This window comes from Pipistrellus hanaki (genome assembly GCF_964339955.1).
Source record: "Pipistrellus hanaki genome assembly, chromosome: 12".
Taxonomy (NCBI): domain Eukaryota; kingdom Metazoa; phylum Chordata; class Mammalia; order Chiroptera; family Vespertilionidae; genus Pipistrellus; species Pipistrellus hanaki.
The window spans coordinates 58,729,045-59,013,396 of NC_140514.1; the positions used below are offsets into that span (position 1 = coordinate 58,729,045).

A 284,352-nucleotide genomic window follows, 5' to 3' on the forward strand; every position below is an offset into this window, starting at 1 on the left:
ATTCAGGACCTCTGGCTCCTTAACTGCTCACCTGCTTGCCTGCCTGATTGCCTCTAACTGCCCCTTCTGCCAGCCTGAGCATTCCTCACCACCTCTGCATGCTGGCCTGATTGCCCCCAATGGACCTCTACCCCTGCCAGCCTATTCACCCCTTACTGCCCACTGTGCCAGCCTGGTCACCCCCAACTTCCCCTCCACTGGCTTGGTTGCCCCCAACTGCCCCCCTGCCGGCCTGGTCACCCCATGCAGCCTGCTGTTCAGTTGTTTGATCATCCCTCACTAAACCCCCTCCTGGCCTTGTTGCCCCATGCAGCCTGCTGTCTGGTCATTACTGTAAGAGTGTCCTGACCAATTTGCATATTACCTTGGAGCTGTGTGAGAAGTCATGATTGGGCTCCGAGGTTAGAGCTTGGAGGACAGAAACCCTGTTTTCCTGTGCTAAATCATTCCCTTACACTGTGGAGGTCATCTTCCTTAGGCAGACCTTTGCTATCTACTCAGTTTTTGCCTGGGGGAAGACAGTTACCCCACCCTATTGGAAAACTTCTTGCCCCATCTTATGGAGTTCTGAAGGCCTATTAAGAGATTGAGAAGAACAATTAGCCTCCAGGCAGAAGAAATTGCCCCATCCTTTTGGGAAAACCTCTCACTCCATCTGTGGCTTAGACTACTCAAGACTGAATCCAATTAGTCTGCAAGCAGAGGTAGGTCTTTGAAGGTTTTGACACTTTACCTGGTCCAATTAGTCAGAAATGGTGTTTAACACTGTCCTAGTATAGCAGATCTACCCAATACATAATCATAAACCCAAAGAGAAAAAAAAAAAAGACAAAAAATGAAATAAGAGAATTCTCCAGAAGAAGAGCTAAAGAAATGGAGATAAAAAATTTATGAAACATAGAGTTCAGAATAACGATGGCAAAGATACTCAACAACATGAGAAAAGATATAGTAACTATAAATAATGACATAGGACTAATAAAGAACACAATGGAAGAAATACACAGCAGATTGGGGAAGCCGAGGATCAGATTAATGAATTAGAATGTAGGGCAGAAAAAAATCAGAGAACCAAAAAGTAAAAAACAAATAAAAAACACATGGATAGGTTAAGGGAGTTGTGGGACAACATAAAATATGACAATATTTGCATAATAGGAATGCCAGAAGAAGAAGAAAGTGAGTAAGTGATGGAGAACATGTTTGAAAAAATAATGGCAGAAAACTTCCCTAACCTGCTGAAACAAAACATCACACAAGAACAGGAGACACAGAGAGTCTCAAGCAAGACCCAAACAGGCCCTTGCCAAGACACATCGTAATTAAAATGCCAAAAATTAAAGATAAAGAAACAATCTTAAAGGCAACAAGAGAAAAGCAATTTGTTACCTGTAAAGGAGCTCTGATAAGGCTGTCGGCAGATTTTTCCTCAGAAACTCTACAGGCCAGAAGGGAATGGTCTGAGGTACTCAAAGTAATGAAAATCAGGATCTGAAACCAAGCCTACTCTATCCAGCAAGACTATCTTTCAAAATAGATAATAAAGTAAAGAGCTTCCCAGTAAAAAAGACAGCAGGGTTTTATCACCACCAAACTAGCTAGCAGGACTGCTGTAATGAGAACAAGAAAGAGAAAGAAAAACCTAGGCATTCAGAATTAAAAAGGTAAAAAATAACTACCTAGCAATCATAACCTCAAATATAAATGAATTAAATGTGCCAATCAAAAGACATAGGGTAGCTGAATGGATAAAAAAACATGACCCAACTATATGCTGTCTACTACAAGAGACACACCTCAGAACAAAAGACTCACACAGGATAAGAGTGAAGGGATAAAAAAAAAATTCCATACAAATGGAATAAAAAACAAAGCAGGTGTGGCAATACTCACTAGTGACAAATAGACTTCAAATTAAGGCCATCACAAGAAACAACAAAGGTCACTACATAATGCTAAAGGGATCAATCCTACAAGAGGATATATTCCTGGTAAACATATAGCACACAATATTGGAGCTCCAAAATATATAAAAATACTTCTAGAGGACTTTAATGGAGGGATCATCAACAATTCTATATAATAAAAGCCCAAAGACTGAAACAGCAGAATGACCATAACGACCAGAGACAGAGCACCACAGCCCCTTGCCCTGGCAGGCCCCACCCCCCAGGGAGCGGTTAGGAGCAATCAGGCAGGCAGGCAGAGTAGTTAGCAGTGATCAGGCAGGCAGCCAGAGGTGGTTAGGGTTGATTAGGCAGGCAAGTGGTTAGGGGTGATCAGGCAGGCAGGCAGAGGTAGTTAGGGGCAAGCAGGGAAGCAGGTGAGTGCTGGGGTAATTTGGAAGGTAGGCAAGGGTAGGGGTGATGAGGCAAGCAGGCAAGTTGTTGGTAGGTGAGTGGTTAGGAGCTATCAGGCAACCAGGCAAGCAGTTAGGAGCCAGCGATCCCAGATTTCGAGAGGGATGTCTGACTGCCAGATTAGGTTCCATCCACAATGATCCCTGTGGGTCTGGGCCTAAACTGGCAGTTGGACATCCCCTAAAAGTTCCCAGATTGTGAGAGGGTGCAGCCCAGGCTTAGCGACGCCCCCTCCTCCAATGCACGAATTTCATGTACCAGGCTTCTAGTCCTATATAATAAAAGCCTAATATGCTAAGTATCCAGTCATGCAGTTATTGTGCAATCAATCAAAGCATAATATGCTAATGATATGCTAAGACCACTCATCTGCTTGCTATGATGTTCACTGACCGACAGGGGGCAGGCAGAGAGTTGACTGGTTGACCAGTTGCTATGATGTACATTGATCACCAGACACTCCTACGGGTAAGTTAGCTTGCTGCTGGAGTCTGGCTGATCAGGACTGAGAGAGATGGGTCAGACATAGCCTGGAGCCCTCAGCCCAGCCTGCACCCTCTCCAATCTGGGACCTCCTCAGGGGATGTCTGAATGCCAGTTAAGGCCCAATCCCACAGGGGTGTAATCCCAGAGGTTCCCTCTCCCTGCCCCCACTTTGTTTTCTCCCTCCTTTCTAATCTATCACCAATGGATTTCATGTAACCCACCTACATCTCCTCCTTTGATTGCAATGTATAAGACTAGATGAAAATCTGCCATTCTCCGGAGCACTATCCCAACTCATTAAGATTCTGCTTCCTGGCAATTATCAACAGTTTGGCTCAAATAAACTCACAAAAGTTCTTTTTTTTCTTTATTGATTAAGGTATTACATGTGTATCCTTATTGCCCCATTGCCCCCTCCACCACTCCCCACTCATGCCCTCCCCCCTCCCCCATTGTCTCTGTCAATTGGTTATGCTTATATGCATGCATACAAATCCTTTGATTAATTTCTCCCCCTTACCCTCACTCTCCCACACCTTCCCTCTGAGGTTTGATGATCTGTTTGATTCTTCTCTGTTTCTGGATCTGTTTTTGTTTATCAGTTTATGTTGTTCATTATATTCCATACTAGAGGCCTAGTGCATGAAATTCATGCACTGGGGAAGGGGGGTGTCTCTCAGCCCAGCCTGCACCCTCTCCAATCTGGGATCCCTATAGGATCGGGCCTAAACCAGCAGTTGGACATCCCTCTCACAATCTGCAGGCTTCCAACCGCTCGCCTGCCTGCCAGCCTGATCGACACCTAACTGCTCCCCTACTGGCCTTATTTCCCCCAACTGTCCTCCCCTGCCTGCCCAGTCACCCTTAACTGCCCTTCCCTGCCAGCCTGGTCATCCCTAAATTTCCTCCCTCCCCTGAAGGCCCAGTTGCCCTCAACTACCTTCCCCTGCAGACCTGGTCCTTCCAAACTGCGCTCTCCTGCTGGCCTGGTCCCCCCAAAACTTCCCTCCCCAGCAGACCTGGTTGTCCCCAACTTCCCTACCCTGCAGGCCTGGTCCCACCATAACTGCCCTACCCTGTTGGCCTAACTTTCACCTCTAACTTTCCTCCCCTGTTGCTGATCACCCCTAACCGCCCGTCCCTGCAGGCTTGATCCTCCCCCACTGCCCTCCCTCCCCTGAAGGCCTAGTACCCCCACAATTTCCCTCCCCTGCCAGCCATCTTGTGGTGGCTATCTTTGACCACATGGGAGCAGCCATCTTGTGTGTTTGTAGTGATGATCAATTTGCATATTACCTCTTTAATACATAGGAAATAAGTGAGATCATGTGATATTTATCTTTCTCTGACTGGCTTATTTCTCTTAGCATAATGCTCTCCAGTTCCATCTATATTGTTGAAATGGTAAGAATTCCTTCTCTTTTTTACTGCAGCATGGTATTCCTCTGTGTAGATGTACCACTTTTTTTAATCCACTCATCTGGTGATGGGCACTTAGGCTGTTTCCAAATCTTAGCTATGGTAAATTGTGCTGTTATGAACATAGGGGTGCATATATCCTTTCTGATTGGTGTTTCTGATTTCTTGGGATATATTACTAGAAGTGGTATCACTGAATCAAATGGGAGTTCCATTTTAATTTTTTGAGGAAACTCCATACTGTTCTCCACAATGGCTTCACCAATCTGCATTCCCACCAGCAGTGCAGGAGGGTTCTTTTTTCTCTACATCCTTGCCAACACTTGTTGTTTGTTGATTTGTTGATGATTGCCATTCTGACAGGTGTGAGATGGTATTGCATGGTTGTTTGATTTGCATCTCTCAGATGATTAGTGAATTTGGGGATGTTTTTATATGTGTCTTTGCCTTCCTTATGTCTTCTTTCAAAAAGTATCTATTTAGGTTCATTGCCCATATTTTGATTGGATTGTTTATCTTCCTTTTGTTAAGTTATATGAGTTCCCTGTAAATGTTGGAGATTAAACCCTTATTGGTGATAATATTGGCAAATATGTTCTCCCATGCAGTATCTTTTCTTGTTATTTTGTTGATGGTTTCTTTTGCTGTGCAAAAGCTTTTTATTTTTATGTAGTCCCATTTGTTTATTTTCTCTTTAGTTTCCATTGCCCTAAGAGCTGTATCGGTGAAAAAATTGTTTTGGGATATGTCTGAGATTTTGCTGCCTATGGATTCCTCTAGTATTTTTATGGTTTCCCATTTTATGTTTAAGTTCTTTAGGCATTTTGAGTTTATTTTTGTGTATGGTGTAAGTTGGTGGTCTAGTTTCATTTTTTTTTTTTTTTTTTTGCATGTATCTGTCCAATTTTCCCAACACCATTTATTGAAAAGACTCTCTTGACTCCATTGTATGTTCTTGTCTCCTTTGTCAAATGTTAATTGAGCATAGTGGTTTAGGTCAACTTCTGGATTCTCTATTTTATTCCATTGATCTATATGTCTGTTCCTGTGCCAGTATCAGGCAGTTTTGAGAACAGTGGCTTTATAATACAGCTTGATATCTGTATTGAGATCCCACCTACTTTGTTATTCTTTCTCAGGATTGCTGCAGCTATTTTGGGTCTTTTTTTCCAGATGAATTTTTGGAGAGTTCTTTCTAGGTCTGTGAATATGCCATTGATATTTTAATGGGGAGTGCAATGAATCTATAAATTGCTTTGGGTAGTATGGACATTTTAATGATGATGATTCTACCAATCCATGAGCATGGTATGTTCTTCCATCTTTTATGTCTTCCTTTATGTCTTTTTTCAGTGTCCTATAGTTTCCTGAGTAGAGGTCTTCTACCTCCTTATTTAAGTTTATTCCTAGGTATCTTAATTTCTTTGGTACAATGGTAAATGGGATTGCTTTTTTAGTTTCTCTATCTGTAAGTTCACTATTGGTGTATAGAAATGCCATAGATTTCTTTGTGTTAATTTTGTATCCTGCTACATTGCCAAATTCATTTATTAAGTCTAGTAGTTTTCTGATGGGTTTTGGGGTTTCCTATGTACAGTATCATGTCATCTGCAAATAAGCACAGTTTTACTTCTTTTCCAATTATGATGCCTTTATTTCTTCTTGTCTGATCACAATGGCTAGTACTTCCAGTACTATGTTATACAGGAGCGGTGAGAGTGGGCATCCCTGTCTTTTTCCTGTCCTTAGGGAAAATGATTTTAGTTTTTGCCCATTAAGTATGATGTTGAGAGTTTTTTGTTTTTGTTTGTTTGTTTGTTTTGTGTGTTTTGTTTTGTTTTCAAGAAAGCGTGCTGGATTTTGTCAAATGCTTTTTCTGCATCAATTGAAATGACCATGTGATTTTTATTTCTCAATTTGCTTATGAGATTTGCAAATATTGTACTATCCTTGCATCTCCGGGATAAATCCTACTTGGTCAGGTGTATGATCTTTCTGATGTACTACTGGATCCAATTTGCTAGAATTTTGATGAGGATTTTGGCATCTATTTTCATGAGGGATATTGGCCTGTAATTCTCTTTCATTGAGTTGTCTTGATCTGTTTTGGTATTAGGGTGATGCTGGCTTCATAGAAGGAGTTTGGAAGTGTTCCTTCCTCTTGAACTTTTTGGAATAGTCTGAGGAAGATAGGTTTTAGTTCTTCCTTGAATGTTTGGTAAAATTCACCCGTGAAGCCATCTAGCCCCTCGCTTTTGTTTATTGGGAGCTTTTTGATGACTGCTTCAATTTCTTCCATAATTATTGGCCTATTGAGATTTTTAGATTCTTCCTGATTGAGCTTTGAAGGTTATATTTTTCTAGGAATATATCCATTTCCTCCAGGTAGTCTAGTTTGTTGGAATAGAGTTGTTCATAGTATTTTTTTACAATCCTTTCTATTTCTGTGGATCCGTTATTATTTCGCCTCTTTCATTTCTGATTTTATTTGGGTCCTCTCTCTTTGCTTCTTGGTGAGTCTGACTAGAGGTTCATCAATCTTGTTTATTCTTTCAAAGAATCAGCTCTTGATTTTATTGACCTTTTGTATTTTATTTATTTTTTGTCTCAATGCTGTTTATTTCTGCTCTAATTATTATTTTCTTCTTTCTTCTCTCTCTGGGCTTTTCTTGTTGCTCTCTTTCTAATTCTTTAAATTGCAGTTAGATGATTTACTACTTTTTTTTTTCTTTTTTTCTTTTTTTTTACGTAAGCCTGTAGGACTATAAACTTCCCTCTCAGGACTGCTTTCATTGTGTCCCATAGATTATAGATTCTTATGTTTTCATTGTCATTCATTTCCAGGATGTTTTTAGTTTCTTCTTTGATCTCTTTGGTAACCCAATCATTGTTTAATAGCATGCTATTCAGCTCCCAAGTGTTTGAAAAATTTTTTATTGTTTTTATTATAGTTTATATCTAATATTATGCCACTGTGGTCTAAGACAATGCTTGATATGATCTCTGTCTTCTAGAATTGGATAGACTTTGCATGTGATTCAATATGTGGTCTATTTTTTAAAATGTCCCATGTGCACTTGAGAACATATATTCTGTGGCTTTAGGGTGAAATGCTCTGAAGATGTTATTTAGGTCCATCTGATCTAGTGAGTCATTTTGGATTGCTGTTTCTTTGCTGATTTTTTGTCGAGAGGATTTATACTTAGTGATGCCAATGGTGTATTAAAGTCCCCTACTATGATTGTATTATTGTCAATATCTCCCTTGATATCTTCCAGGAGCTTTTTGATGTATTTGGGTGCTCCTGCATTGGATACAAATACGTTTATCAGGGTTATATCCTCTTGTTGTATTGATCCTGTTAGTATTATGTTATGGCCTTTTCTCTTGTTATGACCTTCACTTTGAGGTCTATTTTGTCAGATATAAGTATTGCTACCCCAGTTTTTTTGTTTTTGTTTTTGTTTTTTCCATTTCCATTTGCCTGATAAGAGGTATTTTTCCATCACTTCACTTTCAGTTGGTGTGAGTCCCTTGTTCTGAGGTGGGTCTCTTGTAGACAGCATATATATAGGTTATGTTTTTTTTTTATCCATTCAGACACTCAATGTCTTTTGATTAGAGCATTTAGTCCGTTTATGTTTAAAGTTATTATTGATAGGTACTTGTTTGTAGTCACTTTTATTTTTGTGCCTGTTTTCCTTCTTACCTTTTTGTTTCTTCTTTTTACACCAGTCTTTTTAGCATTTCTTGCATTGCTGGCTTGATGGTGATAAATTCCCTTAGCCTTTTCTGTCTGAAGCTCCTGATTTTTTCTTTAATTTTGAATGATAGCCTTGCTGGATAGAGTATTCTTGGATTTAGTCCCTTGCTTTGCATCAGTTTGTAAATTTCCTTCCATTTTTTTCTGTCCTGTTGTGTTTCTGCTGAGAAATCATTTGATAATCTAGTAGGAGATCCCTTACATGTAACTTTCTGTCTCTCTCTTGCAGCCTTTAAGATTCTCTCTTTGCCCTGAACATTTGCCATAAAAATATGAAATACTTCAGGAATTTGCTTGTCATCCTTGTGCAGGGGCCATGCTAATCTTCTCTGTATCGTTTCAATTTTATTGTATGTGCTGCTGAAGCGAGCACTCACAAAAATTCTTTACAGGTTTTAATGTTTTTACATTAACACTGTGATAGATTTTTACATTTGTACAACACCCCACCAGCCAGATCAAGTGTAGCTGTGAATGACTAACCTAATAGTTTTACTATTATTAAATTTATTGTTATTGCAAGTAACATACCATTGTAGTGTCACATCTATAATAATAAAAGCATAATATGCTAATTAGACTGGACAGCCAAAGGACCTTCTGGACAAAGCTCAGGCTGCAAGGGATGAGGCAAGCCGCCGTGGCTGTGAGGGCTGAGCCCCTTGCACGAATTTTGTGCATCAGGCCTCTAGTCTATATATATAAAAGCCTAAGTGACCAAAGGGCTGAATGACCAAATGACTGGTCAACCGGTTGTTATGATGTGCACTGACCACCAGGGGGCAGATGCTCAATGCTGGAGCTGCCCCCTGAAGGTCAGTGTGCTCCCACAGCCAACTTCCCACAGCCAGCCAACCTCCCACAGCCACATCCCCCAGCCAGCCAACACCCCCTTCATCAGCCCCGATTGCTTGCCAGGCTGAGAAACCCCACCTGTGCATGAATTCGTGCACAGCGCCTCCAGTGATATAATAATATGAAAGTTGCAGAATTCCACCACAGTTTAGAATTAGAAAAGTCAAGATAACGGATTTACTCTAATATTACTATCTTTGCACACTCTTTCTGGAGCCATTTATGTAGGAACATCATGACAGAAATATTTTCATGTTAATTGAAGGTTTTATTACATGCAAATTAAAACATAAACTATTAAAGGCCCCGAATTAGCCACACTTTATTACTCATCCTCAGTCTAGACCACAGCCCACTTGCTAAGACCATGCTCTCTCCCCTCGGGCTGCCCAGAATCCGGACCTGCACAGGGAAGTCTCCGCCCAGAACAAGCCCCCCCAGATCCTTTAAAAACCGCTTACTGGGGCTGGAGCACCCAGGCTCAGCCACCTGGTGTGCAGAAGCGCAAATAAATTTATAATCCCTCCCCACTCTGGCCTCCTTCGGTCCTCCTTGGGCGCCTGCGGTCCTCCTTGGGCGACCTGACCTCCTCTATGGCAGTGTTTCCCAGCCTGTTTTTGGCCATGCCCCACCAAGCGTCTCTAAAATCCTGATGCTCTCCGGTGACATGTAATTCTTATTAATAAAGTGAACTTCTATTCACAGGGAGGAAGCCTCAAAGGCCATTAACTTGGTCTAAACAAGCTTCCAAAGAACATGGCATTCATAAAACCGAAAAATAAAAGAACAAAAGGACAGTTAAGTACTGAGGAAGAAATCATTAAGATATTGTTAAAAAAAAAATGATATGAAATCATATGAAGAAATAGCAGTTTCAAAACATGTAATAGAGAACTGAAATGCATAACTATATCACAATGTATATTTATATACTGTATATGGAACCTTTAAAATCATAAGAAATGCAAAAAATTACTGTTTATAACTCATTTTCAAATAGACCCTCTTTAAAATCAAATTGCCCCCCCTGTGGGGCATGTGTCCCCACATTGGGAACCACTGCTCTAAGGCTTTGCTTTTCTTTGTCTTTAGTGCATTTAAGTGCACATCACACACACAGTGGCCCTTGGCTTTCTCGTTTTAATGTTTAAAAATGGCACAAAGAGGCATCCTTGGGGTTTAGTCTGTTTACTTTTATTGAAAACAAACTGGGTATTATCTTTGCACTGTTGTCAGAGCTTTAAATAGTTGTTAACTCCTGGCTGGTTTGGCTCAGTAGATAGTCAGTCTGTGGACTAGAGGTTCAGAGGTTTGATTCCAGTCAAGGGCACATGCCTGGGTTGTGGGCTCAATTCCCATTGGGGAGCATGCAGAATCAATGATTCTCTTTCATCATTTATTCCGCATAGTGACATGTCTGGTTACACTTTTTTTTTTTTTTTTTTTTTTTTAAGGATTTCGGTTTATTTTTATTTTTTTATTGATTTCAGAGAGAAAGAGAGAGGGAAAGGAAGATAGAAAAACCCATGATGATAGAGAATCATTGATTGGCTGCCTCCTGCACATCCCCTACTGTTGTCTTAAGCACCCAGTAGAGGTACTTTGTTAGGGCAGCCATGGGAAACTCACACCATTACTTTATTTCATTTTATCTTAAATTTTAAGTTTCTATTTTTATTTAATTTTTTTTATTTTAAATAAATCTTCATTGTTCAGATTATTACAGGTGTTCCTCTCCCCCCTTCCCCCCCATAGCTCTCCTCCAACTGATTCCCCACTCCACCCCATGCCCTTACCCCCAATAGAATCACAGTGAGAGAGTGAAAAAAGTGATGCTTGCTTTGCTCATGTGACACTACATTCCCTGGTCTATATTTTTATGCCAAGTGATTCTGTCAAACTTAGCAAAAGATTGCTCTTTTGAAAAATTAAATAAACAGGATTAAATTTTCACTTAAAAAATGAAAGTATTTCAAGCAATGCAGTGGGAGAAAGTCACAAAGAACAGTTCAAAATCAGTAAGACACCATTTTAAAACATTTTCACTAATTTACAAATATCCCAACCAAACTGGAGGTTACAGAAGGCTGAAAAAAAAAATCCCCTTTTGCTTTACAACTAGAAAAGTTCATTTCTATTTTGACCTATTTCTACTTTAGTTTTCTTACTTTCTTTTTTTCTATATCATCTATTATATATTTGTAGAAAGGTCTAAGAAATCCTATATAATAAAAGCCTATTATGCAAATCAACTAAATGGTGGAAGGACTGGCCACTATGACATGCACTGAACATCTGGGGGCAGACACTCAACATAGGAGCTGCCCCCAGCTCGCAGGCCCCAGGCCAGTCAAGGCGGGTACCGGTGGGGTGGGGGAACCCTAGTTGCCCCACCTGTCCCCTCACAGATCAACCCTGATATCTGGCCAGGCCTAGGGATCTCACCCATGCACGAATGTCACGTGTTGGGCCTCTACTATTTTTTTTTAAAATATATTTTTATTTATTTCAGAGAGGAAGGGAGAGGGAGAGAGAGATAGAAACATCAATGATGAGAGAGAATCATTGATTGGTTGCCTCCTGCACGTCCCCCACTGGGGCAAGAAAAAAGAATGGTCTCCAACTTTTGTAAGAAATGCCAAAATTGTTAAATTATTGTTGTAAGCTAAATTGTGTCCCTCCACAAAAAAAGATATAACCCCCAGTACCTCAGAATGTCTTTGTCAGAAATAGGGTTGCAGCAGATGTGATTAGTTAATAAATAGTTGTGCTGGAGCAGGACTAGAGTCCTGGTGAGAAGATGGTTGTTGAAGACACAGACACACAGGGAGAATGCCCAGGGTCGGAGCTGTGCAGTTGTGAAAGAACACCAAACACGGCAGGAGCTACCGAAGCTGGAAGAGCAGGAGGGGCAACAGCTCACATGTTCTGAAGGGAGCGTGGCCTCTGAGAAATACACTTCTGTTGTTTTAAGCACCCAGTTTGTGGTACTTTGTTAGGGCAGCCATGGGAAACTCACACCATTACTTTATTTCATTTTATTTTAAATTTTAAGTTTCTATTTTTATTTTTCAAATTTTTTATTTTAAATAAATCTTTATTGTTCAGATTATTACAGGTGTTCCTCTCCCTCCCCCCATAGCTCCCCTCCACCTGATCCCCCACCCCACCCCATGCCCTTACCACCCGCCACTGTCTTTATCCATAGGTGTAAGATTTTTAAAAAATATATATTTTATTGATTTTTTACAGCGAGGAAGGGAGAGGGATAGAGAGCTAGAAACATCGATGAGATAGAAACATCGACCGGCTGCCTCTTGCACATCCCTTACTGGGGATGTGCCCACAACCAAGGTACATGCCCTTGACCGGAATTGAACCTGGGACCCTTCAGTCCGCAGACTGACACTCTATCCACTGAGCCAAACCAGTTTCGGCCATAGGTGTAAGATTTTTGTCCAATCTCTTCCCACACCCCTCAAACCCCCTTCCCCCAGAAAATTGTCAGCCCACTCCCTTTCTATGTCCCTGATTCTATTATATTCACCAGTCCATTCTGTTCATCAGATTTTTTATTCACTTGATTTTTAGATTCACTTGTTGGTAGGTATGTATCTGATGTCATTTTGTTGTTCATAATTTTTATCTTTACCTTTTTCTTCTTCCTCTTCTTAAAGAATACCCTTCAGCTTTTCATGTAATCCTGGTTTGGTGGTGAAGAACTTCTTTAGCTTTTTCTTGTCTGTAAAGTTCTTTATCTGACCTTCAATTTTGAATGATAGCTTTGCTGGGTAGAGTAATCTTGGTTGTAGGTTCTTGCTGTTCATCACTTTGAATATTTCTTGCCACTCCCTTCTGGCCTGCATAGTTTCTGTTGAGAAATCAGCTGACAGTCCTATGGTTGCTCCCTTGGAGGGAACTAACTGCTTTTCTCTTGCTGCTTTAAGATTCTCTCTTTGTCTTTTGCTCTTGGCATTTTAATTAGGATGTGTCTTGGTGTGGTCCTCTTTAGATTCTTCTTGTTTGGAGTTCTGTGCACATCCTGGACTTATAAGTCTATTTCTTTCAACAGGTGAGGGGAGTTTTCTGTCATTATTTCTTCAAATAGGTTTTCAGTGTCTTGTGCTCTCTCTTCTTCTGACACTCTAAAAATTCAGATGTTGGTGTACTCCTTACACTATCTTCATATTTTTGGATTCTTTTTTCTTCTTGTTTTTCTGGTTGGTGTTTTGTGTTTCTTCATATTTCAGATTTTTGGTTTGATTCTTAGGATACATTGCTCTACAGTTGAATTTCTGTACATTCTTTATTTCAGACAGTGTATGCTTAATTTCTGACTGGAAATGACTGGTCCTTTTCCATTTTTTGGCATTCTAATTAAGGTCCTTGATGGTCTCACTAAGCTCATCAGAGGTCTCATCAAGTTTCTCGGTGGTTTTTAGAAGATTCTTGAGTAACCTTATAAATGTGGTTTTGAACTCTATGTCCAATAGTTTCCTTTCCTCCACTTCTTTCATTTGTGACATGTTTCTTTGTCTCTGCATTTTGGCTGCTTCCCCATTTTGGAGTGGCTTTGTGTGGTAGGTGACCTATAGGGGCCAGTAGTTCAGTCTTCCAATCACCTGAGGTGGATGTTCTTGGTACACTCCTTTGTGGGCAAAGTCTTGGTGTAGTTAAGCCTTGATTGCTATTGGTACACTGGGAGGAATTGACCTACAGGCCAATTGGCTGTGAGGACCTGTTGTGTCTATAATGGAAGAACTGCTGCGCTGGAGACACGCTTATGGGGCAGGACTTGTTTCAGTGGGGCTTTGGTGCTCACTGAGTCAGTCTCTTGAACGTGTCACTTATGGATGTGAGGAGTTGAAATCTGCTATCTCATACTGACTACTAGGTACACTGGCTTCTGGATCTCCAAGGGGGTGCAGGTCACCTACTGTCTGAGGCCACCCAACAGGAGTTATAGTGGGAACTACAGTTTTCTCCTCTTTGCTTGGGGTTTGGAGGTTTTGGAACTGTCTGACCAGGGCTGCAGTTTGTTAGGTTAAGTTGCAGTAGGGCAGGTCATTCATATGCAAAAGCTGCTGCTTGGTGCTGGGGTGGGTTTGTAGGTTGTGTGGGGTGGGGTCTCAGGGAGTCACTAGGCTAGGGTGTGGCAGATAGCGATGGCTGCCAGTCAGTCATCTCTGCCTCTCTGACCAAATCCCTGCATCTCATGCCCCAGCACAGTAAACAATTATTCCTGTGCACAGCTCTGCAAGCAAGCTACCCTCACTTTCCGACCTGATGGCAGACAGTCCAGCTTCTCCCCTTAGGAGTTTTGGTCACCCACTTCTCCCCAGAAATTGGATTTCAGAGTAATCGGGAGCTTGTCTCCCTTCGGGTTGAAAAAAGCAATGCCTGCCGCCAGCCTGGTTCGCACACGGCTGTACCTCAGCTTTTCAGTGCTTGTGCATGTCTCAATGCTCTTTTCTCTTTCCTTCTAGTTGTAGAACCTCCACTCAGCCAGCTTTCCCATGGTTCTGGGTGATAAACGTTTTGTCTTTTAGTTGTAGTTTTGAAATTGTGCAAGGCAGCAGTTTAGGTGTTTACCTATGCTGCCTTCTTGGTTCCTCTAAGTTTCTATTTTTAAATTATAAAATAAGACATGCTCATGGAGGAAATTTATAGAATCACATCTCTTTTTGTTATTTTATACATATTTTTGATTTTCAAATACAGCTTACATTTAATATTCTTTTCTATTAGTTTCAGGTGTATGTACAATGGTTAGATATTCACAAACATTACGAAGTGTTCTGCCCAATATTTTCAGTACTCAAGTAGCACCATAATAGTTATTACAATATTATCAACTGCGTTTCTTATGCTGTACTTTACAGCCCCAAGACTACTTTGCAAATACCTATTTATACTTCTCAATCCCTTCATCTGTTTCACCCAGCTCCGCAATTTCCCTCCCCTCTGGCAGCCATCAGTCTAATCTCTGTATCTATGGCTTTGATTTTGTTTTGTTTGTTTGTTTATAGTGCTCTTTAGATCCCACATATAAGTGAAATAATATGGTATTTGTCTTTCTCTGACTGACTTATTGCACTTAGCACAATCTCTTCTATGTCCAGCCACACTGTCCCAAGTGGTAAGATTTTATTCTGATTTTTTTTTAATGCTTTTATTGATTTCAGAGAGGAAGGGAGAGTGGTAGGGAGATAGATACATCAATAATGACAGATAATCATTGACCTGCCTCCTACACACCCTGAATTGGGGATGTGCCCTGACCTAGAATTGAACCATGACTTCCTGGTTCGTAGGTTGATGCTCAACCACTGACCCATGTCGGCCAGGCAGATTTCATTCTTTTTTAAGGCCAAGTAATATTCCATTGTGCATATGTACCACCATTTTTTTATCTACTCATCTATTGATGGGCACTTGGTTTGCTCCCATATTTTGTAAATAACACTGCAGTGAATATAGGGGCGCATATATTCTTTTGAATTAGTGTTTCTTCAGATATACACGCAGAAGTGGGATTGCTGTGTCAAAGGGCAGTTCCATTTTTAATTTTTTGAGGGCCCTCCATACTGTTTTCCACAGTGGCTGCAGCAGTCTGCATTCCCACCAGCAGTGCACAGGGTTCCCTTTTCTGCACATCTTCACTAATACTTGTTGTTTGTTGATGTATTGATGGTAGCCAGTCTGACAAGTGTGAGGTGCTACCTCATTATAGTTTTAATTTGCATTTCTCTGATGATTAGTGATGTTAAACATCTTTTTTAAAAATATATATTTTTATTGATTTCAGAGAGGAAGGGAGAGGGAGAGAGAGAAACATCAATGATTAGAGAGAATCATTGATCAGCTGTCTCCTGCATGCCCACTACTGGGGATTGAGCCTCCAACCCAGGAATCAAACCACGAACTCCTGGTTCATAGGTCGGAACTCAACCACTGAGCCGCACTGCCAGGGTGTTAAGCATTTTTTCATATGTAAGCCATCTGCATGTCCTCTTTGGAGAAGTGACTATTCAGGTCCTCTGCCATTAAAATTTTTTTATTTTTTATTTTTTTATCAATCCTCACCCAAGGATTTTTTTTCCCCATTAATTATTTTAGAGAGAGTGGAAGAGACAGAGAAGAGGGAGAGAGAGACAGAGAGGGAGAGAAAGAGAGATTGGTTGATTGTCTCACTTGCCCCAACCAGCTGGGGATTAAACTGCAAGGGAAGTACATGCCCTTGACCAGGAATCAAACTCTGGATCCTTTGATGCCAGAGTGGGGTGACTCTAACCACTGAGTAACTGGCTAGGGCACTCCGACCATTTTTAATTAGATTATTTGTTTTATTGGTGTTGAGTTGAATGAGTTCTTTATAAATTTTGAATATTAACCCCATATCAGATGTATCATTGGTAAATATGTTCTCCCATTCAGTGAGTTTGCTTTTAATTTTTTTTTATCATTTCCTCTGTTGTGCAAAATCTCCTTAGTTTGATGTAGTTCCATTTGTTTATTTTTCTTTTATTTCCCTTAAAAATATTGCTGCACTAGCAGTGTGGCTCAGTTGGTTGGGTGTCATCCCATGCACTGCAAGGTTGCTAGTTCAATTGCTGGTCAGGGCACACACTGATTGTGGGCTTGATCCCTGGTAGTGGGTGTACAGGATGTTTTGCTTTCACATCAATGTTTCTCTCTCTCTCTCTCTCTCTCTCTCTCTCTCTCTCTCTCTCTCTCTCTCTTTTCCCTTCCTCTCTAGAAATCAATTAACATTTTTTAAAATATTGTGAAATGTCAGACACTTTTACTGCCTATGTTTTCTTCTAGGAGTTTTGTGGTTTTTGACCCTTACATTTAAGTCTTTTTTTATGTGATTACTCCACATGTTTATTTCATTTAATATATTTTTATTGATTTCAGAGAGGAAGGGAGAGGGAGAGATAGAAACATCAGTGATAAGAGAGCATCATTGATTGGCTGCCGCCTGCATACCCCACACTGGGGATTGAGTCCACAATCCAGGCACATGCCTTTGACCAGAATCAAACCCAAGACTGTTCAGTCCGCAGGACAATGCTCTATCCACTGAGCCAAACCAGCTAGGGCGCATTTAAGTTTTTAATCCATTTGGAGTTTATTCTTGTGTGTGATATACTGTAAATTGGTGGTCTAGTTTCATTTTTTTTTTTTTTTTTGCATATATCTGTCCAAGTTTTCCAGCACCATTTATTGAATAGACTATCTTTACCCCATTGTATGTTCTTGCCTCAATATTCATTGACCAGCCCAGTCGGTGTTGTTCAGTGGTTTAGTGTCGACCCATGAATGAATCAGGAGATCATGGTTTGATTCCCAATTAGGATACATGTCCAGGTTGTGATCTATATGTCTGTTTTCAAGCCAGTACCATGCTGTGTTTTTTTTAACCCCTTACCGGAGGATATGTTTATTGATTTTAGAGAGAGAGGAAGGGGACATAGAGGTGTGTGTGTGGGGGGGGAGGGGGGAAGATCAAACCCACAACTGTTTGTTGGTACAGGGGACAATGCTGCAACCAATGGAGCCACCTGGCTGGGGCGGAGCCAGGCTGCTGTGATGATTGTGGTTTGGCCTTGTAGTGTAGTTTGAAATCAGGTAGCCTCCAACTCTGTTCTTTCTCAAGACTGCTATGGCTATTTGGGATCTTTTGAGGTTCCATTTACATGGTGAATTATTTGTAAATCCACATGTCTTGGGGAGAAAAAGCACTCACAGTTTTGTCAACCCAAAGGTACTAAAATGTAATGTATTTCCTTCCTATTTTTCCTATGAACAGCTTTTATATTTTATGTAGCCATGACTATAATCTCACACCTATTTTGTAGTGATATTTTCAATTAACATTACAACATACATTTCTATATCATTACAGACTTTTTGTAAACATCACTTGAATTTTCAAAATAAGCAATGTTGCCCAGATTATTGTTGGTCAACTTTATTTTATACTTCTACTATTTTCATTATTTTGGTCTGTCTTTAAAATTACTATCTGACTCTGAGGAATTAAGAAAGTTTTTATTATCTCACCAATTCTGTCCCAAATGTACTGTGTGAGAAATGAGAGGTAGGTTATTTAGTCCAATGTAGACCCTAGTAGACCATGCTCATACTTCAGTGGACAGGAACGAGGACACAGCTCATCCTCAGGAATACCTGTGAGAATGAAGAAGCATTTGGTAATGAAGGAACTGCAGTTAGTGAGTACTTGCTCCCAAGACAGCAGACTGAGTGATCTAACCACTGAGCTAGTGCCGACTCTGGGAGAACTGAATCCGGAGCCCAGGTGTCCTGGTTCCCACTCCTTCAGCATTTCTACTTTCCTGTCCCTTCACTGTGCTCCGGGGATCATCTTTCAAATAAACTCCCTGAACCAAATCCTTGTCTCAGGATCTCCTTTTGCAAGACCTGAGCGAAGACAACTTCCTCATCACAGAAGTGACAGCCTCTGCAGCCTGGCAGCGGGTAGGAGGGCTGTCTTGCCTCTGGTCCACTTTTGTTGCCCCTTGATCTTCTTCTGCAACCCACTCTATCCCTGCGTTGTGTACTAAGTCCTTTTAATCAAGTTGAAAGGATTCTGTCTTTTTAACCGTCCTCAAAGGTGCTGAGCTCTGCGACTAAACCTACGGCATTCTACGTGTCCATCGGCTCCCGCTGCTCATGAAACCCATGAGACGTCTGAACGGTTAGGGGTGAGGCTGGGGTTTCATAAATCAGAGTCTCTAAGGCCCTAAGAAGCCTTCCAATCATTTCCATCCAAACTCCTAATATCACATATTAGAAAACAGAGGGGCAGAGAGGGTGAGCATTTGCTCAATACTTTGTGTAACAGAGATTAAGAACTTGACCTCTGACCCTTAAGCCTTTGGTCTTCCCTTTCTCTGAGCTTTTCCTGCACACATCTCACCATCGTTTCCTTTGTTTGACCCAATTCCTCTAGCTCACTGCGATTTCCATCATTTATTTCCTGTTGACCTAATTCTTCTATGACCCTGAGCCCTTAACTTATATTCAAGCTGCTTCACAGCTCTGCTGCCCCATTCTGAGGTTGAAAATAAACTTCCATCAATATTTTAACAATAAAGAGAAAGCAATGAAATAAGTAAAATAATGTAGGGGGGTTGGCACTTTTCACCTCTTACTGTGTAGTTCGGTTCCCCTGGAATCCTGTCACTGGGTGTCAGCTGGTTTACCCGGCCGAGGCACACTTAAATCCCTCATCCACTGAGCTCTCACCGCCACTGGAGCATGACTTGATTGATAATCTGGGTTCTGTTTTTAAACCCCATATTACCCATGCCTCAGTTTTTATCTGGTCTCACCTAAACCATCTAGCTTTATCTTCCTGGGTTCTCCTAACTGAGAACCTGGATGGCCAGTTTCCTCATTCTCTCAGCTTCTCATTCTTTGTCTATGTGAGAGGTCAATGTCTTTTCCTCCAGCCTAAAATACTAACTTAGTATATTTCCCCAAAAATTATTGTCTTGATCGTCTTTTTGGGGGGTTTATTTTGGGTTCTCAAACAGACCCTTGAGGACCAGGGCCATGACTGAAGCCCGCCCCCGGGCATCCTGTGCTACGAATGCTAGTAATGAACTAAATGTTTGCGTCCCATACGCTGCCACCCTAAGCTCCAGTGTGGCTGTTTGGAGATGGGGCCTGTGAGGACATAATTAAGTTTAAATTCATAAGGTCAAAAGGTCGGGCCATATTAGATAAGGCACCAGACAACTGGTTTTCCCATGTGCTAACTCTCAGGAGCGCCCGTGTGAGGAGAGCGAGAAGGCGGCCATCTGCAAGCCAGGAAGAGAGCTCTCACCAGAAACCAAACCTTGTGGAACCTTGGCCTTGGACTTCCAGCCTCCAGAACTGCGGGGAAATAATTTCAGTTACCTAAGCCACCTAGCTTGTGGTAGTTAGTAGGCAGCCTGAGAAAGTGGCCTATTCCTTGCAGCTGGAGCAGAGCTGCATGTTGGGCAGGGCACACTCTCCCATCCTTTTCTGTATGTGTGCCAGCCTCCTCCCAAATGTGAACAAGGCTCCCACTACAGCATTTTTACCTCCTCGTGTACGCTGCCTCTGGATCCCACCAGAAGCCAGCTCTTCAGAGAGTCCACTGGATAAGAACTTCTGTATCTCCCGTCTCCAGGCCTGGCCTTCTGCCTGAGACTGCCTCTTCGCTGCTCTTTCTCTCTAGTCTTCATCTAGCATACTGAAAAGGAAATAGCCTCAGAGGTTAGCAACATGTGCAAGGTTCACATCCAGTTCATTTTTTGCCCTAAATCCAGCATTGGGCCACTTTTTGTTTAGCCAGAATTTATGATGTTCTACCATCAGCTATAGCTATTTATGAAATAATCGTACACTCATTATTTGATTGTAAGCTGTGAGGGTCTTAACCTTCCTTGTATCTTGAAGAAGGGCTAAGCCAGTGCCTTGTACTGGGTAGTACTTCAAGAACAGGCACTGGATTGAAAGTGGGAATCAACATTACAGTGGTGAAATGGGGAAAGAGCAGCATGAGAGACTTAGAGGAAGATCAGGAGGAGGAGGAGGAAGAGATGGTTTCTGAGTTGAGCCTGAGGTAACAGAGAAAATTTGTCTGGGTAAAGAAGGGAGTGATCTGAGGCAGGCCTCTAGGCCATGCGTTTAGAGCTGAGGCTGTGGTCCTGTGGAGGCAGAGGTGTGGTGTTTATGAAGCCATGCACACCAAGCAAGTCACTTAACTTTTTTAGACCTTGGTTTCCTAATGGGGAAAGTGGGAAAAATAAGAGTACCCATTATTTGGGGTTAAAGTGAATAATAAAATAATGCATGTAAAGGACTCAGCACACACACTGGACCCAATACATGTTATCTATCATGAATAATAAACACTACTAAAATACTGTTACTAGTAATATGGTCTGAAAGTTCACATGTGCACCAGTCTAGCTCTCTAAGTAAATTACTTAATTTACACTCAAAGATAATGGCATTGCTGCTGATAGATTATGAAGCAAAATCAGTTAAAAGCTCTGAAGTTCTAAGGAACACTCTGATTACTATAACTTTCCCCATGGATTCCAGGCGACCTTGAATGTATTGTAGCCTTACGGCGGATACTGGAAAATCTTGGAAACCAAAGTGTTGGGAGACAGGAGGCTAAACGTCTCCTGGGTGTAAGACTCACTTGGCTGGCCTGCTCCACTTTCAGGAGACATTTACAAGGGTTTCCCCATCCCTAAAATAAGGACAATACCACTCCTGGGCTATAGGGGGTTAAATCTGGTACCGTGTGCAAAGCAGAAATCTGGAGATGATGATCCCGGATGTTTGGAAACCTAACTCTGAGGCCTGTGAGGCTCTGTCTCCAAGTGCGACCCCTGTAACAGCAGTGTTAGCACAGTGTTAGTGTCTTCTGAGGACTTATGAGGTACAAACCCTGAGGCCTGTCCCGGACCTGCTGAACCAGAAACTCTGGAGGTGGGTCAGTGATCCCTCCTGGTGATCCCCTTACCTAGGTTTGAGAACCTACCTGAAGTGATAGGGAGCCATTGAAAGCTTTCATCCAGTAAACACTCTTGGTTAAGATAATTAAAATTGGTTAAAAGGTTAAAAAAATCTTGGTCAATAGGATTAAATTGTCTAAGTACTGACAAGTTTCCAATGTTGCTGGAAGATGCCTGTTTATTGATCTTTAATGATCTTCAGGCACAAAACTTGGGTTAGTGCCCATGACCTGAGCACACTCGGCATCTGGCAGTCAGAGTTGATCTGGAAACTTTCCACCCACAGTTTGGGGACCTGGCAGGCAAGGAATGCTCAGCGAACCCCCAGCTACAACCGAGTCACAAAGAAGAGCAAGGACAAGAAAACTATGTGGGGATCAGAATTGAGGGTCTTGAGAGCAGAGAATCCGGGGTGCGGGAAGCGACGGGGAGGAGCGGGAGTGAGGAGGGAGAGAGGGCACCCGGGTAAGGTACGCCCATCCCGCGTCCCATGGGCCAGGGGCCTCCTGCACCTGAGCCCCGGCGCATCGTCAGTGCACCCCGTCCCGCCCCTCCCGCAGCCCTGCCACTGCGAGCCGCACCTCTCCGCCCCCAGAGCCTCCTTCCCGTCCCCGGGCGTCGCCCCGCGACTGGGCGGGGCTGCGGTGAGGGCGCTTCCGCCCGCTTTCCGGCCCGAGCCCCCGAGGGAGCTGTCTCCGCCGGCGCTGCCGCCCCGCCCAAACCACGCCCCTCGCCGCCCGCCCCGCCCCTCACGGCCCCCTAACCCGGTCCCACCCCTAACCCCGCCCCGGCTCCCAGCCCGCCAGCCCCACCCCTAACCACACCCACCTCTAGCCCCGCCCCGGCTCCCCGCCCGCCAGCCCCGCCCCTCGCCTCCCGCCAGCCCCGCCCCTCGCCGCTCCGCCCCGCCCCTCGCCGCCGCGCCCCAGCCCTCGCCCCGCCGGCTCCAAGCCCGCCCCGCCCGCCGCCCCGCCCCGCGCCGGGCAGCTTTGTCTCCGGCCTCGCGCTCCCAGCTCGGCTCTCCCGCGTCGCGGCCCAGCTCGGCCCGTCCGCAGGCGCCGCGCGGGGCCCGAGCGCCATGGTGTGAGCGCCCGCGCACGGCCCCCGCCCCGCCCCGCCCCGGCCTCGCTGGCGGACCCCGGCCGACCCTCTCCCGACGCCCGCCCTGGGCGAACGGAAAATGGCGAACGACTCCCCGGCGAAAAGTCTGGTGGACATCGACCTCTCCGCCCTGCGGGTGAGTGGCCGCGCGGGCAGGGCGGCGCGCGCCGCTTTGTCTGCCGGCGGCGGCGGGGCGGGCGCGGGCGGCGGGCAGCGGGCGGCGGGCGGCGGGCGCCCCGGCCCGGGCCCTCGGCTGAGGCGAGCGCGCCGGGCGGAGCCCGCGTCCTGGAGGCCGCCGGCAGCGGCCCGGGCCGCCCATTGTTCCTGCCGCCGGTAACCCCTCCCCGCTCTCGCCTAGGACCCGGCCGGCATCTTCGAGCTGGTGGAAGTGGTCGGCAATGGCACCTACGGACAAGTCTATAAGGTCAGTGGGCTTTGTTCCGCGGGAACGTGGCGGGGCCGCGGGCGCCGCCGGGCGGCTCCGCGCGGGTGTCAGCCGGGGCGGGGGCGCGGGCGCCGCTGCCCGGGGCGCCCCGCGGGGGAGACACTGCCCTCAGACAGCCTGCGTGCGGTTCCCACCGCCCTCTGCGGTGCCATCGGACTGGGCGCCGAGGCCTTGCCTGTGATTATCCCCCCGCGCCTCCTCCCCGGGCCGCCGGCCCCGCGCCTCCTCCCCGGCCGCCCGGCCCCGCGCCTGCTCCCCGGCCGCCCGGCTGCGGCGCGGAGCGGGACTGACCGTCGCCGGGACGAGCCGCGCGGAGGGCGTGTGCGGCCGGAGGGAGGTGGCCGCGGGCTGGTTCCGGGGGCCTGTCTGACCGCGGGGAGCGGCGGGAAGGTGCCGCCTCCTCACGCCGCTGCCCCGCCAATGGGCCGGACCGAACCGGGAGCCCGCCGCCTGACGCCGGCACCTGGCGGCCCCCGCCTTCCCGGGCGTCCTCTCCGCTCGTGCGGGGCCGGGGTTAGGCCGGGGCCGGGGGCGGGGGGTCGGGGTTAGGCCGGGGCGGGGGGCCGGGGGCTCGGGGCCGGGGCCGGGGGCTGGGGCACTCCAGGCCCGTTAGGGGCCCCGCGTCCGGACGGTTCTCGTGCTGAAGGTTTTCTGGGAGCCTGTGCACCGGCCGTGCTTCTGGCTGTGCGAGGGCGCGCGGCGGCGAAGAAGTGCCCATGAAGCAGGGCTTTGTGGTCTCCGTGAAGAACTGTCATTGTTTCCTTGGCAATGGAGGAGGGGTTGGAAGCGGACTTGGGCATTTCTTGGGCCAAATGAAGTGTGGAGCCTATTGTCTGTCTCTTGCTTCATGACAGGGTTTGTCTGCCACTGGAACCCCCGCCCCGGCTCCCGCTCCCGCTCCCGCCTGGGCTTGCACGGCCGGGTCTGGGCTGGAGGTGGTCCCAGGCCATGGCAGTGGGGCCTGCGCCTTGTTGCTGGGCTGCTGGGGCCCTGGCCAGATTTCTGTTGAAAGGGAGCCCTGTTCAGCCAGCCTCCCGGCCTGGCCTGAATCACGCCTGTGGGCCGTTCTGGAGAAGATTGTGCTGGGTTCTCGGAGTGGCCTGGTAACGGCTGTAACACTCCCCGCCCCAGTGTTTGTTCGCGGAGTTGGTTTTTTCTAACCCGGTTTTTCTGGCCAGATCTCAGTGGGGAGTGTGCTCTTCCCAGTGAGCGAGCCGGCGCTTGTCTGACCTGGCCACACAGGGCCGGCTGTCTGTCTTCCTGGGCCGGCTGGGCCGCGAAGGTGGAGGAAACCAGAAGCAGTCTGCCTTCACACCACAAGAAGAAAGACGGGAAGCTGCCTGTGTGAACGGCTTGAAGAGGGGAGATCTTTGTGGCAGGCCAGCAGGTTCCTGGTTTTTACCTCTGCATTGCCTCTCCGCTTCCAGCCTCTGCACTGCATTTGGGAAGTGTTTGGGATTCTGGCAGTGTCACAGCTCTCTGACTCCAGAGTTTGTACGTTTGAGGAGAAAATCTCAAATTGTGCAAACCTAAGGAATTAAAAAATCTGCAGAAGAGGCATACAATCATGAACAAAATAGTGCCTGAGATTTTGCTAAACAGTTCTATTTTATTACTTTGGAAAATTTCAACATATACAAGGAGAGAAAATAGATTACCCACTCAGTTTAACAGTTACCAGCACATGACTAATCTGGTATCTGTGGTCGTCCTCCCGCCTTATCTTAACCATTTCACCCATAAACACTCCAGAATGTACTTTATAATCACAAAGCCTTCTCACACATTTTCCTGATTGTTTTATGCATGTTTTCTTAGTATCACAGAAGTTCTGTAATGGTTATGCACTGGGAAGTTGAAGTCTCAGTGGTGGTGGGAATAGCAGAAACAATGTCTCAGTTTTCTTCTCCCTCCAAATGTGTAATTTCTAGAACTATTATGCATAGGAGTTTGTTTAGGGTATTTGTTGGCATGATTTGTATATGGTAGTTTTGGGATTTGGTTGTTAACACTAGCATTTGTTTATTGCTGCTAAACATCTTGCAGTGTGAATAGTATCAGACTTTGGGAAATATTTGTGACGATTTATAAAGAAATTTTTTTTTTCTTAAAGCAGTTTTATGTAAAACACTTGTAAGCTGAGCAACCCGTAATTTATTTCATTGTTAAGTTTTTCTGTTTTTCACTTTCTCTATGAACTTTTTATGTTATAGTGACAGTGGTTGTTTTTTTTTTGAGAAGACTATATTTGAGGGAGTTTTTTGAGCTTTGATATATTCTGTGAAAATGGCTTCTTTGGTATATCTATATCTATAAAACCCTAATATACAAATAGACCAAACAGCCGAACAACCGTGCTATGATGCGTGCTGACCACTGGGGGGGCGAGCCATAACATGGCCAGCATCGGCAGCAGGTGGCAGAGTGTGGAACATGGTGGAACATGGTAGGTGTCGGCCACAGTGGAATGGTGGAGCGAGTGAGCGGGATGCCAGACCAAGGCCGGGTGCTGGTTCCTGTCATTGGGGCAAGCCTCCTGTGGTTACTGAAAATTCTTTGCTCTCATGTCCCCAGTCCTGCCTTGCACTCACACCTGCTGCCTGTGCCAGCCCTGTTCGCACCCACTGCTGGCCCCAACCCCAATCGATTTATGCCATGAGTAGGTGCGCGGGTGGCGCTGTCAGCATGTGGGAGCTGGGCTGCTGGCAGACTGGGGACCAGGAGCCCCAGTGGGAGGGACCTGGCGGGGGCGTGAAGGATGGGCTGAGACCCACCCGCCCCTGAGCCCACCGCAGCCTCGTGGCCCACAGTTCCTTTCAAGGTGCATAAATTCTTGCACTGGGCCCTGGTAGTTTATAATTTTTTCTATCTCTAAAAAAATAGTATGTAGTCTGGGTATAGCTGAACAATGTATACCTGTATCATAAAAAATGAGTTGAAACACAGGATTACTTTGTTGAGATAAATTTATTTTTTGCCTTAGGTTTCTGACGGCTCACAGGGAAGGTCACACATATAAATTAAAACTTTAAAAAATTGTGAATTTCTCTTCCCAGTGTTTTATTCATAACACCACATATGTGTAACAGAAGTAGCTATAGGATGATCTAGTGCATGTTGAGTAAATATAGTAAATTTTAATTATTTTAATTGAAGGGAGGAAGTGCTAGCTTGAAAAATAAAAACCAGAAATAATAAATCAAAATTCTTTTTATGCTACATTGGACTTTATTATTTTAAATATTTTGACCTTTTTTTTCCCCTTGGGGTAACTGCTGTTATTGTATATGTCGTTGAGGATACAGTGACGGGTGTGTTACATTGTCTTGACCTGGAGAAGGAAGGCCCTGCCCCTGGAGAGGTACTGGAGGGAGTGAGAGGAGAGAGGGTGGAGCGTCTGTGGTCAGAGCTCCTTCCAGAAGGACCGAGCCCCTTGGCCGGGGAGGCAGAGGAGTTCTCTGGCCGGGGATGGTCAGCAGCACCAGCACTGAGTTTGCCACTGTCCGCACTGTGCTCCTGCTGTCACCCTCATTCCCTGGAGGATGATGGGGAGGGCTTGTAGGGCTGGAAGGCTGCTGGTGACGTTTGGGAGTGGCAGAGGGTCAGGGAGCAGTGGGCACCTAGGGGAGAGGTTGCTTGTGCACAGTTTGAGGAGGGACATCATTCTTTGAGCATTGAGGAGCCATTGGAGTTGTTGGGCTTGAGGTCCCTGGGAGGAGGAGATGTGATCAGATGATGTTTTGGAAAGGAATGGGAAAGATGGCTCGCCTAGGACAGCAGCCCAGGAGACTGCAGGGGAGGCGGTGGTGGCAGTGCTGGTGGAGCAGGAGCGAGAGCAAGAGAAGGGCTGGACTGTGGGCTCCATTGAACTTGGTGAATGTGCTCATTCTCACAGGCTTTGGTGTGGCCCTTTAAATGGGTGCACTGCTTGCCACTGGATGAGGAGCCTTGGGACTTGTGAAAGTGCCAGAACCACTTTCCAGTGCTCATCAAGAAGTGCCACATACATTGACATTTTGAAGCAAGCACTTGGACTATTGCAAGGAGTTCTCCAAATGTTATCTTCCCATTGTCCCATCTTTAGTTCTTAGCCAGATGTTCTCCGAAGGGGGCAAAACCGATTCTGTAGAAATAGATGTTTCCCTAGGAGGTGGCTGGCCTGCCAGGTGGCCTGTACAGACATGTTCGGGCAGAGTTCCTGCATGTGGGGAGGATTCCGGACTTGTCAGGCGGGAGGAAACCAGTCCTGCTGAACACGTGTTGGTGTGCACCTCTTAAGAAATACCAACCCCAAACTTCCAAAAATTGTTTTGGTACTCAGCTAAATCAGGAACATCTAACCCCAGATAAAGCCCTGCTGATGATGGGTTTTTAATTCTTGTTGCTTTCTGCATTGTTATGGGCTTGTATTTTGCCTTTTTTCTTAACCGATATTGGATATATGTATATTTCTACATATTGACATAATCAAAAAATGTTATCTGATGGCATTTTTGGTGCAGTATTGTGTGTTTGTAGATTCTGAACTGATCCTGGAAGAGCAAAGAATTTTTGAAACAGTCCATCCTCCTTTTGTGACAATGCACCCCTGAACAGGTGTGCTAGCCAAGGGGAAATCATCTAAGGCCTTGCATTCCCAGGGGACTAAAAATATTATAAACCATCTCTATTTTAACTTAGAGATGGATGCTTGGACACATGAAGTTCATACATGGTCTTTTACTTTGTTTCTTTGCTCTGTTAGTAAACACTTGGTCACTAGTTGTGAACAGCTGTTTGAGCCAAGGAATTGCCTGGCCTTAGAGCATCAGATGTTTTCCATCTCGCATTGTATTAAGTTTGCGATGCCTCTGCTTCTTATCATTAGTATCAATGGTGTCATTTTTGTATCTCAGTCACTGGAAAGAACTTGGCAGAGAGCAGAAGATTGCCATAGTTGCACAGGTGCACTGCTTTCAGCCTTAGGTGGTCCAGTCCTGACAGAACTGTGGGCCTGAGGCTGCACTGACTGTGCAGATTTTTTGTGAATTCAAGTGGGTTTCTTATAATACCAGTCAGAATTACTAGTGTTGAAATATTAAGATATGTTTATTATTTAATTTGGGACTAGGGGGATGAACTGGACGAATAATGCCAAATAGTGGACATCCACTCTGCCTCCCGGAATGTCGGCTTCCCTGGTGCAGCCATTTGGATTCAGTGGGTGTGTCAGCCTCAGCAGGGCTGTAATACAATAACTAGAAAGGTGAAAGGAAGAAGTAGACATACAAGATGCCCTGTCAATAGCTGTGAAAGTTTTCACACAGTTATTCTCACTTCTGAGACAGCCTTGTGTTCCACACGTGGAAGAGCACCGTCCTGGTCAGTGGGTGTGCCCAGGGCTCGTGGCGCTCTGGGGGGATCGGCTGCATTAACCAGCTGGAGAATTGGGGGCCACGGTCCACACCCAGGGTGTTCTCCCACCTGAAGGAGTAGGGAGCCAGGCACATCTGCTGACAGCTTTATGCCTACTTTGCCTTTGATGCTGGGGCACTGTAACTATCTCAAGTATGGCCACATATTGGACAAATTATTCTATTAAATTTAAATAATGAAAAGAAAAAGTCACTTTTACTTTATGAGTTAAAAACTTTATTTTCATGATATTGCAAGTGAGGCCTTAAAAAACTTTATCAGAGTCATTAAAGCACTAGGTTACAATTTAGTGATGGTAAAATTCTCAAATCAGAACTGGGAGTAGTTATTCTGGTCCCAAGAAGAATCTATTTTCATTGCTTTTAGGTGCTACATCTGAAATTTACTACCATATTGCTAAATAACGTGCTTATGTGGTTATTTCTTAATTCATCAGTTTTATATACTTACTGACTTTTGACAGTACAGTTGTTGAACTGTTAGTGTACTTTTATGGTAGTTGAAGATTTAGCTTTTATATTCATCTTTCTTAAATGAATAAGTATATCATAATATGTACAATGACAGTGTACCTGTCATTGCATTGTCCGAGATACACAAATGCCAGCTTTTCCAAATGCTTAAATAAGTCAGATGATTAAGTGTTTCAGATAAGCTGTCGACTCCACTTTTTTCTTCTCTGGAGGTATCTCACAGCTGGCCAGGTGTGGCTGCCCCTAGACCTGGTCCAGCTGCTGACATGGAACATCCTTCCTGGATACCACAGTCTTCTTTTTTTGGTTTGCTGCCTCATCTTCCTGAAGCACATTCTCCAGTAGCTTTGTAAGAAAGGTGCCTAGCTATAAAGGTCCTTGGAAGGCTGGAATGTTCTTACTCTTTCTTTGGATGGGATTTGTATGTCAGCTGTGTGGTCGACAGTATTCTAGGTTGAATATCCCTTTTTCTTGGAATTTTGAATACAATATTGCTCTGTTGTTTTTGCATGACCCCTTTTAAACTTCTGGGAAGCTTCTAGGGCATTATCTTTATTCTTGGTATTAGATTTTATGAGTGTGTCTTGTCTTTTACTGTTGTAAGTATTTGGTTAATTTTTTAAAGATCTGGAGATGCCCCTTTTTTCTGAGAAATTTTTTTGTTTTTCCCTCCCAACTTCTTTGCTTTCTCGTCCTGGAAGTCATGTTAGTCACCTTTTTGATTTTCCCTGTCTTTTCTTCTATTATATATGTCTTTTGGTCTTTTTGCTTTGCTGTTATGAAATGTCTCTTTACATTTCACTATTTTTATTGAATCTTTATTTATTTTTATTTTTTAAATATATTTTTATTGATTTTTCACAGAGAGGAAGAGAGAGGGATAGAGAGTTAGAAACGTCGATGAGAGAGAATCATCGACCAGCTGCCTCTTGCACACCCCCTACTGGGGATGTGCCCGCAGCCAAGGTACATGCCTTTGACCGGAATCGAACCCGGGACCTTTCAGTCCGCAGACCGACGCTCTACCACTGAGCCAAACCGGTGCCGGCTTTTTATTGAATCTTTAATTAGAGCACCACTCACTTTTTTGTTTAACTGCATCTATTTTTAGAGGATATGTTCTTATCTCTCTGAGGATACTGAGATAGATTATGTTTGTTTGTATGGGTTTTTTTTAATCTCTTTTTTTTTTTTCATCTTTCATTGCATTTATTAGTATTTTATTTATTTATTTTTTAAAAATATATTTTATTGATTTTTTACAGAGAGGAGGAGAGAAGGATAGAGAGCTAGAAATGTCAATGAGAGAGAACCATTGACCAGCTGCCTCTTGCACACCCCCTACTGGGGATGTGCCCGCAACCAATTACATGACCTTGACCGGAATCGAACCCGGGACCTTTCAGTCCGCAGACCGACACTCTACCACTGAGCCAAACTGGTTCCGGCTTTATTATTATTTTTTAAAATTTCTTTATTGATTAAGGTATTACATATTTGTCCTCAACCTCCCCATTCTAATCCCCCACCCCTCCCCACTCCTGCCCCCACCTCCCTATTGTCCCTGACCACTGGTTAGGCTCATATGGATGCACATAAGTCCTTTGGTTGACCTCTCCCTTTTATCCCCACCCTCCCTTTGAGGTCCAACAGTCTGACCCATGGCTCCTTATCTCTGGGTCTGTTCTTGTTCATCAGTCTGTGTTGTTCACCATTTCCCCTAGATGAGTGAGATCATGTCCTACTGGAAATATACTTATAAGAATTAAAAATGAGACAAGCAATAATCATTACGCTGAAAGGCATATGAATCAGTCTGTAGTGAGTTTCTTTCTGGGCCAACAGTTCTTTTGAGACCCAATTTCAATGTCAAACAGTTCCTTATGTGTACATGTCAGCAATGATATTTCAGTTCTGGATGGTGGACAAATGGTGGTAATGTAGGACCAACCCTCTCTGGTTTGGTCCTGGGCAACCTGCAGGGACACACAGCTGCTGACTGCTATTACGGCAAGGCGTCGACAGCGTCCTCCGTCTCTGGACTGCTTCTCTTCTGTCTTCAGGCTGGAGCACTCCTGTCACTTCCTCTCTGTCGTCAGAATCCACATCTCGGAGTTGTTTTCTGAAAATATACAAACATATTCTTGACCAAAAGTTAATAAAGAAATATTTTTTATAAATTTGACTTGGGATCCTTTTTCATTTTTTTCCCAAATGATTTTTCTCTGGCTTGTTTTGACACTATGTGTGTTTTTCATGGGTGTCTTGCTGTTAGCATTACAATTAATTTTCTAAAGTACAAATTTTCTAGATGTAATTTACTTACAGGATATTTTTCCTTACATGATATTCTTGTGGTTTTTTTGTGCTCCTGCATTTTCCCGTGTTTCGCCTAGATTTCATTTTTTTTCTGTTTATTTTAGTTGTTTTCTTTAATGCTGACAATTTTCCTTAAATGCCTGGAGGTTCATGACTGTGTGTCTTTGAAGTCTGGTGCTAGACCTGGGTTGGAGACTCAGTGTGCAGGCGCAGTAGGGTGTTGCTGGTGGTCCTCAGCATTGGAAGGACAGCACATGATCACAGACTCGGAATCCCACTCTGAAATATTTGTAGACCTTTTTGAGGGGGTCAGTTTCTCTAAGAGTAATACTCAGAGACTTCCTGTTCAAGGTCTCTCCATCTGTTTATTATAGTTCCGGGGTTCAGAGCAGAGAAAGGAGCTGAGGACCTGTGGTCTGACATGCTGACTTCTCAGCTGTGTCCTCTCATAGAGCATGTTTCCTTCCTTTCTGCAGGGACTAAACCTGGGGCTCCAGGGGTGTGGCTGATGTGGGTTGGCCTCTCCTGCCTGCAGGAGGTAGATGGAACCAGGGCCTCCTCCCTAAGCACCAGTCTTCCTGAGTACTGCACTGGGATCAGTGCTTCCACATGGCGATCTTCCCAGGGTTCTGTGGGGCAAGTTGCCTTCCATTTGGTACCCTCTTCAGTACCCACTTAGATTGTAAGGTTTCCTCTTCACTGAATGGATTACCACTCCATCTGTGTTTTAAATTGTCAAAACATGTTAGGAATGACCTCTGATATCATCCTTTCCCCTTTATTTCTTTACTAGAGGTCCAGTGCATGGATTCATGCACCAGTGGGGTCCCTCAGCCTGGCCTGCACCCTCTCGCAATCCAGAACCATTGGGGAAGTTGGACGACCGATTCAGCCTGGTCCCCACAGGCCAGGGCAAGGGACCCCACTGTATGCATATAAGATCTTTGGTTAATCTCTTCCCGCTTTTCCCCCACTCTTTCACTCTGAGATTCATCAGTCTGTTCCATGTTTCCATGCCTGTGTGTTGAGTGTTTGTTTGCCCCTTGGTGGTCAGTGTGTGTTATAGCTACCAGTTGAACTATCGAATGGTCACTTATGCTTTTATATCTATAGATTATTTTGCTTATCTTAAATTTTTTCTTTTTTTTAAATTAACCCCTCTGAATCCTGTGATCAGTCCACCTACCTAGAGGTTTACTAGAAATCTCATCTTTGACTTTAAACTTCTTTGATTTTGCTCAGGTGTTTCCTCTTTTTCATCCAGAACAAAAACTAACGAAAACAACCACCACAACAACAGAAAACAAAGCCAGGAGTAAAGCAGTGCCTTAGTGCTTGACCTCTGGGCTGACAAATCAGTTTGGGAGGTGCATGCCCCGATGGTGGGGATGAGGATGGGAGAGGGGCAGGATGCAGAGCAGAGCCTTACCCAGCCTGCTGCTACCTGAGCAAGACTTTGAGAGATTTAGAAGTTCCTTCAGCAGGTTTGCTTTTGTTGTTTTAAACAGCTTTCTTGGAGGTACTGGTATAGTTGATGTATCATGAAGTTCACTCACTGCAAGCTTACAGATCAGTGATTTTTAGTAAATTTACTGTGTGGTACAGTCATCACCCCAAATCAGTGTTAGAACTCTCTTGTCACCGTAGCAGGCTCCCCTGTATTCATTTACAGTTAATCCCTGTTCCAATCCAGAGCTCCAGACAACCACTAATCCTGCCCCTATAAATTGGCTTTTTGAACATTTCATATAATTGGAATTCTGCAATATGCAGTCTCTGGTGTCTGTATTTTCATAGTGCATCATATTTTTGAGGTTCACTGTACTGCTAAGTGTGGTAGCTTATTCCTTCTTCATTGCTGAATAGCTTCCAGAGTATGGGCATGGCGCTGCAGGCTGCCTGTTCCCCAGTTGAGGCGGGTGGCAGTTGTGTCTGGTCTGGTGTTCCACTCTGGCCTGGCATCCCCACCTGCACGGAGGAGCTGTTTGGTGGGGGTGCACTGAGGGGTCTTCGTGAAGGGAGAGAGTGGAGCTTTATCTGCGGGGCTTCCAGTTTCTTATCAGTAGACCAGATGCAGGGGCGCTGTGGCGCTGTCTGCCATCTGTGCTGCCTGTCTGTCCTTCCCCGCTAGCTGGCATACCTGGGAGTTTATAAGTTCAAGTTGTTTCTTTGACTGTGAATCCAATTTCTGATCCCTGAGAAGGCTAACTAACTGTTTGCTATCAGTGAGGTCAGGTATCAGGAACTAGGTGGAAACAGCTTTCCTTCTTGCACTTTTTTTGGGATTCCATGTGCAGTAGCCACCACTTGCCATGTTCCCTTCATTGCAGGCAGACTCACCAGGATTTAGAATAAAAACAAACAAAAAAAATCTATTCTCTTTGGTCAGAAGATGGATACCAAGTTAAAGAAGTGATTTCTTATATTACATATGGGGCATACAGTTACTCATTTGATTCGCTTCCAGTGTGCCTTTAGAGTATTTTTAAAATCGTTTATTCTAAAGTACTTTTATGATGTCTTTTATTAGGGACTTAACTGCACTCAGGTAAAATCTAATTAAATTTAATAATAGTGCCCTTTGGAAAATTCTTGTACTTGGAGCTTTCATTCCTGCCTGCTGTGATAACAGAACACTGCTGCAACCAGAACCCTGGCCCCTCAGTGCTCTGGGACCTCCTCATGTCATGGCTGGGCAGTTCTGTGACCGTTCAGTTTGAGATCTTAAGTTAAGACAGCTGTGACCTGTGTTAGGGCAGTATATCCAAGGGCATCCAGTTTATTGGGGTCCCACGTTGGGCACCGAGTCTTGTGAGGTGGAGGATGTGCATTAAAGTGACACACAGGCCACTGAGCGTCTTCATGCACCTGGGAGGGGGGCCTTCCACCCCAGGCCTTCTGTCGGAAGTGGCACACCAGAGCTCTCTGTGTGTTGTCTACACTGGGTGGGGCACGCGCAAGTTTACAACAATTACTAAGTAATAATACAAGAATAAGCAGTTTTGTGTACTCAGCTCTAAACCTGCTTTCGCCCACCTGTATGCTCTTGCATCCATTCTTGTTGTTCTTTTAGTTTCCAGAAAAACTTGGGAATGTTTAGCTTTTTACTCCAGTGCTTTGGGGCCTGAGTATCGGGTTAGTATTCCTCTGTCTGGATATTTTGAGCCTGCTCTGCTAGGCAAGATTCCCGTCAGTCAGTCATTCCTCCAGTGCCAGGCCAGGTCTGCTCACTGGGGACAGGAAGAGGAAGAGCACTGAGCAAGCGGTTTGAAGAGGATGGTGCTGCAGGGGAGAAAGCCGGATCTGATGGAGTAGAGGGGTGTGCAAGCGAAGCTTTGTGATTTACATGCACGTTCTCTGGAGGCCGCTCAGAAGTGCTGGGAGCAAAGACCGCCTGTAGCTGAAACAGGCCTTGAGCTGATGACCCATCCTCTTGTTGTGAGAACTTTGAATAAAGATAGGAGGGGGTCATTGCTTATGGTAATGGCGGCCTTTCACTTTGCCACAAGCCCTCCTTGGAAGGCCTGCCCTCCTTGGAAGGCCTTCCCTCCAGGGTGTGCTGCTGTGGTGTTCTTCCTGCTTCAGTGAGGGGTGGACAGTTAATCCACATAGTACATCCCCAGAAAGGTGCTGTGGAGGAGTGGCTTCAGTACCTCTGTCTGGAATATGGCGTCCTCACATTGCCCCTCAGGGAGCACAGTAGAGACCCCCTGGACCTTGGGGCAGAAGGCATTTCTGTAAAGTGGCGGCAGTGGTGCTGCTGATATTCACATAATTTTTAAAGAGCAGAGTTTTTAAAGCATTTCTTTTTTAGGTGCAATGTTTATTTTTGACAATATAGGCAAAAGGTGATTTTATTTTCCTAAGCTTACTTGAGTGAAATGGTTTTGTGGGCTTTTTTGAAAAAAATTAATATCGCGTGAAATATAATATTTCTAACCTTTCTCTAATAATGCTGGCAAAACGGTCTTTGCTAGCTATCAAAGTGTGAATTGTTTTTGTCTTATTTTGTTTAAATAAGGCCTCTGTCAGACAACACCAAGATTGAATTAGTTTGCTACTCAATTAGTTGAAAATATATATTCTTTTCACTTATATGAAAAGAGTGACTTAAAAGACAAATATAGGATTTTAAAAAACCCTCACCCAAGGCTATGTTTACTCATGAGAGAGACAGAATGAGAGAGAGAAGAAACGTTGGTCAGTTGCTTCCTGTACAACTGGAGCTAGAACCTGCAGCTAGATATGTGCCCTGCCTGGGAGTCAAACTCACACCCTTTGTGCTGTCTGCTCCAACCAACCGAGACCCCGGCCAGGGCCTGTGGGACTTTCTTGAGCTGTATTTTGTTTCATGTCTTTCTGCTGTGGATTTTCTTCTCATTTGTGGTTTGTCTTTCCCCCTTTTATCTGCTTTCTTTTGGATTAATTAATTGAGTGGTTTTATGATCCCATTTTTTTGGCTTATTAGCTATTTTGTAGGTTGCTTTAAGGTTTGTAGTATACTAGAGGCCCGATGCATGAAATTTGTGCATGGGGGCATGGGGGGTGTCCCTCAGCCCAGCCTGCACCCTCTCCAATCTGGGACCCCTCCAGGGATGTCCGACTGCCTGTTTAGACCCAATCCCAGTGGGATAGGGCCTAAATAGGTAGTCGGACATCCCTCTCACAATCCAGGACTGCTGGCTCCCAACTCATGCCTGCCTTCCTTCCTTATTGCCCCTAACTGCTTCTGCCTGCCAGCCTGATCACCCCCTAACCACTCCCATGCCACCCTGATGTCTAACTGCTCCCCTGCCAGCCTGTTTGCCCCCAACTTCCTTCCTCTGCCGGCCTGGTCACCCCCACCTGCCCTTTCTTGCAGGCCTGGTCCCTCTCAACTGCCCTCCCTTGCAGGGCTGGTCCTCCCAACTGCCCTCCCCTGTTGGCCATCTTTTGGTGGTCCACATGGGGGCAGGATCTTTGACCACATGTGGGCAGCCATATTGTGTGTTGGAGTGATGGTCAACCTGCATATTACTCTTTTATTAGATAAGATAGAGGCCTGGTGCATGAATGGGGGCCAACTGGTTTGCCCAGCTGGTGTCCCGGATCAAGGTGGGGGGGTTCCCTTGGGATGTGGGGCGGTCTGAGTGAGGGGCCTGTGGTGGTTTGTAGGCTGGCCATGCCCCCTGGTGACCCAAGTGGAGGCCCTGGTATCTGGAATTTATTTACCTTCTACAATTGAAACTTTGTACCTGGAGCGGAACCAAGCCCTCTGCTTGCTCTGTGGCGGCAGCCATTTCTGTTGGAATTTATCTTCTTCTAGAGGCCTGGTGCATGAAATTCGTGCATGGGGAAGGAGGTGTCCCTCAGCCCAGCCTGCTCCCTCTCCAATCTGGAACTCCTTGAGGGATGTCCAACTGCCTGTTTAGATCGGGCCTAAACAGGCAGTCTGACATCCCTTTCACAATCTAGGACTGCTGGCTCCCAACTACTTGCCTGACTGCCTTCCTGATTGCCCCTAACCGCTTCTGCCTGCCAGCCTGATCACCCCCTAGTCAGTCCCCAGAGATCGACACCTAACTGCTCCCCTGCCAGCCTGATTGTCCCCAACTGCCCTCCCCTGATACCCTGGTCACCCCCAAATGCCCTCCTTTGTATATTCCCTCTTTATTAGATAGGGTTTTTTCTTTAGCATATTGGACAGTCCTAACTGGTTTGGCTCAGTGGATGGAGCATTGGCCTGTAGACTCAAGGGTCCCAGGTTAGATTCTGGTCAAGGGCATGTGCCTTGGTTGGGGGCACATGCCCAGTGGGGAGTATGTAGGAGGCAGCTGATCGATGTTTCTCTCTCATAGATGTTTCTAGCTCTCTATCCCTTTACCTTCCTCTCTGTAAAAAAATCAATAAAATATATATTTTAAAAAAGAAACATTTATAATTTCTCCCTATCTGCCTGGCTGGTATGACTCCTGGCTGCCACCACTGAAGGGGATTGCGCCCTGGCCAGGCTGAGACCCCAGCCCAGACTGAGACCACAGGCCAGGCTGCCTCCAGGGCCAGGGGATTGCGCAGCTTGGGTGTGAGGCCCTGCTGGTCTGAGACCCCAGCCAAAGCTGTCGCCGCTGCCAGGGGATATCGCCATGCTGGTGTGCGCCCCCAGCCTAGGCTGCTGCCGCTGGTCTGAAGATCACGCCCTGGGGATGCACGGCCCTGCTGGCCTGAGATCCCAGCCCAGGCTACCACTGCTGGTCGCTGGTCGGGTGACCATGCAGTGGGGGTGCACAGCCGTACAGGCCTGAGACCCCAGCCCATGCTGCTGCCGCAGCTTTGGTGCAAGGCCCTTCAGGTCTTGCAACTCTGAGACTCCAGCCCAGGCTGCCGCTGGCTGGGATCTGCTGGGATTGTGCTGGGAGCCAGACACCCCGGGCTGCCGCCACTGGGCACGGATTGCTGCATGGGGGACGGGCGCCTCCCAGCTAGACACCCTGGACTGCCCCTGCTGGGTGGACTTGGGGACTCCGGCAGGGCTAAGAGGACTTGGCGCCCATCTTGTGGCTATTGGCGCCACCATTTTTGTCGCGGCGTGATGGTTAATTTGCATATTACTCTTTTATTAGGTAGGATAATTGAAACTTAGTAGCCTGGAGCAAAGGCCTGGCCTGGCCAGGGTGTGTGGAAAGCTTTGTTTCTTCCATTGCCAGGGGCAATCCTAGCCTCCTGCTCTTTCTAGCTCCGTGGCTGCTGCCATTTGTGTTTGGATTTGTTTACCTTCTATAATTGAAACTGTAGCCTTGAGTGGAGGCTTAGGCCGGCAAGGGCAGGTGAAAAGCTTGGCTTCCACTATTACCTGGGAAACCCAAGCCTCCTTCCTGCTCTGCTGCTGCAGCCATCTTGGTTGGGTTTATTTGCATAATCTCTCTGATTGGCTGGTGGGCGTGGCTGGTGGGTATAGCGGAGATATGGTCAATTTGCATATTACTCTTATTAGGTAGGATACTTTTAACTTGTAACAGTTTACCTTCAAATGATATATACTTCATGTACAATATAAGAACATTATAATACAATAGTATCACGTTCATTTCTCTCTACCTTGCCTTATAGTATTTTTTGTTATACCTTTTGCTTTTATATATCATAAATTTCAAAATATATTGGTGAAAAAGATGTACATAGTAAGGGACAAACCCTAATATAAGTACCATGTGGTTTGTATTTCTTCTGCCTGAAGGACTTACTTTATCATTGTTTGTAATACAGGGCTGCTGGGGATGAACTTTTTTCAGCGTCTGTATTGTTACAGGAAAGGGGACCTGGCTCTGCACGGCTGCCTAGAGTCAGCTGGTGGTGTGTAGGTTATTGACTTCATGCAGGAAGAGTTCCCCAGCACAGGTCCAGGTGAATTTTAGAGGATGTTTATTAAACAGTGAGACAGGAAGGGCTGGGGAAATGAGCCTCTGCTGGTCTGCTTCGGCTCACTAGGAAGTCTGAGGAAAAGGGGCCTCGGGGACAGGCCCAGGGGTTTGCCTGGGATGAACTACCATTGCCCATTGCTGTCCTGGCTGCAAGCCTAAGCGGAGTCCCGTAGCGCTTGCCTGTGGGAGAAGGACAGGCTGGCAGAGCTCCCAGTGCTCCTGGGAGGGACAGTGTGTGCTGGGTGGGACCTTTGTTTTGAGGGATTCTAAATGCTGGGAGTTTAGGAGAGGTCTTAAAGGAGGATTTCAATAGAATATTAATTAGCTTTATGCTCATGTACCAAAATGAGACTTATTCTCTTAACTCCACCTCTCCTGGGGTGTGGTTGGCAGATGGCACTAATTGGATTTTTGCTCTGTCTCCCTGAGTGGGGTGATTTAAGTTACCCTCAGTGGAGAAGAGATGCCAAGCATTTACTCTAAGTGTCCCCAGTTCAGGGAAGGTGGGGTTTATCCCATGGCTGCAGCTGCTTGGCATCTTGATGTTCTATCAGGGGTCTTCAAACTACGGCCCGCGGGCCACATGCGGCCCGCAGAGGAGTCTGATCCGGCCCGCCAGGTTTTTTGGGCAGTGAGCACAGCCAAGGTGTTACAGTAGGAATTAGTAGTTCATATAGTCCGGCCCTCCAGCTCTCTGAGGGACCGTGATCTGGCCCCCACTTTAAAAAGTTTGAGGACCCCTGTAGATCATTGCACACTGCTGTTTGACCACCTGTCTCAGCTCCTCTTCTGCTTGTCCTGGATTACTGGCCTGTCTCTGGGAGTCTGAAAACTTTTTTTTATTGCTGCTTTCATTTTTAACAGGTAGGTTGGTTTTCTTAATGTTTTCCCACTGTCTTGTCACTTGCATTGTTTCTACTGAGAAATCTGCTATTCATTTAGTTCCTTTGTATACGTATATGATATTTTTTTCTGACCCTTTTAAGATTTTCCTTTTACTCTTGGTTTTGAGCAATTGATTGTGATGTGTCTTGGCATATTTCTCTTCATGTTTCCCGTGCTTGGGGTTTGTAAGCTTTTTGGATTGCTGGGTTTAGTTAGAAGTTTCAAATTTGGAAAAATTGTAGCCACTATTACTTCAAACTTTTTTCATTTTCTCGGTTTTTACGTTTGGGCACTCCCATCACATGTTTATTAGGCCACCTAAAGTGTTTCATGGCTCCCCCTCACCCCCACTTTGGGCTTTTTTTTGGCAGTTTCTTTTGCTATGCCTTATGTCAGTGTATCTTTTTTCTTCAGTGTTGACTCTGCCATTAATCCCATCTAGTGTACTAGTATTTTTCATCTCAGACTTTTTTTTTAATCCTCATTAGAGGATATTTTCCCCCCCTTGGTTTTTAGAGAGAATGGAAGTGGGGAGGAAGAGAAAGAGGAACATCAATGTGAGAAACATTGATTGGTTGCCTCCAGCCAGTAAGACTGGGGATCGAACCTGTAACCCAGGTACTGTACATGCTCTTGACTGGGAATCAAATCTGTGACCACACTGGCTGGGACCCCTCCTCCTTTTCTGTTGGGAGTAGTAGGGAGTAGGAGGAGATGAACCTTCACTAAAAAATGGTTTATTTCAGCCAATGCTCAATTGGTTAGAGCATTGTCCCAATACACAAGGTTTCAGACCAGGGGCACATATAAGCAATCAATGAATACGTGAATAAATGGAACAACAAAGTTGATGTCTGTCTCCCTCTCCCTCCCTTTCCTTTTCTCCCTTTCCCTCCCTTTCCCTCTCTTTCCCTCTCCCTCCTTCTTCCCTCTTTCTAAAATCAATAAATTAAAAAAATTAAAAAAAAAGTTTATTGTAATGTGATTCAGATATTCTACTATTCACCCATTTTAAGTGTATAATCAGTGGCTTTTAGTGTATTCACAGAGTATGCCATCGTGGCTGCACTTTAGAACACATTTAGCATCCTAAAAAGAAACCTCATACCCCTGCCATCCTATTACTGTTTCCCCTTTCCTCTCCTCAGACCTAGGCTACAACTACTTGACTTTTTGTCTCTATAGATTTACCTGTTCTGAACATTTCATATCAATGGAATCAAGCAGTATGTGTTTTGTGACTGGTCGTTTCACTTAGCATGTTTTAAGGTTCATCAGTGTTTTAGTTTGTATTGGTACTTTATTTCTTTTTATTACAGAACAATATTTCATTGTATAGATATATCACATTTTATGTGTTAATCAGTTGATGGGCATATGTGGGTCTTTCTGCTTTTGGGCTTTTAGGAGTAATGTTTTATGAACATATATGTACAGGTTTTTGTGTAGACTATATTTTCATTTCTCTTGGATATGTATCTAGGAGTGCACCTGCTTGGTAAGTGTATGTCTAACCTTTTGAGGAACTGCTAGACTGTTTTCTAAAGCAACTAGACCATTTTACATTCTCACCAGCAGTGTGAAAGGTTTTAGTTTTTCTGCATCCTTGCCAACACTTATAACCCTCTGTCTTTTTATTGTAGCCATCCTAGTGGAATCTTATTTTAGTGATTTTGTTGTACATTTCTCTGATGACTAAAGATGTTGGGCATTTTTACATATGCTTGATGGCCATGTGAATATTGTCTTTGGAGAAACGGTTATTCAGATCCTTTGCCCATTTTTAAATTGTGTTATTTAAAAAAAATTGAGTTGTAAGATTTCTTTAGTGTTCTGGATACAAGTCCTTTATCAGATGTATGTCTTGAAAATGTTTTTCTTTCAGTCTTTGCTTTGACATTTTGCTTTTTTGATGGTGTACTGTGAAGCACAAAAACTTAAATTTTAACCATTTCTTCTGTTGCTTGTGATCTTGGAGTCATATCTAGGACACTATTGTCTAAGCCACGGTCTACAAGATTTTAAGGTCTAGAATAAATGAAAATTTATTCCTTTGTTTTCTTTTACGTTTTCTACTTTTAGCTCTTATATTTAGTTCTCTGATTTATTTTGAATTTATTTTTGTTGTGATGTGGCTCATTTGCTTGGATATCTAGTTGTTCCAGCACCATTTGTTTTCAGGACTATTCTTTCCCCATTCAGTTGTTTTGATACACTTATTTGAAATCACTTGACCTTAAATGTGAGGGTTTCTAAACTCTTTATTATTATTTTTTTTAAATTTCTGTACTCTTCAGATTGTGCCACTGATCTCTGTTTACTCTGTGCCAGTACCATAGTTTTGGTTACTACAGCTTTGTAGTAGGTTTTTAAATTGGGAAGTGTGAGTCCTCCAGCTTTATTTTTCAAATGAGCCTATTTTTTTTCTCATCTTTTTAATAATGACTGACCCTAGCACATACTTTCAAGAAACTTTTCCTTACAATTGGCAAAAGTTTTGTGAATTGGGACTTTTTCTCTCAATTAAAAGCTTTACTATTTTGTGACTCTTGTCTATACATACATATGTTCCTATCACATAGAGTGCCCCCCCTCTCCCCCCCAAAACACGTTTGTTAGGGAGCATTTAGAGATAGTTTTGAATCTTCTTCCATCAGCAAATGCATGAAGGAGTAATTTGATAATGCCACTGATTCTTTCAGGATCTTAGTGTCCCTATAAATTCAGTACTATATAGCACAGAAGAGGAAAAAAATAAAAGGTCAAAGGAAATAGAACCATTTAGAAGCCCAGATATCTAGATGCAGAATAACTCTATCTGGCTTAGTTTTATATTTCCTACAAGAATTTTACTGTAAAAAGTCTTTCAGAATATGTACAAATTACACAACTAGAACATTGTAGTGAGGTAAGAGTAAATTCTGGCCTTGAACCACACTGAGAAATAGTTTGCCTTGGACTTAAAGGGTTTATTCATAAAATTTTGATTAAACCAAAATCTTCATTATGCTTAAAATATTTCATCTAAGGAAAAATGTGTTTTGCTAATCCAATATTCCATTTGACAATTCTCAATGAAAAAGTTTTTATTCTCTCATCACCTTGCCCCGACCCAAAATAGCAAACACTGCAAGAGCTTTCCATTTCAGTCTTTCTGGAAGCTCAGCTGGTCCCTGGCAAGGTCAGGCTGTTTAATATCTTTGAACCTCACTCATACAATATGGATAAATCCCAAACCCACCCTAGAGCGCTGCTCCAGGAAACAGTGGTGCCTAGCTGTGGTGGCTCAAGGGTTGAGCGTCAACCCATGAACCAAGAGGTCACATGCCAGGGCTGCAGGCTTGATCCCCATGGGGGCATGTAAGAGGCAGCCAGTCAATGATTCTCTCTCATCATTGATGTTTCTCCCTTCCTTTCTCTGAAAGAAATAAAAATATATTAAAAAACAAACAAACAAAATGGTGACTTTAAGGCACTTTAGAAATGGGATGGTGCTACATAACCACTAAACAATCAAGTCTTGAAGGTTTAACATTTATTATTCTTATACTCCCAAAGCATAGTTTTATTTCCAACTGCTTGTTTATAAATATTAGAAAAAGAGGAATTACCCAGAACACAGATTTCATCCTAGCAAGCCTATGGGGACTGAATTGCAGGGCAGGAAGGTTTTGCTAAAGTGCATTTCCTCTGCTTGTGAAGAAACCTTTGAGAAGTGAACTTTGAGAAGATTATGCCCTCGCTGTGCTACATACTTCTACTTAAGAGATATATTGTCTTACAAAAGAAGCTCTTTGAAGAAAAGAGTAAGAGAATGTAAGAAATATAGCCCTCGCTGGTTTGGCTCAGTGGTTAGAGCATCGGCTGAAGGGTCCCAGGGGGTCCCAGGTTCGATTCTGGTCAAGGGACACATGCCTGTGTTTGCAGGCTTGATCCCCAGGGGGGGCATGCAGGAAGCAGCTGATCAATGATTCTCTCTCATCATTGATGTTTCTATCTCTCTCTCCCTTCCTCTCTGAAATCAATAAAATATATAAAACAAATATAAGAAATATATTCTACAACTATCTGATTGCTCAACATAGCATTTCTGTGTTTTCTTTCACCAACAAACTATGGGAAAACTTCCTGATGTTCAACAGTGATATTGGATTCAACCAACCCTGAGTAAAAGTAGAAATTGAAGCTCCTTTTTAAATCACTTGCAGAATTCATTTGCACATTCTGGTAATTTTGTTTGCTCACTTGAATGTTAGGGCTGCTTGGGGGTTTCAAGATTATCTGGTTGAAATTTTGGTGAAAGAATGGGCCCAAGGTTTGTTCTGAAGAGGTGACAGACGACCCCCCCCCCCCCCTAGATCACAGAGCTCATCAGTCACAGAAATGGGACTAAAACCCACTTCCGAGTTAAAAATCAATTTGGCATATAGAGCATCAGCCCATGCACCTAAAGGTCTTGGATTCAGTTCCCTTCAGGCATGTCCCTGGGTTGTGGGTTAGATCCTAGTCCTGGTCAGTTGGGGGTTGTGTGGGAGGCAACCAAAGGATGTGTCTTTTTCACATTGAATTCTCTCTCTCTTTCCTCTTGTCCCTCCCTCCTTTCCACTTTCTAAAAAGCAAATGGAAAGTAATCCTCCAGTGAGGATTTAAAAAAAAAATCAATTCAAAAAATTACTTGCCACTCAACATTTCTCCCATGAATCTTTCAATAATTTTCATTTTTTAGAGAATGTGGTAATACTGTGAGGCCAGAAGAACAAGTGTATGTGAATTCCTTCCCTGCAGTGGTTGGCTTGAGCTGCCATACAAACTACCACAGACTGTACGCTTAAGCAGCAGAATTAACTTTCTTGCAGTTCTAGCAGCTAGAAGTCCAAGATGTGCCGGGGATTTGGTTTCTTCTGAGGCCTCTCTGGCTTGCAGACGGCTGTGCCTCTCTGTGCCCTCACATGGCCTTCCTCAGGGCACCGCCGGTGTCTCCAGGTGCCTGGCCAGCTCTCACAACCTCACTTTACCCAGGTGACCTCTTTAAAGGTTCTGTCCCCACAGTCACTTTCTGAGCTATGGGAGGATGAACACAGTTCAGTACCTAACAGAGCCATGGAGACAGTGAAGACACAGAAGATAACTTTGTGCTCTAAAGTATGAATGCTTCTTCACTCACAAATTAAGAATTTCACTTTTAAAAACTTTTAATAAGAAGTACAAATGGTCTTCTCTTCAGATATATGGCATGTTTACTCAATGCAGAAATACCACAGACTATTCTAGATGTTGGAGATAAAGAATTGACAAAAAAGACAGTCCTTGTTTTCATGGGGCTTCAAAAGACAGAAAAGAAATACATCTGGTGATAAGTGCCTCTTTCAGTTGGCCTTTGCTGTGTAACAGGCACCCCCAAAACAGCAAATAAAACAGTCATTTGCTCGTGATTCTGCGGGTCAGCAGTTGGGGCAAGGGCAAGGCCCTGCAGGTAATTCTGCTGGTCTCTCCGGGGCTCCGGCCACTGCGGTCACCCCGCTCTGGGGGCTGCCCAGGGGAGCGGCAGCCTGTAGAGCACCCGCTGTCTTCCTTGCCTTATGTCAGTTTTCTCTGCCTGCTCTTTTTCAGTAAGGAAGGTTTGGATGTTGTGGGAAATTCCATTTTGATGGATTGAGATGGAGCTGCAATGCTGATCTTGTTAATATTTTCATTTTATAAAAAAGTCTAATCACCATTAATTGTAGTGTTGCCACATGTCCTGTTTTGCAGCTAGAAGTTAGGCTCTTCCATCCACTTCCTGGTTAGGGTGATAGTGGCACCGTGATGAATAAGCCCAAAGTTGCTCAGCTCATGCACTGCAGCTTGGACCTGCTGCTCTTAGCCCCACAGGAAGTGTGCGTGGGGCTGGCCCAGGAAGTCCTGCACACCTGTTCTCCGTTTGCAGGCTTCTCATTGGTTGTTGAGTAGAGTAAGTGAAGATTATTTCCTTCCCAGAAATGTCGATTATGAGGGAGAAGTGAAATCTCTACTGGTAAACGAAACAGATTGTGTCTGCTGTGTATGTGATGGAAGATGAAGTCTGAAGATACATTTCAGTTCTTAGGAAGAATAAAGCAAGTGCTGGGATTGGAGTTGTCAGTGCTTGACGTTAAGTCTCTCCTATGAAAACTCTTATGTGTAGGAGAGAGAACAGACTCTTGGATTAATGAGCTATTTTACAAATTCATGGCCTCTTCTTATTAATGGGAAAGTTGGCATGGGCTTCATTACTGTGTGATTTTAGTTCAGTGGGTGGCACATGGGGTCTGGTGCATCAGCAGAACTAGCCACTGGTTTGAGTCGAGGGTTTTGGGGGGTTTAGAAGAGAGTCAAGTTGTGCTCAGCCCAGTGAGCACTCACCAGCCCTTGTTATGTGATGTATTGTATAAGTGGATGGAGGTGGAGAGTTGAAGACAGAAGAGAACATTCTGATGTTGCAGGCTGGCAGGGTGGGTGGGAGCTTTGGAACCAACATGCTTTATTTGAATTACAGAGAAGGGACACCTTGGCAATGCGTTAAAAAAAAAAAAATAATAGCTATCTTGTACTAGCGCCACGAGATCTTCTTATCCTTCCTGTCTGTCTATATAAAAGCCTGAGCAACCATTTCACCGGTAGCTATGACACACAGTGACCACAGGGAACAGACATTCAACACACAGGCATGGAAACTTGGAACAGACTGATGAATCTCAGAGGGAAGTGGGGAGGGCAGGAAGAGATCTTACTTACATTAATACTAGAGGCCCGATGCATGGATGGGTGCACTGGTGGGGTCCATTGGCCTGGCCTGCGGGGACTGGGCCAAAACTGGCAGTCCAGCATTCCCCGAGGGGTCCTTTTGAGAGGGTGCAGGCCAGGCTGAGGGACCCCACTGTTGCACGAATCCATAAGCAGGGGTGATGGGGGAAAGACACCAGATTTTAAGGCCTTTCAGTCTTGACTTTTGAGTTTAATACTTAACCATTTGCCAGACTGTTTCCAAGGTATGGACAGGCTGAGTTGAGAGGCATGGCTGACTAGGCCTGGAGAAGGTGGGAGGGCTTGGGGCTCTGAATGACAATGGGAAGAGGGATGGGTGGGGCTGAGAGAAAAGGACAGAAGCTGCCAGCCTTAAGCTTCCTCCCCGCTCCCCCCCCCCCCCCCCCCCCTTAGGTCACTTTGGTGGTTCTCAGCCTGAATATGCGCTTGGGTCAGCTTGGGGCTTGTTCTAGTGCAGACTCTGATTCAGGTCTGAGGGCCTGGGATTCTGACTCCAGTCCCTCCAGCTGAGGCTCCAGGAACTTCACACTTTGAATACCAGGGGCCTAGGTGAGCAAAGTGGAGGAGGGCAGGAAGAGTTGGTGGTTAGCAGCTGATGTGGACATTTCATTGGAGCACAGCTGTTGGGTGGCTTATTTGGGGGAGGATTCTGTCTTATCTATGTGGTGTAAAATATACTGTGTGTCATCCGTTCAAAATGGATGGTTTTGAGAAGGGACTGTAGCTTTCAGATGGGATGGTGGACTCTGAGAACTACAGGACTCATGTCGGGAAGGCTGTTAGAGAGGGCGCGGACGGCCCCTTAGGTTCTGCGCGGGCATGATGGGCCTGCGGCCTGCCCTCTCCGTGAGTCACCGCCAGTGCTTTCCATCCCTCTAGCGGGGCTGAAGGCAGTGCAGCCAAGTACAACCTCCCTCCCCATCCCATTTGGTGATCTAGTGAGACAACAAAAGTCAAAACAAGAAACTGATTATGGAACTCTTATCCACTTCCCGCACAGAAGTGTTTCAGAGAGGGGATGAACAAAGGTTGCCGTGAGGCCAGCACAGTGGGTCAGGGGCCTGTGGTGGCACCTGAGGACTTGCCTAAACTGCTTGTTGACATTTTGGCTTTCTCTTGTTTTACTCATTTAAGAAAACCCTTTTACTGAGCACCTGTTATGTACAGGCACTGTAATTAAATATAGTTCTTTTTATCACTTTCTTTTGATTTACAGATTGTGCTTCCTAAAAATTCAGATATTTAAGGTAATTCAGATATTTAAGCTAGTATTTTTTTAATATGGGAATAAGTACTAGATTTGTCTGTTTTAGGCTTTAATTTGGAGAGCAAGAATTATTGCTGAATTTCTGATAACAATTGCTGAATTGTTATCATATTTTGCGGTTTATTACATCAGGTTGCTCTTTAGAGAATGACTTTTTTTTTGTTAATCCTCACCCTAGGATATTTTTCCCATAGATTTTTAGAGTGGGAGGCAAGGCAGAGACAGAGAGAGAGACATCAGTGTGAGAGAGGCACATTGATTGATTGCCTGCCACATGCACTCCAACTGGGGCCGGGGATCGAGCCTGCAACTAAGGTATTGAACAGAAGGGACTGAACTTGAACCTGGGACCCTTCAGTTCGAGGGCTGATGCTTCAACTAGTGAGCAAACCCGGTAGAGCTAGAAAATGACATTTTTAATACTTATGTTTTCTATGCCTCAAATTAATAAAAGTCACATTAAAAATTTGTCCTTTAAAAGCTCTGTGCTCTAGCTGTTGCTTTTAGTGCTACTAACAGGCGTGTTACTAACAGGAACTCCAATCTCTCAGTTACCTAAACAGAACAGAAATAACATTCCCATTTCACAGATAGGCCTTTGAAAGTTAATTTCCATTATATGACCAGGTCTGAGGTTAATGAAAGAGAATAAGAAACCTAGAAATCGTCAACACTTCATGGGAGACATTTGTTTGTGTTTCCTGGTTTTTGTTTGCTTTTGTGGTAGTTCATATAGTAGACAGGAGTTCCCATGAAGCTGGCGTAATCCTTTCCCCAGCAGGGCCTAGCAGGCAAGCCCCTTGCTCCTCTTCTCTTTTCCTCAAAAATCAGTAGCAGCCATCAAGACAAAACTGATAGCGACTTCTCTACTTTGTTTCATTCCCTAACTCCTGTTGCACCTGGTAAACTGAGGTCTTACCGTAACTTTTAGGCTGGGAGCTCATGACCATGGCTTTCAGCAGAGAGAGAGAGAAACAGGGGGCAGAGTTCTCCACCCTCGTGCACCTCAGGTCACTTTGGGGAGCTTCTAACCCTCACCCTGAACAGTGAGTCCTAGCCTTGCCTTCACATTGCAGCTACATGGGGAGCTTAAAAGTGTTGGTAACTGTGCTGAGACCCAGAGACTCAGACTTGGTTGTCCCCGGGGTTCCGGTTCTGGGGATGCCAGGTGGGCAGTGGGCTTTTGAAAGCCCCTGGATTATGCATATTCAAGCTTCTAAACTGTGAGTGTGGTCAATACCCTGTGTCTGCTGCAGTTGGTCAGTGTCTGCCTGGGGCCCTGCTGGGTGTTTAATGTGGAAATCCTTTGCATCTTTCCATACATTTGTCCCCTTTATCTTGATTTATAACAGGAATGGAGAATCATTTTTCTGCCAAGGGCCATTTGGATATTTATAACATTATTCTCAGGCCATCCAGAATTATCAGCTTAAAAATGAGCCTGCTGTATTTGGTCAGACTTTTAATTAACTCTCCCCTAATGCCTTGGCAGGGCCAGGCCAAATGATTTCTTGGGCCTTATACGGCCCTTGGGTGGGATGTTCCTCACCCCTGATTTATAACTCAGTTTTGGGGAACACATATTCAATTGATTGCTCCTTAGCTAGTTCTACATTTTAGTGAAAAAGATAAATCAAAGTCTGCTTTCCCCCCCTCTTTATTTTTACTATCACTCCCTGAATAGGAAGATAATGCATTACTAATAATTTCCTGACTGGCTTACCTAGGTATTATGTTGGAGGTTCTTCCTTTGGGGAATTTGTTGCTAATTTTCATGGTTTGTACAGCCTTCTCATAGATATGAGTTTGTTGAGTGATGGAAAAGAAACCATGAATTTGCCTGATTGAGTTAAGTGAACTCTTCCTGATCATGGAATTGGAGAAGGAGCTTACGGGCCAACTAGCCTCCTGCCCACATTCAGGACCCTCCCAATGCATGGCATTGCTGGCCAGTCTTTTGTCCTTGTCCCTTGCAAGCTCATAGGGACATTATTTGCATCACTCACACTTAGAAATGCCAGCTGACGTTTCCTTCGCATAGCCCCTGTCCTGTGAAGTGATGGCCGGCCCGGCTAGGAAGACTCCCACCTGCCGGCCCAAAGCCTTGGGCTGAGCATCTGTAGTCCTCTCAGTGTTCCTTCTGTGGCAGACGCCGCTCTGTGTTTGATTGACATGAAACCTATGGATATGTTCTAACTTGATGATGGCCTGTTTAAAATGGTGGTGCAAGGGGGAGCGGGGGAGGGGGACAGACGGGGAGTATGCTGTCCAACCAGAGTGCACTACCCTCCCTGCTGGCTGGATTCTGGGAGGAAAGCAGGCAGAGCCTCGAGTGACAGCCGAGGGGTCTGGATGGATCCCTTCCCTGCTGCAAGGATAGGAACAGTTCTCTGGTCTCAGGTTTGTTTCTGGAAAAGGAAGTGGACCAGTATGGGTCTATTTATCTCTAATATTTTGAGTGCTTCCACAAGGCGCCCTTCGGAAACCTCTAGTACAAGATTCACTGGAAGGTGATTGAAATTTATAGGGCACCAGGTTCCACTCACAGCTTTAGGTCTAAATTGGTTTCTTGGTTTGCTATTTTTGTTACATTTCTCATATTCTTCAGAAGATTCTCTCTGGAGCTAATGAAACAAAAGTCGGCTTTGAGTCTAGAATTTAAGGATTAGTTCTTTCCTAGCTCGGGGAGATTTATCCCAAGAGACTACAAAACAATCTGATCCAGCACCCTGCCCTGACCAAAAGTTGGTGTTTTTTTTTTTTTTAAATTAAAGTAAATTTATATTAGGAAACACACAAAACATTACTTATCATAAAATGAATGAAAACAGTGAGTCATTTTTCACAATCACATGCTTGAAATCGGGTTTTGGATGTTCATTTTTGTCTTTGTAACCTCAGAATCCGGTTTTATTCAAATACGTAGTTACAAAAGGCAAAATATTTTATTTATTGTCAGTTCAGTTGGTATATTCTTTATTAAAGCTCTACAAATGATTCCACACAGCCAGTTTGGGAAATGCTAGTTTCAAAAATGTTTGCTTCTTATAAATAGTGAAGTATTCGCACATGAAATGATGCGTCTTATTTTTACTTGGGAGGAGCCCGATGCAAGGTGGGAGGGAGGGAGAAGCAGAGAGGATTAAGATTGCCCATGTGTTAAAGCTGGTGAGGATGGGTGCACAGACCTGCATTTGTGGTTTAGTTTTCCAGACTGAAAAGATAAGCAAAGAAAATGTTTTAATTTTTTAAAAATATATTTTTATTGGTTTTGGAGAGGAAGGGGGAGGGAGAGAGAGCTAGAAACATCAGTGATGAAAGGCAATCATTGATTGGCTGTCTTCTGAATGCCCCACACTAGGGACCAAGCACACAACCTAGGCAAGTGCCTGAACAGGAGTTGAACTGTGACCTCCTGGTTCATAGGTTGATGCTCAACCACTGAGCCACACTGGCCGGTCGAAAATGTTTTACTTTTTGAGACCATTTCCTTTTGCCTGTTGAGTTTAGTTTAGACACAAAAGATAAGGGTAAGATAAGTACCTTGCTCATCTCACCTGAGACTCACCTGGGGCACCTGCACCTGCATCTCTGCAGCCACACCAGCTGCTGGTGTGCTCTCCGAGTAGTGAGGATGGGGATGCTGCTCAGCACCACTTGGGCTTCAAGTCTGCAAGGTAACATGAAAAGAGATGCCCTGCACCCAGTGCTCCTGTGCCAAACCAGCCTCTCAGCACCCAGGGCGTGAAAGGCAAGCTCTGGTGGTCGGAGCCAGCACTGGTGCCACGGTTCTCGCATGGCATTTGGCATTCTACAAGACTTGCTGGTTTATGTGTGGATTTCATTTCTTCCAGGCTGAGAGCCTGTTTCTCTGGCCACCTCATGCTCTGTTGGTAGAAGTCTGCATGAAAGCTGAGTGTCTGATGAGTCTGTTGTAAGTTGGCCTGTCATTGTTTAGCTTCATAACTTCTCAGTTTTGGGTGTAGCTGTTGGGATTAACTTGGAATCTGGAATGGGATAACTCATTTGGCCATTTCATCTTATACTTTATGAAGACAAACCAATCAGATTGGTTTATATGTTAGAGTTGTAAATTTAAGAGTTTTGAAACTGCTTTATTATCTTTTGAGTGAGGATTTAAAACTATAAAGGGTCTTTGTGTACATTTCTGGTGACTCGAGGAATTATTAGGAAAACTGCTTTTGAATTTGTGTGGGGTTTAAAACCTGTCACAAGTTGTATGACTTCCTGTCACAAGTTGTATGGTCTGACGTGGGTTAGGTAGGTAGATATGGATGTTTTGCCACAGAGAAATACCAGTAATAAGCTAATTTCTGAGCCATTTCTCTTTAGTAGTTTAGTTTTAGTTAAGTATTAGCTGATGTCCAAGCTGGTTTGACCCAGTGGTTGGAGTGTTGTCCCACAGACTGAAGGATCTTGGGCAGTGTTTCCCAACCTTCTCTCATAATGAGAATCACCTGGTGGAGTTGTTAAAACACAGATTCCTGAATCCCAACTAAGAAGTGCTAAACTAGAATTTTTGAGAACATATAGGTAAAATTGCATACCTAACAGTGCTCTGTATATAACATCTGTCTTAGAGCACTAGTTAAGTATACAATTTTACCTATATGTTCCCAAAAATTCTAGTTTAGCACTTCTTAGTTGGGATTCAGGAATCTGTGTTTTAACAACTCCACCAGGTGATTCTCATCATGAGAGAAGGTTGGGAAACACTGATCTTGGGTTCCATTCCAGTCAGGGACATTGTACCTTGGTTGCAGGCTCGATTCCCGAATGCGGGAGGCAACTAATAGATGTGTGTCTCTCACATCGATGTTTCTCTCTCTCCCCCTCCTTTCCACTCTCTCTAAAAATCAAGGAAAAAATATCTTCTAGTGAGGATTAACAACAACAAATGAGCGAATATTAGCTAATCATCTTGGAGTTAGTGGATGATAGCAGAAAGCCTTCTGTTCGGTTTTCTACTCTGCATTGGTCTGGCGGACCTCTCATATGCCCTCACCAAGGATTCAAGTTTTACTTAAAACATAAATAGGTCTACTTTGGAGTTAAAGGGCTTTATTGGATAGGATTATAGGACAGGTTCTTTATTTTATTTATTTATTTTTTAGATATATTTTATTGACTTTTTACGGGGAGGAACGGAGAGGGATAGAGAGTTACTGGGAATATGCCCGGAACCAGGGTATATTCCCTTGACCGGAATCGAATCTAGACCCTTCAGTCCGCAGGCCGACGCTCTATCCACTGAGCCAAACCGGTTAGGGCTAGAACAGGTTCTTTAAACTACATAGAAAGAGCGTAGTGGTCTTAGTGTTGTTTGTATGATTGCTTTGTAGGAGAAGGAGGAGGCATTCAGTTCCGCCTTCTCAGATGTTCTCATGCTATAAATTGAACAGTCTAGAGGTGATCTGTAGAAACAGAACAGGCAGATTATTCCTGTAACGGCCATTTGCAAAAAAAAGAAGGGTTTACTTCCATCAAACAGTATTATCTCAAAATGCCCCTGGCATTCCGAGCAGTGTGAGTGAGCCTGTGTGCAGGTGGGATTCCTTCAGGACAAAGATAAAACTGCCTTTGTCAGATGTAGCTTCCAAAATAAATGGCCTGTGTTTTAGACTAGCGGTTGCCAACCTTTTGGTCCCCTCCCCTCCCCCCCCTGCCCCCGCCAGCCCGGCCCAATTGTCCAAATTGGGGTGGGCCGGCTGGATCCACCCATGCATGTGTGCACCGGGCCTCTAGTGTAATTATGAAAATTTTAAGCCTACAGGAAAGTTAGACGTATAAAATGAAGATCCATATACACCCACCTCCTGGATTTTATAATTAACATTTTATTGTATTTGCTTTCTCACATAATTGTACATATATCCATCAGTCCATCCTGTTTTATTTAGAGCAGTTTAGGATTGCAGGTGGATTCAAATAAGGTAGAGATTTCCCCTACACTTTCTCCCTTCCTCTCTCCACATAGCCTCCCTTGTTATCAGCATCCTCCATTTGTTACCACTGATGAAAAACTACTGTGACATGTCATGGTCACCCAGAGGCCATGGTTTACATGAGGGCTCGCTCTTGGTGTTGTGCATTGTGTGGTTTTGGGCAGATGTTTCCATCATTACGGTATTTTCACTGCCCTGAAAATTCCCTGTGCTTTACCATTCACTCCTCCCTGCTTTTCCCTCCCCCGACAGCCACCCATCTTTTCACTGTTTGTCAGGTTTTGACTTTTAGAAAGTGTCCTAGCTGGAATCATCCAGTGCATTCAGACCTCAGAGGTGTGGGCTCGGCTGCAGAGCACCAGAGCAGCGAGTCCAGGCCTGTTGGTTCCGTGCACAGAAAAGGTGCACTCTGGGAGGTTGCTAGCGCAGGTGTCCGAGAACAATGTGCATGCCTTAGTGGGAAGACACTCTATTGCTACGTAATGCTAATTAACCATCACCTGAGTATTCAGAAAATATGTTTTTTGTTTAGGATTTAAGTTTACAATCTCGTCCTCAATTTTTTGCCTGCTTTTCATAAAATGACAAAGTCAGACTGTGCTTCTCTTGGTGTGGGTGTACACCAGCTGAGTCGGTCCCCATTGCCACCTTCCTTTTATCGAATAGAAAGTAGAGTATCTTGCCGAAGCCGGTTTGGCTCAGTGGTAGAGCATCGGTCTGCGGACTGAAAAGGTCCCAGGTTCTATTCCGGTCAAGGGCATGTACATTGGTTGAGGGCACATCCCCAGTAGGGGGTGTGCAGGAGGCAGCTGGTTGATGTTTCTCTCTCATCGACGTTTCTAGCTCTCTATCCCTCTCCCTTCCTCTCTGTAAAAAATCAATAAAACATATATATATATATATATATAAAAAAGAAAGTAGAGTATCTTATGTACTTGGGGATGGAGTGAAAGTTTTAGAAACCTTTATTTTGATTAACAATTTGTGTTATGTGTGTATTGGGTGGTGGTTTTAAATTAATTTTTAATTATAGGTAGCAGTCAAGACAGGTTGAAAGCTAATGAAATGGGAGGTGTGTACTAGGTTCTTTAGCAAAAGTGAGGAATTGTTAAATAAACATTTAATTGTATAGACATTTATTTTGAACTGAAACCCAGCCATGTTGCCCACTGCTCTCTGCACTGTGGTGAGTGGTGCTGTGCTCTGCACCCCACTTTGTTTGGCCGCCCCCCCTCCCCCGCCCCCACTGAAGCCCAGGACACCCCCTCCACAATGTGTCCTGCCCCTCATGCCAGAGGTCCTTCCTGTCATGAAGTCCTGCTCAGCCCCTGTCTCCTGTCGCCTTCCTCTTGGTTCTCAAGATGTTTCCGGGCTTGAGGGTTGCCTGGACCGGCATGGCATTTCCTGCCTGCAGCACCGCATGAGAGGCTGCAGGAGACGGCTGAGGAGGGTGGGCCGTCTGCTCCTCCTCCCTGTGGAGGCGAGCTGGAGCCCCCCCCCCCCCCCCCCCCCCCCCCACACACACACACACACACACACACACACACAAAGGCTGTCTCTGGACCGGATCGGCATAGGCAAAGGGAAAGGCTTGTTTGGGTGGTTTCTGCTTTCTTCATTTACTTTGTATCCAAAACATTTTTTCCATTTTCTTATGCATCTAGTCATTTGAAATGTCTTGTGTGGCACCTTGTGGATTTCTGCCATTGAGATATTAGAAGACAGTTTGGTAGGTGGTTTATTTCGGGATTATATTCATAGTTTACTTTTTCTGTTTTCCTTTGATTGTGAGAGATTTTGTGATGATATGATTTTCTCACCTTTTAGTTTAGGGTAGAGGGGTGTGCAAAATTATTTTGTTTTGTTAATCCTCATCTGAGGATACTTTCTCCACTGATTATTAGAGAGAGTGGAAGGGAGAGAAACACTGATATGAGAGGGACACATCGATTGGTTGCCTCCCAAAAGTACCACGACTGGGGCTGGGGATCAAACCTGCAACCCAGGTAAGTGCTCTTGACTGGAGTTGAACCCTGGGCCCTTCCGTGCACAGGCCAACACTCTAACTACTGAGCAACACTGGCCAGAGTGAAGGGTGAGTAAACTTGACTGACAGGCCATCTCTTCCTGACTGAAAAGTCCATCTTCTCATTCCCTCCTCGTTTTGGATGGCAGGGGACAGTTTCTCAGACTGTGTTGGTTATAGCAGAGGAGAGATGGTGGTAAGCTCAGGGCTGGCGAGCACCCCGCAGGGAAGCCTGTGTAAGAAGGTCATCCTGGAGGTCACAGTTGCGGGTCGCAGACCCCAGGCCAGGCCTTCCGGACTCGGTCGAGTGCCCATGAGCACTGGGCATGTCTCTGCAGGGCTTGCTCCAGTTGTATCTAGAACAAATGGAAAAGGTTTCAGTGTGGTTGAGGGCATTCTCTTTTCCTTGAAGGCATCGTAACTTCTTAAAGTTCAATTCCTATCACTTCACCTCAGAAGTATGTCAGAGAGTACATGTACATTGATTTGAATGGGACAGTACTTGTTAAAATCAGGAAGAGCATCCAGAGAAGGTTTGGTGTGTTGGGCACTGCTACTGGCGCTGATGGGGAGGTGTGCTGTGCTGTGCCCACTCTGCTGTGCAGGTCTCAGGGCAGCTCTGCCCCCAGGCTTTTAGGACACCTGGTCTGGTCACGTCATGTCACCTCCTGGACGCTTCCTTCCCTGGGCAGCACACAGCCCCTCCCAGACTGGAGGTTGTCCCTGACCTGTGAAGAGGGGGGTGAGGGTGAAAGGACTGTCAGAGGCCTGCCCATCGGCTTGTCCATCTGGTCCACCGGCCTCAGGGGCCAAAGAGGTGAAACTTCATGCCCACGGCTTCACCCAGCAGGTGGTGTAAAGGCTGAAACTAAGCTGGGAGAAGAGCAGCGGCATCAGGTGTGGCCGTTGATGTGGGAGCAGCAGGTACCTGGCCTTGAGGTGGAAGGGAGGAATCCAGGAGGAGGAGGTGATTAGCCCGTCAGTCCCCTGTGCCTCTCACCTTACCAGGCCAGAGCATGTGGGAAGCACAGAACAGGAGTTTTGGAGCCACTCAGACTGAGATTTAACTATCCTTCCTGCTACTTCCTACCTTGGAAACGTTGGACAACTTACATGTATTCTTAAAGTTTCTTTTTCTTCCTGCAAACCATCCCGTCATGTTTTACTTTGCAGATGCAATGCTTTGTGTGCAGGTGGTGCCAGCCCCTCCAGCCCCTCTTGCACAGCACCAGCCCCTCCAGCCCCTCGCTGCGGCACATGTCTCCTTTGCAGGCTCCCTGCCCCGGGGCTAGTGATGGGCTCTACTATAAAACAGTGCAGACTTATGCCGAAGCCGGTTTGGCTCAGTGGTAGAGTGTCGGTCTGCAGACTGAAGGGTCCCGGGTTCGATTCGGTCAAGGGCATGTACACTGGTTGCGGGCACATCCCTGGTAGGGGGTGTGCAGGAGGCAGCTGGTCGATGTTTCTCTCTCATCGACGTTTCTAGCTCTCTATCTCTCTCCCTTCCTCTCTGTAAAAAATCAATAAAAATATATTAAAAACAAACAAACAAACAAAAATAGTGCAGACTTAGAGTCTGATGTTTCTGAGTCAGTTCCACTTCTTGCACATACTAGCTGCATGACCTTGAAAAGGTCATGCCATGTCACCTCCTGGACTGCACAGGGCGTTGTGGTCCCCACTTCAGAGCGGGAGGGCTGCAAGACAAGCCTGGCTGGCAGGGGATGGCATTTCATGAATTAAGCTGGGCTTGTCCCCTGGAGTATGTAGTAATAATCTCTTTATCATTTTTTCTTCCGTTGTTATGGAAACTATTGATCGAAAAGAGATCCCACAAGTTAGTTGAGTCATTATGCATTACACAGGGAATCATACCATAATTTAATAGAGCGGATTAAAATTTTGAAGTTACTTTTTCTGATAATCTGTACAAGATAAAACATTTGTGGAAAATGTGAAGAAAACAATGACCTGGTGACATGTGGTGAACACCCCACCCCTTATTATTCGTTTTATATTGTGGCACCCGATTGTTGCAGGTACCAAGTTTACTGTTGTATTTTAAAAAAACTGACAAGGTAAATTGGTGGCACATTGTTCAGTACCTCTGTGATGCTGTTAGTCTGATTGGTAATTAAGCACTAATATCAGGTAGTTTACCTAAAAGATTGCAGTTAACCTTACTATAATTATGTTCTACTTGCTTATAAATTACTAGAGGCCTGGTGCACAAATTTCTGCATGGATGGGGTCCAGTCGCCACCCCTGATTGGGGGCCCGGTGCATGAAATTCGTGATTGCGGGGGGGAGTGAGGGGTGGTGTCCCTCAGCCCAGCCTGCACCCTTTCCAATCAGGAATCCCTCTTACAATCCAGGACTGCTGGCTCCCAGCTACTCGCCTGCCTCCTCCTCCTCCTCCTCCTCCTCCTCCTCCTCCTCCTCCTCCAATATTTTATTGATTTTTTACAGAGAGGAAGGGAGAGAGATATAGAGAGCTAGAAACATTGACCAGCTGCCTCCTGCACCCCCCCCACTGGGGATGTGTCCACAACCAAGGTACGTGCCCTTGACCGGAATCGAACCTGGGACCTTTCAGTCTGCAGACCGACGCTCTATCCAATGAGCCAAACCGGTTTCGGCCTGCCTGCCTTCTTAATTGCTCCTAACCGCTTCTTCCTGCCAGCCTGATCACCACCTAATCACTCCCGTACCAGCCTGATTGATGTCTAACTGCTCCCCTGCCAGCCTGTTTGCCCCGACTTTCCTCCTCTGCTGGCTTGGTCATCCTGAACTGCTCTCCCCTGCAGGATTGATCATCCCCAACTGCCCTCCCTTGCAGGTCTGGTGCCTCCTAACTGCCCTCCCCTGCTGGCCATCTTGTGGTGGCCATCTTATGTGCACATGGGGGCAGGATCTTTGACCACATGGGGGCATTCATCTTGTGTGTTGGAGTGATGGTCAATCTGCATATTATTCTTTTATTAGATAGGATAGAGGCCTGGTGCACAGGAGGGGGCCAGCTGGTTTGCCCTGAAGGGTGTCCGGATCAGGGTGGGGTTCCCTTGGGGTTTGGGGCGGCCTGGGCGAGGGGCCTGTAGTGGTTTGTAAGCTGGCCACGCCTTCTGCTTGCTCTGTGGCTGTCCCCATTTCTGTTTGGATTTGTTTACCTCCTATAAGTGAAACTTTGTAGCCTTGAGTGGAAGCCTAGGCCCACCAGGACAGGTGGAAAGCTTGGCTTCTTCCATTGCCGGGGAAACACAATCCTGCTCTTTGTGGCTGCAGCCATCTTGGTTGGGGTTAATTTGCATACTCGCTCTGACTAGCCAGTGGGCATGGCTTGTGAGTGTATTGGAGGTATGGTCAGTTTGCATATTACTCTTTTATTAGTTAAGAACTCTTTTATTAGATAAGATAGCAAGCCAAATTTACTTCTATATGTTTTTCCATTTCCCTGTTTTGTACCTGTAACTGTACCAGGGCAGCCCTCATGGGCTGCGAGGTGGACAATTTGCAGTTGCCACCCACTCCTCCAGGCACATACTGGTGATCACCAGGCCCTGGCGCCGCTCTGAGAACTGGCCTGCCTTCTGCACACTCCCTGGCCTCGTGTGTAGAGCCAGCTGCCTGGACTTGTGTGGCTGGCACATCTTTCCTGTGTGCCCCCAGTGTGGTTCCCAGGGCCAGTGCGTTCCCCGCCCCTTGGTCTGGCTGGAGCTGGAACTGAGGCCTGGGGGCTGTGGAGGGGAAGGCTCCCAAGAGAATGGCCGGAGTTCCTCAGATCCCGCCTCCCAGTGCAGAGTGCTGCAGATGAGCTAGCCCAGCCTCTGTGGTCTAGCCTTGTTTATCTTCGCTCTGTACCAGGCAGGTGGGTGTTGGCAGGGCAAAGGTGGGCAGTGAGAGGCTTCCTGAACGGCCTGGCCGGGCACCAGCTGGGCACCACCTGCTTTAGCTTTGTCCTAGAGTTTTCGGCTGAGGCCAAATGGAAAGCTTGTAGGTTTGGAGAACACACTTCCCAGAATACCCTAGATCACTTCTCAGTCATGAGTTGGGGGTAGGGGAAGGTCAAGACAAAAAGGCAAGTGGGGCCAGCTGGCCCACAGGAGACGCTGTGCTTTGTCCTGAAGCTGCAAGATGAAAGGTTTGAAGCAGGAGGAAGAGACAGGTTTGCACTGGGAGACCTCCCCAGCAGCAGTGGGGAGGTGGCATGGGCAGTCCACTCAAAGGCAGGGAGATCAGGGTGGTACTGGAGTATAGAAACGGAAGTACAGGTCCCCCTTACCTGCTGTCAACTGTGGTCTAAAACTATTATATGGAAAATTCCAGAAGCAAACTGTTCATGAATTTTAACTTTTGCACGATTCTGAATAGTGTGATAAGATCCGCGCCTCTGCTGCATCCCACCAGGACAAGAATCACAGCGTGTCCACACTGTGCCTTCCCTGCCTCTCTCAGCAGGCCGGCTGTTGAGGGGTCACAGTGATGTGTTTCGGTAACTCTTACTTTAGTAAACAGTGGCCCCGGGTTCAAGAGGAGTGATGCGGGCAAGGTGGACATGCAAAAGAGAAGCTGTGCAGAGCTTCCTTAAAGTTCATAAGAAAAGAAAAAAAACAAAACAAAACATATGCCGAGGTTTCTAAGATCTACGGTAGGAGCGAATCTTTCATCCCTGAAGCTGTGAAGAAGGAAAAAGAAATTCGTGCTAGTTTCGTTGTCACACTTCAAACTGCAAAAGCTACAGCCCCAGTGTGTACAGAAGTGCAAGTAAAAGACAAAGAAGGCGTTACATTTGTGGGAACAGAAAACGTGTTGTGTCAGGGAGCATCGAGCCTCGATGAAGACTTAAGGGATCCCCTGTGATGAGTGACCCTTCCTGCTTTACATGTCAAAAATCTCTAAACTTTTGACAACCCCCAAACTCAACTACAGTTGTCCCTCGGTGTGCGTTGGGGATCAGTTCTAGGCACACTGCCCTGAGTGGCATCCCAAACCCTGGGACGCTCAAACCCGAGCGGCGTGTGCAGCAGTGCCCGAGTCAGCCCTCCGCGTCACGGGTTCCCAGATGTGCGCTGAGTCAGCCCTCCGCGTCACGGGTTCCCAGATGTGAGCTGGTGACAGCTTCCAGTCTGCTGCTGGTGGGCTCTGTGAATGGAAACCCGGGACACCGAGGGCCAGCTGTAAATCGATCAGAAGACACCATGTATAAGTGGGCCCATGGGTTTCAAACCGTGCTGTGCAGGGGTCACTGAGTATTATTTACTGTCTTACTGTGCTTAGTTTATAACTTTATCAGAGGTATGTACGTATAGGAAAAAGCAGAGACTATAGGGCTTGGCACTGTCCTTGGTTTCAGGCCTCCACGAGGAGTCTTGGGACATGTCCCCGTGGACAGGGGGAATGCTGTAGGTGGAAGTGCGTCAGTGTGAGGGTTGCATGAGGACCACAGTGAGCTCTGGTGACAGGTCGTACTCTGACAGTGACGGCGACGTCTCAGGACTTGCACTGGCTGCTGAGATGCTCTTGGGATGGGTGGCCCTTCTGCTGAACAGAAGAAATCCACTTTCCCCACCTTCTGTTCTAAAGTCCTTATACTATCCAGAAGCCTGTTAATTCCAGATGTTGTATTCTACCTAAAATAAGTTGCTGTGAATACTTTCAAAGCTAAAAATTCTAGAGCTGCTGCTGCTGCTGCTGCTGTCAGAATTCCTTCCCTCTCGTTTTCCCATCCTGCCACGCCTGATCCTGGCTGGCCTCCATGTTCCATCTGTCCCTACAGCTCAGCTGTCGGTCTGTTCAGAACACCTTGACCATGCTCCCCTCCAGTGGCTGCTGCCCAACTCTCCTGTCTGTCGCCAGGCCCAGGCTGGCCCAGCCCTCGGCCAGGTACCATCGTCCCCCTTATTCATGCTGCCACTCACTGGCCGCCTGTCAGTCCTGCCTTTTGTCCTGTTCCTGCCTGCCAGGCACCCTGCCTGCCAGGTCTCCCTGGCGTCCCAGCTGGCTCCCGGTCACCAATCCCGGACCTTGGGCACTGTCTCTCACTGTCAGGGCACGTGGCTCAGCTGCATTTTCACAACTTGTATCATCTTGGACTGGTTAGTGTTGGAGAGGGATCACCACAGGGTGTCCCTTGTTATTACAACTGACACACAGCCGGTCCTTAGGTAGGAGCGAATCTTTCATCCCTGAAGCTGTGAAGAAGGAAAAAGAAATTCGTGCTAGTTTCGTTGTCACACTTCAAACTGCAAAAGCTACAGCCCCAGTGTGTACAGAAGTGCAAGTAAAAGACGAAGAAGGCGTTACATTTGTGGGAACAGAAAACGTGTTGTGTCAGGGAGCATCGAGCCTCCTTAGCTGGAAGGCCGCGAAGTGATCCGTCCGTGTGTCCTTTGGAATCTTATTGTAACTCATTCTGTTGCTGACCCTCCACTATTCAGAAAAGTTACTTTCAGTGTTTATTCTGATTGTCCGACACCAGATACCCACACCTTTGCAGGGTGTCCCCTAGTACCCCGTCCTGATTGCATCCCGCTCTCCCATTTTGCTGTAGCGGTTGTTGGCCAGCCTGATGGCAGCTCTGTGAGGGCAGCGGGGCTAGTGCTCCTGAACCCGAATGGCACCAGCTGGGAGGTCAGGGGCACCTGGGTGTGGGCTTAGTGAAGGCTCAGCACTTTAGAAAGGTTTCCATCCGAACCAGCAGAGGAAGCTCTGCTATCAGAAAAGTTAATCCCTCTCTCTTTCTCTCTCTCCTTTCCTCCCTCCCCCACATCCACATTTCCTTCCTTCTCTTCCTTTGACAGCTCATTTTTACTATCTGGGCAGAAGTTCCGTGCTTGCTGTGTTATCGTGCGCTGTCCACACACAGGGAAAGGGGCTGTTGTGCAATGTGGGATTTAATTATGAAAGGTTAGTCATTATGACACATCTGTGAAGCACAGAGGAGAATCCTCCCAATAAAGTGGGATCTTGTGAAATTATTTGTCACCTGGAAGAGCTGCTATTCTGACCTTCAGAGCCTTTTTTGGAGGGGTAGGGGTGTTTGTTGGTGAGATTGTGAATGGGGTGGTTTTTGGGAGATGCGAAGGGGGGCCAGGGCTGTAGGCTCACAGTAGAGAATAAGCTGCCCCCTTATTTGGATGAGGGCTGTGCCCTCTTTCTAATTCTTGGATCAAATGAAATTGGCTACACAGTCCCAGAGAATTTAGGAATGTACATTATTGCTCCTATTACTTAAGCTTCTGAGGCCTTATATAATGTGTTCCCTTGATTGTTACTGGTTGTTGTCTCTGTGGATCGGAGAGGGAGGTTGGGAAACCTCAGCAGGGTAACGCGTGCAGACAGGCCCGGCATGCGTGGTCTGCAGACGGGCTGCTCAGTGCTTCGTTCAGCAGGACGCACGCCTCCCAGATGACGGGCGTTTCCTCTCCTTTCTTCTCTTCACTCCTTTTGAATTGCTCATGGCCCAGAGCTTGTGTCTGGAACAGGTGACTCAGATGAAATAAAGTTTGCTAAGGAAAAAAGCTGTCATTTTCTGATTACTCACTGTCATTCAGGCCCCGATTACACCTTTCCTCTCCACTCCTCCTCCTCCTTCCTTGCTCCTTCATTTAGATTTCCATCTCGATGCTTTAACCTTCTCCAACTTAAACGGTTGCCAATAACAAATTGAAATGGAAAGGAGTGGCAGGAGTCAACATTGTTGGTCCCCTGCTCTGTGTCAGCCTCTGGAGGCAGGAAATTCAGAGAGTGGCCCGCATGGCAGTCACACACTGGGCGGTGCAGAGCTCCCTTCTGCTGCGTCTCACCACCATGGAAGGCCGGCTGGAAAGTGACACCCCCCACCCCCACCCTAATGGACGAAGATCCTTTTTACTTTTCTTCTTCGAAGTCACTAAAACACACTTCTAGGTAAAGACTGGGAAACTTCCAGCACCAAGGTCCTCATAGACCGTGCCCTCTCAATCCGCCGAGGGCCAGAAATGAGCAGAAGCAGACTGTAATGAACACCTGGGCCCGGAGGGACACGAGCACGTTAGGTGCAGTGCGTGGGGAAAGACATGCCTCCGCCGTCCTGGGGTGGCTGGCCGTGCAGGTTACGACAAGCAGCATGGGGCCTTTTTATTCAGGGCAATTGAAGCCAGTTTCGGTTGAACAGGATTGCTAGTTGTTGCCTCTGGGAGGTGATTTGGTGCTTGGAGGTTTGTGGTGTGAAAGAAATAGGGTACTGATCTGCAGAAGGCTGTTGGGTTCAGTGATTTTTTTTTTCCTGGACACCTTGAACCTGTCCATCTCCGACCCGTTCTGTTGCTTGGGGAGTGCCCTTGGGAGTGCCCCGGGACTTGGCTCGTGACCACCTTCCCTCTTTGCTCCTGTCACTCTGCCATGCTGTCTGGGTTCCCCAAGGCCCAGGTAGTTTAAAGGAAGCATTGAGGGCTGGAAAGATCACTGCCTGGGCTGCTATCAAGCAGGGGTGACCCTAGGAAGCCATTTTTCAGCTGCAGGCGGGGCTGGTTGCATAGGGCCTGAGAATGGGGAGGTGTGAGGTTCTCAGACAAACCCAGCGGGACACTAGCGTGGTAAGGACAGCTGCTGTAATAGGGAAGAGTTCCGCCTAAACTGGACTCAGCCTCAGCTTGTAGAGGTGACGGGGGCATGAGGAGTGGGTGAGGAAGGGCTCTGGAGTCAGGATGGAGATGGGGCCCCGTGACACCACTGGGCGTGCTGGCAGCACTTGCTGGGGTTGGGCTCCTGGCCTGCACTGAGACGGGGAGACAGGGCCTGTCTCAGGCATTGGCTGGAACAATCAGTTCTTTGCCAGCTTGAGTTTTCTCAGGTGGGCACTTCAGTGGGGGCTGTATGTGTTCTCTCAAGTCTGTAACCTCGTTCGAGGGTAAGGCCAGCTGAGGGAGGGCTCGGAGGAGCCTGGCTAGAGTTTGGTCAAGAGAGAATCGTTGTCAGGTAATTAAGGTCTAGATCCTAGGTGGCCGTGTCAGTGTGGTGGCTGCTGGCCGTCATGTTCCCTGGTCCCTCCGGTAGGGCATTTGCTTCTTGTCCTCTTTATCATGGTTCTACCATAGTTCCTGGTGGGCAGAATCTGGGCCTTCCGGTGGCGCAGGGCCTGGCGGGCAGAATCGGTGACTGCTCAAATAAAGCTGACACCAGCCCGGCACTTGTCTTTCTACACACAGTCGATGTTCAGTAAATAAATTGGCACAATACTTGGCATGGTAGTGCTTTCTAAAAACAAATGCTTTTAGAGGGATACATATTTCTGTGGGCATCCACTCTGGCTGTCTGTGGGCGGCTCTGGGGCCCATAGTGCTCAGTTCTGTTGTGGGGGACGGCAGGTTCCATTGCCTCCTGTGACCACTGGAATGGCCTGGAGGACAAAGCGTAGAGGAAGACATTGTGTGTGGGATATAGATGGGAACGGTTTTCTTCGTGGCTAGGAGCCCTAACGTGTTTTCTCCCTTACATCTCATTGGATTGTAAAGGTTTCTTGGCCGTGTTACTTTTATAATAATTCAGTGCAACTTAAAAACTAGGAAAGCGGAGGGCAGTTCTGCAGGAGCTGCTGGCTGTGCTTTGGGTTCTCAGTAGTTGTTCCCTGGAGGTGCCAGCTGCCTCCTCAGTCTGAGTACTCGGTGCCTAATTGAGCTAGGGCTTATATAGATTTACTTTGTGGACTGAAAAAAGTTAAAACAAATAAACCTGCCTCTGGAAACTTGTTTCTTTACACAATGGCAGGTAGAATTTCCAGGGACTGTAAATATACACCACCCCCCCCCCCCCCCGCCCCCCCTGCACTGAACTCGCTGAGCTCAGGTGGTCTTGAGTTGGTAACTGGCTTGGGAGCCTTCAGCTGTGGCAGCGCTGTATTGGAGAACTGCATTGGGGGACCATCCTTGGGACTCCTAGGGTGGCTTCTGCCTCCCTTTTTTTTTTTTAATCGTCATCTGAGGATATTTTTTCCAGTGATTTCTAGAGAGTGGAAGGGAGGGAGGAGGGGGACAGAGAGAGAAACATGAATGTGAGAGAGGCACATCTGTTGGATACCTCCTACACTCACCCTGACTGGGGCTGGGGAACCTGCAGCTGAATATGTGCCCTTGACTGGGAATCAAACCTGAGACCCTTGAGTCCATGGGCCACTGATGGTCTGACCACTGAGCCAAACCTGCCAGGACGGCTTCTGTATCTTAACGTATAAATGTCAGCAGGGCAGTCACCCTCCTCTCCTCTCTCCTTCCTCTTTATGTCTGAGACTCTGGCCCTTCCTATGCTGCAGGGGAGGCCACTCATTATTTTACACCCAGGGAAACTTGGGATATGTGGACATAGACCCCTGGAAGCAAAGCTTGAGTGTCCTCGGACAGTGGAAAAGATTGGTGTTCCGTCAGCCATCTGCCCACGAAGTACCTTGATTGATTCCCACTAGCCATCATAATCTGAAGCTTACTTGATTGTCATGTGACTAGTTCGTTGTACAGATTGTAGCACCAGGCAGTCAAGGTCACTGCTTTCTCTAGCAGAGTGAAGACGGTGGTGCTCTCTGACTAGGTGTCAGGTTTGCTGTGGAGACAGAAAGGAAGTAGACATTGAATGGGAAAGTACACATTTGAAGATAGGTCTTGCTTGCACTGCCAGCACCAGCACAGCCCTGCCCTTACTCACTTGAGAGGAGCCTTGTTTTAGAGGAAGGGAAGGAAGCAGGCCTGTCTGCCCTCCTGCTGGGTGGCCAGTCATAGGAGCAGCATTTGGGTGTTGATGTGCCAGACACCCTGCTGAGTCTTCACCCTGAAAATAGCCCATTAGTTGTTATTCCTAAAGCTACAGGCGTGAGATTGCGGGCGGCCTGTAGAGGTGACTCATCTCACGAAGGCCAGAAAGAGGCAACAATGAAGGAAAGATCTGGGACTCCAACACGACATGTGCTGGGGTACTCACCCCATTTTATTAGCACCTCTGCAGTTTTAGTGGGGACAATGAGCTTTCACTGGGAGCACGGCATACTTATGCTAATGAGGGATTCCTTGCCCCTTCTCTAAGTTAGATCAGAGGAGTGTTATTGTTCCTCTCCCTCTGCTCCCAGTACTCAGTTTTAATTTCCAATGTGGTAAATATTGGTACAACCCACCTGAACAAAAGCTTTGTGGAGTCTATACTGTTTGTGAGTATAAAGAGAGCCAAGGTTTTGAGAACTGAGAGCTTCCAGGTTGAAGTGCAGGCTCTGGGCCAGCTGCCCTCTTCTCGCATTTGCTAGCGTGGGCCACGGGGAAAGTTATCTTTCTGTATCTCAACATCCTTAGTTGAAAAATGGGGGGAGTAGTAATAACTGATCGAGTGTGAGGCTTAAGTAGCACATGCCCAGGGTTCGCCCTGGGGCTAGACGCTCAGTTAAGTGTCCTGGCGGCTGGGTGAGTCTTGCCTTGGATTGCGAAGGACCGTCCAAGTCCTGCACTCTTGGGGTGGGTTCAGCCTGGTTTGGAGGGAGAGTGCCCTCCCCAGCGAATCTGAGCCCTACTCCTGGGCATCGGGGATCTTGCTGCGAGGCTCCCGGGCGGGTGCCGACAGCTGCTGACCGGCCAGTGGGGCAGAGCGTGGTGGCTGCAGCCCGGGCGGTGGGCTGTGGGCTGCGGACTGGACAACGCAGTTCTCTTCAGGGATCTCTGGGCTGGTGCTGTTCTCCGAGGCTTTCCTGGGCTTCGGCTCCCACCATGCTGTCCCCCTCACCCCCTTTGCTTTCTTCTCTCTGTCTGTCTGCTCACTCCCTTTGGGATGCTGAGGATGTGTGAGCATATACTAACTTTGGTTGAATACACTGAGTGGGAACTAGGGCCATGCAGCCTCCTCCCCACCTCTCTGCCCCCCCTTCCGGTCTTTTCATGCCAACCCCCCCCCCCCCGCCTGTCCCCTCATGCCCGTTTTCCATCAGCTGGTTCTGGTCAGACGCCTTGCTCATTCTTCCTGGAGGGGTTTCCTCGTGAAAGTTTGACTGATGGTGGGACATGCAGGGTTAGGCAGGTGAAGGGGGCGTGGATTGGCTGCTCAGGACAACAGACATGTGTTTTCTGAAATGGCTGAAAGGACATGAAGTACCACTACCCCCATCATGAGTAAGTTATGAGTTTGAGTCTGAATAACAAGTCTGGTTCTCTCTCTAGACTTTAAATCTCAGGTGAACCAAGAAGAGGCTTTCCTTCTGCCCAGCACACACCCTCCCTTTTTAGAAAGTGGTTTGCTTAATTTAAGAAATTTGTTTACATGCAGTTTTTGGCCTCAAGTTCTCTGCCCGAAGGGCTGGTAAGACTAGAGGAGGCAGACTTCAGGTTCACAGGCGCCTCCGACATTCATGCGAGCACTCTGTGTGGTGCAACGTGGGGTGACTTGGGGACAGTTGTAAAGGGGAGCTGCCTTTCTTTTTAGGGTTGTAAGATCACATGCTCCCAGCATGGGAATGCTGCTCTGAGAGTCTGCGCGGCCAGCAGTGTTCCTAACAGGGCAAAGGGAGCAGCTCGCAGGAGCGCTGTGCCTTGTGTAGGGCAGCACGGGGTGGGCCACCCGTGCATGTGAGAATAGCTCATTGTCCAGATTCAAATGGCAGACTCTGAAGAGACAGAGCATGGGGAAAATGAGATTTTATAACTCCTGAGAGGGGGTCCGTTGTCCAGGCCCACGTGGGGCAGGGACACAGCCTAGTTGTCCAGTGCCCCTCCGGGTCCTCATTGGCTGGTACTCCTCATATGCTGCCTGGGTCTTGCTGTCTCCCGTGGGGCCATTAAAACACGGGCTGAGGCCTTTCTCACTGCTGTACAGCCCCGCTAGCTGAGGCAGACGCGGGGGTTTCCACCCGGATGCTGGCCCAGGAGCCCAGTTCCTGTTCCTGCATCCTCTCCCTCCTCCCCACATTCTGTTTGCCGGGGGAGGGGATCCCATCAGAAGCCCACCACCTTCCAGTGATCAGGTGTTTATGGATCCCCCAACTCCCACAGCAGCAGGCCCTTCCGTAAATGTGGGTCTGATCCCTGCCCATGTGATGTCTGATACCCTTCATTCTGCTCCACCTTCCCACCCAGACCTAGTCACTGTTTTTCCAGGGATAAAACACCCCATTTCCTCCACCACTCCAAAATAACACTTGAAGGAATAAAGCCATGAGGGTGAAGGGCTGGTTTCTCAAGGTGTTTCTAGCACTTGTTTCCTTACTGCTCTGCGAACTGGGAGGAGTCTGGCTGGGAAAGTGTGACTACCAGTGGAATTGTCTCAGCACATAAGCCAGGAGAGCATAGAAGTCTTGAAGTGGCTTCTGAAATGGACAGAGCAGATTTAGAGAGTGTGGCCTTTTTATTAATGAAATGTTGTTTAGTTATTCCCTTCCTTATGGGATTGTAGGCATCCTCTTTGCAGAGTCTACCCTTCGGTCAGCACCAAAGGGTTCAGCTGTGCCCGCTTGCTGTGAGGAGGCGAGGAGATGGGAGCTGGTGTGCAGCTCATCCTCAGGCTTGGGGTGCATGAGGCATGGGGGCCAGTGCACCCATGGCAGAGCCTTGGAAGGGGGCTTTCGCTGCCCTTCCAGCGCCTGCAGGGTCTTGCCTCACTTGAAGACCTGGGGGTGCAGGCGGCATTTTCTAGCCTTCACTGTGCAGATTGCTCCTTCCTGAGAGTCACGTGGGTGGCTTAAAACTTCTATTCAGTAAGCACATGGTTCTGAACCTCTGAATTCTAATTAAGTGAAAAAGGCAGGAAATGAGTTATTCTGAATCCTCAGTTTCCCAGAGAGCAACTCTTTAAGCATCAGAAGTGTATTTAGTAACTTTTATGGTGGGAAGTGTTCTGGTACTTCTGTCATCAGTAACATGGCAGAAAACTTCAATTCCGTTTTATTGCTAGGCAGCTCTCCGTTGTCAGTCTTCTGTTTACCAATGAGGAGCAAGTCCGGCAGACGAATGCACCAGGCGCTGAGTGGGGTGTGATGGAGAGCAGCACCTGCTCTGTTGAAAAGGTGTTTGGTAGAGGTTCCTTTGGTTCATTTGCATAAATTTCAAAGGTGAACCATAGCAGATGCAGCCTGCAAAGGTTTGTAGTTCTAGCTTAATGATCTCCAGGTTTTTACTACAATCTATCTTATATAATAAAAGGCTAATATACAAATAGACCGAATGGCGCAACAACCAGTCGCTGTGATGTGTGCTGACCACAAGGGGGCATGCAAAGAACATGTCGGGCATCAGCCATGGGCTAGTGGAGCAGGTGAGTCAGGGTGCCAGACCAAGGCGGGGCTCCAGTTGCTGTCATTGAGACGAACCTCTCGTGGTTACTGAGAATTCTTTGTTCCTGTGCACCACTGTCCCGCCTGGTGTTCACACCTGCTGCCGGCGCCGGCTCCACTCGCACCCACAGCTGGCACCAGAGCCACCGCTCAGACCCGCCGCTCACACCTGCTGCTAGCACCTGGCGCCAGCCTCAATCACCCAGCAGGGCTTCTCCACCTCCCTCTGCTTCTGAGGGGTCATCGGGACAGCAGTTGCTGCTTGCACCCACTGATGGGCGCTGAGCGAAGGAGACTGGTGCCGGGTGCTGGCAGCGGGTGCAAGTGGCAGACGCAGCACCAGCTGTGAGTGTGACCAGAGCCAATGTCGGCAGTGGCTACAAGCAATGGCTCTGGCGCTGTCAGTGGATGCAAGTGGTGCCATCAGCGTGTGGGAGCAGCAGCAGCTGGCGGCAGAGAGGTGATTGCAGGCCGTGGCAGGAGGGGCCGACCGGGGCGCAGAGGATGGGCCGAGACCCACCCCTGTGCCCACTGCAGCCTCACGGCCCACAGTCCACAGTTCCTTTCAAGGTGCATGAATTTGTGTACTGGGCCCCTGTGTGTGTGTGTGTGTGTGTGTGTGTGTGTGTGTGTGTGTGTGTATGTATGGCTAATAATGGTATGCTAAGTGGCTCTCCTACTCTCTGGCTGGTCACTATGATGTGCACTGACCACCAGGGGGCAGATGCCCAACACAGGAGTTGCTGAGCTGCAGTGACTTGGCAGTGGTGGTTCTCAGGTGACACACCCCAAAACCAGAGAGGAGGGAGCCCAATTCCTCATGGGGCCACGCGATTCCACCATCGGCCGTGGGTTGTTGCTGGGGCACGGTCGGCCCCAAATCTGGTTTACTGCTCACTGTGCTTGCGTTCCACACCCTGTATGACAGCAACTTTGAAGAGTGCCCTCTCAACTGCCGGGACCCCTTGGTGGCTTGCCCGGTTGGTGTAGTTCAGTGGGTTAGCATCGACCTGTGAATCAGGAGGTCGAGGTTTGATTCCTGGTCAGGGCACATGCCAAGGTTGCGGGCTCAATCTCCAGTGTGGGGCATGCAGGAGGCAGCCCAACAGTGATTCTCCCTCATCATTGATGTTTCTATCTCTTTATTCCTCTTCCTTCCTCTCTTTCTAAAACCAGTGAAAACATATTTTTAAAAATGAAGTGACTTGATTGTTGATATCTCACAGAAATGTACGTACATTATATATTCTGGAGAGCCGACTGCTTCTCAGGCTGAATCAAGCTAAGGAGCTGCTTTTATATCCTGTCTTATGGAATTTTAATTTTGTGGGATTACTTTTTTAATTGTAGGATGAGAGCTTGCTATAAAAATGCTGTTTTGGGGATCTTGTACATTTTGGACTGTGCCTTTATAATGTTCATTTAAGGAAATTTAAAGTCATATTAAAACTAAGTTACATTTCACTTCTTCGAACAGTACAGACATTTGGGAAAAAAGGTTTAGGCCGAAATGTGGAACAGTTTCCTTAAGTCTCATCTCTCCCTCCCAGCCCCCCCTTTCTTGACTTAGGTGGTTTGATTTTTAGAACCATTTCATTTTTTTCTTTTTCTTTTCCTTTTTTTTTTTTAAATAGAAACTTGAGATTTCTTGTGTAGGGGTGTATTGTTGCTAAAACATAGGCAGTATTGAGGGATCTAGGATCACAGGTTATAAGCAAATAGGTTAGAATAGATGAATAAAAATATTTTGTCCTTATGCCCTCACCCTTTTACCCTCAAACACATTTTAGGTTGGCATCCGAAGTAAAGTTCACTAGGAGAGTTTAGGGTGAGACCAGGAGAGAAATCTCAAGGCTTTTGTGCACATATTCTTTTTTGGTAAAGGTTGGTGTGTGTTTCCACCAGGTTTGGGTAGTGCAGAGCGGTGCGTCTGGTCTGTCCCAGGGCAGACATTTCATGGTGGAGGAAGTAAGGGAACAGATACTTCCACCTTCTCTTTAGAGAAGATCTGCACTGCAAGTGACCACAAATTAAAACAGCGCAGTTAGGACACAAGATTGGATGCAGGTTCCAATAGCCTTATCCAGCCAGCTTTTCTTCCAAGGAATGTTTTTTCCTTCTGACTTGATAAGGGGTTAGGAGAGTTTTCTGAGGCAATGAACACACTAATCAACAAACGAAAACATCCTCAGGGATGCTCATCCGGAATGTTGGCCTGCAATTCTCTTTCTTTGCAGTGTCTTTATCTGGTTTTGGAATTAGGATAACGCTGGCCTCATAAAAAGAGGTTGGAAGTGTTCCTTCCTCTTGGACTTTTTTGGAATAGTCTGAGGAGTATAAGTGTTAACTCTTCTTTGAACGTTTGGTAAAACTTGCCTGTGAAGCCATCCGGATCCAGGCTTTTGTTTGCTGGCAGCTTTTTGATTACTGCTTCTATTTCATCAGTTGTTACTGGCCTATTCAGATTTTCTGATTTTTCCTGGTTTAGTTTTAGGGAGATTGTATTTTTCTAGGAATTTGTCTATTTCAACCACAGTGCCCAGCTTGTTGGCATGTAGTTAATTGTTCATAGTATTTTCTTACGAACCTTTGTATTTCTGTGGGTTGGTGGCTACTTCTTCGCTTTTGCTTCTGATTGTATTTATTTGGGTCCTCTCTCTTAGTTTTTTTGGTGAGTCTGGCAAGAGGTTCATCAATTTTATTTATCCTTTCAAAGAACCAGCTCTTGGTTTTATTGATCCTTTGTATTGTCTTTTTCTTTTTGTGTGTGTGTATTGGGGAGTGGGGGGTGGCGGGAGAGGGTGTCTCTCAGGACTACTTTTGTTATGTTCCAGAGATTTTTAGTTGTTGTATGTTCATTTGTTTCCAGGAGGTTTTAAATTTCTTCTTCTTTTTTTTCTAATCTCATCGGTAACCCATTCATTGTTTAATAATATGCTATTTAGTCTCCATGTGTTTGAATGTTTTTGGGTGTTTTTACTGTAGTTGATTTCTATTGTCATTCCACTGTGATCTGAGATGTTTGATATGATTTCAATCTTCTTGAACTTTGTAGAGACTTGTTTTGTGTCCTAACATGTGGTCTATCTCTGTGAATGACCGATATGCACTTTAGAATAATGTATATTGGGGTGAAATATCCCATAAATGTCAATTAAATCCATCTGATCCAGTGTGTCATTTAGAGTCACTGTTTCCTTGTCAATTTTTTGTCTGGAATATCTATCCAGTGAAGTTAGCAGGGTGTTAAAAGTCCCCTATTATGACTGTATTATTGTTGATTTCTCCCTTAAAGATCTCTAGAAGGTTTTTTAAAATATATATTTACGTGCTCCTATTTTGGATGCACTTATGTTTACCAGGCTTATATCCTCTTGTTGGATGGATCCCTTTAGTATTATGTGGTGACCTTCGTTGTCTCTTGTGATGGCCTTCATTTTGAAGTCCATTTTGTCAAATATGCTACCCCAGCTTTTTTTTTTTTTTTTTTTTTTCCATTTTCTTAGAAAAAATTTTTCCATCCCTTCATCCTCATCCTGTGTGAGTCTTTTATTTTGAGGTGGATCTCTTGTAGACAGCATATTGTTGGGTCATATTTTTGTATCAATCCAGCTAACACATGCCTTCTTGATTGAAGTATTTAATCCATTTACATTTAAGGTTATGATTGATAGGTATTTATTTATTGCCTTTTTAAGTCTACATGCCTATATTTTCTTCTTTTTTTCATTACAGCATTCCCTTTAGCATATCTTGTAATGCTGGCTTGGTCGCGACAAACTCCTTTAGCCTTTTTTTTTTTTTTTTTGTCTGGGAAGCTCTTTATTTTGAATGAAATCTTTGCTGGCTAGAGTAATCTTGGTTTCATATCATTGCTGTCCATTACATTGAGTACTTCATGACACTCCCTTCTTGCCTGTAGAGTTTCTGATGAGAAATCAGGTGTCAGCCTTGTGGGAGCTCCTTTGCAGGTAACAGTTTGCTTTTCTCTTACTGCCTTTAAGAGTCTCTTATTCTTTAATTTTTAGCATTTTAATTATGATGTGTTTGGTTGTGGGCCTGTTTGGGTTCTTCTTGCTTGGGGTTCTCTGTGCCTCCTGAATTTGTGTGACTTTCTCCTTTACCAGGTTAGGGAGTTTTCTTTCATTATTTCTCCAAATGCCTTCTCTATACCTTTCTCCCTTTCTGCCTCTTCTGGCACACCTGCTATTCTAATATTGTTATGTTTCAGATTGTTCCACAGCTTCCTTAAGCTGTCCTCCTGATTTTTAATTTTTTTTTCTTTTTGGTTCTCTGATTGAGTGATTTTTTTTTTCCAACCCTGTCTTCTAATTCACTGATCCAATCCTCAGCTTCCCCTGATCTGCCATGTATTCCTTCCGATGTGCTCTTTATTTGTGCTATGTCATTCTTTATTTCTGTTTCAGAGTTACTATATTTTTTCTTATGCTATTGAGCATCTTTGCCATGATTATTCTGAACTCTATATCCGATAAATTTCTTATCTCTGATTCACTTATCTCTTCTTCTGGAGAATTCTCTTGTTTATTCACTTGGAGGTTTCTTTGTCTCTGTATTTTAGTTGTCTGTTTGGGTTTGTAACTATGTATTAGGAAATCTGTTACACCTCTCAATCTTTATTGCAGGACACTGTCAAATGCTGTTTCTGACCAATTAGATCAGGCAAAGACTCAAATTCTTCAGAGACCCTTGTCTATAGACTCAGGATTTTGTCTTGAATTGCCCTCAGGCAATTGTCCACAGGTGTGACAAGACTGTTTTTCAACAGGATGGGGCAGTTTCTTCTGCCTGTAGGCCAATTGTTATTCTCATTCTCTTAATGGGCTTGAGCAACTTCATATATGGGGCAAGGTGATTTCCAAAAGAGTGGGCCATCTGTCTTCCTCCAGGCAAGGTTGCCTGTATAGCAAATGTCTGTGTGAAAAAGGTGATCTGTGCAGTGTGATCGAGTGACTCAGCACAGGAAACTGGTGTGTCTTTCTTCTGAGCTTTAACCCCAGAGCCCCCAACCCTGGCTTCTGCTCCCACAGCTTCTGTCCACTCTGCCCTCCCTCTGCTGCAGCCCCAGGTGAGTGGCTACACAGGGAATTTTGTGCATTGGCCCTTTAAGAGGGTACCTGAATTTCCAGACATCTCTTCCTGGTAGACAGCAACCCTGCAGCTTTTCACAGCCAGGTGTTTTGTGGGTATCCTTCTCAGTTCCGGTGTTCTCTGCTGGGAGGCCCAGCTTGGGGATTAGATCCCAGAGTTCTCAGTGGCAACTCACAACAGCTGAGATATCAGTCTCAATGCAGCCTTCACTTCCTGTCCTCGGGTATCAGGGTTCTCTCCAGTGAGGCTTCTCTTGATTACTCATGAAGTTTTTCTGTGTTTTAGTTGTAATTCCAGTCTGCTCCCAGGAGCTTGTCTGTGCAGCACCCATATACTCTGCCGCCATTTTTAATCCTATGCGCAGCAGCCTTTTGAACGATGGAGCGCTTAGAGGGGAGCTGCTTGCCCGCAGGCCATGCTGGGAAAGCTGTGGAGCCCGAACCCGAGCCTGAGTACTGTCGTAGCTGAAGGCAGAGGCGTTTCCTTTGGAGAAGCCCAGGACTCTGAATGCATCTTTAGCGTTTGTGTAGCATGTGTGGTTTCAGGTTGTATAGTTCAAAGGAACAGCCACAACCTGTTGTTGTAAAACAGAGCATCTGAGTAATTTATGGGGTTTTCCAGAGAAAGTTGGTGGATACTGGATGTGAATAATAAACCTTGCTTTTTCTCTTTTGAAGAAGAGTCTAGATCAGTGGTTGCCAACCAGTGGGCCACTGGCGGTCCGTGCGGTCTGAAAGGTTGGCGACCGCTACTCTGGACTGCAGTGAGTGAAGCTGTTCAAAGCAGGGAGGCTCTTGAAATAGAGTTCCATTTGCACACCTTGAAGAACTCGTGGAAATAAGTGCTTCTGGGCATTTGCCATTTAAAAACAATCAAACATAACAACCAAAACGTTCCCACTGTTGTACTTGGGGACTGAAACCAGCCAATGACTATCAGATAAATTTAGTGAAGAGGTTTCATACGTCCCAGTAATTTCTATTTGCCATTTTTTGTCTGTGAACTTGTAATATATGAGTCAGCCTTTAGAAATAAAGAATGCAAACAGTTTGGATACCCTCACAAAGGGGACGGGATGCAGATAATACCTTCTGCTCTGAGCCCTCTGCCTTTTCTTTTTCTTTTCTTTTCTTTTTTTTTTTTTTTTTTTTTAATATATTTTTATTGCCATCAGAGAGGAAGGAAGAGGGAAAGAGAGATAGAAACATCAGTGATGAGAGATAATTATTTATTAGCTGCCTCCTGCATGCCCCACAACCTGGGCATGTGCCCTGACTAGGAATCGAACCATGACCTCCTGTTTCATAGGTCGATGCTCAACCACTGAGCAACACCGGCTGGGCCCCTTTGCCTTTTACTTTATCCACCTCACAGCCTGGGATGCTCTGGGCTCCTGGTCCCTGGAGCTAGGAGGCCTGCGCCTTTCTTGTTTGGTTTATGTGCCACTCACACCTCCCTCTTGGTGTGTTGAAAGATCTGACTTTAATACCAGCTCTTCAGTTATGAGTTGGCACTTTTGTGAGGAATTCGGCATTCCACAGGTGTGCACACGCACATTCTAATCAGAGTAAGGAGCATGGAGTCACCTGAGAAAGGAGAGAAGAAAACAGACCTCAGAAATTGGTTAGACTTTCAGTAGAATATATTGAAGAGGATACTGACTTTGTAGAAATGCTTTTTCCCTTCCCTTTTCATTTTTTGTAAACCGAGAGGCAGAATACTTGAATGAGAGCAGTTCTCCTGGGCTTCCCAGCGCCGCTTCCTAGTTCCAGAGTGGTGACCGTGGATACAGACAGCTGACCACCTGCAGTGCCGTGTCTCCTCTGCAGAGTGGGGGTTCCTCAGGCCCCTTGAGTCACTGAACAGGTACCTACTGAGGGCGAGGAAAGCAGCGGTGCCGGTAGTGTGGCAGAAAGTGGGCACAGAACAGGAACTCCTAGGTCTGTGGCTGTGGACATGCAGGTTGAGGGACTATTCGATATTAGGAGGTGCTGAACTGAAACCAACACAGCTGTTCAGAGTCAGGGAAGTTGTCTAACTTAGGCCCCGCCAGCAGCTGCAGATGGAACTGCCTGGGAGGAGAGGCTGGAAGCTTGATGGCCATCAGTGCCCCTGACGGTGCCTGTGCTGTCCTGGCTGGGTGCCCAGTTTGGCACACACCGGAAGCTTCTGTGCAAGCTGCTGTCCTAATGCAGGTGTTGCTGCGGTTCTCTGGCTGGCCAGCCCTCGTCCATCTGCTGCTTCTGTCCAGGTCACTTGCGAAGGGTCCTCTTTTTCTGAGTGGCAGGCCAGTTAGCTTTTAGCCCTCAGGCATTTTTTTTTTGGTAGATGTTATTTTTTGTTTGATTTGGGGCCTGATGTACACACAGCCTGGGGAAAACTATCATTGCTTCCAGGATAATTTCAGCCGAAGAGAATTGTCAGAAAAGTGGAGGTACTTGTGTTGACATTTGCTTTGGAATGAAAAGTTTACTATCTGCAGGCTAGAAATTCACATCAGTAAAAGGGTTTTCCTGCCTGAAGTCTTTGGACAGTTACCTGTGGGGGTGCATGGCTGGCTGGCTATGCTGATGGCCTGGGAGGCCTCCAGCCAAGGAGCCTGGCTGGGCAGTGCAGGCCGCTTCCTGTTGCAGGAGTTGGGTCAGTGACGACCGCTTACGTCTGTTTCTCCGTTGGACACAATGAAGGTGCAAATGTTTGGCCTGTGTCTTCTCAGGATGGCCAGGGCTGGGGGGCTCAGTGAGCAGCATGGTGTGTGTGGCCGGGCGGCCGCCCCGGGGTCTCAGGATGGCCAGGGCTGGGGGGCTCAATGAGCAGTCTGTCCGGGGTCCAGCAGTTTTCTCGCCTCACAGAGTACACGGCACCCTGAGGCTCAGTAGCCCATGGTTTGGTGGGGTTGTGGGGAGTTACTGTGTGCGGGCTTAGTGGCCTGTGGTCAGGACATCACCCAGAGCATAAATTCTTCTGACTCCTGTCCTCTGAGTGAGCACCAGCCCTTAGCTGGGGACTTGTGTGATGGGCATTTCTCCCAGCACATGCCTTTCTTTTTTATGGGCCTCCTTGTATGTAGAATGGGGAGATGGTTAGTAGAAGAGGCAAGTTATCTTTTTTTACAGCGTCTTTTTTTTTTTTTTTTTTTTTTTTTTTAATAATGTTCTTTTCCTAGCTCCCCCAAAATGGGTTAGGAGGGAATTGGGTAAAATTTGGGCAGTGAGGGGGTAGAGAGGAAAGGAGTGGTGTGGGTGGGCACATTTATAATGGATTCAAAACCCCTTTTATTTATTTATTTATTTATTTATTTATTTTTTAAAATACATTTTATTGATTTTTTACAGAGGGGAAGAAAGAGGGATAGAGAGTTAGAAACATCGATGAGAGAGAGTCACCGATCAGCTGCCTCTTGCACACCCCCTACTGGGGATGTGCCCGCAACCAAGATACATGCCCTTGACCAGAATCGAACCTGGGACCTTTCAGTCCGCAGGCCAACACTCAATCTACTGAGCCAAACTGGTCTCGGCCAAAACCCCTTTTAAATGGTTCCTTATTCACCGAGTCACTTGAACCTCTGATACCCACAGATGTGAGCCCTGACTCTGGCCTGGACTGTGCCACATTCACTTACCACATGGCTGCCTTCTGCTCACCCTGCAGCCGGCCTCATTCCATCTCCGAGGAGGGCCCACCAGCGTGTTCCTCGCCGCCACTCTCCCCGTCAGTCCGGGGCCTGCTCACACCCTTCGGCGCCGGCCTCGTCTGCAGGGTGTGACGTGGCTGTTCCCGGAGAACGGCACTTTCTGAACTTCATGGTGTTCAGCTCCATTGTCTTTTGTTATCTTTTTCTTTCGAACCTCCCTTCCTTCCAGGGTTGTAAATTAGATGGACATTAATTTTGTATTTAAATTGAAATTTTTATGATGTGATGAAGGATAAATGAAATTACCCTACAATATTGGAAACCTGGCCTGAATGAAAGATTACTTGAAAGTCAATGAAAATAAACTAGCGTAGGAATCACACAGCCACCCAGGGTTGCATTTCTTAGGCTGTGTCCACCATGCAGCAGCTTGACTTTTATTGCATGGTTTCTCAGATTCAGTTCTTACTGAAAGGTGGCATTATTTCATTATCCAACTGCCCATTGGTTCATTCTTGATTCAGTAGAGAAGCCACTTCCTGTATCAGCCTACATTTTCTCACAAAATACCCTTGCCATTTTCTGGTTGTCACAGTTGACAAGCTCATGCCTTGTGCCAGCAGGCACTTAGCGTTAGGAAGTTACAGGAGGAAGGAGCGGGGAAGGAGGACGGTGCATGGCCTACTGAGCTGGTGTGCAGGACCCCTGTGACATTCCCATTTCCCCACAGAGAAAATGAGGCTGGGCAAAGTTAAGTTACCTGTCTGTGGTCAGAGCTTTTGGAGGTGCTGAGTCAGAATTCAAGCTTGTCCCACTAAAACCACATCCAGTGTTTTACTGGCCATGGCCAGATTGTGGTCGCTGCCAGCCACTGTAGGAAGCCATATCTGTCTCAGGAGACCCAGCCCTCGTTCTGCTGGTGCCAGGCTCCAGCTGCTGGAAGCCACGCACTGCGGGCAGCAGCCAATCGCAGAACAGTGCCAGTTCTGTTTTCTGCAGAGTGCATGATGGGAATAACAATAGCCAGCATGCCGGTAGGTGAGGCTCAGTGTGGATGATCATTGACCTATGAACCCGGAGGTCATGGTTGGATTCCTGGTGAGGACACATGCCTGGGTTGCAGGCTCGATCACCAGTAGAAGCTATATAGGAGGCAGTTGATCAATGTTTCTCTCATTGATGTTTCCATCATTCTTCCCTCTCTCTTCTTTTCTAAAACCAATAAAAACATATTTTAACAAAATTATAAGAGAATAACAGTAGCCAGCAGTGACTGCATGGACACTCGTGCACACACTGTCTCATGTAGTCCTTCAGATTATTGCCATGAGGCAAGCACTGGGATTATTTTCCATTTTGTAGACATTAAACCTGAGGGTTAGAGATGTTTTGGCAGTTGGCCTGAGATTGTGTGCATCTAGAGCTATGATTTGACTTTCTTGCTAAGCTTAACCGCTTTCTCAAATTTGGATGAGTAGCTAAGAAAACTCAATGAGAAATTGGCCTTATTTGCTATATTTTGAGATTCACTAATGATAAGAGTGACAAGAATTGTCAGATGCTTTTTAAACATTTAATTTGATGTCTTTTTAAAAAATTAAGTGAAAAGTTCTTGTATTTTAGGCTAAAATTATTTAAAAAAATATACTTTTATTAATTTCAGAGAGGAAGGGAGAGGGAGAGATACATAGAAACATCAAAGATCAGAGAGTATCATTGATCAGCTGCCTCCTGCACGCCCCACACTGAGGATCGAGCCCACAACCTGGGCCTGTGCCCAAATTGGGAATTGAACCGTGACCTCGTGGCTCATAGGCCTATGCTCAACCACTGGGTAGGGCTAAAATTCTTCAAGGTTTTCTTGTGGGCTTCCTAGTGAAGGCCCTTTGTGTGTGGGGAAAATGACTGCTTAGCCACAGGAAGGGCTGCCTTCTCTGCAATGATCCTGACCCCAGTGAGGCTCTTCTCCAAGGAGGGCTCGACTCCTAGTGGCCGAGACCACTGCTGCAGGAGCAGATACTGCACAAAGTGACAGTTTATCACCTCTGTGTCTGCAGAGTAAAAGTTTTTGGTCCCACCCATCTCTCCTCCTTCTCTGTTTTTTGCATTAATCTCTTCTTCCCCAGCTTCCATCTCTTCTGCCTTTTATGTTTGCTCACTGAGCAGAGCTGGCTGTTCAGTGGAGAACACTGGCAGGCATCAGAGGACTTCTGGGTGGCATGCTATCCTTGAAGTTGAGAGCTGATCCAGGCTGTGCCGGGCAGGACAGGGCAGTTTATACGGACTAGTACTTAGCTGTAGTAACCCTTGAACCATGCAGGATTAGGGGTGTGACCCTTGTGCGGCCGAAAATCTGTGCATAAGTGCAGTCAGCCCTCCACCTCTGCTGATTCCCAGTCGCAGACTGGTGTGCCCTGCTTGCTTCTTCACTTGGCGGCCTGGTGAGTGCACGGCCGTCTGCGTGGCTGTCACCGTACTCCTGGGCATTGCAGGGAGGCTTTCTTCCGAGCATGGTTCTGATGTCACAGGTGTAGGTTAGCTTCTGGCCACTTTATCCAGCTGTATATTAGCAAAGCCTGTCACTCCAGCACTGGATGTTGGTGTGTGGATTTCCCAAATGCATGATCTTTGTAGATAAATTTGCATTGCTTTTGAGGGGGATTCTTTAAATGTGTTTGAGGATGCCATGAAAGGAACACTTAACACTTAATTGTGTGCCTAAAGCAGAAGGTGCATGTCTGAGCTGCCTCATTCATCTCTGAGGACGCGATTGCAGCTTTTAACTGGGGCCTTTTCTTCCAGTAGGAAGTCTGCATTAAAATACAGCCCACCATTTGTGCGGAAGGAAAAGTATTTGCCCTTACGAACACTTTGGAGCTCTGAGCCATAAGCAGGTGTCTGAAGTGGCAGTGCCTGGCCCTTCTCCTTAGCTCCTGGGCTGAGGTAGACACAGCAGCTCCTAGGTGTTCTCCTCGCTTCACTGCGCCCCTTCTTGGCTTTAGTGCTAGAATTGCACCGGTGGGGGTGGGAGGGGAGGCTTGGCCTTCCTTTTTCTCTGCTGAGCTGTGCATAGGCTTTCTGGGGACATGACATGAATTTCCTGGGCTTTGCTTGGAGATTTAGTTTTGTTTTGTGTTCGGATGGAGTGAGGAGTTCATTATGTTGATGAGGTAGTTCACTAAAAGGAATGATTTTGAGTAGAAAGGTATGCTCACTTTCAGCCCAAGTTGCAAGCAGAATTAGGCCCCCACCTCTCCCTGTCTGTGGCTCAGCTGTGTTTCCAGAGGTCATTGAAGACACAGGGTCTCCGTGAACTCAGCATGCCCAAGGGGATTCTGCAGACTTCAGTGGGAGCCTTGGAAGGGTCTCATGGAGCTCAGGGGAACTCTGGGAACACGTGGACCCGTCCCATTCCCTCTGGTCCTGTGCTGCAACTGGGGTACCAGCTCCGGCCTCAGCAGGCGAAGAACATGGTTAAACTATTGTTGGAAATCAGAGGCAGAGAGCTGGTTAGCGACAGAGCTGGATGGAACTTGCTGGCCCAGGTCACCGTTACCACAGGTGTGCTTTATCATTGAATGGCCCCTTCCCTCACAGGTAAGTTCCCGCTCCGCACTCAGCAGTGTCACGTGGCGAGTTGTGTTGGGATCTGATGCTGAGCCTCATGGCTGGCTATCTGTCCAGGGATTCCCTGCAGAGCTGGGGACCTTGGAGAGCTCATTCAACTCGGATGTCTTCACAAGCATCTGAGTGTCCCAGGGGTGAGAGGTGAGCGGAGTTGAGGTCATAAAGATCCTTGGGCTTTGTTTTACACAGTTACAGCGCTATCAGAAAGCCACTGACATAATGAGTTTGACATTCTCTATTATTCACCTCAATGCTTTGTACAGGTTTTAAAAAATAGTATATATAAATCTGTTTCTATGTCTTTATCTCTCTTTCTGTAACATTTGAGAACATCTTCCTGGTAAATAATAAGTACAACAATAAATAGTAAGTGAACATATTGGATCTATAGAAAAGTAACCTGGACCTTGCAAATGGTAAAAATAAGACTTGAGCCGAAACCAGTTTGGCTCAGTGGTAGAGCGTCGGTCTGTGGACTGAAAGGTCCCAGGTTCGATTCGGGTCAAGGGCATGTACATTGGTTGCGGGCACTTCCCCAGTAGGGGGTGTGCAAGAGGCAGCTGGTCGGTGTTTCTCTCTCATCGACGTTTCTAGCTCTCTCTCTCTCTCTCCTTTCCTCTCTGTAAAAAATCAATAAAATATATTTTAAAAAAAGACTTGAACCCAGGACAGCATTTTCCCCCAGAGAATCAGACATTTAGTAGTAGTGATGGGTCATGTAATACACACTCCATGGAAAAACAAAACCCAAAATAGTTTTATAGGAATGAATAGAGTCCTGGAAACGTGGAAGATGATAAAGCAGACGACTATGTGTCAAAACTGTGGTAACCAGTCACTTTATATCTGTTATTTACCAGATTTGAGGACACATTGCACATTTTCAGGAACATGCTTCTCCCCTCATATTAGGCCAGTGGTCAAGGGCAGAGAGGTTCATTGTTTACTACAATTCTCCCAGGACTTGGGTTTTCTAGGCACTTTTCCCTGATAACCGTAACCCTGACGGATCCCTTAACTCCCTGTAGATGCTCATTCTCGTGAGGAAACAGGGTTTGAGCAAAGGGCAGGCAGCACTGGGATTTGGCAGAGGCCAGGAGAGTGGCGTTGCGAAGACGCACACCAGCACACGCTCGCTCCGGTTAAATGGAGCTCTGTGGGGAGGATGGCCACTCTGCTGCAGATGTCTTCAGCTTTAGTTCTTACTCGGCTGCAGAGGCTCCTTAAATTCAGTCTCTCGGCTTGCTTCCTTGGGTTTCCGTGGGCATTTTTCTCTCAGAAGGAGGTCTTATCCATTTTCCTTTTCATTGAGGAGTCTTGCATGACACCATTTCCTTGGCATTTCCTCTTGAGATTGCTGCTCTGAGTGCCCGGCCAAGAGGAAAAGTTTGTTTGGGAAGGGGTGCTGCTGCAATAAAGTGAAAACTAGCTGAGTTTTCTTTAATTCCTTTAAAAAGATTTGGGCTCTGTTTCACTAAGCCTTCAAAATATTTCTGGGTTTTCACACTATCTGTGTTCTCAAGCTGGCTCTCAGACATGCTGAGACATCTGCACACAAAGTACGTAAAGTGCTCTCCTTAAAAACGGAGTGGTGGCGCCCTGGCTGTGCCTCGGTTAGCTGTAGCATAGTCCCATACAGCAGAGGTCGAGGGTTCGATTCCTGGTCAGGGCATGTGCCCAGGGGTGGAGAGACACAGCAGCTGTGTCCGGGAAGATTCCTGAGGGCATGACACCTGAATGGGAGCGCGGACAGGTCTGGCTGGAGGGCTTCCTCTGCTGTGAGGGCCCAAGCCTAGCCAGGGGCTGTGAGCCGGACTGGAACTGGGAGAAGAGAGGATTAGGGGGAGCAATAGTCTGCTTTCTGCTGGTTTCCAGGAGCCGTGGGCTGGTGTTCTGCAGAATTTGAGTGGCTGCCATTTGTGTAAACACAACATCTGATCAACAGTTGATAGGTAGCTAATATGTTCCTGTGCCAGCCTGTGAAGTGGCTCAGGGCCAGAGCTGGGGGTGGGAAGCCCCGACCCCACCCGACCACTCACTAGTTGCAGTAACAGAACTCGGGGGCCTGGCACCTCTAACACTTACCGACCTCGGCCAGTGGGAGGCGCCCTGCCTCGGACAGGTGTGGAGAGGCAGGAGTTAGTTTGTAGCAGAACTACTTTGTAAATAATCGTGGGTTTTGTGGTTGATTTTCAGGACCCCCTCCCCCCCCCTCCCTGGTCTTAACTATCAAGTTTGCTGTATGTTGTTGAGTGGCTTCAGGGCTGCGGGCCTGTCCTATTTAGGAGGTTAGCCCTGTCTGTCCCCGTGGGGGGGTGGGGGGAGAAGGGCCTGCACTGCCCAAGGGAGTGGCTCCTGGGTCTTCTTGGGTCTCCTCCACTTGGTTGTTTTCCATGAAGCATTCATAGCTCCCAGATTTATTCCCAGACCTTCTTGGAAAATCCTGTTAACCTGAAAATCCATTGAAACCTGTACTAGCAAAGAATTTTTATGAGTTTATTTGAGCCATACTATCAACATATGCCTAGAAGCAGAACCTCAGTGAATCGAGGTAATGCTCCGGAGAATAGTTGATAATTAGTGACTTACCATTTGAGTGACTTCTTCTGTTTCCTCCTTAGAACAAACATTCTTGAAGCATGGAGAAGGGTGGGTGGCCTCCCCTCCGCTCTCCCTGCAGCCCTGGTGTACACCTGCTGCCCGGTACTTCCCACCAGTGCCGTGGTGTTCTCCGGGCCCTGTCTGGGCGATAAGACACACGGCCTGCTGTTTCCCGTCTGGGAGGTAACAGTGACGCATCTGCTAGCGGCAGTGTGGTTTTAGCGCAACATAGTGTGCTCTAGGGTGAGAGTTTTAGGGGGATGGACTTCACTTTTTATTGGGAACAGGGGTTTGGAGGCACATACTGGAGTCTTCCTGACATCCCTCATGGGACCATAGTTGCAGTCATTCTGAGTAATTTAGGGAAGATTATAAAATATGCACGCACATGCCCCACTTCTAGAGATTTTGATCCAGTAGATCTCAGAGAGACCCAAGCATATATAATTACCAACAGAACAAAACACATGCGCAACCAACCACTCACCTCTGCTGGTGACTGACTGCCAGCGAGAGTGCACACCCCTGATCCAGGGCGCCTGTCCTGCCGCCAGCCCCGCAGCCTCACTCAGGCCAGTCTGCACACTCCTCCCCCGGGTAGGTCCCAGCTTTAACAAACCTGTTTTTCAAGAGAATTTAAAAACTGGGCTTTAGAAATTTTGTGTCTTCTTATTTTTTGGAATGTTCAATAAAAATAAAAAAAAAAGCACCCTTCCCCTCTTTCCCCCTCCCCACCCACACACAATTTAGTCAGTGAATTCCTGGGGAAAAGAGCCTGGCTCTGTATCAGCATCGAGGGAATGGGTTCTGGCCATAGATTCCAAGAATTGCCTCTGCGATCCAGGGTGCCGGACAGGAAGAGGAGCCACTGTAACAAGACAGCCCTGTGACGGCTTCGTCACCGCGCAGTGTTTGGGTTTCATACCTCACAGGCCAGGTAGCCACATACCAACAACAATTCGCAGCGCTGTGCACTGGAAGTGGAGGAATTGGTTTTCCAGTGGAAACCACTTGTTTTCCCTCTTAGGGAAAGGACGTGTGTCTTCAGTGTGGTGAGCAGACCCCGGAGCTCAGCCCTGGCGGCCGGAGCGCGACGGGAGGGTGAGCCTTGCGGAAGAGGAGCCGGCCGCCAGGTGGTGAAGGAGCCTGGAGGCCTTTCGGCCAGAGCCTCCGCATGGCTTCCCGCAGCCCTGTCTCTGGGACCCAGCCCGGCGTGCACCGGGCGTGGTCAGTGCAGGACTGGCGCCGAGGGCGGGGAGCAGGCCACCGCCGCCGCCACTTTCCTACCGTGTTTCCCCAAAAATAAGACATCCTCTGAAAATAAGACCTACTTACAGGTTTCCTTCTGAGTGAAATATAAGGCATCCTCTGAAAATAAGCCCTCCCTAGGCTAAACATGAGAGATTTGGTCCACTGATTCTGAAAGAAATGGAGTCACAAGAAATTCACCAGGAAATTCAGGAATTGGACTGTTATGATGATGTTCCAGAGATGATGACATGATTGTCATTGAATAAATTGGTAAATTCTTGATACTGTAGGATTCACAGTTTGTCTGGTTTGTGTTGACGACTACTGTACTACCGTACCGTATACAGGTAATAAATTTCCTTTATTTTCATTTAACAATAAATGTGTACCGTATTCTTCTTCACGGAAAAATAAGACATTCCCTGAAAATAAGACCTAGTGCATCTTTGGGAGCAAAAATTAATATAAGACACTGTCTTATTTTCGGGGAAACAGGGTATAACCTCCGTGCTGCCTGCCGGCCTGTCGGCCACCGCAACCACGCCCTGGCCAAGGCAGTGGGCCATCTGCAGCCTGCAGCGCCCTGGCTTTTCTGTGGAGGTTAATTCAGGCTCCGGAGGTCCTACAGGGCCTGGCATTCATCACCTCCTTCAGCTCTACTGATGACAGGGTGCAGTGTGAGACCGCCTCTTCCTCAGGCCCGCCCCTCCGCCAGGCTCTTCCTACAGCCTAACTGCTCTTCCAGAGCATTCACAGCAGCAGCATGTGCGGCACTGGATTGCTGTGTCCCCTCAGAATGAGCGCACAGACGGGACATCACCTGCTCGGTCGCTGTTGTCCCCCCCCCCGGTGACCAGAGCCGTGCACCTTGTCTCGTGAGAAGTGGCGGGACCCCCTCATGGTCATGATGTTGCTTAGTGGGGAGGGGGAGCAGCTGATTCAGAGGATCGAAGTTCCCTTTCACTTTTAATACCTGAATTTATTATAAGAAAGCAGGTGTTGGCGTATTTGTGCCTTGGAGAGTTTCAGGTTATTGCTGAGCCTGGGGAGGAGAGGACTTCCCCGGAGCAGCAGCCCCTTGAAGAGGGTGTCGATGGGAGGGCGCAGGTGCTGAACCGCCCAGCAGAGCTTTGTGTCCTGGGAAGAAAGAGGCACAGGCATGTCTCCTGCCTTCCCAGGTAAGGGTCCTGGCCGCCAGAGCTCATGAGGCAATGGCATAGCTTGTGAGGGCCGGTAAGTTCCTTGCCGGATCGGCCTCTGATCCCCAGGCAGCTGTGAAGTCTTGGCTCTCCCTCCCTTCCTCATCTTCGAGTCTTGCCCTTTCATCTGATGGCCCCGGCTTTGCCGGCCCCTGAGGTTCTCAGGAGTTCTCCGGTGGGCACCGGACAGGAGTGTCTGTGGCGGTGGAGCGCTTCGGGCCATCTTTTCTCAATGTCCCTGTTGCAGCCCCGGAGGTGGAGCCAGCCGTTCCCTGGAAGTAGAGGTGGGCTGGGAGGAGGGCGTGGAGAGGCAGCCCCCGGGAGGGCCCTCTGCCTGGGGGCTCCCGGAAAGCAGGCGCACTTGTAGGAAGGGCACAGCCACCCATGGCCTGCGCGCTTCCTCACAGCTTGGCCGCCTGCCGCCCACTCACTGCCAGTTACTGATGAGTGTGAGGGGAGTGATTCTGGGCTGCAGACCTCTTCCCATCACGGCCTTGAGGGCATGCGCTGCTCCCAGGGAGATGCCATCTCCTGCTCCCTGGCTGGTTTCCTAACCTCACGGAACTACCCGCCTTTCCGTAAAATAGGTGTGGCTCTTCTCTGTGAGGTGGCTGCCAGGCCTTCTGTGCTGTTGCATGTTAAAGAAGAATGAACATGTGGTGGGTGCGCTGTCATCCTTTGCTTTGCTGAGTGAAGGTGGGTATTGGTAGGAAGGAGGAGGAAAGGAGGGGCGGACAGAGGGAAGCACAGTCCTCCCCGGCCACTCTGCCCGCTCACCTTCTTGCATTGCGTGGTCACGCCTGGCCTGCGCCTGGGGAGTGGTCGGAACACTGGCTGTGACCCGAGAGGTCCCAGACCTGTGCTTCTATTGCATTTACTTATTCAGTCTTGTTACGATTCTTAGAAAGCGAGAATGGGCATGCACAGCTCGAGAGGAAATGGTCTACACCACGGAGAACGCATCTGTGCTTATGGTACAGCCTTTGTAAATATGTCATGATTTTCAACATAAGATGCTTTGAGGAAAATAAGAAAAATAGGTTTTTTTGCATTACACTTAGTAATTTGTGCAGTTATTCAGTGTTTGGCAAGTTAATGTTCAAGAAAAATATTAATTTTTATTAAAATTTTCTATTTTATGTTAATAACTTGTTTATTTCAGCCCTTTGTAGTCAGCATGTCTCTATCAAAATAAACATCCGTTTCTATGAAAATTGAAGCTTTTGTTTTTTTGTGTGGCCCATATAAACTTCAACCTTGTTTATTTGGCCTGTGTTAGCCTTTGAGTGTGACATGCTTGCTCTAAGGCAGTGGTCGGCAAACTCCTTAGTCAACAGAGCCAACTAACAACAGTACAATGATTGAAATTTCTTTTGAGAGCCAAATTTTTTAAACTTAAACTACTTCTAATGCCACTTCTTCAAAATAGACTCGCCCAGGCCATGGTATTTTGTGGAAGAGCCACACTCAAGGGGCCAAAGAGTCGCATGTAGCTCGAGAGCCGCAGTTTGCCAACCACAGCTCTAAGGCAACGAGAAGAGTTCAGTTTGAGTACATTAGTGATGCTTGAAGTAATATTTTAATATTGAAATCACTCCATTAGTATGACTCTAAAAATTGAGTGTACTGTGAAGTCACAAGGGAAATGTGTAGGAAAACTTTTTGGGAGCGAGGGGATTAGTGATGAGGAGGAAAACGGGAACCTACAGAATTCTGTGTTCCATCTTTTGTTTTGGATACATGGTTATTCAAGGTTTTATTGAAGTTCATCATGTTGTACAGGACGCCGTGGCCAGCCCCTGGGTGGTGTGGGGAAGCTCTGTGGGCTGTGTTGTGCTGTCAGTCATAAGGCCCAGCTCCCTTCCCTGATTCTCTCTTGCCTCCATATTTGAGAAACTCAAAAGTTAAAACTCCATTTACCAGTTGGGGCAGAAATAGGTCTACCGGTGTGTGTATGTGAAACACAGTTTTTCTTGTATTAGTGCACGAAATTCATGCACTTGGGGGGGGTGGGTATCTCTCAGCCCAGCCTGTGCCCTCTCCAATCTAGGACTCCTTGGGGGATGTCCAACTTCCGGTTTTAGGCCTGATCCCTATCATCCCCTAACCACTCCCCTGGCAGCCTGATTGTCCCCAACTATTCTTCCCTGCCGGCTTGGTGATCCCTAACTGCCCTCCCCTGCAGGTCTGGTCACCCCTAGCAGTCCTCCCCTGCTGGCCTGGTCGCCCCCAACTGTCCTCTCCTGCTGGCCTGGTTGCCCCCCAACTGCCCTCCCTGCTGGCCATCTTGTGACCACATGGGGGTGGCCATCTTGTGGGAGAATGTGACAGTCAATTTGCATATTACCTCTTTATTATATAGCACTAGTGTTTTGTTTTCTCTATGAACAATTGTAAACCTTTTGCCCCACCCTGTATATTTAAAAAAAGACAGGATTCCTTGCTTCGGAGTAGAGACCCCTGGCCGCCCTACATTCTTCTAAGGGAATGCCAGGAGGAGTTCAGATTGATAGTTATATTCAAGATAAACATGGGTCATTATCTTGTGATAATTAAAACATGTGATATATGACTTATTTTAAGTGAGTAAGAATATATATCAATTTCTAGTAGTAGCTGTGTGGGGACTGGAGAAAGCTTCTGGTTCCGTATGCTGTTTGCCGTGTGAGTGAGTGGCACTGATTGTGCTGTGATGGCTGTGTAACGAGAGCAGTCCTCTCCCCGGGAAGATGGCTCCCTGAGGGGACACCCTGATCCAGGTAGTGAGCACTTTGGAAGCTTGGACCCCTGAGTCTTGCCCGCAGATTGCTCTTCCCTCACCCGGCATGGTGCTGTCTACCCGACCCAGGCTGCTGCCTGGGTGCTTGCTTCTGACAGACGGCAGGGCCTGTGCAGAGGGAGGTGTCTCATCCCCACTGGACAGAGAGGTGGTGGTCAGCAGAGGTCCCTGGGCTGGCTGCCGTCACCCTCCTCGCGCGTGGTGGGCTTGGGCTTCCAATCCAGTGCCTGCTTTGGACACCTTTAGGCAGTATTTAAGTATTTAATATGTGAAATGAACTAATGAAGAAAGAGCTTATTTTTCTCCTTTAAAATATTAACATTTTAATTTTAAAAATATTGACCTAACAGAAAAATAGAGAAAGATGAATTCACTATTTTTAGTAGCTTTAGACAGTGAACAGATATGGAAGCAATATGTATTTTATGGGCAGCTGTGCTGTGTGTGAGCACTGACATAGGGACTGTGTGTTATGGGTTTGTGTATACTTCCATTGGTCGGTGATGTTCTTTATTTATTTTTGTTAATTTTTACTCAAGGATATTCTTTCCAATGATTTTTAATTTTTTTTAGAGAGAGTGGCAGGGAAGGAGGGAGAGAAACATCCATGTGAGAGAGACACATCAATTGGTTGCCTCCCACACGTGCTCCGTCCTGGGCCAGAGGTCTAATCTATAACTCAGGTACATGCTCTTGACTAGGAATCAAACCCAGGACCCCACTGCTCCAACCACTGAGCTACCCACACCGGTCAGGGCCTCTTGGTGCTTTTCGATTTGCCACTCTCTTAAAACTTAGTTCTTCACTCTGGATGCTGTGGTCCAGGCACCTGCTCCCGTGGCACCACCCAGCGGGCTGCTGCCTCCCGGGGGCAGCCGCAGTCCTCATGCAGCACTGCCAGGTGTCTGTAGGAAGCAGCTGTCTTCCCTCCCACGTGACCACTGCCCCCGGAAGGAATTGCTCAGGAATCCTCCCGGCAGCATTTCCTCTCTCTTCACCTGTGTTGTCTGTACTTCTCAACCTGCAGGCGATTTGGGCCACAGTGCTAGCTCACCCTCGGGACTCAGCTTGCTGTCTGCCAGCCCCCCTTCCCCTTCCGGCTCCCGTTTGTGCTAGAGCACAGCTGAGTACAGCAAAACCAAGCATGCAGGGCCCAGGCGACAGGCCCTTTCTTTGTGGGAGTCTGATGCAGAGTTCCTGGAAGCTGTCAGTTACTTGCAAGGGCAGGAGCGTCATGGATGCTCCCGAGACTGCCTGTGCCATTAGGAAAAGCCTCTGCAGTGTTCTCACGATCTCAGGGTTGAGAAGGTTTCAATCTGGCCATCTCCTAGAGAGAACAGCGTGCAGCGTGGTGCGTGGTGACTTCCCTGAGCTGCCTGCCGAGTCCCCGGGCAGAAGGGCCGGTCGTGGGGAGTGGGCACTAGGCGCTCAGGTCTCACCATGCTCTCGTTACCGTCCCATTCTCCGTAGACGTTCAGTCTCACCTTCTCTGCCGTTGAGACATGATTTTCCTTAAATGGAGTGTTCCAGATAAGGTGCCTCTGGCCTAAGAAAGGCCCAGCTTTATGTGGAAGCCTTTGATTTTAAACTTAAGGGAAGACAAGCACTGTCTTCTCATTAAATTGCAAGTCTTGGTGATCTCCAACAGACAAGATTCCTCTGTCTGCCTGCTCTTCCACAGCCCTGGTCACGGAAGGGAGGAAGAGCCAATAAACAGATGTTGCTATAATAAGAAATAGTAGTTGCAGGGTAAAATGGCACAAGTTCGAGCCTACCTCCCTCACACTTGGTTTGGGGCTGGAGAACAGGGTGAGGGCAGTGCCACACACCTGCCCGTCTTCTCCCCCAGGGCCTGGGCTGCTGCTCCTCTGCGGCGGGAGTGGTGCCTGGTACCGTGCTTCCCGGTAGTTGGATTTTGGGGCTTTTGCAGACACTTCCTTTTGGGAAAGAGCCTAAAGGGCCTGTGGTTTGGGGGTTTACAGTGCAGAACCGTTACGCTGGTCTTTGTTTTGGGGAGCGTAGGATCTTAGGAAGAGTGGCCAGTGGATGGAGTGCTATGCGCATGCCACTCGGCCACAGGGTCATACAGGGACTATAGTTGCTCTTAAAATAGAAAATATAAGGGGGAGTGGATTGGAATTTTAAAAGTTTTTAAAGACCTTAGTTTTTAGAGCAGTTTTAGGTTTCACAGCAACTGAGAGGAAGTTACAGAGATTTCCCATATATATATGCATCTAACCTTCCCATTTGCAACGTCCCCCACCAGAGTGGTACATTTGTTGAACTTGATGAACCTGTATTGATACGTTATCATCATTCAAAGTCTGCAGTTTGCAATAGGGCTCACTCTGGATGTTGTGCACCTTCTGTGCATTTGGACAAATTTATAATGACAAATATCCATCCCTACGGTATTATACAGAGTAGTTTCACCGCCCTAAAAATCCTCCTCCGTGCTCTGCCTGTTGGTCCCCCTTTCCCAGTTGGATCCTCCCACCCCCCCCACCCCCCAAAAAAAAATATATACTTTTATTGATCTCAGAGAGGAAGAGAGAGAGAAATAGAAACCTCAATGATGAACGAGAATCATTGATCAGCTGCTTCCTGCACGCCCTCTACTGGGGATTGAGCCCACAACACAGGCATGTGCCCTGACCAGGAATTGAACCGTGACCTCCTGGTTCGTAGAGTGATGCTCAATCACTGAGCCACTCTAGTCGGGCCTAGTTGGAATTTAAAAAAAAAAAAGAAAGAAAATTTTATATATATATATAAATAATATTTTATATATATATATAAATTATATATATATATATAAATAATATTTTTATATATATATAAAAAATAAAAATTTTATATATATATAATTTTATATATATATATATATATATATATATATATATATATATATAATTTAAGTAATTGCAAGTAACATTGGTTAGTAAAGTTAAATGGGTTTCAGGTGCCCAATGGAATTCTTAGGGTAAATTATGAAAGGTGGTGAGCGAGGCATCCTGGAGAGAGAATTGGCACCAGGGCTGGCTGAGCCACCAGATGTGTGCCCTGTTAGCTCTTTGGGCTACTTTCTTTTTGTAAAATCAACTATTTTGTTGAATCAGGCTTGCCTGTCCTTTGAACTCAAGAACATATTAGAATGTAAGTTATATGACTTTATGATAAACATAGTAATTGACTTTTGTTAGAATTTACTTGTTACAAATTTAACCTTTACATACCAAAACCCCAGCTAAAACAAGTGCATATATTATTGTAAATAGTACTATATAGTCCAAAAAAGGATGAGAAAACTTAATTTGTGCTTTTTTGTGTAAGCACGGAAATCTTCGGAATGCATAGGAATCACCAGAGACTGGATAAGACAGTCATGGATTCCTGTGTCACTTACAGAAGCCTCATATTGGGTCTTGTGTGGATGTGAGGCCTGCACATTACAGGTGAAAGGGAGACTGAGCTTGCCTTCCTTCATAGAAAAGAAAAACTGACACTCTCCCCACAGCCTCCTTAGCTAAGATGTTCCGTCTCTAAAGAAACAAGGACCACTTCGACATCATTAAGATCAAGGAACAAAGCTTCCATGTTGGGTGGAATGAGGAGCGACCAGTCAGGTCAGCAGGAGGGCCTCTTCCCACGTCGAAGGAGACAGACCTCCGGACCGGGCAGCGGAGGACCGTGTCTGGAGAGAGTAGGTGCAGTTCCTGACAGCTTCTTGCCCTGGCCTGTGGGCACTCACACCTGTCCCTCTGGCATTGGGCAAGGATCCTTTGCAGCTTAGATCTGAAGGGATCCACACCCTGTCTGGCAACCTCCTCCGCCATTTGCCCCATTGTGGTGTTTGCTTCCTGTCACGGAGAGCGATTGGTCTTCTGTCCTGGATGTGCTCTGTCACATACTGTGCTCCTCCTCGTGGGTTTTCCATGCCTCTGAATCTGTTTTAGGTTAAACTAAGCAGAAAGAAAAAGTATTCTGATCTCCAGTATTTGTTGGAAGAAAATTTATCCGTTCTAATGAAGAGGGACTATGCTAATTGACTGTCACGCCCCCACAAGATGGTGGTGCCCAGCCCTGCAGGGGAAGGCATTTAGGGGCAATTGGGCCAGCAGGGGAGGACAGTTGGGGGCAATAGGGCTGGCAGGGGAGGGCAGTTAGGGGTGATCGGGCTGGCAGAAGAGCAGTTAGGTGTCGATCAGGCCGGGAGGGGAGCGGTTTGCAGGTTATCAGGTTGGCAGGCAGAGTGGTTAGGGGCAATCAGGCAGCCAGGCAGGCTAATGGTTAGGTGTCAGCGGTCCCAGATTGGAGAAGGTTCAGGCTGGGCTGAGGGACAACTCCTGGCCGCCGCTGCCCCCCGCCCCCCCCCCCCCCCCCCCACACACACACACAAAGATTTCATGCACTGGACCTCTAATCTATGTTTAAAAGCCTAAGCGACTAAACCATTGATCAACTGGTCGCTATGATGCACACTGACTATCAGGAGGCAGACACTCAATGCAGGAGCTGCCCCCTGGTGGTCAGTGTGCTCCCACAGTGGGAGTGCGGCTCAGCTGACTGACCCGTCCCAGTGGCCCACCTGCTTGTCCTCCCAGTGACCCACTTGCCTGTCGGCAGTCACTCTCTCCCTCAGTAGTCCTGCAGATTTAATCCCCAGAGAATGGGCTAGGCACCGATGGACCAGCGCCACCCACCTCCTGGAAGTTGTCCTTGGGCACAGTGGCCACTTCCCTCCCTAGACACTCTGCAAGGAAGAAACCCTATAAAAGCGGCTGCCAGGTGGTTCCCAATAGCTGATGCGAATGTCAGCAGGATGGGTCTGGATCCCGGCCGGGATGGGTGCCAGGCGTAGGGCTCATGGCTGGTTAACGCTGCTATGGGGGCATGAGCCTCCCTGATCAGGACTGACTGGGTGCGAGCCTGCCGCAGGCACAGCGGGGCTGGGATGAGCGGGAGTGGCAGGTGACCTTGGACTGCTGGTTTCGGCCCAATTCCTGCAGGCCATGCCGAGGGACCCACATGTGCTTGAATTTGTGCACTGGGCCTCTAGTGGGAAATGAGGAACAAACAGAACCCTGCTATCATTGTTGGGAAGCCTGGGGCGGGGACTCAAAGTGTGTTCACATGTGCCTTCAGATTCCGTAAAGAATTCCTTTGGTATGTTCTTTGCTTGACTTTTCTGGTTTGTGACAGGAAAGGAAAGTCCAGGAAGTGAAGCTAAGTTTTATTATTGGTTACTGTATTGACATGTGCAATTACAATCTCTTAAGATATTTATGGGTTCCCTGTGTCTGGCTCTGGATCTCCCTGGTGCCTCAAGCAGAATTGCAGATCTGCACTGATGGGGCCCCTCTCACAAGGGCAACACTGCAGGAGACAGGAGGGCGGCTGTGGGGAAGGCCAAGTCACAGTGCCTGCAGGGGGTGTGAGCTGGGGAGCCCTGGGCCTGGCCTGAGGGTGTGTGGGCGCTGGTTGCCTGTAAGTGGCATCTATCCGGGCATCTGTCCTGCCGTGAACTGCAGGGTTATGGGCCATCGCGGGGCCCCCCGTGACCATGGCTCCTTTTCATAAGTTGGTGTTCTGACCCAGTTATAACTTGAGTTCCTATGTAAACGTTCCAGAATTCTCCAGAATAAAGGGAGAGTGTTCCTTAGGCTCAAGCTCGAGTGTCCCAGTGCTCCATCCAGGGCTCTCGCCGTGGTGGCAGGCCGGGGACCGTTCCTCACCAAGCTCTCAAGTCGTTGGTGCTCAGGGTACCTCGGGTTCTTCGCTGCTCCACTGGGAAATGACCGACTGGGGCAGAGGGTGCAGGGAGGAGGGAACAGGAACTGACCCAGTAGCCTTGCACCGGTGAGGGGAGAAGGACCTAATGTGAAACACTAGTGACAGTGGGGGTGGAAGGGGACCGTGTGATACTCTCAGCAGTAAAGATTAAAAAGATAGAAATACCTGGGGATATAAGTGCATGATGCATTTTTAGGTTCTTGGTCCGGAATTACCATAGAGCTGCGACAAGGCTTCAGCATGTGCCCTCCTTCCCCGCCCCGCCCCGCCCCGCCCCGCCGCTGCGCTCCCCTGGTTCGGGGGACTCTCCCAGCCTTTCCACTCGGGAGCTGCGGGTGTGGAGCCTTCAGGAAGACTCAGGTGGACTCCTGTGAAGTCAAGCACTGGGAACGCCACGGGGAAGAAAGACTGTCAGTCATTTCCAGCAGTACACATTGGAGGTGTTTTTTCTGTCATTTCTTTTTGAGTGCTCAACCTGATTTACAGAAGAACACATTTAAGTTGCTTGGGTTGAGAAGTAACAATACAGAAATTTAACCCTGGAAAAAAAAAGGAGAAACTTGTCAAAACTCATCTGTTTCAATTGTTTATCACATGTGGTTCCTTGGTATTAGTAACAATATTGTTCTATTGGAAAGCATGGTCTATTTCATCATTATTTTTTGGGGGGAAATATGGAAGAACTGATTTGTTGAAGCACCAACCATTCCGTCCTAGTGATTGTGCAGAACAGTGGTGCCAATTATCTTTCTTTCCTCTATTTTTCAGGGTCGACATGTTAAAACAGGTCAGCTGGCGGCCATCAAAGTTATGGATGTTACTGAGGTAAGATGGGGTCACACACATACTTAGCTATATTGGGAGGAGGCAGTCAGGGACTCCTGCCCCTGCCAGTGGAAGAGCATTGTTCTGTTTGGAGAATCATCTTGAGCAAATTGCCCTCCTGTGACAATGTGACCACATTGTGGGTTCATAAGACCCAGTACAATAGTGGGCTAAGTGGTTGCAGATGGTCTCCAAGTAACTAACAGTAGCATCTTCTTAAAAAAAAAACACCACACAAAACAAAATAAAAACACCTCTGAATGATGTCATCCTTGGCAACATAATGGACCATAATTGGAAACATCTTCTAGTGGAAAAGATGAGATTTGAGAGGGGATGGGGAAGTCACATAAACGGAGGAGAGTCGAGGGTGGGGGAGGGGAGCTTCTCTGGGGCCACATTTGGGCCATTTCTTTATTTTTAACATGGGGAAGAAAACAGGTCCAGCTAGTTCCCAGAGGTTTGAAAACAGAAACATCTGCTAGAATGCTGAGCAGACTGTTGGCAAAATTTAGTAGCAAAAAATGTTCTTAAAATGGTCACGTGGGGTTTACTGTGTGGTGGAAGGGGAAGTCAGCCCCTCCACATGTGCCGGTGTGCATGCATGTGCTAAGTCATAGTGTTTGGACTGTGCCATTTCACTTACATGCAGATTTTTTTTCCCAGTAAATATTGTTAAAAGTACTTCCTTACGATTTTCTTAGTATCTTTTCTGTTGCTTACTTGGTTGTAAGAAGACAGTAGGTAGTACACACAGTACACAGAGTATGTGCTACTTAAGGCTTCTGGTCAACAGTAGGCGATTAGCAGTTAAGTTTTTGGGGAGTCAAAAATTATAAGCAATTTTCAGTGGTCATCACCCCTAACCTGTTGCCCCCCATGTTGTTCAAGGGTCAGCTGCATGTTCACCAGAAATTTACTTCACACTCTCATTATTTCTTATAACTTGTTTAATCTGAATAAGGTTTACCATCTTATATCATAGATTATAGGGAGCGTTAACCAGCAGCTTTGGGGGCTTGGGTATTTTTAAATCAAGCCCCAATCCCCCCAATCTGGGGTCTATGGAGGGAGGTGTGGCAGGTGCACTAGCACAGTGAGTGGTCTGAGAGCCACTCGCCGCCCTGCTGTCCAGTGTGTGTAGGGAGCGGTGGAGAGCCCGTGGTCTCAGTTGCCGGCAGTGACAGAGCTTTCCAGTGTGAGGTGTGGCTCTGTGAGTAACTGCTCTTTTCTCTGCCACAGAGGACACGGGGACTTGCAGCGGAAAAGTGCTGCTGTGTGATTGATTGGCTAGAGGTTCTTGTGGCACTGACTGCTGTGCAGGGTCCGGTAGCACACGGGGATGTGGCTGTGTGCTGTGGGCAGGGTCCGGGAGCACACGGGGATGTGGCTGTGTGCTCTGTGCAGGGTCCGGGGAGCACACGGGGATGTGGCTGTGTGCTGTGGGCAGGGTCCAGTAGTACACGGGGATGTGGCTGTGTGCTGTGGGCAGGGTCCGGGGAGCACACGGGGATGTGGCTGTGTGCTGTGGGCAGGGTCCGGGGAGCACACGGGGATGTGGCTGTGTGCTGTGGGCAGGGACCTTCCTGGTGTACAGTTTGTGGGAGATGGATGCTTTCCAGTAGATATGACTTTTAAGATAAAGAGCAGTAAAGGAGCAGCCAATTCTGACTGTAATTTAAGTAAAATGTCGAGTTGTCTTGTGTGGGGCTAACAGTGTTTAGGATGACCATCTCCTGACCCCTGTCCATGTCCGGCGCTGGCACCGCCCTGGGAGGCCATGTGGCTACAGGCCGTGCTCCGTGACATTTGTTAACACACGTCCTGGCAAACTGATGGGTGCCTCGTAACTGTCACCTTGCGCAGTTTTTGAAGCATTTGTAATTCAGAGGGCTGGTGTTTTCCGCACTTCTCGGGGCTGCCTGGCCAGCTCCTTCCCCTCGCAGGGAGGCGGGTCTTCCCTGTTGAGGTCCTCCTTGCGAGGCCTGGCTCTGGTTATACATGTGCAGGACATGGTCACTGTTTAAAAATGTGTAAAACATAAGAGCATGTCAAGGAGAGTTAAATTCTTACTCTTTCTCCTCCTCTCCCCCTAACATAACCACTGTGGTGCTCGGCTGGCTTCCTATTGTCGGTCTGTGAGCAGAGCTCCAAACCCCACAGCTGTGTGCAGCAGACACTTTGTCCACAGCTGCTGAGTTATATACAAAAAAACAGGCCATGTTGGAAAGTGCATTTTCAGGACTCCTTGAAACATAATCATGCACAAACCATGTGTGGGGTGAAATGGACACCAAATGGCGAGTCTTGAAAACAAATGCAAACTCAATCAAGCCTCTACTGTCCTGGCCGCTCCGTCCTGTGTCCACACAGAGACCTCTGTGCTATTGCTTGGGCAGAGTGGGTAGAGGACAGCGTGCAGCTGGCACCCCAGGAAACATGCCCTTGCCTGACCCCCATGGGAGGCCTCTTGGCGGTCCTTTGAAGTTAGTTGTAGGCATTGGCCTGGGTCAGACCTGGGAGCAAATTCCTGTCGACTGAAATCTTTCTGCTTTCAACTTCAGCAGGAGGAGAGCAGGATTCTACGTGGTTTTTGACTTCTCAGTTTTTTCTAGGGAGCAAAAAGTTGTGAATGCTTATTTTTGGGAAAAATCACTAACTCTTGAGTCAGTTCCTTAAGTGAAATCAAGAGGCAGTTACCATGCCAAAACCGGTTTGGCTCAGTGGATAGAGTGTTGGCCTGTGGACTGAAGGGGTCCCAGGTTCTATTTCGGACAAGGGCATGTACATTGGTTGCGGGCACATCGCCAGTAGGGGGTGTGCAGGAGGCAGCTGGTTGATGTTTCTCTCTCATCGATGTTTCTAGCTCTCTATCTCTCTCCCTTCCTCTCTGTAAAAAATCAATAATAAAATATTAGGGGGGCGGGGGAGAGGCAGTTACCAGGCCCCTCTCGTTCCTTAGGCTCTGAAGACCAGAGAAGAGCGGTGTGGGGGGTGAGTGTGGGGCCACTCTCTGAACAGCTCGGCTTCAGCAGTCCCAAGTGGGTGTGCTCCCTAGTGGCCGCCCCTCACCTGCTTTGATTATGGACCTGGACCTGGAACACAAAGCCAGCAGAACATTCATATCTCCCCTTGGGGATAGGTGTTAGGGACTGTAGGAAGCCAAGGGATTTAAAAAGAGAGGCATTTATTTGCAAGAGATGTAAAGATCCTATATAATATATGGCTAATAGGCAAATCGTCCCCTTGGGAGTTCGACCGATCAGGAGTTTGATCGCTTGCTATGACATGTGCTGACCACCAGGGGGCGGCGCTGAACAAAGGAAAGCCCTGCCCGGCCATTGGCAGCCAGGAAAGGAAGGCCCTGATCCGTCCTGATTGCCAGCCAGGCCTGGGGACCCTACCCGTGCAGGAATTTCATGTACCAAGCTTCTAATCTCTTTATATTGCTTCTCAGATTTTAACATTTTAAGAATTGATTATCTTTAGGATTTTGAAGAAAGCTTGTAATTTATGATTGGCTGTGGGAAGGGTTTCAGGAACAGGTTAAGGATGTGTTCAAGCTGGGCATGACCAGGACATGAGATCTAGAATGTGTTGTTTTGTTTTTGAAATAATTATAGAGTCACATGAATTTGCAGATAAGTATATAAGGAGGTCCTATATACCCTGCACCCAGTTTCCCCGGTGGTATAAGTATACTAATAAAAGAGTAATATGCTAATTAGACTGGGAGACCTTCCGGAGACCTTCCAGACTTCCTTGTGGACAAAGCCTGGGGCTTGTCTGGCCTGCAAACCACCCCCAGGCCTTCTTCCATTCTGCTCCTCCCCCAGCAGGGACTCCCACCCCATCAGGGGGCTGTCCAGCCTACAAACAGCCCCAGACCTCTCACCCAGGCTGCTTGCTCCACCGCAGAGACTCCCATCCCAATGGGGGTGTGGATGGCCTGCAAACAGTCTTCAGCCCCTCGCCCAGGCCGGCCTGCCCCCCAGTGAGACCCCCACCCTGATGGGGATGTAGCTGGCCTGCAACCCCTCGGCAGCCCCTTGCCCAGGCTGTCCCCACCCTGATCTGGGACCCCAACCCTGATCAAGGACTCCCTTCAGGACAGACCAGCTGGCCCCCACCAGGCCTCTATCTTCTATACTAATAAAAGGGTAATATGGTAATTTGACTGGACATCCTTCCAGACAAAGCCATGGTGGCGAGGCCAAGGCAGAGGCAGTTAGGGGTGATCAGGCTGGCAGGGGAGAGAGATTAGGGGGATCAGGTTTGCAGGGGAGATCAGTTAGGGGGATCTGGCCAACAGGCAGATGAGTGGTTAGGAGCCAGTGGTCCTGGATTATGAGAGCGATGTCTGACTGCCAAGTCTAGGCCTAATCCTGGCAGTCGGACATCCCCTGAGGGGTCCTGAGTTAGAGAGAGTGCAGGCCGGGCTGAGGGATACCCACCTCCCATGCATGAATTTCATGCACTGGGCCTCTAGTCCTATAATTAAAGAGGTAATATGCAAATTGAACATCACTCCAACACACAAAGATGGCCACCACAAGATGGCCAGCAGGGGAGGCCAGTTGTGGGCGATTAGACCAGCAGGGGAGGGCAGTTAGGGGTGACCGGTCTGGCAGAAGAGGAGAGTGGGGGGGAGAAGCAGACTGGCAGGGGAGGGTAGGTGGGGGCGACCAGGCTGACAAGAAAGGGCAGTTAAGGGTGACCAGGCCAGCAGGGGAGGGAAGTTGGGGGCAACCAGGCCTTCAGGGGAGGACAGTTGCTGGGGGAGGGGGGAGCAGGCCTGCAGGGGAGGGCAGTTGGGGGTGACCAGGCCTGCAGGGGAGGGCAGTTAGGGGCAATTGGGCCGGCAGAGGAGCAGTTACCGTATTTTTCGGACCATAAGACGCACTTTTTCCCCCCCAGAAGTGGGGGGAAAAAGTCCCTGCATCTTATGGTCCAAATATAGCCTACACATATACTTTAAAAAAAAAGTTTTTTTACTTGCCCGGCTCTGTGTGGTCTCTGTGTGCTTGCCCGGCTCTAAAATGGTTCTAAATGCTGCTGTTTACTTTACAGGGTTGATTACATGTGTTTATGACTGTGATGTTGGGTTTTAATGCACATAAAATATTTTAGGACACTGTTTGTTTCAGAATCTTTTTTTCTTCATTTCCCTTCTCTAAAAACTGGTGCGTCTTATGGTCCGAAAAATACGGTAGGTATTGATCAGGCTGGCAGCAGAGTGGTTAGAGGCAATCAGGCAGGCTGGCATGGAGCATTAGGGGGCAGCCAAGTCAGCAGGGAGGCAGTTAGGGTGCAACCAGGCCGGTAGGGGAACCAATTAGGGGTGATCAGGCCAGCAGGCAGGGGCAGTTAGGGGTGATCAGGCCAGCAGGCAGGGGCAGTTAGGGGTGATCAGGCCAGCAGGCAGGGGCAGTTAGGGGTGATCAGGCAGGCAAGCGAGTGGTTAGGGGCGATCAGGCAGGCAGGTAGAGTGGTTAGGGACGATCAGGCAGGCAGGCCAGTGAGCGATTAGGAGCCAGCAGTCCCGGATTGTGAGAGGGATGTCCCACTGCTGGTTTAGGCCCAATTTTGCGGGATTGGGACTAAACCAGCAGTCAGACAACCTCTGAGGGGATCCAGATTGGAGAGGGTGCAGGCCGGGCTGAGGGACTCTCCTGGTGCACCCCCCCCCCCCAAATGCATGAATTTTGTGCACCGGGCCTCTAATCTATATATATAAAAGCCTAAGTGACCTTTGGGACTAAATGACTAGAACAACCAGTCACTATGATGTACACTGTCCACCAGGGAGCAGATGCTCAATGTAGGAGCTGCCTCTGGGAGTCAGTGTGCTCCCACAGCCAACCTCCCCTGGTCCCTCCCCCTGGCTGGTAGTCTCCAAATCCTAGGAGCACCCACCAACAACAGCACCTCAGTTCTGTCTTCTCTGTTGTCACTGCAGGCTCCATCCACCCCCGGAATGCAGGGAGGTGGCAAAAACACACATGTGATTGTCCTGGACCTGATCAGCCTGCCCTGACTGGAACTGGGCGAGATGGCCCCGATTGGCCCTGATCACCGGTTAGGCCTAGGGACCCCCCCACCCGTGCACAAATTCTGTGCATCGGGCCTCCATTAGTACAATATTATAATTAATTAAAGTCCATGAACTAAACAAGGCAAGACAAGTTAGTGGGTTTATAAGATAAGCATTTGATTTGGATTCCACTGTGAGTTAGTAACAAAAGAGGCTGCACGCTACTCTGTGGTTACTCGTGCCTTCCGTAGGCGGGCGGAAACAGGCATGGCACCATCCACAGCTTCCTCAGCTTCAGAGTGCTATGTTTGTGTGGTGTGGGATTTTAAAAAATACATTTTTGTTGATTTTAGAGAAGAAGGGAGAGGGAGAGAGGGGTGGAAACAACAATGACGAAAGAGAATCACTGATCGGCTGCCTCCTGCACACCTCCTGTGAGGGATCAAGCCTGCAACCCTGGCATGTGCCCTGACTGGGAATTGAACCATGACCTCCTGGTTCATAGGTCGATGCTCAACCACTGAGACACACTGGACAGGCTAGAAACCAACGTTTGAATGTGTGCTCATTGCTGCTGAGGTGTTACTGCCTCTAGGTCCTTTCAGCAGACAGTATGGAAATACACTTTTCAAAAACCAGAGTTTTTCCTTATATTTTAAATTCTTGTATACTTTATATTAAAAAACTGGTTCATAATAAAGTAATGTATTTACATATTTGCTTTATTTTAAAGTCCTTTCAGAATTTGAATAACAATGTTACTACTTATCAGTAGTAACTTTTGTCTGTGTAATGTATCTGTTAGGCAGAGTGCTGTGTTCAGAAGCTATTTGAAGTAATTCTTTTCTCTGTGAGGTTCATCAGTTTGATCTGTAGCTAGATTGAGTTTCTGTATTGATTCATTTGTAGGGTTTGCTTTTTGTCATGACTTAATTTAACTCCTGAATGTGTAAGTACTTTACAGGGTTCACAGATCAAATCTACATAAGTAGGTGTGCATTTTGATGAACCACTTAGAGAAGGTTAGACTGACAGACCACCTCCTACCCACGTGCTGCCATGCAGCTTTGGGGCATTATTGTGCTTGTTATGGGGCCACTCATTTCTGGGGTGTTGCAGCAAGAGCAGAGGCTGACTTGGAACTGGGCAGTGCTGTATGGGGGTGTTTCACCACAGCTCTCACCTGAGTGGGAGCGCTGGATGAAGCCAGTATTCTGGCTGCTTCTGGGGTCTTTCCTCCAGTAGGCCTTCGGGCATAGGAAGGGGTTAAAGTTGTAGATTCTCACCCTGGGAACTTGTTAGAAATGCAGGTCAGTTGTGGATTGGGGCCCAGCAATCTGGGCTGTAACAAGCCCTCTAGGGGTGGACTGCTCCCTCACATTTGAAAACCCTCAGATCACAGGCCGCCTCCGGCTAGGAGGGAGGAATTCTAGCTCCCAGGCTCACCCCCTCTGTTGAGGAGGATATTACTGATTAGCGTTCCGGGACTGGAACCCAGATCTTCGATTCTCAATTTATTGACTCTTTGAAACTACCAGCTATTTCAGACATAGGGGTCTAAGTATGTTGAGAGAGCTGGTTTAATCTGGACCGTAAAGGATGGATGGACCTTGACTTTCTTTTAGTTTTATGAACAAAATGTGTGTGATTGGTAATTGTGAGATATACCTTGGAGGACAGGGAGGGGTTACGGGGCCTGAAGCCTGCTGGGCTTCAGATTTCACTGGGGACTTCTCATCTTTCTTGCACTGTGCTCTCAGAGGTATGGGTATGAAAACAACTAAACATCCGGCCTTGCCCAGAACAGCCAGGAAAAGGCCAGCCTCTGCCTGTGTCCTGAGCAAGGGAGCGCCCCGAAAGGAGTCGCACCTACTGCTTGTGTTTTCTGCAGGGCCACGTTTCTTAGGGCAGACCTCCCACAAGCAGGTTACGCACAGAGAGGGGAGCTTCCGGCACAAAGTCCTGGTTGCTGGAGGTGTCCGCTGGTGCCGAGGCAGCCACAGTGGGGCCTGCGCGTCCCGTGGAGGGGAAGTCCAGCGGGGCTCCCGGTGTGACCCCTGTACAGCCAAGCTTGAGGTCAGGTGGGGGGCGGTCTGAGTTCTGTGCCCGCCAAGGGTGGAGGTCAGTGGAGTCGGTATATCAGTGCCCAGCCTTGTGGTTTTGGGTTCTGGTCCCCTTCTAAGGGCGTTCCCGTTAGACCTCATTCTTGACATAGCAGTAGACAAGCGGTTCTGGCTGACAGGGACTCCACATTGGGTTGTCAAGAGTGTCCAGCAAGTGTGCTCTGCTCTTGCACTCTGCAGCCTGTCCTCATGCCCAGCAGTGCACATCACCGCTGGCGGAGACCTTTGGTGCATGCCCACTGGGTCCAGAGGAGCAGGACGCCTTTCTTGCTCTCGGTGTTTCCTGCTGTGGCTAGCTGGAGGGAAACAAGCAAGGCCTGTGGGCTGAGCAGCTTTGCTCCTTTCAGTGGGAAGAGCACAGTGTCATGAATGTGCCACTCTTGTCTGGACTGAAAAGAACAAAAGGAAGGATGGGAGAGATCGCGGACCTCGTGATCTATTGTTCCTTGAGGCCAGTGACATGTTGCAGGCCTCATCGCTTGGTACTGGCTTCTTCCATTTCAGCCAACTGGCCGCTCTGTCTCCTGCTCTTGCCTGGACCTGGCAGCTTGCCACCGGCTCCCTCAGGGTGGTGGGGGAGACCTCACTGCCAGTGAGAACCACTGGGTGTCTCCTTCCCCAACTGTTCTTTCTGTCCATATTTTGTCTGCTGTCTCCCTGTCTTAACCAACTACCTCCTCTTTCATGTCTACTGGGAGAGAACTGCCCTGCCAAGGTTGCGGAATGCTGAGTTTTCTCACTTTAGGTAACTTCTACATTTAAATGATCTTGCTTTTCAACTTCAACTTCCTAATTTATATTGTCTTCTTTACTCAGTTGTTCTGTGGGTGGAGTAAAGGTCCTAAGTTGTACATCTTTATTTTTAATATTGGTACAAGTTCTTGGAAAAAAGCTCTTAAAACAAGTTAGAAATTGGTTGAATTTTGATTTATTTTAATTGGAAAGTATGACAGTAATGTTGAGAACTAACAGTTTCAGTGTACTCTCATAGAATACCGCAGTGTTTCTTAACCTTATTTTCTTTATCGCCTCCCTAAGAAGAATCCTTTTAAGATATTTTTTCCTAGTCACCCCATGAAAATTTTAGACTCCCTCTAGTATATTTGTTCATATATTGTATGTATATACACTGAGTGGCCAGATTATTATGACCACATGACGTTTGTAGGCAAACTAGCCATACACTGCATCGTATGGGATATGGAAGCTGAAGGCCTGTTTGAACACCTTTGCTGTCTGTAGTTACCAAGATAAAACGACTCCAATTCGCACAGGAGCACAAGGATTGGACAGTCGAGCATTGGGAAAAAGTCATGTGGTCTGATGAATCATGTTTCCGGTTGCATTATGCAGATGGCAGAGTGAGAATTTCTTGGAAACAGCATGAAAGCGTGCACCCCACATGCATGAGTACAACCCTTCAAGCTGGTGGGGCAGTGTTATGGTTTGGGGCATGTTTTCCTGGCAGATTTGGGCCTTTAATGCATGTGGAACAACGTCTGAATAGCACAACATACCTAAGTACCGTTGCTGATCAAGTTCATCCGATCATGTTGATGGCGTATCCCAATGGAGATGGCTTCTTCCAATGCTCCATGCCACGGTGCTCGTATTGTGCAGGAGCGGCTTCAAGAACATGAGGGAGACTTTCCCTTGCTTAGGTGGGGCCCACAATCACCAGAGCTCAATCCAATTGAGCATTTGTGGGACGAAGTTAAAAGAGCCATCAGGCAGCTGGTTCCACAACCATCAAATCTCACAGAACCAGACAGTGCTATTCATCAGGCATGGTGTCAGATCCCTCACATCACCTTTCAACATCTCGTGGTGTTGATGGCCCTGTAGAGATTTCATTTGTAACACCTCAAGAATTGGGTTCAAAGGACTGACAAATTCATTCACTCAGTCTTAGATTTTTCTTTTCCACCGGGGTATATTTTTCTCTCAGGGTCTATAGCAATTACAGGTGGTCATAGCTGAGGTCATCCCTGAGAGTTGTAAAAGCTTGGATATATGGAACCTCTCAGTCCGTTTTCCTGGGACCGGCAAAACAGGTCTAGCTGCATGATAGCATTAAACTTAACACTGCCTTTAACTGGTCAGCCCTCTCCATTGCCCGCTTTACAGCGGGGCCAGGCTATGTGGCAAAAGGAGCCTGAGGGACTTGGGGTAAGATTTGGGTGTCTCGAGGCACTGTGGACTGCTCCCCAGCTACGGAAAGACAGGTGTATTCCAAGCGCGAGTTAGAAGCGTCCCTGTAGTCTCTGGGCTGCCCTGTGCTGAGAACCAAGCAGGTTCCCTCTTGCCCGGGAGCTACCTGGGGTGTGGACTGCATCCCCCTTGCCCTGAGGTAGGCTTACTGTGGTCTCCATGGTGGCTAGTCAGGGGAGGATGCACTCACTGCACAGGGACGCCCTGCTCTCTGGGTGGAGGGTGCTGCCTGTGCTCGGAGGGCAGTACAGCGGCCACAGTGGTGGCTGGCACTGTAACGATGGACTCACTCCGCTCAGCAGGTGGACTCCACTCTGCATGAAGTCTGTCTCAAGCCAGGCGTCCCTGCTTGTGGGCTCCATACTTAGCCAGCTTCCCCTCCATCATGCCTGTCCATACAGGGGTGCCTAGAAAACTGGTCCCACGCCTCTCATCTATAGTAGTTGGGCTAGTGACCTGCCTTCCATGTTCCTAGCAGCCCTGATTCTTTAAGAGGCCTCGTAGGGAGGGAAGCTGCCCTTTATCTTTGGAGTTGAACGAGTTTAGGCTCTCCAGAAAAGGGTGTTGTTCGGATCCTCAGAAAACAATGTTATTTCTAAGACCCAAATTAAAAAGCAGCCATCCATTTTTCTCTCTCTTATCCTTAGTTAATCTCACTTCTTCTCTACAGCATTTGGTCTCTCAATACTTAACCTTTAGCTCCCCCTCAAGGATTTAAAAAAATACAGCTCAACGAAAGTCAGCCTCTTACCTTAAAACGAGGAGGTCTGGAATTCCAAAGAAAACTTACCCAGGCCCATCCAGTGCAAAGCGAGGAGCTGGTGGGGCCCAGCTAGTACCCAGCACTGGTCTGGGTCTGCAAGGTGCTCCTGGGTGGGCTTCTCCAGAATTCTGCCGACTATGAGGGCAGACAGGCTGAACCTCACAACTTGAGTCATGTCACTGTCATGCTGGCAGCGGTGGGAAGGGTACCAGGTGTCTGACCGGTGGGGTCAGAACAAACCTGGGCTCAACAACCTCGGTACGTGGGTTCTGGCTAGGAGAGAATTCAGAGCTAAGACTCCAACTATAAGAACATTTATTCAGAAAATCGCAGAAGTGGAAGAAATGAATGATAGAAGAAATGGGCTGAGGGAACAAGTTACAGAGGCAAAGAAGGCCCTGGGGGCTGGGGAGTGAGGAGGACATGGGAGCTCGCCTTGGGGACAGGGGAGGGAGGTAGAGGAAGAGGCAGGGTCCTGCTCCCTGGAGGGAGGCGCTGTGTCCTAAGGGCTGTAGGGGGCAGACTTTGGGGAGGTCCCAGGAAAGATCTCAGTAGGACAGTCCGCAGCTTTCCTGGTGTGTCCTTTCAGGGTCACGGTCTCCACCATGGTCAACACCAGGGCAGGGGTCAGCACCAGGGCTGGGGTCAGCACCAGGGCAGGGGTCAGCACCAGGGTAGGGTCATCACAGGGCAGGGTCATCACAGGGCAAGGTCATTACCAGGGCAGGGTCATTACCAGGGCAGGGGTCAGCACCAGGGCAGGATCATCACCAGGGCAGGGTCAGCACCAGGGCAGGGGTCAGCACCAGGGCAGGGGTCAGCACAGGGCAGGGGTCACTTGTCTGGTTTTGCTGCTCTTCTGGGCCTGGAGCTGAACTGCAACTGAGGCCCAGATGTTACCTCTGGGAGGAAGGTCAAGGGTCCAAACCACAGGACCAGCCACCTGCTGGGGAGAAAGGTCACTCGGGGAATGAGGTCCCACCCTACAGTTGTCCTTGCCTAGGCCCCCAGGGCTGTCCGCCTGGTGACCTTCTGAACCTGGCCCATCGTCCTTGCCCTGCTCATGTGTGTCTAATGCTCACCACTGACTCAGTGGTTGGTGTTCAGCAGTGATGCCCTGCCTGCCCAGGGTGAATCGTCGTTACAGAGTAGCACCTTGCTCCTCTCCACTGTGCAGGCCGCTCTCAGTCCACTTGGGGAGCGCAGCAGTGGTTCTGTCGTTGGGTTTTAATGTCGTGGCAGCTGACACGTTGGCATCTCTGTAAGTTTGCAGTTATTCAAATCTTTGAGCCTGGGCCAAAAATGTACATAGCATCTTTTTTATAAAGTTAGAGACAGCCCTTATTTTAATGTGTATGTGCTGGAATGTTTTTATTATATTACTCTATAATCATACATTTTCTCTATTGATTTATGCAATAGTTTTAAATATTAAAAAGTGTTAGGGAACAATATTATTCAATCTTATTAAAAACACGGTCCAGGACTAGCCGCGTTGGTCAGATGAGTTTGGGTTCATGGGCCGGGAAATGGCAGGTGTCAGCTGGGTCCTGGTTTCTGCGGATGTTTTCCCTTAGATCAGCGTTTTTCAACCTCTGTTCCGCGGCACATGTTGCCTGGTGTGCCGTAGGTGCAGACAAGACAAGAATTTTATAATTTTCCACTATTTTGTTTACTTAATATTTCATAATAAAGTAATTATAAAATACTTTCTTTGTGTTTATTTGATTCCTATTCAAGAGAATTACTTTATATATAGTCAATATAGGCACAGAGTTAAATTTTTTAACATTTTCTAATGGTGGTGTGCCTCGTGATTTTTTTCATGAAACAAGTGTGCCTTTGCCCAAAAAAGGTTGAAAAACACTGCCTTAGATTGTAAAAAAATTGTCAAGAGCCAACACAACAGTAGCTGTTGATGTCAATGAATCAAAATTATACCTTTTTTTGGGGTCAGATCAGCAAATATATATATATGTTTTGTTGTTGTTGTTGCCACAGGATTTTAGTAATTAGTCTATGTGCCATGAAATGACAAAGGTGGAAAATCGCTGCCCCAGATTTTAACGCTACACTCTAACATGGCAAGATGAAGCCCAAGTCGTTACCACCGTATTCTGTCCCAAAGCTCCTGTTTGCTTTAATCGTTTACTTTCCAGATTTTCTGTGTCCCTTTGAACTTTGGGCATTATATATAGTTTAGTACAGCGGTCGCCTACTGGTGGTCCCTGAGGTCGGAAAGGTTGGCGAGCGCCGATTTAGTATGTGTTTGAGGTCTGAAATGAACTCCAGAATCATTAGTGTCGAGGTTTTATTTAAAACTGTGGTGAGGTGAAGGGAGTGGATCCCTGGGTCTCAGCTCTGCCGGTGCAGCCTGGCTGGATGGGCACCTGCCTGCGGGCCGGCCCTGCCACCTGGGCCTGCTGGATGTCACCAAGTCCAGGGCCTTTTCCTGGCCAGGGGCTGGAAGACTGGGCCAGTCCTCCTGTGTCCTGTCTTTTGTGATGTGCACACACCCTCGGGCAGAGAGCTGGCAGTCCGGGGAGAAGTGTCTGAGGGTGGTGTGTGCAGGCCTTTGAACAGAAAGTAAAACATGCATACAAAAGTGCATCCATTATAAGTTAGGTAAACTTCAAAAAGTGAGCACACTCCACTTGTAAACCACCTGTTAGATCCAGAAGCCCTGGTGCCTCTCCCGGCCACGCCTCACGCGCCCCACCCATCCGTCCTGCTTTCCGGTGCCATGGCTGCCTTTCACTTGTGTTTGTGCTGGTGTGATATTGGAGTGGAGCCTTGGGAGACTCTTCTGTCTGGCTTCTTTCACTTCACGCTGTGGCATAGGGGAGTGGTTTGCTGCTGCTTGTTGCTTTCAATATGTGTTGTGTGGCCTCTGAGGGAATGCATCTCTCCTGTGGGGTGCAGAGCTGCAGGCACCTTCTCGCACTCAGTAGGTGCTGGATTGAGTTGTTGTTGACCTGGTGTAGGAACTTCGCCTTTCATTAATACAAGATGCTGAGATGTGTGCTATACGGAGAACTGCCACCTCTTTATTTCTCGTGTTTAGATTCACTGCTTTTGTGATTTACTTTTATGTGCTCAGCTGCAAGAGTCAGGAGATAGAGGAGTGAGGTTGCTGACTTGCCGTGACTAGGAGTGCCGGGTTACACAGAGACTTCTCTCGGAACTGCCACCTTCCTTGGCAGTGGTGTCCACTCTGTTGGGTTGTCCTCCTGTTTGTGAGGCTGGTTAACTTTTCTACTGACCCTGCTGTTCTTACAGCAGGTGCCCTCCCCCCCATTCCTCCCTCACCCACACTTGGTCCCGCCCTTCTGCCCTTAAGGCATGGGAGTTTGGGGTGAAATCCTCCTATATAATAAAAGGGTAATATGCAAATAGAACAAATGGCAAAACCAAACAACCAATCAAAGCATAATATGCTAATGATATGCTAAAGTGCTCAACTACTTGCTGTGACATGCACTGACCACCAGAGGGTAGACAGTCAACTGGTTGACCAGTCGCTATGATGTACACTGACCACCAGGGGGCAGATGCTTTGACTAGTAGATTAGCTTGCTGCTGGGGTCTGGCAGATCAGGACTGAGTATGATGGGCCAGATACACCATGGAGCCCTCCCTGAGTCCGTTCCTGGCCCAATTGTGCAACGGTGGGGTCCCTTAGCCTGGCCTATGCCTTCTCACAATCCAGGACCCCTTGGGGGATGTTGGAGAGCCGGTTTCAGCCTGATCCCACAGGCCACTCCCCAGGGGAGGGTTCCAGATGCAGGGCCCATGGCTGGCGAGCACTGCTGTGGCAGTGCAAGTCTCTCCCAATTGGGGCTGATTGGGTGTGAGCCCCCTGCAGGCACAGTGGGGCCGGGATGAGCGGGAGTGGCAGGTGGGAGCTGCAGGAGGCATTGGACTGTGGGTTTTGAGATCCTTTCAGGCCACCCAGAGGGTCCCACCCATGCACGAATTCGTGCACCAAGCCTCTAGTAAAGAAATAAAGATAGGGAGATGGAACCAAAGAAATGAAATTCCAAGCAAGCTTGTGTCCTTGGCCCCTCACACATCTTCAGGTAGGAACGCCCTCAGGGTCTGCACATTCTCCTTTCTGAAGACAGGATGTTTATAAAATAACAAAGTCTTTGGTGTGACATTTTGTCATAACTAAGAGAACAGCAGTAATTGGTAACTTAGGTTGTGGAACATGTTTTGTGGTGTTTCCTGAACCTTCCCGTGAGTCCTGGGTGACTCCTCCTCCCAGAGGCCTCTGACTGTCCTTCCAGGGTGCCTGAAGGTGCTGAGTTCCCCTGAGACTGGTCCTGAGGGTCCCTGGTTATTTGTTCTCCTTCAGTTGGCTAGAAAGAAGAACCACACAGTTTACTTGGGGAATAACTGCAGCTGTTTGTTCAGAAGGGAGAGGATGAGGAGACTTGAGGTAGAGAGATGAACATGGAACTGCAGAGTGAGTGCCTCTGACTGGCTGCCCTGCTTGGACCCATCTCCTGTGTGGTGTGTGCGCCTCCCTCCCCTCCACTTGCCTGCATGGCCCTCTCTTATGAGAGTTGAGTAGACTAGTGCTGTGTCTTGCTGTGTTTGTGGGGTGTGTTATAATGAATGATACCATGGCTCACTGGGCATGGGGGAGGGTTGATGAAGGGGTAGTCCAAAGACAGAGGGACAACAGGGTGGGCAACAGTTGTGATCCAAGATGCTTTTTCTCAGGGAAGTCCAACAAAGTAAGTTATTTTCTTCAAGAAAAGCCCCTGCCTTGCTAGTGACACCAGTTCCAGCATTTTCCTGGGTTTCTTTTCCCCAGTGGGAGAGTGGAAAGCAGATGCCCATTTCTGCTGACTTTGTGACCCAGCCCTTCAGGTTCTGGGGGGTCCTCACCGACATGCTACAGCGAAGCAGGGTGCACCCAGGGCGAGGCAGGGGTCCCTTAACTGCTCACCTCATCTCACCTGGAAGTCCAGGTTTTTCAGGCCTTTAGCTTGGTAAGCAAAATTAAAATCTGTTCTCTTCTTCCCCCAAGAAAGCTTTAGTACACTTACAGTGGTGAATTTTATGGTCTAAAAATTATGCTATATATTAAAAGCCTAATATGCTAAGTGTCCAGTCGCCTGTTCAACCAATCAAAGCATAATATACTAATGATATGCTGAGGCCGCTCATCCGCTTGCTATGATGTGCACTGACCACTATTGGGCGGACAATCGGTTGTCCAGTCTCTATGATGAGCACTGACCACCAGGGGGCAGACGCTCCAACCAGTAGGTTAGCTTACTGCTGGGGTCTGGCCTATCAGGACTGAGCAAGATGGGCCGGACATGCCCTGGAGCCCTCCTGCGGTCCCTCCCCGACTGGACAACCTCCCATGTCCCTCCCCAGCCCTGATCATGCACCAGTGGAGTCCCTTGGCCTGACCTGCACCCTCCTGCAATCCAGGAACCCTAGAGGGATGTTGGAGAGCCAGTTTCGGCCTGATCCCACAGACCAGGCTGAGGGACCCCACCAGTGCATGAATTCGTTTAATAAAGCAGTTGAAAAATGAAGTTGAAATGACTTCTGCAGTGGGTGTTTTTCTTTTTGTGTGTGTGTGTGGTTTCTTTTTTTTTCTCCCCCGACCCCCCTCTGTTTATAAAAGGGAGATGTTTTAGGTAGAAAATACAGAGAAAAATATGGGAAAAAAGCTTTTCATAATGTCATGTTGGCTTAATTACTGTTAACGTGTTAATATATGTTTTTGTAGTTTTATATTAGAGATCTATGTATACATATACGTGTGACAGGGTAGCCTTTTCCCTGACATTAAAAGTAATGTACTCATCTCGAAAATTGGAGATTGAAAAATGTTTTTGCAATGCCTCACCCCTCACCCCACCCACTAATAACTGTGGTTGACTTTTTGATGTGTGTTCATCTTTTGTGGATTAAAGCTATTTGTTATTGCTGTTGATTATTCAAGAACTCCCAGTTGAACATGTGTGTTTTCCGGTGTGACTACATTTAGTTTAAAAATACTTTTGTATTCTAGGAAGATGGATCCCTCCGCCTTGTCTAGTCTGACACCTCGAAGCCTCTGAGCTCCTTGGTGGTGCCCCAGACGCGCTCTGTTTGCATATGTGGCCTTGGGTTCGAGTCAGCTGCAGAGCAGGTCATTGAGTGAGTTCCTAGTGCTGTGGGACTGACTAGAAGCTCTTTCTGTTTTAGTTGTTTTGTGTTTGGTTTCCCAGTTGGCCCATAGGATCTTGAAAGGTGGGCACTCATCACCAGTGTACGCCATGGTTACTTCATCAGTACGTCTTCCTGGATAGGTGCTCCTTAAATGACAAGTTGTTTGTTATTATCTTTATGGTTTGAATAAAGAACACTGAAGTTAGGGAAGCAAAATATGCTTACACAAAGCCTGATGACCTTGAAATGTATGTGCTATTCAAAACTTCTTTGGTAGATTCTATATTCTGCTGATACTGGACTTCTGTCTTCCATCAGTTGATAATGGTGGTGGTTCAGTCCTACCCTGTTTCCTCGAAAATAAGACAGTGTCTTATATTAAATTTTCCTCCCAAAGATGCGCTAGATCTTATTTTCAGGGGATGTCTTATTTTTCCATGAAGAAGAATACGGTACACATTTATTGTTAAATGAAAATAAAGGAAATTTATTACCTGTATACAGTACGGTAGTATGGTAGTTGTCAACACAAACCAGACAAACTGTGAATCCTACAGTATCAAGAATTTACTCACTTATTCAATGACAATCATGTCATCATCTTCTGGAACATCATCATAACAATCCAATTCCTGAATTTCCTGGTGAATTTCTTGTGACTCCATTTCTTTCAGAATCAGTGGACCACATCTCTCATGTTTAGCTATAGCACTGTCTTTAAATGAGTACTTCTTGTCAAGGTAGCCTGCTCGCAGTGCATTTGCAATGCAACTGTCAGTGATTTTTCTCCTGTGAATTCTTCACCCAAGTCACAACTTCTTGCAGTTTAGGTTTCACGAAGTTTCCACGCTGATTTCTCTCCATTCTATTTTCAATGTAGTCATTAATTTCCATGTGCAAATTGTCTTTGAATGGCTTGTTTATTGCAATATCAAGAGTCTGGAAATAGGCCGTCATTCCTGCGGGAATCATTATCTGATCTATTTTTCTTTCATGAAGAAATGTCTTCATGTCTTTAGTGCGGTGAGTGCTGGCTGCATCCCAGACTAGCAGACCTCTTTGGCTCCCTCGCATAACAAGCGGCAGCATTAAATCGACCCACTTCCTTATAACTGCTTGTGTGGCCCAGGCTTTTTCAGTTTCAAGGATAAAAATGCCCAAAACACATTCAATATTTTCCTTCTTGCCTTTAGAAATGATTAAAGGTGGGATTTTAGTGCCATCCAGACGAATTGCCAAAATACAGGAAACACGTGCACTTTTGTAAGCAGTGGAGGGAATGTACACTAAGGAGGCACCCCGCCGTTCAATTGTTGTTTGAGATGATTGGCCCATAAACACTGCAGTTTCATTCATAGCAATCATGTTGGAAAGATTGTATTTAGAGAAGTCAGCATCTTCAATAAAGGACTTGAATGCAAGTGCTCGCTTAATAACTTGAGTATCTTCCAACCTAAACAATGTTGCAGATCTTCTTAAAGACAGTTCACTTCGCTGAAGGAAATTATCCAGCCAGTGTTGTGATGCTTTGAAGTCTTCGGGGGCTATGCCAAACTGGTGCCATTGCAAGGGCAAATTCTTGAATCTGAGCCCTATTCACAACCAAAGCCTTTGCTCTCCTGTCAACAACCCATTCACAGATCAGGTCTTCCAGCTCGGAAAATAATGGTTGCCGACCTGATTCACACTTGCACTTTTTAGCATTTCCCTTGTCCACTTGTTCAATGAGGTTACCATACTCTGCTGGCCATTTTCAGACCAATTGGATACTCAACGTCTTCTCTTTGCAGAAAGTAAGATTTTGGCCCAAGAGTCTTCCATGATTCCTTTCTTGTACTCCACGGAGTAGCTTTTTCTTTTTGCGGTCATTTCTAGGGGTAAAAAAAAAAGAATTGGGATATCAAGGTGGAGGGAGGAGGATCACTTAAAATGACATAGGGGAGATCAGAGGGGGGAATCAAAATGGCACAGAAGAATCAGAGGGGGGATTACCATTTCAGTAACCCCTTTTGATCCTCCTGTGTCATTTTGATTGCCCCCTCTGATCCTCCTGTGTCATTTTAAGTGATCCCCCTCCCCCCACTCCTGTGCCACTCAACACCTTCACCAGACATCCCCCCTACCCCTTTATCCTACCCATTTACCCCCTGGGGCCTGCTTGGGGACTGTCACTGGGCTTGCTGGGGCCTGGATCTGGGCTGGAGCAGGGCCTGCCACTGACTGAGAATCTTCAGTCATCATGAGGGCGGCCGCGAGCATCAGGTAGTGTCACCAGAGACAGACCAGCACTCACCACCTTCGCTGAGTCCTGTCCGCTCTAATCCTCCAGTTCTTCTACACACATCTGCGAAAGTCTCCTCCTCTCTCGCACCCAGCGCTCACTGCTCACTCTGACCTCCGCTCCGCCTCCACACAGCAGTAACGTTAGGACTCCGAGTAATGTCACTGGTTGCTAGACGTCAGTAGGGGCGGCCCTAGCGACCAGTTTATGGTAAATTTTCTTTCTGAGACAGAGCCTAGGGGGGGGACCTTATTTTCGGGGGGATGCCTTATATTTCACTCTGAAGGAAACCTGTAAGTAGGTCTTATTTTCGGAGGATGTCTTATTTTTGGGGAAACAGGGTAGTATTTGCTTCTCTATCATCTCCATCATCCAAGGTGGCAGTGCTGGGAGGGAGCGAGGCTGCCAGCTGCTCTCTGAGCTGCACTGTGACGTCACGTCTGATGGGCAGGCACAGCTGGGTGTGGCTGCACCAGCCTCCAAATCGTCTGATCTGAGAATGAAGTTTTCTTCCCCGGTAATGATGAAAACGATTTTGTTTGTGATGAAATCATTTCAAGTATACTTCCTTATAGAGAAGACACAGCCATTCAGGAGCCAGGATGTGTTATGTGCAGACCTGGAGACCTCGATGAATTAAAAGTACCTGTAACCCACTCAGTCCAGCGCCCGTGGCATGTGCTGCTTTCTTCACCAGGTAGCCATTTGGTATAGCAGGTAGCAGAGCCAGCACTGCAGACTTTGGCCAGACAATCCGTGTGAGTTAATGTGAGTCATATCTAACAGGATTGCTGTACTTCAGATGCATTTCTTAGCAGTTCCTGTACATTTTTAGAGGGAAGATTTCGTGGTACCACTGGGGTTTTTCTTTATGCCAATATTCACTGTGTGTGCCCTGGCCTAGTTATGTTTATGTTAGATGGTATGAACTTGTACATGCTGTAATCTGTGCACAGTCTGCAGGCTTTCACCCTCCTTGGTGCTGGCATTGGCATGGCTGGGGAAGTGTTCTCTGATGGACACTGTTTTTATAATATCTGAAAAAGTTCAAAATGCCACTTAAAACACAAAGGTCTCCAGAATGTATTTATTATATCTAAGACTAGAGATCCGGTGCATGAAATTTATGCACAGGGTGTGGGGGGTGTCCCTCAGCCCAGCCTGCACCCTCTCCAATCTGGGACCCCTACCAGGATTGGACCTAAACAGGCATTTGGACATCCCTCTCAAAATCCAGGACTGCTCCAACCACTCGCCTTCCTGCCTTCCTGATTGCTCCTAACCGCTTCTGCCTACCTGCCTGATCACCCCCTAACCATTACCCTGCCAGCCTAACTGCTCCCCTGCCAGCCTGATTGCCCCTAACTGCTCTCCCCTGCAGGCCTTGTCCCCCACAACTGCCCTCCCCTGCCAAGCCAGTCACCCCTAACAACCCTCCACTGCCAGCCTCATTGCCTAATTGCTCTCCCCTGCTAGTCTGGTCTCTCCCCCCCCCCTCCCCCCCACTTCCCTTCCCTGCTGGCTTGATCGCCTCCATCTGCCCTCCCCTGCAGGCCTGGTGCCCCCAACTGTTCTCCCCTGCAAGCCTGGCTCCCTCCCAGCTGCCCTTTCCTGCAGGCCCAGTCACCCCCAACTTCCCTACTCTGCCGGCCTGGTCACCCCTAACTTCCCTTCCCTGCTGGCTTGATCGCCCCCATCTGCCCTCCCTGTAGGCCTAGTCCCTCCCAACTGCCTTCTCCTGCTGGCCTGATTGCCCAAAACTGCCCTCCCTGCAGGCCTGGACCCTCCCAACTGCCCTCCCCTGCTGGCCATTTTGTGGTGGCCATCTGTGTCCACATGAAGACAGAATCATTTTTTTTTTTAATATATAATAAATATTGTTCAGATTATTACAGGTGTTCCTCTCCCCCTTCCTCCCCCTCCCCCACACATGCCCTTACCCCTGCCACTGTCTTCATCCATAGGTATAAGATTTTTGTCCAATCTCTTTCTGCACCCTTCAGATCCGCTTCCCCCTGGGAATTGTCAGTCCATTCCCTTTCTATGTTCCTGATTCTATTATATTCACCAGCCCATTTTGTTCTTCAGATTTTTTATTCACTTGATTTTTAGATTCACTTGTTGGTAGGTATATATTTGATGTCTTTTTGTTCATAATTTTTTCCTCCTCCTCCTCCTCCTCCTTCAGCATTTCATGTAATACTTGTTTGGTGGTGATGAACTCCTTTAGCTTTTTCTTGTCTGTGAACCTCTTTATCTGACCTTCAATTTTAAATGATAGCTTTGCTGGGTAGAGTAATCTTGGTTGTAGGTTCTTACTGTTCATCACTTTGAGTATTTCTTGCCACTCCTTTCTTGCCTGCATAGTTTCTGTTGAGAAATCAGCTGACAGTTGTATGGGTACTCCCTTGTAGGTAACTAACTGTTTTTCTCTTGCTGCTTTAAGATCCTCTCTTTGTCTTTTGCCCTTGGTATTTTAATTATGATGTGTCTTGGTGTGGTCCTCTTTGGATTCCTCTTGTTTGGGGTTCTGTGAGCTTCCTGAACTTGTAAGTCTATTTCTTTCACCAGGTAGGGAAAGTTTTTTGTCATTATTTTTTTCAATAGGCTTTGAATATCCTGCTCTCTCTCTTCTTCTGGCACCCCAAAAATCTGGATGTTGGTACACTAAAAGCCATCCCAGAGGCTCCTTACACTATCCTCACACTTTTTGGATTCTTCTTTCTTTCTGCCTCTCTGGTTGGGTGTTTTTTGCTTCCTCATATTCCAGATTTTTGGTTTGACTCTTGGGGTGAATTGATCTACAGTTGAGTTTCTGTATGTTCTTTATTTCAGACAGTGTATGCTTCATTTCTGACCGGTCCTTTTCCATTTTTTGTTGTTGTTTTTTTTTTGTTTTTTGGGGGGTTTTTTTGGTATTTTCATTAAGGTCCTTGAAGGTCTCTTCAAGTTTCTCAGATGTTTTTAGAAGATTCTTGAGGAACCTTATAAATGTGATTCTGAACTCTGTGTTGTCCAGTAGTTTACTTTCCTCCATCACTCCCATTGGTGACATGCTTCTGTGTCTCCTCATTTTGGCTGCCTCATTGTGTTGATGGAGTGGCTTTGTGTTGTCGGTGACCTATAGGGGTCAGTAGCTCAGCTTCCCCAATCACCTGAGGTGGTTGCTCTTGGTACAGTACACCCCTCTGTGGGCTGAGTGCAAAGTCTTGGTGTAGTTAAGCCTTGATTGCTGTTGGTGCACTGGGAGGAATTGATCTCCAGGCAAATTGGCTGTGAGGACCTGTTGTGTCTATAATGGAAGAACTGCTGTGCTGGAGACACGCTTATGGTCCAGGCCTTGTTTTAGCGGGGATTTGGCGCTGACTGAGTTCGCCTCCCGAATGTATCACTTACGGATTTAAGTAGTTGAAATCTGTTGTCTCACACTGACCACTAGATACACTGGCTTCTGGATCTCCAATGGAGTGCAGTTCAGCTACTGTCTGAGGCCACCCTGCAGGAGCTACAGCAAGAACCACAGTCCTCTCCTCCCTGCTTGGAGCTTGGAGGCTTTGGAGCTGTCTGCACCACCTTGCAAGTTTGCTAGGTTAAACTGCAATAGAGAAGGCCATTCATATGCAAAAGTTACTGCTTGGAGCTTGGGTGTGTTTGTAGATTGTGTGGGGCAGAGTCTCAGGACATCACTAGGCTGGGGCGTGTCCAACAGGGATGGCTGCCTGTTAGTCATCTCTGCCTCTCTGACCCTGTTTTCTTGACACCTTTCTTAGCCTGGGCTCTGAGAATGTGAAGGGAGATTTGCTGGCCTGGAGGGTCCTGCTTCATGCTGTATCAGGCAGCTTCTCTAGTCTGGATCTCCTTGAGGCTGCTGTTCCCGGCCCCTGGGGACCAGCTGGTGTCCTTTCCTAATGTCACTAGCAGCCCTGCCCGTGCCCTGTCCCTGCTTGCTCTCTTCCCAGTGCCCACATGCTGCATCTGTAAGAAGTGGGCGGATTGGGTGCATTTATACCAGTGGATGGGCATACCCAAGGGCGTGGCTCTTCTCAAAAGGCTGCCCAGAAGGTGATGGCGCCGCTGCACCTCGTAGTTGGGTCACAGGAGGTGCAGTTGGTGGCCGGACTGCTGGTGCCTGTGGAGGAATTCGCAGGCTCCGCATGGGAGTGTCCTTTGTGCCTGTGGGTTTGAGGTGGTCAGTGGCCTTTCAAGCTCTTCACTGGGGAAATGCTTTATGTGAACATATAACTGACTGGTTTGCATTTGGTGTCTCTGAGTCTGGTTCCTAGTGCAGTGGAGGTTCTGTTGGAGGCAGTGACCCTGTAGGTGTCCTGGTGGTGAGGTACTTGTCTTTGTTCCTTTCTTCATTCCTCCCCAGGAAGAAACCAGCCCCTCATGCCCGGAGGCTAGCCTGTGGTAGTTTGTGGTTCCTTTTTTCATTAAGGGGTTCAGTTTTATAACAGTTACTTTGTGGTAGCCAGGCTGCCTCAGGAGGCACCCCACAAACTCACCCTGTGTTTTGCTTTATAGTCCTTCAGATGCAGGGGGGCCTTGTTGTTCTTCAGGGAGTGTCCTGCTTGTTGCCCTAAGGGAAGGGTGTGTCCAATCTAAGGCTGCCTGCCAGATCTCTCCAGTGAGGCTGCCTGTTTCTTTCCCTCCCAGCAAACACACAGTGTGGTCGCATGCAGCGCTCCCTCCCAGTGCACTCACACAGTGTGGCCAAGTGCAGCTCTCCCTCCCAGCACTCACACAGTGTGGCCAAGTGCAGCTCTCCCTCCCAGCGCACACACAGTGTGACCACGTGCAGCTCTCCCTCCCAGTGCAAAACACTGTGAGGCTGCCTGCAGCTCTCCCTCCCAGCACACACACAGTGTGACCACGTGCAGCTCTCCCAGCGTACTCACACAGTGTGGCCAAGTGCAGCTCTCCCTCCCAGCGCACACACAGTGTGACCACGTGCAGCTCTCCCTCCCAGTGCAAAACACTGTGAGGCTGCCTGCAGCTCTCCCTCCCAGCACACACACAGTGTGACCACGTGCAGCTCTCCCAGCGCACTCACACAGTGTGGCCACGTGCAGCTCTCCCTCCCAGTGCACTCACACAATGTGGCCACGTGCAGCTCTCCCAGCACACACACAGTGTGGCCACGTGCAGCTCTCCCTCCCAGCGCACACACAGTGTGGCCACGTGCAGCTCTCCCAGCGTACTCACACAGTGTGGCCAAGTGCAGCTCTCCCTCCCAGCGCACACACAGTGTGACCACGTGCAGCTCTCCCTCCCAGTGCAAAACACTGTGAGGCTGCCTGCAGCTCTCCCTCCCAGCACACACACAGTGTGGCCACATACAGCTCTCCCAGCGCACTCACACAGTGTGGCCACGTGCAGCTCTTCCTCCCAGTGCACTCACACAATGTGGCCACATGCAGCTCTCCCAGCACACACACAGTGTGGCCACGTGCAGCTCTCCCTCCCAGCACACAGTGTGGCCACGTGCAGCTCTCCCTCCCAGTGCAAAACACTGTGAGGCTGCCTGCAGCTCTCCCTCCCAGCACACACACAGTGTGGCCACGTGCAGCTCTCCCTCCCAGCACACACAGTGTGGCCACGTGCAGCTCTCCCTCCCAGTGCAAAACACTGTGAGGCTGCCTGCAGCTCTCCCTCCCAGCACACACACAGTGTGGCCACGTGCAGCTCTCCCTCCCAGCACACACAGTGTGGCCACGTGCAGCTCTCCCAGCACACTCACAGTGTGACCACGTGCAGCTCTCCCTCCCAGTGCAAAACACTGTGAGGCTGCCTGCAGCTCTCCCTCCCAGCACGCACACAGTGTGGACGCATGCAGCTCTCCCAGCACACTCACAGAGTGTGGACGCATGCAGCTCACCCAGCGCACTCACACAGTGTGGCCGCGTGCAGCTCACCCAGCCCACTCACACAGTGTGGCCACGTGCAGCTCTTCCAGCACACACACAGTGTGGCCACATGAGCTCTCCCAGCGCCCTCACACAGTGTGGACGCATGCAGCTCTCCCTCCTAGTGCATGCACACCTGCAGATATGTAGGGGAGGGAAAAGTGGGTTGATGAACATAATCCTTAATGAGCTGTTTTTAGCCAAAGTGACTTAGGACAGTTTTGTGAAATTGTAGCAGGCCACCCTGAAGTTCATATAAAGTGATGACTAACAAAAAGCTTGCTAAGCTCTTGTCTTCCTGATGATCTGAATGAAAGAGAAGCCGACACTTTGCTTCCAGTTGCTGCTGCAGAGCTCCGAGCTGCTTGTTGGAGTGGGTGTGTATTTGCGTCTTCAAAGTTTGTGGGAACCTTGCTTTCATTGGCCTGTTTAAATGGTATAACATCACTCCTGTTCCTGCCTTATGCTCTAAGACTAAAGATTTCTGTAAAACACTTTGTTCCTGTGTGCAATTAATGCACAATTTGAAGTCACATTGATCAGGAAGTTCATCTTCTGATCAACTACATGTATCTCTTAGCATCGGCAGTCGTAGGCATTGTGTTCAGAACACGTCTCAGGACGACAGTGCTGCCATGTCGCGCAGCCACCTCCATGTGTGCGCTGAGGGGTCCTGCCCCTCCCAGCTTGGGACTTGAGAAGGTGACTCCCAGTCTCCGCAGTGAGCCAGCACGCTTCTGGCTGATCTGGTTTCAAAGCCAAGGTTGTCAGTTCCTCCCAGTCTTCTGGTGTCTGGGTTTGGGCATCTTTTCACATTTTCTCATGAGGAGCCCTGCAGCGTGTCACCGCGTCCTGTGCAGCTCAGCACACTGCTTGTCTTTGGCGGTGGACCGGTTCTGGCGACAGCAGGCAGGCAGGTGACACTGGTGCAGCTCTCCCTCCCAGCGCATGCACACAGTGAGACCGCCTGCAACTCTCCTTCTAGTGCGTGCACACACAGTGTGGCCGTGTACAGCTCTCCCTCCAGTGCATGCAGTGTGTGGACCGTTTCTGTGCCTGGCCGTTGGTTTAACTGCGCACTGGGAGCCTTGCTTGGTCCTTACTCCGTCCCAGCAGTGAGTGTGGAAAGCCTGCAAAGTGTACTGTGGATCACCCGCCCAACGGCCTCCACCGAGGGGCAGTGAGCCAGCCGTAATGTCGCCGAGATCACCAGGTCTGCGCGCACAGCTGCTTCAGGAATGCTTTGTGTTTAGAATTGTCTCAAATGCTCAGCTTATAAAGCAAAAGGTAATTCTACCATGTTTCCCCGAAAATAAGACATACTTACAGGTTTCCTTCTGAGTGAAATATAAGGCATCCCCTGAAAATAAGGCCCCCCTAGGCTAAACATGAGAGATTTGGTCCACTGATTCTGAAAGAAATGGAGTCACAAGAAATTCGCCAGGAAATTCAGGAACTGGATTGTTATGATGATGTTCCAGAAGATGATGACATGATTGTCATTGAATAAATGAGTAAATTCTTGATACTGTAGGATTCACAGTTTGTCTGGTTTGTGTTGACAACTACTGTACTACCGTACCGTATACAGGTAATAAATTTCCTTTCACTTAACAATAAATGTGTACCGTATTCTTCTTCATGGAAAAATAAGGCATCCCCTGAAAATAAGACCTAGCGCATCTTTGGGAGCAAACATTAATATAAGACACTGTCTTATTTTCGGGGAAACAGGGTAGCTTTCCTTTGCACCGGGTGGCTGGCATCACAGAGGCAATGAAGTGTGAGCAACGTGGGAGTGGTCTCAGGTGCCGAGTCCTGCTTCTCCGTGGGAGTGGGCGCGGCAGTGCCGTGCGAGCGTCTTGCCTGGACGCTGCCACTGCACTCAGTGGCGAATGTCAGGAATTGAACTGTCTCGGTTCTGTTTTCTGCTGCCTGAAGGAAGCCATGAGGACCTGGTCACTCCTCTCGGCAACAGTCTCTTGCTTCCCCCTGCAGAGGCTTCCGCCTGCTTCCTCTAGGCACGTGGCTTGCATGTTTCCAGGCGCGTGGCATGCTCATTAGCGCAGCTGTCGTGTGTGAATGCAAACTGCTGCTTCACAACTAAGGGGGGGTCCCTTTGCAGACATGAGATGATCTACAGCTAGGTTAATAATTTGCAACAAAATGGCACTGTACCCACGTTTAAACAGAGGCTTATTTCCTGCTGCCCTGATTGGTACTGGAGCAAGGTTCTAATAGGTCAGAGACCCTATTGATTTTGGATTAACACCACATTTAAAAGATCACTAACCAAGGGAAGATTTATTACTTTTCTCTGAGTGGTCATTGTTTGATTTCTTCTTTTTCCTTTTTTCACTCACCTACTGTGTTGTATCATGAACATACAGATAATATAAGCATAAATGAGAGCAGCTTATGAAGGGGAGGCTGGAGGCAGGAAGAGGGAGGGAAGGATTAAGTAAAACTGACACCAAAAATCTCTGCTGGGCCGCTATGCTCTCAAGAACTGGAGAATCACTGTGCTCTGTAAGCGCCATCCCATCACCGCCCTCGCACCTTCCCTGCTCTTTTCCAACTACAGTCTGTAGAGCAGTTACTTGGGTCATTTTGGCAATTTTCATTTCTTTTTTAAAATTCTCATTCAAGGAAATGTTTCTACCAGGAGGGGGCGGGGGGGGGCAGTCATAGTTGCTTCCCCTTCACGTCCCACCCCGATGGGATCAAACCTGCACCTATTTGTGTGTGTGTGTGTGCTGCACAATGCTCTATTGAACGGGGCCACCCAGCCAGGGCAGCGATTTTTATACTTTCGGTTCAGGCATAAACTAATAGCTTGCTTATAGTAATGGAGATCAAACAAACATTATTTTATTCTTATCAAAAGCAGCTGATTGCACACATTAATTTTGTTCTGTTTTTTTTTCCTATGTGTGGTTTAGATTTTTAAAACATATGATTATATGCTTTTAGTTATGGAAAAGTGGGAACATGATCTATACGATGTGTGGGGCTGACTCTTCCACCTGTATGAGGAGTTGAAACATCTGTAAGTCCAAGTTGATGCTTTCTAAATGCACTAATTTAACGGAACATATATAAATAACAAAGTGAGTCTCGCATTTTTTGTTTTTGTCTGCTCCTTTTGTATCACCTGCGCTAGTTCTGGGTGCCTTTCGGTTGATGCCCTCCACCCCCATGTGTGTTTGTTCCTGCTTCTTTGCATGCCTGGTACTTTCTATTTGAATGCTAGACATGTGGTTTTTTCCCCGTAATTGGGTCTTGGATACTTTATATTCTGAGCTTGCTCTGGGATGCAGTTACTTACTTGGAACCATTGATTGTTGTGAAGGTTCCTTGGCGGGGATCGGACCAGCACTGAGCAGAGCCTCGTGTGCGTGCTCTAGCTTCCTGAGAAGGGTGCGTTTTCCGTCTGGTCAGTGTTAGCAGGCACTGCTGCCTGTCCTTGTGAGCCCTGGCACACCCTGGCCCAGGCCCCAGGGGCCCTCTCCCTGGCCTCAGAGCTTCCTCAGAGGAGGTGTGAGCAGGGCTCTGCCGGCACTCCGGGGCATCCCGAGCTCCCTTTGCCCCGCAGCTGTCTCCTCCGGGTCCTGTCTGGCGAGCTCTGGCTGCAGCCTCTGGGCTCTGGCTCCTCAGCTCGGGTCCTCGGGCTCTGCTGGGCCCCGTCCCTGTGCCGCAGTCTGGAGGCCTCCCAGGGCAGCGAGCCAGGCCGCCGTAGGGCTTTCCTCGCATTTCCTGTCTCAGGGTCACTGTCCTCCAGTGCCTCATGGTCCATGTCTTAGACCACATGTGTCAAACATAAGGCCCGCGGGCCAAATCCAGCCTGACAGGCCTTGCAATGTGGCCCGCACCGCGCTGTCATCACTGCACTCCGCTGTCAGTTTATGATATTGTCAGTTTATGACTGTTCAGTAAACCATTCGGCCCGCGATTTAGGCTGGATTTTAGATTTTGGCCCCTTCTCTGATTGAGTTCGACACCCCTATCTTAGACTCTTGTATATGTTTTGCCTAATTATAGTTGTTTGAGTCTCTCTCTTTAAAAAAAAAAAAAAAGTTTTTATTGACTTCAGAGAGGAAGGGAGAGGGGGAGAGAGATAGAAACATCAGTGATGAGAGAGAATCCTTGATTGGCTGCCTCCTGCATGCCCCCCACTGGGATTGAGCCTGCAACCTGAGCATGTGCCCTAACCGGGAATCGAACCATGACCTCCTGGTTCACAGGTTGATGTTCAGCCCCGGAGCCTCACTGGAGGGCATTGTTTGAGTCTCTTTAAGGTGTCCTCTGGCAGGTCCGGAAGATAAGATAGCATGGCGGGCGATGCTGGACCCCATTTACCGCCATGGGTAAGTTTCCAACCCCAAGAAGCAGTACAACCCAAATGCTTTCATACTTGGTTGAACAAGGAGAGGCAGTTGTGGGAAAGGAAACTATATGGGGAGGCTAAAGGAAGGTGAGAGTTATTTATTTTTTATATTTTTATTGATTTCAGAGAGGAAGGGAAGAGAGATATAAACGTCAGTGATGAGAGAGAATTCTTGATCGGCGGCCTCCTGCATACCCCACACTGGGGATTGAGTTTGCAACCCGGGCATGTGCCCTGATGGGGAATTGAACCGTGACCTCCTGGTTCACAGGTCGACACTCAAACACTGAGCCAAGTTGCTGGGCAAGAGTTGTTATAACAAGGTGTGCTTGTACAGATTCTCTTGACCTCAGCTCCCTGTCTCTGGTGATCAGTTTTCCCCATTGGTAAAGGGAGGACGTCTTTAAAGTGGGAGTTTTATCTCTTGCTTCCAGAGGGAGGCCAGAGTGCCCGCACCTGCTCTTTTCCAGGCGCTTCTAGTTAAAAATAACCGTATGTCAGAGAAGCATGTTTTGGGTTGACATATTCTGGTTTCCTTTAATTAGTAGTCAGGTGTTTTAGTGGAGGATTTAATTTTGGCCACACTCGGGTTTACCTGGAAGATTTGTTTCCCATTTCACCCAGGGTCTAGGTCTCAGGTCCTATTCTTGGTGACCACACTTCAGAGTCCCCAGTAGCAGGACAGACATACCTTGGAGACATTGTGGGCTCCCGATCGCCGCAGTGAGTGATGGTCAGAGTAAAGCAAGTCGCAGGCATGTTTTGGCTCCGGCTGCACCTAACAGTTATGATTGCGTTGTCCTGCCGCCTGTTACGTGTGCAGTAGCATTGGTCTAAAACCCAAGTGTATCCTGTGGCTAGTGTGGCTAGTTGGCTGAGCACCGCACCAAGCACTGGGAGTCACGGCTGGGATTCCTAGTCAGGCACAGGCCTGGGTTTATGGGCTTGATCCCTAGTAGGGGGTGTGCAGGAGGAGGTGATCAATTTTTTTCTCTCCCTCCCTCTCTCTAAAAAAAATCAATAAGACATTTTAAAAATTTAAAAACTAAAGTATATACCTTAATTTAAAATACTTTATTGTTACTTGGGGTGGTGAGCACATGGTTCATAGACATGCACGCCTGAAACCTATGTGACCTTACAAACCAGTCACCCAGTAACTATGATTTAACAAATGTAAACACATAAACCCTTTATTGATAAATGCTAACGATCATCTGAGCCCTTAGCACAGGGGTAGGGACCGTCGCCTTTCGGGCCCCATACAGCCTGCGGAATCCTTTGGTCTGGTCCTGCCAAGGCATTGGGGTGGGTTAAATGTGTGACCAGTTACAGCAGGCCGATGTTCAAGTTTGTAACTTTGTGTGGCCCAAGAATGATGGTATCAATATCCAAATGGCCCTGGCAGACAAGGTTCCCTATTCCTGCAGGTTAGCACGTGGCCATCTTCTAGCTCAGGGGTCCTCAAACTTTTTAAAGTGGGGGCCAGATCACGGTCCCTCAGAGAGCTGGAGGGCCGGACTATATGAACTATTGTACTAATTCCTACTGTAACACCTCGGCTGCGCTCACTGCCCAAAAAACCTGGCGGGCCGGATCAGACTCCTCTGCGGGCCGCATGTGGCCCGCGGTCCGTAGTTTGAAGACCCCTGGGAGGTGGTGGAGGGGTCGCCCTATGTGGGGCTGCTGGAGGCAGAGTGGCTGCGGAACGCCTGACAAGAGGGCAGCAGTGAGCTTCTCGAAGGACTACCTCCCTCCTTAGCCCCTCCTCTCACAAGCGCCTGCCTGTGGCCTGTGGCCCATGGACAGCGCTAACCCCCAGAGGAGGCTCTTTCACCATCAGAGCCGCCCTGTCTCAGCTCAGCGTGTGGTGCTCCCAGTCTCAAGGTCATTATTGCAGCCCTCAGGGCCTCTGCACCAGGAGGACTTCTCAAGAAACCTCTTTCTCGCCCTAACTCAGAGGTCAGCTAAACTCATTGGTCTACAGAGCCAAATATCAACAGTTCGACGATTGAAATTTCTTTTGAGAGTCAAAATTTTTAAACTTAAACTATATAGGTAGGCACATTGTTATTAACTTAATTAGGGTGCTCCTAAGCTGGCCTTTGCTAAAAACTCAAGGGGCCAAAGAGCCGCATGTAGCTCGAGAGCCGCAGTTTGCCAACAACTGCCCTAACCGGTTTGGCTCAGTGGATAGAGCGTCGGCCTGCGGACTAAAGGGTCCCAGGTTCGATTCCGGTCAAGGGCATGTACCTTGGTTGTGGGCACATCCTCAGTAGGGGCTGTGTAGGAAGGAGGCAGCTGATCAGTGTTTCTCTCTCATGGATGTTTCTCACTCTCTATCCCTCTCTCTTCCTCTCTGTAAAAAATCAATAAAATATATTAAAGAAAGAAACCGCTTTCTCTGCTCATCATAAGCAGCAGCTCCTCACTCTTGAAGCCCCCTACGAGGCCCGAGGCTGCAGTGACTCAGGTCCGCAGGCTTCTGCTGATGGCCGTGAGCTTCCCACCTGCAGGCACTTCCTCACTGAGGTCTGGAACCTGCGAGTCAGCCATGCCTGGCTCCACTCCTGGATTCTTACCTCTTCAGTGGCTCCTCGCGCTCCCGGGATCTGGAATGGGGAGCCCTTTCCAGAGGTTTCTGTTCGACTTCGCCAGGTCCATGCGGAGGCGCCGCCTACACAGGTGTCGTCGTAGGGAGCGTAGTTCTAAGCCGGGGGCTTAGGCATCCCAGAAGTTCACTGATTCAGCAGCACAACGAGAGCGTGCATTGTGTCTAAAACTGTTCAAAGTCGTGTTTTTCTTGAGCAAGATGTCATAACTGATTTCCACTCCAGTTATGTTGGTTTTGTAATTTTTCTCTTGGGTTTTATTCTGAGACTGATGCTTAGGAGCCTGGGCTGGTTAATTTTAAAGAACATGCCATCCCCTCCTTTGACCAGATAACCTGAACTTTGTTCTAAAGTCTTTCCTGCTTAGTTTTGTTCCCCTTGGGTTGAATTGTCAGGGAGTTTAAATGGTATAACTTGTCTGTTTGGGTCAAAAATTTTAATTTTGGCTAATTCAGTGAGGTGTAATGATAATAACCTCAGCTCCAGCCGGGATTGCCAAGTGAGAGGTGGTCTCCTTTGCCTCCCTGTTCACAGTCACACAAACGTATAAACTGGTTCAGAAAACGGAAACTTCCATTCTAGTGTGCATCCCCTTACACGTTCGGTGGTGAACAGGGAGGGCCCCTCTGTTCCCCTGCCCCGGTGGTGAGTCCTGGGGAGGCCTGCTGGGAGGAAGGCCAGCTCAGAACATGGCCGGCGTTCGACTCATCTCTAGCGGGTGTGCAGTCCATCTCTTCACGTAGTTACTGCCATCAGGAAGGAGAAAGAATGTAGGTACCAGTAGTTTAAATCAACATTTTAAGGAGTTGTTTAAAAAAAAGTTACTAATACGCACCCCTGCGTGCTCAGATGGCGGGTGGGTGGCTCACTTGGTTCATACACAAACCGGAGTTGCTTTTGAACATTACCACTATTCTCTGGTCTCCCACCCCCATTGCTGGCAGCCAGGGGAGGCAGCAGAGAACCCTGCCCGCCTGGGACAAAGGCCTTTTCTGGGAGGCTTGACTTCCGCTGGCTGGAGTCCAAAATGCTAATTGGCATCAGCTGCACTGAAGCACTGTGTGGGCCAGCAGCTGCCGCCCCGGAAACATCCAGCAGCGGCCTTACCTTTCTTTCCAGAATGTCCTCTCGCCTCTCTCAGTTACCTAAACTCCAGTGCTTCTTCCTGCCCGTGCGTCTGTTTGTGCCTCACGGGAGGGGAGTGGAGAGCAGGCATTTGGACAGCCTCCCCACGGGCTGCACACACTGGTCTTGCCAGTCTGCCCGTTCCTCTCCTTTCATGTGGGGCTTGTTGTTTAAAATCCCAGTTCTCATCTGTTCTCTGTTGTGTCTCCTGTGCCAGGTGGTGGTGGTGGGGTGTATTTAAATGTTGGGCTGAGACCACCAAGCTTGTTCTTTACGAATGGTTAAAGGAGGTGTGAACTCGGAGCTCAGTTCATTATTACTGTATCTAGAGACAACACAAACCCCGTGTTAGCACCATCAGCCCTCACTAGGGTTCCAGCTGTCCCGGCTCCAAGTCCATGGCAGGTCCTGCCTCTCGGACGCTGTCTCTCGTTACTGGGTGAGAGTGAGGTACTGTGCGCCTTTTACCTGGTCAGATGGGTGATAATCACTGCTCTAATCATAGCAGCGAGAGGAGGGATGGATGCTCCCAAGTCATGGATTCATCACATGGTGTCTCCCAACCCCCCTGCGCCCAGTGTGTTTGCCAACCTGCACATGGTGTTTCACTCCGGGGAGGGGAGCCCTGAATGTAGGCCTGCAGGGAGTTTAAATGGGTAAGAATTCACTGTGGTTGGAACCAGTTCTCGGAGTCCTTCATGATCCTCTGTTATTCTCAGGCGCTCCGCCTGGGAGCAAAGAAGCAGCGTTTGCTCTGTCCTGGGGGACACTGAAGGCCCTGGGTACCTGCTGCTGTGAGGGCGGGCTCAGCGCTGGAGGAGAACTGAGCCTGCACAGCGCACGCAGCTGCTCGAACTTCAGAAGTGATCGCCTGCTCTTACCACCAACAAAATTATGATCAGTGCTTTCCTTTTCCTATTCTACCTCAGCATTGTTCCTTTTGTTTTTCTATAGTCTTTGTAGCCCAGGTCCTGTAGGTTTACTGATTAGTATAAAGAGAAAATACATATCTCCAGTTCATTTCTTAACGACCTAGTCCGTGTGAGGAAAGTGGAGGTCAGATTTTCGGGCTGATGTGTTTCACGGTGGCCTGTCCTGAAGTGACGCATGCCTCCAACAGGAGCACGGTTAAGGACTGCTGTTAGGAATCCTCCCCTCAGCCAGCCTCATGAGGGACACTCTGGGCTGCCCAGGAGCCCCCGGTGCTGGGGCCACGTGCTGGCTCAGAGGAGAGCAGCTTCGTGCGCCCTGTGCCCATGCCATGGTGGCAGCTCACTGCCTCCCCTGTGTAGGGAGTGGGACAGAGCCCAGGACTGCGCTGTGGGTGGACTGGGCTTCTAGTTCCACTCAGGCCTGGCCCTGCGTGCAAGCTGATCTTTTAGTAGAAGTTCCTTTGAAGAAGGCTGTGCTGGAACCACCTTAGCCAGGCTGCACACTGGTTCTGTTCAGAATTAAGGTAGCATCCTAGTTATTCAGTGTCACATTTTTTATTGTTACTTTCAACATGGCCCTGTTGAAATCACAGATGAAGTGATACGCATTTGGTGTGATTTTTTTATAAGGAGTCATTGCACGGGCTGCCACAGTGACTGTACTGGCCACAGGACTCTGCTCTTATTTGCAGTCATGACCTCGTGAGTCACGTGACAGCTATGCCTACAGAATATCTGTAATATTCTCATGCGAGGGTCAGTCTGAAGCCACCATTTGAGAATTGCTTTTCTAAGATGATTCCATGTTTGTTAAGTGTTTGGTTTCTAACTCAGTGGTGTACAACTGGAAGTTTCTCTTTAAAAAATAGTTTCTTTCCCTCGCTGTTCTGGTTCAGTGGCTAGAGCATCGGCCCACAGACTGAAGGATCTCAGGTTCGATTCCGGTCAGGGCAAGTCCCCAATTCTTGATGTGAAAATAGAATGGACTGGAAACTTCTGTCGTTGCCTGTGGGGAGGGAAGTAAAGTCGTGCACATTATCAGAAGCCACACATTCTGTTTTTATTTTTTCTTGAGGATGAAGAGGAAGAAATCAAACTGGAGATAAATATGCTGAAGAAATATTCTCATCATAGAAATATTGCCACATACTACGGTGCTTTCATTAAAAAGAGCCCCCCTGGACACGACGACCAGCTCTGGGTAAGCACCGTGTCCTTTGGGGGTGTCTTGTGGGGGGCTGTGTGGGAAGCAGTAGGAACTTCCAGAGGGGGAGAAAGCAGAGGAAAGGGGCTGGTGTCTGGGACCTTTCTTGGTGGACACTGTACTAATGTTTATTTCACTTTGCCTGGAAAAGAGGTAAATTTGTGTTTCAGGAATAAAATGGCATGTTTTAAAAGCAATGTAATTAAAGAGCAAGAAAATTAAGATCTTGAAAATAAGAAGAAAAAAAGAAAATTAAAACTTTAATAACGAAAATTAACCAGATAACTGCTATGCGTCCAATATGGAAACCATCCTTGTGTCTATAGATGCTTATGTGTACAAAGGGTTATTAATATGGAAGCAGTAACTGAATGCATCTTTCTTTATTACCTGGAAGTGAGAGACAAATCACAAGAAAACAAACATATTAGTAATTTTTAATAGTATTGGTAAAAACAATAAATTTGGGAGAAACCAAGATGGCGGCATAGGGTAGACACCTGAATGCAGCCTACCACAATTTTGAATTTACAACCGGAAAACAAGAAACATTGCCCTGAAGCGCCGGACAGCTGGCTAAGAGGAGGCTCTACCATCTGGGAAGGGGAGAGAAGGGACGCTGAGCCTCAGGAACTGTGAAGGTGTGGAAAATTGTGTGTGCGAAAAGGCAGCGGCTGAGTTCCCTGCTGGATTGCTTGTGGCACTCGGAGAGGGTGGGCCAAGTTTGCTGCTGGCTTACTCTCAGTGCGCGGAGAGGGCACACAGCTAATGCGTGACTGGCTTTCTTGTTCAGGAGGAAAACAAAACAGCCCTATTGCTCTGATAGATGGCCCCAGTCAGGAAGAGGCCACTGTCAGGCAGTGGGCAGAGATCTCTTGGAGGTGGGTGAAGCCAGCGGCCATTACTGTGGGACTCAGGAACCGGAGCTTTGTAGGGAGGGGCTGACGGGAAACCAAAGCTTGTCTGCACCACCCCGAGACTCTGCCCCATCCAGGCGAAACACAGAAGTCCTCCAGGAGGCTGGCTTTCTCGTTGGGGAGAAAAAAAAACAAAATACTCCCGACTACACTGAGAGACAACTCTGAGCCGGGAAAAAACTAGCTGTCAGGGACCAGGCAAAACTTGAGAACAGCTTTTACCCAAGAGGTGCATGCACCAGCAACCAATCTTGCGGGACTCGCTGCGAGTAGGACTTTCCTAAGGCGGGACTGACGGCCAACCAAAGCTTGTCTGCGCCACCCCAAGACTCTGCCCCATTCAAGCAGAGCACAGAAGCCCTCCTACCTGAGACACTGCTGATCCTCACAGCCAATTGGCTTGGAGATCGTTTCCCAGTGATACCAACAACAAGCAAGTCTTAACAACAAGACTGCACACACAGCCCACAAAGGGCTGCACCAAGACTGTATACCTCAAGTAACTGGGAAGGCTGTGCTACTGGGCTCTACCAGAACACCTAGCACACAAAACTATTCCATTAAATCAGGGAAGCAGCTAAAATGCAGAGAAGAGGCAGGATACAAAGGAAGGAGTTGGAGGAAAGTAAAAGAATGGACATTGAGTTCAAAACTACAGTTATAAGGCTTTTTAAGAATTTCTTTAAAAAGGCCGATAAAATAAACGAGACCTATGAGGATATGAAAAGGGATCAACTAGGAAAAAACAAAAAGGGATCAACTCGAAATAAAGAATACATTGTCTGAAATAAGAAATATTATACAGAGTCCTAAAAACAGACCAAAAGATCACAAGAATCAAGTCAAAGATTTGGAACACAAAGAGCCAGAAGACACTCCTCCGCAGAAACAAGAAGGCAAGAGAATCCAGAAAATTGAAGATAATGTAAGAAACCTCTGGGACAACTTCAAGCGAACCAACATCAGAATTATGGGGGTCCCAGAAGAAGAGAGAGAGTAAGATACCGAAAACATACTGGAAGAAATAGTGACAGAAAAGTTCCCCCACCTGGTGAAAGAAATAGACTTACAACTCCAGGAAGTGCACAGAACCCCAAACAAAAGGAATTCAAAGAGGACCACACCAAGACACTTCATAATTAAAATTCCAAGAGCAAAAGACAAAGAGAGAATATTAAAAGCAGCAAGAGAAAAACAGTTAGTTACCTACAAGGGAGTACCCATACGAATGTCAGCTGATTTCTCAACAGAAACCATGCAGGCCAGACAGGAATGGCAAGATTCAAGGTACCGAAACCGATTTGGCTCAGTGGATAGAGCGTCAGCCTGCGGACTGAAAGGTCCCGGGTTCGATTCCAGTCAAGGGCATGTACCTTGGTTGCGGGCACATCCCCAGTAGGAGGTTTGCAAAAGAAATATTCAAGGTGATGAATAGCAAGAACCTACAGCCAAAAATACTCTACCTAGCAAAGCTATCACTCAGAATAAAGAGCTTCACCAATAAAAAAAAAAAGCTAAACGAGTTCATCACCACCAAACCAGAATTATATGAATTGCTGAAGGGGGTTCTTTAGGAAGAGGAAGAAGATAAAGATAAAAATTATGAACAACAAATATGTAACTATCAACAAGTGAAACTAAAAACCAAGGGAATTAAAAAATCTGATGAACAATATTTAACTGGTGAATATAGTAAAATCAGAGGTATGGAAGAGGAGTGGACTGACGATTTTCAGGGAAAAGGGGAGTGGGGGTGTGGGAAGAGACTGAACAAAAAATTTGCACCTATGGATGAGGACAATGGGGGGTTGGTAAACGGCAGAGGGTGGGGTGGGAACCTGGTGGAGGGGAGCAATGGATGGGGGTGGGGGGAGAGGAACATTTGTAATAATCTGAACAATAAAGATTCATTTAAAAAACAACAACCAAATTCCAGGAAATTTCTGGGCTTGACACCTTCATATTTCTCTCTTCTTCACCACAGGTATATTTAAGATGATGGGGCAGAGACCGTGAGAAATATGGTCATCACATAGTTACGCCAAAGGCTCTGGACGTAGAGAGCAGGAATAGAGATTAATCCTTTTCCTACGTTTTAAAAAAGCCATTTGCAAAATTAATAAAATGCAAGGGAAAGTTAATTTCATTTCAATTGCCCAAATGTCATCATAGTTAAAATTTTAGTTCAATTCATTTGATTTTTCAGGTACTTAAAAAATATGCTTATGTCCTTGTTGTTCAGACATTTAGATACAGTATATATAATACAGTTTTTAAAACTATGTGTTACTTAAAACTAGCATTTGACTGTGAAATAGTTTGAGAATCACAGTAGTCTGATTGGGCACATGAGAAACGATGTTCGGGAGTGTTTGTACCAGGTTTCTGACAACTGGGCACTGATTGAGAACAAAGTGGTCCCCCTGTTCCGTGTGCTGGGAGAGAGAGGCCACGCAGCACCGTGCGCCGGGGGCGAGGTGCGGCAGAAGCCTCAGTGGCCTGCACCAAATGTGCACAGTTAGTAATTGGATGGTGACATGCTCTCTGTAATTCAAATGTCTCCAAAATGAACACGTGCCTGGATCTTCAGGAAGGGCAGATGGAGGCCAGACTCCTGGGAGTACGGGTGCCCATGCCCCTGCCTGCCCCAGGCGTGAGTCTCAGTGTGTGTTTCCGCCCGCAGCTGGTGATGGAGTTCTGTGGGGCGGGGTCCATCACAGACCTGGTGAAGAATACCAAGGGGAACACGCTCAAGGAGGACTGGATCGCGTACATCTCCAGAGAGATCCTGAGGGTAAGGACAGGCACGGCTCTGGTGCCCACCGGATCTTGCATTTGCATTTTCACTTTCCTTGGGCTCTGTATCACTAGCTGGCTTTGATAGTTTAAGCTAGTACATCACGGTTTTGATCTAAAGAATCAAAGTATTCTGGCAAGAATCTAAAGAAAGTAGATTGAAAGAGGAAATAACTTTTCTTGTGTCTCCCTGAGTTCACCTCCAGGTGTTGAGAAAGTCAGAGTGGAGGGGAGAGAAAGCAGCCTGCTTTTCTCTGAGAGCCCGTGCCTGAGCTGCGGGCCAGCCAGTGGTGCCGAGAGCTGGCCCTGGTCGTGGAACTGGGCGCTAGCTGCTGGTCCATGCATTAAGGAACAGTCCGGTGTTACTGCTACCTATAGCCAACTGGAGGCTTGTCTTGTGCTCTTAGAGGAAGTTTCCGTGCTACTGCTACAGCAGCTTCTGAAAATCCCCTGGGGGCAGAGCCACGCTGACCACAGCCAGGGGCCTCCGTGCTTGCCCCTGGACTACACACATGAATGACTTGGTTTGATTTCATTTACCACTATGCTCCACTGAGTTAAACTGGAATCTAATTGCTAGGCTTCTCTCGTTAATATAAAAAATTGTTACTTTTTATTTGTAGGTGAATTTACCCCCATTTTTATATTGAAGTTTCATAGAGGACTACAGGTTTTAAAATGCCAAGTGGAATTCATAGGGATAGGTTTTAATTTCTTTTTGTTTAGATACTAAAAGCCCAGTGAACGGATTCGTGCCCTAGTGGGGCCCCTTGGCCTGGCCTGCACCCTCTCACAATCCGCAATCCGGGACCCCTCGGGGTATGTCGGAGAGCCAGCCTTAGCCCAATCCTTGCAGGCCAGGCCGATGGACCCCACTGGGGTATGAATCCCTCCTTCCCTCTGAGGTTCATCAGTCTGTTCCATGTTTCCATGCCTGTGGTTTCTAGTCCTGCGTTGAGCATCTGCTCCCTAGTGGTCAGTGCATGTCATAGCTTCCAGCTGGTTGCTAGGCTTTTATCTATTTAGATTTTACACTGCCTTTGACAATAGGAAATTCCCTTAAAAAAAGTAGTTATGTGGATGAAGTGGAAGAATCATCTATTTATAGTAACATTCAGATTTTATTATTAAAGCATCAGGGTTCTGTCTAAGGCTGCCATGGGGAGCAGGGTGTGAGGCGGGAAGGCAGTGTGCCTGCCCACTGCGACGGAGCGCAGGGCGTGCACAGGTGTGCGCGGTCAGCGTCAGGAAAACAGCCTGCTGGACAGGAGGACCTGGCTACGGCTGTGGCCGCTGGGGTCCTTCAGACTTGGTTGTGAGAGCCCTGCCCTGCTGCTTATCTGATGGGCACCCGTAGCTGCACACTTGGCTTTCGGGACTGCCCTTCTCACCTGTGAGATGCAGTGCCACACCTATGAAGGGAGTGCCCTCATCATGAGAACTCAATGTCAGTGTATCAGAGTCATTTGATGTAACATGTGCATACACAGCTAATGCTCATGTACTATTAGTTGTCCTTACTCTGTTAGAAGCACACACACATGTTTTTCTACGTATAACTCCAGTGTAGGATTTCTCAAGCAGAGAGCTAGGTTTCACTGTAAATGTCTGAGGCATCAAATGAGTGTATTTTAGACACATTTCATCAGTTTCATGCTTTTTGCCTTTTCCAAAGAGCTCTCAAGGTCAAAGTTGGAGCAATTTTTAAAAAATTGATTTTAGAGGAGAAGGGAGAAGGAGAGAGAGAGAAACATCAGTGATGAGAGAGAATCATTGGTTGGCTGCCTCCTGCATGCTCCTTAGTAGAGATCGAACCCACAACCTGGGTATGTGCCCGTGACCAGAATCAAACTGAGGACCCTTCAGTCCGCCGGCCAATGCTCTCTCCACTGAGCCACATGGCGAGGGCAGTTTCATGCTTTTTTGTGCACAGGCATACGTGTTACCAGTGTGTGCACTAAGCATGTCTCGGCAGCATGTGCCAGCAGCCTGGTGTGTTCCCCAGTGAGCGCGTGGCTTCTGTCCTGTGACAAGTCTGAGTGAACTTAAACACACCAACCTCTGGGATCCAGAAGCAGGCATGGAAGCAGGTGTGCATTTATCAGGAAGGAATTGCTAGGAGTCGTTCTGGTAAGGAGAGGGCAGTAGACTGGGAGGTGAGCTCTCATAGAAAAGGAAGGTTACGCCCCAGCGGAGGCTTGGGGCTCAGCAGAACAGAGAACCCGTGGAGACTGTGCAGAGGGCTCGGACTGCTCTCACTTCTCAGTGGGGGTAGATTCGGACGCCCTGCGTTGAGATCCCTCAGAAGGGTGTCCTGAGCGTGTAGAAAGCTCCTGGCCGTCCCACTGGACCTCGGGAGGCCAGAAGGTTGACTGGCATTCCAGCCACTTTGCGTGCAGTCTACACGGCAGTGCCATGCCTTTAGCAGGAAAGGGCATTTTTATGTGGAGGTGGGCACTTAGAGCCTTTCGTAGCCAATGCTGAAGGCCAGCCTTCGACTGCCCCTCTTCTCTGGCCACGGATGAGATAGTTACAGGGAGACTGCTCCCCAGCTTTGAAATGTGGATTCATTTGGTCTAGAATGTTTACTTGTGTGTATTTGTATTTGTCGTCCGTCTCTGCTAAGAAAGAATCGTTGCAGCTTGGTTTTTGACATGGGAGCTGCGAAACATACACGCTCCGTCCCTCCCGGACGCACCTTACAGGAAACGTGTTCACTGTTCAGAGCCGTCCTGGCTCGGGGTGGCACTGGTGACAGCGTCGGTGCCCAGTGGCCACCCTTGGCCATACCCGGCACAGGAGACACTCCTATGTGTGTTGTTTGTTAGGAATAAGAATACTCAGGCCGCATTTGTCTGAGGACACTTGGGCACTTGTGTTTGTTGCTAAGGTGATGCTATAGAAGTGTAAGAAGGGGTTGTACAAATTATAGAATAAATGATGAGCGGAAGTGGTAAAGCAGGAGATGGGGAAGAAGTAGGGAAGCTGTGCATTTTTTGCCTCCTCCTTTGCTGTCAGTTACTTCACGCGGAGAGGAGGCTTTCTCTCTACCTGGCCCTGTAGTGGCTCCTGTGTTAGTGCCTCCCCCGCCAGCACCGTGGATAACCCTGCACCCTCCCACGGCTGCACGCGTGGCTGGTGGAGGCCGCGGGCAGGCCTGCGCTTGAGAAAGAGTATTGTAGAGCAGCTGGCTCACTTACTCCACAGCCTTCAAAGCCATGGTAACAATAAACCCACAAACAATGGACGGGAGAGTCAAACCCTTCTCTTCAGTTTGCCCCTCGGGACCAGGCCTTTCCAGGGAGTGGGCTGCTTGTACCGGAAGGAGGCGGGTTCTCGATTTTGCTTCTCAAGCTAAAGATGGGGCAAGGAAAGGAGTTGAGAGGATGGGGCATGTGTATCTTTCAGACCATATTTGGATGCAAAATGTAGTTGTGTTCTTGCTCCCCCACTCAGAAGAGACTGCTCTTGGGCTTCCTTCCAGAGACAAGGTCATCAAAAAGCACCCTGTGCCAGGAGGTCTCTCTGGGGAACAAGCACTCTCGCACAATCCTTGATGGCCGGGTTGTTTTGCGTTTGGGGCAGAGGTGGGATGATGCGCTGTGTGGGGGACCCAGCTCACCTTTGCTTTCCTCCGGGTTGTGTCTAGTTCAAACATACCTCGGAGTCACCCCCTGAAAGACGGGTGCACAGCAAGGGAAAGGCACCGCCCGGTGCACAAATAGCATTGCAATCATCCACAGAGTCTCGGGCATGGGAATGTGGTGACGCCACCACAGGGCCTAGCCCGCTGGAGCGGAGGGCGGGCATTGCTCTGCCTGTGGAGCGCTGTGAGCGCCGCCTCCCGGGAAGCAACCAGATTGAATGTGTGTGCTAGCTGTGGTCCACGCCCTTCTCAGCAAGCGTGTGTCCTGCTGCCTGACTCACAGAGATAGCGACTAACGTTCAGTCTGTCTCCCTATTCAGGGCCTGGCGCATCTTCACATCCATCATGTGATTCACCGGGACATCAAGGGCCAGAACGTGCTGCTGACCGAGAACGCAGAGGTGAAGCTCGGTACGTGACGGAGGGCTGCAGGCCACGGCTCACTCCTGGCGCAGCCAGCAGCATCCCTGCCCATCTGCATGTAGCCTGGCTCCTCCCTTCCATCATGCCTCCTCCCTTCATGTTGTGTGTGTGTGTGTGTGTGTGTGTGTGTGTGTGTGTGTGTCATCCAACCCACGTTCTCTGTGCAGTAGACAGACTGGAGTCTAAATCAGATCATGTCATTTTCCTGCTTCAAGATCACTAGTAACCTTCTATTTTACTCTGAATAAAAGCCACATTTTCCTCACGGCTCATAAACAGCTATGGCCCTGCTACTGCTGGCCTCTGGTGAGGGCCTCACGCACCTTCCTCAGTGACTGACTTCTGCTTCCTGGGAACTTGCCTCAGGCCTTCGCCCATATGTTCCTAGGTGGAAGCTGCAGTGTTTCTCCATTCTCATTGGTCTTCCCTGACCCTTGGGTCTGTGCTTATTTCCTCCATAATAATGATCACAATTTATAATTATAAAGCTATTTGTTTACTTAATATTTCTGTCTCCTTTATGAGAATATAAGTTCTGGGGGTACAGCGACCAGGATTGATTGATTTGCCAGAATATTCTTACGCAGCACCCGCACAGTGCCTTGAATGTGCTCAGTAACATGTGATGGATGGGGGTGGAGCCCGTGGTGTCCTCCTGGACATGGTTTTAATGGTTCTCTATGTTCCAGTGGCTCTCCGGGTTTCCGGTTTCCCTTGCCTGGATCTCAACTCACTCGCACCCACTTTCCTATAATTCTCCTGCCAGATTTAAACAGGTGTAACTTTGTTTTCTCCCTCTAAGTCATCACAGAAGCTGTGCTGATAAGAATCTAGTCCACCTGTGAAGAGTTGTAGGTGCAGTGGCTAGTACTGAAACACAAGATCTCGTCATTGCTCTCGCACAGTGCCTGCAATTGCTGGCCATCTTCGGAGGAATAGTCTGCTAGTGGGGAAATTCCTCCAGTTGAGATGGAGGCCCTGGAACGGCTCTCACTCCTGACTGCACAAGCCGTGTGTTCCCACGCACCCCGCGGTGCCGCCTGTGCACCCCTCAGTAGTCACTTGTGACCAACACCTGGCCGGCGAGTCTCTGGCTCAGAGGAGCATGCACCCTAAGAGCTGGCCAGGTGGCTCCTCAGGCTGAGCCGCAGGCGGGAGTGGAACCCGTGCCCTGGGAGTGATCTCGGCCTCTGCCGGAAGTTCGAAGCGAGCGGGCCTGGCAGCTCCCGGTGGGAAGAGGGCTGCTGGCTGCCTCTGAAAGGCAGGTTGTTGTGCGGTGACCTGAGGGGCTGCACGTCCACGCACGTTCTGCTCAGTTTGCTCTGAAGACACCGCTTCCAGGTTCTTGTGGTCTTGTGTTGTTCTTGTTGGTTAGTTGTGATCTCCGTTTTCTTTCTTTCTCCTCTTCCAGTCGATTTCGGAGTGAGCGCTCAGTTGGACAGGACTGTGGGGAGGAGAAACACGTTCATAGGCACCCCCTACTGGATGGCTCCTGAGGTCATCGCCTGCGACGAGAACCCAGATGCCACCTATGACTACAGAGTAAGAGGCGCCTGCGTGCTTGGCTCCCGGGGTCCCTGCCGCTCCTGAGGGACAGGCTCTGTTTACACACCGGCCACGCTCCTCCTGCCTGCTCCCTCCGGGAGGGTGCCTGGGCCCCTGTGCAGGGGCAGCTCTGTCAGCACAGCGTTTAGATGCTGCCTTCTCTTGTGCATTCTGCACCATCACCGGTCTTCTTACTAAGGAACAAACTGCCTCCAGGGCAACCTGGACCACTGCAGAGCTCCCGCCTTTTATTAGGTTATGAGTGTATTTGCATGACTGCAGTGCCTACAGGCATGTCGCCTCCTGGCACATGGCTCAGGTGTGCAGTCCTGATCCTCATGGAGAACCATATTTGTCCCTCAGACTTAGGTTGAATATATTAACCCAAAGTCCCGTGGCTTTATCTAACATGTCAGAGTGGTTAATGTACCTGTTAATAATATTTGGAATTACATTCGTATTATAACACTGTCCATTTCCACAGTGTCTATATATATAAAAGTCTGCGCAACCATTACAAACGACCGGTCGTCCTGTCGCTATGTGTTGAGCATCTGTCCCTGGTGGTCAGTGAGCTCCCACAGCCAACCTCCTGCTGTCACTCCCTCTGGCTGGCCCCAGTCAGTCCTGATCTGCACCAGGCCTCTAGTTTATTATAAATACCCAGTTAATGAAATTTAATTTAAGCTTATGGTGTAGAGAGGAATATGCATTTTTTTTATTTGCTGAAGTATTTTCAAATAGATTATAGACATCATTCTGAACCTGCAAAATTTGTAAAAGTTTTCCAATATTTTCATACCTAAGTAAATTAAAAATGATTTTTAAAGACAAAACCCATAGTTAGACCCAGCTGATCACCTGGATTATGAAGGTTGGCTCGGAGGATAGGTGGTTGGCTCCACTGCACTGGGCACAGGTGTGCTGCAGAGGTGGTCCCAGGTCCAGGTGCTGTGCCCTCCCTTGCTCCCTGCAGTACAGAAACTCCATGGAACCAAGGAGAGATGTGTGGTCCTTTCCTTAGTCTTGTGATCAAACATACGAGTTTGCACTCTTAAGTAATTACAGGTTATTTGAAAACTATGAAGCTGAACAACTTTAGTGATTCCCATGTTAGGATAGCATATAAACAAAAGAATGCTAATGATAGAAATCCTTCATTAATTACTGTAAAAGCCTTATTTGGACCACACACCAGACATAATCCCTGGGACACAGGTGAATGAAACAGATGAAAATGTTTGTCCTCGTGGAGAATAAAGTTAAAATTCAGCTTCTCAAACTAAGAAAAGATTCCATGCACAGAAAGCCCGAGGCCTAGCGCTCACGCCTTCGGAGCGGGCGGGCAGGTGGGCGGTGACTCAGCGGCAGTTTCCTCCGCAGGGCAGGGCCTGCACAGGGCGCCCTCCGCTCTTCACGTCCCGCGCCTCGTGAAGTTGGAGAGTGAACCTAAAAGGAAGCACGTATCAGGGCCAGGGATCTATAGGATCGCACTCTCCTAAAGGAATGGAACACTGGACAGAAGAGCAGGGCGGGGCGGGGCGAGGGTGCTGGCTCAGGCACCACCTCTGCTCCGTCGTAGACACCAGTGGTTCTAACGAACACATGACTTTCATCTTTATCTTATTCACTTAAAACAATTGTGTGTGTAATTTCCTGAGCGTTTTTCAGTTTATACACCAAAGAAGGCACCTGTCTCGCTTGTGTGAGTAAGCAGCAGTGCCACGCTGGGGGCCTCGTATCTACTATGATGGCTGTGACGTACTGTACTGTGTTTTGCAGAGCGACCTCTGGTCCTGTGGCATCACCGCCATCGAGATGGCAGAAGGCGCTCCCCGTAAGTAGCGTTCTCTGTTGCCCCGCTGTTATCTGTGACGTGCGCCTGGCTTCAGAGCCTGGGAAAGAGCAGCTTCGTGGAGGAAGCCACCCGTGGCGGGCGTCCGCGCAGGAGCCTGGGCGCAGGGCAGCTGTAGGGGTGAGAGCAGCCGGGGACCCACTGCTCCTTCTGGAGGTCCCGTGAGCTCCGTAGGCTCCTTTGTCCTTTTTAAGTTGAACTCGGATGTGGGGCCTGAGATGCTGGTGATTGACCTCCCGTAACAGCAGGGATTTTTCTTTATTCCGTGAAACTGGTACAAACAATGGAACTTAGGTATTGTTTGTGTTTTACTTTACAAATAGAGGCAAAACTTTTTATCTGTAGAATAACATTTTTTGGTATTACCTATGAAATTTTCTTCTGCTTTAGATTAAATCAGTGGCAATTTCATTAACTGATTTTTTTTATCAGGGATGTGGTATAATTGCAGAGAACAGGAAAAAATAGCATTTTCAGCTGGTTCCCCTAATAAAAAAGTATACACAAAGAACATATAACTGTCTGGTAACTGGTTGTTGCTGAGTAAATTTTTGTTGAATGAATGAAAAAAAATGCCAACAGCGGAGAATTCGTTTGCAGAACAGGAACGGGTATCTGTCCTGAACACACGTGTCCCCAGTGACTGACGTTGCTTGGCCCTGCCTTAGTTCCCTCACAGTGGGAATGGGGTTGTCTTTTTTGGCCCCCATTTCCCAGCTGCCTTGTAAGATTCCCATGAAGGTAAAGAAACACATCAAAGTGCCCGTTGTCCATTGTGCATAGAATGGTGTACCTAACGTGCCTTAATTGGGCGAGTGGTAGGAGTGCAAACAGCAACTTCACGGAATTGAACAATTCCCTTTCACCTAACAGGTGTGCCGGGCCGTGTGGCACCAGTGTCCCTGAGCGGGCGCCTCTGAAGGCTGCCTGCTCACTGCGGCCGGTCCGGGAGCCTTCACAGCAGTGTCTGCACTCCCTACCCAGTCCACTGTCAGCCTGTGGTTGGCTTATGAACTTAGCTATTGAGTCTTTGAACACTTTGAATCAATATTTATCTTTGATTCATGAAAACTTTTCAGTGTCTTTTGAAATTGTATATTCTTCTTGTGCTGGTCCTCTTTATATTTTGCTGTGTTTAAATGGGAAATTGAGGGTTTGCCCCAGGGCTCATAGCTAGAAGTCCGGCCTGCTTGACACAAGAAAGCATATCAGTCAGAGGACGGGCAGAGCGTCTGGTGTTTGAGTGAGCCCTAGAGATCAAGAATGAGTAAAATACGTGCCATACTGACACGACCGTCTCCTCTCCCCAGCTCTCTGTGACATGCATCCAATGAGAGCACTGTTTCTCATTCCCAGAAACCCTCCTCCCCGGCTGAAGTCAAAAAAATGGTAAGCTACAAATGGTTTTGTTGTTGTTGTTCTTTTCTTTAAAAAAAAAAAAAAAAAAAAAAAAAATATTGTTCTTTTTAGTTTTACTTCAAGTCAAAATTCTGGCCATTCTAATTCCCAAAGAGCAAGTGCCAATCCCCACTCACCGGTTCCATGGATCTTTCTGTCCTGTCTGATAGATTCTCTTTGTATTACAGAAATAGTCACAAGTGGCCGTACGAACACCGAAGCACGGTTAAAGAAAAATGTCCCATTTTATATTTCAACACACTGAAGTTTGCTCTATTTCTGAACATTTTGCAGTAAAAAGCAAAGCTAATGGGCTTGCGGTTCCTCGGGTGGAATGGTTGTTAGCATTAACGGTGCCCTTCACTGTTATCATCACAAAGCATGGACGCCAGGCGTCCTTCTTCATCCCGGAGCTCATGGGAAGGGCCTCTCGCTGGGCTGCTGCCTGCTTCTCCCCGCAGCTCTCATCTATTTGCCGAAGAAAAACGTGTGTAGTGGAGAGCAGCGCGCCCCTCAGAGCTGCGGCCTGTGCTCCGGACTGTGGATGCGGGGCCATGTCAGTGCCGAGGGAGCGCACTGTGGTCTGAGCATGTTGCCCACTTGCTCCCGCCTGCAGTGTGAGCCTCTCAGCCCCTGTGTGCTGTCTGCCCACTGTGCCCCCATTTCCAAGCTGCCTTGTGGTTTTGCTACCTGGTTTTGTTCCTCTCTGGAACTATTTCCCAGTTAGTGCTGTCCTCTTAGGTTCTTGATGCTAACCTTGAAGTATGCAGAAGACCTGGGTGTTAAGCCTGTCGTTCTGGATTTGGTCTTTCACTGTCCTGTCTGCTCTTTTCTTCTCGGCTTCTCCTCTGATGTTCAGTGGCTTTCATTTCCTGTCTGGCTGTGTCCGCACACATGTGTTTCCGCTCCTGTTTCTTTCCCTCCCCTCACTGTCCCTCCCCCAGCACATTTCTCTACCCCTTCCCCACCCTTTGTTTGCAGGCAGTATCTTTCTATTCTTTATATACTGTCTTAAACCACATTTAACTCCAGAAACCTGGGGTCACTCGTTTATAGAAAGGAGTTGAGGCCATGTAGTTGTGAAGACTCTAGCCCCAGTGGTCCCCTGTACTCAGACATGACAACTGGACCTCTGTGGGTGGCCAGCTGAGGGAGACCAGTGCCTCTTGTGGAGGGCCAGGAAGAAGCCGAGGCTGGCTCACACACACCTGGCTTGTGCTGCACTCGGCGCTGTCACTGTTCCCTTTCCTTTCCTCTGTCTTTACTAGAGAGACTAGCTCCATCTTCAGGTGCCTCTCATTTACAGGCCTTGTCAGCAGGCCCCTCTGATGACTCTTCATCAGTTTGGGATCAGCCACTACTGTGTGCGTAATACAGTGGGGCACAGGGACGGATATGGCTGACGACAGGTTCTTCTGAGAGTGCTTGCCCAAACGTCCCCACTGAGCTTGATTAGGTGTCCGTGCAGCCACTGCTCCGGCTGCCCCACGTTTTCTAACGCGGCGAGTGAGTGGCTGCAGACATAAGGCCCCTCCTTCAGGCTGCTGTCAGCTTCCTCTGCAGGGAGAAGGGGCTCCAAGAGGTGGCCAGGAACTCTTTGCCAGCAGAATGGTAATGGTCGATTTTAAAGGATTTGCTGCAGATCCTCGATTCCCAGATGTTTATCCATGGGCATGGTATGTCTTTGGAATCTTTGGAATCTTCCTTTAGGGCTCCAGCCTCAGAACTCCTGGTTCCTAGTCTGAGGAGGGGCCCAGGCTATGTATTTCAGTGAAGCCCCACAGTGGCCTGTGACAGGCCATTCCTCCACGGCAGCGAGGACCGGCCCTGCCGCGCCCCCATGATGAAGCAGCAGCCTCCGTGACGGGGCCTTCTCTGAGCTGACCCCAACCTGTTTTTCTCTTCTGTTCTGTGTTTCCTACTAGCACTAGGACAGGATTCATCGTTCTTCAGCTTCCTACCTTTCTTCCCGTCATTCCCTTCTCTCTGGAATGATGGCTTGTCTCACTCACCTTGGACACCAGAGGGCCTGCTTTATGCTGTCCGACCCACCCCCTCTTCCCGGTGACGACAGGTGCACACACCTCCATGCATTCCCGGGCACGCTTCTCATAGTGCGTCCAGTGGTTGATCCATAAATATTTGTTGAATTGAAAAAAAACCTAGTAAGTTTGAATGGAAATATAGGACAATAGAAGTGATTCTTAAAAGCAGTGAAAGTAATGGGAAAGAATTGAACTTATTTTCTAATATACATTTTTTAAACTGAATAACTCATTCATTCAACAAAAATTTATTGTGTATCTATTGTGGTCTGCCATCCTCGGTGCTGGGCATGCTGACAGGTGGAGACAAGTAGCCCGTGTCAGCGCTGCGCCTTTTCCCGCCGGCGGGGAGCAGGGCCATGGCGCAATTCGCTCGGTGCAGAGGCCCCGAAGAAGGGCTCCTGCTGGGCACGTGGGGGTGCAGGGGAGGCTAACGCAGGAGGTGGTGCCAGCCAAGTCTCAGAGGTGTGAGGGCCCAGCGTCTGGGCCGTGACTCAGGCTGGGGTCAGCATGAGCTAGGCTCAGCAAAACAGCAAAAACCCAAGTGGCTGGTCTGCGAAATGTTGGTGACAGAGTTACTGCCCCCTTTAAACCATCGTTTCCATCAGCACAAAGAGTGAATGGCAGTCCAGTTTGAGGCTGGGATTGGAATGTCACGTTAACAGGTTCAAGAGCCCCAGCTTCTGGTCACTTACTCGGCTCCTTCTCTTTTGTTTCTATGTTGTCCTTGTCTTCCAGGTTCCAAACATCCATTCGTTTTAGCAACTCCTCCCCCCTCTCCCCCCCGACTTCCCCTCCACCTACTTTCGTTTTAGCAACTGCCCCCCACGACTAAGGGATTACTAAGCAACATGACATTCAAACCCTGTTACTTTAGATCAGGCTCTGCGTGAGGAGGTGTGTGGCCTATGCCAGTGATGGGGTTTAGCCCCGGCCTGTGGGCGCCTGCTCCTGGCCCCGATCCTGAGCTCCCCTTTGTCCCCACGCCATGCCTGTGGTTCCCAGGCACCTCGCCATCCTGGGGCTCGCCTCTGTTTTCAGCTGATGCGCCACTGCTCCTTGGGAGGTGTGCTCTTTGTGGTAGACATTTGATGATCTTTTTACTTTCTCTTACAGGTCAAAGAAATTTTTTAGTTTTATAGAAGGGTGCCTGGTGAAGAACTACATGCAGCGGCCCTCCACGGAGCAGCTTTTGAAACATCCTTTCATAAGGGACCAGCCAAATGAGAGGCAAGTGAGAATCCAGCTTAAGGACCATATAGACCGGACCAGGAAGAAGAGAGGAGAGAAAGGTATTAGATCTGTTTTTATTTCATCTTAAACACGTATATTTTGCCAACTAGGATAGGGTGCTCCTGCCCGCTGGGCTGTGCCCGCAGGCCTAAGACGGGCCAGGGCCAGCAGCTGCGGGTGGGCCCAGGACCTGGGGCCTCGCATGCTGCCTTTGGGCTCGCCAAGCCTCCGAGAGGTGGTGCCCTGTGACCCTGTGGGTGTGGGTGCAGACAGGCCTGCAGCCGCATGTGACGCAGGCGGGACCAGTTTCAGTTCTCAGGCTGCATTTTTCTTACCAGAAAACTGGTTTGAAATGTACGTCTCTGGAAAAAAGTTAGAAATGTGTTTTTTGTGAAGAGACTTTGTTTATAAATCTCTTCAACCTTCCTGGTTTTGATTGCTCCATGGAGGGAAATTGCTCACTGAAAGCCAAGTACTAACATTAAGGTCAGGGTCGCACAGGATGGACTATTACAGGGGTCTTCAAACTTTTTAAAGTGGGGGCCAGATCACGGTCCCTCAGAGAGCTGGAGGGCCGGACTATATGAACTACTAATTCCTACTGTAACACCTCGGCTGCGCTCACTGCCCAAAAAACCTGGTGGGCAGGATGAGACTCCTCTGCGGGCTGCATGTGGCCCGCGGGCCGTAGTTTGAAGACCCCTGGACTATTACTTTTGGGAAAATGGCATAGAACCTGTTGAAGTGAAAGTAAGTTACTCGTGTTGACACTCGTCTTGTCTAGGGAGAGCCAGTTTTGTCTCCCTCTGCTGCATTGTTTCTTCAGGTCTCCACGATTCCACCTTATAACTGTGGGAACATTCCATTTTGTTTTTTCTGCCGTTGGTATCTACTTACTGCTTCCTTTCTGCCAGCCCAGCAGACTGCTGCACTTTAGGGGGATCCCCGAGCACTAGGCATAAGCACTTTATTATGAATATGTAAATGTACACACACACACTTTAAATCTTTATTGTTGAAACTATTCCATATGTCTCCTTTATCCCCACATTGACCCTTCCAGCCTTAGTTTGGGCAGTTAAGTCTCCTTCTTTTGAAATTGAACATCAGAGTAGGTTTTCTGAATTTGCTGATGCTCTTGGGCCATTTTTCTTCTGTGTCCAGGGCTCTGGGCCTGTCCTGGCCTGCTCCCCAACGGACATCCTGTGCGGGTGTCTGGGATGCAGAGATCTGCTCTCGCCTGGGGAATACGTCCAGGGAGCGGCCCTCCCGTAGAATGTGTGGCCACGGGCCTCCTCCCCACACTCCGCACACATTGCTGTTTTCACCAGGAACACGCTCACCGCTCCTGGAGGCTTGTCTGTGTGTGCATGTGTCATGATTTGTGAACAGTCCCGTTCGTCTTTCCTCAACAGATGAAACGGAGTACGAGTACAGCGGCAGTGAGGAGGAAGAGGAGGAGGTGCCTGAGCAGGAAGGAGAGCCGAGGTACGCCAGCCGCTGGTCTACAGAGCGACGGGACCCTCAGAGGACTTCCTTCTCCATGGCGGCAGGATCTCCCCTGGCTCTGGAAGAGCCGTAGTAGCCGCCATTCTTCTCTATTTTTTTATTTTTTGAAACATTTCTAGCTCTTCCCCACTGATCCTTTACCAAGATTCCATTTCCACACACACACACACACACACACACACACACACACACACGGTCCTTAGGGAGCGTGTGGGCTGTGTGAGTGAGGTCCTGAGGAAGGGAGCTGGCACCCAGCAAGAGGCCCTGCGTGCACATCGGCTGGGCGGGCTGCCATGGAGAAACTGCACTTTTACCAGAACTTTCTTTTTGTTTTGCTCCCACAAGTGTGGTGAGCAGCATTCCCTTCCCTTTATTAGGTACACTCCATCCTGACCCATCTCGTAGTCCATGGTCCTCTCTGCCTCCCAATGTACAGGGACGCAGAAGGATGGAGAGTTGGTCATATGGACCTCACAGTGACAATGAGTCAAAGGATAGAGGAGTTTAAAATTGTGGTACTGGGCTTGCCTGGCTCACGCTGAGGCTACACATACTGACTGACCCCCGGACCGCAGGCAGGAAGGTGAGAGCCTGGGGCACGCGTGTACCGCTGGCAGCTTGCAGAGAGCATAGCAAGGGTTAGGGTGAATGTGATGAAGAAACTGTAACGTCCCTTTCTTCAGACAGACTTGAGTCCATGTGAGACTAACACTCTGAGAGGAATTGAGTTAATGCCATGAGTGGTTTTGGGGCAGGAGCATCATCTAATGCAGGGGTCCTCAAACTTTTTAAAGTGGGGGCCAGATCACGGTCCCTCAGAGAGCTGGAGGGCCGGACTATATGAACTACTAATTCCTACTGTAACACCTCGGCTGCGCTCACTGCCCAAAAAACCTGGCGGGCCGGATCAGACTCCTCTGCGGGCCGCATGTGGCCCGCGGGCCGTAGTTTGAAGACCCCTGAAATGGAAGAGGCTGCGGAAGCAGATTCCTGTGCCGTGTTACTCCACGTGTTTGGGAGTGGAGGGAGAGACCAGCTAGGAAGGCTGCTGCTCAGTCAGTGCTTAATGCCTGGGCCTCCCTGGGGCTCTGCTGCGGACCCACGGGAAGTGAGGTCCATGTACAGATGAAGAAAAGGGAGGTACTGAAGGTTACATGGTGCTTCCTGCCCAGCAGACCCAGAAGGACGTTACTGTCACTGGTGGGAAGTAAGGTGGTCAGAGAGGAATGCTCTCAGCTTTTAGTTTTAGAGTTTGAGTTTGGGCAAGTCCTAGGGAGATGTCCCAGGCCGGAGTGTTAAGATATTTATGAGGTGAGTGAAAGCAGCAGGGCAGTAGGTGTGCTTACGGCCCTGGACTAATTGGAGGGCACGTTAGGGTGATGGGAGACGGAGCCGCCCCTCAGAGGCAGCGGCCACCCTGAGCGCCCCTTCCTCCCGCAGCTCCATTGTGAACGTGCCTGGGGAGTCCACGCTGCGGCGCGACTTCCTGCGGCTTCAGCAGGAGAACAAGGAGCGCTCGGAGGCTCTGCGGAGACAGCAGCTGCTTCAGGAGCAGCAGCTGCGGGAGCAGGAGGAGTATAAAAGGCAGCTGCTGGCCGAGAGGCAGAAACGGATTGAGCAGCAGAAGGAGCAGCGGCGGCGGCTGGAAGAGGTAGAGAAAGGACATGTCCCCGTTGGTCTCTCTTTCTTTATCCACATGAGCCGCTAGACGCTCACAGGGCATTGTTTGCGGCCTGGCGAGCCCTGAGCCGCCGGATGCAGGCCCTCACATTCCTCGTCTGGTCTGAGAAGCCGCTCCCTGGGGTTCAGCTCAGGCTCCATCTGATTGCTTCTCGCTCTTGGCCTCTGGGTTCAGGTTTGGGTGTACATATTTTTTCTGAAACCTCTGAGTTTTTCACATGAAAAACTTTTCTGCAAGTGCCTTAACTTCAGGTACATTGAAGGTAAGGAATGAAGACACGAATCCTGCTGCGTGCCGGGCAAGCGCTGTTCTGTCACCTGGCTGCGAGCACGCGATTGGCCATGTCCTGTGGCGGGAAATACATTGTGTATCACCTGCTCATTTACCTCAGGGACACTGTTAACATTGGTGATGTGGGTACAGCTTTTCATTTATTTTATTTTATTTTTTTTAATATATTTTATTGATTTTTTACAGAGAGGAATGGAGAGAGATAGAGAGCTAGAAACGTCGATGAGAGAGAAACATCGACCAGCTGCCTCCTGCACACCCCCTACCGGGGATGTGGCGCAACCAATGTACATGCCCTTGACCGGAATCGAACCTGGGACCCTCCAGTCCGCAGACCGACGCTCTACCACTGAGCCAAACTGGTTTCAGCCAGCTTTTCATTTTTAATTCACAAAAACATTATTTTTCTATATTTCACTTGGGGCTCAAAAGAGGTTTTTTAAAATCTTTTCCTAACCGGTTATGTTATATATTTCATAGCTCCAAGTTTCTCATTCATAATATTTCTGTCCACTTTATTTACATATTGTTTCACCTCTATCTTTCACTTCAGAAAAAGAATGCAAAACAGATGTAGATATAATATCAGTATTGGGCTTTACTCTACAAATAAAGTAACACATGCTGTTACCCAAATTACTTCAGAGTACATTTTGTAGGGGAAGACTTTGTTTCATTTTCTGTGTTTTAACCTGAATTCTACAAGCCTTAAATTCGCCCAGCCTTGAAAAACCCAGGCCTGTCTGCCCAAGAGATTGGGAAATTCATCCAGTGTGTGTGGAAGAGAACATAGACAAAGCCTTCCTCTGTAGGAGGGACGCTCGCTATGGGACCTTGCAGTGTGTGTGCACACTCCGGGATGTTTTTAAGCTGCTCTCAGTGCTCTGAGAAAGGAATGGAGGGGGTCCGAGGCTGCATGGCGCATGCTGAGCACGGGACTTGGGCCGCTCGGGTTTGAGGCTCTTCCTGGGTGTTGACCTGGAACCTGTAGCATTGTTTACTGTCCTTTCTGACCGTGGGCTGACCTTCCCTTTAGCACAAGAAAACGGTGAGTTGGGTGGTTTGTAACTTAAGTGGGAAGGCAGCTCAGCCAGAGCTTGTGTGGGGCCCCGGCCCAGGAGCTGCGGCCAGGCCAGGTGGTGGGACAGCTTCCTGCAGCTCCGCAGGCAGCAGGGCCTCAGCAGCACTTCCGCTACCTGAGAGCTTTGCGCTCACTGCTCCTGTCGTGTGGCCTTTAATGTCAGCTTCTCAGTGAAGGCTCGCACTCAGAGTCGCCTTTTTGCAACTCGTGTCAGGAAAGAGGAACTGCGTGCTGCAAGGGGCACGTTGGCAGGAGCGTCCCCGGAGCGTGGCTCCTGGTGCGCGCGCGGGCTCTCTTGTGGGCCTGGGGAATGAAGCACTTTGGGAATGTTTGAGCCATCACTGGTTTGTAGCCCTGAATTGGCATGAAGGGTTCAGTCAAAACTGTTTGCGGATGAGGGGTGTCTTTTGTTATTAACAGACAAAGTAGATAAAAGTGGTCAGCTCACTCATAAGACAAGTGACAGTTAAACCTGAAGGGAATAACTTCCTACCTGTGAGTGTGGGGAGCAGAAAGGCCCACACGCCGAGATATGGGGACACAGTGCAGCTGTCCTTTCTTTGAAATGGCCATGGGGTCAGGTCCATGGGGGGTGAGGACTTCTGCCAGCCCCCTGTTCCTGACCCCTGTAGGTGAGCACGTCTGCTCTGCCTGCGCACCCCTCCCCCGCCGGGGCTCTGGAAGTGCTGCTGCCGCCCTCTCTGAGGCCCATCTCCTTTCCTGGCTCCATTGTGAACTGAGGGGCTTGGAAGTCCTTAAAGACCTGTTCCCGTCTTTCCGTGTTGCTGCAAGTGCGGTTTTTGTTTATGTTTTCCATTTTCTCTTGCTTTTGGCTGCCCCAGGAGGATGGGAGCCGAGAGCATGAGCGCGTTAGTCCTGGGCTTCCCCATGCTTCCCACTCGTGCCTCAGCGCCCAGCAGCCCTTCCTGGCACAGGGCTGCTCGGCTCAAGGCGAGTGTCGCCCGGGTCCGAGCCGCGGGCTGCAGATCCCTTTCCGCACAAAGTTACCTGCCACGACCTTACCTTTCACAGCAGTTAGATGCATCGTCACAGATTGGGCTCATACAGGACATGGTCTCTAGCTTTTTTTCCATCAAAATTGTTCTCTGGCCAGATTTTCCTCCCATTCTATTCTCACTTGTTTTTTCCTTTTGATTAAAAATGAAGAATATTTTATAGCATTGTCATTTTACCCTAATGGTTTGTGCTCTTGTTTTTATTAAATCTTGATTTGATACCTATTCTTCCTCTTTATTCCCATGACATCCAGGTATTTGATGAATATGTTTTCTCACTCTTTTGTTTTTAACATTTTTTATTGTGATTTTTGCAGAGAGAGAGGAAGGGAGCAATAGAAACATCGATTGGCTGCCTCCTGCATGCCCCCCACTTGGGATGGAGCCTGCTACTCAGGCATGTGCCCTGACCTAGAAATTTTACATTCTTATGCACAGAACAGCGTTCAACCACTGAGCCACACGAGCCAGGCTATTTCCTCATTCTTTGTCCAAGTTGAATGTAAAATTTTAGGCAGAAGTTTGTCTTTGAGAAAAGCCTGTTGGTGTCCAAGTCAAGGCCACTCATTGCCTTAATCGATGTACTTGGATCAGGCTCCTGTCTCCCAGTCTCTCCTTCACTCTGACCTCCGGCAGCTGTGGGTTACTAGTGAAAGCAAGACAGTGTGTCTGGTTTGCTGTGCTGCCTCTTTCTTTCTAGAAAGGAGCCCAGGGCACCGTGCCGTGGCGCCACCTGCTGTTCCTTCCTGAGTATAAATATTTCAGTGTAAATAGGAGTCAAAATCATGCTTTTTCTCTGACATTAGAACTTAATCCTTTTCTTAGAAAACAAACCAAGAATGTGGGAAAAGCTCAGTTTCCTGTCTTCCAGCCCTGCCCTGGCCCGGCGTGTGCTCCTAGAACTCAGGAGTCGCGTTTCCCTGCCACTGTTCCCTTTCTGTTCTTTTCCGCCCCGTCTTTCCCTCCCTCCCTCCCTCCCCACCTCCTTTCCTCTCTCCCTCCTTACCCGAAGGTATTTTCCCTATTGGTTTTTAGAGTGAAAGGAGGGAGGGGGAAAGAGAAGAAACATCGATGTGAGAGACATCAGTTGCCCCCCCCTATGAAATGCTATCAGGGCAGGGAACCTACCAGGAATCAAACCCTTGACCATTCATTGAGCGAGCGGAAGCTCTACCACTGAGCCACCCCAAGGCCCTCTTTCTGTTCTTGAACAAACTGCTGATGGGGTGTCCCGGACCTGCCTGTCTCGCAGTATTTCTGCAGGTATTGAAAAATAGCTGTCTCTATGACCTTTGCTTTCCAAGCATCTAGCCGCGGACACTCCCTGACCTGGGAGCTGCTTGCCGCTGGGGGCGGGTGTCTGTGCTGTGCCCTTCCTTCCTGTCATTCTACGGATCCCAGAGGGGCTGGCGTTTTAGAGAGGGGGTGGAAAGTGAAGAAAGGAAAAGCAGAGGAAGACTGGAGGAACCTGTGCGTGTGACATGGGATTAGCACTGAAGCTAAATGGAAACACTAGGAAAACATGTTTCTAAGAAAACAGTAATAAACTGTGGCGTGTTGCTGTGTGTCTTGGCTCTGCGATCTTGGAAGGCGGTGAACGCCGCCCGCCGTGTTCCTCTGCGTGCTAGTGAAGTAGCCATTGCTCCCGTCTACTTGGAGGCCGTAGGGCGCCCTGTGAGTTCTTAGGTCTAGTGTTCGGCCATGTTGACAGTTATGATTTGTAAGAGTGAGTTTCTCACGGCAGATGCCACTTGTTGCCTAAACACGGGGAGAAGCCAGTGGCTTCTCAGAGGCCCCACTTAGCGAAGCCCAGGTTTGGTGGCACCTATGCCTGGTCCTGTGACCGCGGAGTTCTTGGAAGGGGTGGGAGCGGAGCAGAGTCTGGTTCTACTGAAGAGAGTTTCTGCTCAAGCCGGGAGCGCAGGGCCGTGTATTTAAGTGGGCCTCGCTGTTAGCAGTGCACAGTTAGAAACGTCTTCAAAATGTGAGGTCAAAGCATTGCTTTTTAAATACCAAAACAAGAAGGGGAACTTAACGATCATCAAAGCATATTCGCTCAGGCACACTTGGAAAGTGTTACCCCGTTTCCCCGAAAATACTAAGACAGTGTCTTACATTAATTTTTTCTCCCAAAGTTGTGCTAGGTCTTATTTTCAGGGGATGTCTTATCTTTCCATGCACTAGGTCTTATTTTCGGAGGATGTCTTATTTTCGGGGAAACACAGGTAGTAGGAAGGAAATCTCACAGTTTTGGAGATTTGGAAATCACAGTTTCTCAGTTTGATTTGTTTCTAAAGAGTTACCTAAGGAAATAATGACTGCAGTTTGCAGATGCTTCGAAGCATTATGTCACGTTGATCATTCTCAGCAGGTGAACCAAAAAAAACATGTTTCTTAGACTCCCTTGGGTTTTGTTACTTGAAATCTCAGCATAAGGTTATCTGGAGTGGGAGGCTGTTTCATTTTTGGTCATTTTCTTGCAGGAGGACAGCTCTCGTTAATCATGTATAAGGAGGTACTGACTAAAGCTTTTCTTTAACTTTTAATTACCTCCGCCCTCTCCCCCAGCGGAGGGTCTTTCTGGGTGGTGATTTTTGTGGTTAGTGGTTTAAATTCTGGCTCTTGGCCCCGTTTACGGTTCCCAGTACTAGAACGTAGTGTGGGAGAGGCGTCGGGCCTGCTTGTGCACAGCCTCTGCCACAGCCGCCCAAGCCAATCCTGCTTAGCTCGCGGGCTGGTCCCGGGAAACTTCCACTTTCCACTTCGTCCTGTGGGTTTGAAAAGTACATTACTTACCTTACCTGCAAACTGGGGAGAAGGGCCTGTGTCTGACTGACTTTTGTGTGCCCTGGCACTTCATAGATATTTCCCAGAGGGTGAACCACTTGGAGCCTCCTTGTGTCTCTGGAAAGAAAGGGCTTGCTCGTGAAATCTTCGCCCATCCTTAAGTGGACCTCAGGTCTTGGGGCTCCTCGTTGGAGTTCAGAGCCACTTTAAAGGACCAGATAGACTGTCCCGGGCATAAGGGCACAGTGTGCTGTGCCCCCGGGATGCCTCTGCAGGTGTGACAGTCATTGTCCAAGCCTTTGTGTACTCACTAGGGGATCTTGAAGAGGTGACTCCAGGTTTGATTGGATTTCGTAGGACCTAGAGATAGAAATGGGGTCTCTGCTTACTAAAGGGCTACAAGTTGGAGATGCAGACACACTGATTCACCTAGGATGTCAGGTGCGCATGAGGGTGAGCTTACAATTCAGAAAAGCACTTCCTGGGATACTCACTGCAGTGACCCAGCGATGGTTCTCCACGGGCACCGAGGAGAAAGCCTCGGCTTTCATTTATCATGGATCACCAGTTAGCGTGTCCCCATTTGTGAGGTGTCTGGTTACTGCTATTTATGTGCATTTACTAGAATCATTTTAATTATTTTAATTAATTACATAATTTAATTATTGACTTTGAAAAAGTTGAACACAAACAGCTTGAAGCTTACTGGCTGGAAAAGCAAAAATGGCATAAACAACAAAGAGACCAGGAAAGGAAATCCAGTTCTGTTAGTGAAGTCCAGACGCTAACACTGCAGATCGGGAGGGGGGGTGTGGGGGGGAGGTTTAAAACATGGGTGATGACATGTATGTGGGCCATTGATGCTCCCCATGCCTGCGGCCCGGCTGCTGCGCTCCCCCTGTGGGAGCAGGTGTGTTCGCCCAGAAAAGTGAGCCCCGGGGACTCGGAATGGAGGGGCCCGCACAGCTGTGGAGGGAGAGGCTGAGAGCAAGCGAGTAAGGTCTGGACAGGCCGTGTGCCCGCGGGGTGCTCACCTTGCTCACCCCAGGACAGTGGAGCATTCCCAGCCTGCTCTCCAGAGATGCTGGCCAGCCACCGACACCAGGCCCCAGCGAGATGACCAAGCTGCTGTCAGCCGCTCTGACGCTGAGGTTGCCAGTGCTGTCTGCAGCCCTCACTGTTTGCTTCTCGCTGTCTGAGGTGGGAGCGTACAGCCAGATTGCAGATCCTGAGAAAAGTCTTGAACAGGAAAAATTCCAGGGTAAATTTTTCATTGTGACATGCAAAGTCCCTAAAGAACTTTGGGAAACATGTTCCAGCAAATGAAGAGGCTGAGAAGGGCTCCAGGAAATGGGATCACACAGGGAAGAGTCCGGGGTGTTTCTGGGAAGTTGGTGGACAAGTGCAGGATGCCGGAGCACAGTCAGTCCAGCGTGGCATGGAAGAGAAGGCTGTGAGAGGGTGACTGAGATAAAGAAAGAATACCTGACTTATTTGACCTTATTGAAGGGGTTTTTCCCTGGTTGGTGTGGCTCAGTTGAGCTTTACTAGTTTGACATGCCCATTTGCAGGCTTAATCCCAGTAGGAGGCAGCCGAACAACGTTTCCCTCTCCCTCTCCATTCCTCTGCCTCTCAAAATCAATAAAAACACCTATTAAAAAGCGGAACTTATGGTAGTATAAGAGACTTTACAGATGACTTTGTGATATGATGGGTCTGTAGAAAGTCAAAGAAAGGGCAATTAACGCTTCAAAAAACTAAATGAAAAGTCACTTGTGCATGACACCTCAGCCTTGAATGTGGTTTTCACTGACCAGAAACTGTCCCAGGACTAGATTGGAGTGTGGGACGTGATGGGATCGCACCAGGGACGGTGCGACGATGTTCTTTGGGAGATGTCCATAGGTGGTATCTGTGAAGTGGGGAAAAATTATAAGCACAAAGATGTAACTGTGGCAAAAACTGAAAGCATTGCCAGTACTTTGCCAGTAAGAATTGGGAGTGAGAAGTGGGGTGGCTTGCTTTTTACACAAGCCTGATTGTTGGAGTTTTAAATGTACTTTGTACTTTGATTTAAAATTTAAAATATGGATAAGATGGAAAAGCTACTTATACAGGCATTTTAAATTTGCCTCTGAATCAGACTTCGCAGCAGGCAGTGGTCCCCGCCCTCAGTGCAGGTGGAAATAACCAAGACAGTGGGTGCCGCACGTCTCTGCGCTTTGGAGCCCCCGGCCTTAGTGAGTGCTTTCACCTGGAGCCAAAGCCAGAGGCCGTGCACCAGGCCCTCCGTCTCCTGAGGCCCCAGCTGAGGACAGCGCAGGGAGGGCAGAGGGGTGAGCGGAAGTTGGTCTCGGGAGTGGGCTAGGCTGAGAGGGCCAGCCTCGTCCCGGTCCTCTCGGCTGGGTGCTGGCCTGTGTCCGGACCGCGGTGTAGCAACGGACTCCAGTGACATGTTTTCTCGTTGATTCTTTTTTTTTTTTTTTTTTTTTTTTACAGAGGAAGGGAGAGAGATAGAGAGCTAAAAACATCGATGAGAAAGAAACATCGACCAGCTGCCTCTTGCACACCCCCTACGGGGTATATGCCCGCAACCAATGTACATGCCCTTGACCGGAATAGAACCTGGGATCTTTCAGTCCACAGATCGACGCTCTACCGCTGAGCCAAACCGGCTTCGGCTTCTCGTTGATTCTTTCTGAGGACAGGCCAGGCATCAGCAGAAATCAAAATGAAAAAAATTTTTAGCAAGAGAGGAAAAAGCAAGTGCAGCCCATGGCTCTTCTTTCTGGTAGTGTGATGAGGTGGAGCTCAATGGCACCTTAATTCACTCTCATTCCGAAAAGTCAGAGCTGGAGTGGCTGCATGGTGTGTAAGAGCAGGCAGCAAGCCCCTCCTAGGCTGCCTGCGTGTCCGGGGCCATGGCAGCCTGCAGAGCAGCTGCGGCTCCGGCCCACGGACCCCAGCACTGAATCTGATACGTATGTACTTCTGTACATAACAGGCAGCAGTCACTGTCTTGAAGGGGGAGCTACAAACATAAGTAAGGTCAAGTCCTAGGTTAGTTGTTTTTTCTGCCCTTCAGCTCACTGTCAAGAGAGCTGACGTGGAGACAAAGCCGCTCGGTCTTTCCGGCCCTCCTCCTGTTGGTCCTGCCATCTCACCGCATCTGGGCACACTGCCAGACTGTGGGCAAGGGAGGGGAGAGCCCACATCTGGCCTGGAGCAATGGTCCTCTTACAGTTCACTGTTAATGAGACCTTTTAAAGGTTGTTCTTACTTAACGGATCAACTATTGACTTCTTCCAAAAGTATGTCCCTTGCAAACTCTATGCCCTGATGGCACCTGGTACAGACAGCCTTCTCCTGCTCCCTGCAGTTTGACAGGCAGGAGTCAGGCTCAAGGGAGGGGAGTGGCTTGTGCCAGGGCACCAGTCAGGATAGCATCGCCCTTGCGGCCTTGGCCTTCGGTTCTCTCTAAAACCCATGCATACCACAGTGCATACCACAGGCTCCTGAGAGCCCTGTGGCCCTGCCTGGCTACCCTGTTGACTGGGAGTTATAAAGATCATCGAAGCAGATCCTTTGTCTCTTGGGCCTGTTCACACTGATTGGCTTGGATGTGGAATTCTCTGAAGCTAAGGGCATTTTAAGGCTGTAGCCCCGGTCCTTTTCTTTTGTTTCCTTCCGTCTGACTGGAGGAGGAGGGTTGTTGACATGCCTGTGGGAAGCTGCCTGCCTGTGTGATTGAGGGCTCCTTCACTGGGAGGGAGGACTTCTGACCAGCCTCCCAGGTATCGGCTACCCGCTGTGCATTCTAGCCACTCCACCCTTGGCCTTGAGCCTCCGCTGTGGGCCTGGGGAGGACAATGGGCTACTGCAGGCAAGTGCTTCCAGAACACTTCTGTTCTTACCTCTTCAAGGAGAACACTGTAAAGTTGAAGCTCTAAAACTGATTAAATAAGAGACAGTCTTCTTTGCATTTCAGCTTCAGGTTTTATTTTTAATGTATTTTTACTCAACAAGAAAGTTCAGAAGATGATTCCTTTGAAATTTTTGGTTAGCCGGGAATATCTGAAAGAGTTAACGTCTATTTAAAGTTAAAAAAAGTTTTCCAATTGGAAAATTGTGATTTTTATTGCCAGTGATGGAAAAGCGGTTGTAAATGTAACTGATGTGCCGGGGAAAACCAGTGTGCTGTGTTTCTGCGGAGAAAAGGCAGCAGGTGTAAGAGAAGGTCTGTGCTCACTTTGCTCTGAAGGAGAAGCCCAACACCGCTGCATGGCGGTGACTCGGGTCTCTGACCTCGCGTTTCTGCGTGCGTTTGTCCTGGTGAGGGGAGTGTTGCTGGTTGTCATGTGTTCTGGTAGCTAGTTTTTAAAAGTGGTGCAGGGCGGAGTGCAGGCAGGAGCCCAGGCCATGCACCTTCCTGCCCCTGAGTGAGAGCCACACATGGAAATGGCATCAGTGTGGAAAGCCTGCTTTTGAGGCCTTTGTTTTGAACAAACTCTAGTGTCTTTTTTCCCCTCTTTTATAAGATTGAAACAGTAAAAAGTCATTAAGCTAGCAGGAGGCGGGCAGCAAGTGGAGTACCAGGCATTCAATGGAGATGCCTCAGCCATTGGAAGTTGTGGTTTCTAAAACAGGACAGGAGCTCAGTTCTTTCCATGACCCTGCCCCCACCCATAGAAACCTGGTGAATTTTGTGTGTTGAATTCTAAGAGCAGTCAATGGAGAACAAAGCCACAAAACATGGAAGGTATGAAATAGGAGGCGGGGCCAAAAGTCCACTCAGAGCTCCACTGAGGATAATGAGGATGTAGTTAGTACTCAGCTGCAGGACCAAATACCACGTGACCCTTTATACCCAGTCATTCCACAAGTACGGTGCAGGGCATTTTCAGGAAATCGTTTGTGAGTGTCTACTTCAGACTGAACACTCGTACAGGGTCAGGGGGGAAATCCAGAAGGAATGCTTAGACTACAATAAATACTTTGTATACCCCTTGTAAACGCTTGTGTCTAACATCCCCAATGCTTTACCTCAAACTGTTTTGTGTGTTTTTTTTAATATGTTTTTATTGATTTCAGAGGAAGAGACAGGGAGAGAGAGAGAAAACATCAGTGATGAAAGAGAATCGATGGTTGGCTGCCTCCTACACACCCCCTAAAGGAGATCAAGCTCACAAACCAGACATGTGCCCTGACTGCGAATTTGAACCATGACCTTGTTGATGTTCAACCACTGAGTCACACCGGCCAAGCTATCTTGTTTTTTTAATATTTAATCTTAATGTCACATTAAAGTTTGTGGTAGTAATATTGGCTTCTGTGTCTTGAGAAATTTGATAGCTGTTTATTCTCTAGAGCTATGCAATACAATACATTAGCCACTAACCACGTGATTATTTAAATTAACTTTAATGAAATAAAATTAAAACTCAGTTTCTCAGTCAGACCAGTCACATTTCAAGTGCTCAATGGCATGACCAAAAGGGGGCTGTGTGGATGAAAAGTGGCCACATCCTAACCTAACTATCTCGGGCAAGGCCTGCACGGTGGCCTTGCAAACCTAGAGACCTAAAGTGACCACAAAGGATGGTCTGAAATTAAAACTTTTAAATTAAAAAGCACTCTGTGGTGGGTAGTCATGTCCTAGGCCAGTATCTTCCCTGACAAAAGTCATCACGTGTGACTTCAGGCTACTGCGTGGAACATGCTGAGAGGTGTTTTGCCTGCCCAGGTCTCCTGGCTAGCACCTTTCCCCTCTGTGGGGAGAACTGGTGCTGTTCTCGGTCCTGCGGAAGTGTGTACCGTCAGACGTCTGGGCTGGAGGAACAAGCAGCCAGATGAGTGCCTGTGTCCACACTGGGGGTCACTAGAGCAGCTGGATTAAGGGCAGCTGTCGGAGCCAGGCTGGTGAGTCAGGCGCTTTTGCACCTGTTGGTGGATGCAGAGTGATGTTAATGTTAACGAATTAGCTTTAGAGACCATGTGTCCTTGAAGCTGGGGCTTATGAGCTGGCAAGACCCAAGTCCCTTAACTTTTCTGAACCCATTTTCTCCTCTGTAGAATTGGGATGAAATACCTACTTCCTAGGTTTGTTATGAGAATCATATTAGGTAAAGAATCTGGAATAAGGAATATCAAATACTCCCTGGCTGGGTCACTCAGTGGCCTAGAGCATTGACTCGATTAACCAAGGTTGTAGGATCTATTCCCAGTCAGGAAACATACAAGAATCAACCCATGAACTAGGAGGTCACCCCTGTCAGGGCACATGCTGAAGTTGTGGGCTCGCTTCCCAGTGGGGGATGGTCAGTGATTGTCTCTCATCATCGATGTTTCTATCTCTCTCTCCCTCTCCCTGAAATCAATGAAAACATACTTTAGCTGAAACCAGTATGGCTCAGTGGATAGAGTGTCGGCCTGCGGACTGAAGGGTCCCAGGTTCAATTCCGGTCAAAGGCATGTACCTTGGTTGCAGGCACATCCCCAGTAGGGGGTATGCAAGAGGCAGCGGATTGATGATGATTCTCTCTCATCGATGTTTCTAACTCTCTATCCCTCTCTCTTCCTCTCTCTAAAAAATCAATAAAGTATATTAAAAAAAAAAAAAAAGAAAGAAAGAAAACATACTTTAAAATATTATCTAAAAATCATCCAATTAATGCATAAATAAGTTGAACAACAAATCAATGTTTCCTTTTTTAAAAATCAAATAGCACAGTGTGGGATATGTAGTACATGTGCTTAATAACAGTTGCTTATATTCACACTAGAGGCCCAGTGCACGAAATCCGTGTCCCTCAGCCCAGCCTGCATGCTCTCCAATCTGTGATCCCTCTAGGGATGCCTGACTACCCGTTTAGACCTGATCCCGGTGGGCTTGGGCCTAAACCAGCAGTGGGACATCCCTCTCACAATCCAGGATTGCTGGCTCCCAACTGCTCTCCTGCCTGCCTTCCTGATTGCCCCTAACTGCTTCTGCCTGTCAGCCTGATCACCCCCTAACCACTCCCATGCCAGCCTGATTGATGTCTAGCTGCTTCCCTGCCAACCCGTTTGCCCCCAACTTCCCTCCTCTGCCGGCCTGGTCATCTCTAACTGCCCACCCTTGCAGGGTTGATTGCCTCCAACTTCACTTCCTTGCAGGCCTGGTCCCTTCAACTGCCCTCCTTGCAGGCCTGGTGCCTCCCAACTGCCCTCCCCTGCTGGCCATCTTATGTCCATCTTGTGTCCACATGGGGGCAGTCATCTTTAACCACATGGGGACAGCTATTGTGTGCTGGAGTAATGGTCAATCTGCATAGTACTCTTTTATTAGATAGGATAGAGGCCTGGTGCATGGGTGGGGACCAGCTAGTTTGCCCTGAAGGGTGTCCCGGATCAGGGTGGGGGATCCCTTGGGGCATGGGCAGCCTGAGTGAGGGGCTTCTGGTGGTTTGCAGGTCGGCCATGCCCCCTAGTAACCCAAGTGGAGACCCTGGTATCTGGAATTTATTTACCTTCTACAATTGAAACTTTGTAGCCTGGAGCAGAGCCAAGCCTTCTGCTTGCTCCATGGCTGCCACCATTTCTGTTTGGATTTGCTTACTTCTATAATTGAAACCTTGTACCTTTGAGTGGAGGTTTAGGCCAGCCAGGGCAGGTGGAAAGATTGATTTCCTCCATTGCCTGGGAAACCCAAGCCTCTGTGGCTGTTGCCATCTTGTTTGGGTTTATTTGCATACTTACTCTGATTGGCTGGTGAGTGTGGCTGGTGGGCATGGCTTTTGAATGTGGTGGCGTGGTGGTTAATTTGCATATTACTATTTTATTAAGTAGGATCCTAATATATAAAAACTCAGGGTTCATAACATCCACAATGACTGGAGGCTCAACCAACCAGAAGTCAGTGCTGGGTTGCCATAGTGACCCAGCACTGACTGCCTCAGCTGTGGGAGCTGAGACCCAGCACTGACTGCGAAGGGGGCTGCAGATCAGGCCTGGAGAGATGCCTGGGGAGAGAGAAGCAGGGTCTGATCCATAGCCTCTATGGCAGCTGTTGATCAGCACTTACCTCTCTCTCTGTCACTCTGGGCCTGGCCAGCAGCTGCATTTCTCTTTCTCTTTCTCTTGGACCTCCGCTCGGGTAGCTGATCAGCCTGCCTCTCTGATCAGGCCTGTTGATAGACCTGAGACACTGACGGGCATGGAAACAGACCAGTCAGAAACAAATCTGGGTGAAGTGTGAGGAGCCAATGGCTGCCTAAGAGGCAGAGCTTTTGACGCTGACTAGCATAGAAACCGACCAGTCAGAACCAAATCAGGGTGAAGTGCAAGGAGCCAATGGCTGCCTAGGAGGCGGAGTTTTTGATGCTGACTGGCATAGAAACTGACCAGTCAGAACCAAATCTGGGTGAAGTGTGAGGAGCCAATGGCTGCCTAGAACATGGAGCTTTTGACACTGACTGGCATAGAAACAACTAATCAGAACCTACCGTAATCTGGGTGAGCTGCAAAGGCAGAACCTAAGGTGGGGTTTGAGGAGGGGTTTTAAGGGCAACAGTTGTTTGGTGTAAGAAAGTGGTTCAGTTTTTTAATGACTAGTTTGGCAGTATAGTGCATATGACTGGCTATCAGTCCAGATATAGGGCTTATGTATTTTTGTCTGCCAAGATCATCTCCTGATGAAAAAGGATTCCCCAACACCATTTAAACAATCCTATTTTATACAATCTATACTACTAAAAGGGTAATATGCTAATTAAACCAGGTTAACGCCATCTTCTGGATGTCTGGCTTTCTTCCGGACAAAGCCATGGTGGTGGGGGCCAAGGCAGAGGCTGATAGGGGCAATCAGGCCAGCAGGAAAGGGCAGTTGGGGCGAGATCAGACCGGCAGGAGAGAGAAGTAGTGGGCATGATCAGGCTGCCAGGGGAACGCGGTTGGGGGTGAGATCAGGCTGCCAGGGGAGGGCAGTTGGGGGCAACCGTGCCGGCAGGGGAGGGCAGTTAGGGGTGATCAGGCAGGCAGGCAGGTGAGCAGTTAGGAGCCATTGGTCCCAGATTGTGAGAAGGATGTCCAACCACTGTTTAGGACATCCCCCAAGGGGTCCCTGATTGAAGAGGGTGCAGGCTGGGTTGAGGGACCCCTCTCCCCTCCCCCCTGAGCATGAATTTCATGCACCAGGCTATTAGTTAATAATGCCATTTATTATTCTGGTTGAGATCAGTTCTCTTTTTGATGAGTGCTGAAACCTCTTTAATTCTTCTTTACTTGCCCAAATCTACTTTCCTTTGTTTTATTGTTTTTTTTGTCTTTTGTCTTTTTAAAAATATATATATATTTTATTGATTTTTCACAGAGAGGAAGAGAGAGGGATAGAGAGCTAGAAATATCGATGAGAGAGAGAGAGAGAGAGAGAGAGAGTGATCGATCAGCTGCCTCTTGCACACCCCCACTGGGGATGTGCCCGCAACCAAGGTACATGCCCTTGCCCGGAATCGAACCTGGGACCTTTCAGTCCGCAGGCCGACGCTCTATCCACTGAGCCAAATTGGTCCCGGCTGTCTTTTTTATTATTATTATTTTTTTTCACTTAGGGCCTTGGGTAACTGTTAGTGATATTCAAGGATTAAGAATTCCCTGTCCCCTAATTGCTATGATACAGTGAAGAATGGGGAATAATAGATACAAAAACTAAACCTGACCCTATAAGGATTCACAGAAACACAGCACTGTTAACCAGTATTTATGAGGAAGCTAGTATGTGTACATAGGCAGGGGCCATGTGGAATAATTGGCAAGTAGAAATGGGATCCATGAACCCCCTTCATTTGTTATAACTGTTCCACAAACTGTCATGAGAGCTATGGCTAGAAGATCCCTGATGATTCTATCTTTCCTTATGCAGCAACAAAGGAGAGAGCGTGAGGCTAGAAGGCAGCAAGAACGTGAGCAGCGAAGGAGAGAACAAGAAGAGAAGAGGCGGCTAGAGGAACTGGAGAGAAGGCGGAAAGAGGACGAGGAGCGGAGGCGGGCCGAGGAAGAGAAGAGGAGAGTTGAAAGAGAGCAGGTTAGTTCACAGGGATGTTCCCCCCTGAGCTTGTGAGGTTCATTACTTTTGTAGAGTCGGGGTATTTAAGGCAGAACATACACACATGTGTGGGTGCACAAGGCCAGGACATTAGAGGTTCAGGATGCTGAAACAAATTGGAAGTAACCAGTAAACTGAGCCTATTGTCTTTTTTAAAAGTTATATAAATTATTATATTTTAGGAACCTTGAAACCAGAAAAGTGCTCTACAGATAGTATGGGGGCTGAAAGATTTCTGAATATATCTTCTCGGGTTCAGTTTAAATGCTTCAGGCCTAACACTTTAAAAATGATATTAAAAATCAATTATAAGCAATTTCTTAAGAGCAATATTTGAAGTAACCACTGGCTAACCAAATATTTAACACTAGAGGCCCAGTGCGCTGGTGAGGTCCCTCAGCCTGACCTGCTGGGATCGGGCCAAAACCAGCAGCGCAATATCCCCTGGATTGTGAGAGGGTTCAGGCCAGGATAAGGGACTCCACCCGTGCACGAATCCGTGCATCGGGCCTCTAGTATGCATATAAGATCTTTGGTTAATCTCTTCCCGCCCTCCCCCCTTCCCTCTGAGATTCATCAGTCTGTTCCATGTTTCCATGCCTGTGCGTTCAGCTTCTGCCCCCTGGTGGTCAGTGCACATCATAGCTACGGGTTGAATGGTTGCTTAGGCTTTTATATAGATAGCTATCTTTGCATATAATTCAATATACACATGTAGCATTTTAGAAAAACTAGCTACATTGTTTTGTTTAACCACAAAAAGATCAGGTTTAATAATATTTATAACATTTTATTAATTCCAGATGGTAGTTTTCTTTAGAACCCTCTCTGTTTCTTGAACCAGCTGTACAAACAAAAATTGAGTTTTCTTTTGTCTGTTGTCATTGTGGATCCCATCACTAGCCTCCTTGCCTTTCATGTCTTTGAAGGAATCGCTGTTTGTTATGAGCTTTGAATAAAGAAGAAAGATATGAATGGGACCAATTTAAATGAAACTTGTGATCCATGTTTAAAGTACCTTGAGACAGTGGTATTAGCTTCCAGGTGTGGTTGTTCAGTTGTTATCATTGATACTAATCATACCCCTCAGTTTTTTTGAGACTCATTCTGCCTGCTTATTGCCAGTGTTCCTAGGAATTCGAGTGACATTCTTTGTCACCTTCCTGACATTGTGGGCCAATTAACTGATGCGTTTTGTTTTCCTCACATTCCAATTTATACTTGAGAACTGCAAAGAAGACATAACATGCACTACACGCTTTTAAAAATTAGATCACAATTTAATCCTCACAATTCAGTTGTGATAAGATGATAAGAAAGTAATACTTAGCCTTTATTTTTCTAGTGACAGGCATTAGCTATAATGTATAGCAGCATTGTTCACCTCTTTAAAAAAGTAACATCAAAACAAACAAATTAAATAACAGCAAAAGTTTAGTTTTATTCGGCTTTCCTCATTCTATTGCAGCATTCCCACAAGAACGGTACTTTGGGAACACCCCTCTGCATAAGTGTGCCTGTGTGTGTGCATGTGTGACTGCTCTGTGTCCGTGGACTAGGACCTGTGACTTGGATAGATGCACATTTTCCTGGTGCCCCTGTGTTTTGAAGGCAGGAAACAAATGAGTGGGCTACTTGATCCTTTAGCTTATGGCTTAATTCTGTCTAGTCCAGGGGGAGAGGGGCAGTCAGGTTCTTCCTTGGTCACTCCGGGAGGCAGCGTGGTCAGCCGTTGCTGGCGGGGCAGGAGTTGCCCGGGACCAGGCTGCGGGGAGCCTGGGTTTGAGTCAGGGCGTGTTTGCCACTGGTCTTCTGGGTATGTTTTCTCCCAGACTGGCTTTTTTGTTGTTTTTAGCTAAATTTTCTTTGTAAGATGAGCATTTCTAAGGAAATTTACACGTCGTAATTTCTGTTATCCAGCATTCTCGCAATTAGATTGATTGATTAGCCACACTTCTCTTCCGGCATCTCAGGGTGCAGTTTGGGATAAGGGGGTTGTCAGCAGTGGACTCTGTAAAGAAGTCTCTGTATTTCAGAGTGAAGGCTGCCCTCAGGAACCCCTTTTGAGTAGTTAGCTTTCTTCCCCATTGAAAAGGAAGGAAACTTCTGTTTCTTGTACCAACTTTGTTCTTTCTGAGGTTATCTGTATCTCATATTTGAGCCTCACAAAACCATCCTGAGAGTGGAGAGAGAATACCCCTGAAGTCATTTCTCAGATGTGGAGTCTGCGAGCCTGGGAGGGGGTTTGCTTGAACCACAGCTAGGGCCACTGGTTCCCCAGGCCATTCATATGCATGGACACTCCAGGCTGGAGTTCTCCTCTTTAGACACATATGTTGGATGTGTTTGCCCGTTTTCATTCTTCAACCTTCTCTTCCCATCCTTCTCCTTGCTCTGTCGTGGACACGCAGGGCCCCTCATTATGAAGAGCCTGGGCCTGTTCGTTGGTGGAAAGTCGCCGACGTGTCCAGACCGGGCTTTCAGAACGTAGTTATTCTAGATGCCTTGTGTATCTATCACCAGCGAAAACACAAATCGTGCTTGTATTTTCATATTAAACAGGTTTTGTTTTGGGGTTTTAAAAATTGGCAACCCATGCTGGGTATAAAGATGACTAAGCAGCAGACATTTGTGAATGAGCACGCTTTGGTTCCTAAATTTAAACTGCCGGCTTCCGCATCTGCCATCCCGAAGGAGCCTCGCGGCCTGTACAGCCAACATCAGGTATGGCAGGCGCACCCAGCACCTCGTGTGGACTGGGGCGTGCACGCCATCACCTGTTACACTCTGCAGGTCCTGGTGCCAGAGTTTGAAGATCTTTGGGAAACTCTGAGCAATAGATTTTGTTGAGACTCATTACTAAGTGAACGACCACCAAGGACTACTGGAGCCGATGCGGGTGCGCTCCGCTCAGGGTCCTGATCTTTCTGTGGGTCCGTTGATTGCTGGGTGATTTCTGTGTGACAGGAGTATATCAGGCGGCAGCTAGAAGAGGAGCAGCGGCACCTGGAAATGCTTCAGCAGCAGCTGCTCCAGGAGCAGGCCCTGTTACTGGTAACGCCCGCGTCTGTCTGTCTGTAGTGCCAGGGCGCGTCTGTCCTCCCCGAGCGGGCACAGCTGTGCGCCACCAGACCACTCTGGGTAGTGCTGGGGGCTGGAGGCTCAAGTGGAGACACCTCCGTGGTCCTGCTGCTTGGGACACATCTCCAGGTGGCTTTTATCTACCTACTTACTTCCCACTGATAGCGGTCCTGTTCAATAGGTAGAAAGGCTTTGGACAGAAGCTGGCATTCAGCGAGCAGACAAGAATGCTAGGGGTTGATGGTTGAAAGCGCTTGCATAGGATTTCACCTAGCTTACTCTAGGTTCCTTTTGAAACCACTGCTACTGACATTTAATTTAATTCTCTTTTGCTCTGTCCAGTGATATTTGTTAGCAACAAGCTGTCAGATTTTCCACAGGTAATATGCTATCTGAAACCCCAGCATTTTACTTTGTTACAAAGCATGGGGGAAATGGCATGGTCTTTAGAGAGCTGAGAATGAATTGGAGAAGAGGCGAGCCCTCCAGTGACCCCTAGATTCAGTGTTCTCTCCCTCCCCAAGGAGTGCCGCTGGCGGGAGCTGGAGCAGCACCGGCAGGCAGAGAGGCTCCAGAGGCAGTTGCAACAAGAACAAGCCTATCTCCTGTCTCTACAGCATGACCACCGGAGGCCACACCCACAGCCGCCGCCGCAGGAGCGGAGCAAGCCCAGCTACCACGCCCCGGAGCCCAGGCCCCACTACGAGCCCGCCGACCGAGCGCGAGAGGTACCGCTCCCTGCGCCAGACCGCAATCCTGTGGGTTCCTGGCCGGTGTTAGTGCTGGATGTGCCGGCAGCTGAGGACTCCCCCCCACCCCCCTTGGGTTTCCAGCTGAGAAGCGGGTCCTGAGAAGTGAGACTGACTCACAGGTTTCTTCCCCAGTTCGGCATGTTCTCCTCAGAGGACCGGAGTGCCTTTGGTACCGATTCTCAGGTGAACTGAACACTAAACTAAGCACAAGGGGAAGATTGTCCGGCAGAATCATTCTTTAAACTGCAAATGAGGGAATGGGGGCCTGGTTAACTCTTTTCCCAAACGGGGATGAGGATGAAGTGTGTCCACAACCGACTTCCTGACATGGTACCAAATTGCTGCCTCTGGCGTGGCACGGGTGTCCTGGGCTCCCGAGGCACTGGGGGCGCGCTCCTGGCCCCAGAGCGCCCGGGAGCAGCTGTTCTGGAACGCCCTTTGTGCCGGAGTGAAATCCCGATGGCAGTCTTTTCCTCTGCTGGTGTAGTTGGTGTGACACATTTAACTGTTTTCTGGTTTATCCTCCTCATGTACAGCCCTAGAACTCCTGCCGGGCGGAGATGTCAAGGCTGCCTCTTTTAACTGGCTCTCATAAGTATTTCTTTATCCTGCTTCATTTGCTCCTCCCTTTTAAGCTCTCCCTTTCTTTTCTTGTAGTTGAAGGTAACAGACAATGTCTCTGTGCAGTCTGCCCACTTCCGGGCTTTCTCTGGTACCTGCTTTCTCCACTAACACTGCGTTATGTCTTCTAAATCTCCGATGCAGGTGGAAGATAGGTTTAGGAAAACTAACCACAGCTCCCCGGAAGCCCAGGCTAAGCAGACAGGCAGAGTGCTGGAGCCGCCCGTGCCTTCCAGATCAGAGTCTTTTTCCAGTGGCAGCGCCGAGCCTGTGCACCCCGCCCTGCAGAGACCAGCTGAGCCCCAGGTGCGGCGGCCAGGCCGTGGGTCGCGGGCACGTGAGGGCTCAGGCCACGGGCCTGCATGTAATAATCACGTTGTTGTATGTTCCCACATTGAGAAGGAGAAGAGATTAGCAGGAGCGAGTTCAGACTAGCCTGAAGAGGACAAGACCCTCTTTTGATAGGGAAAAGTAGGAAGTTTTAAGATTTTTGTTGTACTTACTAAGCATATCCAGATTCGGTGATTTTTTCTTCATTTAGCATTCTGTCATATGTTCATGAATAAGTGTTTTCTTATTCTAACATAAAGGATTTTTTCAGCTTAGTTTTTAGAAAGTTAGTGTTACAAGTACATAAGGGGCAAACCAGACCTTTTCTTAGCCAGACCTTGGCACCTGGCTAGCCAGGAGTGGGCATCAGAAGGCCAGCACCACCCTGAAGTTACAGCACAAGTTTGGGGTTTTCCAAATGTGCATGCTTTTTGTTTCCTTTTATTTTTCTGGGAAACGATCCTTTTATCAGATTCTCAAAAGGTTCAAGATCCTAAAGAAGTTGCAATGCAATAGGTGAGGTGTGGTATCCTGCAGCAGGTGGAAAGGTCACAGCTCTCACTGGTCGGCCTCGTAGCTGGTGTGGGAGAGCTGGGCTGAGTGCTGTGGGCCAGAGAGCCCTCTGCTGTCTGGAGAGAACGTGGACTGCAGAGGGTGCCATGCAGAGGCCTTGAGTCCCCACTGATGCCACTTTCTCGCTGAAACAGCAGACTTTTAGTCATTTTGCTCTGCACAGCTGTGTAACTCAATATTGGAAGTGAGTTCTGAGACCCAGGTTCACTGAGGTTTGCAGGTACTGGGGGCAGAATTCAGGTTCTTGTGAGTAGTAGCTGCGGTGCTTCGAAAAACTAATTCAAACGAGGATTTGAATGTGCTTCCAGGAACAGCCCTGTGTGGAGGCGTTTCGGGACCACAGAGCCAGGCTCTGGCCTAGCGGGCAGGGGAGGTGCCCGGGCCATGGACAGTGTGCCCCGGAGTCAGCAGCTCATGCTTCACGGGCAGCTGGCGCACCAGCGATCAGCAGCTCCGAGTCAGGGATGGAAAGACAGAGCAGGACAGGGTGAACGGGGAAGGAGGAGGGACTAGTGGGGTCAGTTGGACGACGTTCCTGGGGAGAGGCCAGGTTTAGTTCATCTGAAAGTTAGCCCTGCCGGGAGTAGAAAACCTTTACCGTCTGGGCTACGGGCAGTGTAGGAAGCAGCGCTCCTGATTCCGCAGGCTGCATTCTAGGCGGAGGGCCCTTAAGGCCACGCCTGGGAGGGTCTCCGGCTCCTGGGGCAGGCTGCTCTTCGGCACACGCACCTGTGCGGATGTCCTCTCGGGCCTCGAGCTGAAGCCACGCTTTGAGCATCGTCGCTACAGACAACACTTTCAGGCCCACGCTTTCCCAGACTCTGAGATTGTACCAATGACCAGCTCTGTGACTCTCAGCTACAACTCTCAGACTGGAACTAATTTTGGATCTTGCTTTAGTAAAGATTGAAATCAGTTGTGATTTGGCATTTCCAGTTTTCATTAAATGCATTGATGTAATAGTCATATAACTGGAGTTATGTAAATTGAAATATTAAACATTTTAAAACAAAATAATAATTTAAAGAAAATACACATTATTTCAGAGATTGCCAATTTAAAAGCAACCAGATAAATGCCCAGTTAACAAGTGTTGTCAAGTAGATCAATTAATGAATATTTCTAAAGAAATAAAGTTCTTTTTTCCTAACTATTGTGAAGATATGGAGACCTAGGGTTTGAATGTTTTAAGTCTTGGAAGAAAGAAGGAAAATGTTGGTGTAGGTGGAAAGTTGGCTGTTTTTAAGTTGCTGTATTTGTCAGCGTGCTGTTCACTGCTGCTGGTCAGGGCATGCCCTGCAGGGAGCGGGCGGGCGGGCAGGTGTGCACGCACAAGCCCTCCCTGCGCCTGCCGCCTCCAGGCTCTGCTTGGACGTGGACATGCGAGAGCACGTGTCCCCCCTCAGGACGGGGCGATAAGCCTTCTTTAAACTCTAAACCTTCACGTTTGCTGCTCCTGTGGAGCTTATCTGGGTTAAAGAGTTTCCTTTCTAAGTGTGCATTGGTTTCCTGTGCACAGTGTCTCCCAGGCCCTGTTCACTGTAGAGGGAAGCAGCTTGCACCTGTTGCCTCCCCCAGTTCCTGTTTAAATTTGGAATTGACCAGAAAAGCCTTTTATGCAGAACGCATTGAATGTCTTGTGTTTTGTTTTCTTGTAAGGTACAGTGGTCCCACCTGGCATCTCTCAAGAACAATGTTTCCCCTGTCTCGAGATCCCATTCCTTCAGTGACCCTTCTCCTCCCAAATTTGCACACCACCATCTTCGCTCTCAGGACCCATGTCCACCTTCCCGCAGTGAGGCGCTCAGTCAGAGTTCTGACTCTAAGTCGGAGGCGCCTGACCCCGCCCAAAAGGCTTGGTCTAGATCAGACAGTGACGAGGTGCCTCCAAGGGTAAGAAGCAGACAGACAGATTTGTGCTGCTTTTTCCTTTTTGCTGTTTTTTAAAAATTACTAATTTCAATTAAGGGTATGGTGACGTCACCAGAATTAAGGGGCCATGAAATTTCACAGGAGCTTTTTACGGTGGGGAGAGAGCTGCACAGTTAGGAGTCAGGTCCAGCCAGTGCTAGCTGTTCATCTTTGTTGTTAACTCTGTATCTAAACACAGGGTAACAAAGGAACCTAGAAGCATGCTTTAGAACAAGCGGGATAGCCTGTGTTTTAGCAGCTATCTGATGTTTATACAGAAGTTACAGATTATTTTCAAATTAACCGTTATCTAACTTTTCAGAAAAGGTTTTGTAAAGAAAAATCATTAACAAAAATTTCTAAAAGGAGACATTGTTCTTTTTAAATTGAGGAATTTTTTGGCTTTGTTTTGCTTTGAACTTCTTTTTAATTTTTAATTTTTTGTTAATTACTTAATGGTGAAATTAAACATAAAGGCACATTTTAGTTTATTTTTCTTCCACTTAGAATTTGCTTCCTCTGGATATTTTCTTGCTTCCTACCAGTCTTTGTTTCCTACTGATCCATTTGTGGACATTGTTTGGTTTCTTTGAGCTCATTTTCCTGATTCTCACATTTTCTTAGCAAAATGCTTTGTATGCCCCTGCCAGCAGACCTCCGTCCACACGTCTACACGGCAGGGGTGCTGCAGAGCACCTGCCGCGGTCCCGCACCTTCGCTGCCTGGACCCAGTTTTCTCTTCCGTGTGTCAGTGGAGGCAGGGCGGGTGGGCGGGTGGGGTGGGGACAGCCAGGCTAACAGAATTAGACTGCTGTAGGAAATGTTCGGGAGGGAAATCTTTTCCCCTCATATTTTCAAGAACGTGATTGCTGTGTTTTCTACCCAAAGGTTCCTGTGAGAACAACGTCTCGCTCCCCTGTGCTGTCCCGTCGGGATTCCCCGCTGCAGGGCAGTGGGCAGCAGAATAGCCAAGCTGGGCAGAGAAACTCCACCAGGTAAAAGGAGGCCGAGCTTAAGGGCAGCTTACGTACAGTCGCCTTCAGGGCAGTTCTGTGGCAAAGAGGACATTATCAGTTTAAGAAAGAAAAACTGCTATGAAATATATTAACCGCCTGTCTGTGAGGGTGAGTGCAGAGCAGTGCGGGAGGCCCCGAGAGCAGGGCCTTGGGGTGTCCTGGGCAATGGGAAAAGGAAAATGACAAGCAGCACTGAAGAACGTCGTGGTTGGCTTACGGTCGCAGTAAATCAGTGAACTAGCCAAATCCCATTATCAGTGTAAAGCTCTTCTGTACTGTGAGCAGCTCTTAGCCGCGTGAGGTTAGTGGCCGCGAGATTATACAGCTAAATGCGAGTGTAACTTCATTAAAATGAAGTAAGTAAAACTTGATTTTCTTGGTAACACTGGTGGTGTGTCGAGTGTCCGGTAGCCACTGCTCAAGCTGTGGGTCCCCACCACCTCTGGGCCGGAGCAGGAAGAGGCCACGCTGCTGTCCTGGCCCCTTACTGAGCCTCAGGTCCTCTGTGCTGGAGGTGGGGTTGTCCAGGAGCCGCCGAGCCGCCTGGTCCTTGGTGAGCAGGTGGCCGGGCTCTCCTGGGACTGAGTGTGCCTCGTGTCCTCCGGCCCAGTAGCCCCTGCCTCTGCCAGGCCCAGCAGGTGGCGTCTGCCCGCGCTCCCTGTCAGCCACACAGCGGAGGGCGCTGCGTAGTGTCAGCTCTGGAGACCAGTGTGGTCAGCTGGGAGCAGCAGCCGGAAACAGTCCAATTTTGTGCATAATTTAGATAAGTGGATCTTTTATAATGTTGCTATGACAGAAATGGTGATACTTCTAGACCCAACAATAGCATTAGCTTTGCCTAATGAAGATCCAGGGTCTGCTAATGGTAGGGTATCATTAAGTGTTTGGTCATGAAGAACGTTAGGGCTTCCTGTGTGTAGCCTCTCATCATACCTGTGTTTCATGTGTGCATACAGCTCGGTGCTGCATCTTGGGTAATGCATGAGCTGTTCTCTCCCCTTCTTTCCGACAGCAGCATCGAGCCCCGGCTGCTGTGGGAGAGAGTGGAAAAACTGGCGCCCAGGCCTGGCAGCGGAAGCTCCTCAGGATCCAGCAACTCGGGATCCCAGCCTGGCTCGCATCCTGGCTCTCAGAGCGGCTCTGGGGAGCGCTTCCGAGTGAGATGTAGGGTGCCTTTCTGTACTCCTTCCTCCCCAACCCCCCTGTTAGCGACACTGGGCTCTGGGTAGTGCACTGAAGGCCTCCGGCCGTGGGGCTGCCTGGCGTTTGCATAGTGCATGTCACAGGACAGGTCATAGCGTAGGTTTAATGGCACCGGGAGTCAACAAAATTTTAATACGAGAGCTGACTTCTGAGCGCTTACACATGCCTCGCAGTGTGAGCGCTTCACCTGTGTTGTCTCATTTCATCTTCGTCATAACCTCATGAGACACACTAACTGTGCATCCACTTTACAGACCGCAGTAACCAGTTCAGTGAGATTGAGTAGCTGGTCCAAGGTGGCCAGCTAAATGTCTGAGCTGATCTTGGAACCTACTTCTTCTACCACAGACTCCGTCGGCATTGGCATTGGCATTAACATGGGTATTTAAACGTACTCGTCATAATAGGTTATGTTAGGGACATGGCCAGGTTCTGTGAGGACGTGTTCCGTAGAGAGTGGTGGTGATGGAGTCTGGGTAGGAGGTAGAAGCCCAGGAGTACAGACCGGCATTTGGAGACCCTGCACAGAGGCCAAGAGCAGTGGGCAGGGGCGAGGGGGAGAAGCAAGGGCTGGTGGGCCAGTCTGCCTTGTGGCACCATCTGGATGCTTTTATGTATCTGCCTTTCTTGTCTCTCTTGAATTTCACAGCATCATCCAAATCTGAAGGCTCCTCGTCTCAGCGCCTTGAAAATGCAGCAAAAAAACCTGAAGACAAAAGAGAAGTGTTCAGACCTCTGAAGCCTGCGGTAAGGCATGCGCAGCCTGGTGCTCCCTCCGGGTGTGGGGAGATCTTCTTGCTGTGAGCATGCCTTCGAGGCACGCCTTTCTGTGGGCCCTCACAGAAGTGAGGGGTTAGAATGAAAGCCATAGCCCTCGGACACATTTATGCCCTCCCAACTAGTCACTAAGAGAAATACAGAAGAAAGAAAGCCTTACTCTTTGCTTTGCATTAGCCTCTGTGCATCCTAGATGAGCTGGGCATTTGTAACACTGGCTTTAGAATCTTTTCCCTCCCCTTTTTAACATCACCTGTTATTTAAGTTCCGCCTTTTGGTACCTAGAGAGGCAGCTGTGACTTTCCCATGCTCCTCCTGTAACCCCTGCCACACTAACCGACCCTGTCTCTGCACACATTGCGGATTGTGCACCTGTTGGAACTATGATTTCCTGCTTGATGAGTTCTGTGCTCCGTCTCCCTCTCTCCGTGCTCCCTGTGCTGTGCTCCCGCCCCGCCGACGGCACGGCTGCTGGACTCAGAGTGAAGTGGTAAGCCGTCTCTGGAAACACGGGAGCCATTCCAACTGCCTTTTACACTCAGCCTCCATCTGCATTGCTTTTCCTTCCTCACTTTATCTTGTATTCTTTTCTAGAATGACCAAATCCTTATCTTTTGCTTCATCTTTTTAACACACAAAATTTGCTGCATGCATTTTTTGTTATTATCTATACTTGTGGTTTGTGTGTGTGTGTGTGTGTGTGTGTGTTTGTGTTTTAATTTTTAAAAAGCCACACTGTATTCATGCAATGGTTAGCAAGGCTCAAGGTCCATACTTGGTCACTATGCTTTCAGAGGCTCAGGCTCAGGCTCAAAGAAAGGAAATATGCCCCTTGCTGGGGAGAAGAAAACTGGTGGACCCGCTGCGGGGAAGGCTACAAGGCCTGCTTTGTAAAAAGTCATTGTTTTAAAATAAAATCCCCAAGTAGAAAGATTAACTTCGGACTTCTGTATGAAATGTGGTCTATGAATAATAGTCGTACTTCGTTATTATATTTGGACTAGAGACCCTTTGCACGTATTCGTGCACAGGGGGTTCCTGGATTGTGAGAGGGAGGTTCTCTCCTCTCTGGTTCCCAGTGTCTCCCTCCTCTCTGGTTCCCAGTGTCTCACCCAAGATATGCCATTTCCAAGTCACCGCAGTTTGGCAGCTCCTGCCCTGAGCGTCTGCCCCCTGGTGGTCAGTGCACATCAGAGCACAGTTGGCTAGTCGCTTAGGTTTTTATTTATAGAGGTAATTGATTGAGTCTTAAAATAGCTCAGTGTAGATTAGAAAAGGGAAACCTTTCCTGTGATTTCTCTCTGATGTTCACATGCAAGGTGATAATTTGAAGATTTGGGGTAAGGCAAGGATAGGTGGATGTTCTCCTTTAAAGAAGACTTTGTGCCCAGTTGGCATGGCTCAGTGGTTGAGCTTCCACCTGTGATCCAGGAGGTCCTGGTTCCATTCCTGGTCAAGGCACATGCACAGGTTGTGGGCTCCATCTCCAGTGTGGGGCATGCAGGAGGCAGCCAATCAATAATTCTCATCATTGGTGTTTCTCTCTCTCCCTCTTCTCTTCCTCTCTGAAATCAGTAAAAACATGTTTTTTAAAGAAGACTCTGTTACATCGGCAGGTATCTTCATAATAAATTTCAAGGATGTGTCTACATAAATTTTTTATCTAGAATTGTATAGTTGGGAAAAAATGCTAGCAGCTTATCATAAGCAAATTCTTATGGGGGTTTCTTGGTGTGAGATTTGGGCTGTCTGACTGTTCGGTCTTTCTGTCAGAAGAGCTCACTTTCATATGCTGGTACATACTCGACCACACAGTCTTCCAAAGCTGCGGTCGTGGCTCTCTCACTGACAGTGAAAGTGAACGCCTCACCCTTGGCTGCTCTCTCCTCTCCTCGGCCTCTCACTCTCGTCTGTCCGCACTAGGACCTGACTGCCCTGGCCAGAGAGCTGCGAGCAGTGGAGGACGTGCGGCCGCCGCACAAGGCGGCGGACTACTCCTCGTCCAGCGAGGAGTCGGGGACGACGGACGAGGAAGACGACGAAGTGGAGCAAGAAGGGGCCGGGGAGCCCATGGCAGAGGACACCAGAGCAGCGTCAGTCCTGGGTGTATTTAGATGGGAGAGCCTCACCCAGTCTGCCTGCCCCGGGGACGGGGGGTTCCCTGACCTGTGTTGAGACCACGAGCGTGGAGCGCGGCCAGCTGCCCGTGTGCGTGCATGCCAGTGCCTCTCCCCAGGCCCCCTGTGTAGTTCCTGTTTTCTTTTTAATTTGAAAGTCCGGTAAAAGGGAAATTTCTGATTGGTTTAACTACTTTAACCATAAGCATTCGTTCTGATTTTTTTGCTCAAAAACAAATTGTGCCTGCAGGAACTTGTCTGTTGGCGGGAAAGTGCTAAGTATTTGCTCTCCTTAAGGAAATGGTCTACTTGTGGCCTGATCTCCTAATGACCTTGGGAAGTTGAGAGTGTAGACCGAATATCCTCAGCTGATGGTATTTATGGTCCTTCACCTCTGGATTTTTCTCAGTAGGTCATCTCTGAATTTGAGCAATGGGGAGACAGAATCCGTGAGAACCATGATTGTCCATGACGATGTGGAGAGTGAGCCAGCCATGACCCCGTCCAAGGAGGGCACGCTGATTGTCCGCCAGGTACCATGTCTCCACACACTTGTCAGGCTGAGCTTCTCCTGAGTCATTAACCCACTTGCTCATCCACTCCTCATGCTGTTTCTTCCATCATCATCTGTTCTCATGTTAACGAGCCCCGAGGGCTGAGTGTCTGGGCCAGGGCGGCAGGTGTGAGCTGCATGACAGGAGCGGGGCTGGTGGCGCCCCTGCATCGCTGCCTCTGCACGCCCCCCAGCAGCCTCAGCACCACCCAGAGTCTGTGTGTCTAGAGTAGGAAAGCCACAGGGCAGCCCTCAGGAGGCTGCGCGCCAGGGCCTCGCCGGGACCCTGCAGAGAGCCTGTGAGCCGAGCCAGGCAGGAGGGCCCGTGCAGCAGCAGGCGGAGGTCGCTCTGTGTCCCAAATGCTCGCTCCCTTCCCGCCAGCCGTTAGTGCCCCGCCCAGATGCGCTCAGTTGGGTGACCGCCTTACAGCTGTCTGTCCATTGCTTCGCTGAGCTGTGAGGACAGGTGTCTGCTTCTCCTTTAAATACAACAGGCGCCTGCCCAGCACATTGACGTTTCCCTGAGTGTGTCTCGTGCTGTGGCACTGCATTTGGGTGGAAAAGATCAGGATTCAAAGAAGTGACGCGTACATTCTAGAGCTTTAGATAGAAAGGTTTAAAAAGAAAAGCCACTGCCTGTGGTTTCGGTGATGGCAGCTAGGGTGGCAGGCCGAGCAGATGGGTGCTGCTCAGTGCCGCCCGGGCAGGTGCCTCTGTGCTGCTGGCCCTGCCTGGGCGTCAGCAGGGAGGCGAGCAGCAGCCGCCCCACCTCTCTGTGGAGAGGAGCCGTCAGGAGTCACCGACCCCAGCAGAGGCAGTTGTCAGGGGCGCAGGCAGCTCCAGCGGCGCCTGAGCGAGACAAGTGTGCCTGTTTTTTCTACAGAGTACAGTTGACCAAAAGCGAGCCAGCCATCATGAGAGCAATGGCTTTGCCGGGCGCATTCACCTCTTGCCAGATCTCTTACAGCAAAGCCATTCCTCCTCCACTTCCTCCACCTCCTCCTCCCCATCTTCCAGCCAGCCGACACCCACCATGTCCCCACAGACACCCCAGGACAAGCTCACTGCTAATGAGGTAGGTCTTGCCCATGCTGGCTGCTCTCCTAGGTTAGACCTGCTGCCTGGTAGCGAGTGTGCAGAGCAGACCTCCCACGTCCCTCCCCTGCCTTCCCCAACCGCTTCCTTCTGTCACCTCCCTCCCTCCACCCCCAAGTAACATGGTTCAGATCCGCATACAAATCCCATAATGGACCAGTCTCCCCACTCCTGCAGCACACTTCCCTGGTCTTGCAGTCAGTGTAGCTGCATGGCTTTTTATGTTCAGTTTACTTTCCAAAAGTCTAAATGAAGTGATTGCTGTGTTCTCAGAGCCATTATGTATTTGGCATGAAACTCTCAGGGTCATTTGTGGAATCCTCCTTCCTTTTATCCAACGAAGAAGCAGAGCAGTTGGTAAAGCAGACGTGGCCTCCTTGGACAAGCTGGCGTGTCCTGCAGGCAGGCTTTCTGTCCGGGAGGCACTGCTGATTGGTTTTCACCAACCCTCCAAAGACTTTTCCCTTTGAAATCCACAGTCACTCAGAGTTTAAGAAGAGGCCACATGTTTTTTGGGTAAACCTAAACACGTAGGGTTTTAAGCAGGAAGGTCTGAGTGTGCTTTTAATGTGAGGCCTGGAGTGGGCCTTGGGGCTTGGCTGTGGCACTTCGTCGGGCGCTGGGTGATCTTCGCTCTTAGGGACAGGTCGCACCCCCTCCCAGGCGGGGGCAGTGACGCAGTGTGCCGTGAGCACCTGTTACTGAACTGAATCGTGATGATTTGATTTCTTGGGAGGTTAGATTTTAATGCATTTGTCTAAGACTTGAAGGAGGTCAGAGGTGGCAGGTGGCTTCCACCAGTCTTGTTGCTGGGAACCTCTACCTGCTGGCCCACCTGCCTGCTTCCATTTTGGTTCCCTTGTTAGAATTAGAATGGTCCTTTCCCCTGAGGAGCAGGGGCACGTTGACTGCTTCCCAGGCAGGCTCGGCACAAGACTGGGCGTCGGCTGGGCTGGCTACTGGTCGTGGGCCGGGGGCAGCTGGGAGCCGAGGAGGGCATTGGCTCCAGGACAGGCGATGAGCTGCCCGCGTGGGGAGACGGTGTGGGGGCCAGCCCTGGAGCAGACAGGTTCTGTGTCCTCTGCCTGCACACACATCCTCTTACAGTTGCATTTCAGTTTTGCTCCATTTTGCTCTACTGCACAGTATTTACTACACCCCTTAACCCACTAAACTGGCAAGTTTATTTTCTGTTTGTTTTGTTTTTAATTGCCATTACATTTTCACTTAACAATTTGTTTCACTCTCCTGTGTTTTTTCTCTGAAGTTACATTATTAACCACAACCCCGGTGCTCCTCAAAGAGCAGGGCCGCGGCCTCTTGGTTGGCACCGCTCCCTCCTGAGCCCTGGTGGTGCTCTGATGGTGACACATCTCGTGCGGATCACCAGTGCTCCTTGCTTCCTGGCAAGAGGCTCACTTTACAATAAGTCACATGAAGTTAGGATTTGCCAGGACTCCAGCATAGGTTAATTGGACTTTTTTGGACATGAAAGTAAATTCAAAAGTAGATGAAATGAGATCACGACATTTCCAACCTCCTTTAGGAGGTTTCGTCATTATTACTTGTTTTAAACGGCTAGGAGCTGGAAGTGTGGGTGGATTGGCAGCGGGCAGCGTTCTTGGCCTGGGCACAGTGCCCAGGGAAGGTCCACGCGTGCCGTGGAGTGTGCGCGTGCAGGCCCCTCGGGCACTGCGGAGGGGGTGCAGGAGGACAGGCCTGGCTGGGGGAGCTGCGCGTTTTCGGGGTGGGTTGGGATGTTTTCATGTTTGCCTTTCTCATGTCATTGTATTAATACAATTGAAATTTACATTGCAGACTCAGTCCGCTAGTAGCACACTCCAGAAACACAAATCCTCCTCCTCCTTTACACCTTTTATAGACCCCCGATTACTGCAGATCTCTCCATCTAGTGGCACCACAGTGACTTCCGTGGGTAAGTAAAGCGGCAGCAAGCAGCTGGCACCAGGACGCGGCCCTTTGCCTGGCTCTCTGGTGCCTCTAGCATACCCCTCCCACTCGCACTGCCTTATTTGCAGTGAGCTGCGTAGTTAACTTCCTTTCCACATCCATCTCCTACAAGCTTCTTTTCCTGGACAAAGACCCAGTTATGGCCATGAATATTACCTCTGGAAGGGGGAGGGAGGCAGGTACAGTGTTGGCATGAACAGAAAATAATTCCAAGTGTACTGTGTTTCAGTGGGATTTTCCTGTGATGGAATGAGACCGGAAGCCATAAGGCATGATCCTACCCGGAAGGGCTCAGTGGTCAATGTGAATCCTACCAACACTAGGCCACAGAGCGACACTCCAGAGATCCGCAAATATAAGAAGAGGTTTAACTCTGAGATCCTGTGTGCTGCCTTGTGGGGTAGGTAGCTTCCTGCCACTCTGGCCCTGTGCTGTTCTGAGCGGCGGTCTGGTTCTTCAGGGAAGGGAGTGGCGCGGTTTGGGGGTTTTGAAGAGCTGCTCAGGGCGAGATGGGAGGTGCCTGTGGTCCCATCCCTGTGGCTGCCAGGCAGCGGGTGGTGCTGGGCTCGCTGCCACCTGTCCAGCCACCAGGGATTGGGAAGAAGGGCTCGTCTCCATTTCTTCATGGAAAGAAGCAAAGTGAAGGACAGGAAGACACTGGGTTTGGTTCATATTTGTGGGGAAAAGGGAGAAATGTGTCGAATTATTTTCTTCGGGTGTGTCACTGAGCTTGTTTTCCATGCTGCCTGTGCCGTGGGCCTGATGCTTTAGAAGCAGGGCCACTGGCAGGGCCCTGGCTGTGGGGTGCCTTCCCTGACCTTTGCAGTGTAGGTGACTGCATGTAGACCTGCCGTGGGGAGGGCCGCACACAGACACTGCTCCACACTACCGCCCTCTCTGCTGTCCGCTCTGCTCGCTGACCGGATCCTGGACCCCCCTGCTCCAGCCCCTCACTGGGCATGTTCTCCCCGTAAACGCTATCTCTGCCGTCTTTAATAGGGACCTTGCTTCTCCTCGGGAAAGTTTCTTACTCTCTGGACATTGCCAGTACTTGCATGGGACACACGCAGCTCTCTCATTGGTGGAGCCCAGCACATTTTCCTCATGCTCCTTCCTGGAGTGTCGTCTGCGTTCTCCACAGGGGCTGGGCCAGCTCTCCTCACCCTGAGGCTGACATGAAGCCCCACTTTCACCTCTGACCCCCAATGGTCCCTCGTCCCGTCTGTGAAGAAGGGCCCTGCATTTGATAACCTTCCTCCCGCCTGGCTCCTTCCTCACACGCTCTCAGCCTCCTCCGGGGCTGGAAGGCTTGTCTCCTCTGCCCATTGCAGACACACCTGCTTTCTCTTTTATTCCTGAGATCTAGACTTGTGTCCTTGTCGCCACTGAGTGTTTTAAACCCCCTAATCACCATAAGGATGCTTCTTTATTACTGCCAGGCGAGGGAACAAGCCATTGGGTAATCAGGCTCACGTGACCACAGCCCTGAGTGCCAAGGCCACTCCTGGGGCTGGGCCTTCCATCACCTCTGCACAGGCCATCGGGCTGCTCACATCATCAAACATGATTATGTTATGTCCAGTGCAAAAAGTGTTAAATATGTTCATTTTCAGAAATTGTCATCATTTTTATCCATAATGCTTCTGCACTAATTTTATATTCCTCTAATGTCCTGCCAAGTGCTGGGCCCCATTCTATGTGCCATTAACTTTTTCTTTTTTTTTTAACTAAAATTCTTTTTCCTAATTAACTTCTTCAATACCTCTGAGAAAAATAGGAGTGACTTGAGCCAATGTTTTTAAAAGTGAAGTGGGACTTTCATTTATCACTGTGAGTAGAAAAGGCTGGGAGTGCCTTAGAGGGACACGTGTCTGCTAGCCGCTGTGCTTGAGTTGCTCACGGCTGGGTCACCAGGGAGGCTGCCATGACTGTGAAGGTCCAGTCGGCCTTGTGGAGGGCGGGCCGGACGGACCCAAGCACCTGGTAGGTGGACTCGGAGTGTTTCGCTGCAGCGGGAATCAGCGTTTCTGTCCTGCTGGCCATTGTTGGGTGCCTTCGCTTTTATTTGTACCTTCAGGGAAAATGTTTGAGAATAAATTGCATATTTATTATATTTTTTAGTAAGGCAGTCTTCCCCTTCACAACCAGGATTATTTTAACACATTTTTTAACGTGATTGTTTCCATCCTTACATTCAGAATGAACTAGAGGCCTGGTTCATGAAATCCATGCACACACAGGTAATAGGGTCCCTAGGCCTGGCTGGTGATCAGAACCATTTGGGGCCTTCCAGCTGCTGGCTGGTGCCTCCCTTCCCTGGCTGCAGGCTGCCGGCCTGGACCTTCCTTCATTCCGCGCTGTCCCCTGGTGGTCAGCGCATGTCATAGCGAGTGATCAAACTCCTGGTCTCCCAGTCCAACTCCCAAGAGGACACTTTGCATATTAGCCTTTTATGTGTGTAGATTATCTGCAGCTAACTATGTAACATTGTACTCACCATGGAATTTAGAGGAGATTTAAATCACGTGTCATACAGCTCTCCCAGCAGCCCGTGCCAGGCTCCTCTGACTGCACTCACAGTTCCTAGCACCACACACCTCTGAACAGTTAGCAAACAGTTAATTACCCAGCAGCCAGAGGTCATTGCAGCATGTGACCTGGCTCCTAGGCCCCTCATCTCCCAGGGGTGGTCTCCCAGTGACTGGCGTGTCCCTTTGGCGCTGGCTCTCCACACTTGGCGCAGTGCCAGGAAGTGTGTGCTGGCAACGTGGAAGGTGGGGAGTGAGGGCCAGCCCAGCTGCAGTTCTGTGTGTGAAAAGATATTTCAGCGTCATCTTTTATTTCTTACTGTAAGATTGTGATTGGTATTTGAATGCTATTTATTTTTGGAAACCACAAATAATATATTTCACAAGGCTCATATTTCAGGTAGATCTTTGATGTAGATGTTTTTAGGTACTTGATATTGACGGTTAACCAGGAAGGTGCTGGAATGTTGTGAAATGAAGTGAAGCCTTTGGAGCGGATCTGTCTGATGGCAGCTCTGTCGGTTAATGTTTTGTTTTATCTGCTGCAAATAAGTTTAAAGCTGCTTAAAATCTCCTCACTTAGGTGTGGAGGGAATCACTAGTAAGAACAGCGTCCAAATGAGCTCTGCTTTGATCCTCTTTGATCCTCGGCAAAGCGGCCACCTCAGACGGGCGGGCTCTGGGGAGCGGGCAGGCCGTTCGTCTCCTGTGCGAACCCGTGCCCGGCTGCGGCAGTTCTTCCCGCACGGAGTCGGGCGCGTCTGCTGCAGCACTGACCTTGGTAAGAGCAGGGGCTGTGTGAGCCGGGGAAAGTGTCACCCTGAGCTAGCTGAAAGCCAGACGTTTCCTGGTTAATGGAGCCAGAGTCAGCCATGCCCGTGGCTGCTTAGGTTTCAGTGAATTCGTGGAGGAGCGTTTCCTCGGTTGGCCCAGACACAGTCAGGTGCACAGTAGCCACCAGGGGCCGTTGGCTGACCTTGGACCTCACGTGGAAGGTGCCAGGCTGTTTAGATGGCACGTTCTGAAACCCCAGTCACAGGCGACAGAGAAGCCATGTGCACGTGTGGCCTTTTCCAGATGTCGTACAGATGGTGACGATTCTTGGTGGTTTTGTTTAATGGTAAGGGTCACTCAAGATGGGGAGTGACGACTCAGGTTTTCCTCTTTCTCCAAATCCCAGGGGCTCCCCTCCGGCTTTCTGAAGTGATTTCATGGTCTGTCAGGCTGACAGCTGTCACATGAGGCCACGCTAGATGGGGAACCCATGGCCGGTGGGTTGTGGGCGGCGTGCTCCTGTACAGTGCGCAAGGGTAGGGCGAGCTGTCTGTGCTTGGTGGTGGCAGTGGCGCTTTCACGGTCTTTGCACTGTCGTCAGAAGCTGGCACCCTGGTCTCTGGACTCATGAGTTCGCCATGTGCTATGCATTGAGGATTCAGAGGTCTGTGCCAGCGCTTCTGCGAGGCCTCAGGGTAGCTCCCCGGTGTGCCTCCCCCTTGGTGCTGTAGCCCCCTGCCTGCCTCCCTTCAACCCACCTGGGGCTGCAGTTCCTGTGTGCTGCCCTTCCCTGCTGCTGGAGTCGGTGCTGAGTTTAAGGAGCGGTGACAGCGAGGACCTGTATAAACTCCAGGTCCTGCTTTGCCTAGGCCCCCATGCTCACAGGCTCCTCACTAGCCTTGCTGAGGAAGGGTTCCACCTGCTCATGTCAATCAGAGCCAGGAGCCTGCTGGGAGGGTGTGCAGACAGGGAGCCAGGAGCCTGTAGGGAGGGTGAGCAGACAGGGAGCTGGGAGGGTGAGCATGGAGCTGGGTCAGTGCACATCATAGCGACTGGTCGTTCCGTTGTTAGGGTCAATTTGCATATAACCCTTTTATATAGGAAGATATGTGTGTAACAAAATATGGACCATGGGGTTCAAAAAATACATACTTTGTTCTGTATCATTTCATCTACCTGGAAATGTTGATTGAGCAATTACTTCCTCAAAGCACAGACACTTTATTTCCTGTCTCAGTGATTTTATTTCCCAGTTTAGGGAATTAGTGCAAATGTGTGTGCCCAGGCCCCTAGGACCATAGGTGATCTCTGCTCCAAGTTCAAAGTTAGCTCGGACCAAGGAAGAACGTGCCCTTGGGGAAGGAGTGGGTGATAGAGAAGTAATTTGGCTCAGGGGCAGATTCCAAATGCTCAGCGAGGCTGTGGCGGCGGCGAGGTGGCTAACGTGCAGTCTGGCTCGATGAGGACTTGGTGGACAGTCCTGGGGAAGGGCAGGGGCGCTGTACCCCCAGGCATGGTCTTGGGGAAAACGGGCTGTGGCAGGGATGGAGTTAGGAGTTAGTGGTTCAGAGGTGCTGAACCACTGCCACCACCAAGCACAGACAGCTCGCCCTACCCTTGCGCACTGTACAGGAGCACATAGGGCTGTGGAAATGAGGGGGTGGCTGCAGAGGCCAGGGGCTGGGGGAGTAGGGGCTGAGGGCAGGTGCAGCTTCTCTCTTGGTGATGACGGGGGTGTCTGTAAGAGCAGCGGTCGCCAGCCTTTCGGACCTCACGGGCCACCGGTTGGCTGCCACTGTGGAAGAGAACCTTGGCCTGACGGTAGAGTCAGACCACCAAAGGGCTGTGTGCGGCCCTTTCTGTGGAAATGGCGGCAGAGAAGGCAGTGTGCGGTCAGGAAGTGAGACGAAGGCTGCTCAGTGTCTAGTGTGGCGAGTGAGCTCTCATACCGAGGAGGTGTGAGCCCGAGCCAGCCTGGGGAGCACAGAGCTGGTGGGTGTGGAGAGCGGGTGCGGTCCGCTCACTTCCCCCACATCCTTTCTCCATCTGAGGAAGTACGTCCCCCTCACCTGACTGCTCACCTGTGACTGTGGCGCCATTCCTTTCTGGGGTGAGTTAGGAAACCACCCCGCCAGCCAGGTAGCTCCCTCTGCCCCCAGCCTGCCTGCCAGCACAGTGTAACCCAGGCCTGTCTGTCCTTGAAATAGGAGTGAATTTGTTGGTGGGGACAGAAAGTGGCCTGATGCTGCTGGACAGAAGTGGCCAAGGGAAGGTATATCCTCTGATCAACCGAAGACGATTTCAGCAAATGGATGTCCTCGAAGGCTTGAATGTTTTGGTGACAATATCTGGTAAGTATCTGCTCAGTAGAGCAGGATTATAGCACTGTCTAAAACAGCACCTCCTAGCACTGACCTTCAGCTACTTCAGTTTCTGAAGTAATGGCTAAATGAAATGAGATACAGCTGGATCAGGTGTGACCCGCCTGCTCACCCTACCCCTGGGTGCACCCTACACCCAGGTGCACTCCAACCCCGGGTGCACCCTAACCCCGTTCCTCTGAGGAGCAGCCTTGGGAAGCACGGGTGCCCCGGCGTGGACACCACCACGATCCACACTGCCCTGTGGCTGCTCTGTGCCACTTCCTCCCATGCTCCTGATCATGCAAAGGCACTGCTCCTGCCGCAATCGTAAAAGTTTTCTTCCACCAGTGAGCATCATACGTTTCTTCTCAGGAAGAGCACCTTTTTTAGTATAAATTATGTAGTAAATGCTCATTATTGAAAGTGACAAATGCTGCAGAAGAGCAAGTAGAAGTAAAACCTGAAATCATCTAAAGATAAGGTGTATTAACCTTTCACTTTTTATCTTCCAGTCTTTGAAGCATAGACACACTCAAAATACACACTCTTATGGGAGAAAATCTGCATAAAAATGGTTATGGAATGTTTCAAAACATCCAGAGAATAAAAACGAGAAAATAGGTCACCCATATACTGACTAGCTGGTTTTATTAGAAGTTACAACACACTATTGTCCATGCAGTTGGCATGCTCTCTGCCTCCCACCTCCCTCAGGAACCACTGTCCTGTGTGCCCTCCATTCCTGTGTCCAAACCTTGCAGCCTGCTCCTCCCGTCATTGTACATTCTCCCATGATCCTGTCTCACAGACCCCGTGCTTCTCTGCGCAGCTGTGCTAACATTCACTCACCTTGTTGTATGTCTTTCTGTTCACCCCTCCCCCTTATGTATTCTTGTTTCACAAATGTCTTTGTACCTTGCTTATCCATGGGCATGCATACTCATGTTTCATAGATTGTGATTTCCTAATAACTTGTATTAGTGCTGGGACCAAAGAGGATGCAAAATTATGACTTTAAGTAGGTCTTAGTTTGGTTTAGTTATCTGCTAACTGAATCTTGTGTTTGTTTATATGTAACAAATTTCTTGCAGTTATTTTAGTTTTCAAATAGGCTTTTGGTTGTAAGTAAAGGTATTTGTTGAAATGCAAAAATGTCACCAGCCCACTTAAATGAGAAAACGGTCATTTAAAACTTGAGTGTTCCTGGGGAGTGGGTTCTGAGACGGGAGAAAAGTCATCTGCAGGGAGAAGCCTCAGAAACAGGAACACTTAGCGAAAACGTTACTCCAGTCTTTGGCATAGCTGTTGTTAGCGTTTTATTGTATTTTCCTCTCTTTTCTATAAATACATCTCACAATATGGGAATAAAACTCTACGTAAACTATGTAGTCTTTGTTTCACCGTAGTCAATATTCTCCCAAATTCTTCAAAACTTAAAAAGTATGAGACATAGCACAGAAAGTCCACAGGTGCTGAGTCTGAGCTCAGTGATAGTCAGTGAGAGCCCACGCAGCCCGCACTGGTGGAGGGTCAGCCCGCGCTCCCAGATGCTCCCTCATGCTGCCTGCCAGGCACAGACGGAAACACGCTCCTGACTTTAACACCTTCCATTGCTTTTGCCTTCATTGACCTGAAGTCACATTAATGGTAAAGTCATAAGTCTAACCCCAGGGACTTCGTCTGGCCACTTTAACTATGTAGTTTCTATTGGGGTGCACTCTCGGTGTTGTGCGTTCTGTGGGTTCTGACAAATACAGAATTACCCACCATGACAGTGTCATCCAGACTATTCTCACTGCCCTGAGAGTCCTCTGGGCTCCACCTACTCACCCCTCTGTCCACGCCCCTCTGTCCACGCCCCTGCAACAGCAGATCTTTCTCACTGTCTCTCGATGGCGACCTTTGCCCTTTCAGAATGTTAGAGTTGGAATCACAGCATGTAGCCAGCCTTTCAGATTGTTTAGTTTCAAATTTCCAACTGCTTTTGCAAGTGTATAGGTAAGAAGTTGACTTTAAAAACAAAACATTTTTGTTGATTTTAGAGAGAGGGAGAGGGAAGGGGGAGAGAGAGAAACAGCAATCAGCTGTCTCCTGCATGCCCCACGAGGATTGAGCCCGCAAGCCAGGTATGTGCCCTGACAGGGAATCCAGCTGGTGACCTCTCGGTACATGGGCCAACACTTCAAGCAACTGAGCCACTGGGCAGGGCTTGCCTGGATTTTTATCATGAGACGGTGCTGGTTTTGTGTGTGAATGGTTTATAGCTGTATTTGTTCCTCTTTATTTCTGTGGATGGCACGTCACACTCCTGCTGTTGATAGATGCTCGTGTTGTTTCCTCTGTGCGGCTGTTAGAAACAATGTTCATGTATGTGGGAGCTCCTATACACACATGTATATTAGGAGAGAAATTCCTGGATCATAGCAAGGTATACATATATCCTACTTGAATAGATAGCACCAAGCTTATCCGAGTGGTTCTCCCAAATGTCAGTGCTAGTTACTGAAGTTCCTAGTTATCCCACATCGCCTGCTTTTAGTATTATTGCTCTTGTTAGTTCCAGACACGGATAGGTGTATGACACGGTGCCTCATTGTCTTATGTCATTCACTATTGATTTTGAGAGCAGTGCCTGTGTGTGTGTGTGAGGTAACTTGTAGCTCATCTGCTGCCACGTGATTCTCATAGGGAGATAATAGTTATTGTTTCCTGAAGTTCCTTCTGTGACTGTTGTTATTGATGATATCTACTTTGTTTGTTTTGCTAGGCAAGAAGGATAAGTTACGTGTCTACTATTTGTCCTGGCTGAGGAACAAAATCCTTCACAACGACCCGGAGGTGGAGAAGAAACAGGGGTGGACCACCGTGGGAGATCTGGAAGGATGTGTGCACTATAAAGTGGGTGAGTCGCTGTGGCCCGGCTTGTTTTCCTGGGTTTCGTTAGTGCTGCACTTACCATCCTGTGCGTAAAGCCCTGGCAGTAACCTGTCCTGACACAGCTCACTCCTGTGACGTTTGTAAGGCCCCTCCCCATCCTGGAGGCTCAGCTGGCTGCAGGTGCACCTGGAGCAGGACACACTGTCCCCCTGCGACCCAGCTTGTCTGTGGCAGGGCCTCCGCCCTTCCTTGTTGACAGGCCACGCTCTCCTCTGTAAGATGGGTTTCAAATGATCTAAGGAAGCCGGTCGATTTGGAGGACTGAGGGCCAAGGACTCCGGGTCCCGGCACCTGGTGGGGCCTGCACAAGGTTGCCAAGGGCTGTGCTTGGCATTTAGAATGGAGTCCGCTGTGCAGGCTCCTGCGCTCTTAACGAGGAAATGAATCTGGCCAGCCAGTTCGTGTCTCATGGCAACTCTGCTTTTTCTTTTTGGTGTGCATGCTGTGGTTCCCATGAATGACGCCTCAAAAACAAAACAAAAAACTGTTTTCTTTGTGTATTAAAAAAGTCAAAATGCCATTATAAATATTGGAAATAAGGGGAAATCATGGTGCTTAGTTGAATTGAAGCTTTATGGGAGAGATGATCTACTATGATACTATTTGAAGGGGCAGCATGAAAAGATCGTGTCTATGTCCCCGTTGTTGTCAGCATAAGGGCCTACTAGCATTGGCCTCTGCCTCTGCGTTTCCTCTGGTTCCGTGTTTATGAGGCGCATGCTGAGGGCAGTTCTCTGCTGCCAGGATGCACTGTTGTTGGCATAGTCTTCTTGCTTACATGAGCTGTCCACAGACCGTAGTCCTTGGCCAGCGATGGGCATGGCACTCGCCAGCATCAGAACGCTTCTGAGTGATACCAAACAGTACTGGTGTCTGCTTGGCACAGATCTTGGATTAGGATTTTCTGGGTTGTGTTTATGTGGAACATTTTTGTTTGTTGAGGCGTAGTAACTAAACACATCTAAGTCTAAACTTAATGAGACAGCTCCAAGAGCTGAAATGTTTGTGATAGACAGTCCTGCATTGGGTGCTCGAGGTGGCCGTGTGGAGAGAACGGGTTTTCATCAAAACAAGCAGAGCCCTCTTGTGGCTCATTCCCATGGCACCTCAAGCAGCTTCTGGAGATGAGGATGCGGGTGCGTCACTTACTAAATGGTGGAAGATGGAATTGAACAGGGAGAGGCACCGGTTAGCAGGCCTGACTCTTGTGCAAAGGAAGAGGCCCTTTACAAGGGCCTGCGGTCTGCCCAGGCCAGTGCACACCTGTGTTCAGGCCCTCGGTGTTTCTCAGCAGTCACTCGCAGGGTGAAACAGCTGGTACGGGCATTTGGAGTGTGTGTACAGGACCTTCTCTTCCTGTGTGTAGATCACTGAAGAGACAGTTTCTTTATTCGCTCCGCTCTTGAACAGAGCTTTAGCGGGAGCCCAGCACTCACTGCCTCTCCGGGGTGGACGTGGCTGGGAATGGTGCTGGGTCTCACACAAACAAGAGGACCCAGCCTCCGCCAGCCGGTGTTTGGTTTCAGACTCTTGTGCCTTGTCGAAGCGTCTGGAGGACCTGGGAAGCACACGAGGCTTCGGCCTCGTGCTGTGATTTGGGGATTCTTACTGATTAGTCTCATCACTGTCCTTTTCAAGTGCTACTGAGCCCTTGACTTTGGGGGGATACGCCTGGCAACCCCCGGATAATTAAATACTTGCAATATAAGATTAGGAGCAAGTGAGAGTACTCAATGGTAGTAACCAGCGAATTGAACAGCCTGAATCCTGCACCAAAGAACTTGAAACTGTGAGGCTTGATCTCACTCAGCATTTTCCTCCTGTTGGTTTGGGCGAACCAAAAGAAGTCATCTTTATTTAGTTTGTAGAAGACAGCCCAAAGAATTTAGAGTTCCATGTTGATACTGACTTGTGTTCCCGTTTGGTTTTTCAGTAAAATATGAAAGAATCAAGTTTCTCGTAATTGCTTTGAAGAGTTCGGTGGAAGTTTATGCGTGGGCACCCAAGCCATACCACAAGTTCATGGCCTTTAAGGTAACAACATCAAGTGCACTGAAAAGTGACGTTAGTCATGCATGCTACGAGCACAAGCCAGGAAACAAGTTTAAAAACCGGGGACAGTTAAAGCCGATCTCGTGAACGCTGTCACTAACAGTGTCTAACTTTCCGGGAGCGGCCGTCTCTGCTCTCCTGCCCCAGCATGGGGTGGAGAGTGGGTGCTGTCAGACGCTGGTCACCCTGCCCATGTGGCAGCGGGAACGGCAGAGGCACACCGCCTCACTGACCCTCCGCTGTCCTCAGGGATGTGTCTAATGTAGATAACAAAACAGTACCCAGTGACAGACAGCTTTACGGTATATCTGTTCAATAGAGGACTGGTTAAAAACTGTTACAGCCCTAGTCAGGGGCTCAGTGGTTAGAGGTCACCCCAAGAATTGAAGGGTCCCAGGTTCACTCTGGCCAAGGGCACATACCTCGGTTGTAGGCTTGATCCCCTGCCCCAAAGGAGGTGCATGTGGGAGGCAGCCAATCCATGTGTTTCTCTCTTGGTGTCTCTCTTCCCTCCTTTCCACTCTCTAAAAAACTCAACGGGAAAAAATGCTTGTGTGGGGATTAACAAGAATTTAAAAAACAAATTAATAAAATTAAGTTACAGAAATTATTATTGACACCAGGAATGAATAATATAATATTACACCCCAAATAGAAAAGTAGATTAAAATATGTATAATATACCATTTTTGTTTAAAGAAAAAAATGTAGAAAAGTATTTTTGATATTTTAAAAATAATTTTAGAGTTTGTACTAGATATAAATTTATGAAATTTTTAATTAAAATAATAGTACTATGACATTAAATATTGTAAATACTTAACACATTGCGGACATATCACAAGAATTCTCGCCTCACATTACACAGTGTTTTACGAAGTAGCATGCTTTAAAAAGATATTAGCTCGTAAGAACATGAAATAAATAACTTCAAGATGCAATGGGTATTTAATTTTAAAGCGTGCCTTTAACATTTATGTAAAAAAAAAAAAAAAAAATGTACTCATTCAATAGGAACTTATCTGACCGCTGGGTGAAGCTAGCAATAAAACTACTGGTCCGCAATGTCTTAATAACATCATTTCTAATATTAGACACAAAACCTTAAGCATGGCCTCGGTGTCTATTTAGTGTAGGGTGAGAATTTAAGAATTTTTCATCCAAAATGATTCTATTTACTTATTTAAAAAAATAGTTTTGGCCGAAGCCAGTTTGGCTCAGTGGTAGAGCGTCGGTCTGCAGACTGAAAGGTCCCAGGTTCGATTCCGGTCAAGGGCATGTACATTGGTAGCGGGCACATCCCCAGAAGGGGGTGTGCAAGAGGCAGCTGGTCGATGTTTCTCTCTCATCGACGTTTCTAGCTCTCTAGCTCTCTCCCTTCCTCTCTGTAAAAAATCAATAAAATATGTGGGTTTTTTTAAAAAAAAAAGAAAAATAAAAAAATAGTTTTGACATATTTAGATTGCTTAATGCTTGATTCCCAGTAGAGCTGGCTAAATGGGATTATCATATTTGCTTAAAAAATAAATCTACAGCCCTAAATGGTTTGGTTTAGTAGATAGTGTGTCAGCCTGTGGACTAAAGAGTACCGAGTTCGATTCCTGTTAAGGGCACATGCCCAGGTTGTGGGCTCATTCCCCAGTAGGGGGCAGGAGCCAGCAGATCAATGATTTTCATCATTGATGTTTCTATCTCTCTCCCTTCCTCTCTGAAATCAATAAAAGTATTTTTTAATAAATAAATCTACATATTATTGAATGAAAGTAATTGTTATGAAATTATAATCTTCTGAGATCGGCTCTGAATATATTCTCTGTGTTGCAGGTGCTGTACTAGTTGCTTTGAGTATCTTATTTAAATCTGTCTTGGGAGCTGTAGGTACTGATATCAATGAAGAGCTAGGCCTCCAGGCCATGTGTTAGAGCCTTTTGTCACTACACCCCTGGTTAGAGGCGCAAGTCCTGGCAAAGCCTCTGCTCTGGCAGCGCTCTCTGCCCAGGACCCGTTAGACAGCTGAGGGTGTGCTGCAGGCCTGGCTCTCCCTCCGTGGTGCTGTGACAGCAGAGCTCTCGGACTGGGGCGGGGAGTGTGGGACGTGGCTTCCGGGAGACGTGTTTTCTAGGTTTTCGTCACAGACACAGCCTGTTGAGTGAGAGGCTGTTGGGGGAGCATGTGCTCTGGCTGTGCCAGTGGCTCAGTCGCTGCAGGGTGGGCCTCTGTGCCTCACGCTCCTCCGCCTGTTTGTGCTGCAGTCGTTCGCGGACCTCGCACACCGGCCGCTGCTGGTGGACCTCACGGTGGAGGAGGGCCAGAGGCTGAAGGTGATCTACGGCTCCTCCGCCGGCTTCCACGCCGTGGACGTGGATTCGGGATCAGTCTACGACATCTATCTGCCGACACACGTAAGAAAGCCCACTCTGTGGCTGGCTGGCTGCTCCGTTCTGTCCTGACTCTCTCTGCTCTGCTTAGTCAGCTCACACAGCAGGGCCTCCTCCTTCCCCGGCGTGGGGGTGAGTGTTTGGGTGGCGTGCCCTGTCACGGCCGTGCTCGGGGGCGTCGGCCGTCCGGCTCTGCAGCCCTGCTGTGCGGACAGTGGGCGGGCGGGGCAGTCGCTGTGGTCAGAACACCCCTGGAAGGACCATAATTTCTTAAATGGAGCCCACAATCTTCATGTGATCCAGGGACCTCAGAACACGGGAACTCACAGTATTTGACCTGGAAAAGTAGACTGGGATAGAAGTTGCAGGGGTTTCCCCAAATGTGACCCCGTTACTGGGTTTGTCACCAGGAGTGTGAGCCCGTGCGTTCTCCGAGACAGCTTCCGAGCCCTTCCGCAGGGCCGGCAGTGGCCACGACCCTCTGCCCTGTGTCCCCGCAGATCCAGTGCAGCATCAAGCCCCACGCGATCATCATCCTGCCCAACACCGACGGCATGGAGCTGCTGGTGTGCTACGAGGACGAGGGCGTCTACGTGAACACGTACGGCCGCATCACCAAGGACGTGGTGCTGCAGTGGGGCGAGATGCCCACCTCCGTCGGTGCGTGCCCGCCCGGGGGCAGCAGCCCGGGAGCAGCGAGTTCTTGGGAGCTGCATGTGTGTCAGCAGAGTGGTTGGTGTGCACAGTGGGAGTTAGACTGTAGAACGGGGGACTGCTATAAGACAAAATCCAAATAATTACTTAACACACTTTAAAACTCTTGTTGACAGTCCTTCATTTCATTCTTAAGCCATCCAGGGGAAGTGGGCCGTGCTGGCTGACTGGGAAGAGGGGAGGGCCTGGGGCCGAGACGCGCCAGGAGCACGGCCTCTGTTCTGGGAATGTTCACGCCGAGGCAGGGGCAGGCGCTGGCCTTCTCGTGGTTTTCAGGCTCAGACTGCTGGGCTTTGCTGCTGTGGAGGCACTGCCTCCTCCGCAGCCAGGCCTCGGCTGCCTCCTCGGGCGGGTCAGTGGAAAGGCAGCATTAGGCCATCACCTCGTGGTCCTCCTCAAGCCTCAGGGAGATGAATAGATTCAACCAGCGAGTCAAATGACAGCTCCCAGGATAGGCTGCGAGCTGGCAGAGCAGAGCGCCTGACAGCAAAGCTCTTAAATGCTGGTCGGTTAGGAGCTCGTGCGTGTGTGCATGCGCGTGCACGTGTTCCATAAGCAGCCTCTTTTAAAGCTAGTTCCTCATGTTTAACCAGATGTGTCTTTGTCTCCAAAGCTTACATTCGGTCCAACCAGACGATGGGCTGGGGCGAGAAGGCCATCGAGATCCGGTCTGTGGAGACGGGCCACCTGGACGGCGTGTTCATGCACAAGAGGGCTCAGAGGCTGAAATTCCTGTGTGAGCGCAACGACAAGGTGCGCTCTCCGGCCTTCGCAGGCCGCCTCCCGGCCCCGCGCTCTCCCTGGGTTTGGATGGGTTCCCACGCGGGGGCATCGGCAGCTTTTCCGGAGTGCATTTGTAGAGACGTTTACAGGCCCCTCCCACAGAGCCTGCCTTTCCCACAGCTGGCCACGTCCTGCTTCCGCTGTCCTGTCGCCCAGGGCGCCTCCCCGACCGGCTTCGGGACGGGCGGTCACGGCCAGGGTGTGGGACAGCAAGGCAGGGGGCCTCCCCAAGCCAGCCTTCTCTGCTGCTCACTCGGAAAGCATGCGGCAGCCTGTGCTGGCTTCTGAGGGGAAGGGGAGTTCGGAGTGACAGGAGCTGTGGGCCCTCAGCAGCCCTGCAACCTGGAGGGCCATCCCCCAAGCGTTTCCCTGGAGAGCCCGCACGGCTCAGGCCCCCGGGACTGCCCAGCTTTCTGGCTTGTGTGTCCCACATGTGTTTAATGTGGCTGTAAGTTTAAGCTTCTTTAACTTCCGTTAAACAATTTCATCACTCATGACAGCATGTCCTCAAAGTTTTATAAAAGGCACAAACTGAGTAACTTTATAGTCATGAAATAACAAGTACATTTCAGCTTAATTTTTTAAAAGAGAAAAACGGCTTGCTGAGGAGTCCTCCCCAGTTGTCCATGGAGTTTTCTTTATGTTTAATCATGCATGAGCGTTTATTCCAATAATGCCAGCACCAGGGCCTCCAGGAAAATCTGCTCTACTCCCTCCCGGAGCAGCCACTCATGTCGGTGGAAGGACAGATTACGTGGGGAAGTGGGTGTCACAGGCACGGGCGGTGGGCAGGGTATGGGTTAGAGGCCAGGCAGCTGGGGGTCGGAAGGGCAGGCGCTTCTGGGACCGGGCTGTTTTAGCAACAAGGACAGCAGTTCTCGGGAAAGGGGGTGGACGGCCTGCATTCCGAGGTTCCCTGCAGTGTCCCGCGCACGGCCCTCAGCCAGGCTGGCAAGTGTTCCACCTCCTCTCCTCCTCCTCCCCCTTCCCCTCCTCCCCCCCCCCCGCCCCCCCGAGGGACTCCAGGCACGCAGGGAGCCCCTGAATCCCACCAGCCTCCGTTCTCACGGGGCCACGCCGTGCTGTTCCTGGCAGCTCGGAGATGGCACCCTCCCGGAGCTTCCTGAGCTCAGGGTCTTTGGGGGCGTGCCCGTGGCGGTGAAGAAACAGCCCAGTTTCAGGAGCACCCTTCTTTCCTTTGGACGTGCTCGCAGCCTGACTGCACAGGAGTTGTTTCTCCTAGTTGTGGCACACGTTGTAAATGAGACATGGCGTTCTCCCAGCTTTCCATAGAAGGAGCCCTGGGGTTCCCCCTCCCGTGGGCGGCGGGCGGGCTCTGCTCTGACCCCTCCTCTCTCGCTCACAGGTGTTCTTTGCTTCCGTGCGGTCGGGCGGCAGCAGCCAGGTCTACTTCATGACGTTGGGCAGGACCTCCCTCCTGAGCTGGTAGAGCCACGGCCGATGCCGCCGTCTTCAGCCCGAGGGCTCGGCAGCTCGGCCGGAGCCGCGTGCCCGGCAGCAGGACGCCGGCAGCAGGCCCGGACCGTGCGCGGACCCGCGGCTCTCCTCCTTCCTGCTCTCCCTACCAGTTTGTCCCCAACCTTTTTAAACGTTTTTTCTTTAAAAATAAATCAGGCTGCAATGCAGCTGGTGCTGTTCAGACTCTACCGTCAGGTGCTATAGTGTTTGGGATCGAGCATCAGACCAGACCAGAAAGCAGACACCTTCCTCCGGCCAGAACCCTCGGAGTGACTGCGGGTCTGTGCGGCGCCGGGCGGGCACGGTGGCCGGTGGGGTCTCGTGAGCAGGTTGCAGAAGCGAGAGCGGATTTGCTAGCGTAACATTAACAATGTATTTAATTGACCTTTCTTTTTGTAATGTGACAATATGTGGACGGAGAGGAAGGGGCAGGTGTAAGAAGTTAATATTTATAAAATGTGAAGACAGTGACTAGGTAACTTTTGTGGGTGGGTCTGGGGAGGCGGGTGGGGTGGGTGAAGGGTCCCATTTTGTTTCTTGCATATTTTGTTGGTTTCGCCGAGAGCGCAGTCATTTTTCTGTGCCGGGTTTTGCCTGTATCGTGTGCAGGTGGTTCTGGAAAAGAAAAAGAAACGTGTGCTTCCGTGTCGTGGCCACAGCTTCGCTGTGTGACGGTCAGCGCCGCCTCCGCTGACGGCTGGTTCTGTTAAACCCAGATGTGCGTCAGGCTTTACCCCGTCTGCACTTGCAGAGGAAAAAAGTGTTTTCAACCACGTTTGTTTGTTTTCCTACCTCATTGTTTTTAATGCATTAAGAGGTGGTTTAGTTTCTATGGTTTTGGAGGAAAACATTAATGCTTAACTTAATCTTAATACCAAACGATCAGGGTGAAGTCTGGCTGCATGTGGGCACAGGTGTCAGCAGGCACTGCGCGCTGGTGGTGGGCTGCTGTCCCCAGACCAGCGCCCCGCCCTGTGCAGGCGGGCGGGTGGCAGACAGGCATCGGCTGAGCGGGCACACCGACTGTCCGGCGCGGGAACGTGGGAATCCTGCTGGCGTGGGACGGGCGGCCCGGGCCCCCGGCACGTGGCAGAGCCCGGCTTCTGCTTTCTCACCCTCGTTCTTTGTCTTTTAAACCAACTTCACTTCATGGACATGTTCATGGTATTTGTGATAATGTCTTGGGTGATCTTTTGTTCCTGGCTTCCTGTCACTGTTCCTCTGAGGATGTCAGCGGAAAAGAGCCACGCTTGGCCGTGGTCCTGCCCGTGGTCCTGCCCGTGGCCCGGGCGCCGTGCTGCCAGGCTGTGGAGCTAACCCACTGACACTCGGGTTTGAGTTGAACAGAATTGAATTCGTTGCTGGGCCTTGGGTACCAGCTCAGCTGGCCACTGGTCCCTGCGGGTGGGTTGGTGTGTACGCTCCGCGGCTGTGGGGTCACCGCCAGGGCCTTGTCAGTCAGACTTGCTACAGCTTGAAGCAGGTGCCCAATTGGGTTTCTCCATAAAAGATTGTGAACTGTTAGAATTGCATTCTTCTAGAGAAGGGATGATTTCGTTCCTTTAAGGGTGGTTCACAGAAGTGCCAAGATGGCGGAGTTACAAAGGAAAGCAGTATTATGGCGCTCCCGTCAAATGCGGGGCCCGACGGGGCGCGGAACCTGCACCCAGCGCCCGCCGGGCCGGCCTCCCTCCGTTCTCGCACACGTTGTGTTGGAGAGGATGTTTACAAAAAGGGGTTTGCTACACTAACGTGCATCACATATTTATGGGTTTTTTAATGGGTTGTTTAGGTTTCTGCCCTAGTTGTAGTTCACTCTTGGATCCATGATCCCTAATTCTGCCAGTTATCAGTGTGCTGAACGGTAGCCGCCTGCCCGGCCACAGCGGATTCGCCAGCCGCACAGCTGCACGGCGGGCCGGGCGCAGCCTTCTCTTCCGTGCTAACTTCTGTGAATTATGAGAATTACTGTTGTTCCCCGTTTTTTCTATTAAATAAAGTAAAAATGACACCTATTTTCCAATGTACTCTGTTCTTTCGGAATGTTCTCTTCCCGTAAGGACCCATATTTAATGCGCACCTTCCCCCGCCGCCCGCGCCCAGCAGGCTGCCCAGGGTCCCGGCACGGGCTGGGGAGTCGCAAACATTTGTTCACAGATCCGGAGTGAAGCTGGCGTGAGCTCTCGAGCACCACATTCTAAAGACAAGGAGTGAAGCTGTTCCTTCAGGAAAGAATGGTTCTGCTTTGCAAGTCTGAGTTGGGTCTGAAAGTAGGAGAGCACGTTGTCTGCTCCTGCCAGGGCGGTTACAGCAGCCCTTTCTCCTGGGGCGCGGCCATAACGACGCGTCTAACACGGCTGGCTCCTGGGCGTCAGGTAGCTGCTGGCTGTGCCTGGCGGTCCCCCGGGTCAGCAGGAATGACCCCGGATGCGTCCGGGCCCTGCCCTTGCCTTCCACACTGCCCAAGCCTTGGGATTAGACAGGTCACACGCTGTTATCAGTTAAATGTTAATAAGCCAGCTCCTTTGCACTTCATCCTAGACATGTTATTTCTGGGAGCTGAAAATAAAACTAGCTAGGCCACATGAGTATGGGTTTTCTTTTCTGCTGGGTGTGTTGCAGCTGTTGATGGTTAACTCCGGTGCTTGCTGGTGGTGGGCACCGTTCCTGCTGGGCCCACTCCGGCATTGGCTGAGAGCCACCTGCAGGAAGCGGCAGACAAAAGTGGCCCAGCACTGACCCCAGCGCCATTGGTGTCACCTGAAGGGGAGCGGCATTCTGTCTCTGCTGCCTCAGACCACTGTCCCCACAGCCTGGGCCCGCCGCTGCGCCCTTGTTAAGGCCTTTGATTCCAAGTCTTCCTCCCGGTTTGCTCAGAACAGGAAATTTGCTTTTTTTTGTTGTTGTTTTGTTTTATTTTTTAATTTTTTAAATTTCTTTATTGATTAAGGCAGGGGTCTTCAAACTACGGCCCGCAGGCCACATGCGGCCCGCAGAGGAGTCTGATCCGGCCCGCCAGGTTTTTTGGTCAGTGAGCGCAGCCGAGGTGTTACAGTAGGAATTAGTAGTTCATATAGTCCGGCCCTCCAGCTCTCTGAGGGACCGTGATCTGGCCCCCACTTTAAAAAGTTTGAGGACCCCTGGATTAAGGTATCACATATTTGTCCTCATCCCGCTATTCCCATCCCAAACCCCTCCCCACATATGCCCTCCCCCTGTTGTCCATGACCACTGGTTAGGCTTATATGCATACACACAAGTCCTTTGGTTGATCTCTCCCCCTTCCCCCACCCTGCTCCACCTTCCTTCTGAGGTCTGACAGTCTGATTGATGCTTCCCTGTCTCTGGGTCTGTTTTTATTCATCAGTTTATTTTGTTCATTATTTCCCCTAGATGCGTGAAATCATGTGATACAAGAAATACACTTATAAGACCCAAAAATGAGACAAGCCATAATGGTTATGCTGTGAGGCAAATGAGTCAGTCTGTAGAGAGTTTCTTTCTGGGCCAATAGTTCTTTTGAGTCCCAATTTCAATGTCAAACAGTTCCTTATGTGTTCATGTCAGCAACGATATTTCATTTCTGGATGGTGGACAAATGGTGGTAATGCAGGACCGATCCTCTCTGGTTTGGTCCTTCCTGGGCAACCTGCAGTGACACACAGCTGCTGACTGCTAGTATGGCAAGGTGTCGTCAGCGTCTTCCATCTCTGGACTGCTTCTCTTCTGTCTGCATGGCTGGAGCACTCCTGTCAATTCCTCTCTGTTGCAGGAATCCACATGGTCTTGGAATTGTTTTCTGAAAATATACCAACGTATTCTCCACTAAAAGTTAATAAAGGAATCTTTTCTATATAATTGATTTGAGATCCTTTTTATTTTGCCCAAACGATTTTTCTTTGTCTTATTTAGACACCATGTGTGTTTTTCATGGGTATCTTGCTGTTACCATTACAAATGAAAGTTAATTTTCTAAAGTAAAAATTTCCTAGATGTAACTTACTTACAGGATATTTTTCCTTACATGATATTCTTCTATCCCCCACCCCTTTTTTAATTTACATATTAGGAGGCTTTTGGAATTTTTATAATGTAGTCTTGTTAGCTTTTAAATTTTAATTTTTTGCACTAAAATATGACTGCTATAGGTTCATTACATATTATGTAATTTTACCATGAGATGAACTACCAATAAAAATTTTAGTTAACACTTTAGGAACAGCTTTTTGTCCAGTACAATTTTTCTAGAATATTCACTTATTTCAATTAGCCAATTTAAATTAGTCTGAAAACTTGACTACTATTTTACTGTCAAATGCAATACTCTAACAACAATCTTATTTTACCCTGTAAATATTAGTGGAAAGGATTATTTGCCTTCTTGAGTAGGCCCTGAGCATTCCTGGTGGTAGGTTGGATTTAGGTATTAAAAGCCCACTTCTCCACACCATGAGTACAAGACAACTCAAACAAGTCTTGTTGCAGTGAGAAATTTGAATGTGATGATCCAGCTTATAAAATTCTCACCCCTGGTTTGGTCCAAGTCATAAAATGCTGAGCACGCCGACAGAGCCTCTGGGGGGACCTGCATCAAGTTTGGACAAGCTCTTCCACTCCTTAAACTTGTGTGGAAGTTGTACATAACTACAAACCTCAGAAGCCAATGTTCAGCAACTGTTTTGGTGACAAATGATACTAAATTATTTTAACAGCTTTATTGAAATCTAATTTGCATACCATACAGTTCATCCATTTAAAGTAGTTTAGTGGCCTTGAGTTGTTTTTATTATCCCAAGAAGTCATCCACACCCATTTGCCATTATCCCCTTCTCTCCCCACTTCCCATCCTAAGCAACCACTAGTCTTTCTCTCAAAAGGGACCTGCCTCTGGGCATCTCCTGTGGAGGGAGTCACACTGTGCACCTGGTGACTGGCGAGTTGGTTTGTGACGGGTTCACCAGTGCTGTGGATGGCCTAGCACTTGTTTCTTTGCATGGCCATCCTTGGTCCGAACCTCAGTCCCTGCCACCCTCCTTCAGCCTCAGGACCAGCCACTCTCGGCAGCCAGGTCCCAGCCTCAGATGGAAGCCAGGGAGTTGACCTTTGGAGAATGAGCAGTTCCAGAGCCAGCTTCCTGCTGAGAGGTGTTCCAGTCTGAGCTTAGCAACTCCGCGGTTCCCCTCCTCCCAAGAGGTGGGTGCTAAACACGGGGCTCATTCCAGGTCAGGGGTGGGGGTCCAGCTTTGAATGGGACTGTTCCGGAAGCTCGCCTGCGCACGGAGAGCAAACCTCTGGTACCCAGGAAGTTGGGGACCGTGAGCGTTCTCCCTGGTGTTTGAGACTGGATCCCTCTCACTGAAGTGTACTCACCCCATGAGAGCAGGGCTGCCGAGCCAGGTCCAGTGTTATCCTGGGCAAGTCAGTACTTACAACAGCCACATCAGAAGCTGGTCCTGTGGGCACCTCTATATGGTCCTGGCATCCAGGGCATTTCCTCAGCGCTGCCTCCTGGAAGGCCACCTGGTGTCTCCTCTTGGAGGGAGCCTGGAAGAGTAAGTGTGAGTGCTGGTGAACTTCTGGGAACCTGGTTTCTCATTGGTCCATATACCAAGTTGAGCAACCACAGTGCTGAGTGGTCCTGAGGTGCTGGCTCCTCCTGCAGGGAGCCACCTAGGGGGGCCTTGAAAGTGTGCTCAGGGCCTTCTGGGTGTCAGGCCCGAGCTCCATGGAGACAGATCGCTGCTTCTGAGCTGAAACCACAGGTGGCTTCCTGGGAGTGGGCAGGCGAGGGAGCAGGGGGGCTGCTGCAAGACCACGCTCAGCTGGGCTCCCAGCGTCTAGACCCCCTGCAGCTCATCACAGGTGGGGACCCACCTGGGAAGACCTCAAACAAATTCCCGTAAAGACTGATTCCAAGAAAAGGTAACAAGAAAATTAGAATTACATAAACTAAGGATTCAATGAATTGTCCTAGTCTGAGGTTTCCAACAAGAGACAACAAAGGTCACTATATAACAGCGTTTTTCAACCGCTGTTCCGCGGCACACTAGTGTGCCTCGAGATGTTGCCTGGTGTGCCGTAGGTGCAGACAAGACAAGAATTTTATAATTTTTCACTATTTTGTTTACTTAATATTTCATAATAAAGTAATTATAAAATACTTTCTTTGTGTTTATTTGATTCCTATTCAAGAGAATTACTTTATATATAGTCAATATAGGCACAGAGTTAAATTTTTTAACATTTTCTAATGGTGGTGTGCCTCGTGATTTTTTTCATGAAACAAGTGTGCCTTTGCCCAAAAAAGGTTGAAAAACACTGCTATATAATACTAAAAGGATCAATCCAACAAGAGGATAGAACCCTGATAAACATATGCACCCAAAATAGATGCACATATATGTATGTGTGTGTGTGTGTGTGTGTGTGTATAGATATATAGATATATAGATATATATTGATTTTTTACAGAGAGGAAGAGTGAGGGATAGAGAATTAGAAACATTGATGAGAGAGACTCATCGACCAGCTGCCTCCTGCACACTCCCTACTGGGGATGTGCCTGCAATCAAGGTACATGCCCTTGACTGGAATCAAACCCGGGACACTTCAGGCCACAGGCGATGCTCTATCCACTGAGCCAAACCGGTTTCAGCTGCACCTAAATATATTTTTAAAATTCTAGAGAACTTTAAGGGAGAAATGGACAACAATACAGTCATAGTAGAAGATTGTAATATCCCCCTGACTCCACTGGATAAACCTTCCAGACAAAAACTTAACAAGGAAACAGTGACTCAAGGACACACTGGATCAGAAGGATTTAATTGACATTTATAGAACATTTAACCCCAAAGCTGCAGAATATACATTCTTCTCAAGTGCACATGGAACATTCACAGAGATAGACCACATGTTAGGACACAAGTTCAAGAAGATGGAAATCATATCAAGCATCTTCTCAGATCACAGTGGAATGATATTAGAAATCAACTACAGTAGAAACACACCAAACAATTGAAACACGGAAGCTAGATAGCATGCTATTAAACAATGGGTTACCAATGAAATCAAGAAAGAAATTTAAAAAAAAAAAAAAAAACTTCCTGGAAACAAATGAACATACAATAACCCCAAATCTCTGGGACACCACAGAAGCAGTCCTGGAAGTCATAGGCATACCTCAAAATACAAGAAAAGTCAACCTAAAGAGAGAACAAGAAAATCTCAGCGTAAGTAGAAGGAATGAAATAATATTAGAGCAGAAATAAATAACAGATGAAAATACCAGCCAAAATCGGTTTGGCTCAGTGGTAGAGCGTCGGTCTGCGGACTGAAAGGTCCCAGGTTCGATTCCGGTCAAGGGCATGTTGCAGACACATCCCCAGTAAGGGGTGTGCAAGAGGCAACTGGTCGATGTTTCTCATCATCGACGTTTCTAGCTCTCTATCTCTCCTCTCTGTAAAAAATCAATAAAATATATTAAAAAAAGAAAAAAAAAAAACTATACCAAAAAAAAAATCAATGAAACCAAAAGCTGGTTCTTTGAAAGGATTAGTAATTTTATGCACTAGTTTATCCAATAAATATTTATAAACTGCTGTACATCACCTGAGCCTCTGTGTCTCGTGCCGACATTACTATAAAGGGTAAGGAGGGGACTCTAATTGTATCTCAGATTCCAGAAGGGGGCTTATGACAGATTCAGACGCCATGGCAGCCTCCCCAGAGAATGGGACCGAGGCCAGGACAGTGCAATGCGGGCCTGGGGAGAGCGAAGTGCCCCCCAGGTGTGGACTCCTAACTCTGCAGCTGGTTATCAAAAGGCCTTCTCCCCAGAATGCCGGGCTCTGGTGTCTGAGGCAGGCCGGAGAACTTGACCTCCCAGGCATCCAGGCAGCCTGTCACTCTGAGAGCCACTGTTCTACAAACATTGTTAGTAAAACTGAAAGTGAAAGTCACAGGAGGACACAGCCATCAGCGCACCAAGGGGAGGCCTCCGGAGCAACCCTGCTGACACCTTGATCCTGGGCTTCGTCTCCAGAACTGTTTCCGTTGCTGTTGTTTAAGTCACTCAGTCTGTGGCCTTTGATGATGGCAGCTTGAGCAGAATAATGCAGGGCACAGCCACGGTGGAAGGTGAGTGCCCGGAGGCTGGGATGGTGAAGGATTAAGGGGTTCTGCAAGGGGAGACTTAGCTCCCACAGGTGACTCCTGCAGCAGCTCCCTCCGAAGAGCTGGGTGCCATGGAAACTGATGAGCCGAGGTGGCAGGAGGCTGAGCAGACACCCTGGTGACGCATGTCCCCCGGGCTGAAGACGAGGCCTATCCTGACGGAGGCTGCTTTCATTTTTGTTAGATTCTGTCCACTGCTATGATTTTTCATTTTGCTTTGCATTTCTAGGAATTGCTTTTTATTTTTGTTTTGTTTTGTTTTTTAATATTTTTTATTGATTTTTTTACAGAGAGGGAGGGAGAGAGAGAGAGAGCTAGAAACATCGATGAGAGCGAATCACCGATCAGCTGCCTCTTGCACACCCCCTACTGGGGATGTGCCCGCAATCAAGGTACATGCCCTTGACCGGAATCGAACCCAGGATCCTTCAATCCACAGGCCGACACTCTATCCACTGAGCCAAACTGGTTCCGGCAGGAATTGCTTTTTAGATGTATGCTTTATAATTACATAAAGTATTACCTCGTTTTAAAGTCAAAGCTAAAAAAAAAAAAAAAAAAATACTCAGCGAATCCAAGCTCCCCTCCCTCCATCTGGGTTATTTTCCTTCATCAGGAACTATGTTTTGGTTTTTGATTTTTGGTTCATCCTCCGTGTAAAACGTGTGTATTTTACGTGTATATATGCACACATGTTTGTATTCCCTCTTGCCCACTCCCTTTTCCCCACCTGGCCCTTTTTGTTTACCCCACAGATTCCTTCATAGCTGCCTGTAAAGATATTCTGCATTCCTTTTTAAATACAGCTTTACTGAGGAATAGTTTACACACCATAAAATTCACCCCCTGAACGTTATAGTTCACTGTGTATATTTTAGTGTCTGTAGTCCTGCAGGCACCCCACAAGTCAGGTTTAGAGTGCGCCCTGCTCCCAGCAAGAGGTCTCGTTCTCCGTGCGTGGCAGCCTCGGGGTCCGTGTGCGTGCCCTCCGCTCCTCAGTGAGGCGCTGTGCACAGTGCACAGTGCGTTTGCTTTTGCAGCGTCTTCAGAGCAGCTTCCCAGGAGGGTTCTGAGAGGGCTCTGCGCCATGCCCAGGCCTGCACAGCTTGCGTGTTTGCAGGCCCGCCAATGGCATGTGAACGCACTTTCCCCAGGGCCTCGCAGCAGCGGCGATGGCTAAACTTGGAAGCGGCGTCTCAGTATAACTGGTTTGCATTCCCTTTCCCGTAAAGAACTGAACTTTGTTCAAGCTTAAGATTCATTTGCATTTTTCTGTGAGGTGTCGGCTTTGTGTCTTGCCCATTTCTCTATTCTTTCTTCACTATTTTTAGAATCTCTTTATAGATTAGAGATAGTTTTTTTGTTGTTGTTATAAGCTGTAAATATTTTTCTCAGTTATTTATCTACCTAATTTCCTAAAATTGTATTTTTACACTGGATAAAACATTTGTTTTTATACAGTAAATAGTCTAAACCTCGAGTCAGGAAACCTTCCCAATCCTGTTTATGGAGTGATTTGTTCATATTTGCTTTTAGTATTGGTATGGCTTCTTTCCTTTCTTCCTTACATTTTATTTTCTGACTTATCTGAATGTATTCTGATGTGCAGTATGAGGAATGAATCTGTTTTCTATCTTCTTTATGTTTGGTTATCACAATACCCCAGAACACATATTTAAAAACCCAGCTGGTCCCTACAGATTTGCATTGACCTCTTTATCATATGCTAAATTTGCACATGTACATTGAGACTATTTCTAGATTTTTCTGTTTTGTTCCATTAGTCTGTGTATTCACTTACAACCTTACTGTTTTAATGATGGAGACTTCATAATTTGTTAAAATGCTATTTTTCGTGATTGATCAATTTTAACAGTTTATTGACTGCTTGTTAAGAAAAGCAAGGCTTTGCTGAGTTTGCCCCTCAAGAAACTCCAAGTCAAATTTGACAGTCAGTCTCTGTAATGGTATCCGTCTCTCCGGTCAGTATATGTACTTCCTCCCTTTTCCTCTGCTCACGGTTTGACTTTACTGACATCTGTTGGTAAGCCTTCTCAGAACTGTTTCAGGCCCGTCAAGGCCGATGTGTTTATCAGGGCACGTGGCCGCCTGGCAGTCATCAGCCACCGTCCACAGAAACCCCCACGGGACCAGTTCCCAGACACAGCAGCTGGAAGCTGGCGGAGGACTGCAAGGAAATGTCCCTAAAAATCAGTGCGTGCCCTGGTGCCTGGTGACATCTTTGGCGGCGAAGAGAAAGGGGTAACAGTGTTGCAGTGCCATTTGGGGAGGAATGTGGACTCCATGTAGCTAAGAGAATAGTTTAGACATCTCTTATTGCAAAATGCAAGTTCATCATCGGAGGGCCTGGCTGTTCCCGGGCCCCGTGAACGTGTTGCCACACTCCGCACCCTCCATGCTTAGGAAATGCCCCGTCTGGTGTCTTAAAGTGACAGTGCAGCCCTGGCCTAGAGGGCAGGAGGCCAGGAGTGAGGAGCAGGCTTTGGAGCTAGGTCTGCAGCAACAACATCGACAGGCCTTTTCCATAATGTTCATGTTGAGTTACTAGAGGCCCAGTGCATGAAATTAATGCACGGGTGGGGTCCATAGGCCTGGCCAGCAATCAGAGCTGATTGGGGCTGTCTTGTCCAGTCCCAATGGGGGCAGGCCGGGATGGGGAGAGACAGGGGTATGGATCACATGAGGTTGGCTGTGGGAACGCATTGACCACTGGGGGGCAGCTCCTGTGTTCAGCATCTGCCCCCTGGTGGTCAGTGTGTGTCATAGTAACTGATCAGCTGGTCATTCCGGTTGTTCAGTCGTAAGGTCACTTAGACAGATAGATAGATAGATAGATAGATATAGAGATATAGATATAGATAGATATAGAAATAGATATAGATATATAGATATTTAAAACACTTCTTCCAGGATATTAAATCATGAGAAATGGAGGTTGGGGGGAACTACACTAGGATATTAGTTAAATAAGTTATGCTGAAATACTACAAAACCAATAAAGCTGAATCATTCAAAAATATTTAACAATAGTCCTACTGCCATTTTAAGCACTTATAAATTTGGAATACTAAATATTTTTTCCTTTTTGTTTTAATCAACATTTGCCACAGTCGGTCAGACACACTGAAAAATCATTAAAATTTGTCACTTTGACTTATAAAGAAGTAAGCCAAAAAGAAACTTAAATAACAATGGTCTTTTGTAAATGTGCAGATTTGTATTTGTCTCTATGAAGCCCAAAGCAGCACGAACACTTTGAGACACTCGTGCTCTCTGCTGACCAGTGGAGTCTCCAAGCGCATGTGCACACAGTGCGGGTGTGTAAGCACAGCCTGCCTGTCTGCCCTCAGCAAGAGCCAAAGCTCTTTGGCCAGGCACGTCCACAGAGCATTGTCTCTGTGGGCTGTTCTGTGTGTCCCACTCTTCCTGTCATTGGCATACAGAATTCTTAACACAATGTCCTGGTGGGAAGGGTCTGAGGCCCTTTGTCCTTCTGAGTGGAACTGATAGGGTTCAGGTCCATGCCTCTTACCACCACCTCCTCTGCCCGGGCTTGATGGTGCGGGGCCCGCCACCTGCAGGTGGGCAATTAAGACGGGTGTATGGCTGTCAGTAAGACTTGTGGGCAGGTTTGCTGGAACTTTCTGAGAAGTGTCTTCACTTTTGATCAAGAGCTGCATGAGGAGGCAACTGCTCTGCTTCCTGGAGGCCCAGACAGCAGGGAGAGGCCGGGGAGCGGGGAGAGGCCGGGGGAGCAGGGAGAGGCCGGGGAGCAGGGAGAGGCCGGGGAGCAGGGGAGAGGCCGGGGAGCAGGGGAGAGGCCGGGGAGCAGGGAGAGGCCGGGGAGCAGGGAGAGGCGGGGGAGCAGGGAGAGGCGGGGGAGCAGGGAGAGGCCGGGGAACGGGGAGAGGCCAAGGAGCAGGGAGAGGCTCAGAGAGCAGGGAGAGGCCGGGGGGGCAGGGGAGAGGCCGGGGGGCAGGGAGAGGCCAAGGAGCAGGGAGAGGCTCAGAGAGCAGGGAGAGGCCGGGGGGCAGGGGAGAGGCCGGGGGGCAGGGAGAAGCCGGGGGGCAGGGAGAGGCCGGGGAGCAGGGAGAGGCCTGGGAGCAGGGAGAGGCTCGGAGAGCAGGGAGAGGCCGGGGGGCAGGGGAGAGGCCTGGGAGCAGGGAGAGGCTCAGAGAGCAGGGAGAGGCCGGGGGGCAGGGGAGAGGCCGGGGGGCAGGGGAGAGGCCGGGGGGCAGGGAGAGGCCGGGGGGCAGGGGAGAGGCCGGGGAGCAGGGAGAGGCTCGGAGAGCAGGGAGAGGCCGGGGGGCAGGGGAGAGGCCTGGGGGCAGGGGAGAGGCCTGGGAGCAGGGAGAGGCTCAGAGAGCAGGGAGAGGCCGGGGGGCAGGGAGAGGCCGGGGAGCGGGGAGAGGCTGGGGAGCAGGGAGAGGCCGGGGAGCAGGGGAGAGGCCGGGGAGCAGGGAGAGGCCGGGGAGCAGGGAGAGGCGGGGGAGCAGGGAGAGGCCGGGGAACAGGGAGAGGCTGGGCAGGGGGGGAGGCACAGGAGCAGGATGGGGGCTGCAGGAAACATGACAGACACCCAGCACCTGTCCTCAAGTTCCAGCCATTGCCAAGCGGGGTTTCTGCCTCCTTCCTGCTCCGACAGACACAGGCTCCTGTGAATTCTTGGCTGTGCTGGCCCTGGGCAAGGCTCCCCCCGGCCGCCAGCCCCAGGAGCCCAAGCTCGCCTGATGTGAGGCCAGGAAGCGGACGGCCTGAGTCTCTTCTACCATCTGCACAGGTGGGGTCGGTGGTGCTGCCGCCTGGGGAGGGACGGCCCGGCCCAGCTGGCCCGCCCACATCCCAGCCCACCGCCTCCGCTGCCTTCCCATCCTCACACAAAGTGCAGCAAAGTGCCATCTCAGGCCTGATGGCATGGGCCCACCTTGCAGTTAAATCCTTTGTGGATTATCCAAACGTAACTTATTTGCATGCATGTACTTCATTTCTTGTTTTGAATTTGCATTTGATAAATGTCATACTCTTAGGTTAATGCATTGACATTTTGTAACTCTCAACATGGGTACAAGAGTGAGTTTTTTGGGTTTGCCTGTTAATCTTAAATACGGGACTTGGTAAATTCCATCTTGCTAGTTTATGCCCATTATCCTAACTTATAAAAAAATCTCCCACCTCTGACCTGTCACTAAGTTAACTCTTGATTTGTGCCATCTGATGTTTGAGAAATAAATGTGTCTCCTGGTTTAGAGGCAGCCCCCAAACAAGCCCAGGAACAGGTCCAGAGGAAAGCCCCTCCCTGTGGAGGCAGTGAACCCGGTGAGGGCCTGTCTGCGAGCCATGGCCCCCAGCGAGGCCGTGGAGGAGAGAGAGACAGCCCTGCCACAGGCGGGGACGCTGCGGCCCGGAGCGCAGCCACCAGCAGGGCCGGTGGGCGCCCGGCTGGATTGCAGGGTCTTGGTCTGTCCTATTTCATTAGGCTCCAGCTACTAACTCAGCTCCAGGGTGTTCTTGTTTAGCGAGGTCTCCTAAACCCTGAGGATGAAATAAAATTTCCTGGATAATCCTTTACATTTGTGTTGTTTTATTTTATATTTAAGTTGTAATTCTTTAGGAGTTTATTTCTATACCTGTGTGAGATAGGGAGTCAGCTTTCTCTTCCCCCAGGTAATAGGCAGTTGTGCTAGCACCTGCCTTTACCAATAATTTGGAAATACTTAAATATTAATATATTGTAGAAACATTTCCATTTATATTTATAACAATCATTGGTTATTTTTTTCATTTTTTTATTAAGGTATTATATATGTACATATCTTACCATTACCCCCCCCCCACTTCCATACATGCCCTCCCTCCCCTTACTGTTATTATTGTTATGGAATTTGATATATAATAGAAGTGGTACTAGCTTTGTAAAATAAATGAGAATATTGCCAGATTTCTTTGGTTATGGATTGATTAAATGACGTTAAAATTAACTGAGAACTGGAATTCCCATGTAACATCATTTGGCATATTTTTAATTGCCTCTTCAGGATCATCAATGGTCATTCATTTACTCAAGGTTTTCATTTTTTGGTTTAATCCTAGTAATTTTATATTTTGCAAAAAACATCTGTTTGGGGTCTGAGAGGGGCGGATCTGTGGGGCGGGATCTGCGGGGTCTAAGAGGGGCAGGGTCTTTGGGGTCTGAGAGGGGGGATCTATAGGGTCTGAGAGGGGCTGGGTCTGCGGGAGGATCTGCTGGGTCTGAGTGGGGTGCCTCTGGTGGGATCTGCTGGGTCTGAGAGGGGTGCCTCAGGCGGGCCCAGGGAGGCTGCCTGTGACAAGTGGATGGGCTGCGTTTTGAAGGGCGGTGGGTTTCTATACGCAGAGCTGGGCCTGGGGCTGGGCATGGGCCTGGAGGGGAAGGGGCCGCCAGCCTCTTTCCAGTGGCTTCTCTGCCTGGTCTTCAGCTGCTTCCTGTGTGGCTGGTATGCAGGTCTGTCCACAGCACAGTCTGTGAGCTGGCCTTGGGAGGGCTGCATGGGGTGGGGTGAGGTGAAGCCTCTGAGACAGAAGCAGAAATAATTTTGCAAAACGGGCCCATCACGGGAGCTGCTGCCTCTGCCGTGGTCAAGCAGGTGAAAAGGCGGGAGCCGCTGCTGGCCCACGGAGTCGATGCCAGTCCGTAGCTGAGCCGGGCTTGGGAAGGGCCTCTTCCATGGTGAGGAGCTCTGCGCACCCAGGAAGCTCGGAATTGCTTTCCTGGAAAACCTTGTCTTTGTGGCCTTGCTTGCCAGGAGCAAGTGGGCACTCCTGGACAATGGCCATGCTGCCTTGGCCTCTGGACCCCAGAGGAGCTGCATCTAACTCAGGGGCCCTGTTGCATCTGGAACCCGGGCAGCAAGGGCTTCTCAATAGCAGAACGGCTCTTGCACACATGTGGTTCGTCCTGGGCCTAAGGTTCCACTAGGAGAGATCCTTGCAAAACCCCTTCACTGAGAGCGTATTATAAGGATGACCTTGGTGGTGACGGGTGTTCATTGGGCGGGTCTCTGAGCAGATGCCAGCCCTCCCCCAGCCCTCTGGGATGCGGGGCTCCTGAACAGGAGACATTTCTGGTGTTCATAGAGATCAGAACCCTGTGTGCAAGTTGTCCTCGGAAGCAAGGAGAAGGTGCCTGTGGTGGTGGGGCCTGCTGGTGATGTGGTCCAGATACAGCCTTGGGGCACTTGCTCAGGAGAGTGAACCAGCTCTGCCCTGTTAGTCGTCCTTCTACCACGCCCTGTATTCCTTCTGCCAGAGCAGCAGCAACCTCCGTGATCGCACTGATGCCCCTCGTGTGACAGAAGGAGAAACGTAGGTGCAGAGACCATGGCTTTTGTCCAAGCCGTTTCCTGAGTTCTGATACGTTAAACTCTGATTCTTCATATTTTCTCCCCAGTGCAAGGATGAAAAGCATCTTGATTTTAGCTGATGAAGTTGTAAAAGGGATTTTTTAGGCCAATTTGTTGTGATCTTGGGCTTTTTATGCCTTGAAGTAACATAAAGAACCAACGTGGTGAAAGAAATAGACATATGAATCCAGGAAGCACAGAGAGTCCCAAACAAGAGGACCCCAGAGAGGCCCACACCAAGACACATCATAATTAAAATGCCGAGGGCCAAAGACAAAGAGAGAATCTTAAAAGCAGCAAGAGAAAAGCAGTTAGTTACCTACAGGGTAGTGCCCTTCTGACTGTTAGCTGATTTCTCAACAGAAACTTTGCAGGCCAGATGGGAGTGGCAAGAAATATTCAAAGTGATGAATAGCAAGGACCTACAACCAAGATTACTCTACCCAGCAAAGCTATCATTCAGAATTGAGAGTGAGATAAAGACCATCACAGAAAGAAAACGCTAAAGGAGTTGATCACTGCTAAGTCAGTATTACACGAAATGTTGAGGGTATTCTTTAAGAAGAGGAAGAAGAAATAGGAGAGGAGGAGAAGGGATAGGAGAAGAAGGATTAAACATGAACAATAAAATGGCAATAAATACATATCTATCAACAAGTGAATCTAAAATTCAAAATAAATTAACAAGGAATCTAATGAACAAAATAAACTGATGAATAAATAGAGTCAGAGGCATGGGAACATGGAACAGACTGATGAATTGGGGGGGGGGGGGTGAGCGGGGGGTGGGGGGGAGATTAGCCAAGGATCTTATATGCATGTATGCATTACCTGTGGACACAGACAAAAGGGTGGTGAAGGCCTGGGCTGGGCTGGGATCTGGATGGAAGGGAGCAATGGGTGAATAAAAGGCAGGGACATCTATAATACTGTCAACAATAAAGGTGTTAAAAACACACACACACACAAAACACACCCAAACCCCTAAACATATAGACCCGTCCGCTCCGAGGATCCGGCACCACTGTGTCTCGGACACAGGGGCAGCTGTGCCTGCTGCCTGTGGAAGAGAGCCAGGGGGCTAAGAGCCCGAAGACACACATGCCCGAGCTGCTGCTCACGCGTCCTCTGAGCTCAGAGCTTCCCCGAAGGTAGCCAGTTATTTCTTCTCGGTGTTTGGGGGCCTGGGAGCTAAACCTACAAAATGCAGGGCCTCTGGCCAACAGTCCTGCCATGGCCCGGCCTGAAGCACCGTTTCCCGGACGCCCCGCCCGGCTCTTCCCTGAGCGCAGTGTTTCCTAACCTGTGCGCTCCTGCAGAGAAGGCTGCACGCTGTTCCTCAACCAGACAGGCACATTCTGGCACCTTCTTTGCAAGAAAAATGCTGTTAGGCAACCCCTGTTTTGAAACACAGTGCAACCTCCCAAACAAACCTGGGTCTGCCTCCCGCCCCCTGAAGATCCAGCCCTCAAACCACCTCACAGTTTCACATCTTTAAAACGGGACTGGAGCACAATGTGTTCGGTGTCGGAAAACGGATTGCCATCTTGGGAGCACCTAATTCTGTATTCTGTGTGCTCCCTTTCCAACGGCGACTCAGACCACGGAGCTCCCGGCCCTGCCCATGGGCCACGAAGGCGGCAAGGAGAGCTCTGCAAACCAGAAGCAGCCAAGTGCGGGTGTGTGTGTGTAGGGGGGAGACACTAAATTCACTACAAACAGCAAACAAGAAGCCACAGGAATGTTGACATGAAAACCATCCAGCCTGGCTGGTGTGGCTCATTGAGGGGTCAGGGGTTCGATTCCCAGTTAAGGGCGCTTACCTGGGTTGCAGGTTCAATCCCTGGCCCCAGTGAGAGCATATGGAGAAGGAAACCAATTGATGTATCTCTCACATCAATATTCTCCCTCCCCACGCCCTGCCTTCCTCTCTAAGCAGCAATGGGAAAACATGCCCCCAGGTGAGCTTTAACAAAAAAGCAAAGAAACATCTGAACGTGTAGAGCTTTTTTATGAGTTGATTTAAGCCAAACTGACGACAATTGCCAAGAATACAATCTCAACAGATTGAGCAAAAGCTCCTGAGAATGGCAGTTCTCAGTTTATTTTATCATTAGAATCAGGAGGTGTGGGGGCGATAGATTAGGGGACAGAAAAAAGCAATGCGGGGTGACCTCTGGGACTGGGTAGAAATAAACACAGGACGCACTCGGCTACACTGGTGGCACAGGGTGGTCTGCAGGTAACTTCTTCAGCAGCTGCAGATGGCATCGGAGACAAGAAAACCACGAGGGCTGACCGGTGGGAGCCTGTGCCGGGGTCTGGACAAAGGGTAACTGATTCCAGAGGCATGTTATCATGGAGGCAAAGATCAGGCAGCTCAGTCAAGGCACAGAGTGGCCTTTGTCAGGGAAGATGGTGGCCGAGGACGGGACTCCCCGCCGTGGCTCGCTCTCAGGGGGAAGCCGAATGTCACACGTCCTGTGTGGTCACTTGGTCTCCCCCGAGCGGCCAGGCCAGCCTGCGGCCCTCCTGGTCCACAGGAAAGGTACAGACGGCTCCCACCGGCTGCCCGCCTGCTGGCCGCGAGCAGTGCAGAGCAGAGACCCGCGCCTGGCACTCAGCCTTGGGGAGCGCAGGCCGGTCTGAGAGGCAGTGGTTTCCAGCGGAGGGGTGGACGCCCTGTGTGGGTTAACCTGTTCCTGGGGAGGGCTGCCTCCCAGGGGCTGCCGGCGGGGGTGGGGGGGCGCGAGGGCGCTGGGGCGGCCGCTGGGCGCTGCCCACCCCCGAGAGGCCATCAGGAAGGGGAGTGTCCTGAGCAGGAATCGGGTGCCCTCCTGTCTCCTCGGACTTTCTGGTCTCCTTTCAGGCCTCCTGTGAGCTGAGGACCAAGCCTGGCACCTGTCAGGGCTTGACCCCGGCCCAGAGCAGGGCAGCATGGGAGCGCCAGGGTGAGCCTGTGCCCACGGGCGCACATGATGGAAAATGCCAGGCTCATCCCCGACCCTCTCTGAGCCTCACCCAGAAACGGAGGACGATCCCTGCCCTCCTGCCAACCTGCCAACTAAGGCACCTCTGGCAGGGGCGGGTGGGCAGGCAGGGGGCGGGGTCCCTGAGATGCCAGGATGACATGAAATGTATCTGACTTCTCCCATGTTAGCGAGTGAGAAACTTTTTTTTGTTGTTTTATGAGTATTTGTTTTTATTACAAATGATATTTCAAATTACTTAAGTAATTTGCTTCTATTACTTAAAATAATTTTAATTACCACATGTCGAGTGCGTCGGCACTGCGGGAACGTAAGGCGTGCTTGGCTTGTGGGTCCACATCCTCCTCCCGACCCCCGTGCCGCACCCCTGCCAGCTCCTGGGAGCGCCCCCGGGTCCGCCGAGAGCGGGCAGCGGGGCCTCCACGCCCGCGGGTGGGAGCGGCAGCTCAGGCCTGGCCGGCGGCGGCAGCTGTGTGGGAGCCACAGCGGCTGCTGTCAGCGCCAAGGCGTGGGTCCCACACCCCTCGGAGAAGATGTGAAGGGGCAGACAGAACGGTGGGGACCAGCTGGAATTGTGAGAAATGTTAACATGCTGTTAACCGTGGTTGTTCTGTTCTGGGTACAGAAGGCACATTCTGAGCAGCTGGCAGTCAATCACAGCACCTGGCAGCCCACCTGGAGCCGCAGCCCTTCCTCCCGTTTGGAGCTGCCTGATCTCACGGGAAGATTACGACCTGTTGCAGGAACCTTCGAGGGCCCCAGCCCTTGCTGTCACATCCCCAAGCCTCTGAGGACCCCGTCCTTTTCACAGCCCTAAGCTGCCTTTGCTATACAAGCGGCTGCCTTACGGGCTCCAGAGCAGGTGTTTGTGGCAGACCTGCCGCCCTCCATGCTGCCGGCAGGACTGGAATGAACGCTCATATATGACTCAGCCCTGCTCTGCTCATTCGGCTCAGGAATTGACAGGCAGCCCGGACCCCTTGTTGGTCAGAGGAGGTGAGGTTAGTTTGCCCCACTGAGAAAACAGAATTGAAAACAACATCTTCCTTCCCAGGAAATCTCTCCACAAAGACAGGAGAGAAAAAATACAATTTCATTATTACACTAGTGGCCCAGCACTCAAAATCACATCAGACGGGGACCCCAGACCCCGCCCTGCTGTGGTGGGAACGCCCCCAGGGCCCCCCCCCCCCGCCCCCAAGTCCTGCTGTGCCAGGAGACCCAGAATCAAGTCCCCGCCCACAACACGCACCTCGCCCACAGCCTCCGGGCGGCCGGTCTTCGCTGTTCAGCGTGAGGGCCACCGGGTTTATGACACAGATAAGCGTTGGAGCAGAGCGTGCTGCTCTCCCCACTGCCCCTTGTGGGAGGTGCCACGGCAGACGCAGCTCTGGTTCACTCCGGCCAGGAGCTACCCTGTGCGCCAGCAAAGCAGCAGCCAGGCCCCACTCGGGGGACTGCCAGCAACGCCGGCCACACACCCTTCCCCATAAAGCTACCTGGACGGGAGTCACCACAGCAGCTCACTGGTTTCATAGGGAAGAGGAGAAGCCGCTCTGATCCCCATGATAGGAGGCCGTTTGACGGGCCCAGAGCCAGGCGCCGTCCTCCACGGAGACGGAGGAAGGCGGTGTCCCGGGGCCTCTCTCCCAGAGAAGTGGCTCCCAGGCCCTGAGAAAGACATGCTGGGTCAGAAAGCTGCAAGGGGTTTATTTAGATTCTGAGCAAGATTTACATACACTTCAAAGAGACAGACATTTGAAAAGCTCAGGCATTTAAAAGTAAGTGCTCCGAAAAAAGGCATTTTCAATGTGGAAGAGTTACCACTCATTTTAAATTTGCATTTATCCTTCCAGACGTAAGTGGGGAAACGGGCAGCAAATTCTAAGGTGAGGGTCACCGTGGTCCAGGCAGTGGTGTTCTTCCTCGCATCCCGAGAAGGCTCGGGTATGACGTAGGCGGGAGGGAGGTGGGCAGCCAGGGCAGAGCCAGCTGTGCCGAGGGCAGCAGGGTGGGCTCAAGTCTTCCCTGGCTCCCTGTGCCTCCTGAAGTGGTGGAGGACCCCTGCTTTTCATCTTAAACTCACATGTCAACGATGGAAGCCCTCAGCAAGAGGCTTGGTCAATCTGCTGCTGACCTGGGTGCTCAGTGGGCAATATCCGTAGGTTCATGCAGGAGACGGTTGCCCCAGCGAAGCAGGGACCAGTCCTCACCCAAGAGGAGGCGGAGGCTGGAGAACTCAGATCGCACAGCAGCATGTGCTGGCCTGGCTCTGCCTCGGTTTGGCAGACTTCAGAGTCCTTCCTGCTCTGCGGGAGGCGGCGGGAGCTGTGGGCTGCATACGAGGGAGGGGGCTTTAGTTCCCAATCCTCTCCTCTTCTGTTCTTTAGCTCTGCCTCAGGCAACATCTTTGCTTCCTTCCAGACAAGGGGTACTCCACATTTGCCATGTTTCCAACTCCTGCTTCTTTCACTAGGGTTGTTCTTTTCCTCCAAGATAAGAAAGCAGGAGATAGAGATAGGTAGGTAGATAGAGACTGAAGACAAGACTCATTTCATGGTTTTCCTGAGGATCCAATAACGAAAATCCAGCCAAAGTCAAATATAGATCAAATGGGCTTTATGAAGTGATTCGTGAATTGGGCGGCATCCCCTCTAGCGAGCAGGAAGGAGCTTCAGCGAGCTGTAGGAAAGGAAAGGCTTATAAAGTCGGAAAGGAGATGGAAAAGGAAACGATTAGCAAAGAACGCATTGCTTCAGGCAGGGTTGCCCTGCTGAGGGGGTGACCTGGCCGTGCTGACCAGATAATCTGGCTGAAGTGAATCCCGGGAAGACGGGCCTGCCGTTAAGCTGGGTATTGATCGTGGTTTGCTGACGCAGGGCTGAGCACAATGACTTCGTCCGCGCCCGTCGCCTCACACTTCTTCTTACACATGGTCTCCGACCTACATCAGACACACCTGCGGAGGGGAAAGAATGAGGAGTCAGGGGCCGGGTACTCCCAGAACTGGAAACTCTGGGGCTGGGCCTGGCCCAGGGTTCTCTATTTCTAACCTCTTCTATGGCGGTCACGCCGGCAGGAGCTTGAGAAAGGGGCTCTCAGAGGCAGCCTGTCCAGGAAAGGTGCTCCGAGTCACTATCTGGCGACCTTTCCCATCGAGAGGGAGCACGTTTTGCAGTTTGGGAAAGATTATGTGAGAAAACGGTCAGGGTCCCTGAAGGAGGAGCACCCGAGGCCAGGAATAATGTATGTACAGAAATGTAAATGTATTAGGTCACCTGAAACCTCAGGCTGAGCCCCCAAATGGCAGCAGAACCCCGGGTGAGGAGTCAGGGATTTTGGACTCCAGGCGGGCTTTCTCAGTGGGGCGTACTTTGGACGGGTCTGGATCCTGGTCAAGCCCGGAGGAGAAGGTCACTGTCTGTGGAATGTGGTCTAAGGGAAAGGGAATGCCAATTGTGAAGTGTCTAAAGGCCAGCTCCCGGAGCGGGGAGGGGGCCGGGCGGGGAGGGGGATTGGTTCAATAGTTCGATCAGACCTAACGGCCAGCCTTTTTGTGATGCAACAGGGGCGAAGGTCCTGTCTTCCTCTGAGAGAGGAGGGTGGCTTTTGGTTGTAGTCAGCTGGAACACTGTATGGATTCCTCCCGGTGCAGCCAGGGGTCGCAGCAGCGTGACCTCCCAAGAGACGGGCTGGTGAAGCCTCGAAAGCCGTCCTGAAGGAAAGATGGAAACGGCGCAGAATACAGGGGCCAAAGCGAGGCTGAGGAATAGAAGTGTCTATCCTCCCCTGCTGGCCTGTTCGCCCCCAACTGCCCTCCTTTGCTGACCATCTGTGGCAAGCCATCTTGTCATGACATGGGGGTGGCCATCTTGTCATGACATGGGGGTGGCCATCTTGTCATGACATGGGGGTGGCCATCTTGTCATGACATGGGGGTGGCCATCTTGTGACCACATGGGGACCTCCATCTTGTGTGAGGGTGTGACAGTCAATTTACATAATACCTCCTTATTATATAGGATTGCTATCTTCAATGTTTGCTGCAAATGGGTCTATTATCCATATATTGCCATGTCTGGGATCTTCTTTCTTTGAGTAATAACAACCAAAAGAATCTGTGAGTGATTATACGTGCTATTGAACAATGGTTACCACCTGCCAGTTGACATCCTTCTCTCTCATATATTCATCAAAGTTGAAAACATTTGCAGATCTTCTTCAGCCAGCCGCATTTGCCACAGTAATATTTTCTTTTGAAAAGCGTCCATTTCACCTTGTAGTGTGAATATGTCCTTAAGTTGTCTTTGCAAAGGTCTGTTTAATTCATAATAGCAAAAAAAATATCTGCCAGGTATGCAAGCTTGGCTACTCATCATCGGAGAAGAATTCTTGTAATTTTGGATTATTTTGCTGCTGGAAAAATATTTTGACTTCTTTACGCAGGGCAGTCAGGTTAGTATCTTGCCCCTCGGCAGCCATCTCACCTCAGGGTGAAGGTGACTATACTGGGAGCCCATTTCTTCACAAAGTGCCTCAGTATTCGAGAATTGAGTGCTTTGTGCTGAAATTCATTATAATTTTAATAACATCTGATAGTACTTCATGTAGCTCTTGGGATATTTTTTTCACTGCGAGTTGCTCATGATGTACAATATAATGCATGTGTAGACAAAATGTCTGGGTGACCAACATTTTTCACCTTTGCAACAGTTCTTGAAAGATGTACAGTCATGTTTGCGGCACCATCTGTACATATCCCAATCCATTTTTTCCATTCAATCCCGTGTTCCAGGAAATAACTATTAAGTGCTTCAAAAATCTCAGAGGTAGTTGTTGCACCCAGCAAGTAGAGCGAACAAAGTACAACAGTTCTTCCTGTAACTCTCCTTCACACCCAACCCTCAAAACAAAGGAAAAGTGCCTTGTTACTTACGTCCGTTGATTCATCAAGTTGAATGAAATAAAATGGTGAATTTTCACCATTTTTATAAACTTGATTTTCAATATCTTCAGCCATGTCTTCAATTCTGCGTTTGACAGTGTTAGCGGGCACAAGAATTACATTCTGGACAGGCTGCTTTCCCAAGACCTCTTCACGGGCTTGTAACATGCAGGGCTTAATTAAGTCTTCTCCAATCATATATGATTTTTATTTTTCACCATCCGAAGTGCTATCAGATGAGAAGCCTTTAATAAAGATTTATCTCCATCAGCCATTTTTGTTAGAGCAATTTCTTGCTTTTGCATATTTTCACGCATGCTTTAAAAATATTCAAGCACTTTTTTTTTTTTTTTTGTTTGCTTGTTTGTTTTGTTTTTAGCTAAACCTGGGTGTTTTGATGCAAGTGTCTTTTGAGTTTCAAAGGTTTCATGACCTCATTGGATAAACTCTCAGAACACAACCAAAGCAGCCATGGATCCAGCTCACAGCCAGGTTCTTAATTCGAGAGTATGGAACAAATCCAAATTCCAAGTAGTTTGAATCAATTTGTTTTTGATTCTTTGATTTTTTTCTTCTCTCCGCCTTCAGTTTGAATGTTCTTTCTACTGGTGCCTGACGAAGACTGTGGAGATTCTGATTCATTGATCAGCCCCGGGTTAGGTGAAGTACATATATTACTGTTGTTACTATTATCATTATCTTAGTTACATTATCTTTTGTATTACTAAGGAAATGCAAAATATTCCTTTGCTTTCCCCCCCCACTCATTATAGGTTTATTTCATTCAAATCTAAAATCAAACAAAAATGATAGTTATTAAAGTCAAACTATTTGATGCCATTAAATATAACAGTTAAAGAAAATACAGTTACATACGATACACAAATCAAATAAAACAATCTGATGAGAATCAGTAATGGTGGAGCGGGTGACTGCTGTGATGGCTGAAACAGTACTGAAGCCACTTGAACCTGTCTGGTTTCCCCCTCTCTAGCCACTAGAAAGGGGAATTCACGAGATGTACTGGACTCTAGGACATTTCGTGAATTTAGTGCGATGTAAAGGCAAAAATTGTCATTCAGTCAGAATATAAAAATCCTTAGGATATTTTTTGTTTTATTAGGATTAAGAAAACATAAAAAATGCAAATAATGTCCAAATTTTTCTACAGACCACCCAAAATATTCTCACAGACCACCAGTGTTCTGTGGACCACAGGTTGGCAACTACTGGTTTGGAGGGTTGTAGCCAAATACTATAGTTTATATTTTTTGGTTCAATATATCAAACAATTTTCAAGGTTTTAAAACATTGACATAGCTCATTGAGCATTGGAAGCAATTCACAAACCCCCAATGTGTGGGTCACAAACATCCGGAGTGCTACCGCAGTGCCTCCCATAGGAAACCGTTACTCTAGGCTTGGCTGGTGTCACCGACAAGTTGCCTATTGACAAGATACTCCTGGGAATTTCCTGCTTGAACTTGGCTCTGGATCTTTGAAGTCCCTTCCTAGAGCAGACTGAAATTTTTGAGAATATTATTTTAAAATATTATACCCTGGTGGTGCCATTTGGAGGCTGAAAACACTTATAACATACAGACAGGTACATGAAGACCACACATACATTTAAATTATAAAATTTTCCTTTGCTTTTGATGATGTTAAGTAAGTTGGAAAGGGGAGAGAAGTTCCTAAACACCAAACTGGAAGACCTGTTGAGACTCTCAATGATGGTATGAAGGGTGGTGAACGAGCGCTGGAAACAGAGTTGAGGCTCTGATCTGAGGACGGAAGCTGCTGGGCAGGGCTGCCTCAGCTCACGTACTAGGAGAGAAGGAGTCCCCTTGGACGTTGGGGTCATCAGCTCCTGTCTAATTGGACAAACTTCTCTACAACATTCACAACCCTCTCTACCACGCAGAAACAGCCATCATTAGAATAACTCAGTTTCAGTAACTCCTAGCCAATGATGACCACTAGCAAACACCCAGCATTTCTTGGGTTGACATTTATGAACACTCTCACTTTCAAGAAACACACCTTCAACAAAGCACAAGACATCACATCAGCAGTTCTAAACTTACTTTATAGATTTTCTGTAACTTAAGCTAAAATCAGGTGAACTTAAAACTTGTTGAAATATTTAGGTTTTATCATTTAACCCAGCAATGCTCCAAAGCTGTTAAGTTACCAAAGACTTTGGAAAATTATGTGCAGGCCTATGAGGCTGGAGAAGAGGGATGGGGAGCGGGCCCTGCAGCCTGTTCTTGGATTGAAAACCACCACATTTCCCCTGAGAGGTAACATGCTAAGATTTGGGTGGTAATGGTCCAGCTTCTGATAGCAGCAGGACCGTTAAGTAAGCGTTTGCAGTTTTGCAGTAAAGGAAGCTGTTCTTTGGGAAGAGAGGGTGGCGCTGAGGTGAGAGCAGTCTTCAGAGCATCAAAGGGGTGAGATGCTGGCCTTGGGGTCCAAAGGCTCAGTGAGGGTCCCTTGGCAGAGTCACAGAGGAGCTTTATGAAAAGGCTGAAGTTGGGGACCAGCGAGCCCGAGAATGGAGGGTTTCTTGTTGAGAGGAGGGGACAGTCATGGAGGAGATGAGGTGTTTAAGGTCTAAGGTACTGGCTCAGCTCTGTAGGGTGAGAGCGAGACCAAGGCAGGGGGCTGGCTCGGGACAACTGGACTTATGAGGGATGTGCAGTGGTCCCAGCTGGGCAGAATGAGAAAAGAGTGGATGGAGGGGTACAGTGTAGAGGTGAGGTGACTAATGGCTGTGAGACTAACCTACAAACCACATAATAGAGACTGAGGAGGGGACAAAGATCACAGTGAATTTGTGGAGGGCAGAATAAGTTGCCCTAATGTCAGTTAAAAAGGAGCTCAGCTTACCTGCCACCACATGTAGAGTCCAGTACATCTCATGAATTCCCCTTTCTAGAAACTAGAGAGGGGGGAACAAGAGAGGTTCAAGTGGCTTCAGTATTGTTTCAACTATCACAGCAGTCCCCGAGGCTTGTCCTGGTGATGTAAGTCTGTGGGGCCTTGTCAGGGAAGGGGCACTTCAGTCTTCAGTGGCCAGTCCCAGGAGATCTGGAGCTCCAAACCGGATCCAGAGGGCAGTCTTGCTGAGGTCTGACCTGGAGGGGCCAGACTGCAGTCTGATTTCCAGTGGCCTTCCCTTCTGCACCTTGGGCAGGGCCCAGGCAGGGGCCTCAGGTTTGGGCAGGACTTGGCTCAGTGTCTTCCTTGCTGCATATGAAGCAGAGCCCGGAGGAGGCTTAGCCCCTGACTTGCCCTTGGTAGCAGGACCCGGATGTTTGGGGTTCAGGAGGCGGTGGCTAGGAGCTGGAAGGCCTCCTTCTGGGCCTCAGCCTTGGTCTGATCTCACTTTGGTTTTTGGATTTGGGTCTCCAGGTCTCTATTAGAAGGACCTTAAAGGCCAAGTTGACCTGCTCTTTTTGAGGGGTTTGTGGACATGTGTCTATTTTTTGAAGTTTGTAGTGTATTCTGGAGGCTGATTACAATATAAAGAGTGTTTGGAAGAAGGGGCGGTGGGGTCTAAGTTGGAACAGCTCTGTTATGCCTCAATGAGGCAGGAGAGGAAGAGAGCTGGTTTTCACTGTTTCATTAAGTTTATCACAGTTGTCTGCCTTATGGGCAGCCTTTTGGAGTCTGGCAACGAGACAGATGATCATGGCTACGGCGCCCTGGAGAAGGAACCTAATGGTCCCTTCTCGGGTCAGCTCGGGGGACTGCATCAGCGCCAACCAGCCTGGCACTGCATGCTGCCTGTGGCGGCCTCAGCATGGTGCTGAGCTGCTGGTCAGACCGGCTTCTCCTCTGGGTGAGAAAGGAGGAAGGATGACAGAGATGTCGTGCCAGGTCAGGTCATAGGTCTGGGTCAAGCACTCAGCACTCCAATTCCTTGGTAAAGGTGGTCAGGTCGGTGGAAAAAGACCCTAGTCTTTTCTCAACCTGGAAGCGTCAGACATAGAGTGGGAGGTGGACTCAGACTGTGCCCCCAGTTCCCGCTCCCTCCCTCAGGAGGGGAGCATGTGCGGGAACAGAGCTGCGGAGGAAGGCAGTCTCTGTGTGGCCTGAGTGTTAGGTGGGAAAGGCTGTTTTGGAGCTCCTGTTCTTGGAACTGGGCTCTCAGGGGCCAGAACAGGGTGGTGGCTGGTGAGGAGGCTGGGGAACCTTCTGCGGGTGAGGGAGGGAGGGGCACGGAAAGGGTGGAGGTCGGTGGTCTGCTGGGTCAAAAGTAGATCAGAATTAGAAGTGTTGGGGGATGCTGTTTTGCATGAAGCAGAAGCATCTGATGGGAGAGCAGGACAGAGAGAGGACTGAGACTGGAGGGTGAAAAGGCCCAGACGTAGGGAATCTACCATGTGGTGGTGTAATGAAACTGTGCAATGTATTAAAACCGAAAGGCCGTTTTCAGGCACTGAGACGCATTATCTAGTTTAGATTGTGGTGAGCACTGTTACAAAGGAAAGTGAGGTGCTTGGGCGTGGTCTCCCCCAGGAATCTAAGGTGGTCAGATTTTTAAGGAGATAGCCAGGAGAGGGTTGCTTTAGCAGCACAGAGGGAGTGTTCCCATGATAAGGAGGGCAAAAATATGGCCCACAAAAGAGGAAGGGTGAGTGACAGATCACAAATTCAAATGTGACTGTTTAGGGCAGGTGTCCTCACTGCTAAGCAAACCACCACAAGAAATAAGGGGTGGCCCTCTGGAGTGGGCGTCTCCAGTCTAGAAGGAACTGAGGCCGAGTGGCCGAGGAGTCTCCTGGCCTAGCGCTAGGACTTTCAAGACTAGAGGACTGTTGAGAAGTCCATGAGAGCGAGTGGGCAGAAGACTGAGACGGGGGAAGTGTGGAACGTCATGCGCCTAGAGAAGAGTGGCTGGTGTGGGACAGAGGGTCAGCAAGGGAGGAGGAGAGGTTCTGCCTGGCATCCTCCTTGGCTGGTTCGGGAGAGCCCGTGAGGGGGCCGAATTGAGTCACCTGAGTAGGATTGGGAAGTAAGCCCAGGATGAGTTACTGCTGCCTACTGCTCTCCAAACAGCAAACTTAGGGTGCCCGAAGCTGGGGTGATGGCTCCCCTTCTCCGTGGAACCCTTCTGGATTTTGGTACCAAATGTTAGGATTGCCAAAAATGGTTAAAAAATTATAAGTTTATTAGGTCACCTGGAAACTAGACGGGCTGAGCCCCAAAATGGCAGCAGTGCCCAGAGAAGAGACTTTAAAGGACTCCAGGCAGGCTTACTCAGGGGCACTCTCTGGGCCGTGCAGATCCTGGGCGAGTCTGGAAGGGAAAGTACTGGTCTCAGCGAATGGAAGGTGGTCTAAGCGAAAGGGAATGTTGGTTGTGAAATGATCTTAAGGCCAGTTTCCCAGGGGAGGGGGTATCTATTTGGTTATTTGATCAGACCTAACAAAAACGTGTACACAAAGGGTTTGGGAATTGCAAAGGGCTGACAACAGAAGTGGTGGGTACTGTTCCTATGTGGGAATTTTCTGAGTCCTCTAAAGCATCAGGCTCTTTTGTCCTACTGGCTGAGTCTACTGCCAGGTCTTACTTTTAAAGATGCCCAGAGGAGACTCCAAGGGAATTCTACCATGTTTCCCCAAAAATAAGACATCCTCCGAAAATAAGACCTAGCGCATGGAAAGATAAGACATCCCCTGAAAATAAGACCTAGCACAACTTTGAGAGAAAAAATTAATGTAAGACACTGTCTTATTTTCGGGGAAACGGGGTAGGACCAACCAACTCTGCTTGGAAGCACAAGCCCCTCCACCCCGCTCCCGCCTCAGTTCAGTCTTCTCCTGCTCAGACCCGCACTACCCGGTGCCTGTGACTTCATCTGTCCAGGGGGGAGGGAGTTGTGTCTGTTTACTGTACTAGGAAGGTCTTAGTGCTGGAGCCCCTCAGGCATGACTGCTCATGTACCCCTGAGTCTCATTTAATGTCCCACAAGCAACAGCAACAACAAAAAAGATGGAAGAAGTGAAATGGAGTAACTATGGTCAAGCTATTAAAATGATTAAACTATGAAAATCAAGTAGGTTCAGGCATGAAGAAATAATTCTATTCTTGTTTTAACTAACTTGGGGACTTAAGCTTTTGAGTTTTTTGTTGTGTGTCAGTGCCTGGATGTACCTAACTTTCATTCCCAAACCTCTGAAGGAGATAAGAAAGAATTTCCATGTGCTGGAGAGGCATTACCTCTTATAGATACCCACTCGTCCTGTTTAAGAAAGAATGCTCTGTTATCCAGTCCATGGGACATCAGGCAGGTTGCAATTAGTGGGCTAAGAATTCAGGACTGATTTTTTTTCTCAAATGTGTGCTTTTTACTATAAAAACTTTTCCCCCCCCATTTTCTTTTGAAACACTTTAGTGTTACCTGGTAGTGTTTCAGATTTGCAGATCCCGAGACCCTAGGATAAATCTTTGTCATTTATTTCCTGCCAAAGTCTCCTGATTCACTTTTGCTTAGGCAACAGTAACTTGCACTACTGAGGAACTAGGAAGGAAAGTACACACCGGCTATGCATGGGTTCTGTCTTCAAGGATGTGCTGATCTCCCCAGTGGGATTCTAGACTTGCTAAGGCAGTAGGCTCGGTTAAATACTCTCACTTCTATATAATGCCTGGTACAATGTTAAGTTGACACTCAGTGAATTATTGTTGAATTGAAGAATTTTGCGCACCCTGATTTTCTCAGATCTGGCCGTGTGCAGATCTGAGAAAAATTCTAAAATGAATTTTTAAATAATAGTTGTTATTTAAAAATTATTATACTTACACTAGTCAGACCCAAAATCTAGGTGGCTAATCCATGAATTATCTCCTTTTGAGAAGGCTAGACTAACTTTTTCTAAAACTCTGAAGTATAGTAACCTCTATTTTGTAAAAACTGCTGTTTGAAATTTCCACTAGACATTGAAGCTTCTTTGTTCTGTGAATTAATTCTGCTATTATTGGCTCTAAAGATAAGGAAAATAAGCTCAACTGTCTGACCTTGAAAGCCGCTCTGCTGCGTCCCTAGTTACCCCATACCAGGTGACTCTTCGTTATCTGTGCTCAAGGCTACTGAACTGTGTTGCACTCTCAAGGCTACAGGCTTCCTGTGGGATATCTGCTAAGCATACATAGGTAGGCTCTTTTGAAAACTTGCAAAAGGAACCAGAAGCCCCATATTTAGGAGACAAAGACATTAGAAAAATATAAAAAGGGAAAGCTTCCACCAGATTGCTTTGTTCAGAATTTGAGAGACAACCTCTTCTGAGTCCACTGTCATAATAAAGCTGTGTGACTCCATTTCTCTAAGCACTGCTTGGTTTTTCTCTGGTCTTCTATAACACTTTAATCCTCTTAACAATTTGTAAATAGGCACTATCACATTTTTAAAATATATATTTTATTGATTTTTTACAGAGAGGAAGAGAGAGGGATAGAGAGCCAGAAACATCGATGAGAGAGAAACATCGACCAGCTGTCTCCTACACCCCCCCCCCCCCCCACTGGGGATGTGCCCGCAACCAATGTACATGCCCCTGACCGGAATCGAACCCGGCACCCTTCAGTCTGCAGACCGACGCTCTACCACTGAGCCAAACCGGTTTCAGCACTATCACCTCTTAATCTGATGAGGTGATGGAAACTCACAATGTTAGGCAGGACAGATAGCTGCTAGTGCAGGGGGAGAGGAAAGGGGAAAGAGGGGAGTTTATCTCATCCACTGAACAAAGTCAGTAGTTTTGGGATTTGCCAAGATAAAATTGCAAGATGTTCTTGTAAATTCTTGGAAAAGCTACAATCTTGTAAAAGGTGGAATCTAGTCTGTTGCTCAAGACATCTGGCAGGGGAACCTTGAAACTTACAGGGGGAAAGTATAAAACCTTTGATATCCCACTAGGTGGTGTGCTCAGACTAGCTGAGTTGCCTGCTTGTGCTTTCTGACAGGTGTATTCTTAATTAATGCACTTGCTCTACTTTTTACATAAATTTACTGCTTTCTGTCACTTATCTGAATTCTTTATCATGAGCATGACAAGAGCCAAGGAGAGGGGAGCCCTCTCCGATTCAGGTAACAAAAGAAGCTAAATCAAATGCCCTAAGTCACACAACTATTGGTAATGGGGCTGGGATCAAACCCAAGTTAGTCTTTCCCCCTATTTCTTTTTCACGTGAACTAACAAATAACTCTTTATAAAATGCAAATACTGTAGTAATGGCTGCTACCCTCACTCCCAAACCTGTCCAGAAAATTACAGTAAGATGGAAGGAGACATTGTGTAGGTAATATCTCTATGTGCATGGCTTTTGTTTGTTTGTTTGCTTTGGGTTTGTTTTGTAAATCATTTTCAAGGAACATTTGCAAGGCCTATGCGACCAGATTCCCACAGCAGCCTTCTGAGTTGGTCAGAAGAGGTATTGCTGTATTTTCTTTGAGAAAGCTGTGACTTGCTCAAGTAGTATAGGCTGGGAAATGACAGGGTTGAGCCTGGACAAAAGACTGATCACTCTGTCCCAGTAAGGATGCCAGAGCCCAGAGGGGCACTTGCAGGGGTTAGGGGACAGGCTCCATTGGACTTGCCATCTTCAAGTCTTGGATTAAGGGCTCAGAAACTGGTAGTGATGACAAGTCAGTCAAAGAGCTCTAGTCTCCTGTTTGATGGCAGTGATGGTGTTTAGCACATTTATTAATTGCTAAAATACATAAATATAAGGAGCTATAATGGATTCATCAATGTTTTTAATAAAATTTTGTTTTATGGATTAAGAACATAATCTCTACGCCATTTGGTAAATAGGAACTTATGCACGTGCTATATAATAAAGAGGTAATATGCAAATTGACCATCACTCCAACACACAAGATGGCCACTCCCATGTAGACAGAAGATGGCTGCAACAAAATGGTCAGCAGAGGAGGGCAGTTGGGGGGCAATCAGGCCTGCAGGGGAAGGAAACTGGGGGAAACCAGGCCTGCATGGAAGGGCAATTGGAGAGGGTAGTTTGGGTGGATCAGGCCTGCAGGAGAGGGTAGTTTGGGTGGACCAGGCCTATAGGGGAGGAAAGTTAGGGGAGGGGAGACTAGACCTGCAGGGGAGAGCAGTTAGGGGTGACGGGGCCAGCAGGAAAGGGCAGTTGGGAGCAACCAGGCCTGCAGGGGAGGGCAGTTGGGGGTGACCAGGCCTGCAAGGGAGGGCACTTAAGGGCAATCAAGCTGGCAGGGGAGCAGTTAGGCATCAATCAGGCTGGCAGCGGAGTGTTTAGGTAGCGATCAGGCTGGTAGGCAGGTGAGTGGTTAGGAGCCAGCAATCCTGGATTATGAGAGGGATCCCAGATTGGAGAAGGTGTAGGCTTGGATGAAGGACACCCCTCCCCATGCACTAATTTCGTGCACTGGGCTTCTAGTCTTCTATAATAAAGGGGTAATTATGCAAAATGACCCTAATGGAGGGATGAGTGGGAATGACTGGTCACTATGACATGCAATGATCATCTTGGGGCAGACACTCAATGTAGGAGCTGCCCCCTGGTGGTCAGTGTGCTCCCACAGGGGGAGTTCCACTCAGCCACAAGCCAGGCTGACAGCTGTGAGCGCAGTGGTGGTGGTGGTAGCAGCACTAAGGATGTCAGTCTGCGGCTGTCAGTCAGAATCCCCCCAGGGCTCCTGGGCTGCCAGAGGGATGTCTGACTGCCAGCTTAGGCCCGATCCTCTGGGGAGCAGGCACAAGCAGCGGGTGGACATCCCCCAAGTGATGTGATAGGGCACAGGCCGGGCTAAGGACACCCCCCCACCCCCCGAAGTGTATGAATTTTTGTGCACTGGGCCTCTTTCCAGATTACTGTGGGGGGTGGTAAAGATGTCACCTCTTCCCTTCCTGTTTTCCCTGATCTTCATCCCTGCCCGCCTCTGCTCCTACCCCTTCCCCAAGTTTATAAGGAAAGCTTCGGAGGAAGACTTGTTTCAGGGCCCCCTGCCAAAGTGTTGGGAATGCGGCTCCTGGCGGCTCAGATGCGAAGGTGACAGCTGTGAGCGCAGGCCTTGGAGTAATCGGTGTCTTTGGGCATGTAGGGTTGATGGAGCAATGTCGGCTTCGCAACCTTGGAGGTTGGTCTGGGTTGCAGTGTGCGTCCGCTCCACAGATGCACCCTGCCCCTGCCCCTGCCCCGGGGCGCAGATTACTGCTGGGAAAGGGAGGGCACGGAGGGTGAGTCTGAGGATCCTATTTCAGACTCTGAATGACCAGAAGCAGCAGCCACAACGACCACAGCACAGAAACTTCCCCAAATGAAGCAGAGCGGACTCTGCTCCCAGGAAACCTTCCTGGTGTCGCAAGAATGCAGAAAGAGCCTGCAAGCCGTGGTAGGTTATTTATTCAAGGGCCTTAGAGTTTGCAAACTTGGAATACAGCTAGGCCCAAACTCAGAAAAGGTAGTTACAAGTTCCTAGAGGGAAAAGCCCGTGGCCCTCGCTGTCCAGGACGGTTATCAGTGGGGTGTCCGTGGTCTGGACGCTGGGCCAGGAGCTCCGGTCACTTCCCAGGCTCTGAGAGTGGATGTCAGGTGCTCTGAGGCCTCTGGGCAACCAGAAGGTGGACGCACAATTGGAGTGTTCAAAAGCTTCAGTTCCCAGGCCAGTTTGAAGGAGAACAGAATCATTTGCTCACGCCTCAGTCTTCATAATGTTAATAATTTAAGAGCTTGGTTGAAGTGACTCCACATCTATACTCCTCACCTCCACTCCCCTCGCTGGAGCAGGAGGGGGTGCCTTCCCAGCCATGCCTGGGCCTGACTCCTGAGAACGGCCAGCGTGCTGGGCGGGGCGCAGGGCTGCGGTGCTGAGTGGTGAAAACGTGAGAGGGGCCATGCTTTAGAGAGGCTGTGCGTGGGGAGGCCAGGGTGGGGGCGGAGCCTGGGGGCTGAGCTGCGGGCAGTGGCAGCTCCCGGAGGCTGAGAAGTGCTGCTGCGGAGGACACGTCAGGGCCCCGTGCACCCCCCCCCCCCCCCCCGCCCCGTGACTTTGGCCTGAGAACTAAAGGCTCAAAAACACGTCAAAACCCCCTGTGGGCACCCGCCGACAACTGGTCCTCCTCGCCCCGGACAAGCCTTTCAGGATGGGGTGAGGTTTGGGACTTGAGATCAGTGGGTCCTGGCCGGTCTTCGGTGTTAGAAGCCAAAAGACTGAATACAAATGGACAATGGCCAGAGCACCCCGAGACAGGAGTCTGCCAGTCTGGGCAGGGACCCGCCTGCCAGGGGCACGCCAGCCCTGAGGGCTCAGCCTGTCCAGACGGCCCAGCAGCGACCCCTGTGGTGGCTGTCAGCCTCAAAGGGCCAGGGCTTGCTTAGTAACCGGCATCTCCCTTAACCTTTGCTCCAGCTTCCCACTGAGGACCAGCTGGAGAGAGCCAACCAGACACCCGGAATGTCCCAGCCCCGGAGCCCTGCGGCCCCGGGCTCCCAGCCTCCTGCCGGGCACACGGGGCCTCCCTTCTTTCCACCATGGGACCTTCCTCCTCACCTCCTGCCAGTTTTTGCCAAAACTCATGGTGGTGGCGGACTGTTGCTGCAGCCAGCTCTGAGCAAGAAGCCTGCGCAGGCTCCCACCTGCGTGCTCGTGACTCCTCTCCACAAAGCACGCTGCGCCCACGGAGAAGCCGGCACAAACTGGCAGGCAGCGCCCGGGCTCCTGACTCAGCTCTCCTCCGGTCCCTCACCCCAGGGGTGGCGAGCGCACGGTTGGGGACCGTTTTAGTGGCTCCTTCCAGGTGCTGCTGGCTGGGAGACAAGAGGAAGTGTCCCGAGAGCGGGGTCCTGCCTGCTGCCCTCAGCGCCGGGAACTTCAGGGAGTGAGGCCCCCTGAGAGCCAGCTGCTGAGTCGGGTCCCGCAGCCTGGCACAGGCCTGTGTGGGTGCCCAGGGGCGTGAAAGGCCTGGGGCTGGGGGCAGGGTCCCAGGCCCTCGAGCTGATGATGGCATTAGGGGCTGCATTTTAAACTTAAACATTATTTTGACATAATTTTACATTAAAAGGAAACTTATTGTACAAGAATGGCAAAAAGGATTTTCACACCATTCACCGAGAGTCCCCGAGTGCAATTGTTTTTCTGAACCACTTAGGAGCAAGTTGTAGCCTTACCCAGTGTGGCTCAGTGGATGGAGCGTCGGCCTGCAGACTAAAGGGGCCCAGGTTCGATTCCAGCCAAGGACACAGGCCCGGGTCGTGGCCTCGATCCCTCCAGTGGGGGCCGTGCAGGAGGCAGCCAATCAGTTTCTCTCTTATCACTGATGTTTCTATCTCTCTCCTCCTCTCCCTACCTCTCTGAAGTCAATAAAAATATATTTTAAAAAAGAGCAGGTTGTAGGCATGCCCTTTCTTTCTGGGTAGGCTACGTACATTCCCACAACAAGGGCTTCTGTGGAACCAGTCAGGACCTCCGCATGGTGTTCCCAACGCACAGGCTTACCCAGGTGTGGGTACGTGTCCCAGCAACACACAGGCTTACCCAGGTGTGCACACGTGTCCCGGCAACACACAGGCTCACACAGGTGTGCACACGTGTCCCGGCAACACACAGGCTCACACAGGTGTGCACACGTGTCCCGGCAACACACAGGCTCACACAGGTGTGCACACGTGTCCCGGCAACACACAGGCTTACCCAGGTGTGCACACATTCCAGCAATGCACAGGCTCACACTAGTGTGCACATGTGTCTCGGCAATGCACAGGCTCACACAGGTGTGCACACGTGTCCCGGCAGCGCACAGACTCACACAGGTGTGCACACGTGTCCCGGCAACACACAGGCTTACCCAGGTGTGCACACATCCCAGCAACGCACAGGCTTACCCAGGTGTGCACACGTGTCCCGGCAACACACAGGCTCACACAGATGTGCATACGTGTCCCGGCAACACACAGGCTCACACAGGTGTGCACACGTGTCCCGGCAACACACAGGCTTACACAGGTGTGCACACGTGTCCCGGCAACACACAGGCTCACACAGGTGTGCATACGTGTCCCAGCAACACACAGGCTTACTCAGGTGTGCACACATCCCAGCAATGCACAGGCTCACACTGGTGTGCATATGTGTCTCGGCAATGCACAGGCTCACACAGGTGTGCACACGTGTCCCGGCAATGCACAGACTCACACAGGTGTGCACACGTGTCTCGGCAATGCCCGTCAGAGTGGAGAGAACCCGGTGCCCGCTGATTTGGTTGTCGCGCTCCTGTGGTCTTGCCTGCGGTGTGAGCGGCTGTGGTCTTCCTTTGTCCTATGACAGCGGCGCTTCCCCGCCACAGGCAGGGGCTCTGTGCTGTGTCTGCCCTGCAGGCCCGGGGCGGGCAGGGGAGCCTCCCGCGCTCAGGTGTCCTGGGCGTGTGCCTGTGACCACGTGCCCTGGGGAGAGGGAGACTTGCCCAGCTGCCACGAGAGCTCAGATCAGAGGTCAGCCCCGCCGGTAGGCGCCCTGTCACTCCTCCGTCTCAAATGGACAGCCCCCTGAAGGCCAGAGTGGTTCTGTCTGTGTGAAACAGTGACTGTTATGGTGCCCGATGGTTCAGCTATGACTCTCACTGCAGAGATAAAGGTACCCTACAGGCATGGCCCAGCACCTCAGGGTCCCCGTCCTGGCACAGACGGGACCCGAGAAGCACCCAGGGCCGCCCTGTGTCCAGCCTGGGTCCCCAGGGGTTCCAGCGGCCGCATGCTGGCCCGGCTTCAGTCTGACTGGGTGGTTCCCGCGGTGGTTGTCAGAGTTCCTACCAGAACCCAGAGCCAGGAGTGTCTTGAGCCCACCACAGGACCTGGGCATTTTGTCCGTGCCGGGCAAGCTGAGATTAAAAGGTCTGTGTGTGCAGGCGGCAGAGGCGTCTCAGGCTTGCAGCCCTGAGGCCTGGCGGCAGGCTGGGGTCACAGCCTCCTTGGCGACTTCTTCCCCAGCAGGTGCCGTCCACCCCCACGCGGTGTGTGCAGCCGGGCCCTCCCTCCACGTCACTGGCAGGCGGGAGCCCGCAGCCCGCTGGGACTCAGAGACGCGGCGGAGAGTTGGGTGTGTCTTGCAAACACGGCACATAGCTGCACAAGAGCAGGTCCGGCTCAGAGCACACGGTGGTGGCGGTGTCCTGGCACCAAGTACCCCAGCTGCCGCCGCCGCCGCCGCCGCCGCCGCCGCCTGCAGAGGCCCAGGCGCCCAGGGCAGCGGGGGAGCGGCCTGGGCGCGAACCGCAGGGCACTGGACAGCTGGGCCGCCTCCTGCCGCAGGGAGAGCAGGCCCGCAGGGGCCGCGGGGAGGGGAATGTCTCTGCTCCTGGGCAGGCTGGGAAGCGGGGGTGCCAATGGATGCCACCCCACTCTGGGCGCCTCCACCTCCCCTCCGCTCAGCCTCATGGAGAGAGCCAGTGGTGAGCATCGCAGGACAGAGCGCTGGACAGGCCTGGCGGGAGGTGGGGTGGATGGCCCAGTGCTGGGCACACGCATCCCGCACCCTGCCTCCGGGGCACACGGGCTTGCTGCCCGTCCGGGGGAGGCGCTCCGTGGGGGACGTGTCCCAGGGTCTCTGAACTCCATGGACGGATGGCTGAGCCGCCGCTGAGCGGGAGCGTGAAGCCTGGGGCAGGCCGGTGTCCGTAGCTGCAGGCCATGCCTGGGCTTTGTCCACTAGAGAGACCACCATGGACCGTGGTGGGACTGGTCCCAGTGCTGGCTGGTACTGAGAGCATTAGGTGGCTTTGTGTGGCCAAGACCGTCTGAAGATGAAAAGCATCGTCCGCTCAGGAGGCGGCCACTCGGAATCCCTGCCCACGGCCGAGCGGAGGCTGCCTGCGGGCAGCGCCTCTGGCGGGCGGGGTGCCCTGGCCGCTGCACTTTGGACCAGGAGTTCCCAGGGCCTCACTCAGGCCTCCTAGCTCTGCGGCCCAATCTGAGCATCCACTTTTTTGTTCTTAAAAAAAAAAATTAAAAAATATATTTTTATTGATTTCAGAGAGGAAGGGAGACGGGGAGAGCTAGAAACATCAATGATGAGAGAGAATCATTGATCCACTGCCTCCTACACGCCCCCCACCAGGGACGGAGCTCAAAACCTGGGCATGTGCCCTGACTGGGAGTTGAATCGTGACCTCCTGGTTCACAGGTCGACATTAACCCCTGAACCACATGGCCAGGCTGAGCATCTAGTTCTGAAAGAGGCCGTGAGGACCAGGGCTCCGCAGGATGCAGACTGACCAGGGGGAGAGTTGTCACTCAGAGACAGGCCTCAAGTCCCTGGACACGTGGGGAGGTTCTGGAAGCAGTCAGGCAACAGGCCATTCAGGCCAGGGCGTGGGGCAGGGGGCGCGGGGCGAGGGGTGAGGGGGGGGACACGGGGCGCGGGGTGGGGGCAGGGGGTGAGGGGCGGGGGGCACAGGGCGCGGGGCGCGGGGTGGGAGGCACAGGGTGTGGGGCGGGGGGCACTGGGCGCGGGGTGGGGGCAGGGGGTGAGGGGCGGGGGGCCAGGCGAGCCTGGCAGGAGGTTCGGGAGCAGGAGCAGGGCTTGGGCCAAGGCCCTGCCTGTGCAGCCGGGTCTCCCTCCGGCAGGGGACTCAGGCGGCGTGGGACTTTCCATGGAGAGGCTCTGGGTATTACACCCAGTGCCGGGGCACAGGAAGGACGGGTCAGCATCAGCTCCTCCGTGTCTGGCATGGAGCGGGGTGCCCGGTGGGGCTGTCACAGGAAGAAGGCGGAGCTTGGTCACCAGAACCGGGATCTGCGGGGCAGACGGCCCACGGTGCCTGTGGAATGGGCTGTGTCACCACCTCCATTCCCTCCTGTTCCCTCCCCTCACCTCTGTGGATGTGACCGCCTGCCTCCCCACACCTGGCGCTGACCTCCCCTCCCCTCCTCCGGGGGAACCTGCCCGAGCTGCCTGCACAGCCAGAAAGCCGCTCCGCAGGCCAGCGGGGCTGAGCCAACAGCCTGGGGCCCCTGGCTCCCTCTGAGGGGAGGCTGTCCCAGCACGCAGGGCGGCTGTGCACAGGGTGCGGCCACGGGCCCCGCAGGCTGGTGCTCTGCAGCCAGCGCCCGGCAGCCTGCGCCCGGCCTCTGCTGGATGGAGAGCTCGGTCTGGGCGTTTCCCATCAGCTGGAGGCCAACAGCTTCACGCTGGCTGTTCAGGTCCAGAGCTGGAGCCGCGCACAGCTGACAGCCCTGCAGGGGGCGATCTGACAGGGCTCCACGCTGTGCACAGCTGGGTGCTCCCTCTGCTTTTGTGGGAGAAGGAGAGCCTGCAGGGCAGGGCGGCGCAGACCAGGGGCCAGAGGCTGTGTGTGGGCCTGGCCAGCAGCTAGTGGGGAATCACGGCTCCCCTTGCACTCCACTGGCTCTCACTCCGTGTGTGGAGGCTGCAGGAGAGCGGCTGACACCGCTGGTGCACACCGCCCGCCCGCCCGCCCGCCCACCAGCGCCTGCTTCCCGTGACAGTTGGATGTCAGTGGTGCGGGTCTGCTCCTGGGCCGGGGCGGGCCACACTGCCTGGTCCGGGACCCAGAGCCGCCCGGTGCGGCCAGGTGGGCGTGTTTGAGGAGGGCCTCTGGCAGCCTGAGCTGTGAAGGCATTTGCGCCCCCGCCCCCCCCTTCCGCCTGGCAAGCAGAACAAAGGATTAGCTTCTCGATGGAGGCGATAGGCTCGTGCCGGAGGGAAATGTTGTTAGGAGGAGAGAGGAACACAGCGTCCGTCCCCTCGGGGCTCACGGGGCGTTCAGGACGAGCCGCTCTGTTGCTGCACGCTGGGAGATGTTTGCCGTTTCTCTTTGTATGTTGCATTTTATTTATTTATTTTACATAGGGAAAAAAGTCTTTTTTAAAATTAAATTTATTGGGTTGACATTGGTTAATACGATTATGTAGGTTTCAACTGTACAATTCTATATACATCATCTTTATTTTGCATTGTGTTTGTATCTTTTAACCTTCTCAGAATATTTTTTAAGAGATCTTTTATTGAATTTTAGAGAGAGAGGAAGGGAGAGGTAAAGAGGGATAGAAACATCAATGATGAGAGAGAATCTTTGATCGGCTGCCTCCTGCACGCCCTACCGGTGGTCCAGCCTGCAACCCGGTGTGTGCCCTGACTGGGAATCGAACGGGCAACCTCCTGTGCACGGGGTGATGCTCTACCCACTGGGCAGCACGGCCAGGATTGTCGGAATGTTTTAACAGGAGCCTCTTCCATCTTCGAGGAGTTCTCGCTCACCGCCTCCATTCGCAGCGTGGGCTGCCGTGCGGCGCTGAGCTGCCCTGTCCCCGGCACCTGTGCCGTGGGCTGAGTCCCCCCGTGCCGTCCACATCTCTCCTTGGACATTGCACCGGGGCCCACTCTCGTGGCCTCGTGTAACGGTTTCCTCTGCAGAGACCTGGTCTCCGGCCCGGGGCGCCCGGGGCAGCAGGCTGGGGCTCCAGGGCTGCTGTAGGTGGGGAGGAGACGCGAGTGGAGCTGTGCTCCTTGGACAGGCTCCCGATGTCTGCACACCCCGCTTCCCAGGCTGAACGGGGCTCGTGCACGCCAGAGCACCGTCCCAGGGTGGGATGCGGGGTCCGTGCACGTGGGAGTGCGATGCGCGATTAGGGGCTTAGTGAGAGCTGCGAGGAGAGCAGCGGCACCCCGCCCTCTTCTCGGCTGCGGAATCACGCTGCGGCTTTGAGGCTGGCTCAGGAGCCCACGTCGCCGGGCCCGGACGTCCAGCCTCCACCGAGAGGAATGCCTTTCTCCCTCTGCTTCCTCAGGGAACTGTGCACCCAGCAGGCGTGATGCTGGGGCTGCAGCCCCTCCCCGGGGACCAGTGCGGGCCGCGGCCTCGCCCTGCCCATGGTGGGCAGCAGGGACCTCCACCACCACAGGAAAGCACACGATGGTCTAACGAGCGCCCGGCCGTCCTCTCAGAAGCTGACCGGCAGCGCAGCTGTGCGCGGGGCCTGCTGCTCCTCTGTCCCCGCCCCCTCCCCCCGCGGAGCCCAGCTCTGCTCAGACCCACAGAGACTAACCGGGGTGGCTGGATCCTAGAGGGGCCAGCACCCCCTCTCCTCCACCTCCCCTGCCAGGGCTCCCTGGAGGCCGGGCTGGGACTCAGCAGCCTTCCCAGGGCCGGCCCCGGGGACAGGCCCAGGAGGCGGGCGCCGGGCACAGCTGCCTGTGGGGGCCCGCAGGGACCTTGCGGTCAGCCGGGCACTGTCTCCGAGGCAGAGCTGGGGTGGGGAGCGGGAGAGGCGGGGGCCGGGCTGGGTAAGAGCCCGCCTGCCCTGTCGGACTCCGAGAAGCAGATGCCCTGAGGGCTGGGACGCAGACGGAGAAGGAGGTGGCGGTGCAGTCGCCCTGGAAATGGGCCGGGAACGGCGGAGGACCCGGGACCCAGGATGGCGGTCGTGCCAGCACACCACGCTCTCCGGGGGCCTGACGCACCGCGGGAACGGCTTCCCACCAGCAGCCTGTTTCACTCGGGGCCGGGGTCTCAGCCCAGTCCTGTCCCGGGCGTCAGCATGAGCCCGACTTCTGGAGACGCCCCAGGGGAGCGGCTGGTGCCCTGCGGCCGCTCCGGGCAGGGGAGGACGGAGTGTGCTGCGGAGACCGAGCCCAGGACTGACCCGGAGGGGCGCTGTGCAGGAGGCTGTCCTGTGGGGACCCAGTGCCGGTAGGGCTGACAGCATCTGGCTCTTAGGAATCCACACTCTGGCTCGCTCCTTTGCTGTCCTGTTCCTCTGTGGAAGCTGAGCTCTCAGGCCCGGAGCCGTGGAAGAGCGGCTGCAGCCGAGCTGAGCCCACAGAAAAGGGGTGTGAGCCCGCGCGGCCTGGGCGGCCAGGAGCCACCGCCGCCACTGTCTTTCCCTGACCGGCCGTGCCAGCCTGGGGTCCGCTCAGCACTTGCTCTCCCTGCCGGAGCCAGACTTAGCGGCTGCCAGCCCCAGGGCAGCGCGGCCCGCACAGCGCCAGGGGCGCCCTCCGCACAGCCTGGGCTTTCGGGGGCCGGGACCCCGCTTACTCAGCCCGTCCGAGGACCTGGAGGCAGGCACCAGCTCAGCGCTGCGGTCTTTCCGCAGAGCCGAGGACAGCTGGTGGGGTGGGGGCACCGGCGGAGGGAAGGCTGGGTGAGGGGGCGGCCCCCGCAGGGGCGGGCTGAGGGTGGCTCTGGGCGCGGGCCCTGGCCAGGGTCTCTGCCCCTCCCCCGTCTCCCCAGGACGGAGCGGCTCCATGAGGTGGGGGTGGTGGCACCCAGCTCCAGGCCGTGCTGAAGCCGGCACTCACAGCGGGAGTGCCTGAGGTGTCATGGTTTGGTTCTTCTCTCAGCGGGACCAGGTGGCCAGTGCCCCGGAGAGCGCCTCCCAGCGCACAGTGCGCCCGCCGTGCCCTTAGCGAGGCCCCGCCCTGGCGCCCCTGGTGGAGGGGAGAGGGCACTGCTGAGGGGGGCCCATCCCAGGGGAGACAGGGGGAGAGGGGGGGCCCATCCCATGGGGAGACAGGGGGACTGCGGCCAGAGGAGCGGGCAGCGTGGTGCCCGGGGCAGACCCGCTGCCAGCTCCCCTCCCACCTGCCCGGAATTCCCACCCTGCCCCCCCGAAAGCCCATCCCGAAGCGTGGGTTCCCTCTGAACTGAACACGAAGCAAACCTGTCCTGCGGAGCTCGGAGCATGGCGCCCTCCACCCGCCTGGGCGGGCGCCCTGAGCCCTTGGGTGCTGGCCCCACCCCGCCCTGCAGACCACCCCTGCTGCCCGCCGCCTGGCCCAGCGCGGCCGGAGGAGGGGGCGGGAAGCGGAGTGCCTGCCTAGCACGCCCCCCACCGCACCGCGAGTGACCACCTCGTGGGGATGCAGTGCCAGGCGTGGGGGTGTCCGGCTTCGTCTCCAGGCCCAGAAGAGGGGCCAGGGACCAGGAGGGCCCCGAAGACGGAGTGGGAGGAAAGCCACTGCAGGGGGCGGCCGGGCCAGGACATGAAGCTGGAAAAGCTGAGCGGCGTCCGCCCGGAGCCTCGGGGGAGGCCAGCACTGCCACTCGTCAGCACGAGGCCAAACTCTGCCCGCGGACGGCCGGGAGGGCGAGAGCGGGCTGGTGCTCCCCGCGCCACGTTGGTGGTGATCTGTGGCCGCAGCACTGGGGTCCCACACAGAATGGCTCACCCCTTCTCTGCGCGCAATGTGCCCCCTGCAGGCCACGTTGTCACCTGCTGCTGCTCCTTTGTAACGCGCTGGTGGGCAGGGGGCACCTTCCCTCCGACCCCGGCCACAGGTGCGTCTTCCGTGCTGTCCACTGACCACGCGGGCCCATGTCTTCATTCTATCGGCCTGGTGGACACTGACCTTATGGACTCGCCGAGCCTGTGCTACCACACCAGACCCGGGGGCCCAGGCTGAGAACCGACCCCCAGGGGGGCCGGGGGGCCAGGGAGGCGGCCACTCGGGCCTGACCAGCAGGGTCCCGTAAGGGAAACTGGTAAACGAGGCGGCCTGGGAGGCTGCGAGAGGAGGCGGGTCCCGCTGCCTGGCAGCCCGAGGCCAGCCTGCGGCAGGAAGGGCACGGCCGCGGTGCCCGGAGGGGAGTGTTGCAAGGCCCAGGAAGCGGCTCTGCTTGCCTGACCGGGTCAGTCAGGACAACCAGGAGCCGCACGTAGAGGAGGCGGGAGGCCGCGGTCCACGTCAGCACCGAGGGCCGTGGGGACCCGTCTCCAGGAGGGCTGTGTTCAGCGGCCCCCGCCTGGCCCGCTGCCCGCCCAGAGCACCCCTCACACTGCGTCCTCTTTTCTTCCTAAGTTAAGGTCCCGCTTTTTCCAAAAATTGGGGCTTTTTTTTTAAAACGCCGGAGGATGCGGGACAAATTGTTAAAAATTGGGACTGTCCCTCCAAAAGCGGGACGTCTGGTCACCTTATCCTAAGTGTGTCTTCACTGCTGAAAGTCTACACGTGTCCCCCTGCTGCCCCCGGGCCCCTCCACCCAACCCTCCTCTCTGGCCTGAGGCGGTGAGTGGGTTTGTGGGAGGGACAGAGCTGTCACGTGAAGCCAGGCCAGTGGTCCCTGCCACAGTACGGGACAGGCCCCTCCCCTCCTCTCTCCTGCCTCCCTCCCCGGCCTCTGGCCTCCAGTCACAGAGGAAAGGGTTAAGGGCTGGAATCTCGCCACAAGGGACTTCCGAGGGCACTGCTGACTTCCGAGGACAGGACACGGCAGGTTTGGGAAAGACCCGGGTCTAAAATCTGAAGACTCATTGCTTCAGTCCTCGCAACAAGCGTCCCAGGTGACTTTCAACTCAAACCTCAGAGGGTTTCGAGATATGTTGGGACGTTCTGTGCCTGCCTCTCTCTCCCCCATGAGCTGCGGGAGGGAGGGGGGTCAGGACGGGAATGCAGGGGGAGGGGAGGTGGCCAGGCTGTGGCTCCCCCACGGGAGGCAGCCGCTGGGGGCTGCTGGGTGCGGGGGTGGGGGGGCGTGGCTGTGATGGCGTTCCCCAGCCCGAGGTGAGCTCGGTGAATTCCTCTTTAGGGGCCACCGGACCGCAATTACGCTGCAGGGCGGCCGCAGGCGATTGCGTGTTCCACTTCCTCTGCTGGCCGTGCTGCTCGGGGAGCGGTCCCAGCCGAGGCGGCCGTGCTGCTCGGGGAGCGGTCCCAGCCGAGGCGGCCGTGCTGCTCGGGGAGCGGTCCCAGCCGAGGCGGCCGTGCTGCTCAGTGAGCGGTCCCAGCCGAGGCGGCCGCGCTGCTCAGTGAGCGGTCCCAGCCGAGGCGGCCGTGCTGCTCGGGGAGCGGTCCCAGCCGAGGCGGCCGGCGGGCGGAGCGTCCGGCGCCTCTGAGAGCAGCGAGGCCTGGCCCTCTGTGCCCTGGTCCTGGATACGATGGGATTTGGGTGACTCTCCCACTGTGGGAGTTTGCACCTGCACTTACCCAGATTCACAGCTTCCCTTCACGCTCACCATAACAAACCGGAAAAAGAGCAAACATGGGCACAGTGTGCCTTCTACCCCTTGCTCAGCGCTCCCTTTGGGGGAATTCACAGACCCATCAGGATGCTCCCATCGTGGCATGAACACACCACGCCCCGCCTCCCGCCCGCGCTCCCGGGCCTGCACCCAGTTCGCTCTTTCCGAAACGCGATGACGCTGCGGCATCTCCCGTTTCCATCGAGGTCCAGCAGGGCGCTGCGCCCAGACTGCTTCCTCGTCGCACAAGGTGAAACGCAGGCTGTGGTCCTCGGCTTCAGCCGCGGTTCGGGGCTGGCGTTCCCGTTTCCTCTGAAAGAGCTCCTGCATCAGCTTCCCCCTCCCCCGGAGCTCCGTGTTCGCACACGTCCCAGCGGGACGCAGGGCCCCCCGCCGGTGTGTGTGTGTGTGTGTGTGTGTGTGTGTGTGTGTGTGCAGGGACTGGCAGAGCCCCGCCCAGGGGAGCCTGGGGCATGGTTGTCCTGGGAAAGTGTGAGCCCTGAGGCCAGAGGTTTTGGTTCAGACCCTCACTCTCAGCGTCCACGCTTTCAGTAGGCAAATCCAGACTGAAATTAAGGTTTAAAACCACTCCTCCTTCACTTCACAGTGAAGATCCGGACCCGGGCGCTGAGACGGACGGAGGTCCTTCCGCCCAGGAGGACCCGGGAACGTGACCGCCCCGCGTGACCGTCCGCCCCTCTGCCAGCCGTGGGGCGAGCTCGCTCCGCTGAGCGCGCCTGGCAGCGGGGGCGAGTCCTGGCGTCCGGCACAGGGCATCGTCAGGGGGCAGGGAAACCGCGGTTCCCTCCGCCACTTCCCCATCCGAGCGGCGCAGCAGCACCTAGCGGCTGCCTGCCAGGAGTGGGCAGTGACACAGCGATTAGGAAATCTGGGAGGACCAGGATATATATCCGACCCGCACGCTGCTTCACCGAGGCGCACGCCGGCCTGGCAGCCTTCCCGGACAGCAGCAGCCAGGGAGCGGCCGCAGGTGAGTCTGAGGGAGCCCCAGGTGCTGGCCCCGCGGCTTCCTGCTGGCGCTGGACCCCGTGCCTCCTCCGCGCCCTGCCTCCCTGCGTGCAGGCGCCGGGCCCTGGCCTGCGCCTCTCGGCCCCGCAGGCCGGAGCGGAGTTCTGAGCCTCCTGGGGTGAAGCTGCCAGGCAGAGCTCGGGGTGGGCCAGAGGGAAGGGGCTGTGGGCAGGTCCCACCCCCACCCGGAGGCCCTGCCTGGGACGTGCGTGGACTCAGACTTCCTCTTGGGCAGGATTTGGGGTTTTCCGTGGGGCCCGTCTTCTTAAAGTACGTGCGGCTTTTCTGACCCGCGCTCCCCGCCGCTGAAACCGCCTGTGGGTTGCCTTGGGAAAGTGTGAGCCCCGAGGCCAGAGGCTTTGGGTTCCAGTCCCGGTTTGCCTGTGACTAGCAGAGTGATGTCATGTCGTGTTCATAATGGAGCTGCCTTTGACATAGTCTGTCCGTCAGTGACGGTGTCATTTGAGTAGCTGCCACCCCGCATGTCAGCGGCTGGCCGGGAATGAGAGCAGGAAGCCTTAAGCTTTCCTTGCTTCACGCTCATGGATACTCACAAAACCAGGCACGGTTCTTTAAAAATACTTTACCCTCAGTGGTCCTGAAATTAATGGCACAATTTACTTTTACCTCCAGTGCCTCAGTTCCCCATCTGTTCAGAGTGATCCTGAGGAGGAGGAGGGCCTCAGGCGGCGGGAAGCAGAGGGTTGCACCTGGCCTGAGGCGGGTGCTGCAGGCAAGCTTGGGCTCACCATGAGACGCTCCCCTCCCCGCCCCCCTCCCCGCCCTGCAGAGCCTCGGCTGCTCGGAACTGCAGCTCCGGGAGCCCCTCTCTCTCCCCCGTAGCCTGAGGCAGCGCAGAGGCTTGCTCCTGTCCCCCAGCGGCTGGGGTCTGCCTGCTGTGCCCCCCTCACAGGCATCCGCGCCCCCCCCCCCAAGCAGGCCCCCACCTATTGCACTCTCCCTCTCCCTGGCCTGCGTCTCTGGGCTCTGCCTTCCCAAGAGAACAGAGGGTTCCTTTCCGCCGGCCAGTGAGGAGTAAGGGAGCCCGTGCCCTAAACTCCACTGCGGTCCTGTCCACTCAGCTGTCTTCTGGGGCTTGATTGTCCCCCTGGGCGTGAACGAGTCTCTGTCCGCTTCTCCTGGGGGGCCTGGAGCAGGCTCTCCCCTCAGCAGCCCCTCTCCCACTGACCTCCACAGGCCACTGTCTGCCACAAACAATGGGGGATCAGCTGAGTGTCGCTCCCCCCACATTGCGTTTGGCCTCTGGTGAAGAGGGACTGAGCGGGTGCAAGGGGTAGAGATGCGGTTGTCTTTCTGGGTGGTCACTGCCCGCTCTCTACAGGACCCTGATCATGACCTGCTCTCTGGATGGGACACGTGGCCAGTGATTCTGAAACATGACCTGTAGCATCACCTGAAGGGCTTGCTACAGCACAGTCTGGGCCCGATCAGGCGTCCTGACTCTGATCGTGTGTGTATGCATGCGTGTGTGTATGCGTGTGTGTGTGTGTGTGTGTGTGTGTGTGTGTGTGAGTGTGTGCGTGCGCGCACACGTGACAGGGACTTGCATCTTGCATCTCTGACTTCCAAGGCAGTGCAGATGCTGCTGGCCTGGGAGAACCGTGCCCTTGGGAGCAGATAAGGTCTCATGTCCTGGGGCAAACGTACGAGTCATTCAAGAACCGCAGCCTTGGAGGCCGTTTGAAAACAGGATTTACGGAGCATCTGCGGTGTGACAGTGCTCAGAACGGGCTGCTGTAGGGTTATTGTGTAACAGGTGGGGAAGCAGGCGCAGCAGGCACACTGAGCCCTCAGCGTCTGAAACCAGACCTCAGGGTCACCGGTTCTGTGCTGCCCCCAGCGTGCTGCCCAAAGGAGGGGCAGCAAAGAGATGGGAAGAGGATGGAGGTTCGTGGCCAGCTGCAGGGCCAGTCCCAGTGGGGCTGCGGAATAGTGGTGGGTGGATGTGGGTTCTCTTGCATCTCAGAGACCCTGCGCCAGTGGCTCTCGCCTGGTGAGCGTTAGAACTGCCTGGAGCTCTCACAGGCCTGTGCCCGGGCCTGGGCATCCGGACTGGGTCGGAGTCCAGGGGCCAGCTGCATGGAGCTGAGCCGCTCTCTGCTCCACCTCTCCCCTCCTCCCTGAGACGTACTCTCCTTTCAGACCTGTGCTCTTCCTGTCGTGTGTGTGATGGTTCTCGTGGAGTCAATAGGCTTGTGGCTCACCAGGAGCACAGCCAGGAGAGAAGTCTGAGAACCTGTTTCAGCTCCCTGCAGGATTTCTCTGCGTGCTCTCGTGAAGAGCCTGCTTCCCAGTGAGCATGGATAATGTCCTGAACACACGAGGCACATGACTGCCGCATCTGATTTGGGGCAAAGAGCCCAGCTTAAGACATGGCTACTACCTTACAGTTGGACTTAGGAACATAACCTATGTTTCTGGATGGTTTCACTCACCAGAGGAAACGGGTGGATTAGAGAGCAGGGTACTTTGTTACTTTGAAGAATCTTTGGAAGGTAGCCATACCATCCAAATGTGATGCAATGCCCAGAGAGAATTTAAGAATACGTGGACTGCAGACATGAGCGCACTCAGGAGCCACGCGGCCAGTCCCCCGGGAGCCTGCGTGGTCGGGCCTGGGGCCAGCTTGTGCCGGTCCCTCGGACGAGATGGTCTGTGGAAAGGAGCACCGATGCTTTGGCCGAATGATACGTATTTACAGGTGGGATTGGCCTGACCTCCAGCTTGTTGTTAGCTTAACACCTGCTAGTACAACCCTAAGCTGCAGGACGAGGACCGAACCCCGGCCCACCACTGCTCTTTGTGTTTCCGTGGAGTTCTCTAACTTTTGTCAGCCACAGTGTCTTCATCTCTTAACACAAAAATAATAGCATGTAGTTGATAAAATGCTGGGAAAATGAAAATAAAGAATACATTTTCAAACTTGGCCTGCTTTCTGGTGGAAGGTCAGTTTTAGCTGTCCTCCCCATCTCCGGCATCCTCACGGCTGTCTGTCTATCAGTATCCTCAGGGCTGTCTGTCAGCATCCTCACAGGAAGCAGTGAGCAGGCCATGGACAGAGAACACCTCAGCCTCCGGGCAGCACGGCCTGACCACCCTGTGTGACAAGCAAGGCCCGGGGCTCATGGTGGCAGCAGAGTGGGCGGGGGCGGGTTCCAGGAGAGAAGGGGGTCCGCCTCGGTGTGACCCACGTCCTTCCCGCTTCCTCTTCACGGCCATCACTGTCACGTGGCCATGCCGCGTGTGCAGAGAAATGGACTCCTGTGTGTGCCCCCAAATAGGCAATTCCAGGTATTGGTGACCAGGACTCTCTCTCTGCCGCATCGCACTGCTCAGGAGGTGGCTGAGTGGCAGGGTGCAGCCAGGCTTTCCGATGGCCGGTGCCAGGGAGCGTTCTTACAGCAGGGTGCAGGCTGGCTGGCGTGGGAGAGCGGAGGGAAGCCTGAGGGCAAGTGGGGGGATGCGGCTTGCGCAGGCCCGGGTAGAGCACGCGTCTTCTCGGCGGGACTGTGGGGTGGGGGAAACCAGGAAGCCCAGGCTGTCTTCGGGCCAAAGGTGGCTGCCTGCAGCACGGGGGTTTTGTGCATGAGCTTGACTTCTCTCTCGCGGCCATGCCAGGCACAGGACAGAGGACGTCTCTGCCTCTGTGGCCCCCGGAGGCCTGCTGTTCCGGTGGGCACGTCCCCCGGAGAGTAAAGTGACCCTCTGACATACAGAGAAAAAGCGTCTGCTTGGCGCTGTAACATGCTGGAAGAAAATGTTTGTGAGATGTAGGCAGCGTGGTGAAAACGTATTCTCACCGCAGAGCAGTGCCACACAGGGGTTCCCTGACTAACTCTTCTGGTAAGAGTCTCCTCTGGCTCCTGAGGCCCCTTTTCTTCAGGAAAAAGGAGTCACACCGACCAGTACACGCTGCCCCTCTCGATGGGCTCAAGGGGCCTCTCTCAGAACCGCTGTCTCTTCTGGGGAGAAGCTGTCTTTCCATTTCTCACCTCGAGACCTCTCCCAGTGGGAAGGCATCTGAGCCTGGGGGAGGCTGTGTCCCCAAGCGTGATGGCGTGATGGCTGGTCCACACCTGCTGGCCTGTGGCTCTTCCCCGGCTCCCACGAGAGGCCCTGGGCCTGCCACCGTGGGTGTCTGCATCCCCCTCTGAGGTCCGTGGCGGGGAAAGCCCATCGTCTGCCTCTCAGCCCAGGCAGCGCCGATGACATGGCCACGCCACGTGGTGCCACGGGGCCCTCCCTGGCTCACAGGCCTTCACATCTTGGCTATGCCATCATGTCTCCCAGCATGGACTGGCCACCTGTGCAAGTGACACTCACAGTATTCACCAGTCCGCAGGGCGCAAGTGCCCCCCGTGAGCACAGAGACTGGGGTACCGCTGCCAGGCCACGCGGACTCGGGGAGCACCGGGTGTCGGGGCGGCAGAGGGTGGGGCGTGGAGCCTGGGAAGCGGCTGTTCCCCAGCTGGTAAGCCTGTTCCACAGTCGGCCACACGGCTCCTTGCTGACTGCGGGCCCGCAGCCTCAGCTCCAGGGCGTCTGGCTCCGCGCCGCAGGCCGGGTCTCCTCCTCCGTGGAGGTTCGGGGAGCAGACGGCCCCTTCCTGTGGGCGAGACCTGAGGCTGGCAGGGAGCTGCCCTCAGACCCTCTGCCTACACGCGCCATACCGCCACGCCACCCCTCACGTCCCGTCCTGCTCACGGCCCCTCGTTCTGGCTCTGCAGCGGGACGCCGAGAGAGCAGACAGCAGGGAAAGCCCTCTGGCCAGCGCCCTCTTCTACTCTCCCAGCCCCTGAGCCCAGAAGAGGGAGCAGACTCTGCCCACGTCCTCCCAAGTCTTCCCTCCTTCACCCCGGAGCCCGGAGCCTTCTCCCGGAGTCCGCTCCTCCCGGGAACGGACCCCATGCACAGCGCTTCCTCCTCCTTCCTGAGGCCGCGCTCTGCCCTCCCAGGGCCGCGGTGGCAGAGGCCCAGGACGGAGGAGGCCCCCTGGAAGGTCGCTGTCACGTCACCGCATGGCAATGCCCACACCGTGCCCTCCTAGACACAGGCGTCGGCACGGAGGTGCTCTGCTCCTCACCACCAGCTCTCTGTGCGACCCCCTGGCCCCCAGGCGGGCATGGGAGCCGGACCTGTCCGCTCTGAAGGCCCTGACCCGTGGCCTTCGGCTCCTGCATCTGTCGTGACGGTTCTCCTGTCTCCCTGGTACTGGCCACGGCGGCTGCTTCCCTTTTTCTCCGCTGGCCCTTTCCCGGCTCCACTTGCTGCCTCCAGCCTGCTCTAGACAGGGCCTCTCTGGTCTCCCATTGCGCTCAACGGCTGCTCAAGTGAGTGGCTTACAACTCACATTTAGCCTAACTCACGTTCTGCAGGTCATGGACTTGCGGGGCCTCGCTGGGCGGGCCCTCTGTGCCGTGGTCCCCGGAGTGACACAGAGGTCCTCAGCCGGCCTCTGGCGGCCGCTGCTGGGGCCTCTGCGGGCTTCCGGGGGCTGTGCTGTGCGTGAGCGGGAGTCCCTCGCAGTGGCCTCGGCCCCCGGACATGTCACAGGAGGCAGGTTCCCTCCGGGGTTCCAGGCCAGCCCGCGTTCAAGGGAGGGAGCTGGAGGCCAGGGGCGATGGGTGCGAGGCACAGGAGGGGGCCACGCAGGACGGGCTGCTGCAGCAGCTGTAGAAAGCACGCGGACACGGAGGAGGAGGCTCGGAGGCCTCGGAGCTGCCCCTGTGGGAAGCACTCGTGCCTGGACCCTGCTGACTAGCTCTTGTCCTCTGTTTAGATCTTGGTCCTGGTCTCTTCTGTCTGTGGCCATGTAAATGAGCAAGTTCTGTGGCTCGTGGATGATTCGAATGTCTGAGGTGTTTGCCACTCGGATTGAAGGGGCTGAGGCATCTTGGCTAAGGGTGTCACCTGCTCCCGCCCCTGTCCGCGCCAACGCCGCGCCAGTGACTCACCAGCACCACAGTGAGCAGCCCAGCCAGCTGCAAGGCTGCTCCGGAGAGGCAGGGCCTGAGTGCTGCTCTGCCTTTGCTGTCTTGGGGACGTGAGTGGGTGAGGGAACCCACTGGAGCCGCCAACTCCGGGCTTTAGGAATGAGGCTGTGCCAGGACTGAGACGAAGCTCACAGCCAGACTGGCCGGAGCAGAGGGCTGTGACCTGGAGGTGCAATGACTCTCAGAGCCCAGCCCTGCCTTTTAGATGAAGAAACTGTGACCCAGATTGGTGCATGCCTGTGGCTTGCAGGGTCAGAGCCAGGCACAGTGAGGAGGCACCAGCCACGGGCTCCTGTGCTGCGTTGTCTGAATGAAGCATCCCAATTCCGTGGTAGGCTGTGTGTGTGTGTGTGTTTACATGTTGAACACCTATAGTAATAAAAGGGTAATATGCTAATTAGACTGGACGTCCTTCCGGACATCCTTCCATCCTTCCTTCTGGACAAAGCCTCGGGGGCGGGGGCCGTCGGCGTTGGTTCCATGAGGTAAAGTTGCCTGCTTTCTAGTGCGGTGACTGGGGTTCTCTAGTCTTTTCGGGCCTCTTCTGCAACATGCTGATGAGAGCAGCAACCTGTCGAGTGCTTTCTCCTGCCAGCTCCGTGTTCGCCTCTTTATGCATCACACGCACCTGCCCTCCCGGGGGCACGTCAGGCCACAGCCACTCAGGGAGCAGCGGGGCCTCGCAGAGCCCGCACAGCCTGCCTGCTGGCGCTGACCCATCCAGCCATCCTGGGACACAGCGGGTCCTCCTGACCATCCCGTCAGCCTCCCCTGGCCACCTGCTTCCCAGAATGCTCCCTGTGCGGACTCCCTAGCTCTCAGGACTCCGGAACATGGAGGCTTCTGAGCCGCCCTGGGATGGAAGCCAACCGAGAAGTAGAGCTCACACGAAGGCAATTTTGTGTTTCAAAAGGACCGTGAGTGATTGTGAAGACGTGGAAGTGTCCATCTGAAGAGGGTGGCTTGGCCGCTATGGAGGATGCTGGGCTCGGGAAGGCTGCCTGGTGAGCTGCTGAGCCTCCTGGCGCTGGCGGTTGTGCTGAACAGAGGATGAGTGTCAAGGCGGGACGTGTCGGCTCAGGCTTGCATCTGGCCGTCGCTCCATCAGCTCCGCGGCTTGGCTAAGTTACTGGATGTATCTGAGTCTATTTCCACGCCTTCCTGTTTGTAATGACGGCGCCGTGCTCTCTGGACATGGAGCTCTGCCTCTGGAGGTGCTCAGAGCAGCAATCCCTCTTCCCGTACAGGCTGGGGCCTGGAGCTTGCGGCTGTGCGTGGTGGGTGCTGAGGGCCTCCTGGGCAGAGTGCCCACCTCAGGGTGGGGAAGATGTCGGGGGAGGGGGGCTTGTCGGGTTTAGCCTGTGGGCAGGCAGATGGAGGAGGGAGTTTGTAAAAAGGTGTCTTTGTTTGATGGTCCAGCTCAGAGGCTCTGAATAACTCGGCTTCCTGGGAACCCAGTGTGTGAGCAGAGATGTAAGGAGTGGGAAGATTAGCTGTTTTCCTGAAACTCTTAGTCAGTGGTTTAGGGAAGAAGTTGGTCAAATTCAGAAGGTTTGACAGGGATGGCTTTCGGGAGTGAGGTACTCGTTGGCAGGAAGTGAAACAGAGAGAGTGGAGCCCCGGCTCGGCCTGCCGGGCTTTCCCTGTGAGCCACTGACACGGCCGCGGCCAGCTGCGGAGCGCAGCCTGCCTGGCTCCCAGCAGCGCGGTGCCGCAGCCCCCCGGGCCCGGGCCCGGAGACGCTGCCTCCGACTGGCCACGCGGACCAGAGCGGCCCCACAGAGCTGCCCGCCCCCTGCGTGCGGGGCACGCGCGGAATGGCTCCTGTCTTTCTTAAAGAACAAAAACAGTTTATGGATGACCGTAAGAGTTCTGCTTTGAGCCTGGACAACTGCCAACCAAAGCTGCCTCAGTGGTCACATCTTTCTCTAGAGCAGGGGCCGTCCGGCCCGCGGGCCGTGCAAGGCCCGGCAATCCTTTGGTCTGGCCCTGCCTAGGCAAGCACAGACGGGACTCTGAAGCCAATGGATCTGGGAGCTTTTCCAAGGCAGCGCGGCTACCCTGAGTGAAGGCCTTCGGCGAGCGATGCTGTCCGTGCCCCTGGGCCTGGGCAGCGGCCCCACGCCGCTCCGAGGCTCTCCCTCCCCCAGGCCCGCACTGTGCTGCCCGGAGGCTTAGCTCAAAATGCTCTCCTTCTCGCTGCCTTAGCACTGAAAAGTTTCCACGCTCAATCTGGATGCAGATATGTGTTCTCCCCAGGGGTCAGGTCTGTGCCCCGTGCCTGAAACAACACGTTTGGGATCCTAGGAATCGATTTCACAAGCGGGCGGGGACTGAGTGCCCGAGGCCGCCAGGGTTGGACTCCGTGCGTGCTCAGCCTGCCCCGTTCGGGCCGTGCCGCTGACTCAGAGCTGTGGGCACAGCATCCCCAGCTCTCAGAAGCGAGGCGGAGGCAGGCGGAAAGCCAGGGCAGCGTTCTGGGCGTCCCCGCCGGCGTGGCTGGGCCATCCTCTCCGCTTATCTCATCTTCCTCTCCTGCCAAAGCTGACACCCGCACACATTGTGGGTCATTTAAAAAATTCCCGGCCCTGCTGTCTTCATCCTGTTCCTCCGGGGTTTTACACTGACCGTGAAGAAACAAAGCTATTTGACACAAACAAATCAACAAAAGACAAGGACAGAACTGTAACTTAAATACTGGGAACGAGCTGCCTTTAACAGTTTTCTTCCAGGAAGAAGGGCCACTCGGACTTGGGCGGAGATGTGGAACTCAGAGACATCAAGGAAAGAGCGCCAGGAAAACTTTGGGGCAAACCCCTGCACACAAACCTCTTTCCTCGGGGTCCGCCAAAGGCCAGTTTCCCGTGGGAGTTGGTTGCAGCCTTTCTCGGGGCTTTGATTATTGAAAACAATCGCTGCGATGTGTTTGTGTTTGTTGTCCGAGGCCACAGGTCATAGGAAAGCTGCTATTTTGCCAAAGTCCACAGAGAGAAACCAAGGCAATTCTCTGGGAGGGGGCCTGGACGGAGGGGGCCCTGGGCAGAGGGTGGAGTGGGAGGAGGGGGCCCTGGGCAGAGGGGGCCCTGGACGGAGGGGAGCCTGGGCGGAGGGGAGCCTGGGCGGAGGGGGGAGTGGGCGGAGGGGGGCGTGGCTGCCGCACGTGGGTGTTTGAGAGTTGTTGGTTGGGGCAGGGTCCTTGTGGAAACGTCTCTGCTTCTCCCCCTGGCCAGCTGTGTTGTTGTGAGAAGAGGGTTAACGCCAGCTCACGCCCGTACCTGAGAAAGGCTAGGACTCGACCTCCCCGGCTCCCAGCTCTGTAGCTCTGCGGAGCCCCAGCTGGCAGCTGCCCTGAATGCGCGCAGCCCGCCTTTCTGGGAGATGCCTGTAAGCACGGGTTCAGATCCTCACCTAGTCCAGGCCGGCTCCTCCCGCCTGTCAATCATCAGACACTGTGAGCACCAGCGCCTGCAGGGCTTCCTGCCTGGTCCTTTTCCTGAACACCGAACGCTAACACCAGGCTAGGTTTGCTGCACACGAAGGAAGCCTGAGCACGTGAAGGCAGGCAGGCCGGCGGGCAGCACCCTGAAGACAACCCCTCTGGCACCCCATCTCTCTCCGCAAGCAGCTGCAGCGTCGCCCGAGGCGGTGCTGCTGGCCGCCCTCCCGGCCGAGGCGGGGGCAGAGGAGTGGAGACTGGCTCCTAGACACCTGGACCGTCCATGTCCACTTGCATTGCGTTGACCCTGATTTTGTCTTGTTGCCACTCTTGTTGCAAGGGAGGATGGGAAATGCAGTCTGTGTGGGACGGGATCTGTTTGGTTAAGAGTCTGGTGGCTGGTTGTGGGGAAGCAGGGAGGACAGGTGGAGGCGAAAATGATGGCCTTTGCCACAGGAGCTTCTTTCTGAAGCGTCACTAGTCCTGGTTTAATGTAACCCTGCTCATTAGCGGTAAGGTACTGGCCAAGACACTGCGCCTCTGAAATCTCTTCTGCCATGTGATCCGTGAGACCGGCATACTGTTCCCACCGTGGGGTAAACAGCAGGAGAAACACCCAGTGGTTAGCACAATAGCTGTCACTATTGCACTAGGCCCCGCACTGACATTTGGGCTTCATTCGCTGACCAGCCTTAGGGTGCGCAGTGCTGGCTACACCTGCGTGTGGAGTCCTGCTCCTTGCACACCCCTCCTGGACCCCGTGGGCCGGGCTGAGGCCAGCTGGGGACACGACACGCTGCTGATGTCTGGAGGCACAGGTGCTTGGTCAGTGCTGATGGGACGTTTCTGGTAGCCAGGTGGCCTGCTGAGCCAGAGGGTGGGATAGAGGTAAAGCTGAGGAATAGTAACTCCCAGAAACATGCAGAGACCTATGCAGCGTAGGAAGAGCTTAGGGGAGAAGCCCCGGCAGATACCAGCTAAGGGGAGACTCTGCTCCTCATCGCGGAGTGGGGCTCAGGCCGCAGCTCTGAGGCCGTGCCTCTGCTGGGCCTCCCTGCTGGGGAGGCCCCTGGAGCACAGGTCGCTCCACAGGGGCAGCCCTGCCCCGGACACCAGGACCATCTGGGCGGGCTGTGAGCCACTGAGGACCCATTGCTCCAGAGGCGGAGCACCGGTCACACTCCTTCCAGGAATCGGGGGCGGGTGGTGGATTCAGTCATCACTCCCAACTTCCTACTAGACTCTCAAGCATCACTGTTGCCTGGCACTTTCGGGCCTGGGCATTGTGGAGGCCATGAAGGCTGTTACCAAGACAAGAAGCAGGTGTGGCCGGTGGCTGCTCCCATTCCTTTCTTTCCTGCTGTAACTTTGCAACTCCTCCCACTGGAGATGGGACATCTCCCTGCCCTCGTGATGGCAGGCTTGGCCATGTGACTTGCTTTGGCCAATGGAATGTGGGCAGACAAGAGTGAACCCGACCTGAGCAAGGCTAACAAACCACCCCAAAACCGAACGGCCTAAAGCAACGTAATTTATTCTTGTTCATAAGTCTGGGGTCTGATGGAGGTTGGCCAACATACTTTAGGCTAAGTTAGGGTTGGTGCCAAGCTTCAGATGGCATCCAAGTCACCATGTGGCTCTCACCTTCCTTGGACCAGTGTCTCCTGGGAGATGATCTCATGTGATGGCAAAACACAAACAAAGTGAGCAAAGGCACTCACAGCCTTGCTGGTGTCATGCCGGTGTTCTGGGCTTTCTGCCATTCCAGGCCTGGGCTTTTATATATATAGGTGTTACCTCGATAAATAGAATAAAAAGAAAGCAAATGCAATAGCATTCATGGGTCATTCACTCATTTAAAAAAAAATCTTTAGCCCTAGCTGATTTGGCTCAGTGGATAGAGCATTGTCTATGGACTAAAGAGTCCCAGGTTCAAGTCCAGCGAAGGGCACATGCCTGGGTTATGCCCAGGGGGTGAGCAGGAGGCAGCCAATTAATGCTTCTCTCTCATTATTGGTGTTTCTATCTCTCCCTCTCCCTTCATCTCTGAAATCAATAACAATATATTTTAAAAAGAATCTTTATTGTTGAAAGTATTATATATGTCCTCTTGTCCCCCCATTGACTCGTCCTAGCCTATCCTGCCCCCCAGCCCAGCCTTCACCACTATACACTCCTTTAGTCATTCAACAAATGGAAGGGAGGGTATAACTGTGAATAAGATAAAGTAGGATCCTTGTGCACGTAGAGCTTACCTTTGAGAGAGGGGAGATGGACCATGAGTGCAGTAGAGAACAACAGAGCAGGAAGCACAACATTGAGCGTTGGAGCAGGAGGTGGTGCCGATTCACACAGGAGGTCAGGAAGACCTCACCAGGGGGAGATCTGAGCAAAGACCTGGAAGGGAAGGGAAGGGAAGGGAACAGAGGGGAAGGGAGATGAAGGGAAGGGAGGGAAAGGGAAGGGAAGGGAAGGGAAAGGAATGGAGGGGAAAGGAATGGAGGGGAAGGGAAGGGAATGAAGGGGAATGGAGGGGAAGGGAAGGGAAGGGAAAGAAAGGGAAGGGAAGGGAAGGGAAGGGAAAAAAAAGGAACGGAAGGGAAGGGAAGAGAGGGGAAGGGAAGGGAATGGAGGGGAATGGAGGGGAAGGGAAGGGAAGGGAAGGGAAAGAAAGGGAAGGGAAGGGAAGGGAAGGAAAAAAAAGGAAGGGAAGGGAAGGGAAGAGAGGGGAAGGGAAGGGAATGAAGGGGAATGGAGGGGAAGGGAAGGGAAGGGAAAAAAAAGGAAGGGAAGGGAAGGGAAGAGAGGGGAAGGGAAGGGAAGGGAATGGAATGGAGGGGAAGGGAAGGGAAGGGAAGGGAAGAGAAGGGAGGGCAGGGACTCTGTGAGAGACGCTAGGTATGGAGGTCCAGCCCATGGCCGTTGGGAGCACTGTGGGATTCAACGTTAGGTGTGTTTAGTGGAGACAGCTCTAGAGGAGCAAATCTCCAGATTTTGAGTTTTCTTGTTAAAAGTGTGGGTGAACGGTTTCTTTTATTGGGTGAAGTTCCCAGCATCTGCCCTGGGAGCACCTTCTCCCTTTGGTGCTGTGACCCTGTGACCCTCTGTCTCCTCCTCTAGGCTACAAACCACAGCCCCTGGGCCTCGGGATGCGGCTGGGAACGATGCTCACCTTGTGCCTGTGGATGGCGGGCGTCTCCGCCTTCCCCGTTCAGCCCGAGGCGCACACGGGTAAGGAGGGCTCTCAGCGGGAGGGCTTGTCTGGGGCGCAGGCGTGTAGCTAGGGAGGCTTTGCTGTTCGCAAAAACGAGGTGTGGGTGCCAGAGGGGAGGGTGTGGAGAGCAAAGTGGGTCAAAGGGGCCAAACACGTAGTAAGGAAAGGAAACTAGATTTTGGGTGGTGAGCATGTAAATGAGCTCACAGATATCAAGTTATAATGTCATATACCTGGAATATATATATTGTTGTTAACCAATGGTGCTTCAGTAAATATAGTAAAACTAGAGGCCTGGTACATGAATTTGTGCATGCTCCGGTCCGGCCAGCGTGCTCTGATGGGGGCGGATCAGGGTTAGGGCCATTGGGGGGGAGGGACTGAGGGTGGTTGGCCAGCTGAGGGGGGCCAGATCCGGCCGGTGGGCTGCCACAGTGCATGTCACAGCCACCGGTCGATCCGGTTGTTCTGGGCTTTCACCATTCCAGGCGCTGGGCTTTTATTAGAGAGACGTTACCTGGATAAACAGAATAAAAAGAAAGCAGATGCAATGAAGGGCGGTCTGGGTGCTCCTCGAGCAGCCTCCCTTTTGCTGGATGCAGGGCCGTGGGTTGTACCCACACACCCATGGGGACTGAGCTCGGTTTGTGTCTGAGCTCAGCTGAGAGCCACTTCAGAAATAAGAGTGGCCCAGCGAGAAGCCTGGCAACCATTTCCCTCGTTATTCTTTGTGAGCCTGATTTAACTTCCCCACAAAATCCGTGGAGAGCAAACCTCAAGTTGCCAGCTGAGAGCTTTGACACCTTTCTACCAAGAGGGTGAGAGGGCCCAGAGGGCACCTCGCTGCCAGGGGCACTGTGCCCTCAGGTTCGCCATGGGGGGTGGGGATACCACCAGGCCTGACAGGTCTCTCTTCCTCAGCGACCACAGGGAGCTGCCAGGACCTCGGCAAACATTTCAAAACCAGCCTCCGGGTGGAAGGGGAGCCCGTGATCCTGAGGTGCCCCCAGGAGCGGTACTGGCCGGGGACCGCGGCCAGCTCCCGCGGCACGGTGACCTGGCACCGGAGCGGTTCTGCGGGGCCGGCCCCTGGGGACGACGGCCGAGTGTGGGTCCAGGACGGCGCCCTCTGGATCCTGCCCGCCCAGCGGGGCGACTCAGGCACCTACCTCTGCACCATCAGGTGGGCGCTGGGCCAGGGGTGGGCTCCGAGCACTGCTCCAGGAAGGCCTGCATGTCCCTGTCCTCGCCACGCTCCCGAGATGCTCCCTGCGAGGCCACCGGTGTCCTCGGGGCGCCCTGGCCCCCACGCAGGCCTCGGCAGACGCCACCTCTCGGCCGTGTGTAAGCAGCACTCGAGCCCCACGCGGCTTACCCGGCGGGGTTTTCTTCCTCCGACACAAGCGTGTGTGGTTCATGTCTGTCTACCCCGGGCGTGGGAGCCTCCTCTCTGCCCGGGGCCTTCGGCTGTCCATCACAGCGCCCACGGGCATACAAAGGCGCCAGCTCGGAAACTAGCCTGCATTGTCGGCCAGGCCTTCACCGGCTCTCCGGGTTGCCGAGCCCCGGGCCCCCTCAGAAGGTGCGCTCCGGGCGGAGGTGCGCTCCAGGCGGGGTCGCGGTCCCTGGTCCCCGCCCATCACAGGAGCACGAGGGCGGAGCCTGACGCCCGATGGATGAGACACGAGCACTGCTTCTCTGCGTGTGAGGGAACACGCTTGCACACGGAGTTCTCCAGGAGCTGGAGTGGAGCTGGGCCACGGGCGTCCCTCTCCCTCTGTGTCCTGGTGCTCTTCCCCCTTAGTTGCGGCAGCGCATGCGAACAGAACATTTACATCACACACCGCTGGGCTGTACAGCCGGTGGGTTCAGCACGTCCTCACTGCTGGGACCATCACCGCCATCGCAGAGCTCTTCCATCGCCCCAAACTGGAGCTCTGCTCCCACTAAACAACCGCCGCTGCACATTCCCCTCCCCGGCCTGGCTGCCGCCACCCCTTTCTGTTGCTGTGGGCTTGACTCCTCGGGGACCTCCTTGGAGTGGAGTCACCAGCACCTGGCCTTTGGTGCCTGGCTTCCTTCCCGCGTGTTTCCTGTTCAAGGTCATTCCCGCTGTGCCATGCGCAGGTTCCATTCCTTTCTAAGACGACGTCCCATGTATGTGTAGGCCGCCCTTTGGTGGCCTGTTACCTGTCAGTACACTTGCTCTGCGTTTGGCTATTGAGAATAATGCCCAATGAGCCTGGCACACACATCTGCGGAGCCGGCGGGTCCCTGGGAACCGGTTAGCTTCTGAGGAGCATCTGCTGCTGGCACCGTGGCGCACTGGCTGCATTCCCACCAGCAATGTACAAGGTGCCACTTCTCTCCCCACCCACACTTACCATTTTCCGTGCTGTTTTTTAGGGGGGGATATGCTAGCCATATTTTCTACCATCCCATGGATTGCCTGTGTACTCTGTCGATAATGCTCTTTTAATGCACAGAAGCTTCTAATTTTGATAAAGCTGTTTGCCTGTATTTTCTTTGGTTGCCTGTGCTTTTGATGTCACATCCCAGATATCACTGCCATAGCTAATGTCTCAGAGCTTTTCCCTGTGTTTTCTCTGAGATGTGTATTGTTGTAGCTCTCCTGCTGTGTCTGAGCGTTTTGAGTTAAATTGTGTAGATGGTGTGAGATCACACTTTCCCATGTGGCTGTCCAGTTTTCCTGTTGGGAAGACAGTCCTTTCTCTGGTGGGCGAATGGCCTTGGGCTCTTGCTGCTTGTGAAGGAGAGAGTCCTGGTGTAGTGCTGGGGATCTCAGAAACTCCGTGGCCTAGTTTTCTGAAGGACTGGCGTCGCCTGCTGGCCTGGATGGGAAGTGCAGCAGCTGGCCTCTGCAGGGCTGTGCCCTAGGCTGCCCCATGCCTCCCGCATCTGGGAGTCTCAGGCTGCAGGAAGAAGCCCTCTTCATGAGCACTGGCGTTTAGAAAGAGAACCAAAGGTGACACTCGAAGCACAGAGGGATTTCTAGTGCACAGGAGGGTTTCAGACAACATCAGCCCCAGTGCTAATTCCCAGATGGTGTGTGTGTGTCTGTGTGTTACCTTCTGTCAACGAACCCTGCCTAGGAAGCAAGCCAAGCATCTCTCATTTCTGTATGAGGGAAGAATGTGAATGTGTGATTTTACAGTAGTTTTAAATATATAATTTTTGTTTCCTTTCTAGTGCAAAAATAAATAAATAAATAAATAAAAAACCATAACAAAAAAAACAAACACCATTTTTTTTTTCCCCTAAGGAGCACTGCTAGGAAACCTAAAAGTGTGTTTTAAAAAAGAATAAAATGTGGAGCCAGGATGACAAGGATGTGGATCTGAACCCCTCCATTTTCCATTGTGGTCTGATTACTTGGCAACTCCGGCCTCAGTTCTGTCCCCGGGAGGGTGCCGGGCGGGCCGGTGACACGGCCTGTGGAGAGTCTGGTCAGGGCCCGGGCGCGCAGCCGCCGAGAACGCACTTCCCCGAGGGCGATGCTTACCCCCGGAGTGACAGTCTGCAGAGATCAGGGGACATGGCTGTCATGTCTGTCTCACAGAAGGTTTTTCCTCCACTAGAAAGCCCCAGCCAATACTCTTGTTTTATTTCCTGTTCTAGAAAAGTGGAGATCTGGAATTGAGGGGCAGTGGAAACCCGTATGTGGGTCAAGCTTTTGAGCACGGAGTTTGCCTGGCTGAGGGCTAGAGCTCTCTTCCCATCCAAGCCTGGGATCCAAAGGACCTAGAACCCCCAGCAGCTGCCACACCCCCCTTTGGCGTTACAGCCAGAGGGCATGCGATTGCCCTGTGCCCGCGGCTTTTAAAGCCTGAGGTGTAGCACCGCGGGCCTTCTGTCAATGGGGGAAGCCGTGCTGCCGATCACGACGCTCTGAGTCTCCGGGTTTCAAGCAACAGGGCAAGGTAGTCACCCCAGCAGCAAGCCGGATGGCTGGGCACATGCCTGGGGACCCAGACTGAACGAGGTCTCTGAACCCAAACATAGCATGCTCTGAGGGGCTCCCTGGTGAAGTGACTGCAGTCCAGTAGCTGCCCCTCTCGCTGTGGGGCCAGGATGTGCAGTCCCACTGTGTGCGCAGGACGGGAGGGTGTGAGGAGAACAGCATTGACGACTGCCCCTCTGGCTGTGGGGACTTCGCACTCCCTGGGGAATGAGAGTGGCCAAGGCGTGACGCCCACCCTCCTGTCGGGCACTTTCACGGAGTACCGTGCTCCAGGGGATCCCCTCACCAACAATGTGGCAGGTGTGTCTATAAGCGTTTCCAGGAATACCAGCCCAATTCAGGGTTTTCTCAGGGCCCTGCTGGGTTTCTGCCTTGGTTTGACCTCTGAGCTATGTGGCCTTAGGAAATTGGTTAATTTCTGTATATGTAATTTTCCCACCTAAACATGAGATACTCATGATTTCTAGCTCTTGGTGCTGGCGTGAGTGCGGGATGCATCAGCCCCAGGCAGTCGGCAGCCTCCTCCCCTCGGGGTACCGCTGGGGGGCGCGGCTGCCCTGGAGGGTGGTCCTCGCTCACGTCCCTGGAGGTGCACTTTGTCAAGGCAATAGTTAACTTTGTGTTTCTTTGTGCATAAATGTTTGCTTGGCTCTTAGGGTCTTAGGCAGCTGGAGACTCGGTGAGATTGTGATAAAACTCAGTTGTAGGTCAGATCCTTTATCCTCTTCCACCACCTCCCTGTTTCTAGACACTAGCTGCCAGTACCATTTCCCAGTCCTAGGGTGCTGACGGAATTATGATATTGAGATTACAGTTAGCCCAACAACAGCAACAAATTAAAATCCAAACTCACTGAGTTAGCTTCCCCCAGGCAGTGTCACACATCTTCTCTAGATTTTATGCTAAGTTCTCAGCAGTTTTCTGAAATTAGACCCAGCTAACGGCTATTCCCTGAGAAGGACTTTTTTTTTTATATGGATGGTGGGTCTCTGGAGCACTTCCTGTGTTGGGATCTGTTCCCTGACCCAGGAGCACTTCCTGTGTTGGGATCTGTTCCCTGACCCAGGAGCACTTCCTGTGTTGGGATCTAGTCCCTGACCCAGGAGCACTTCCTGTGTTGGGATCTGTTCCCTGACCCAGGAGCACTTCCTGTGTTGGGATCTGGTCCCTGACCCAGGAGCACTTCCTGTGTTGGGATCTGGTCCCTGACCCAGGAGGCAGGCGCGTTTGCTCAAGGAGCCCAAAACCTGGGGGGTGTAGGCCTTGGTGGTGTTGCGATCAGGCTGGTGAAGGGTCTTCTGGGAAAAGTTCAGAATATATTGTCATTTCGAATAACATTTATGATATGGTGCTTGCATTGCGCTCAAAGGATTCAAAAAGATCTGGGATCGAAGTGTCACCATACTGATAAAAAAATGCAGCATTTAATGGGCTGGGAAATTGTTCTTTACTTCATTTAGATTTATGTTTACTTTGCCTTCGCATTTGCTCCCCTTTTAAATCAGAAACGCCTCTTACTGTGACCAGATGACCATGGACCTCAAGGTGCTGGAGAACACGGAAGCTTCGCTGCCCGCCGTCTCCTACCCGCAGCTGCTCACCGCCGCGGCCTCGGGCTTCTTAGTGTGCCCTGAGCTGAGTGAATTCAAGAACAAAACTGACATGAAGATTCAGTGGTACAAGGTACATTTCCGACAAGTGGTGTTGAATTAATATGCATTTCACTGCCACAGGAAACATAGAAATGCCGTTCTGAAGATATTTCTGTTTTTCAAACCAGTTAGTTTTAAAGGACCGTGGTCAATATGCTCTGGATCCTCATGTGCTGCATTCTCAGAATGATGATTTGAGAATATGAAATGAGTCCCGTGTAAAAAACAGCTGAAAAAGACAGCTTTCCACTCTGTTAAAATTCAGAAAAACAATTGTTGGTTAATTTAATAACGTACGCACAACTTTTGGTCAAAGGAGTAAGTACAAACACACTTTCTTCTCTTGCCTGGCCGAGCAAATATTTCCATCAGCTCGTAGTAGGTGGGCCAGGCGTGGGCAAACAGCCCAGGCCACACGGAGCCGTGGCCTGTTCTGCGAGCGAGGCTAGCTCTCACCCTGTAAGTGGCTGAAAAGTGTAAAAGAATCGCACTCTTTTATGACAGTGACGAACGGGACCCCAGCTCCTGCGCACAGGGAACGCTGTGCCGGCCAGGCCGCCTTTCCCGCTGCAGGGAGAGCTGGCTGAGGTCCGAGGCCATGCTCACTGGGGCCTAACACACTGTCCGGCCCCTCACAGAGACACCCTGACACAGATCGCAGGCTGACATTGGAAAGACAGTTACTGGCTTAATCGTGGACAGAATTAGATCCATGTAAAGTATGTATATGGAAACGAGACAAGGATATATTACACCATGTACTAACATGTTTACCGAAGCACTGCTCATAAGAAGATACTGGAAACAAGAAAACGCTCACCATTAGGGACTGGTTAAACTGATTCCATCCCATAGGAATGGTGGGCTATATGAGTGTTTACAAAACACATCAGGAAAAGTACAATACCGCTGTAGTTTAAAGGCTTTAAATGACATGCTATATTTCCTAGTTATGTAAAAACATGGTTTAATATATTCAAAAATATGGAGGACTATACATTGAAATAACAAACGATGTTTCGGGGATAAAGGATTCACTTCCCACTTTCTATAAGTCAGTGTTACATAGCGGTTTTATGTTGTTCTACTTTGCTAATGGCAAAGGCATTTCCAGAGGGAGAGAGAATGGAAGGTAGGGACGTTCATTTATGGATACATGTGCTACTCCCCAATCTGTACTCAATCCATATAAACCTCAATTTCTAGTAGAATCTCAATGAACATTATCTATAATTTTGTCATAATTATTAAAATGTGCCTTTTTAGAAAAGAAACGGGTTAGCTAGTGACTGGTTTTACAATTTCAGGTATCTGTGTATTGTATCAATGAGCACTGCCAACGCAAAGAAAGGAGGAGCAAGCAGCCAGCCCCGTGGGGCTGCAGCCCAGCCAGGGACTGGGTTCCTTCTTGGTTGGGGAGAGGCTGTGCCTGTGGAGGGCGCTGGCGTTCCCCACTCCGGGTTGAGCGCTGTTTGTTTCCACTTGGCTGTGTATAGCCTTGGCGGACTGATTTCACCTGACACCTGCTCCCTCTGGGAGCGGCCGGGAGCCCCGAGGCAGGGCCCTGTGCCTGCGGCCCTCAGTGGGGCTGACGGACACTTGGAGCCCGAGCCGCTGGAGGGATGTCCCGTGGTCTCAGTGGTCCTCCTGCCCGTTCCCGAGCACGTGCCGGACACAGTTCTGTCCAAAGGCGCTGCAGGCAACCACAGGGCACACACGACTACTTTCCCTACTTCACATTAGAGAACAGAGATGCACAAATGTAAGAACTTGCCAAGCCCGCACAGGGAGAGATGGTGAAGCCAAAACCCTGAGCCGGGAGCTCCACCCCCAGTGGGGCAGGCAGCCCTGGGGGCTGTGGAGGATGGCTGCTGGCCCAGGGGGCTTGTTCGTAGTCCTCCTCACGTTAGGAACAGCAGCCTCTCCTGCTAGTCGAACAGACGGAGAGCACAACTCATCCAGCTGTGTCTGTGCCGCATTCGGAGAGAGGGTGACATGGCTCACGGCTGTTCTCCCGGGCTGCCCCCCGGCCCCATCCCGCACGTCCGTGCTGCTGGAGGCCTCGCTCTGTGCAGGAGCCACACCGCCTTTTGTCCCATGAAAGGGGTGGCCTCGCTCCTCACATTTAGCTTTTCTTACCGTTTTTCCCACCTCTCTACCAACTCCTAAAATTGAATTAATTTTTAAATAATCACAGCAACACCATCTCCCCTGAACACGGCTTTCTGGTCGCCATGACCACAGAGCGGACTCTTTCCCGGCCCCGAGGCCCACGGCGGCTGTGAGGCCAGACCTGTATTTGTATTTTAAAAGGTTTACTCTGTCAAAGAGAGTCCCTCCCCCCCTCCCCTCAGTGCTGGAGCATGGTGCTTAAACACATTCAGCAGTTTTGTTTTCTATGCTAACAAATTCCCTCTCCCGAAACAGGTAAAATATGTCCAAAGTACAATATTTGCAAAGTAAGTAACAAGACAAGTCTTGGCTGCAAATTCAACACTGACAGGTAGTCCGGGCCCCATTCCAGCTGCTGGGGTGCAGTTGGTGCAGAGCGTAACTTCTGGAAAACATTTCCCTCAGGACTCTGTCCGCCTGGATCCAGGCAGCGGGAGGTTTGTGAGTGTGAGAGGGACCATGCGCCTACTCATCCAGGACGTGTTGGAGGAGGACGCGGGCCGCTACCGCTGTGTGCTGGCCTTCGCCCACGGGGGCACGCAGTACAACATCACCAGGAACATCCAGCTCCGTGTCCGCAGTACGTGCTGGCCCTCGGGCGCTCCGCCCTGGCCCTCAGGCCTGTGGAGAGCAAACGGGGCACCAGCTTTCCTTGCATGTCTTTGGTGTGGAAGGGAAACGCACGTCCACGCCCTTAAAGCACCGGGCTAGGAAGAGGTGTGAGTGAGAGGCAGAAAGCAGGGTGGCATTTGAGGGAGTCCCTGGGCACCAAGTCTGTGGGGCCAGCAGTGGTTCCTGGGAAGGCGGCCACCAGCATGGCAGCCACTCTGTGCAGGGCTGTGTGTAGGGCTGTGTGCAGGGCTGTGTGTATGCAGGGCTGTCTGTAGGGCTGTCTGTCTGTAGGGCTGTCAGTAGGGCTGTGTGTAGGGCTTTGTGTGTGTAGGGTTGTGTGTAAGGCTGTCTGTAGGGCTGTCTGCAGGGCTGTGTGTAGGGCTGTGTGTAGGACTGTCAGTAGGGCTGTCTGTCAGTAGGGCTGTCTGTAGGGGTGTCTGTCTGCAGGGCTGTCTGTAAGGCTGTCTGTCAGGCTGTCTGTAGGGCTGTCTGTCTGTAGGGCTGTGTGTAGGGCTGTCTGTCTGTAAGGCTGGCTGTCTGTAGGACTGTCTGTAGGGCGTTCTGTCTGTAAGGCTATATGTAGGGCTGTCTGTAGAGCTGTCAGTAGGGCTGTCTGTCTCTAGGGCTGTCTGTAGGACTGTATGTAGGGCTGGGTGTAGGGCTGTCTGTCTGTAAGGCTGTCTGTCTGTAGGGCTGTCTGTCTGTAGGACTGTGTGTAGGGCTGTGTGTAGGTCTGTCACTCTGGTGCTCATTGGGTGTTTCTGGAAGGCATGGTGATGTCGTCAGTGGAAGCTGCTCCTGGAGGCAGGTCTGGTTGCCCTGGAAGCAGGGTTGGAGCAGTGAGTGCCCAGTGGCTTAGATGAGCTCTGCAGGGGATGCTGTGAACAGGACTGACCACGTGACTGCGTTTAGCAGGGAGGCGCCCCCAGGCGGGACATCGGGATGGCACCGGTAAACGGTGTGCCCGTCCTGGGGCAGGGCTGCGTGCCTGCACTTTACACACCGGGCCGCTGCACAGCTGGGTCTTTTCAGGCATCAGAGCTGTGGGAAGGCATTAAGGTTAGATAATTGGCCTGTGAGGGGGAAAGGTTAACTTTTCCCAACAGAACCCAGAGATTCAGTTTCCCTGTCACCCATGAAAGCAAATGCTGGTGAGGGTGCCATCATTTCAACTCAGCTAGGGGCGGGGGAGTGAGGGGATAGAGGCGGGGAAGTGGGGGGATTGGGGGGTGGGAGAGAGTGGGGGCGGGGGAGGGGATAAGGGATAAGGGAGGGGATTGGGAAAGACACAGCCAGGGCCTGCTCAGGGCCTCCCCTGCTCGTGGTGCTGCACAGGGACACCAGGGGGCGCCAGCCCCCATGTTAGCTGCGGGGCCCTGCTGGCTCCTGGAGGAGGGGCACAGCTGCATCCCTGGGGTTCTGGTTAGACACTCGGAACTTGGGCCCCATCCCAGGCCCAAGGATTGGAGTAGGGGGCCAGGGAGCGGAGCAATGTGTCAAACAGCCCCCGGACTGCCCCCTCCGACCCGCCCCCAGCCAGCTGCACCCCGTGGTGTGTGTGTGTGTTGGGGTGTGTGTGTGTTGGGGTTGTGTGTGTGTTGGGGTGTGTGTTTATGTGTGTTGGGGGTGGGGAGGGGGGAGGGTGCAGGGGGTGGGGCACACTCTGACCCCCCCAGGCTGCTGGGCCCTGGGCCAGGCTCAGCCGCCCCCCGCGGAGCAGCAGGGAGGGAGGGTGGGGGGCCAGCTGCTTGCCCACCCCAAGCTGCTCTCTGCCCCTTCAGGTGAGCAGTTTGTCCAGGCCACTGGGAGACCTGCCTCCTGGGGAACCAGGTTCTGACTCCTAGGAGGCCCACCTGGGCCCCCAGGGGGACCCCTCAGTCAGCCCGCGGCCAGGAGCTCGCCCTGCAGCAGCTCACCACGGGCTGGCAGCCTCTCCTCCGGAGCCACAGGTGCCGGCTGGCAGGAAGGGTGCAGGCAGGGAGGCATTTTAGGGCAAACTGACTCGGCAAAGCATGGGGACAGTGTGCACACTACCTAAGGATTTATTCAGGGAACAGGACTCACTGAGGAAGCCAGGGCTGCCACGGAAGGAGTGCCGTGAACGGACCGCTGTGGCTGCTCCTGGCTCTCCTCCGGGAAGGGCACTGCCACGGACACGCTGTGGCCGAGCCAGGCGGTGCCAGGCTGGGAGAGGGGCCAGCGAGCTGGCAATGGCCGGGCCGCTGGACTGGAGCCCTTAACTGACCTTCTCTCCTGTCTCAGAAAAACAAGAGGAGACGGTGCCCGTGATGCTGTCCCCACACCAGACCATCTCGGCTTCCCTGGGTAAGGCCTCAGGCCCGCGGCCTGCGCCCCGGTCTGGGCCCTCGGTGTGCCACGTGCCTGGGGTGGGGGCCCCCAGGATGAGAGGCTGAAATAACAAATGTGAGGGCAGCCCCGTGCCAAGCGGTTAGAAATGTGAGACAGGGGCACCTAAGAGGATCTAAACAGAAGACCTGGGTTATTTGGGGGGGGGGGGAGGGAAGGGGGGGCTGACATGGAGCAGGACCTGCCCTAAAACCAGTCTCACCACTTCTCACTCCCCCTAAGGCCCCATCTGCACCGCGTGCTGCTTACAGACCTTCGCAGTGATGCTCATTCAGCCGACTGGCTGCAGTCCCGTCGCCCCCCCCCCCCCCCCAGCTTCTTGTGCAGGTTGGGCTTAGGTTTAACATGGTAACTGGGCGCCTGGGAGAGCTGGTGGGCCCACCGAGGCAGGACGCAGGGCTGCAGGCTGAGGAGTCTCAGCCCGGGGAGGAGGGGGGAGAAAGGCTTCGCCGGGGCCTGCGGTGGCCAGCGCCCACGAGGGAAACGCAGACGGGAAGGATTTGTCCACCCCTATCTCTTTGGGAACTTAAAACCCAACTCGCAGGAGCTGCAGGGCAGTGACATCAAGGCCAGCTGCACAGCACCCTCCTCCTCTGGGGACAGGCTGGGCAGGGCTGCTCCTCCAGCACAGGAGTCCGGGACAGGGAGGGAGACAGCGAGGCTGGGAAGGGCATGGGTTCGCCTGGACGGGGCGGGTGGGGGCGTGGGTTGGGGGGCAGGCGGCTCGCAGGAGCCCAGGGGCCTGGGGAAGCACCTGCCTCTGGGCGTCTCGGCGGGCAGGCCGGGTTGGAGGGACTGGAGACACTCGGTAACCGGTGCCCCGGTCCCTCCAAGGTGAAGGGAATCTTCGGAGGGGACTGTTTCCTTCTAAGAAGGAGTTGGTGGTGTCTGAGACGGGAGGGCCCGCTCAGGTTTGGGGGTGGGAGGAGCTGGGCTCCCCCTGCGTCCAGCCGCTTCTCATGTGTCTGCGTGTCGCCGCCCACAGGCTCGAGGCTGACGGTGCCCTGCAAGGTGTTTCTGGGAGGCGGCTCGCACACGACCACCCTGCTGTGGTGGATGGCCAACGCCACCAGCATCGAGGCCGCCTACCCCGCCGGCCGCGTGCGCGAGGGCCTGCGCCTGTGAGTGGGGAGAGGGTTTGCAGCCCAGGCGTCTTGGGGCAGAGCTTCCTGAGACCTCCATCAGCTTCACGCATTTTTAAAGAGACAGTGCCACATCCAACCTCTCAACAGGACGCACACCCTATATTAAAAATAATTTTGCTAGTATGAACTGCTGGATTTTTAGAATTTTATTATAAAAATTGAGTTTGCTCAGAATTACCATCTGTTCTTGAGAAACAAACTTTCTATATAAGAGCTGAGTTGCAGCCAACTGCTTGTCACTGAGGTTGCACTTTCTAGCTGTTTAATAAATGCTTGTTTCTTGATTTTTGCAATTAAAAATACTTGGAGTTAATATATTTCTATTTTCCATTCTGCAACCTGAGTGTCAAACATTTTCACAAACCCTTAAAAAGTCCTGAGACTTAGCCACAGCGTCCAGGAGCCTGTGTGCCTGGGCTCCATGGCGGCCGCGGTCTAAGGGAGGTTAACATTCAAAGTGAGAACGAGTCTGTTCTCAGAAGCAGTCACCTCGGAAAGGGTTTTCTCCCTTTAAAAACAGAACAAGCAGATCTTGTAACTAGGAACCTTCACACGAGGGAGGGAGACCATACGATGTTCCCATTATAAAGTACAGACTGTGAGACCTACAGGCCAGTGCCTGGAACAGCCTGAACTCCCATGGCCCCATTTCTGGGCGCAACGGAGCCGATCAAAATGATGTGTGGTTAGCACAATTGTTTGCAAGTCCTCATTGCGAAATCACATGCCTCCACTCGGCACTGAGTTCCCAGCGTGAGAGCCAGCAGTGGAGATGAGAGGAGGTCGGGACTCTGTTGAAAACTGGGTTTCTGGAAACTCCCTGCCCTTCCATATGCAAATGATTTGTTGGTGATGCAGTCAGGATTCCCAAAAGGAGACATTTCTGGCTCCTCTCCTAGCTCCTTGCCCACTGAGGGCCGTCATGGTGGACTTCCCATTTTCCAAAACAAGCTGCTCCGTGGCTCCTGGTAACGAGTGTCTGTCCCAGTGGGCAGCACCTCCACTTGTCAGCGTCACTGCTGCTCAGAGCCGCTGAGACGCCCTGCCGAAGCAGGCCATACAACGGCCCGGGCGCCCAGCTTCCTTACCTTAGACCACGTGGGCCCCGCCGCCCTTCTGGGGGTGTTTGGGGTCTGGTAGACCAGCCTGACCGGACCGCCTGTCTAAGTGCGTGCTTTCTCCGCAGGGAGTACTCAGAAAACAACGAGAACTACATTGAAGTGCCCCTGATTTTTGATCCAGTCATCAGAGAGGATTTGACCACGGATTTTAAATGTTTTGTTCACAACAGACTGAGTTTTCAGATGCTGCATACCACAGTCAAAGAAGGTACGAATTTCAGGGGCTTGGACAGGAAGCCTGTGGAATGTTCTCTGGATGCTGGACAAGGCTGCCAGTTCTCCAGAATCACTTAGCAAGTCCTGTGCTTCCTGTTAGCTGAGCAAACCTCTAACATTAGAACAAGGGTAGGGAGTTTCCAGGAATTAGAACAAATCTCTGATATTTTATGTGTGTGTATGTGTGTGTGTGTGTGTGTGTGTGTGTGTGTGTTGTTTTTTTGTAGTGTGGAGGCTGGCTTTAGGAGATTATAGTCAATAAAAATTTAAATAGCAAGCAGATTTTTGGAAAAGAGACAAAGTGGTTCTGCAATAAACCCTGGGAAAGCTGTGTCCTCTTGTGGGTCTGCGTGGCCCAGCAGGACCCTTGGGGCCCAGGAAGGAGGGGTACATTCTTTATCCCCAAGTTGGGAAACCTTACCCCCAAGAACCAGGACTGGTAGATCCCAGGGCTCAAGGCGGCGTGTGATTAACATCACCAGTGAACAGGAAATAGAGTGAAAGGCAAATCAACCCAGTGCCCACGTAGGACATTTTAACAGAAGAGAGAAAGCCCCACGTTACCATTCGGACCAATGCCTTCTTAGTTTAGCTGAGCAGAAAGGAGACAGGCCCGGCAGGCATTCGGCAGCCCCAGTAGATGACCAGGGACCAGCCAGAGTTGGCCCCAGCTGTGAGGCCACCATCGCGCCTCTGGCCTTGGGCAAGGTGAGGCTGGGCCGGGTCTCAGGGCTGAGAAGACAATTCCACACAGCCTGTCTCCAAAGGGACAGCTGCCAGCGTGCTCACTGAGCGCTTGTTGAAAATACAGGGTCCTGGGCTCCAGCAGGGCCCCAGGGAGGCTGCAGGCTGCTTGCTTCCCCGAGGGGCTGGGGCTGTTTAAACTGGGAAATGGAGGTTCCACAGAGAGCACAGTCCACTGCTAGCGCTCAGATTTGTGACCCAAGGAACCTGTGGTTGTCTGCCTGATGGTGGGACCCTCTAAACATTTCTGTCACATGAGCGTGTCCTCTTGCTGAGCTGGCCACGACTGACCACAGAGGACTCGCAGGTGTCTGCATTGGCCGCTCAGAAAATGAAGCATCACTCACTCAAAGCCTGTGGGTTTTAGGGTGAAAGAATCGCCCAGAGAAAATAGTGTGAAACTGTGTTGGGTCCGAGATGCACAGACAGACTATGATAGACAGCAGCTTCCACACGTGGCGTTCTGGCCTCTTCGTCCGTGTGTCTAACCGCAGTTGTGTTCTCATGTCTCCTCGTTAACTTGTTCTTCACCATCTCTTCCTAAGTTGTCATAACAAACAGAAGCCAAGGAGCAGGGCGTAAAACAGCTGCATCCAAGCAATGACCTCCACATCTAACCGTCTGTTTTCACAGTTCGTTTTCTTTCCTTTGTGACTATCGAATCCCATGACACCCATGCTCACTGGGAAAGGGCAGCACTAACCCGCTTCTTCCCACCCACGTGCCAGCTGGCTGTGCATACCCGGTGGGGAAGCCGAGCAGACCCTCCGCCTCCCTTTGGCTTGTTTCCATGACGACACAGAGGTCCTCCTCCAACGGGCCTGGTCCTGGCGCCAGGACACACAGTCTGAAACTCAGTGCACATTCATGAGGAAGACCAGCCTCCACGGCTCTCTGTCCCCACACCCGCATGCACTGTCCTATCTGGTGAGAGAACGTTTGACCCTGACCTGACCTGACCTTTCTTCCAGCAGCTGCCACATTCTCCTGGGGGATTGCACTGGCCCCCCTCTTGCTGGTCTTCTTGGTTTTGGGGGGAATATGGATGCGCAGATGGCACAGACACAGGACTGGGAGAGCGTACGGCCTGACGACATTGAAGATTGGTCATCAAAGTGCTCACTCCTGTTCAAGTGAATAAAGGAAATAAAATGATTCACACACAGATGGAAGTCTTCCTTACGAGGGCTCTGTCTGTGTGAGGACCTTGTTCAGTTCTTATTTGTGGTTTGCCGTGGGCTGTGGGAAGGGCCACATATTCATGTAAAGTTTGTCACATTAAACAACGCAGGAGCCAGTGGGGTCAGAGAGTCCCTGTCACGGTGACCTATTCAAATGAATGAGGTCATTCTCTCAGGTCAATACTCTTAGACCTGAAAAGAATTGAAAATGTCAAAATGCGTTTGAAATTCACTTAGTTATCATTCAACAAGATACATGAAGAGTGTCTGGGCTCTGCTCTTTGGGAGATTCACACATACAGAGAAAGTTAGCTGCACTTGCCTCTTTGGGAGGATGGAATTTCACTTCAAGACTGGGAAGGATAGTTTACAAATGCTAAAACACAAACTGGTGAATTCTTTCAAAAGGATGATCCAAAAGGAGCAATTAAAATCGAGTAGACTTGTCAGGAAAATACATCTTAGAATACGTTAGTGAAATAGACCCAACTTCAAACCGAGTTCTAAAAATAAAGAGAAGGGAAGGAATATTGAGGTAATTGCATACATAGTGGAAAAAAATAATCAGAGCTTATATGCCAAAATATTTCCAATTCGATTACTTTATCTTTTAAGAAATCCTCACCCAAGAAAAAGTTCCTATTGGTGTGTGTGTGTGTGTGTGAGAGAGAGTGAGAGAGAGAGAGAGAGAGAGAGAGAGAGAGAGAGAGAGAGAGAGAGAGGAGAGAGACATCAATGTGAGAAAGAGATGGGTTGCCTCCCGTACATGCCCCGATCAGGGATCGAACTTGCAACTTTTTGGTGTACAGTATGGCACTCCAACCAACTGAGCCATCAGTCCCGGGACAATTAGATTATTTTTAAAAATCAAATAGCAGGGAAATTAGCATGACTTACTCCTTCACCTGTTCAAGTCTTTGTTCCAAGGTGACCTTCCCAGAGGTCCTGCCCCTCACTCTGCTTCATGTCATAGCTCCTCTCCTCACCAGACCCGTTAGCATGTGCTTGCTTGCTTAGTTGCTGTCTGCTTTCCCCTTTGGGGTGAGAGCTCCCTGAGAGAGGTGGCGCTTGGCCACAACTGTGTCCCCAGCCCCCGCGTCATGCTGCCACATGCTGTGGGAGGGTGAGAGCAGGACATGTCTTCTGTGCGCACACCAGTAAAGAATCGCCAGCTGAAGGCTGACAGGCTTGGTGATGCTACAATCTCTGCTGATGAAATAGTAAAAGCAAAAGGCAAAGAAAGTTGTCAGCCAAATTCAAGGCATTAAAACTATACCATATAGAGTTACACACACTTTAAAGAAAAGCATCATAATTCTAATAATGCAAGAACATGAGTAAGAGGCTCACTTAGTGGAAATGTTACCTCATGGGAGTGTGGCTTCAATGTGCACACACAGCACCTCCAATACCACCTGAACCCCCCAGGAGGGCAGCTGGTCCTGCGGGGGCGGCCCGCAGGGGACTGAGCACAGGGGATGGGACCGAGGTGTCCCCCTCCCCTTGGCCTGCGCGGGGCTCCAGGCAGCAGCAGAGAGAGGGAGAGGGGCAGCCCATCACACACACACCACACACCACACACACACACACACCACACACACACACCACACACACACCACACACACACACCACACACACACACACACACACACACACACACACACACAAGGTAGTAGTGGATTAGCCCCCAGAGGACCCAGTGAGAGGATGAAATGAGATGCAAAGCTGTGCTGTCCCCCAGGTTGAAAATCCCCCCATTTCCTGTCCCAGAGGACTGTTTGAAGATGTAGGTTTATTATTACTCAGATGCCTGAGGCCTACAGGTCAGGAGGTGATTGTCACCCCCTGTTCCCAGAGAAGCTGCCTCCTGGGGAAGCCCCTGGCTTGGAGGGGGAGCTGAGCAGCAGAGGGGTGAGAGGAAGAGGGAGGGGAAGCAGCAGAGGGGTGAGGGGAAGAGGGAGGGGGAGCAGCAGAGGGAGAGAGGGGAGGAGGGAGGAGGAGCAGCAGAGGGGAGAGGGGAGGAGGGAGGAGGAGCAGCAGAGGGAGAGAGGGGAGGAGGGAGGGGGAGCAGCAGAGGGGGAGAGGGGAGGAGGGAGGAGGAGCAGCAGAGGGGGAGAGCGTGACCTTGATTGTGGTTTCAGGCAGGAAGGGAAGGGGACAGGTAGGGAGAGGCTCAGGGCAGGCGGGGGCCGGGGAGGGGAGCGCCGGAGTGTGGGCCCCGGTGGAGGTGGTTGAGGTGGCTCGGATCGGCCTCTTTGCTTTTGAGAAGCTTCAGAGTTTGCCAGGCCCCGGGCCAAAATGCCAGGAAGGAACGCAGTATGCCCGCCTTGTGGGCCACAGCTCATTGCGTCCTGCAAGGAGTCACCGCCCCAAGTAAAGGGCCAGCGGGGTACAGGCGCCCCTCTCCACTTTCCCAGGGAACCTCAGTGCCCGTTAGAAGCGCCTCCACCAGGTCCGCCAGCAGTTAGAGCCGAGCCCGAAGCATGAGAGTGCCCTGTGGGTTTAAGCTCCTCCCCGTTTCCAGGAATGTTTCTTAGGAAACATTCAAGTGTAGAGATTAAATTATCCTCCCTTGTAAGTTCAAGTGTTAAAAACAAACCTCAGAATGTTAACAGTAAGTGTGAGTGTTCTCCTCCACCATTCCTTTCTGCTCAGCCCGAGAGGCTTCCTGCCGGGGAGCGGGGCTGCGTCTGTGCCCCCTCAGTGCCCCCTCAATCAGTCCCAGCTGCTACACAAGTTCTCTCAGTGCCGCGCCGACCTTCCACACGCCATGCCCTGGGCTCTGGAGCACCTGGCCAGGCCAATGCTGCCCCCAAAACCTGCTCAAGGGTGGGCAGTGACCACGGTGCCAGAAGCCCGCTCCCTGGGCGCGGGTTCATGAGTGTCTGCCTAGAAGGGAGCGCCAGGAGAGGAACAAGTTCCTTTTAAAAGCGAGCACTTTGCGGTTATTCGGAGTGCCCTGCGGGTTTAAGCTCCTCCCCGTTTCCAGGAATGTTTCTCAGGAAACATTCAAGTGTAGAGATTAAATTATCCTCCCTTGTAAGTTCAAGTGTTAAAAACAAACCTCTGTTCATTCATCTCTCTAGCTTTTGGCCCTCTCGGGGTAAGAACCTCCATGGCGCTGTCTTGGCCAATGGGGGGTTCCCTGGTGCCCATGACTACAGTGGGGAGGGGAGCTGTAGGACCTGCCATCAGAAAGCCCAGAGATGCCACCGCCCCTAGCCAGCCCACACTGTTGGACCTGGCACACACACGTCTGGGGGGCCAGTTGGGGTCGGCGGGGAGTCCCTGGGCCCCAGGGTGCCTGTGTGCTCTGTGAAGCCCCACACGACCCGAACCAGAGCAGCCGCCAGGCCTGAGCCCAGTGACTGCTGCCTGTGGTGACATCTCCACTACAAAGTCTTTTCAAAACACCGGAAATACTCTCCCAGTCCTAATTAATTTCTATTTGGGCCTTCATTATAGCATTTAGTACTTTTAACTTGCTATGTCAGTGAACAAACTTTTCTCTTTTCTCCCTTATGAGGCTGTGAATAATTTGAGAGTAATTTTGGGGTCTGATATTGTCTTTACCTCTTCAAACCACCCTGCGAAGTATCAGAGAAGAAAAAGCATGTGGTATATGTGTGCAGAGGCTCTGAAGAAGAAAGCTCATACCCGAGAGGGCCTGGTATGCCACAGACAGAGCCGATATGCCACAGAGGGCCATGCAAGACAAAGACCATTGGAACCAGCCAGATTCCCTCCTGGAGCCTGAACATGCCACAGAGTCAACCACTAGAGGGGGCCAAAGTGGAGTGCTCGGTATTGGGTGGGGGCAGGGGAGGACGGAGAGGGGAGTTCTGAGAACTAACAGGGAGGTTTTCCTGTGTCCTCTTTCTCAAAGGCTGAATGCTGCCGGCTCTGCCAGCGCATCTCTAGCCTGGAGTTCCTTTATCTCATGGTGATACCTCCCCACCCCGCCACCCCGCCTTTTAACTTTAGATTTAACATCTCAAAGTGTTCAACAAAGTGGCGGACACTGGAAGCTCAGCGTGAGCAGAGAATGACTTTACAAATTACTGGCATGGTTTGAATGTTATCTGTTCTGCAGACTTACAATTTCCTGTTTAAATGTCTGAAAGAATATCACTGTTGGGACACCAGGTACTTACTGGCTTCTGACTAACAGAAGCCTGTAAATAATTTATTTCAGAAGATAAGAAAAATGGTTTTAGAATAAAGTCATTTGGGAATTCTGTCAGGCGCTGAGTATATTTTTCTTGGTAAACATTCAAATATGCTGTGTCTTTTTGTGTCAGCTTTTACTCAGCAATGTCTGTCCTGAGGAAACTCAGGAGGCTTTCTTCAAAGCCAAAAGCTGACTTCAGAAACCTCCTGGGGAGAAAGGCTCCCGATGAGCTATCGCATGGTTGGTGCTTCTGATTCAGCCTGTTTTCTTTAAATAAAAATTTTCTGTGACACCTTTGAAATTATAATTTTTTAGGGAAGAAAATATATGAAGAGGTTGCTCTGAGTCTCCCTTTCTCTGTTCCCCTATCCCCTAGATATACAGAGCGTCTGGTGATGAGAGTGGGGTGAGGAGGAATGGTGGGGGAGCGTGAGCCTCCTGACTTCCCCATGCTCACTGATGACACTGACTCCAATATTCTTAAATCACAATTCTTCGCCAGTAGCCCAGAGCAGATTCTCTCTCTTTCCTCTCAGATGCACGATGTTGTGCTTGGAGAGGGTTTGGGGAGACACACAACAGATAATACAGCATTTCCTTGCTTTCCAGGAGCTGGTGGAACAGGTGGGCCCGGCCTTTTCATAGGTTGTACATGCTTCTCTAGCGTGTGGGTGCCACCGGTGCATGGACCACGAGAATGGCACCTGAGAGTCTTCTTAGCTCCGATCGGTAGGCGGTGCCGGTGCCAGAAGAACAAGTGCAGAGTGGTCTAAACAAGCATTTCCCCTCCCATTGCTAGAAACGTGCATCATAATGCAAGGGTCAGTGACTCTTGAATTTTTGTCCTTTCTCGTGGTCACAGTGCCAGACACAGACCTACATTCACGGCCGGGAGAAGGAAAAGGAACCTCAGCCTGTCTCTGCTTTATCTGGAAAGTCCCAGAGCTTCCTACAAGTTTCTTCTGTGTCCTTGGTAAAACCTTCACACGGGCTTGCCCTGGCCCCGGGAGTCCGGCTTGCTCGGTGCTAATCTCTTCTGTACCTGTCGTGTCTACAGAAAGGGCGTGGTCTCCAGGGATGGCAGCGGGTCCATGGCAGATTAGAGGTGCTCACACATTTTTTGCTACGCCTCCCATCAGGACCTGGCTTTCTGGGCCAATGGAATGAGGCAGAAATGACTTTCTGGGACTCAAAGTTTGCCCTAGGCATCCCTGTAGCTGCAACAGGGTGGCTTGAATGGAATACTCAAAGTGTCTTAGAGTCCAGAACTACCACAAAAGGTGTCCAACTGCTCTGAAGCTGCCGTGCGGAAGAGGCCCAGGTATGCATGCCAGGTGAGAGTGTAAGCTGAGCCCAGCCTTCCAGATGTCCCTGCTAACGTGTCAACATACTAGAGACCCACCAGACCGGCTGTCTTCCCACCAAGTGCCAGCAGGCAAACTCTGGTGATGCCATATGGAACAGCTGAGTCACCCCGCTGCCCGGACTCCTGACCTACAAAACTGTGAGGTGAAGTAACACAGTTGTTGTTTTAAGGTTCTAAGTTTTGGAGTAATTTCTTTTTTTTTAGCAACAGACAACTAGAACACAATTGCCACTTTCTATGTCCTGTGGTCACTGCAGTCTTCCCTTCTTAGAAGGGCATGTCCCATCTTTAAGTTTAGCCCAAAATGTTAGGTTCAAATTCAGCTATTTGGATTAAGTTCTACTACATATTTACATTTAGAACTCTTGGGAAGTTTGGATATCTCTTTCTTCCTCTCTGTGATCCATGTCTGGAATTTTGGACCAAGTGCCTGAAGAACTTGACCCCAGGAGGTGAAAGTGCACTCCATTCTCAGCATTGAATTCTGTGATGGACATGATCTTAAGCCAACCTATAGACATGAGCATAGTAAGCAGTAGAAACTATACACGTTGTGAGGGGTTTCCATAGGAGGTTGGTAAGTAAAGCAAAGATTGTGGCTTTGCTTTCCGAGAGAAAGCTACACAGAAGGTGGAACAAAAACTGTAGAATCTCCTCAGACTCTGCTGGGTGCTCAGAAGGCAGAGATGGCTTTCGGAGATCGTGCCCAGGCTAGAGGGCATTGCAGCAGGAAATGGTCTACCCACGTAGGTTCAGGAGCCGCAGCTCGGAGAAGGCCACCAGCCTGCAGGCGCCCTGGTCATAGTGCCTGGCACCTCAGTCATTCTCATATTGTTGGAAAAAAGACACCTTCCTCACTAACTGTGCAACGGATTTAGTGAGGCGTCTCCTTTGAGAGCAAGGCCAGGCTATGATTTCATTCACTTTCTCAATAGCCACAGCCACTGGGTGGGAGCCCTCTAATGACTCTTTAGTCCGTTTTCATGGCTGCTTACTAGTAATAACAACGCGTTATTGGAACAGTTATGATTTTTAAGATTTAGCCCTGTCCATTTAAAAATTTTAATCTCACAATTATCCACCTTTGTGAGTGTGTGTATGTGCTGTGTGCTTGTGTTTCTGACCGGTCTGTCATTTCACACCCTCTTATTTCCTCTGACCCCACGTGTCTGGGCTGGCCGGGTCTGGCCGCAGGGGCAGAGGAGGCTCCGTGGCCAGCTGCCTTTGGCCAGGCTGCTGGCCTCGACCTTCTGCTGAGCTGGTCTGGGTCCTGCGGGTGCTTTCCATCAAGTGCTGGCTGTCTGGTAATGGGAGCAGGCACGGTTGGTTTCTCAAGGGCCTGGGGAGGGTTTTCTCATCTTACACACTTGCCTGGTTTTATGATGAACTTGACATTCCCAGAGTTTTGATATTTTCTGGTAGAAGTGTAGGCTAACTTCTCAGATCACTGCTTCCATTAAGGGGAAGATGAGGCTTGTCCTGAGCCCTGAGTAAGTCTCAGTCATTTTGAAAAGCCCTTTGAAGAGTTTTAGCTAATGAAACCCTCTCATCTCTGGAGGAAGCAGAGGCCGAGAAGGGAAGACCACCAGGCCACCCCTCAGTCAGCAGTTTGCTGGGGTTTTCACCCCCTTCCCTGTCTTCTAATTTATACCCACACCATGCACACATCTCCACAATCAATGGCTTTTACTCCTGAGAGCTTGCTTGAGCCTCATTTTGTCTTTTAAAGATATAATAGCACCAAGTTCGCTGTCTCTTTCCAATGCGCTGCAACTCGGTTTTGTGAAAACACAGGATGGCTGTTTGTTTATGAAGCGGTGGTTTTGCTGCCCTTTCACTTGCAGTACAAGAGAGAATGTTGCCAAGAAATGGCCGCAGTGAGTGGCACCTGTCTCCTTAAGGTTAAAGTGGGTAGGTTGGGTGTCTGTATCTTATAGAAATGGTATAGCTGACTTCTCTGAAAGTCATTTTAAGGAAAAGCATAATTACAAAATACTCACAGAGCATACAGCTATGATTTCCCACCCACTGTCTATTGCTTTGTCAGATCTTGAACTTCATCAGCTGGACATTTTATCTGGAAACATTGAGAGCCATTGTAAAGTTAGTGATTTCCCTACATACTCATTCTACAATTATTCACTTATCTTGAAAGTTGGCTTTGCTCCCCAGGTTTCCTGTCTGGACTTAGTAGATGCCTATATTCTGAAGCCATCTGGTTAGATCTAGGGCAGGCCTGAGGCAGAAGAGAATCAGGGGAGATGATGCCTTCCAGAAAAGGTCATTGTCAAAACCTGGGACTTCAGCAAGTCAAGAAGGGCTCATGCCCATGAAGGCAACTTAAATTAGATTCACTCAGTATAGTAGGACATCCTCAAGGTGCCACTTGATTTTCCAGAGCAGCGGTTGTCAACTGGTGGTCCGCAGACCACTGATGGTCCGTGAGGTCCAAAAGCTTGGTGATCGCTGTTCCAGAAGGACAAAGACAATCCATGGAAGTCAATCATGAAGAGGTGGCACATATTAAAATATCAAAAGGTTCAAATAGGGTCTGAGTTATTCATTCTAAGGAAATAAATCCATATCTATCAATACAAGATAATTCTTAAAAACTTAAATCTTTATTATTGAAAATATTACATATGTCCTCCTTTCCCCCATTGACCCCATCTAGCCTGTCTCATCTTTTAAGATACTTTTTGTGTCAACATACTAAAAAGTATTTAACCAGTCTCTACCATAGAAAATTAAGTTGTTTCTAGTATTTAATTATCACAAACAAAGCCATAGTAAACATCCTTGCCTTTTTCAGGACTTACCTAATTACAGCAGGTCCTTGGATAATGTCATCTATATATGTAAAAGCCTAAGTGATCTTCCGACCAACTGGCCAGCTGACCGTCCAGTAGTTATGACATGCACTGATCACCAGGGGGCAGACACAGGAGCAGAAACCACAGGCATGAAAACATGAAACAGACTGATCAATCTTAGAAGAAAAAGGGGAGAGGGGAGGATGGGAAGAGATTAACCAAAGATTTTACATGCATACTACAGGCCTGGTTCATGGATTTGAACACCGGTGGGATCCCGTGGTCTAGCCTGCAGGGATCAGGCCAAAACCAGCTCTCTGACATCCCCTGAGGGGTCCCAGATTGCGTGAGGGAACAGGCCAGACCGAGGGACCCCACTGGTGGATGAATCTATGCATTCTAATATGAAAATCAACTGAATGGCCGAACAACTGGTTGCTATGATGTGCACTGACCACCAGGGGGCAAATGCTCAATGCAGGAGCTGCCCCCTGGTGATCAGTGCCCTCCCACAGGGAGAGTGCCACTCAGCAAAAGCCAGGCTCACAGCTGTTGAGCACAGTGACAGTGGCGGGAGGCTCTCCTGAAAGCGGGTGGTAAGAAGTGAGGGGTCCCAGACTGCAAGAGGGATGTCTGATGGTTGGCTTAGATTTCTTTCCTTATGAGGAGTGGGTCTAAGCTGGCAGGTGGATATCCTCCAAGGGGTCCTGAACTACAAGAGGGCGCAGGCTGGGCTGAGGGATGTCCCCCAGTACATGAAATTTTGTGTACTGGGTCTCTAGTTTAGTTATAATACTGATGAGATGCGGGCCTAAACCAGCAGTCAGACATCCCTCTCACAATCCTGGACCACTGGCTCCTAATCGCTCACCTGCCTGCCTGCCTGGTTGCCCCTAAATGCCCTCTGCTGCTGGCCAGGTTTCCCCCAACTGCCCCCTCCCTGCTGGCCTGGTGGCTCTTAACTGCCCCCCTTGTCAGCCTAATTGCCAATTTCCCCCAACTGTCCCCCCACCCCCGCCAGCCTAGTCATTCCCAACTGTCTCCCTGGCTGGCCTCGTTGCCCCTCATGGCGTGCAGCTCCCCCCTCCCCCCCAACCCCACCAGCTTGGATGCCTTAGGCAGCCTGCTGCTGTTCAGTTGTTTTATAATCCCTGATTAACTCCCCTGCTGGCCTGGTCATAGGCATGAGGGTTAATTTGCTTATTACCTCATTTATTATATAGGATACTGGGGGCCTAGTGCACAAATTTGTACACAGGTGGGGTCCAGCCAGCCCTCCCTGATTGGGGCTGATTGGGCAGGGCCAAGTGGAGTGAGAGGCCACAGAAGGTTGATTGGCTGGCCCTATCCCCAACCAGGATTGGGGGTGGGGGGGCAATTGGGGGCAGGGCTGGCCAGGGGGAGGGGCCTGGAGAAGACCCATTGAGCTGGAGGTGAGCATAGGCCCCAGGCTTCCCAAAGAGGATGACCTCAGCAAGGAAACAGAAACCCCAGAAGGCTCTGCAAACAGGTCCTGAGCTCCCTTTGGCCAGGCGGACTCAGAGCTGGTATCTCTGTATGTACATTAGTCTCAACCCCGTACTCATCTTTGTCTGTTGGCCAAATCCATTGCATCGAAAAACGTGTTCCCCTTCTTCTTTTGGGGCCCTTTCAACAAACACGGGACAATTGGAAGACATAAGCCCAGGGGCAGAGCCAGGCCTCACAATCACCAGGAATTTAGGCCTAAGACAACTGGGTGGCAATCTCCCTGGAACAGATCACACTACTTTAGAGTCTTAATTCTCCCCTAAAATGTGCCCCGCGCTCCTCTTTAGCCGGGATAGACTGAATTAAAGAACCAAAGACCGCGTTTCCTTTGGGGTGGGATCCACTGGTAGCCAGTTGGTGGGAAGGCCCCTCACAGGCAGCTGCCCTCCCCCCAGGCTCGGTGTGCTCTGAGCCGGTCCATTTCTGTGCTCTGAGCGGGGTCCTGAGCTGCTGATTGGGTGGAAGGTCTAAGGGTTTCTCTCCGCCGCCTTCCTGGCCTCCCAAGCAGTACCCTCCAGCCCAGTGTGCCAGGCGATTGTTGTCTTAGAGAGAAGGAGCTGGCCCAAGCAAAAAGGGACTCACAGGTGGCCAGGTCATGCCCCCCACCATGCTTCTCAGTCTTGCTCATGTGGATCAGGCCAAAGTCTGCTGCCCGAGACTGGCACCCCGTGGGGAGGGTCCTAGTGGGGAGAGGGCACCTTGACCTGCCAGCTGTAGTGATGATTATCTCGTGCCAGCTGATAGAGTTCGTCCCACAGAGCCTCATCTCAAGCTGCATGCTCATGCTGGCCCCCTTTGCATTCTTCTTTACTGGAGCCTTGGCGGCCACCATACAACTGGCCCCGGGGCCCTCAGGCTAGGCAGCAGCAGCAGTGGCCAGCGCATCACAGGGACTGGTTGTTCCACCACAAGGTCACTGGGCTTTCATTATATAGACTAGAGGCCCGGTGCATGGAATTTATGTGTGGGCACAGTCCCTAGGCCTGGCCTGTGATCAGGGCCATCCTCCCTGGCTTCCCGCAGCCGCCCCTCGCCCTGCCACCACCCATCCCTGGTTTCCCATTTGCCATTGGGAAATCAGAGTTGTCAGCCAGGGAAGGGACCAAGAGGCTGGCCATTCCCAACCTCTTGCTGGCCCCACCCTCAATGTCTGGCCCCTCCCACTGTGTGGTCAGGGGCCTTGGCTTGGCACTGCACACATCCCCCACTACCCAACCCCTGTTCACCATTAGGCGACTGGAGCTTGCCGGCTGAGGGGAGGGACCTAGAGGTTGGCTATTCTGCCCACTCGCTGTCCCTGCTCTCCCTCCCCTCCCTCCCCCGACACCCCCACTCTGGTTCCCCATTTGCCATTGGGTGATCAAAGTCTGCCAGCTGGGGAAAGGGACGAAGAGGTGGTCAGTGCACCTCATAGTGACTGGTGGAGCAGTCATTCTAGTCGTTCTGCTGTTAGGGTC

General features: G+C 50.1%; 2 protein-coding genes across 54 annotated transcripts; both read left to right on the plus strand.

Moving 5' to 3' along the window:
• Window positions 1–22,373: 22,373 nt before the first annotated feature.
• On the plus strand, window positions 22,374–198,839 carry MAP4K4 (mitogen-activated protein kinase kinase kinase kinase 4). 50 transcript variants are annotated; one of them, XM_084900441.1, is made up of 32 exons: window positions 22,374–22,650; window positions 22,873–22,938; window positions 96,524–96,580; window positions 132,210–132,335; window positions 135,939–136,049; window positions 140,018–140,108; window positions 141,532–141,662; window positions 143,448–143,502; window positions 144,831–144,909; window positions 148,080–148,255; window positions 149,612–149,684; window positions 151,146–151,356; window positions 166,461–166,622; window positions 169,611–169,697; window positions 170,249–170,452; window positions 171,242–171,403; window positions 173,660–173,893; window positions 174,800–174,906; window positions 175,940–176,091; window positions 176,780–176,877; window positions 178,831–179,000; window positions 179,434–179,557; window positions 180,461–180,652; window positions 182,491–182,608; window positions 182,873–183,043; window positions 188,153–188,296; window positions 191,076–191,210; window positions 193,179–193,279; window positions 195,550–195,699; window positions 196,176–196,335; window positions 197,003–197,142; window positions 198,539–198,839. In XM_084900441.1, exons 1-32 carry the CDS (start codon window positions 22,594–22,596, stop codon window positions 198,620–198,622), a joined length of 4,128 nt encoding a protein of 1,375 aa, XP_084756567.1. In that variant the 5' UTR covers window positions 22,374–22,593; the 3' UTR covers window positions 198,623–198,839. The 50 variants fall into 50 exon arrangements, with proteins under 50 accessions (XP_084756567.1, XP_084756578.1, XP_084756589.1 ...); XM_084900452.1 differs by having other exon boundaries at window positions 179,437–179,557; XM_084900463.1 differs by having other exon boundaries at window positions 175,943–176,091.
• A 46,012-nt stretch (window positions 198,840–244,851) lies between these two features.
• Window positions 244,852–273,055, plus strand: IL1R2 (interleukin 1 receptor type 2). 4 transcript variants are annotated; one of them, XM_084900519.1, is made up of 9 exons: window positions 244,852–245,121; window positions 257,730–257,840; window positions 258,745–259,006; window positions 263,311–263,488; window positions 266,035–266,209; window positions 268,504–268,566; window positions 269,594–269,729; window positions 270,940–271,082; window positions 272,806–273,055. In XM_084900519.1, the coding sequence occupies exons 2-9, from the start codon at window positions 257,759–257,761 to the stop codon at window positions 272,973–272,975; spliced, it is 1,209 nt and encodes a 402-aa protein (XP_084756645.1). In that variant the 5' UTR covers window positions 244,852–245,121; window positions 257,730–257,758; the 3' UTR covers window positions 272,976–273,055. The 4 variants fall into 4 exon arrangements, with proteins under 4 accessions (XP_084756645.1, XP_084756646.1, XP_084756643.1 ...); XM_084900520.1 differs by having other exon boundaries at window positions 272,809–273,055; XM_084900517.1 differs by lacking the exon at window positions 244,852–245,121 and adding an exon at window positions 251,233–251,504.
• The last annotated feature ends 11,297 nt before the right edge of the window (window positions 273,056–284,352 follow it).

Coding starts and splice junctions, on each gene's coding strand:
- MAP4K4 (XM_084900441.1), top strand. CDS start 22,594: ATGGCGAACGACTCCCCGGCGAAAAGTCTGGTGGACATCGACCTCTCC. Junction 140,109..141,531: donor GAACGCAGAGGTGAAGCTCG/GTACGTGACGGA, acceptor CTCCTCTTCCAG/TCGATTTCGGAGTGAGCGCT. Junction 176,092..176,779: donor GGAGCGCTTCCGAGTGAGAT/GTAGGGTGCCTT, acceptor TGAATTTCACAG/CATCATCCAAATCTGAAGGC.
- IL1R2 (XM_084900517.1), top strand. CDS start 251,348: ATGACTCTCAGAGCCCAGCCCTGCCTTTTAGATGAAGAAACTGTGACC. Junction 259,007..263,310: donor ACCTACCTCTGCACCATCAG/GTGGGCGCTGGG, acceptor CTTTTAAATCAG/AAACGCCTCTTACTGTGACC. Junction 269,730..270,939: donor GTGCGCGAGGGCCTGCGCCT/GTGAGTGGGGAG, acceptor CTTTCTCCGCAG/GGAGTACTCAGAAAACAACG.